The 285,763-nt window shown below is 45.4% G+C and overlaps 6 protein-coding genes, 4 long non-coding RNA genes and 1 pseudogene across 45 annotated transcripts in view; 5 read left to right on the top strand and 6 right to left on the bottom strand.

Annotated features, from left to right (window-relative positions):
- LOC128777341 (uncharacterized) overlaps positions 1–1,245 on the bottom strand; it is a 5,321-nt gene extending 4,076 nt beyond the window's left edge. Inside the window, exon 1 of the long non-coding RNA XR_008422626.1 lies at positions 974–1,245. This is a non-coding gene — a long non-coding RNA (uncharacterized LOC128777341). The remainder of the gene's footprint in view (positions 1–973) is intronic.
- A 7,091-nt stretch (positions 1,246–8,336) lies between these two features.
- On the top strand, positions 8,337–26,083 carry LOC128777342 (uncharacterized). 2 transcript variants are annotated; one of them, XR_008422628.1, is made up of 5 exons: positions 8,337–8,735; positions 9,619–9,911; positions 12,967–13,053; positions 24,458–25,257; positions 25,614–26,083. It is a non-coding gene; the product is annotated as an uncharacterized LOC128777342 (long non-coding RNA). The 2 variants fall into 2 exon arrangements; XR_008422627.1 differs by lacking the exon at positions 8,337–8,735 and having other exon boundaries at positions 8,913–9,911.
- A 4,709-nt stretch (positions 26,084–30,792) lies between these two features.
- POMGNT2 (protein O-linked mannose N-acetylglucosaminyltransferase 2 (beta 1,4-)) lies at positions 30,793–107,269 on the top strand. 23 transcript variants are annotated; one of them, XM_053903912.1, is made up of 12 exons: positions 30,847–30,969; positions 34,618–34,774; positions 37,083–37,196; positions 46,486–46,601; positions 50,620–50,735; positions 55,881–56,309; positions 58,224–58,292; positions 60,373–60,452; positions 61,701–61,774; positions 72,708–72,831; positions 73,295–73,570; positions 79,106–81,439. In XM_053903912.1, exon 12 carries the CDS (start codon positions 79,211–79,213, stop codon positions 80,951–80,953), a length of 1,743 nt encoding a protein of 580 aa, XP_053759887.1. In that variant the 5' UTR covers positions 30,847–30,969; positions 34,618–34,774; positions 37,083–37,196; positions 46,486–46,601; positions 50,620–50,735; positions 55,881–56,309; positions 58,224–58,292; positions 60,373–60,452; positions 61,701–61,774; positions 72,708–72,831; positions 73,295–73,570; positions 79,106–79,210; the 3' UTR covers positions 80,954–81,439. The 23 variants fall into 23 exon arrangements, 20 of the variants coding, with proteins under 20 accessions (XP_053759887.1, XP_053759878.1, XP_053759888.1 ...); XM_053903907.1 differs by adding an exon at positions 31,135–31,241 and having other exon boundaries at positions 30,865–30,969; positions 72,708–73,570; XM_053903903.1 differs by having other exon boundaries at positions 72,708–73,570.
- On the bottom strand, positions 70,848–90,306 carry LOC109251345 (uncharacterized). Of its 3 annotated transcripts, none has more exons than XR_008422634.1 (4): positions 87,987–90,306; positions 75,738–75,923; positions 73,598–73,806; positions 70,848–71,101 (listed from the first exon to the last, which is right to left on the bottom strand). It is a non-coding gene; the product is annotated as an uncharacterized LOC109251345 (long non-coding RNA). The 3 variants fall into 3 exon arrangements; XR_008422635.1 differs by lacking the exon at positions 87,987–90,306 and adding an exon at positions 78,399–78,444; XR_008422633.1 differs by lacking the exon at positions 87,987–90,306 and having other exon boundaries at positions 75,738–76,142.
- On the bottom strand, positions 93,698–187,580 carry GASK1A (golgi associated kinase 1A). 6 transcript variants are annotated; one of them, XR_008422632.1, is made up of 8 exons: positions 186,164–187,580; positions 183,742–183,923; positions 117,445–118,716; positions 101,137–101,259; positions 99,274–99,377; positions 98,451–98,601; positions 97,288–97,480; positions 93,698–96,190 (listed from the first exon to the last, which is right to left on the bottom strand). XR_008422632.1 is itself a non-coding variant. In XM_019418880.2 (6 exons), the coding sequence occupies exons 1-5, from the start codon at positions 154,566–154,568 to the stop codon at positions 99,302–99,304; spliced, it is 1,578 nt and encodes a 525-aa protein (XP_019274425.2). In that variant the 5' UTR covers positions 154,569–155,035; the 3' UTR covers positions 98,488–98,601; positions 99,274–99,301. The 6 variants fall into 6 exon arrangements, 2 of the variants coding, with proteins under 2 accessions (XP_019274424.2, XP_019274425.2); XR_002072275.2 differs by lacking the exons at positions 183,742–183,923; positions 186,164–187,580 and adding an exon at positions 154,566–155,019; XR_002072276.2 differs by lacking the exons at positions 183,742–183,923; positions 186,164–187,580 and adding an exon at positions 134,726–134,873.
- Positions 107,305–126,895, top strand: LOC109248832 (uncharacterized). The gene is made up of 3 exons (XR_002072280.2): positions 107,305–117,308; positions 122,708–122,829; positions 125,682–126,895. It is a non-coding gene; the product is annotated as an uncharacterized LOC109248832 (long non-coding RNA).
- A 4,626-nt stretch (positions 187,581–192,206) lies between the features above and the next one.
- On the bottom strand, positions 192,207–204,186 carry ZNF662 (zinc finger protein 662). 3 transcript variants are annotated; one of them, XM_019418876.2, is made up of 5 exons: positions 203,548–204,186; positions 201,812–201,938; positions 201,048–201,161; positions 198,903–199,004; positions 192,207–197,885 (listed from the first exon to the last, which is right to left on the bottom strand). In XM_019418876.2, exons 1-5 carry the CDS (start codon positions 203,635–203,637, stop codon positions 196,855–196,857), a joined length of 1,464 nt encoding a protein of 487 aa, XP_019274421.2. In that variant the 5' UTR covers positions 203,638–204,186; the 3' UTR covers positions 192,207–196,854. The 3 variants fall into 3 exon arrangements, with proteins under 3 accessions (XP_019274421.2, XP_019274423.2, XP_053759893.1); XM_019418878.2 differs by having other exon boundaries at positions 203,683–204,183; XM_053903918.1 differs by lacking the exon at positions 203,548–204,186 and adding an exon at positions 203,238–203,541.
- Positions 204,187–213,532: 9,346 nt separating this feature from the next.
- On the top strand, positions 213,533–216,057 carry CYP8B1 (cytochrome P450 family 8 subfamily B member 1). Its single transcript, XM_019418870.2, has one exon. The coding sequence runs from the start codon at positions 214,068–214,070 to the stop codon at positions 215,571–215,573; it is 1,506 nt and encodes a 501-aa protein (XP_019274415.2). The 5' UTR covers positions 213,533–214,067; the 3' UTR covers positions 215,574–216,057.
- A 2,660-nt stretch (positions 216,058–218,717) lies between these two features.
- Positions 218,718–271,174, bottom strand: ACKR2 (atypical chemokine receptor 2). 4 transcript variants are annotated; one of them, XM_019418874.2, is made up of 4 exons: positions 267,649–271,174; positions 254,573–254,632; positions 248,569–248,759; positions 218,718–221,716 (listed from the first exon to the last, which is right to left on the bottom strand). In XM_019418874.2, the coding sequence occupies exon 4, from the start codon at positions 221,685–221,687 to the stop codon at positions 220,527–220,529; it is 1,161 nt and encodes a 386-aa protein (XP_019274419.2). In that variant the 5' UTR covers positions 221,688–221,716; positions 248,569–248,759; positions 254,573–254,632; positions 267,649–271,174; the 3' UTR covers positions 218,718–220,526. The 4 variants fall into 4 exon arrangements, with proteins under 4 accessions (XP_019274419.2, XP_019274416.2, XP_019274418.2 ...); XM_019418871.2 differs by lacking the exons at positions 248,569–248,759; positions 254,573–254,632; positions 267,649–271,174 and adding an exon at positions 231,901–232,061; XM_019418873.2 differs by lacking the exons at positions 248,569–248,759; positions 254,573–254,632; positions 267,649–271,174 and adding an exon at positions 231,920–232,024.
- Positions 233,115–234,863, bottom strand: LOC128777381 (putative uncharacterized protein C6orf52; annotated as a pseudogene).
- Positions 271,175–276,672: 5,498 nt separating the features above from the next.
- Positions 276,673–284,842, top strand: HIGD1A (HIG1 hypoxia inducible domain family member 1A). The gene is made up of 4 exons (XM_019418869.2): positions 276,673–276,804; positions 282,286–282,396; positions 283,032–283,166; positions 283,840–284,842. The coding sequence occupies exons 2-4, from the start codon at positions 282,300–282,302 to the stop codon at positions 283,887–283,889; spliced, it is 282 nt and encodes a 93-aa protein (XP_019274414.1). The 5' UTR covers positions 276,673–276,804; positions 282,286–282,299; the 3' UTR covers positions 283,890–284,842.
- The last annotated feature ends 921 nt before the right edge of the window (positions 284,843–285,763 follow it).

Raw genomic sequence — 285,763 nt, forward strand, 5'->3', positions numbered from 1 at the left:
GTGAGAATGTACTCAGAGCTGTGAACTTAAAAAAAAAAAAAAAAAGCACCAGGAGCTTGTTCTCCCGCTGCTTGCACAAGCCTTCACAGAAAGAGCAGCGATGGGTGATGCCTGCACAGAGGCTACAGCTTCCTCAAGCTCCATAAGCAGCCAGTGAATTCCCAGGATGCCAAGACCCTGTAGGAAGTTCCTGCTTCCATAAACCAAGACAGAAGTGCCTGCTGACTGTTGCCAAACAATGAAATTTCGAGTAAATTAAAAAAAAATTTTTAATGTTTATTTTTGAGACAGAGAATGAGAGAGAGAGAGAGAAAGAGAGAGAGAGAGAGAGAGAGAGCGAGAGAGAGAGCTCGAGTGGGGGAGGGGCAGAGAGAGAGGGAGACACAGAGTCTGAAGCAGGCTCCAGGCTCTGAGCTGTCAGCACAGAGCCTGACAAGGGGCTCAAACCCACAAACTGTGAGATCATGACCTGAGCAGAAGTCAGATGCTTAACAGACTGAACTGCCCAGGCGCCCCTCCACTGAGTACATTTTAAAGATCTAATAGGCTTTATTCAGTGATTCATGCATCAGGCAGCATCCCATCTAGAGAACAGGAGCTCCAACGAGCTGAACGAAATGAAAAACTTTCATAGGCAGAAGGGGGTGAGACGAGGAAGTTACTAGTGAAGAGTGGATTGTTTGCTGCAAGGTCACCTTCCCTTGGGGGATCCTTGGGGGTGCATCAGGCTGATTGCCTCTCTAGTGCCGACCAGGTAATTCCAGATTGTCCGATTTAAGATTCTACTCCTGGAAGAGGCTGAAACTGTAAATAATTTGGGTAATAGGTCTCAGTTTGGTGACATGGGCTTAGCACAAGTGACGCCATATGGGGCCTGTTGTCTCTCTCTCTTTTTTTTAAACACCATCTATGATGCTCTAACTAGTGATGTTGGGGTCTACCCTCCTTGTATTTCTGGATATTAAAAGCCAACCTGTTGATGAAAAGGGCGAACTTGCCTGAGTTTGAATCCACTCCACCTCTTACCAGCTGTGGCCTCTCTGTGCCTGAGACATCTCATCTGTAAAACAAAGATTAGAACACAACCTGCGTCAGAAGGCTTTTAATGGAGAGTCACGAGTTAATTGTGTAAAGTATTTAACCCGTGTCTGGCACTTAATAAGGGATAGAAAAAATACCGGCCATTATTATCAAGGCCACTTGGGATTTCTCCCTCTTGGTCCAGGTGAACCCAGATCTATTTTATATCTACTAACACCACCTACCTTTGGTAAGAGTCCCGTTTCATGCGTGCATGTGGAGTCAAGTCCGGCTGCCATCCTTGGATGGGAGGAAAAACGAGTCCACTTCTAGCTCTTGAGGATTTAACAAAGCTAGAAGCTGTTGTCTTTCAAAAATTCCCCCAGGGCAACATATAAAAATGCTGTAATTAATATTGCTTTCAACAGCAACAACAATAACAACAACAAATGGAGAAGCTGAAGCACCAGAGTAATAAAAATAATGAAACTGACACCACTGGCTCCTGGGAGGTGAGATTTATTTCATTTTTTCTTTTATTATTATTATTATTATTTATAAATGCTTATTCATTTTTGAGAGAGAGAGAGAAAGACAGAGAGAGAGAGAGGACAGGGGATCCCAAGAGGACTCTGTACTGACAGTAGAAAGCCCGATGTGGGGCTCCTGACTCACCAACCAAGAGAGAATGACCTGAGCTGAAATCTCAAGACCTGACGTTCAACCGACTGAGCCACCCAGGCACCCCAAGGGAGGTGAGACTTCAACCCAGGCATTTTGGTGCCACTGTTTCTAGAACTGACGTTCTGCTGCCTGTGCCTCTGTCCTTCCCAGGGCCCTGCTGTCTAAGGCAGGGCAGGAGGGTGAACGTATCCTCAGGCTTTTGCCTTTTAATTGGCAACATGTGGAGCTATGAAGGCCCCCAAAGCCCAAAGGAATGAAGCTATATGGATATAAATAGTGGGCAGTGGTATTAAGATTTTAGGCTTAAGCGCTCAGCCTGGCAACATCTTCCTCCTAAAAACATTGTCCCAGCAAGCATCCCCCTCCCTCCCAGTTAAGACTGCTCAATAATAATAAGACCAAACATGACAGAGTGCTTACGAGATGCCAATCCTGTACTAAGTGCTTCACATGTGTTATCTCATTTAATCGGCTAAACAATCAGCAGGGTCCTGTTATTACCCACACTCCCATTTTTCAGATGAGGAAACTGAGGCTTGGAGAACAGACGTTAAGGTGGCTAGGAAGCTGCTGAGAGATCAGAGGAGCCCCATCACTAGCTCCTGTAACATTTTATTTTCCAGAATGCCTCCTGAGGCACTAGCTTCACCATAAATCTGCACCCAACTATCACCAAGACCGTAATAGTAGGAAGTCAAATGACGGCCTTAATAAAGACATCGAACACATAATTTTATGTTTCCAAAGCTGTATTTGCTCTAATCTGCACCAGAGTGGGAAGGAAGAAATAGTGTTAACCTTCATTAGTCAGTCCTCCCCCACCAGCCTGATTCAGCCCCACAAACAATAGATATAATTACACTGAACAATCGTGTGTTTATTTCCACGTCTAGACACAGAGCTCACATTTGAAAACAAAAGAGAACCGAAAAGAGAAAGCATCCTGCTGCTTTTTAATTCTCTGTGTCAAACTTTTTCTCAGCCTGGATGCTTCTCTTGTGATCAGGAGATATATATAGTTAGAGAATCAGGACTTTCCGAGAAAGTCTTTTTGGAGAGGAATTGGTGTTAGGAGTCAGACTATAATATATTTAAACAGCTTCTAGTCTGAGTAGAAACAAATCATTTTAAAGACCGTGAATGGATGCTAAAACTAGTGAGTGAAAGTTTGATGAAGAATAGGTTATTTACATAGTATCAGAGTTCTCCTCACAAATTATATAGTGATTATAAATGGAGAAGAGCAAAGTGACCATGGCAAAGCGTGGCAGACACCAACTCTATCAAGTGACCCAAGTTAACGTCACCAGTGTCGGGACAAACCGACATCGGGAAAACACATCAGGTGCCTCCCTGAGACAGAGACACCATTTCCTCCCAAATGCATAATCTAAATCTAATCCTGAAGAAACTTCAGATAAACTCAGATTGAGGGACATTTTACAAAATAACTGGCCCGTATTCTTGAAAAGTGTCACTGTCATGAAAGACAAAGACTGAAGAACTGTTTTCAGACTAAAGATGTATGAACTACAACCGAGTGGTTTTTACTATATTCACAGAGGGTGCAACCATCACCACTCTCTGATTTCAGAACATCATTACCACCCTAGAAAGAAACTCCCAAACCCCTTGGCAATCACTCCGCATCTCCCCTCCCTCCCTCCCTGCCAGTGCCTGGCAACCACTGATCTACTTTCTGTATCTGTGGATTTGCTATTCTGGACATTTATGAACAGAATTCTACAACATGTGGTCTTTTATGCCTGGCTTCTTTCACTTCGCCTGTGCCCAAGGCTCATCCATGGTGTCACAATTATCAGGACTTTCTTCCTTTTTATGATCAAATGACGTTATGTTGTGTGGAGAAGCCACATTTGGTTCATCCGCTCATCACTTGACAGACGTTTATGTTGTTTCCATTTTTTGGCCGTTATGAATAATGCTGCTATGAACATTTATGTATAAGTATTTGCCGGAACATAGGTTTTCAGTTCTGTTGAGTATATATCTAGGAATGCAACTGTTAGGTCCTATGGTAACTCAGGTTTTGAGGAACTGCCAGGCTGCTTTTGAAAGTGGCTACACCATTTTACATTTCCTCCCCAAATGTACATTCCAGTTTCCCCACATTCTCACCAACATTTGCCTTGTCTGTCTTTTTATCACAGCCATCCTAGTGGGTGAGAAGCGGTATCTCTTTATGGTTTTGATTCGCCTCTCTCTAATGACTCATGTGCTTATTGGAGATTTGGATATCTTTGGAGAAGTTTCTGTTCATATCCTCTGTCCATTTAAAAATTTTTTAATGTTTATTCATTTTTGAGAGACAGAGCCCGAGCACAGGAGGGGCAGAGAGAGAGGGAGACACAGAATCCGAAGCAGTCTCCAGGCTCTGAGCTGTCAGCACAGAGCCTGACGCAGGGCCCGAACCCACAAACTGCGGGATTGTGACCTGAAGTCAGACGCTCAACTCGACTGAGCCATTCAGGCTCCCCTCCTCTGTCCATTTTTAAATTGTCTTTTTATTGTTCTTTTATTGTTGAATTGTAATAGTTCTTTTTATATTCTGAATACTAGACCTTTCCCAGATAAATGATTGCAAATATTTTCTCCCATTCTGTGCATGGTCTTTTCGTTTTCTTGATAGTGTCTTTCCATGTACAACAGTTTTTAGTTTTGATGAGGTCACATTTATCATTCCCCTCCCCCCCTTTTGCTGCTGTGCTTTAAGCATCATATCTAAGAAATCATTGCCTAATCCAAGGCCCAGAAGATGTGTGTCTACGGTTTCTCTTAAGAGTTTTATAGTTTTAGCTTCTTTGGATTTTGAAGGCAAAACTATACCATATCTGAGTGTGCTACTCCAACCCACTGGCTGTAAAGAAGTCAGTTTTGAGTGGGCTCTCCCAGCAATAAAACACTATGCAGCAAACCCAGGCTGTGGTATAAGGCATCCTGCCACTTGGTCCTTTTGTCATAACACTTGAATATTCTTTGCTAAGTAAAAGTACCAGACGGAGCCTCCAGGGTGGCCACAGTAGGAACATCATAGCATGGATGGTTACGGTTTTGGAGCAAAGCCATGCCCTCTTATGCTCTTAATTGTTCTTCTTTCCAGGAAAGGTTTCTCGTTTGCTACTAAGTCCTGATAGAAGCTGAATGTTTGACTATGGGAAATCAAGTAAGCCTACGAACTGGATGCTCTGATCAGCCAAGGCATGAGGTCAGTCACATGCAGCATCAGTCCATGGTCAGAGGGTGGTGGTCTACGTGAGGTCAGACTGAAGCGGGTCTAGAAGGCATAAACAAGATGTGTAAGCAGGTGGCTCACACCTGGTCGACACCTGCTCCTCCTTCGACACCTGCTCCTGCTGCATTGCTGCCCCTGCGTCAGTCCACACCCATTGCCTCATGGAGAGTTTCCTAGGAGCAGCTTTGGAGCAAGAAAAAGCTCATTCCTGGTTTACAGATTGGTCTGCACAAAATGTTGACTAACAGCTGCTGTACTGGACATTGCAAATATATCTGTCATTGCAGAAAGTGTATTAGTGCTGGCTAGATCTGGCTGATTGCATTCTTCATGGTGTATTTAACATTTTCCTTTGCCAACTCCTATAGTTGGGTTTAGAGGTTCAATTTGCTTTGTGTTTGGTTTAGTTTGTTTGTTTGGCCAGACTACTTCATGAATCGTATTGTCTTCTTCAACTAGCAGGCTCGTAATGACTGGTTGCCCCTCTTGTCATCAGCTGCTGTTAATCAATAATAGATCCATTATTCCATTAGGCTCTGAAAATCAGTGATATTCTAAATTTGTCATTTCTTCTTGATGTATCGGCTGGAATACCTCTATACAGAACACTTCCTCTCATATACCTCACTTCCCCAAGTAGAGGTACTGGAAAGACAACATACATAGCTGATTCTTTACTTTTATTTTCAAGGTTTCCAAATGAATTTGTTTCCTAACGCTTTGCAACAGTCACCAAATAATATTTTGAGTGCCACTGTGGACTTGGGCATTTAATTTATTTTATGTGTTTTGATCCGTTGAATTTTTAGAGGCTCAGATTGTCTTCTGTTTGACCCGTGCCTCCTCTTTACTTTGGCTCCTGAACACTTTTGACATCAATCTCTTTGATAACTTCCTTACTAGCTCATCTGACAAGATGTTCCAGGCTTATTTTATACCTTGTATTTTTTTATCCCAGAGTTGGAAGCAGCCATTTCCTTCAAAGAGCCTTTATTTCCCAGTGGGAAATGGTCTTTGAAAGCCACGCTCTGGGTCTGGGGGGTGCTCATTTGTTTCTAGACCCTTTGAATGGGCAGACCTAGAAAATACAGAATAGAAATACCAACAACCTCAGAAAAATGCACTAGAACTTTGGGAAGATGGTTGACGAGAAAAGGAAATCCAGGTGTCTTGTAATCATATGAAAAGAGGCTCAATCTCATTTGTAATAATAGATTATTAAACTGATCCTGACATACAATTTCTCACCTCCCATATTAACAAAATTCAAAGGTTTGACAACACACTCTTGGCAAGGCTGTGCTGAAACAGGCACTCAGATCTTGCTCATGGAAATGCAAACTGGTAAAGTCCATATGGAGGGAAATTTGTTCAGTAAAATTACATAGGAGTTTACTTTGTGCCCCAGTAATCCAACTTGTGCGACTCTTTCTCAGAATACTCTGGCAAAAATATGAGCAGACATAGGCATGAAGCCACTCACTGCACACAAAAGATGAGAAACCACCCAATGTCTATAAGAGAAGGCAGGATACATCTATATGATGGAGTGCTATGTGGCTATAAAAAGGAATGAGAAAGATTTCTGTAGGCGCTATGAAATGATATCTAAAACATATGATTCCACACAAAAAAGAGAAGGAAAGAAATGTGTAGAGTATGCAACATCATATCTATGTGGAGGGAGAGCCTCAAATATACATGTACAAAAATATACATGTGTGTGACACACACAAAAATATTTGGTCTCTGCCTTCGGGTCCTGACACAGAGCTCTCTTAAAACTCCTGTAATTTTCTGAGTGATGGGGGTGACTGGAGTGTCTTTTACAGAGCTCCTAAATATCCTGGCATTTCCTGGTAGGAGAGCCTTTTGTTTTAATGAGGCAACTCTTGGTGGGCTCCTAGTCAGCTTTAGGATGGGGGCTGGTCAGACCAAGCCATGCCAGATCAAGACCAAGCCATGATCGGAAGCTTGGAACTTTCAGCCCCACCCCCTCCTATCCCCTCTGGAGGGTAGAGGGGCTGGAGACTGAGTTAATCAGGCCTCAGTGATAAGGCCTCCATAAAAATCCCTGAACTATGGGGTTTGAGAGCTTCTGGATTGCCGAATACATTCACCTGGGAGGAGGGTGGTATATCCCAAACTCCATGAGGACAGAAGTTCCTGCACTCAGGACCCTTCCAGATCTCATCCTTTGTATGTCTTCTTCTGGCTGTTCACCTGTATACTTTGTAATATCTCTTACAATGAGCTGGTAAACATACAAAATGTTTCCTTGTGTTTTGTGACCCATTGCAGCAAATTACCTAACCTGAGGGGTTGGGATCCTGCAAACCCCTGACTTTGTAACCAAGTCAGACAGAAGGTGAATAGCCTGGGAACCCATTACTTGTGACCAATATTTGAAGAGAGTCTAACACTCTGGGTAATAAGTGATAGGATAGAATGAAATTCTAAAACACCATGTTGGAGTCTGGAGACTTGGAAAATTTGTTGGCGTGGGGGGAAAACACTCACACGTTTAGTGTCAGAAATGTAGCCGGTAGAGACACATTTTTTAAAATTTAAATTATTTTTTTAAATGTTTATTTTTGAGAGAGAGTGTGCGTGGGGGAGGGGCAAAGAGAGAAGGGGACAGAGGATCTGAAGTGATCTGCATCCACAGCATCAAGTCCCATGCATAGAGCTGAAGTCGAACTCTTAACGTGAGCTGAAGTCGGAGTCTTAACGACTGAGCCTCCCAGGGGCCCCCAGTGTGTGTTTGTTTATTAATATGTCAGTACATACTCAAATATGTATGTCAGTATATAGTCAAATCTAGAAAAAACACACGGCTCCCTCATTTCTGACTGCTGAAATTACTGAGAAATAGCGCCTCTCTGCTGGGGATACCTTGCTGATAGCAAAGCAACGTGAAGTAGATGTGGTCCATTTGGAGACAGTGGAGGAACAGACCGTATAGGAATGAAGCCATTTGGGAAGAAAAAGCGATCAAACGGAGAGATCATAACCCACATCTTCTGGAAAACTAAATCTGGTCAGTTCAACCTCTACACCTTTCTCGATCAAGTGAACCAATATCCCACAGCAAAATAAAGGTAAGTGCGACACAACAAACCACGCACGAATTCCCCTATGCAGGTAAAGGTGGAGGAGTGTGGACTGGGTTTGGCAGGACCTGCGTGGGGGGGCGGCTGGGGTGGCCTCCAGTAAGAGACACCTGGGAGCCTGGCTGACCAGTCAGCCTGGGAACCTATTCTGCAGTCAGTCCAAATGAGGACTGCCAGTCGCCAAGTTCAAGCTGCCGTCTCAGGAAAAGTTTCCCGACGTGGGCTTCGTCTTCCATGGCCGGGACATGCTGGGGGTTCTGGACCCACCGGAGCTCCGACGGCCGGAGGGGACTGGCTGTCCTCGGCAGGCTGAAGGGATGCCTACTGATTATGTGCCAGCCCCAGGGTTCAGGGGGGCCGGGGACCTGGAACAAGGCAAGGGTCTGGAAAGACCGGGTCACAGGGAGTCGTTGGGTGTACAGGGCACCCGTGTGATGCAGAGTGCCACTCGACACCAATGGGCATGCCCCGCCCAGGGCAGAGGTGGAGAAATCGGAACTCTGGACTTCCCTGGCAGGGTGGGGCCGCACACAATGATATTGGGGTTCCCTGGGATGCGAGACGCCCCGGAGGGCCTTGAGGGCTGGAGGAAACCTGGAGGCAATCGAACAGCTAGTCCAAATGGGGACTGAAAGTCCCCAAAGGTCTGGAATATAAGCCCTGAGGTGTGTGGGCTCTGGATGCCCCGAGGCCATTTAGGCGTTTGGGGTCCTGCAAGTTCCACAGGGTGTCTGGGTTGGCCTTCCCTGAGACACGGGGAGCCTTGATGGCTGGGGGGAGCCCGGGACCCCATGAGGCAGACACTTGCTGGCTTGAGCTCCCTGCACCCTGAGACCACACGAAACAGGCGGTGGGTCAGTCCAGGAGTTTCCTGGGCCTGGGGCTCCCCCACCTCCCCCGGGGTAGCCCAAGGCCGGTCCCAAGGGCAGGTGAGTGGACTGCGCACGCGCCGCTGGCCGCCTGGGTCGCGTGAGCCCCGGGACCTGCAACAGGGCTGGTGGAGGCAGAGGCAGGGGCACAGGAGACGGCTATCTGGATACCCGGTGTCTGCCTGGTGCCATGCTTCCTTTGACAGCAAAGCCCACATTCGCCCCTGAAGGCAAGGCCGGAGGAAAGTGGGTCGCCTTGCCGGGGAGGGGGCCTGGACCACTGGCCAGGACTTCCAGCAATGGGAGACACCTGGAGCCTTGGTTGCTGAGAAGCCAGGCCCTATCACGTAGCTAGCCCGAGTGGAGCCTGAGTGTGGCCGGTTGAAGGCTGCCCGTGGCAGAAGGAACTTTAGAGTTGAGGTTTCTTCGCTGGGAGGCCATGTAGGTGTTTTGGGGCTCGCCCCAGCTCCGTGGGCCTGCAGGACCCAGGTTGCCCTGGTGGGGTCCTGGGGCCTTTACTGCGCAGGCGCAAGCGGCCTGCTTAAAGGGCATTGCGAGCGAGACCCGGGTCAGGACAAGGGTGTGGAGAGGCCTTGGCCCATTTGGGGGGCTGTCCGGGCCTCAGCGCATTTGCCTACTTCCGCGTCCTCCATTACGCATGCGCCTCCCCCCTACACAGAGAGCTGGAGGAGGGTGCGTGCGTGGGTTGCCTTTGGCAGGACCTGCCTGAAGGGCCGCTTGGCTGGCCTCCATCCAGAGACTACACCTGGGCCCTGGGCGACTGGTCAGCGTGGGACGCGGTCAGACAGCCTAGGAGGATGGGGTGTGCCCGCGGCCCATGTGAAGCTGCCACCCCCGCAAGACTTGGGGGCAGGGAGGCTGCCACGTCTCTGAAGGCGAAGAGGCCGGTTGTGGACCCAGCCGAGCTCCGATGGCCCGGACGTTCCCCGCTGGCCCGAGCAGGCTGATGGGGTGAGTGCTGCCTACCGACGGGCCCGCGGGCACGGTTCAGGGGAGCCAGAGACCTGGAGCCAGAGGGCAGGAATGCGGGCAGACCCGGTCACGGGAGCGGGCTGTTGCTGGAACCAGTCACGTGCCTGAGTCCAAGCGCGACAGTTCAGCGGGGCCCACGTCGTCCCCGTCCCCAACGCCCCCCGCCCCCAACTCGCGCCCAGGGCGGAGCCGAGAGAGCCCGGGCTCCCTTCCCGCTGGGGGCTGGGGGCTGGGGGCGGGGCGGAAGGGGCCCTGGAATAGCACACACCTGGGACCCCAGCGGTCGGCCAAGCCAAATGGAAACTGCCTGTTGTCCATGTCATCGTGCCGCCTCGGCCGCGCAAAGCGTTGGCCGCCGTGGGCTCCCTGCACCCCGAGTCCAAGCGAGCTGGTTGGAGCCCTGCGCCCCCTGCCGCGCCACACGCGTCCTGTCTGGCCCCTTGTTCGGAGGCCTGGCGCGCCCCCTGCCGCCCGAGGCCGGCGCGCCAGGTGTGGCCGAGGCACTGCCCTGGCGCTCGGAGGCAGGTCAGGGGGGCCAGGCAGCCCTGGACCCGGAACAGGGCCGCCGTAGGGCGAGGCCAGGGTGCCAGGAGCCAGGCCTCCGCGGGGAAGAGGGATTCTGCCCGGTTCCAAACCGTGTTTGACCCCAGGGCGCCTGTACTGCCCCTGAAGGCCAGGCTGGAGGAAAGACGACAACCTTGGGAGAGCTGGGGGGGCCTGGGTGAGTGGCCCGGGTTTCCCGCAGCAGGAGCCCCCGGGGGCCTCGGTTGCCCGGGGCGCCAGGGCCCCTATGGGGGAGGGAGCCAGTTCCCATGGAGGCCGACCGGGGCCCGCTGAGAGCTGTGGCCATGGCGGTGGCAAGAACTTGAGGGGCAGCTTTTGTCTGGCAAGAGGCTATGCAGGTGCTCTGGGAGCTGCCCCGGGGGTCCAGGTGCCCGAAGGGGGCTGCCGCGGTGCGGTGCGTGCAGCACTTGCTCAGGCCAGGCAGGTTCAGGGGAGTCGGGGACCTGGACCCTGGCGGGTGTGTGGAGAAGCCCTGGGGTGGCATCTGCCGTGGGTGGGTGGCAAAAGACACCTGCCGGCTTCCAAGGGCTGAGGGGCACAGCCGCCCTTCCCCCTCTAGGTAGAGCTGGAGTTAGTGTGGACTGCCCACGGCCCTACCTTCTCGGAGGGCTGCCAGGGTAGCCTCCAGAAAGAGCCTGGCTGACCAGTCAGCCTGGGAACCTATTCTGCAGTCAGTCCAAATGAGGACTGCCGGTCGCCAAGTTCAAGCTGCTGTCTCAGGAAAAGTTTCCCGACGTGGGCTTCGTCTTCCATGGCCGGGACATGCTGGGGGTTCTGGACCCACCGGAGCTCCGACGGCCGGAGGGGACTGGCTGTCCTCAGCAGGCTGAAGGGATGCCTACTGACTATGTGCCAGCCCCAGGGTTCAGGGGGGCCGGGGACCTGGAACAAGGCAAGGGTCTGGAAAGACCGGGTCACAGGGGGTCGTTGGGTGTACAGGGCACCCGTGTGATTCAGAGTGCCACTCGACACCAATGGGCACGGCCCCACCCAGGGCAGAAGTGGAGAAATCTGAGCTCTGGACTGCCCCTGGCAGGATGGGGCCGCACACGATGATGTTGGGTTCTCTGGGATGAGAGACACCCTGGAAGGCCTTGAGGGCTGGAGGAAACCCGGACACCATCAGGCCAAATGGGGACTGAAAGTCTGTGTCCTTGTTATCTGATTCGCAGTTAATGTTAGGGATTAATGTGTTTGAGGAGCAATATTGGTATACCTTGTGAACGGCCCTAAACCAGATTTATCGGCTTCCTTTGTTATGTTCTTAACGGGATTGAAGGTGCAATTTGGACACCTGTTAGTGGGTTTGGGACTCTGGATTTCATTGATGAACTTCACTCCTGAAGGACTCATCCAGAGGAGCAGGTGTTCCTATGAGGGAAGTATAATCCCTAAGCCTCATCTCAGACTGCTCTGGGAAATCCCAATAATTAGTAAAATTCCATAGTTTTTGTATGTCTTCAGTAATACCACAAAAAAAGTTAGGCTGCAATGGTGTTGTTAGTGGGGGCAGAGGAAAGAAGACTAGAAAACTATCTCTATCAGCTGTTTTCCTACGTAGGAACAATGAGCTGGAGTGTTTATGGTGAATAACAGCAGAGGAAATGATTTCATCCACTCGAGGGGCTTTTGAAAGGACAATAGGATTGAAGAAATAGAACAGCAGAGCTAGTGCAGAGTAAAATGGTTCCAGGACAGACGTGAGGACCCCTATTCGTCCCATGGGTGCCACTGGGACAGAAGTGCCAGGTCAGCAAATGGCGCCTGGGTGTGTTTGTATTTGTCATCTGGTGCTGGTGGCATCTCCTCCCGAGCCGCTGGTGCGGGTGCCATTTTTGCTCTGGAGTGGTGCATCCAAGGCACGACCTCTTCTAGTTTTAGAGAAGAAAGTGTGGTTGTTAGTACCAAGCGGAGCCCTGTCCATACTGGGTGTCGTTGGTCCTGTGGTGACCCACTCTTCCAAGTGTTGAGGTACACCCAATCCCCAGGTTGCTAGGAGAGAGGTTAATTTTAGTAGGTAGAGGAAGGCAAAAGTTTCCCTACGCGTTGAGCGCCTCCACCATGCGTTGGGGATTAGTTACATGTTTCATGGCCAGAGAAACCTGGGGGTCTGATGGTGAGGAAGAGACGGAGCTCTCAGGAAAGGGCCTCCCGTAAGTCATCTCGAACAGGCTATGTTTTACTTTACCCTTTCGGGTGGCTCTTATCCTGGTGAGAGCCATCGGTAATGATTTTAACCATTTTTCCTGTTTCTTGGCATAACTTTGCCAGGGTCTTTTTTTGAGGGTTCTGTTAGCCCGTTCTGTGTTTCTAGAGGACTGAAGTCTCTAGGTGGAGTGTAAACTTCATTGAATGTGCATATCTTTTGCTGCCTTAGAAGTGAGTTTAGAACCCCAACCTGGGTAACGCAAGTCAGGAAATTCTCTTTTCTAAAGGCCGTGGTGATTTATTTGTCCTCTGTGTCTTGCAGGGAAAAGTTTCAACCCATCCAGTGAAGGTATCTACAAATACCAAGATGTATTTGAAACCCCGGGGACCGGGGACATGACAGCAAAAGGTGTTTGCCAGTCTTCCCCAGGTAGTGTCCCACAAATCTGAGCTGCCCTGACTGGAGGGGCCTGGTTTGTCCTGCAGTGGATGCACTGGTTGCTATTTTCTCAGTCGTCTTTTATCCCTGGAGTGTTTATAACCTTTGCCAACCATGAGCGTAAAGCTTCTTTGCCATAACAAATTGAGTCACTTGCACTCTGAAGAAACCCGTAAGCAGTTTGCTTAGGTATCCAGATTTGTCATTCACCATCCGTCCTCTGATTATTAGGGACTGCTGATAGCTCTTTATCTCCCTGCAAGAACGTATGGGAGTGAATTTATATAAAGGCACAGAGTGGGTAGTGCCTGCATCAACTGATTTATTTCCCTTTATTCCCTCTGAATTCCCTTTCCTGTGGCCCCTAAAGTGAACTCCTGCCACCTTTTTTTGGCTTGTGCACTGCTTCTAGTGGGGTGTGGATTTCTTTGCTGTGTTTGATTTCTTTCTTTCCACTGTGCATAATCCTTCCTTTCCATATGGCTCCATGGGCCCAGATTGTGGAGAAGGCATAGGTAGAATCAGTGTAGATAGTTAGCGTTTGGTCTTCACCCAACTCCAAGGCTCTGGTTAGTGCAATCCTGCCTTTTGGGCCGAGGTGCCTGGGAGCAGGCTCTTTGCCTCTACGAAGGTGTTCAGGGACACCATTGCATAACCTGTCTTTCTTTGCCTGTTCTCTATAAAAGTATTGCCATCTATAAACCAGACTTCTGCACTGGACAGGTGTTCACTTTGGAGATCTATGCAACTAGAGTAAACTTGATCAGTTACTTCTGGGCAACTATGGGTGGCTGGTTGATCAAGGTCAGGAAGTAGGGTGGGCTGGTGTCAAAGTATGACCCGGCTTCGGCTGCATCTGAGGGGTATCTATCAGCATGGCTTGATATTGCAATATTCTGTGTTGGGACAGCCACCGATGCCCCTTGGTTACCAGTAAACCAGAGATCTGATATGGGGTCCAAACTGTCATAGGCTGAGCCATGGTTAGCTTTTTCACCTTTCATCAGGAGGCATGTGGCTGTTATGGCTCTCAGGCAGGGAGGCCAACCCCTTGCCACTGTGTCCATCTGTTAAGAGAAATAAACTATCATTCTTTTTGAGGGCCCAACTTTGGGTTAACACCCCTGTAGCTATTCCTTGTCTTTCATGCACATTCAAATCAAACAGCTTGTCATAGTCTGGTAATGCTACGGCCGGGGCTTTCGTAAGTATGGCTTTCACTGTATCAAAGGCTTGATCACATGATTTATCCCACTCAGGTCTGTCTCAGCTTCCTGGAGTTTATCATCAAGGGATTTTGCAGTTAGCCCCAAATTAGGAATCCAGATACAGCAAAACCCAGCCATTCCCCAAAACCCATGCAGTTGTTGGAGGGTTTTTGGTGGGGCTAGCTGGCATATTGCCACTTTTCTTTCTTGGGGAAGGCCTCCTTGTCCCTTGGAAATAATAAACCCCAAGTCGTTTACAGCTTAGAAATGTGGGCCTTTTCTTTTGATACCTTCTATCCCTTTCTGGCTGGGAACTTTAACATAAACACAGTATTTTTGTCAGGAATGTGAGTGGGGCTGGCTGTTAAGATGTCATCCACATACACTAGCATGCTCTTTTCCAGAGTTAACTCTTTTGGATCTTGTCCTAAAGAGAGTGGGGAGATTTTGAATTCCTGGGGTAAAACAGTCCAGCAGTGTTGTTGTTTATGATGGGAGCCAAGGTCTTCCCACTCAAAGGCAAATAATTCCTGAGATGCAGATTTCATGGTATACGGAAAAAGACATCTTTTAAGTCCAGCATAGTGTAATATTTATTATTAATTGGCAAATTGGCCAATAGGATATACAGATTGGGTACTATAGGATGTATGTCTTGAACACCCTCACTAATAGCTCAGAGGGCTTGAACAAATCTGTATTCCTCACTCCCTGGCTTTTTAACAGGCAAAATTGGGGTGTTGCATGGAGACCTACATGGCCTGACCAACCCTTGCCCTAAGGTCCTATTTAATACCAGGAGGATGCCTTTTATCGCTTCTGGTTTTAGGGGGTATTGCTTTCCCTGGGGCCAACGATCTATCTGCTTTAATTCTACCTTCACAAGCAAAGTGCTGATGGCCCCTCCCACTCATCCTGGCACCCAGTCCTCTAGATTAACTTGGCTTAAAATATTGTGTGGAATCTCATTTCCGTTAGATGTTGACAGATCTTGTCGTGGAGCCATGAGGTCAGTTCCCCGATACCTGGGGACTTGGGTTTCTATAGTGTCCTGTTCCCAACTGATTGAGGTCCCTAATTTGGATAAAATGTCTCATCCTAAAAGAGGAACAGGGTACTCTAGTACCTAAAGAAAAGAGAGCTTTAGTAACTTTGACCCTCTTCCACAGGTCAAGGGCTCCAGAAATCTTTTGGTCTCTCCTTTTCCTGAGACTCCTTTTATGTTACATTATCTGTAGAAAGACTACCCTTTTGAGTGTTCAACACAGAGAAAGTGCCTCCAGGATCAAGCAAAAATTCAAGCTGATTTCCTCCCACTGCTAAGGTTACCCAAGGCTCCATGTGGGAAATGAGGATCTGATTGTCCAAGACAAGTGAGGAGCCCCATGGCCCTGTCACATCTCATCTTAAGTGAGGGGCAACTGGAATGACTTGCTTGTGTTAGCCCCTTCCCCTTTGGGGGACAATTTGGACAACCCCATTTCCAATGCCCCACTAGCTTACAGTATGCACATTGATTAGACCCTAACCTCGTTGACGGTCTCTTGGTACCATGGGGGGGGGGGGGCAGGGGCACTCATGGTGCCTTCTTTCCCTCCCCTGGGCTACCTCATGTGGATTGGAAATCTATCACATCCCTGTTACTGAACACGCTGAAGGCCACCTCTGTAAGCTGAGTGGAGTTATTGTCAGGACCTATGGCCAATTTTTGAAGTTTCAGACGGATAGCTGGAGCACTTTGAGATAGGAGTTAGGTGTTGAGGACCACTTGCCTACCTTGGGCCTTGGGATCCCAACTTGTGTTCCATTTCAGGCAATCCTACAGCCTTTCTGAGGAAGCTGATAGGTTTTTATCTATCCTCTGCTAAATCTCCCTTAGTTTGGACCAGTTTATAGGATGTCTACTTACTTCTTGCATAGCTTTCAAAAGAAGGCTCTGGAAATGCCCTTAGTTCTCCTTCCCTTCTACACAGTTAGGATCCCATTCAGGGTCAGCCCCTGGTACTGTCTCCTCACTTGGTTTTCTGGAACCCGGCCTGGGCTGATACTCCTAATCAGCCTCTTCTCTGGCTTTTGTTAATATGGCAGACTTTTCTTCTATCATTAGGAGGGTGGTTAGCAAAGCCTGGATGTCTGTCCAAGTTGGATCATGCGTAGAAAAGGTGTTCTGCTTTAGAGTCACAACCTCAACTGGGTCAGAACACAGCCCTTCGGTGTGTGTCTTCCAAGTGTATGAGTCTGAGGCTGTAAACTGGACATGCACATTAATGAAATGTCCATCACCATCAGTACTTGCCTTAATGGAAACATTCGAGTCCTAGGCTTAAAACTGGTCCCTAATCTAGTAGTGCTATCTAGAGGATATACCAGATGCTATCTGGAGGTGCTATAAGGAGGATAATAGGATACAGGAAAAATCAGAGGCTGTTAAGGGTGGTGTTAATAAAGGATTAGGAGCTAGTGCAGATGGGGCCAGAGGAGTTGGGTCTGGATATCAGGGGAGTAAGGCAGGGGTCCCTGAGGACTTGTGGCTGATTTAGAGGTGGGGAAAGGGGTTTAGGCTTTTTTCTAGCTTAAAGAAGTTTTCTTCATCAGATGGATCCTTTAATAGGGGAAGCATTTTGGGGGTTTTGGGTTCAACCTTCATTTTATATATGTTACGCTTCTGCAGTTGACCCTTATTCTGATATAGTGTCATAAAGCACTGAACATAAGAGATCACTTCCCATTTCCTTGCTCTTTTACAAAACAAGTCCAATTGCAATATGGTATTAAAATTTAAAGTTTCGTTCTCCAGCCATTTCTCTTTATCTTCTAAGGTATACCATGGCCAGGCTACATTGCAAAAGATTCTCTGCTTTCAAGTTAAGGGGAAAAGCCTTCCGGTTATGGAGGATACAGCCCAAAAGGGTCTCCTTTGGTATGGAACTTGTCCTTACCCCCATATTCTGGATTCTTCCTTAATATCTCCTTCCAACTGCCCCTCAACCCACCCCAAAATGGTTTGCAGAAGTTCATTCCGTTCACTTCCAAAGCCAGGTTTGATTTCCAGTCAGGGAACAAGGCAGCTAGGATGGGGATTCAGACGGAGCAAAAATTCACACAGTCTAATGAACAAAAACATAGCACACAGTTAGATCAACTGGGTCGATGTCTTGCAATCTCCTAGGCCGTAACTACCAGATGCCAGAACTCGTGTCTGGCCTCTCTGACAAATAGAACAATTCATCCTCTGATCAGTCTCAGATGGATGGCTCCCGTTTTGCTGGGCTGGAACATCCAAGCCCCTGAATGGCCAGGCATGCAATCTTTTGCTGCCTCCTTCACCCCGGGATTTCTTTGTTGGCTTGCCCACTTTGTGAGACAACTCTAATTAACCTCTACAGGCTGTGCCTCAGACCTGGTGCTACTCACCTCAGCGGAGATCCTCACTTCCAAGAAAAACTCAGAGTGTAGCCACTGGATTCTGAGGTGAGGTCGGGACGCCAGGCAGGAGGTCTCAAGCACCAAGAAGGGAGAGTTCCCAGAGGAATCCGTCCCAACCCTAGTAGCCTGAACAGGTAGCCTGGGATGGCTTACTACTGCCCACTGCTCTGTTCTTTGGAAACCAGGTAACCAGAGGATGGAACCTCAGAAGGACTAGTGTCCCATCCTGTGACCGAATTAATGATGTACATTTGCTTCTTGGTAAGTTGCAGATATGGACTACACCAGATGGAGTTGTCACACAAAGGAAACTTTATTTGCAGCAACTAAGGAGATCAAGGGGAATAACTTCCAAAGCCATGACTCTCCAAGAAGGGTTGAACCAATTCTTTTAACTTGGGGGTTTGAGATGAATATTCAGAGGGGGAGTTTCATCACTGCATATAAAAGGTGAACATAGGTTTGTGCATGTGCACTTAGAAAACATACCTGTATACGCACCATAGGTTATGTTAACGAAGCTTATGTTCCTGCCCCAGGGCAGAGATCCTAACGTTACAATGAAGTTGAGGTAACTGTCCAGCACTTTATGGCTCAGCTGTGCAGGCGTCCCCCTGGTGGTCGAGCTCGAATTTGTCTAGGCCAGTTGGAGTTTTATTTCTTTTCCTGTTCCAGAAATTTGTTAGTTTCAAAAAGATGAAATCGATAGTTCGGCCTAAGTGCAGGGGATCTTACCAGTGACATTATCTGCCTCAATTTAAGCCCTAAATTATAAAAATGTGCTTATTCTCTTCAAAGACAGGGCTGGTGGAGGCTGACCTGCTTTGCCTGGGCAGGGCTGGGTGGGTTGGCTGGTGTATAATCCAGTAAGAGAAACCTGGGAGTCCTGGTAACTGGTGAAGCCCAGGACCCCTTGAGCCAGCAAGTCTAAATGGGGATGAGATTGGCCAATTTTCAGCTGCCGCCTCAAGGTGGTTTTTAGGGGTGGACCCCCTCCACACCGTAGCCTATGCAGGAATTGGTGCCCGGCTCCGGTGCCAGCCCACTGGACCGCCTGGCCCGCCTCCGGTCAGGTGAAGGGCATGAAGTGTATATGCACGTGTAGAGAAGCTCAGGGATCCAGGGACCTAGAGCAGGGCTGTCGTCCTGGGAGGCTGGGTCTGAGAGGCTCTCAGGGATGTCAACCTTAAGAATAAAATGGCCAGTTATTTTACCAGCAGAATAAGTTTATTTGAGAATTGCAGAGAAATTGCAATATGGGAAAAACTATGGCAAACCACTGGCAAGTCTGAAAAGACAAAGGGGAGGTCAGCTTTTATTAGGTTTCAGGAAGAAATTAAGGAGGGTAATTTTGATTAGAAGTTCACTGCAGAAGAACAAGGGCTCCAGGTTTCGATGGTCTCTCATTGGCTGCAAGTGGTGATTAGCATGTTGCTGCTGGGGCCGGGAGAGATCTTCTTTTTCTTTTTTCTTTTTCCTTTTTTAATGTTTATTTATTTTGAGACAGAGAGACAGAGTGTGGGCAGGAGAGGGGCAGAGAGAGAGGGAGACACAGAATCTGAAGCAGGCTCCAGGCTCTGAGCTGTCAGCACAGAGCCTGACACGGGGCTCAAACTCAGGAACCGTGAGATCATGACCTGAGCCAAAGTCAGACGCTTAACTGACTGAACCACCAGGCGCCCCTCTGTCTTTGTCTTAAAGGCAGGAGGTGGGGGAACCTTGGTATCAGGTCAGGCCATGACCTCAGGGTTTCAGGAGTTCAAGCTTAGATAGGTGGGCTCTGTGCTGACAGTGTAGAGACTGCTTGGGATTCTCTCTCCCTTTCTCCCTGCCCCTCACCCACTGCGCTGTCTCTCCCTCTCTCTAAATAAATATATAAACTTAAAGAAGTTTTTTTCAAGCCAGGAGGTAAAATTCCTATGGGAAAAGGGTCCTTCCTTGTTCTTCCTGTAGGACACGCAGGCTGTAGTGAGGGCTATGTGCACCAGAGCTCCCCCCCACCTTCAGGGCTTCCCGACTCCATTTCTATGAGTGTTCCTTTACCCATTTTCACACTTCCCCCACTTGATCAAGAGCTTTCCTCAGAAGCATCTCTGATTAACAGTAAGGTTTTCTGCCTTTAGTGGTGTTGTCCCCCGGTGCCAGGAAGGACCCTTCCTGATTGTCATGTCCCGCAGTGGAAGGGAAGTGCTCTGACTGGAAACCACCGAGGCCACATTGAGTAATGAGGAAGGGAAGGAAGGAGAACTCTCTCCGGCACCTTCCACCTAAAGCCTGTGTCTTACGGAGGTCATAAGTGGTGGAGATCATCTCGGAGCACTGAGCGAGCATCACCCTATTTGGTGCATCAGCTACACAGAGATTTGACAGGCAGCAGGTACAAAGGTTAAACTTGATTGAACAAAATAAGACAAAAAGCAGAATGATGACCCAGTTTGCGTAATAGTCCTAAACCGAGAGCTCACACCTGAAGGTAGCCAGCTAGATAGATCTAAGGCTCATAGGTCATTAGGCAGAATTCTTTGCAGCCAAAGTGCTTATTCTCTGATTTTATGCAGGTAGGTATTTACTTCCCCAGAGGAATTTATCCACGTGTAGCAGGCGGTATTCACTCTTGTCCAGACTCCTCCTTGTGCAGCCAGTAGATAATCAAGGGCTGTGCCATTATCCAAAATTACTGTAGCCAAAGAGTCCAGTGATCATTGTTGGGCTGTTAGTGCTTTGGTTGTGGGGCCAGCTAGCTCTCCTAATGTTTGGGAAAGATTCCCGATCTTGCATTGGTTGGCATTTCCTCCAATGTATGGGAGAAAGTCTCTGCCCAGGGAGGAAAACCAGAGTCATATATGTGTCCTGGAAGTTCCCATGTAGCAGCCATGGAGGCTCAATGGAGTGGACAGGACGGGAGGCTTCTCATTTGGTATGCATATTAACAGGGACAGTGAAATGTTCCAGTGAGCATTGACCTCCAAGTGGCCAGCTGCCAACATTCATATGCCCTTGAGAAGTGCTGTCCAGAACAAACACAAATGGAACCAGGTGGAGCCTCGGGGACGCCAGCTCAGGTCTGGTTATTGATAGATTCACTAGCCGAATGTCCTGACTGACCCTTTCAAGTTATAGCTCAGAAAGTTTGAGGTGACATTCTGTGAGAGATTATTCCCTCCTAAAGGGATTTTTTTTCTAAAAACCTCACAGAGGAGTCTAGACCTGGTTTTTTCCCCCTGGGTGCAGGGAAACAGATTGTATTTAGGTAAGGAAAAGATGCGGGGAGTGAGGGAAGGGGGGCTGACAGAGGCTGAGGTGTTTAGCTGAGCTGGCATGGTTACAACTGGGGAAAGGCTGAAACAAGCATGGGAACACCTGGCCGTAACAACCTAACCCGACAGGTAACCTCCATGGGCTTATAGGTAAGTTAGCAGTGGGTCTGGGGACTGAAGAGAAAATAATTACGGGTAAGGCCAAGGGGCCTCTGACATCATAAACAGATTGGAATTTCTGGCAACCGATCCAACATTCAGAGGTTTCTGCCTTTTGCACTAGACAGAGAAATGTGGAGAAGAGCATTGTGTTTTCAAGAGTAAGGGGGGTGGGGGAGGGAAATAACAAAGTAAGAAGCAGTGGGGAGAAAAAGGTATACTGGCTTGGCCTGGCCATCTTGGGAAAGCTGTCTCCTTCAGCTGTCATTGGCTTTAATTCCTAGAAATCTTTACGTTCAGGTCACCAGTTGGGGTACAGGTCCAGCCAGGGTTTGGTGCTGTCTTTAGATGTGAAACATGAATCCAAGAGTCTGAAGTTTGGTGGCACAGCATTGGTTGACGGTAGCTGCTATGGGTCTTCCCAGTAGAGTTGAAGAGTGTCTTTGCGGAGATGCCTTTTCCAGTAGATGAAGTCCCCAGGTTGCAAGGTGCGATGTTTAAGGTCCCCATTTCCTGGGAGCAGCAGTGTGATGACGACCAAAGTGCTGTCCTTTTAGTAGAAGCAATTAGGCCTTTCCAGTGTCGAAGTGTATCTCCTTTTATCGACTGCAGGTCAAAGAGCAGGGGCCTGGTGGGGGTGGGAGCTCTGTTACAAGGAGAAAAGATTCTTACTAAGTCTCTGCAAATACACGCATGGTCGTGAAACATGAGAACACTGGAGAAGAGTTTCAGAATCCGGAGGGATTGGGTAGGAAGAAAAAGATCCATGTTTCAACCTTTGTTGTAAAGGTACACTTTACCAAATTACCCTACGTTATAGAGAGCTTTAAAGGAGAGGAGAAAAGGGGACCTTTAGATCTGGAAAGCAGAATATGAGAGCAGTCAGTTTCCCATGACAGTTTTAGAAATTCTTATCAGTGCAGTGCTGTGATCTTCAGTTGATCAAAACCTGTGTTCCAGAGCATTTGTCAAAGTCTTCGTCATGAGTCGCTTTCAGGAGGAAGCTCTTGAAACAATCATCTGTAGCTGACAAAACACGTACAAATAGCAACGGTTAGAGATCTGAGGAGAGTTCGTTAGATCACTGACAAAGCAATTTGGTTATTTCCGTGACAAACATCTCAAGAGAACCAGAATTATGATTGATAACATTGTAGCAGGACATTAGAAATTTCAGGATTTTATAGAATTTCTAGAACACTTACAACGTATGCATATACAAATACCACAAAAAGGAGGCTTAGTATTCTTATTTCACATTGCTGCCCATGTAATATAACATATCAAATAATGCTGATTAGCGTAACATCTCCCTTTTTATATTCTCCAAGTCACTTTTAGGTCAAAAGAACTTAATTTTAGAATTTGATTTGGGGAAGTTTGTCAAAAAGTATCAAAAGGTTTTGGACACTTGACCGGGTAGGATCACAGACCATTTTGAAACAATATTTACTTGCCTATTGGATCAAAGTGACAAATAAAGATTTCAGAGGCAAATACAATGGGTTGTTACATCATTGTTGCTAAAACTTAGCTCTCTTAATATCCAGAAGACTTAGTTTACTTGAGTAATCAAACACCTGATGGTAAAGATTAATATGAAGTACAAGAAATTATTTTGATAAAACACAAAATCTTTGCTTTCTAATTAGATTTCTTTAAAAGGTAAAACCTTTCACAATATTTTATCAAAAGCAGACCAATAGTCCAAGAAAACTTTGTCCTTTTAACAGATAAGAGATCATTTTTGTTTTACATAAGTATGTTATTGGTAGTAAGGCTTAATTTTAAAACCCTTATAATAACAATTTAACTTTTAGCCAACTTGACCAGATATAAAAGTCCTTTCTCAAGATTCTTTTTCCACAAACCTTCTACACCTTTTTTCTTTTTCTTTTTCATTTTCTTTTTTTTTTTTTGAGACCGAGAAAGAGAGCATGAGTGCACATGAGCAGAGGAGAAGGGCAGAGGGGAGACAGAGACCTGAGCTGAAATCAAGAGTCAGACGCTCAACTGACTGGGGCACCCAGGTGCCCCTACAACTTTCTGTATCTATTTAGATCTGTCCTATCTTTTTTCTCATTCTGGAACAATGTATTTACTTGAGGAAAAAATTACTTTTTTTTCTACCCCCACTCCCACCCCAAAATGCACACACACAAGGATGTCCTTCATACCATTCCTTATCTAAAAAAAAAAAAAATCCTGTTTTCCTTTTCATATATGCCCATTTTCTTTCATGCTTATTATTTCTAGTGGTTTTGTTTAAAAACTTTTTTTTTTTTTGCTGACAATTTCAAATTTATTAGCTTCCAAATTTCAAAAACTTATATAGCTTATCTAGATATGATGTGCGATGGTTGTTACAGATTTACTCTCAGAGGATAGCTTAATTGCTTATGCATTACCCGAGGTTAATAGAAATTTCTATATAGTTTAAAAAACACACACCAAAACACACACAGGCTTTTCTTTGGAAATGGTAGTATGAGATTCATTGGCATCTGTGGGCTCATGCTGACAGTGCTCCGTTAGAGTGGGAGTGATAGGACAGGCCAGGGCAACAGGATCCCCACGTTACTGTGGAAGAGGCTTCTCTTAAGTCACGTGGGCAGAGTAAAGATTTGAAAAATGGAACCACTTCTAAACTGGTGACGGAGCTATAAGTAGCCGGGAAGCTATCAACAGAATTCCCGGCTCTGCAAACTGCTGTAAGAAAGGGGGGAAGTAAGGTCCTTTAAACAAAGATTGCTGCCTGGCTGCCAATCTGAAAAGACCAGGCAATAAAGTCTGAGCCTATCCCAGAGCGATGACAGCCTGGCCGTGAGGAGTTCCCACCGTGGGCGGACAGGACAGGTGGGTGGTGGTGTTCACTCTGGCCTCTTCAGCTGGCGCTCAGACACTTTTGTTCCTCAGCCAACTGTGATATAAGAGTGGGGGCTTTCAAACATGTTGGATCATTCCAAAGTAAGAAATTAGTCTACTTTATGGTCCAGCATGTACCTGTATATAGAAAACCATCTAAATAACTGAAATAGAAGTTTAATAAACTGATGTGTATTTCCTATATTCAGTATATGCCATGAATATACTGTTCTGCATTTTATGAAATTATTTTTAATTTATAGATACATTAAAACCTTGGGTTGCGAGTAACTTGTTCTGTGAGTGTTCTGCAAGACAAGCAAACATTTCTAATAAATTTTAATTTGATAAACAAGCGATGTCTTTCCATACGAGTAGTATGTGATGCTGAATGTCACATGATCACAACTGAGCCAATGGATCTTCTCTCTCCCTCTCACTCTCTCTTTCTCTCTGAAGGATTGCAGGTGATCATCTCCCATGCTTGGATCCTCGGTCTCAGGCCACAGTGTTTGGCAGAAATCAGTAATTTTTCAGAACATTGGAAGGTGCCCACCACTGGCACTAGTGTATTTTTGTCACTTCAAAGCACCTGTGGGCAGTCCTTTGCTTTCCTTAGGGTCTGCTTTTCCACAGACCCTTTCCTCTGCTGCTTTATTGCCACTTACATTAAATACAGTATATGACAATAGTTTATTAATGCTGTACTGTAGTCAACATCCGTGTGAGCGTATACAATGGCCCCCATGCAGAAAAAGGTTGAAAAGAAAGGCAGTAAGAAGGAGATGATTACGGTGCAAGTTAAGAAGGAAATCATGGAGAAGTACGAACGAGGTATGCGCGTGGCCGAAATTGCGGGATTTTATAAGTCTACGTCTGCATTTCGTCTGCAGAGGGAGAGGAGAAAAAGATGGAGGAACCCCTCACTTCAGAGGAGATTAGGGAGATGTGTAAAATGTGGGGAACAGTGCAAAATTTTGTAGAAAGGCACCACCGCATAAGGCTGTCGCAGTGCAAGCGATGAATCTGTTTAACGCCAATGTCACATTTCCGCGAACTCCTCCAAAGGCAAAAGCAGGCATCGTTGGATAGGTTCCTTGTTAAAGCTGCATCAAGAAAAGAGCTGAAATCAAGAAAAGAAAAGGATTCCACTGAGCCAACAGAGAGCAGCGATTCTCTTAGTGACAGTGAAAGTCCTGCATAACAACCCTCCTCTCTCTTGTCTCCCTCACACCAGCCACGAAGGTTTTCAAAGGCACGTTCAGGTTAATTTATTTTTCTTTATATTTTTTATTTTCTTTATTATTTTGTATTATGTTACGGTATAGTAACCATTTTTATATGAGTATTTTTGGGTTGTGGAAGGAGTCATCTGAGTTTTGATTATTTTTTATGGGGAAATTTGCTTTGATATACAAGTACTTTGGATTACAAGCATGTTTCTGGAATGAATTATGCTTGCAAATCAAGGTTTTACTGTAATCTACAATATTTATAAAGTGTAGGTAAAACCGAAAGTATATTACCCATTATTTATGTGGATATACATAATACAGGTATTTTCTACATAGCTGTTAATCATAATTCATCAATGCTCTGTTTGAAAAACAGGAAGTTGTAGTCGACCCTTCCAGAGGAGGAGAAAGGTCTCATGGGAGCACGTGGTTTCTCATCTTCCAAGGGACGCCTGCTGCATTGCCTGAATTCAGCAGTAAATGTGCAGTTTGTGCAGAGTTTATAATTTATGCTAATTATTCTGTGTTCTTTTTGTCGTTGTTCATTATGTGTTCTCAGCTCTTCTTCCAGTATTTTACAGTATTTGTAATCTTGGGGGTTTTTCCGTGAAAACTAGGAAGCAGGCAATCATATGCTATCATAAGTTAGCACCCTGCAGTAGGATTAGCAAACTTGTAAATGTATTTCAGTCTTTTCAAGGTTAAACATGTTTATTGATAGATCCAAATATTTTTTGTGTCTCTGTGAAAATTAAAAAGCCAAGAGTATAGGCACTTATGTTTAGCATTTAATGTTTATGTTATTTGGAAATGGTTTGGGTATTCAATAAATATCCATCATTTAGTTTAACTTAGTATAAAATTTGGTCTTATTAACATTTATTAACATTATTTGCTTTCAGCAAATATACTCGGGATTAGGCACTAAACAGCTAACCATCATCTTACTTCTCTTGTTGACAAATTTTGTATTACAAAGATAGTATGGATTTATTTGATTAGTAACCCAGGTAGAAAAAGCTGTTTCTCTGCATTATATTTAATGTTGAACTCTAAAGACAGGCCTATTTTTCTTAAACCAACAAGTTTAAATTAGTGTTTATCAGAGATTCAGATCCTATGAACTGAAAAAACCATTTAGGTTCACTGCTATTTTTTTGGGGACTATATTTGACTTATATAAACACTTAATTTTCTTTAAGACCATTAAATAGAGGTCCTGACAACTTAATTTTGGCAATACCAATTCCAAGGTCGACTAGAAAGTAGTGAGCTAGCCCAGTGGGCTCTGTGGGTACCCACTCCTGTTTGCTCACAGGCCTTCGAGTTGCTGGGGATCTTCTCTGGATCCGCTTCTCCGACATCATTTAATATCAACCTTGAAGATACAACAGCCAATTATTTTACTAGCAAAATGAATTTACTTGGGAATAACAGAGGAACTGTAATTTGGGACAGGCAAATTATGGCAAGCCACAGGCAAGTCTGAAGAGACAAAGGGAAGGTCAGATTTCATTAGGTTTTTATATTATTATTATTTTTTAATTTTTTTCTTTTTAAACGTTTATTTATTTTTGAGACAGGGAGAGACACAGCATGAACAGGGGAGGGTCAGAGAGCGGGAGACACAGAATCCGAAGCAGGCTCCAGGCTCTGAGCGGTCAGCACAGAGCCTGACGCGGGGCTCGAACTCACGGACCGCGAGATCATGACCTGAGCCGAGGTCGGCCACTTAACCGACTGAGCCACCCAGGCGCCCCGTTTTTATATTATTTTTAATGTTTATTTTATTTTTGAGAGAGAGAGACAGAGTGTGAGGGGGCAGGGGCAGAGAGAGGAGACAGAATCGTAGGCAGGCTCCAGGCTCTGAGCTGTCAGCACAAAGCCTCATGTGCGGCTCCGCCTCACGAACCATGAGATCATGACCTGAGCTGAAATCAAGAGTTAGACGATTAACCGACTGAGCCACCCAGGCGCCCCAGGCTTGATTAGGTTTTAGGAGGAAACTGGGGAGGATTGCTTGAACACAAGTTCACTGAAGAAGCTTAGATCGTGACAGTTTTTCATTGGCTGCAAATGGTGGATAGTGCATTATTGCTGGGGCTCTGAGAGATTTTCCTTTTTCTTAAAATCCTATGATAAAAGTGCCCTCCCTTTTCAAGAATTGGCTGCCTGGGTGGCTAGGTCAGTTGAGCATCTGACTCTTGATTTCGCCTCAGGTCATGATCTCACGGTTGGTGAGCTCCAGTTCAGGGTTGTCCCCTCCACACTAAACCTGTGGTCCTCCCGGTTACCTCAGGCTGGCTCAAGTGTTTTGAACTGGACGTGCCTCGGCAGCACAGTTTAGGGTAGCCAGGAAATGAAATAAGCAAGAGTTGGGAAAGGCTAGGTCTCAGAAGCAGAATGATGGGGGTCCATAGCATTTGCCTAATTCCAACACTTAACCTACACAAATGTGTTTATTCCCTCTGAAGGCAAAGCTGGAGGAATCTGCATTTTGTTGCCTGGGACTGGGCTGGGTAGGCCGACTGACCAGGGTATATTCCAACAAAAGATACCCGGGAGCTTTCATTACTGGTAAGTCTGCGACCCCAGCAGGCAGCCAGTCTAAATGGAGACTGACTGTGGCCAGTTGAAAGCTGACCCCTCAGAAAGATATTCAGGGTGGGCTTTCTACCCCCTGGAGATATTAATGGTGGTTGGGAATGGCCTGAGTTTCACAGACCTGCAGGGTCCTCGTAGCCAAGGGCTGGCTGAAAAATTGCAGTCTGTACATGGGTGAATCCACAGGTTAGGGTAGCCAGAGACCTGGAACAGGGCAAGTGTCAGGACAGGCTGGGTCATGGGTGGGACTACTGTAGGTCCAAAGGTATCTGCCTACTCCCAAGCCCAAATCTCCGCAAATGAACATGGAGGGGCCAAGGGTAGGTGACTGTAAATGGACCACATTGGCAAGTTGATTGTTTTGAATTAAAAGTACTTAAGAAACAGCCCAGGCAAGACAACTCCCTGACCTGCCTTCTTTGTCTCCAGAAAGCAGGAAATAAATCTCCCATGTGAAATGCACCCTCCCTGTACCAAGAAGTAAGGAGTCATCCTTGTCACCAGAGATAACAGAATTCAGAGCCAAGAAAGCTTATAGAAACCCATCTTGTTACTTTTACTAATTTACTTCCCCAGCCCAAATTCTGTTAGATTTCCTTACTAACTGAAGCTCCCAAACATTCATTTTCTTTGTTATGTCTATGTTATGTTAATTCCTCACAGATTGTTCCTTTGTCTAAAAAGTGGAAAAGCTGGGGCACCTGGGTGGTTTAGTCAATTGGGTGATTGGGCGTCTGACTTTGGCTCAGGTCATGAGCTCCCAGTCGGTGAGTTCGAGCCCCACGTTGGGCTCTGTGCTGACAGCTCAGAGCCTGAAGCCTGCTTCAGATTCTGGGTCTCCCTCTGTCTCTGCCCCTCCACCCACCCCTCTTTCTCTTTCTTTCTCAAAAATAAACATAAAAACATTTTTTAATAAAAAATAATAATGATAAGTGAAAAAGCTGCTTGCCTTTTGTTCTCAAACTTAGCATTCGGCCTCCATTCACACATAGTTAAATTTTGTGGTTTTGTCTTCTATTAATCTGTTTCATATCACTTAAATTCTCAAACCAGCTAAGGGAACCTTGTTAAGTAGAGGTAAATTTTTCCTCCCCAGCAGTTGGAATAGACAATAGGACAAACTTTACTGGCTGGATGCTGCTACACCTGAGAAATCTTACAATCTCAGACAAAAGCTGGCAGAAGGTAATAATCCCCACCCTGTTAGCACCCCGTCTACTCCCAGCTCTCTACCTGTAGGTCTAATGGAAGCAAGAATGGTGAGAGGTGTTTTCACACTAAATTTATACTAGTAAAAGAAAATAACTGTGGAGCCAGTTCCTTGGGCTTAGCAACACTGGTAAATTCCATAGAGTACTCTTGGCTTGACTGATCCTGTTCTACCTAGAGATGGTCACATTTTCTTTGCCGTTGTCTTCAGTGTCATTTCTCATGAAAAGGAATTAACCACACGGGAAGAACGCAGGCATAGGCCCTACTGACCTGAATATGGAGCTCGCCTCACAAACTGGTAAGTTCACAGTTCACATCAGGCTGGACTCCATATAGCATTTTACCACATGTCCTTTATGTGAGGTTTTTCCTTTTATCTATTTACATGTCCTGTGAGCTTGGCTTTGCAAACAATAAAATATTCTCTCTGGGGTCTACCATCTGGAGAATACACTGGCTCGAGTGCACCCTGGTGGCCAGGAAAGTACACGGACTACGGGTCAAGTACATGTAGTTGCAAGCAACACACTCTATCCAGCCGTGCCAGCTCTTAGGGATTTGTCATAAAAGATCCTAGACCAAAAGATAAATAATCTCTTAACCGTGATTATTAGTGCTGGAAAAGTCTTATCTCATGAGCTGGTGTTGGTGTTGCAGGAGTCACAGATTAAAACTGGATGCACCTCACACTTTCTTGGGAGAACACAGACACTGTTTTCTAGAAGCCAACCTGACCACATGTTCACTGAAGACTGAAAAGGCTAAACTTTTCATACTACTTTGGTAAGAAATTTTGGAAACTGAGGGCTACAAAGCATACCTCCAAGATGACATCTTCTGATCATTGTCTAGGCCAAAAAATGGCCGGGGTGGAAGCATGAAGTCTACCATGGGGACGCCCCATCTGCCTAGTCGGTCACTATGACTGAATCACACCCTGAGGAGTGGCCAAGGGTCCCAGATGTTGTCCCCTATTGGAGGCTAGTCCCACCAGGCATCCAGGCTATCCTGTCAAGGCAATCCACACTAGTGCCCCTCTGCCTAGCTGCTGAGGGAAGGGCGGCTGTGCCCCTCAGCCCTTGGAAGCCGGCAGGTGTCTTTCGCCACCCACCCACGGCAGATGCCACCCCAGGGCTTCTCCACACACCCGCCAGGGTCCGGGTCCCGGGCTCCCCTGAACCTGCCTGGCCTGAGCAAGTGCTGCACGCACCGCACCGCGGCAGCCCCCTTCGGGCACCTGGACCCCCGGGGCAGCTCCCAGAGCACCTGCATAGCCTCTTGCCAGACAAAAGCTGCCCCTCAAGTTCTTGCCACCGCCATGGCCACAGCTCTCAGCGGGCCCCGGTCGGCCTCCATGGGAACTGGCTCCCTCCCCCATAGGGGCCCTGGCGCCCAGAGCAACCGAGGCCCCCGGGGGCTCCTGCTGCGGGAAGCCCGGGCCACTCACCCAGGCCCCCCCCCCCCCACCCCCCCAACCCCGGCTCTCCCAAGGTAGTCGTCTTTCCTCCAGCCTGGCCTTCAGAGGCAGTACAGGCGCCCTGGGGTCAAACACGGTTTGGAGCCGGGCAGAATCCCTCTTCCCCGCGGAGGCTTGGCTCCTGGCACCCTGGCCTCGCCCTACGGCGGCCCTGTTCCGGGTCCAGGGCTGCCTGGCCCCCCTGACCTGCCTCCGAGCGCCAGGGCAGTGCCTCGGCCACACCTGGCGCGCCGGCCTCGGGCGGCAGGGGGCGCGCCAGGCCTCCGAACAAGGGGCCAGACAGGACGCGTGTGGCGCGGCAGGGGGCGCAGGGCTCCAACCAGCTCGCTTGGACTCGGGGTGCAGGGAGCCCACGGCGGCCAACGCTTTGTGCGGCCGAGGCGGCACGATGACATGGACAACAGGCAGTTCCCATTTGGCTTGGCCGACCGCTGGGGTCCCAGGTGTGTGCTATTCCAGGGCCCCTTCCGCCCCGCCCCCAGCCCCCAGCCCCCAACCCCCAGCTGGAAGGGAGCCCGGGCTCTCCCGGCTCCGCCCTGGGCGCGAGTTGGGGGCGGGGGGCGTTGGGGACGACGTGGGCCCCGCTGAACTGTCGCGCTTGGACTCAGGCACGTGACTGGTTCCAGCAACAGCCCGCTCCCGTGACCGGGTCTGCCCGCATTCCTGCCCTGTGCCAGGTCTCTGGCTCCCCTGAACCGTGCCCGCGGGCCCGTCGGTAGGCAGCACTCACCCCATCAGCCTGCTCGGGCCAGCGGGGAACGTCCGGGCCATCGGAGCTCGGCTGGGTCCACAACCGGCCTCATCGCCTTCAGAGACGTGGCAGCCTCCCTGCCCCCAAGTCTTGCGGGGGTGGCAGCTTCACATGGGCCGCGGGCACACCCCATCCTCCTAGGCTGTCTGACCGCGTTCCACGCTGACCAGTCGCCCAGGGCCCAGGTGTCGTCTCTGGACGGAGGCTTGTCCTGCCATCCACCCAAGCCTCCTGCCATCCACCCGTTTTTATCTTGGCAAGGCATTCCATACTCCTCCATCTGTCGACTGCAGGGTGAAAGGGTGTTTGTGTGGTTAGTATTTGTAATTAGTAAGTTGTTTAATTTCCTGGTTGTTTTCTGGTTATCCTCTCCAAACTTTGGTAGGTTGTCTCATGGCTTTGGTGTCCTCATATTTCAAGCTCATCCTTGGCAATAAATGCATTCCTTTTCTTTAGGGTTCTTTGATTCTGGGTTAACTTGTGACGTTAATGCAAAAGGCATATGTGAGGTCGAGTGAAGTTCATACCTGGCAATATACCTCCTTCCTGATATTTTGAGTTGCTTTATTTAATTAATTTATTTATTTATTAATGCTTACTTTTGAGAGAGAAGAGAGACAAGTAGGGGAGGGGTAGAGAGTGAGGGAGACAGAATCTGAAGCAGGCTCCAGGCTCTGAGCTGTCAGCACAGAGTCCAACGAGGGACTTGAACTCACGAACCATGAGACACGACCTGAGCTGAAGTCCCACACTTAACTGAGCCACCCAGGCGCCCCTTGAGTTGCTTTATATTGATCACAGCCAGTATGGTGTGAGGAAGCCCATGCCCATGTACATGTCATTTCTGTAAGCCCTGGTTCAGTGCCCGTTTAATAGCCGACATCAATCATCAGACTCGAAGTACCCAGTTCAACTGTTTTCTAAACCCGGACTTCTTGTTACCCTCAGTTTTCAAGACTTCCCATCTCAGGTGCTAGATATCATGAAGAGAGAAGCTGTTTTTGGTTTGTTGTTTCTGGTTTTCTGACACACTGATCCATGGTCATAGGAAAATGAACATTTTTTATGTCACTATGTTTGAGGTGGGTCATAAAGCAATGTAGCAGTTGGAGGCAATATTGACTGGCTGATTTGCTCATTTGATGCCTATTTGACCCTGGCCTTGCTCAGATTGTTTTTGTGGCCTGGTCCCTCTTTAGACCGCTATTTTGACACCTGTATGAACAGGAATTTTCCTCAGGGGAGGAAATTCCTCTCTTATTCCCCCTGCTCCTAGACTTTGATAAAGCATATTTAATTTTAGTTTTTGAGTCTAATAAGCTTCTACTTATACTGTAGATTAATAATCCATTCCTCCGGTTGAGAAATGACCAAAGCACACAGGAAACCAGGAATGGCAATGGAAGAAAAGGTAGCAACGTCGTATTTATATTAAGTCTTGCAAACAAACTGCCACCTGGACATCTTCCCTGACATTTGTACATATCTCGGGACTGAAACCTAGATAGTGGTTATGCTTCTACTTCACTGAGTCACAATTTGTCAGAGAATCTGTGTCATGTTGGATTCTCCCAAACAGACTCCGAGACTAGGATTTGGGTATAAATAGTTTATTTGGAAAGCGATCCTAAAAAAAGCATTGCAAGAGAGTCCAAGAAAGGAGGAAAGCCTACAGAGAATATGCAGATGATCAGATTTGCAGGGGGTACTGGTGCTGTGCACAACGGAGGTCTGTCTTGCTGGGGACCCACCTCAGAAGTGTCCCATCAAGAGTCTGGGAAGCTTAGATATTTATGCACTAACTCCTTCTCCTTAGTAGTTGAAGTTTGCCTGGGGTCACGGGCTCCCTGGAACTTCTGGCCTGCCCCCAACACAGGCCCACACACAGTCTAGCAATCAGAGAATGCCCGGGCAGCAAGTCCCAGGTGCTGTGGTGGGACCCTCTCAGTTTATCTTTGACTTTCAATTCTGTCAATTCCAGTTGCAGCCCATTGCATTACTATTTTATATCTAACTGTTCCATTTTTAGCCAGCGGGAGACCCTCAAGTTGACCTCTGGGTGTGTTTGATGAGATTCCATTAACATTTGATATCTTCCTCCTTTTTTAGCAAATCTACCGGTCTCGGGGTCATCTGGTACCCTTTCTGCCTCGGGTGTGGAATCAGCCATTTGTCAAGAAGCCCTGATACCTTTGAGTGGGAAATGGCATTTAGAGACTAAAATTCAGACATGAAGGCCACTGCTACTAGACCTTTTCAGCAAATAGAGCTTGAAAAAACTGCTTTTTAGAAAGAAACAAAAGAAATAATGAGTTACTGACATTTCCTATTTAAATGTAAGATTACAGGGCTGCCTGGGTGGCTCAGTTGCTTGCGCGTAGGACTCTTGATTTTGGCTTAACTCATGATCCCAGGGTCATGGCTTGGAACCCTGCATCAAGCCCCACGTCACTGGGCTCCCCGATGAGAATGGACCCTGCTTAAGATCCTCTCTCTCCTGTTCTCTCTCTGCCCCTCCCCCACTCACACAAGTGCACATGCATGTGCTCCCTCTAAAAAAATTTTTTTTAATGTAAGATTATAGGGTTTTTCCATTATTTCTTTGATTTTATCTCCTTCTCATGCCCTCCTAGTTTTGTCTGCCCCCACCCTAATTTTGGTTGTATACACCCAAGACCTAAACCCCTTGTAGGTTCTGATCTCTTCTTTACCTCCCTCATCTTACTTTCCCATCCAAGCACCTTCCGGCTCTGAAATGAGGAGTCTGATATTTCCCCCATTTGAACTAACAGTGGAAATGAGATGGACTTGTGGGGACATGGTGAAAATCTTCCACCTAAGAACAGCTCAAGGTCATGTGAGCCATTAGATTCCTTAACACCAACCGTTTCCAGGCAAACACTCCCCCGTCTTCTTAGGAAGTTACTCCTGACAGAAATACCTCCCCAAGGAAATCACAAAGTAATTAAATGAATATGGTAGTTAAGAGCATATCACCAGAGATTCCATCTCCAGATAGTCTCCTGAGACAAAGCTGAGTGTTTTTCCATTCTTTCTTTTTTTAAAAACAAATCGGATCCAGATTAAATTATGTTCCGTGGCAACTTGCGTCAATAGAGTTGCCATGGTTACAGGTGAACTTGAAAGTGGGCTGTGACAGCCTGGGCTCTGAGTTCCCTGAGATGCATGTCTTAAAGGTGCATCCATTTGTCTTCTTGTCTTGGCGAGAAACACAAGGAGAATTGATGAAATTTCCTAGCAAGGTGTAGCCTATGGACAGATGCAGGTCAAGGAAAGGTGGAGCCATGGGCCTCTTCAAATGAATGTTTCCCTCCATCAGCCAGAGTAGTGTCCCAGGACACATCACACCATTTCCCCATGATGCCTTCATCTGCCTATGAATGAGGGATGAGGAATCGGGGAGAATCACCATGTGCTTACAACTCTCCAAATGGAGAAACCAAGAGCTACTCCCAGGAATTCTCCTTAGAAGAAAGGTAAGAAATAATATCTCCCTTCATTGGCAGTGCTGCCCAACAGAAATAGAACGCAAGCCACCAATGGGAGCCATACATGTAATTTTACATTTTCTAGCAGCTGCATTTTAAAGGGGTGAAAGGAAAAAAAAAATGAAAAATAAAAGGTTAAAAGAAACAGGTGAACTTAATTTTAGTAATTTATATCTAAACACAATATATCCAACATACCATTTCAACATGTAACTAATGTAAGTATTAATGAGACATGGGGCATCTGGGTGGCTCTGTCGGTTAAGCGTCCGACTTCGGCTCAGGTCACGATCTCATGGTCCGTGATTTCGAGCCCCGCGTCGGGCTCTGTGCTGACAGCTCAGAGCCTGGAGCCTGTTTCAGATTCTATGTCTCCCTCTCTCTGACCCTCCCCCGTTCATGCTCTGTCTCTCTCTGTCTCAAAAATAAATAAATGTTAAAAAAAAATTTAATGAGACATTTTACATTCTTTTTCATGCTAAATCTTTGAATTCTGGTGTGTACTTTGTACTTCAAGCCCTTCAAATTCAGAAGCTACATGCTTATCAGACATACTTGATCTGTATTGAGATGTCATAAAATTTACAGTTGAGATTGTTGAGTCACATGCTCAAGTGAATCCAAACACGCTTAAAGGTTTTTCAATAACAAATTGGGTATGTTTAGATCTTAAATTTAAGTGAAGTAAAATTAAATAACATAAAAAATCTGGCTCCTCAGACTCACTAGACACGTTTCACATGCTCAGTAGCCACATGAGGCTGGTGACTGCAGGGACCTAAGACTGCAACTCAAAGTGTGCCCCTCAGACCACAGCATCATATCATGTGGGAGTTTGTTAGAAACGTAGGTTCTTGGGCTCTGCTCACAGAGCCGCTGATTCAAAATCTGCATACTAAGAAGATCCCAGGTGATTCCTGCTAGAGGAATGAAGCCTGAAACTCTTTGTTTAAATGTTTATTTATTATTTTTAGAGGGAGAAAGAGAGAGAGCAGGAAAGGGGCAGAGAGAGAGGGAGACAGAGGCTCTGAAGCAGGCTCTGTGCTGTCAGTGCAGAACCTGACGTGGGGCTCGAACTCACGAACTGTGAGATCATGGCCTGAGCTGAAGTCGGATGCTTAACTGACTGAACCACCCAGGCTCCCCTTGTTTATTTTTTTTGAATGTTTATTTATTTATTTTGGTGGGGGAGGGGCAGAAAGAGATGGAAAGAGAGAATCCCAAGCAGGCTCCATGCTGTCAGCATAGAGACGGACACGGGGCTCGATTTCATAAGCCATGAGATCATGACCTGAGCCGAAATCAAGAGTTGGGCACTTTACTGACTGAGCCACCAGGTGCTCCTCTTTGTTTGGTTTTTAAGGCTCTTTAAGAGCCTTTTAAGGCTGCCCCAGACCTCAGGGATCCCATTCTGTCATCAGCTCCCATGACCAGAGTTTCCACTGGGGTTGTATGGCTTCCTGCAAAGGGAAGGTGACAGCTGGGGTGTCCTTTAATTGGCTGTTCACATCAGGGGTGCTTATCTTTTCACAATGTCACAACGCCCTCAGATCTTTGTGGTTATACCATTCCCACAAGACGAAAGCATTTGAAAAATGTGCTAACCATGTCTGGGGTCTTAAGATGTGTCATTTTCCAGGCCTTATTAGCCAAATCCAATTCCATCTAGCTTGAACCTCAGTTTTCTGACCCATAAAATAAGGGGGTTAGACTACATCACTGCTAAAGTTTCTTTAACCTCTATAAAATAAACAATTTCTCTATGACCTGGGAATGACCAATGAGCTCCCTTTACTGGCATAATTAGAGTCACCCCAGTGGAATCCAATACATTAAGTAAAAACATGTACCCATGGAAACAAAGAAAATCACGGGCTTATTAAAAATAGAACATTTCAATTTAAAACTGTCTGCATTCATCTTTAAGGCACTTAAAGGAAAATGGTTTGGGCCAAGGCTCATGAGCCAGCAACCTCAGTGATTCCTGTGAGAATTGCTGTCATTTCCCAAAGACTCTTCTTACCAAGACACTCGTGACACTGTTGGCGAGGGAAAAGGCGGTTACAAAACAGTGTGTACTGCGTGACTTCACTTTGCACGCTGGTGTACCCACACCGGGAAAGCAGTTTGGAAAGTGATACAGCAAAAGGCCAACGCTGGTGCCCTCTGGCTGGTGAAATTAAGGGTAATTTAAGTTGCGTTGTTGTAACTTATAGTGGTTTTCAGTCTGCCCGCAGTGAACATGTTATTGCTTCAGTAAATATGAAAAGTTTCTCAAAGAAACTTTTATTTCCAGACTTGCACATCCCAAGGAGTATAAGCTGTGTGGACAGATGGTGTCACAGGCACCACTTGTCACAGTAGAGCTCCAGCGTAAGCAGACTGGGTTTCCCGGGGACCCGTGTCCAAGGTATTGTTGACCGCCCACCCCTCCACCAACTGCATCCGAAGTCATCAGTTTGAAGCCTTTCTTTTTTTTTTAAATCTAGGCCTTTAGTGCTATAAATTTCCCTCTGAGTATTATGGTAGTGGCATCTACGAAATTTGGTATATTGAGATTTTGTTTTCATTCAGTTAATATTTTCTGTTTTCCTTTGTGATCCTTGGAGTTATTTGGAAGTATGTTAGTTTCCAAAAATTTGGGGACTTTCTAAGTATGTTTCCATCACTGATTTCTGGTTTAATTCCAGTGTGGTCAGAGAACCCACTTTTAATTCGAATCCTCTTAAGTTTACTGAGTCTTGTGTTATGGACCAGAACATTGTCTGGGTAAATGTTCCATGTGCACTTGGGAAAGTGAATATGCTGCTATAGTTGGGTAGTATATTCGATAAATATCAATTAGGTCAGGTTGGTAGGGTTATTCAAGTCTTCTGTATCTTTACTGATTTTCTGTCCGCTTGTGTTATTAATTATTCAGACAGAGGTTTTAGATCTCTCAGCCCTGTGTGAGCTCTGGGCACTCTCCCCTCAATCCTCTCAGGTGGTTCTTCCTTTGGTCTTTGAGAGATTCCTCATACACGGATCAATACTCAACTGAAAACTCCAGGGGGCCCCTAGGCAGAGCTCTAGAACCCTCTCTCTGTGTGTTTGAGATCCTTCCTTTCTAGTACTCTGTCCTTGGAACTCTAGATGCTCTGGCTTCCCAAGACTCCTGGCCCTGTCTTCTTGACTCTGCTCTCTGCCCGATTTCCCTCTCCTTGCACCATGGGCTAGAAACTCTTCTCTCTGCAGTAAGCTGGGATCATTGTAAACTCTGTGGCGTTTGTTGACTCTCTCTTAGGGATCACTATGCTTTACTGACTTATGTTCAATGTCTTAAAAACGCTTATTCCGTATGCTCTGGCTGATTGTATTTCAGGCTGGAGAATAAACCAGGTTCCTGTTACTCTATTTTGGCTGGAGCAGAAGTGCCACCATCAACCCTTCTTCTACTCTTTCCCACTCTGACCCGTTCTCTGCCTAACAGCTATCTTTTCTTCTTAAAAAAAAAAAAATCTATCTTTTAAAACTTTTAATTATATCACTTCCTAGCATAACAATCTTCAATGGCTTCCATTGCTCTTAGAAACCAAAACCTTGAGCACAGCTTACACAGAACTGCACACCGCTTCATGCTTACCTCTTTAATCCTATTTAGCCCCAAATCACCCTCTTGCTCTCTGATCTCCAACTGCACGACTAAGGTCCCTGGTGTCCCAGGGCATTTGCACATGCTATTTCTTCTGCCTGAAATCCTCTTCCCATATCTTCCCCACCCCTACTTAGGTAACTTTCACATCTACCTCAAAGAAAGCCCTCCATGATTCCTCAAACTAGAGTATGTTTTCCTGCCATCATCTCCCAGAGCTCTCAGTTCTTTTTCTTCACCTCACCTGTTCAATGATTTTTATTATATACTGGCATGCTTCTTTAATTAACATTGGACTTCTCTGCTAGATCTTAAGCTCCAGAAGCTCAGAAATAGTATCTGTTATTCTCCATTGAAGTTACAGTATCTGGCACAGGGCTCCACACAGAGTGATGAACTGATGGTGGATAAAGGAGGGAAAATACAGCAGATGCTGTGATGCCTAACCACATCCCCCTAGCCTTCCCTAATTCCTTTGTACAATGAAGGCTTCCTAGGGAAAGTACCTGAGATTCTCCATCTGAGAGCCTGCCCACATGTGTGGGGCAGAAGATGAGACTCTTAGAAACAGCTCCTGCCAAAATGGATAAGAGCTGGAGGGTGAAATCCTCCCTTCCTCCCCAACTTGTGGAAGATAACTCTGCTGAGTGTTCTATATAGTCCCCAGAGTTCTCCAGTGGGACCGAGCCACTGTTTCCCAGTTCACCCTATATTGGCTTCCTTCCCTTCCCTGTTTTACTTTTCCACTCCTTGGTGGGAGCTTCCTGGGACCACCTCTGAAATAATCTGTTTGCTCTCACATTCTTGTTTTGGGGAAACCCAACTTAAGAGAATGATACAATAAATGGAAGTCACAGATGGGTGAGAGGTCCCTGTAGGTGTGGATAATCTGAACAGTGTTTATGCGCCATCTAGTGTGTTAACCAGGCTTTGGAGGCCTGGAATCGGGGAAGGAATGTGGAAGAAGCTCTACGTGCAAACCTTCACAGGGCAGATGTGGAAAATGAGCAGCCTGTATTGGACTTCCTGCCCTGCCCTGGGGAAGGAATGACTTTTCTGCTCTAACAAGCTATTTTTGGTTTAAGAATCTCCTCCCTCAGAAAGAGAGAGAGAAAGAGAGAGAGAGAGAGAGAGAGAGAGAGAGAGAATAAGAGTTTTAATGATAAAGAACAAACTGAGGGTTGATGGAGGGAGGTGGGTGGGGGATGGGCTCGATGGGGGGTGGGTATTAGGAGGGCACTTGTGATAAATCACTGCATTCTACTCCAGAAACCAATACTGCACTGTATGTTAACTAACGAGAAATTAAATAAAAATAATTGGAAAAAGAAACTTCTCCCTCGTCTTCGGGAATAATCTTCCTCTTCTGAACTGGTGAATCTTAATGTGCCAGTGACATCATCTGCTCTTTAGGTCACATCGCCCAAATCAGCCTTATTACTATTTCTGCTTTTACAAAATATCTCTTTCACAAGTCAGGATCAAAGAACCAAATATAGGCCACAGCGAGTTCCAGAGCATAGCTTCCTCCCACAGCCCTCAAAGTCAGGCCAAGGGCTGGCAATTTTTCCTGTGAATTAGGGAAGGGGTGATGACAATATGATGAGAGCAGGACAAACAGGGGATGTCTCTTTCCTCTAGAATCATCTAGAATGTCTGTCAGATGATGGCCTCCATCCAGCTTGGCTATGAACCAGGTAGATTCAATCAGACAGGAAGAGCTTTTCCAAACTAAAGGAAGCAAAGCCAGCGGGCTTTCAGTCTTGTCTTTGATGATGTAATTTGGCCCAAATGCCTTCTCTGAGGTTATGTAGTCTGAAAATATACGTTGAAGATCTCCCAAGATACTGACAAGTACCTGCAATGATATACTGCACAGTGTCTGCTGATGCAAGGAAGCTGTTGAAAAGCAGCGTCTCCCGTGTGAAGTGGAAGCCCAGAGCTTCCCCTTGACTTGAGTGGGGAGATTTCTAGCAGCGGGCACTGCTCTTCTACACAGCATCTGGGGGAAAGTCAACGGGCCCACAGCCGGGCCTCTGCAAACTAATGCCCCAACCATCAGCTTTTTCTCTTGCTAGACTTCCCATGTGGTACATAGCAGATTGTTCAGGCTATTAGAAAAAAACAGAGTCTCATTGGGCAACTAGACCACTAGGCATTCACTAGTATCTTCCAAGCTCATCCAGGCATCGTGCAAGGCAGGGGCATCACCCATCTCGCTGACTCTCAGAGGGCCACCTGGATGTGGGGCATTCTCCAGCCGTGCCACCTCTGGCCAAGAGACTAAACATTGGTGAAGGCTCATGGAGATACGCAGCAGAAACCAAGTCAGGGATGACAGACAACCCTGGCGTCCTGTGAAGGGCTGGCTTGTTCAGAGGTTTCAACAGGTATAGCTGTACTAAGTGAAGACACTCTGGGAGGAGTGGGATGGACCACAGGGGGAAAATAAATGTAAAGGTCAACACTTTCATTAATGGATTCTACCCCCGTCCTGCCTTTTCACCTGTTCTCCTTAAGTGCCTTGAGTTGCAACTTCTCCCTAATCTTGAGGGGTCAACTGGAAGGTGGCGCCTTACTGGTTAGTAGTTAACATGTATTAAACACTTACTCCATGACACATATTGTGCTGATAGCTTCACAGCCTTATTCTGCTTCATTTTCATACTGCCATGTAATAGGATAGGAAAAACGGTCTTAAAAATCTGGCAGTAGAATTCTTCTCATGAAAGGGACTGTCTTTTGAAAAACAACTACGAGAGGTGCTTGGGGGAGGGGGTGGCAGATACCAAAGACCGCACTCGCCAACATCTCATTCAGTATCACTCTAACCCCTTCCTCCTATGTTGTCCGCAGGAGATGGGAGAACTACAAACTCCATATCCCACACTCTTTGCAGCTAGGGATCCACGTGGGACCTGGGCTCCACCAAGCAGGTACACCCTATAGACCTTGCAAGAAGGAAGAGAACTCCGTCAGGTAGCACCCCTGCATGGGGCAATGGTGGCAGAGGAGTGGTTCTCTATGGCTGGCAGGGGCAGTGGTAGCTTCTGTGTCACGGCGGGGCAGCATGGTCCTGGAGGCGGGGAGGCAGCAGTCCCCCTGGCAGTTCAGTGCTCAGACACCGCGGTGTGGGCATTGTTCCTAGGATCCCAGTTCAGAGTCTGCTCCTTCATCATCCCGGTGAATCTGTGAGTCACCTAATATCCCTTAATAAATCCCATTCTGCCTAAGCCAACCGGAGGGATTTCATAGTCTGCAACTAAGAATCTTTCTTTCTTAAGGTTTTTATTTTAATTTCAGTTAACATACAGTGTTGTATTAGCTTCAGGTGTACACACAGTGATTCGACAATTCCATACATCACCTGGTGCTCATCACAAGTGCCTTCCTTAATCCCTGACCTATTTCGCCCATATTCTGTTCAAGGCATTGTTCCTGCATTCTGTTGGAGTCTTTCTAAATGTTCCCAGCCTTTCTCGGCAGAACTTTCCAGGTCGTGACTCTGCTAGGGACAAGCCGGGACTCGCTGGCCATACCTACTCAGTCCTGCCTCATTTTTTTTTTTTAATTTTTTTTTTCAACGTTTTTTATTTATTTTTGGGACAGAGAGAGACAGAGCATGAACGGGGGAGGGGCAGAGAGAGAGGGAGACACAGAATCGGAAACAGGCTCCAGGCTCCGAGCCATCAGCCCAGAGCCTGATGCGGGGCTCGAACTCACGGAGCGCGAGATCGTGACCTGGCTGAAGTCGGACGCTTAACCAACTGCGCCCCCCAGGCACCCCAGTGCTGCCTCATTTTTATCCCCTGTGCTCAGCACAGTGCCTGGCACAGATACAGCATTTGGACAGTGTCTGTGGTACGAACGTGCTAGGGAAGTGGAGAGGGCAGCAAGTTCTTTTGCGTAGATGGAGTGGACCCAGAACAACCTCAAAGTGTTGTCCCGAGACCACCAGGGGAAAGGCCCCCAGATTCCAGTCTGACAGAACCATCTGTGTTGGAATTTCACTCGGCTCTGCTTCTTTCAAGTTGTTGAAATTCCTCACCATAACACATGCCAAAAGATTTCCAAAGCATCCCTGCTTCTACCCTCAGCTGAAAAAGACCCCAGAGCCAGGATCTAGGAAAGGTGGGGAGAGAAGTCAGAGTGGGTTCTGTTTGAGAGTCAGATAGAAAGGAAAGGTGGAAAGATGTCCCAGGTGATGGTTCCCTCCCCCTACCTGCTGAGGCCTTCCGTGTTTTCACGGGGGGAGAGGAGGGCGAGGCAGGCGCCAATCATTTTCAGTATATATGTTCCCTGCCACTAATGCATAGCACAGTATAAACGTAATCTTCACCAGGATGACTCTCAAATGAAAGTCTCCATCCTAAAGTGGCTATTTGAACAGGCGGGGCTATAAAAATGACCATTCCTGTCCTTCTGTCCTTCCTTCCCACTCTATCTATAATATCACACTTTGAACCCCTCTTATCCAAATGCCTTATTAATTTAGAGAAGATACAAAGCTGTAGTTAGATGATAACTCAGGCCGTCTTCCTCCTTATAGATGGAGCCGTTCCCATACAGATCTCCAACAATCCTTTCCAGGGGTCTCTTCAGGTTTTCACTTAGAAGGAGTCTTTGGTAAATGGAGCCACCAGGGAAGCCCTTTGCTTTGAGCTATTAGTTCTGTGACTTTATAGTCGGGCAGGGGCCCTTCAAGACTCAGCCCAAGTTTCTGGAGGGCTGGGCAGCCCCCATTCATGAAATGCCAATTTACTGCCACTGGCTGCCCTTCTGAATCAGGAGCATGACACTAAGGGACCTCAAAGTGTCTGAGAATCTATCATAAAGCAGACAGTTCCCAATTCCCAACAGGCAGACCCAGAAAACTTCCATCACTGCTGCCCCTACACCTCTCTGGGTCTCAGCTTTTTCCTCTGAAGATGAAGAGTGGATTCGGCTGTCTTTCAAAGTCTTGGGTGTTAACAGTCATATGCTGAGCCTTGCCTCCCCTGCAACCTCTACCTGGGAAAGTACAAAAGGAACATAGTTATTTAGAGACTGAAGCAACCCTCTTTGGTCTCAGAGATGATCTGTCTACCTCTCACTCTACTGAGTGGTTGTTTTGGGGCACTGCAGGGAAACACCTTTTCTCCCTATGCTTTTCTCCCTACTTTTGTTCTCTGGCTTTAAAGACCCCACCCACACCCACCTACTCCTTGGGAATCTGATGGGTCACAGTCTGACATTGACTGAGACACTGCACTCAGACACTGCATTTCCATGAATTCTCTCCTGCTACAAGTAACAGCTTGTAGTGTGTAAGCATATGCACGGATGTGAGAACACATCTCCAGGGTTAATTCCTAGCAGGGGGATTTCTGAGTCAAGAGGTAAATTGCATTTAAATTGTTAAACTTTGAGGGGCACCTGAGTGGCTCAGTGGGTTAAGCATCTGACTCTTCATCTTGATCTCATGGTTGTAAGATCTTGTGCTCAGGTCTTGATCTCATGGTTGTGAGTTCGAGCCCTGGTTTGGGCTGCATGCTGGGTGTGAAGCCTACTTAAAAAAAAAAACAAACAGTTTAAATTTTGATAGCTATATCTGAATTGTCCTTCAAAAAGGCTGCACTTCATGGCAGAGGGTGACAGTAATGTACCCAATATTCAGGATTCCCTTCCTCCCTTAATAATAAAAAAGCTTCATTTCTGCAACTGCCTTGCAGATAGGGATGGCCAATAAGATGCAAGCAGAAGTTTTGAAATTTCCTTTTCCTCCACTTCCTACATGGGTCTCTGTTGTGTGGCAAGAGCTGTGGCAGCCTTCTTGTGATCTTGAGGATGAAAGCCATGCACTAAAGATAGGGGGAAGCAAGAAGGCCAGCTAAGTCTGGGTCCTTGAAAGCCCTCTTAGAGGGCTCTGGGCTATTTCTCAGACACAAGCACACAAAGTCCTAACTGATCTAAGCTGCCTCAGGCAGCCCTCTGACGCCAACAGCTCCACACAGTTCTTTTTTTTTTTTTTTTTTTTAAATTTTTTTTAACGTTTATTTATTTTTGAGACAGAGAGAGACAGAGCATGAATGGGGGAGGGTCAGAGAGAGGGAGACACAGAATCTGAAACAGGCTCCAGGCTCTGAGCTGTCAGCACAGAGCCCGACGTGGGGCTCGAACTCACGGACCGCGAGATCATGACCTGAGCCGAAGTCGGACGCTTAACCGACTGAGCCATCCAGGCGCCCCTCCACACAGTTCTTGATTCACACTGGTTCACATTCTCACCTAAGGTGTATGACGCACCTTTTCCCTCATATCCTCACAAGCATTAGGTGTTATGATGTACCCTATGTTTTTTAGCAATTATTTTTCACTGAGGTATAATTGACATACAGCATTTCATGGGTACAACATGATTTGTATGTGTTTCATGTACCAGTGATACAAACATGATTTGATGTTTGTATATATTGTGAAATAATCACCACAATAATTCTAGTTAATGCCCATCACTATGCATAGCTACAGAATTTTTTTCCTGTGATGAGAACTTTTAAGATCTGCTCTCTTAGCAACTTCCAATATGTGATACAGTATTATTAACTGTAGCTGTCATGCTGTACATTACATCCCCGTGACTTATTTATTTTATAACTGGAAGTTTGCACCTTTTGACTCCCTTCACCCATTTTGCCCACTCCCTACTTCCAGCCTCTGGCAACCACCAATCCATTCTCTTTATTTATGATTTTTTTTTTTAAGAGTCCACATATATGTAAGCTCATACAGTATTTGTCTTTCTCTGGCTTATTTTACTTAGCCAATGTATTCTATTTTTGACCATCAAAGTTTCCAGTGAAATTATCCTCCAAGAAATTCAAGATGTGAGGCTGGAGAGAGTAACTTACTGAGTTGAGGGATTTAGAAGTGGCTGTATTCAAGGGGTGGCTGCCTCTGTTTGAGCAAGTGAACCACCAGAGAGAGACAGGAAACTGACTCAGGACAGCCCTGTAGGGTGTGGGGAGGCCAGTTAATGGCATCCTCAGTCATGTATTTCCCAGGTATGTAGACTAAATGGGCTATTTTTTCAATATAACTTGAGCATTTGCCACTAAGGCAAAAAGGATGTGTCTTGCTTTCTTCTCACATTTAGAATAAAATCTTCTTCCACAAACCTGCGCAGGCAGGACAAGTCAAATAACAGTCACTGGCAGGAGCAAATGGAATAGAAGAGTGTTGGGGAAGAGGGAAAACAGTATGGAGGTTCCTCAAAAAACGAAAAATAGAAGTATCCTATGACCCAGCAATTGCACTACTAGGTATTTATCCAAGGGATATGTGTGTGCTGTTTCGAAGGGGCACATGCACCCCCATGTTTATAGCAGCACTATCCACAATAGCCAAAGTATGGAAAGAGCCCAAGTGTCCATCGATGGATGAATGGATAAAGAAGGTGTGGTATATACACACAACATATTACTCCATTACGGCAATCAAAAAGAATGAAATCTTGCCATTTGCAACTACGTGGATGGAACTGGAGGGTATTATGCTAAGTGAAATTAGTCAGAGAAAGACAAAAATCCTATGACTTCACTCATATGAGGACTTTCAGAGACAAAACAGATGAACACAAGGGAAGGGAAGCAAAAATAATGCAAAAACAGGGAGGTGACAAAACATAAGAGACTCGTAAATATGGAGGACAAACTGAGGGCTACTGGAGGGGTTGTGGGAGGGGGGATGGGCTAAATGGGTCAGGGGCACTAAGAAACCTACTCCTGGAATCACTGTTGCACTATATGCTAACTAATTTGGATGTAATTTTTAAAAAATAAAAAATAAAATTAAAAAAATGTAAAATAGTAAATGATAAAAATGTAAAATAGTAAAAAAAATATTTTTTAAAAAATTTTAAAAAAGAAAGAACAGTGTTGGGGAAGAGGAGATCAGGAACGGGGTGATTTTGAATGATGCACATTTTACACCCTTCCTCCACAACTTAAAGTTTGTTAAAGGCAATGCGATTATTTCAGCTTTAGTTTCAGGAAATGAATGTGTCTTTTATAATTATGCTCTTCCCTAGGTAGCACTTAATTATCTACACAAGCCAATGTACAGCAGGGAGCCTTCGGAAAGCCCTATTTACACCTCCTGCTCCAGCTGGCTGGGAGTGCTCACCATGGGAGGCGAGCGGACTTGGTAAGCTCGAATGCTAGCATAACTGCCCATCATGCCAACAGTGAGATGGGCATATATAACCTAGAATTAAAAACATATAATAAATCTTACAGAAATTAAGTTTTTTTTAAGTAATTATTAAACTTTAGAAAGCATACTTTAAAGCCCTTCAAAACCTCTTTCTATTGGCCTATCCAGAGAAAGCAGCCCTGGATTAATGGTTGGCTGGAAGGACTTTTGTTCTCTGCCTCTTCTCTCAATTCAGCTCTCCCGGGTCCTGCCTCATTTTCTGGTCAGGCCACAGATTCCATTGAGATGATCTGGCTTCCTTTTTCTCCATTTGCTTTGAGTGTAAAGACTCCTTTTAAAGATGCTAACAGACGCATAGCTTTCAAACGGAGTAGAATTATAACACGTTTCTGGAGGACCACCCGGAATGAGGACAGCAGAAGCAAGGTTAGAAGAGGGTAGGGGGAGAGGGGATAAACATTGCAGGAATTTGTACAACTTGATGGTGAGGAAGGAGAGGGAGCAGAAGGGGTGAAAGTGGCCTGGGAGAGAATGGAGAGGCTGGGATGGAGTCACCTCAAGCTAGGTCTCATCTCCCTCCTCCATTTGCTACCTACATGGCCTTGGGCAAGATATTTAAGGACCCTCAGCCTCAATTTTCTCATCTATAAACTAGGGACAAACATAACCTACCGTATAAGGCTGTAGTGAGGATGAAGTGAGATCATTCCCATCTAAAGCCAAGCACATAATAGGTACTGAACAGACGACACATCATTATTGCGGTGGGTAGCCGGCCTCCAGGAAGATCTTCCAAGAGCCTTGTCTGTTCGTATTCACACCCTTGCACGGTCCCCTCCCGTTCTGACCTATGTGAACAATAGACTACTTCAGAAGACACAGTGTGTGAGGCTTCTGCAGCCAGGTCACAAAAGGCATTCTTCTGCATTGGTCGCTCAGATCACTTGCTCTGGGGGAAGTAACCACTTCACCATGAGGCTGCTCAAGAGGTTACATAGAGAAGCCCACAGGTAGAGAAACTAACTTTCCAGCCATGTGAGCTAGCCCCCTGGGAGGCAGATCCTCCTGTCTCAGTCAGCTTTCAGCAACTTTATGAGACCCCGAGGCAGAACCAAACAGCTAAGTCACTTCAAAATTCTGGACCCAAAGAAACTGTGAGATACAATACATGATTGCTGTTGTTTTAAACCACTAAATTTGGGGGCGGTTTGTTAGGCAGCAGTAGATAACTATTATAAAAAGTTATTAATTGGGGCGCCTGGGTGGCTCAGTTGGCTGAGCGTCCAACTTCGGCTCAGGTCATGATCTCACGGTTCGTGGGTTCGAGCCCCGCATCAGGCTCTGTGCTGACAGCTCAGAGCCTGGAGCCTGCTTCAGATTCTGTGTCTCCCTCTCTCTCTGCCCCTGCCCCACTCACGCTCTGTCTCCCTCTGTCTCAAAAATAAATAAACATTAAAAAAATTTAAAAAAAGTTATTAATTATCTGATGCTACTATATAACCACATTCTAGAACTTAGTGGCTTAAAAATAACAAAAAATCATTTATTACTTATTGTGGTTTCCGTAGGTCAAAAATTTAAATGAGGGTATTATGCTAAGTGAAATAAGTCAGGAAGAGAAAGACAGATACCATGTGTTTTCACTCACATGTGGATCCTGAGGGGAAGGGGAAAAAGAAGTTATGATATGTGAAAGCGGGAGATGACTAACGGACCCATTACGGTGGAGTGAATAAATTGTGATACAGTCATACAACTGAATACCCTACAGAAATGAAAATAGACCCTTAGCAACATGAGGGAATCTCACAAAATATTGTTGAGTGACAGAAGCAAGTAAAAACAAAATACACAAGACTATGGTTCCATTACATGCAGTTCAAAAATCAACAATATGTCATTAGAGATGCATATATAGGTTGTAAAACTATAAAACAAAGCAAGAGAACATTGATAAAAGTAAATATGGAGGTTACGTCTGGGGAGAGGGAAAAGGATATTTTCAGGCAAAAAGCACTAGGAGCCTCCAAGTATTGACAAAAGTGTTTTTTTTTGTAACCTGAATAGTAGATACTCAATGTTTACTTTATTGTTTTTCTTTGAATTTTGTGTATACATTTTATACACTCTTATGTATACGTATTTAGCAATTAGTAAAAAAACATACTTTAAAATTTTTTTAAATAAAAAAACATACTTTAAAAAAATTTATTTATTTATTTTTTTTAATTTTTTTTCAACGTTTTTTATTTATTTTTGGGACAGAGAGAGACAGAGCATGAACGGGGGAGGGGCAGAGAGAGAGGGAGACACAGAATCAGAAACAGGCTCCAGGCTCCGAGCCATCAGCCCAGAGCCTGACGCGGGGCTCGAACTCACGGACCGCGAGATCGTGACCTGGCTGAAGTCGGACGCTTAACCGACTGCGCCACCCAGGCGCCCCAATTTTCAGATATATTTAAAATCATTACCATCATCATGATGTTCATCACACAGATTTTAAGATAAGCTCCAGCCAGGTAGAGCTATGCCTGGAATGTGGGTCTGGAACTCAGGGCTACAGATACGGATCTGGGAGTCATCTAGAGCAAAAGAAAGGGACTGTGACCCCCAGAAAACGGGAGAGGTTTCAGCCTTGGGGGCAAACCCAGCTTAGTGCTGCATAAATGCTTGATTTATTGGAAGTATTGGGCCGGACCTAAAAAAGCCAGCTACCCGGTTCACCTTGAGAGTTTACTGCAAAGGAAAGTACTTTTTTTCCAGTCTATTAAAGCTTCGTATCAGCAAATAAAACACTACCTAACGCTCCACAGCCAGAATAGTTTTTAAAACCAGGATGGGCTCATAAAATGAGACATCACTGTCTGAACACCGGGTCCTAGGGGACCCATAGGCCATGTCCTTTGGGATCCTAACCGTAAGACTCTGCTTTGACCAGAACCCCCCCCCCCCGCCCCCTTCCCCTGTCTAGTAAACGGGTTGCTCTCAGGCTACTTGGTGCTTCCCTCCATCAGCTGACCATCGCTAGCTCTCTTGTAGAAAACACATTATAACAACTTAAATTAAAAATCGCAAAACAAGACATGTTCATTGCAGGGAAGAAGTATATCCCCAGGGGATAGGAGGTGGCAGAGAGGCCGGGCCCCCAGGGTGCACCGGGGCAGGCCGGTGGGGTCGTGGCCGCAGGGTACTCACGTGACGCCGACAGGTGCCTCCAACCTGGGGGATGTCACGCCCGTGCCGGTGGCTGCATAGGCCCTGGAGGCGGCGGGCGGAAATTCACCGCAGGTGCCGCAGGCCGTTGGAGGCCCCACCGCAGGCGGAAGGCGGAAGGCGGGCGGTATGCACCCTCCTCAGCGGGGGCAGAGCCCCCCTCAGACCCGAGAAGGAGCGCTTCCGAGACCCAGCAGAGGTTCCAGGCACGGGGCAAGGCGGGTTCTGTCAGTATGGGCCTTCCTTGTTTAAGGAGTTGGCCCTTATACCTCAAATCTGACAGCCCTCGGACACGAACGAGGTGACGGAGGCCAGCGGGGCACAGGGCGCGCATGCGCCCTCCACCAGCGGCCCACTTGAGCGGAAGTTCGTGGTACTTGACTTTCTGGGAGCTCCCGGGGCTTCCCCCTGCTGGGTCTGCCTCGGTGTGTTCTCACCACGCCGTAGGTTCCTGCTGCTCCCCATGCGGCCCATCGTGGACGTGCCGCAGTACAGGCAGAATGATCTGGACGCGGCCGTGGAAGCCGCACTAAGGGAGAACCTGTTGCTGGGGAGCAGGTTTGAGGCGCTCCACGTGAAACACCTGGAGACGGGGAAGATCATGGTCAGGTTTGAGGGGATCGTGTAGCAGGCGATGGAGGAGGCTCAGAAACAGAAGGAACTTGGCCACGCCGAGATCCAGAAGGTTCTGAAAGAAAAAGACCAACTGACTGCAAACCAGAACACCACCTCGTCAAGCAGTTTTGATGTGGGAAACAAAGGCAAATGAAAAATTAAATTTCCGTACTGTCTGCAGCCCATTGAGAAGTCCTTGAGACAGGCAGAGTGACATTCCTTTAGGAGCTCAGCTGCCCGGATGATGACACTTTGCTAAGGGCAAAAGGCAACCTTAGCCCGATCCCCCAGGATACGGTAAGTCTACTTTAATTTTTCTGTTTCAACATTACTTTGGCTATTAGGGGTCTTTTGTGGTTCCATATAAATTTTAGGATTGTTTCACAATAGACTCTTAAATACAGAGAACAAACTGGTGTGGCCAGAGAGGAGGGGGGGCAGGCAAAATAAAGGGGATTAAGAGGTTCAAACTTCCAGTTATAAAGTAAGTCATGGGGATGAAACGTGTAGCATAGGGAATATAGTAACAACATTGTATGGTGACGGATACTGACTATACTTATGGTGAAAATAAAAATCACCTGTAATCTTACCATTCTCTGTGCTGATATCTTTTCTATGCACAAATACACTCTTTTAAAAAAGAGATTATAGGGGCGCCTGGGTGGCTCAGTCGGTTAAGCGTCTGACTTTGGCTCGAGTCATGATCTCGCGGTCCGTGAGTTCGAGCCCCGCGTCGGGCTCTGTGCTGACAGCTCAGAGCCTGGAGCCTGCTTCCGATTCTGTGTCTCCCTCTCTCTCTGCCCCTCCCCCATTCATGCTCTGTCTCTCTCTGTCTCAAAAATAAATAAACGTTAAAAAAAAAAATTAAAAAAAAAGAGATTATATTGAATGCTTTGGTACTTTTTTCATTAAATATGATACAGTGTGAAATATCTTTCACAGCATTAAGTAAATATTTTACAACATCCTTTTAACGACTTTTTAGATGGTTCATGGCTTTATTTAAGCCATCCTGTATGGCTGAGGAATTAAGCAATTTCCATGCTTTGGTTTCTTCTTTTGAACATTTTTATTTTGAAATAATTATAGATTCACAAGAAGTTGCGAAGATAGTACAGAGAGTTTCTTTCCATGGAACGTCTCCATCCAGTTTCCCCTTGTGGTACATCTTGTATGATTATAGCACAATAGCAAAACCCGGTATTTGACATTGGTATAAAGTTGTACGTAGTTCTATGTCATTTTAACACATGTAGGTTCACGTAACCACCACCACCAAGAGATACAGAACTGTTCCATCCTCTCAAAGACCTTCCTCTTGCTGTCCCTGTACCGTCATAGGCCACTTTCCCCTCTACCCCATCCCTAACTCCTGATAGTCGCTAATCTGTTCTCCATCTCCATAGTTTTGTCATTTCAAGAATGTTATATAACTGGAATTATACATAGAATCTTTTGTGACTTTTTTCATTTCTCAGAATGCCTTTGATATCGACACAAGTTGTTGAATGTATCATTCCTTTTTATTGCTGAATAGTATTCTATGGTATGGATACACTATTCATTCATTTATCTCGTTTAACCATTTATCTATTGAGTTTAACCATTTATCTATCTTTCAAGTTTTGGGGTATTACAAACACAACATCTGCGAACCATTGATACAAGGGTTTGTGTGGACGCGAGTTTTCATTTCTCTGGAATAAATGCCCAGGAGTGCAATTGAGTCATATGGCAAGCGCGTGTTTAGTTTTTGAGAAACTACCGAACTATTTCCACCAGCGGTGTGGAACTGAGACCCAGTTCTTTGAATGCTCACCATGGTATTGCCACTATGTTTTAATTTAGCTGTTCTTCTCATAGGAGTGTAGTGATATCTCATTAAGTTGCACTTCCCTAATGGCTAGTGATGTTGAACGTCTCTTCATATGGTTATTTGCTATATGTATATGTTTTCAGTAAAATCTTTGTTTATGTGTTTTGCTAATTTTTAAATTTATGGCCTGGGATACCGTTTATTTTAACATATGTGCTGTGGGTGCTTAAAAAGAATGTGTGTTTTGTTGTTGTTTAGTGGAGTGTTATGTAAACGTCCGTTAGTTTCCTTCTGGTTTTGGTGGGGTTGAGCTTTTTTCTATATCCTTGCTGACTTTCTGTCTTATTGTTCTGTCAGTTGTTGAGAGAGGGATGCTGAGGTCTCCGCCTATCATTGCAGACTTGTCTGTTTCTACTTTTCGTTCCATCAGTACTTGATTCATTTTCTCTAAGGATCTGTTGCTAGGTGCATTCACATTTAGGGTTATCATGTCTTGTTGGTGAGTTGATTCTTTTGTCATTACATAGTATCCCTTTTTATTCCTAGTAATTTTCCTTGTTCTTGATGCTACTTTATCTGAAATTAATATAGCCAGCCCGGCTGTTTATTACTATTACAAACAACACTGTTTTTAGCTTTTGTACTCATCCACAATCATGAGAATTTCTTGGTTGAAAGTCCGCATGTTTTTAAAGGATTTTGACTCTAGTGTCAAATTGCCCTGCATAAATCTATTAACTTTTACTGCCTCAGCACTTAAGCATTATCACTTAAAATAATTATAAATGACAGGGTTTAACCAGTTTGGTGGAAATGCTGTCTCATAAACTATAAATCACTGATGAAAGAAATTGATGATGATGCAAAGAAATGGAAAAGCATTCCACGCTCATGGAATAGAAGAACAAATATTGTTAAAATGTCGATACTACCCAAAGCAATCTACACAGTTAATGCAATCCCTAGCAAAATACTACCTGCATTTTTCATAGAGCCAGAACCCTAAAATTTGTATGGAACCACAAAAGACCCCAAATAGGCAAAGCAATCTTGAAAATGAAAAGCGGGGCTGGAAGTATCACAATTGCAGACTTCAAGCTGTATTGCAAAGCTGTAGTGATCAAGACAGTATGATACTGACACAAAAACAGACACATAGATCAATGGAACAGAATAGAAAACCCAGAAATGAACCCACAATTCTATGGTCAGTTCATCTTTGGGGTGCCTGGGTGGCTCAGTTAAGTGTCTGACTCTTGGTTTTGGCTCAGGTCATGATCTCACGGTTCGTGAGTTCAAGCCCCGCATCGGGCTCTGCACTGGCAGTGCAGGGCCTGCTTGGGATTCTTTCTCTCTCCCTCTCTCTCTGCCTCTCCCATTCACGTTCTCTCTCTCTCTCTCTCTTAAAATAAAGAAATAAACGTAAAAAGAATTAATCTTTGACAAAGCAGGAAAGGATAGCCAATGGTAAAAAGACAGTCTTTTCAACAAATGGTGTTGGGAAAACTGGACAGCAACATGTAAAAGAATGAAACTGGACCACTTTCATTAAAAAAAATTTTTTTTAGGGGCGCCTGGGTGGCTCAGTCGGCTAGGCGGCCGACTTCGGCTCAGGTCATGATCTCACGGTCCGTGAGTTCGAGCCCTGCGTCGGGCTCTGTGCTGACAGCTCAGAGCCCGGAGTCTGTTTCAGATTCTGTGTCTCCCTCTCTCTTTCTGCCCCTCCCCCGTTCATCCTCTGTCTCTCTCTGTCTCAAAAATAAATAAACGTTAAAAAAAAATTTTTTTAAAAATTTTTTTTAATGTTTATTCATTTTTTTTTTGAGAAAGAGAGACACAGAGCGTGAGTGGGGGAGGGGCAGAGAGAAAGGGAGAGACAGAATCTGAAGCAGGCTCCAGGCTCTGAGCTGTCCACACAGAACCCAGGGAGGGTCTCAAACTCAGGAACTGCAAGATCATGACCTGAGCCCAAGTCCGACGTTCAACTGACTGAGCCACCCAGGTGCCGCAAACTGGACCGCTTTCTTACAACATACACAAAAATAAATTCAAAATGGATGAAAGACCTAACTGTGAGATAGGAGACCATCAAAATCCTAGAGGAGAACACAGATGGTAAGCTCTTTGACATTGGGTGTAGCAACTTCTTACTAGACATGTCTTCTTAGACAAGGGAAACAAAAGCAAAAATAAACTGTTGGGATTTCATCGAGATAAAAAAAGCTTCTGCACAGTGAAGGAAACAATCAACAAACCTAAAAGGCAACCTATGGAAAGGGAAAAGATATTTTCAAATGACTTATCTGATAAAGGGCTAGTATCCGAAATATATAAAGAACTTATAAAAAGCAATATCCAAAAAACAAATAATCCAGTTAAAAAATGGACAGGAGACATGAGTAGACATTTTTCCAAAGAAGGCATCCAGATGGCTAACAGACACATGAAAAGATGCTCAACATCACACATCCTCAGCAAAATACAAGTCAAAACCACACTGAGATATCACCTCATACCTATCAGAATGGCTAACATTAACAACACAGGAAACAACAGATGTTGGCGAGGATGCAGAGAAAGGGGAACCCTCTTACGTTATTGGTGGGAATGGAAACTGGTGCAGCTATTCTGGAAGACAGTGTGGAGGTTCCTCAAAAAGTTCAAAAATAAAACTACCAGGATCCAGCAAATGCACTATTAGGTATTTACCCAAAGTATACAAAAATACTGATTCGAAGGCATACATGCACCCTGATGTTTATTTATAGCAGCATTTTGAACAATAGGAAAATTATGGAAAGAGCCCAAATGTCCATCAACTGATGAATGGGTAAAGAAGATGTGATATATATACGCAATGGAATATTACTCAGCCATAGCAAAAAATGAAATCTTGCCATTTGCAGTGATGTGAATGGAACTAGAAAGTATTCTAAGTGAAATAGGTCAGTTGGAGAAAGACAAATATATGATGTCATTCATATGCGGAATTTAAGACACAAAACAATTGAACATGGGGGAAAAAGAGAGGCAAACCAAGAAACAGACTTAACTATAAAGAGCAAACTGATAGTTACCAGGGGGGAGGTGGATGGAGGAATGGGTTAAATAGGTGATGGGTATCAAAAAGTACATTTGTGATGAGCACGGGGTGTTGTATGTAGGTGATGAATCACTGAATTCTACTCTTGAGACTAATATTGCACTGTATGTTAACTCACTGGAATTTAAATAAAAATGTGGAGAAAGAAAAAAATGTCTCATAACTCAGTGAAGGTAGTCATCGTTGGTGCACATATTTAAATGAATGAAATTCTCATCTATCCTAGTAAGAAGCCAAGAGATCTAGAATTAATAAATCAAGAAATAGGGCATATGTATATTTCGAGAGTGGGCAGTAAATGCCGGATGCAGCAGCCATGAGTTGGGAATGTTTGCCCTTGAGGAAGGTCCAATGGAATGGGCGTGGGGAATTGGAGTGGCGCCCCAGAGGAATAGTGCTTTTGTATTTATTTGTACTTGTAGTAATAGATATATTTTAAAATATGCGGAAGTTTTGATTACTTTGATTTTATATGTGACATCTAATTGTTGATTTAACTTGCATTTACATTTATTACCAGGACTTCCATAATCGTACAAATCTAACACGAAGTAAAACTGCGCCTCTCCGGGGAGAAACTACAACTTCCAGGGTTCCGCGGATTGAAGGCTTGGGCTGTTCTCGGAGGCAAACTACAATTCCCAGAATTCCGTTAACCAAGGGGTGGTTCTGGCCTAGGGTCCGAGCAGCTGAGCTCGCGAGCCTGCGCACGTGCACTGGCTGCCGCGCCGGGCTCGCCAGCCAAGCAGGCGCAAGGCGGGCACCCACGAGCCTCGGCGGCGGCGGCGGCGGTAGGGTGGGTGCCGCGGGACCTGCCCTCCATGCCTGGTCGTCCCGGGCTCGGGGCGGGGTCAGGAGGCGGCAGCGGCGGCTGATTCAGCCAAAGCCGACTACGCGGAGGGCCCACCGGGACGCTTCAACGCCACGGAGCCCCGCCTGCGGGCTGCAGGTGAGACGCGCGCTCTGGGGGCTGGCGAGGGCTTCGCGATCCGGCTGGGCTTGGAGTTGAGGGATCGGCCCCGGACTTCCCTCGGGAGGGATCGACGAGAGCGTCGGGCCCTGGGGTGAAGGGAAGCCCGGAGAAGTTTGCAGAACCGAGTAGTGAGCGTGATGCGCACTGAAGGAGGCGCGCGATGGGGGCGGAGGTGAGGGGCGATGGACCCTTGGGGTCCAGACGCCGCCCGGGCCGGGGCGGTGCCCCCAGGCACACCGGTTGAAGCCCTTAGCTCGCAGCTGGCGCTGGCAGCGGGCCCTCACGCCCCTTTGCTTGCGCGACGGTGAGGCGCGTTTGGCGGGGAGCCAGCGAGGTGCGCGGAGGGGACCTGGGCCTCCTGGGCTCCTTTGGAAGGCAGTACCTGGGCAGGCCTGCAGCTGATCCCCGGGCTCTTTGGGGCTTGGTAGGGTATCTTTTGTGTGCCTGGTGATAAGAGCCCACCACGGCCTGCTTCACAGTACCCGGGTAGCTTCTGGAGGGACCCGGTGAATTTCTGACCCATTCCATGTGTGTAGAACCCTGTCTCCTGGGCACTGACGAAAACCTGCTGAGATCTAGGGGTCCTTAGGCCAGAGCCCTGCACTTGGTATTGGGAGGCTAGGGTCTGCTTACTTTATGCCAACCAACTCTCAGAGCCTACTCTTGGAGGAAGCAAGGCCTGGAATGGGAAAGGTTATGGAGTGAGTTTGATAGGACTTAGAGGCTTGGAGCACCAAATGTTCACTCACCAAATGTTTACTGTTACACGCGCTGGGCATTCAAATCCTGGCTCTCATTTACTAACTGTGTGCCCTTGAGCAAGTCATTTATCCTCTCTGAGCCTCTGTTTCTCTGCAAAGTGGAGATAAAAGTACCTTCATCACAGTGTTGCTGGGGAAGGTTAAATGAGAAGATGCCGTGCAAGTCTTCAGTCAGGATTGGTACACAGTGAATGTGCAGCAAATCTTAGCACTTGTGGTTGCTAAGATAAAACATGGTAGAGGTGAGATTGGAACCCAGTTCGTCCTTTCCCATTACAGATGAGGAATCGGGAGTCCCAGTTAGTGGCAGAGCCAGAAAAGAATACAGGTCCCATTTTCCCCAGGGATGGCCAGCACATCAATTCCTGAGCCTTGGGCCTCAGGAGGGCGGGGAGAAGCAGAGAGTGGAGATCCTCAGCCAAGGGGCGGATGGGGTGCTGGTTACTGAGTTCCCCCACATGACACCGTGGCCATGTGAGCGTCCTGGTGGCCTTGGTGTGTCAGAGTGCTAGAGCAGCTACACCAGGTTTTGAACTTTCCTTCTGATTGGTAGGTTCTCGCTCTGGGCCTGGCTTTAGAAAATATTTAGCAATGAAGAGAGGCTTCTAGTGAATATTGAGCTAACTGGAAAATTAAATTACCAAATGCGCCATTCCCCAAGGGTCCGTGTCACTCTCGGGTTGGTTGTCAGTGGATACTCTCCCCCAGGACCTGCCTAACACCTGACGGGTTTTTTAAATTGGATAAAATAATGAACATGAAAGGCGTAAGCAACAAATGTCATCATAGACTTTGGAGTTAGACTTGGGTTTGAATCCCAGCCCCACCGCTTAATAGCTGTGTGCCACTGGGCAGTTCACTTAACAACTCTGCGCATACTTCTTCAAACGTGGGATGAAATCGATAGCACCTATTTTATATTTGTAGGAGGGAATAAATGAGATCGTTCCTCTAAAGCACTTAGCACTGTTTCGGGCATATGTCAGAGCCACTGAATGGGAGGTAAAGCATTATTGCGATAATAATAATACTATAAAAATAATTGTCAGGCATTGTGTTTTGCCCCTGTTGTCTCTTTGAATTTGCAAAACCACTTTGTGAAGTAGGTGTAATTGTGTCTGTTTTTCAGACCAGGACACGAAGGCTTAAGAATTGGCCCAGGCAGATGCAGAAGGACAAATACTACATGATACCACATGTAGGTTGAATCTAAAATAGACTCACAGAAGCAGAGAGTGGAATGATGTCCAGGGGTTGGGATGAGGGGTTACGGGGAGGCATTAGTCAAAGAGTATCAAGTTTCAGGTATACAAGATGACCAAGTCCTAGAGCTCTACTGTACAGCTTAATGCCTATAGTTAACAATATACTTTAAAATTTGCCAGGGAGGTAGATCTTATATTAAGTGTGTCTGTCACAAGAGGGTGGGAGGAAACTTTTGGAGGTGATGTATGGGTTTATGGCATAGATTATGGTGATGGTTTCACAAGTACGTACCTATCTCTAAATATCAACTGATATATGTTAATTATGCACAACTTTTTGTCTGTTAAAAAAAAAAACCAGAAGAATTGGTCTAGCATCATGCAGCTGCTAAATGACAGGACAGGAGCTCACTGTGGCATCTCAGCTCCAGAACCCGTGCCATTTACTTCTACTCTGCTGCCCGTGGTTCTTGCGGTTCTTGAAGCCCCGTTGTGACCCAGGGCACAGCAGGGGTCTTCTCCGACCACGTGGAGAGGTGGTGGGACCCCGCAGCCTGGCTGCTTGTGCTTTCTCTCCATGTGTGATGTTGGATGAGGCTGGAGGAGGCATCCGCTGGGTGAGCCTGGGGGATGAGGAAGAGGCAGCCCCGTGGCCCCTAGTGGCTCTCATCCCCGGACCACACGGCTGGGGAAGGGTGCAATCAGGGTGAGGCCTCGAGAGCTTGATGAGGAGAAGAAGTGATCCTGTTTAGGGGCTGGGAAGAGTTCCAGAGCTCAACCTCTTCTCTGGGCCTGATCTCTGCTTTTGGGAGGAGGGCCACCCGAGAGCCCTGGGTGGCGAGGAGAGGAGCTCTGGACGGAGAACAACCACCGTTTTAATCTTGGCTGCCTGTGAGAGCTCACGCCGCCTCTCTTGACCTCTTTCATAAAGAGTTAGAGCAAATCACTTCTAAGGGCTCTTTTAGCTCTAAAATGTGGTGGTTTTGTAATTTTAAATTGGTGGATTAACCTTCTCAGCACAGCACCAGGGCAGGTGGGATAATTGTCACCGCCATGTGCAACACAGACTTTCATTGGGGCAAGAGAATGACCACAGCTCCCTTGAGCCACCTGCCGCTGCTGGGTGTCTCTGTTGGTGGGCACGGGGTGGGGGGTTGGGGGGGGGGAGGAGAGTAATCTTACAAGGAGAGCCTTGGGTTGCTAAGCTACAGTTGAGGGCCTGTGGGTCTGCATTTCTGCAGCCATTCACACCTGCTCTGCCCTTGAGTGATAAAAACTCCTTGCTCTGACATCTCCCCTGCTTCTGTGTCACTGATTGTACCTCCGAGTCTGAAGCACTGTAAGACCTGGAGTCAGTCATTGGTTTGTATCCTGGTGCCCCTGTTTGAGCTGTTAAGACCTACAGCAAGCTTCTTAATGTCACTAAAGTTGGATTTTTTTCGTATTAAAAGAAAGTGGAGATAATAGTATCTGCATTAGAGGGCTTTGTGCAGCTTAAGGGAAAAGGTGTAGGAAAGGGGCTTAGGGACAGTGCCTGGCACACGGTAGGTACTCAGTAAAGCAAGGTGGTGGTAGAATTAACCTCCACCCTCTGCCCAGAAGCCAGCGTCCTCTTTTCCTGAGCTAGCCAGGACAGTGATTGATCCTTCCATTTTTTTTTGCTTCCCATGTCCTCATTGCTGCATACCCAGGCCCTGGCATCTGTCAGAGAATCAGACTTTTCACTCCGCCATTGGTAGACTATCATCGGTACAGTCTTAAGAGTTGTCTCTTTTCTCCATTTTGAAAGCATAACAGAGGGGCCCTTCCTGGCTGGATACCGGGTACTCAACCATGAACCAAGCTGGAGACTCTGATCTGCTAAATTGCCCCTCTTTCTACTATTACCAGTACAGGCCGTGTCAGGCAAAAAAAAAAAAAAAAAAAGGGGGGGGGCAAGAAATAAACGAGATTAAAAAAATGCCTAAGAAAGCACTTCAGAAACTGAGGCAGATAGAAGGATGCTTCAATTTGCCCCCCAAAACTGCTTCACTCAGCTCCTAGAGCACAGACTTAGTGCACCCTCCTTTCCAGGATCCCCTCTGTTCCAAGAAGCACTGGAGGAAGGTGTCAAAGATGCCACCACGCCTGCAGACACAGAGCTGGGCAGCTGGGTGAGAGGCTGCCTGCCGTGGGGGCTCATCTTCTGGGCTGGTCACCCAGCATGGGTGCAGGCTTCACTTCTGGGGGGGCCCTGGCCAGCTTCGGACATAGGCACAGAAAAGCCACTCACAGGGGCCTTGTGGTCTAGTAAGGAGTAAGAGTTCCGGTTATTCTAGGCCTGGGGCAAGAGGTGCAAACTCACATGCTCACTAGAGCCAGGGGCCAATGGGGAGGGTGAAGCCGGGGGGTGGGCCATGTGACCTGGAGACCTAATGCCCAGTTTAAAGGTCAAGCTGATGAAGTCGTGTCGGGAAAGTGGCCTGGTGGTACCTATGTGTATCAGCTTGGGCCCCCCATAACGAAGTGCCACCGACTGGGTGATGAACAACAGAAATTTATTTCTCACGCTTCTGGAGGCTAGAAATCCAAGATCGAGGTGTTGGCGGCTTTGGTTTCTCCTGAGGCCCCTGTCCTTGGCTCGCAGACGCTTGCTTCCTCACTGTGCTCTGTCACACTTTTCCTGGCTGAATCACTAAGTGCTTTGTGCCCCATACCAGTTGGGTCCCCAAATCTGGTGCCCGAGGTAGAAAAGGCAGAGAAGAGTTAAGTGTGATGACAGTTGCATCCCCTGGAAATCCATGCCCTGGAAGGCTGAGAAGATGAGGGCCAGATGGTACCTGGGCTGTTACTAACATACGTCATGTTGACAGGCTCCACGTTCAAATCCTCCTTGTATGGACTTCACTCCGTACAAGCTGAGGCGCTTGGGACACATTTACTTAGCTTTTCCTAGCCTCTGTGTCCTGATCTGCAGATGGGGAACATGTTAATAGTGCTATGCTAGCCCCTTATTGTTGGCTTGAGGATGAAACGAGGAAATGTACAACAGTTTCTAGTACGCTGCCGACATACGAGGTTGGAGGTGGTGATGGTTGAAATTGTTAATTTCATGCTGAGACCTGGCTGCTCGGGGGCCCTCTTCACAGGAGAAGGGAAACAAGTCATTAGGAAGACGGGGGGGACCTGGGAGGGACTGTGAATGTGCCACCAAAGCCACTGGGGGTTCAGTCCCTTTAGGAGTGGTGTGGGGTTGTATGGCTGGTTTAGTACCTGTGTTTCATTCATTGTTAATTTGAGGAACCCTAATGAATTACAGTTCTGACAGCTAATGTGTTTTGAGGCCTATGTAGGTACTTTATGTGCATTAGCTCGTTTAGTTCTCCCAGCACCCTAAGGAGGTTATTATTCCCATTTTACAGTTGAGGAAATTGAGGCTTGAGGCGTTAGTCTGCCAAGATCATAAAACCAGCTCACACCTAGGATCTAAAGGAAGGTAAGTATGAGCTGTGTGGCCTGTGAAGAATTCGTGGCCACCACCGCTAGGGAGGGGAATTTAAATCTCCACTGCAGTCTTGTGTGTCCCGATGCCTGCACTTAGCCCAGATTGGATGCACTTACGTGATGTGGGAGATCTGCCAGGGTTTTGCACCTTCCTAAGCAGATTCTTTTGTTACCCACCTGACGGTGCTCTTCCTCTCGGGAGCCCTTTGGGCAAGACTGGTGAACGGCAGGGATTTTTAAGCAAGGCTAGTTGACCACTATCAGGATGACCCAGGGGGTGATCACATGAGGAGTTGGGTCGGTCCCACTGAACCGGGAAAGCCTGTGGTGTGTACAGAACGCTTCCCTGACATTCCTGGGACAGGAGGACAGCATCCTGTGGTGATGGTCCCTCCTCTCCCCGGGTGGTGAAGGTGCCCCCTCCAGTAGTGTTCCAAAGCACACATTCCCTTCCTCTGTGACAGCTGCATCACGTCAGGTTTTAACAGCCTCTTGTCCCCTCTGCCACAGAGAGAACCTTGAGGATAGAGGTGTTTTTGTTTTTGTTTTTTCCATTTTTGTATCTCTTGCACATTCTTTACTCTCTTTTGGGTTGATGCAAAGCCTCACTCTCCCATGCTCTTCATGTCGTCTTAAGTCTTTGGACTCAGGCTCATGAATAGATATTCATAAGGACTGAATAGATAAACATAGGTCATCTCCCACCCACCTTCCTGATACTTAGGTAGAGTCAGCCAGAAGCTAAGAAGGGCTTGCTGTGGCACCTGTACCAGGGAGGTGCCATGGTGGGCGTCCATTTTGCTTGGTCGGTGACTGTGCCATATTGGTCATTAAATAAGTTCCACGTCATGCCTGTCTATATCTAACCAAAGCCTTTTTTTTTTTTTTGAGAGAGAGAGAGCGAGAGCGCGCGAGAGCACAGGAATGAGAGCCGGGGAGGGACAGAGGAAGAGGGAGAGAGAGAATCCTAAATAGGCTCCAATCCTGACTTGGGGCTCAGTCATAACAACCGTGAGATCATGACCTGAGCCAAAATCAAGAGTCAGACACTCAACCAACGGAGCCATCCAGGTGCCCCCAAAGCCTATTAAAAAAAATCTTTTTTTTAATGTTTATTTATTTTTGAGAGAGACAGTGAGGGAGGGAAGAAGGGGCAGAGAGACAGGAAGACACAGAATCCGAAGCAGGCTCCAGGCTCTGAGCTGTCAGCACAGAGCTCGATGCAGGGCTCAAACCCACGAACTGTGAGATCATGACCTACCAGCCAGGTGCCCCCCAAGCCTATTTTTAAGAGAATGAAGGGTCATTCTAAGACCCTTTGTCAGGAATGACTCCAGGGCACAGCTCTCCACCATGGCCAGAGATCCAGGCCTCGGCAGATGTTTTCAGCAGGCGTTCCCTTCGGGGGTGTGTCCCCAGCTTGCCTCCTTGCTGGAAGATGGAAGCTGTGGGCAAGGGCTCTTTCCATGTGCTGCAAGCCCCAGAGCCTTGTGCTGTGTGAGCATGTGTATCCTTCCCTGCTTTCTGCTCCTGCCCCTCACCTCTGGGGTCCACGGCACCAGAACAGGCTTTGTCTGGGACAAAGTGATTGACAGGTAACTTGAGACTAGTGTGGTCTGGTCCATTCAAGCTAACAGACCCCTCCCCTCCTTGAGGCCTTCATGCCCGGAGCAGGCAGGCTGAAAACCTGATCCAAGCTGTTGGTGCAACACCTTAAGAGTCCAATCAGGACTGCGTTTTCCATGGAATGAGTTTATTTCCAAAGAACACAGGTTTGTAATCAGCCTTCCAGCCCCACAAGCAGAGAAGGTGCCACCGTGGTCATTCTTTTGAGGAGTAGAATCAAGGTTCGGGTCAGTCCTTTTGTTTGGCTTTCCCCCAGCCAGGACGGCTCTTAATCTGCCTCTGACAGGACTTCACTGGGGAAAGCAGCAGGGACTCGGCCCTCCTTTTCCGGCAACTCTGTGCCTCCTGTGGAAGAGTTGTATCCCCTCAGTCGGCAGACAGGCCTTGGAGAATCTGGGGCCGAAATATTATAGATCTCCTCTTGTAGGAAGAAGGGTTTAAAGAGAAATTTGCTAAAGTTGAGTTACTTTTTAAATTCCACAAAGTAAAAAGATGAGATGTGGTGCCCGTTTTGCACGGGCAGCGGATTTTTGTTTTGCGTGGACTTGATCATACGTTTCGAGGTCAGAGTGGGTTTATGTTTGATGGTTGGCAGTAATCTGGGGATCGGTTTTAAGTGCAGGTTATATCCTCGGTAGTTAGTGTGTTGGGACAGGAAGTGCACCGTAGGGCATCTGGCGTGTGGTCCCGAAGTGATGGAGAAGCCGCGTTATCTTCACTTAGGGTGTGGGTGAGATGAGTAGTGGGGAGAGGTGGTTTTTCCAAGTTGTATTTTCTCCTCTTTCTAAAGGAAGAACAAGCAAACGAGGCCCAAGGTCGTTGGGTGCCCTGTGAAGCCCGTCTCCTTTAAGAGTTGCAACACATCTCGTCACCCACCAGCGTTCGTTCCCCTGGCCTCCTCCCTGCTGCGGCACCGAGGGCTCTCAGCTCCTCAGCCGTCATTGGTCCAGGAGGTGGCTGGGTGGGAGTTAACCATATCAGCTGGCTGAGTGGACAAGTTATTCCTTGGGGAGGGAGAACTTTCTGCCTGTAGCTGGATATAAACCAGGGAAGCGTGTTGCTTCATTTGAGGGTGGTGGCCATGTCATGACCGTGAGAGGAAGCTGCCCAAGGGGAGAAGCGGCATCCCGGGGAGGCAGAGCAGAGAGGGCGAGTACTCTCTGACAGAGTCCTTTAGCCACCAACCCCACCCAGCCAGCCCAGGCTGGAGTGTGGCCTTTGAGCAGGGTGGGAGGTGTGGGCCTTTAATTGGGCTCGCTCCTCCCTGATTTGAGTCCTTTGAATGGCGTGTTTCTTTTTCTTCTTCATCCCCTGCCCTACTTCAGTTAAAACCAGGTCTTCTGTGTCTTGATGGTTTTGAGCACAGTCTTTAGAGTCAGAGGACGCTAGGTTAATATCTAGACTTCACACTTGCGTGGCCTTGGGCAAGTCGTTGAACCTCATTGACCTCAGGTTCCTCACCAGAGAATTGGGAATAAGGATGCTTCATAGGGTTGGGGGGAGCACCAAATGGGATGCTGTACGTAGAGGCTCTGGGAACCCCTGAAGGCAAGGCAGGCCTGGAGCAAGGGCCAGGCTGGAGGCCTCTGTTAGGGCGTCTGTCATAGCCTTGCCCAAGCAGGAAAAGGGTGTATTTTTCTTTTCTTATTCTCCGTGTGGAATGGCCCATGTCAGAGACCCTCCGGCCTCCCCAGATCCCATCCCATTGGAGGCTCTGCTCAGACGGGGGTGGTTTCCTTGGCCCTTCACAGATCACCGGACCTTCATACCCACCCACAGATCCTAGATGGACAGGACATTTTTCAGGGGGCACTAGGAGGAGACAAAATATATTATCCTGGGTGACCTGTGCCTCTGAGGGCTACTGTCTTTCCTCTTCCTTGTCCAAGGAGCCTCATGACAAGACCCCTCCGGGGCAGCCCTCATCTCTGAGGGGTAGTCCAGGTGGAAATGTGTGGAGTCAAGTCCTGACCTGTGGACAGGTCCTGACCAGTGGCCCTGCACCGAGACTGTTTCTGGAAAGAAAAAACGGGGACAGAGTGAACCATCATGCCGCATGGTGGTAAGGAAAGAATCAGTGGGGTCGTGCATGCGTGTAAGGGACGCCGTACGGCACTGGGACAGCGGGAACCAGTAGGTGTGTGGTGCTTTCCACATCTGACTGCAGACGAGGTGGAGGCTGCCCTCTGCTCAGAAGCGGGTTCACTCGGAGAGAGAGGATTAGAGACAGCAGGTGAAGGAGGGGTGAATTCCAGCTCTGTCTTTGAGCTTTGAGGTCTCAGGAGAGTAAGTACAAAGGAGGATGGACTGCTTCGGCGTGTGAGGGAGCGTCCTGTCACTGCAAGTACCTTGTGATGCTGGGATTCTGGCCCCTCCACCCATTTCAGCAGAGCCAGGTGACAGAGTCGGGCATGGAGGCCTTCAGTCTGAAGGAGTTCTCATCCCTGATCACCATCATTCTGAGTAGGCTCTTGGGGCACAGAGTGGCACTAAACAGTGGGTCAGACATCGGGACCGGACACAGTACGCCCTGTCTGCCCGTCTGGCGAGCCGCAGTCCTGCAGAAGACAGCAGCTTGGCTGAGTGTCTTTCTTAGTCCCCAGTGCCAAGGAGGGTGACCTGAGTTCTCCCTCACCGTCCCGGTCTCCCTACCACTGCTTTATTGTCACTGAGACGAGTGCCCTCTCCAGGAGCACTGAAAATTGGCCTGGAGAAAGGGGACACCACCGGCTCCGTTTTCTGGTAAGCAAACTTGGCCCAGTTATTCTCCACCATTTTGAGTTTCCTCCTGGAGTTTTTTTCATCCAGAAACATTTTGAAATGGTGATGGAGAAAGGCCTCTTTTATGTTGTTTAGTGCTAGGGGTCTGATTGACGTGCTCTGAGCCTCCACGGTTATCTTTTGAAAACCCTTCTGAGCATTTTGCCCGATCCTTGAGTTCTCCTGGCTTATGCGGGCTGCTGCAGTGCATTTGGGGGGTCCGGGGAAAGGGGACACAGAGGGAGTGTGGGAAACAGTCTGAAAGATACTTTACAATAACCGTTGACTGGCCAAGTGCTTGTTGGTTTTTTCCTACTGCACTTTGGCTACTTCACAGCAGGTGAAAACGCAAGGGTGGCTTGTCATCTGTCTTCACAGTGGCAACATACAGTAATAACTGGGTTAGTTAATGTTCCCCCAGAAGCAGATCCTGAGACAAAGATTCAAGGAGAGGTAGATTATTTGAACTGCATCCCAATAAACATGAATAAGGGCGTGAAGAACTGAGACCGGGAAGGGAAAAGGGCATGCCTCAGGCCGATTATGGTGTGGGCAACGCATAATCTGTCCGGGAACTCTGGTGCCGGTGTAGAACGTGCCTCCGAACTCTCCTACCTGGGGAGGATGGGGTTTTCTTTCTTTCTCTTTCTTTCTCTTTCTTTCTTTCTTTCTTTCTTTCTTTCTTTCTTTCTTTTCTTTCTTTTCTTTCTTTTCTTTCTTTTCTTTCTTTCTTTTTCTTTCTTTCTTTCTTTTCCTTTCTTTCTTTCTTTCTTTTTCTTTCTTTCTTTTTCTTTCTTTCTTTCTTTCTTTCTTTCTCTTTCCTTCCTTCCTTTCTTTCTTTCTTTCTTTCTTTCTTTTCTTTCTTTCTTTTTCTTTCTTTCTTTTCTTTCTTTCTTTCTTTCTTTCTTTCTTTCTTTCTTTCTTTCTCTTTCCTTCCTTCCTTTCTTTCTTTCTTTATTTTTCTCCTTCCTTCCTTCCTTCCTTCCTTCCTTCCTTCCTTCCTTCCTTCCTTCCTTCCTTCCTTCGTATTTTAATTCCAGTATAGTTCACATACCATGTTGTATTAGTTTCAGGTATACAATATAGTGATTCAGCAGTTCCACAGGAGTGGGGTATTTATGCAACTCTTCTCATCAGATGTTGGTGCAGGCTGCCTGGCCTGAACATGGTCAAGTTAGAAACCCACGCAGTCTGGCCTCTGGGCCCCGTGCTTTAACCACCGCACGATTTCTAGCGAAATGCTCTGCCCATCCCCAGCAAACCTTCCTTCCCATTTTCCTCCTTGGAAGGCCACTTTGCGAGCCTGAAGGGCCCCGTGGTCCAGTCTGTATTTGTCCTGTCTTCTGTCAGCATCCTTCTGGCCCAGCAGGGAAGGGGGTGGTCACTTAGCATCTACCTGGACGTAGTCCTCTCTCCTCCCCAGGCTCAAAAGCTGGCCTCTGCCTGGTTGCCTCACCACGTCCTGAACCCCATGTTTCCAGTTCCCATAAGCTTGATCCCAATTCTGAGCTTAGGGCCTCCCTGGGATTGGCTACTGCTCGCACAGGTCCAGAGGAGAGCCCCGGCCACCTTCCTCTTGTGACCCCACCTCACTCCCCACCTGCCTGCTGCCAAGCTCTCGATTCGCCACAGGGAGGCCTAGCAGAGGGGCAGGTGGCACACACCCACCTAGAGAGGTGCCCGTGCAGGTTAGAGGTTGGTCTTTCCTCGTGTCCCTGCAGCTCTTGCTCCCTGACGTTCCCTGGGTGTGTCCGCTGCAGCCTTAGCTGCTGTTGGACAAGTTCCCGTCTGTGATCAGAACAAAACCCGCATCAGCGCCTGCCCCGTGCATCTGCCTCCCATCTCTCCAGGGAGGGCTCTGTTTATCTTATATTTTCTAAATATTCACTTACTACTTATCCACTCCTTAGAATTCTGTCATTTGCAGCAGGGATTTATTTGATTCTTTATTGTTAACTTTTTGACTTTTTATTACGGAAAACGTCAGACACAAAAGAGGACCACAGAAAGGCCGTCATCACCATCTTTCACAGTTATCAATTTGCTACCGCCTTGATCCATCTGCCTTTTTTAGCTGGAGTATTTCAGAACAAACCACATACATGTCATTTTACCTATAAACACTAATGTTCTCTTGTTTCTTAAGTTTTCTAACTTTTTATGACTTTTTAAGTAATTTTAGACTTACAGAAAAGTTACAGAAAATGCTTCACTCAGCTTCCTCTGATGTTAAATCTTACATAACCACAGTGCAATGATCAAAACCAGGAAATTAACATAGCACCATTACCTAAACTACAGACCTTATTCAAATTCTGCCAGTTTTCCCACTAATGTCCTTTTTCTGGTGCAAGATCCTACCTTGTGTTTAATTGTCGTGTCGATGAGCACTGGGTGTTATATGTAAGTGATGAGTCACTAAATTCTATTCCTGAAATCATCATTATACTATATGTTAACTAACTTGGATTTAAATTTAAAAATAATAATTTTAAAACAATTTAAAAAATTGGCGTGTCTCCTTAGTCTCCTTCAATCTGGGACAGCTTCTCAGTCATTCCTGGTCTTTTGTGACCTTCACTCTTGACAAGTCCTGGTCAGGTATTTTGTAGAATGTCCTTCAATTTGGGTTTAATGTTTTCTCTATTAACTTCTCTATACGCTATATTCAGAGCTAACAGTGGAGCTAGACCAAATTTCCCTATTTAGAACTATAGATCGAGGTCGTGTGTTTGGGTAAGAAGATGACAGAAGTGAGGTGCCCTTCTCAGTGCATCATTGTCAAGGGGTACATGAGGTCAGTAAGTTATTACTGGTGATGGTAACGTTGATTATTTGTTTCAGGGGCTGTCTGCCAGGCTCCTGTGCTGTAAAAGTTCTATTTTTGCCTTCGTAATAGATATGCATCTCACAGGGAGACAGTTTGAGACTATGCAAATATCCAGTTCTCGTCATATTTCCACGCACTAATTTTAGCAGTCCGGCAGTGGATCTTGCCTGGAACCATTATTACTGTGATGTTGGCCAAATGGTGATTTTCTGTTTCCGTCACTGCTTCTACGTTGACTAATTGGAATTCTGTAAGAAAGATCTGTTCCTTTGTCCTTATTTATTTACTCAATTGTGTATTCGTATCAGTATTGACTCTTGCACACTTATTGTGTTCTCTGGGCTCTAATCCATTCCTATTGCTTTAAAAAAATTTTTTTTAATGTTTATTTTTGATATATGTAGAGAGACAGAGCATGAGTGGGAGAGGGGCAGAGAGAGAGGGCGACACAGAATCCAAAGCAGGCTCCAGGCTCTGAGCCGTCAGCACAGAGCCCGATGCAGGGCTGGGACTCACAGACCGCAAGATCGTGACCTGAGCCATAGTTGGATGCTTAACCGACTGAGCACCCAGGTGCCACCCAGGCAATACCTATTGCTTTTTGTTACATGGTCCCAGATCTAGCCGCTGGGGCCTCCTTGTGCCTTTTTGATATGTCCTCATCATTTTTTGAGAGCTTCCTTACATTCTGGCACTACGAGATATCCCAAGCTCATCTCGTACTTTCCCTGCCCCAGCCCTGGACGCAGTTATTTTTCACACAGCCCTGGTTCCTTAGTAGAGGATGATACTAGGAATCAATACCTGAGTGCCACCTGAGTGCCAGCTGTGCCGTCACTGCTCCCAGGCTCTCCCGCTGGTCAGAACTAGGAGCTGCCTGTGTGTGAGTGCACTCCTGCCGCCCCACCCCCACCCCCAGCTGTTCTCCGGCTCACATCCCTCCTGTTGTGCCAGCCTGAGTCCCTCTCCAGTTCCCTGACCCAGATCTGAGCTGAGGCCCTCGGGGCCGCCTCTCCAGCTCCCCAGTGAGACACCCTGCTCATTGGCCTCTGCATTCCCTTCTTAAGCCCTTTTTTGTCCCTTCCTTTACTTTCTCAGTTCTTTCCCTCTTCTGACATTATGGATGAATTATCTCTCCCTCCTCCTGGCTCTTTCTGTGTCCTTTTTTTCTCTTCTTACCCCCTAGAGAGATGTCAGAACTCCTGCTATGGGCACGTGAGGACACAGTTTTTCTCTTCTGAGCAGCCTCGGAACTGTCCGTCCAGTGGTATGGACACTGTCCATGTGGTTAGGATACTTAGTTCCCACAGAAGAACCAGGGGACACTGGTCAGAATTGGTCAAGTACCAGCAACTTAATGTGATTCAGCCTAATAGCAAAGTAGTTCTTAGCTGGTGGGGCTGGGTAGGGAATTTCCAGGAGGGGGCACATGTTTTTGAAAAAGTATATGCAGCAGTATGATTTTTAAAAAAAAAAATTTTTTTTTTAACGTTTTATTTATTTTTGAGACAGAGAGAGACAGAGCATGAACGGGGGAGGGGCAGAGAGAGAGGGAGACACAGAATCGGAAGCAGGCTCCAGGCTCTGAGCCGTCAGCCCAGAGCCCGATGCGGGGCTCGAACTCGCGGACCGCGAGATCGTGACCTGAGCTGAAGTCGGACGCCCAACCGACTGAGCCACCCAGGCGCCCCTGCCACAGTATGATTTTACATATATAGATGCAGATATAAAATACCAACTTCAGGAGGTAAAGGTTGATGAAACCCTTCAATCTTGGGGGTAGACATTGTAAAGGGAATCATTACGAATAGGGGATTCTTGGAAGAAGGGGATACTGGACTTTACAGTCGAGTACGGAGCATTAAAGAGTTTCTCTTCTTTATTGGCGGGTACTTAAGTGTGAAAAGACAGGGAAACATTGACGTTTAAGCAGATTTCTTGGCCGCAGGGTTCTGGGCTTGCAGAGATCCTCTCCTGGAGATTAGCAGGGCTGACCGGAGCACAGGCAAAACCCGGCTAAGAAGGCAGCGGCTTGTGTCCTCTCCGTCACTCTGGGGCTGGACCAGAAGTTCTCTGCCTTTGTTCCACAAAAGCCTTGAAGACCTGCATGAAGGACATGAGGTCTGTGGGCTCTCAGGATAGCTGTGACTTTGCCTTCTTCCTTACAGACCAAGAAGGCCCGATGGGATTGAATGAGTGGGAGCTTTGTTAAGGGAGTAGCTTTAAATCCACAGGAATTTGCTTAAAGGTAGTCATCTGCAGACTTCGGGACTTGAACTGCCATAAGGAACACGCTCTTTGTACTCCGTTCATGCCAAGCTCCCCCTCCAGGCACCCCATTCTAACTCCTAGGCTTGCCTCTCCCACACTGAGTGGAGGGACACTGAGGCTGGGAACTTGTCATTGGGTTTTCTACCTCTGTTCTCCCCCATCTCTGGGCTACTCTGCTCAAAGACTTACAGTAGCTCCCCATTGCCTATAGGGTAGAGTTCAGATTTCTTGACCTAGCACCAAGGCCATTGACATTCTGGCCTTCGCTGATTTTTCTTTTTTAGAAAAAAGTTTTTAATGTTTACTCATTTTTGAGAGAGAGAGAGAGGCAGAGAGAGAGGGAGACACAGAATCCAAGGCACGTTCCAGGCTCTGAGCTGGCAGCACAGAGACTAACGTGGGGCTCAGACTCACAAACTGCAGGACCGTGACCTGAGCCAAAGTCAGATGTTTAACCGACTGAGCCACCCAGGTGCCCCATAGTTTCTAGTTTCTAATACAAGAGTTTCTTGGAGGGCTTTGTTTTCCCAAGTTAGAAGGGTCATGGGGAAACTGATACCAAATAGCCCCACTAAGTTAGAGCACAGCTCAGAAACAGAAGGCACAGGTCAGACCCCCATGTGTTTGCTCCACACAACGTGCACAACAACAAAGTTGAATTATTCTTAGTTTAGAGGACCCAAAACCCCAACCCAAACCAGCTTCCATAATGAGGAAAGTTCACAGCAGGAAGTCCAAGTTATAGGGCTCTGAGATGTCACTAGGGTCCTTCCTGTCTCTCCTCCATCATGCCATCCTTGTTCTCAGGCTGGTCAGCGGATGGCAGGCAGTGGCCTTGGGACAGCACCTTCTTTTGTGTCCAGTGGGTGGGAACATGGGATGTGACTCCTGCCCTCCGTTCTACTTGGTTCTACTCAGGTAGCATGCTATTCCGGGCCAGTAACTGGCCCCAGAGGCTTGTTCTCTGCTGACCCGCCCTCTGGAGGTGGGAGGTAGGTCTTGGCTTGCTCTGCACCTCCTGGGTATCGGGGAGGGGTGGCTTTCTGAACAAACCTGGGGTTTTAGTAGGAAGAGGAAAGGAGCATGGATCCTGGGTGGAAATAGTGCCCCCTCTGTCCTTTATTAATGCACTAGACTTGGAAGCCCAAGTAGAGAGTTGGTGACGGACTCTGGCCCAAGATGCCAACAGAGGACAGCATGTCCTATCTCAGTCCCCATCTGTGGGAGGAATCCTCTTAGATTTAAAATCCTTTGTTTCAAATGACTGTAATGAAAAGTGACAGTTCCCGCCTCAGCACCAATCATCTTTTGCTTCGAGTCAGATGAAGGCAGCCAAGTGTGTCCAAAATGTTTTAAAATGCCAAACTTCATTGTGCATCCCTGTGGCCCTTTATTAACCATCTGGTGCCTCAATTTTTTCCCTTTTCCCCTCTGCTAGACACTTATTAGGTTGGCCCTAATTGCGTGAAATTGCTGTTTTTGTACGTGACAAGCAGTCAGCTATCAGTATTCATGAGGTTCAACGAATACACCATTTCTGACCTTCTCCACAACCCTGTGAGGTGGGTGCTGGGCTCTCGCTCTTGCTGACGGGGAACGTGACTTCAGAAAGGCGGTGCCATAAAGTCACGGAGCTGGGGTTTGACCCCGAGTCTGTCTGGCTTTTTAGCCTTAAACTTGCCTGGACAGCACACATCCTCCTCTGGGAGCCACCGACCACCGGTAATGCGGCAGGAACTCAGAGCCAGGTTGGTGTAGGGTGTGATGTGATAGTTCCTGAGATCAGGGGTCTCCAACAGAGCAGACCAATTGGTCAGACTTCTTGGTGCGGTCGGTGCCCTGAGACCGAGGTGTGCTACTTGTCCCCCGCACCCCCCCCTGCACCTTCCCTGCCGCCCTGTCGCCCTGTCGGGGAGGGTTAGCAGAAGGTGTGGCTGCTCTGGCAAGGTGAGAACTCCAGAGGACTTTCCTCAGGCAGGGGGAGGGAGGCTGCAAGGGGTGGAACGGGCCTGTCCTCCCTAGCAGAGCCGTGCCCAAGGGGGTGAAGAGCGGCTCACCCACATCAGACCTGGCCTGGCCCTAGCGGGTGGCAGCTGGGTGGAGCAGTGGACGGACTGGGCTGTGCGGGGAGCCACCTGCCTTCGCTGGACCCTGAACTCAGAAGCTGCGTGGCCAGGCCTGCACGTGACCTGCCGCTCTCCCCAGCCTTCAGGAGGCAGCACTCGCCAGGAGTTTAGGACGCCTCCATTTTTAATCCTGCCTGTCGCAGAGTTGCTGGATGATTCGGGGCACCTCTCTAAGGTGAGGAGGACTCGCTCAGTAGTTCACCTGAACGACGGTGGAATTCCTGGGGCGCCTGGGTGGCTCAGTCGGTTCAGCGTCCACCTCTTGGTTTCAGCTCAGGGCATGATCTCACGGCTTTGTGGGTTCAAGCCCCTCATCAGGCTCTGTGCTGGCAGTGTGGAGCCTGCTTGGGATTCTGTCTCTGTCCCGTCTGCCCTCTCCGACTCACGCCTCTCTGTCTCTTCCAAAGTAAACTTAAAAAAATTAATAATAACAGTGGAATGCCTCCCTAAGAACAAAGAGCCCTGTTTTTATTATTTTTTTTAAGTGTATTTATTTATTTTGAGATAGAGAGCACGTGCATGAGTTGGAGAGGGGCAGAGAGAGAGAGAGGGAGACAGAGAATCCCAAGCAGGCTCCGTGTTGCCAGCGCAGAGCCCAACGCAGGGCTCGATCTCCTGGAACAGGAGGTCATGACCTGAGCGGAGATCAAGAGTCGGACATTAACAAACTGAGCCACCCAGGCCCCCCAGAACTCCGTTTTTTAAATAAATTTTTGTGGTACTCGTATGAGTTTCCAAGTGCTGCTGTAATAAATTTACCAGAAACTTGGCTTACAATGACAGAAATTTATTCTCCCACAGTTCTGGTGGCCAACAGTCTAAAATGAAGGTATTGACAGGACCGTGTTCCCTCTGAAAGCTCGAGGAGGTAGGGGCACTTGGGTGACTCAGTCGATTGTCTAGCTATGGCTCAGGTCATGGTCTCCCAGTTTGTGGGTTCGAGCCCTGTGTGGGGCTCCGTGCTAAGCTCTCAGAGCCTGGGCCCTGCTTCAGATTCTGTGTCTCCTTCTCTCTGCTCCTCCCCTGCTCGCACTCTGTCTCTCTCTTTCTCAAAAATAAATAAACATTTAAAAAAAAAAAAAAAAAAGCTCAAGAAGAGAACCCTTCCCCTTTTTGGCTTCTGGTGGCTCCTGGTAGTCCTGGGTGGTCTTTGGTTTATAGCTACATGATTCCAATCGCTTGTCTTTGTTTTTACGTGGCTGCCTGCTCCGTTCCTCTGTGTTTTCTGTCACTTTCTGTCACTAGGGACACTTTCATTAGATTTAGGGCCCACCCTAATCTGTTATGATCTCATCTCAAGATCCTTAAATAATTGTGTGTGTAAAGACCCATTTTCCAAATAACATCACATTCTGAGGTTCTGGGTAGACCTGAATTTAGACATTATTCAACCCACTAGAGTACCTCTAAATATATGAAATTAAAGGTGCTTGGTTTTGTGTGGAGGTAAGTGGGGGCCCACGACCCTGGCCTCGTGTCCTTGTTGCCTACCACCACCCTCGGCCCCCAAGGATGAGGGTCTGCAAACCACTAGGTACTCAAGGCTCCAGGAAGCCCTAGTTCACCGTATCCCATGGTGATGAGACTTTGGACTTACAGTTTTGAACTGATGCTGGAATACGTTAAGACTTTGGGGGCTCTTGGGATTCATGGCCTAGTTCTTTGGTTAAGAGCCACTTGATGTTTCTCAAATGTGGTTGTACCCCCCAGAATCACCTGGGAGCTTAGTAAAAAAGCAGATACCAATGAGACTTTGGGTGCTGGTCAAAACAGAGTAGACACATTTATCCCTACCCATCCACTAATACAGCTAAAAATACAGGACATTGTGTATAAAACATCAGAAGACTGAAAGGTGGAGAGAAGAACACAGTACTGAGTTCCTTGGATTTTCTATTTGCCTCCTATGTATCCCAGACTGGGTGCCAAAGAAGCCCACAACCCAGAAATGCCAGTGAGCATCGACCAGAAAAAGCCCCAAGGAAAGCTCGCTCGCTCTCTCTCGTCAAAGGACTGGAAAAGGAACAGCCTAACAAAACAAACCTTTTTGAGAGTAACACCCTATTCCTGCAAAACACCAAGGAAAATTGCTTCTCCCCTCCCTCCTGGTTCTAGTAAAGGCTGAATGGACAGCTTAGACATCCATCCTTGCTTTGTGGTAACCAACCAGGTACCCACCCCCACCTTCAGCACCCCAACCTACCCTCCCCCGATGGGTCTGGATGAGAACCTGGACCTTTACCACCACCCAGAGGTGACAAGATGTGCCCCCCACCACGACAGTCCCCTTGAGGTGTCACTGGAGCCTAGACTTCGACCCCCACCCAGTGATGATGAGGTACCCCCTGGGTGTCAGTAGAGGCCAGCTGAGGAGCTGCGATTTCCTACTCCATGCTGCTGTGTCTCTCACTCTCCCTGCCAGGGTGCTGTTGGTGGAGGCCACACGGGGAGCGTGGATTTCCTCTCATCCAACGGTAGAGACTCCGTGCTTTTCCTTCCCCCACTAGCATGGTTCTTGCAAAAACCTGCTAAAATAGAAGGTTTAATATAAGCTCCAGAGTATCATAACATTATACCCCAAATGCCCAGGCTAAGTCTCAGCAAAGAAACGAAACATATAAAGAACAAAATGGAGATTTGAGAACCGAAGAGAGTAGTAACCAAAATGTAAAAAATCACTGGAATGGCTCAATAGAAGAATGGATGTGACAGAAGAAAAAAAAATCAGTGAACATGAAATTATCCAATTTAAACAACAGAGACAAAATAGACTGGAAAAAAATTGAAGAGAGCCTTAGAGACCTAAAAAGACACACACACACACACACACACACACACACACACACACACACATATAATATTTATAATTATATATATAATAAATATTTACAATTGTATATATATAATATTTAACATTCATGTACCTGGAGGCTGAAAAAGTATCAGAGAAACAATGGCTGAAAATTTCCCAAATTTGGTGAGAGATACAAACCTACAGATTCAAGAGTGAATGAAACCCTAACAGGGTAAACCCAAAGAAACCCACACCAGGACACCTGATAATCATCAGGCTTCTGAAAACCAGACTCTTCAGAGCCACATGAGAGGAAGGATGCATTATGTCCAGGGGAATGGCAGTTTAGGTGCAGTGGATTTCTCATCAGAAATGTGGAGGCCAGAGTGAAGAGAGAACTGTCACCCCAGAGTTCTGTCCCAGTGAAAATATTCTTTAGGAATGAAGGTGAAATCAAGGCTTTGTCACTTGAGGGAAAACTAAGAATTTGTTCCCAGCAAACTTCCCTACAATGGTAATGAAGGGAGGTTCTCCAAAGAAAAGAAATGATAACCAAAGAACACCTGGGACAAAGAAAGAATGGAAAGAATAAAAATATGTGTAAATGTAATAGGCTTTCCTTTCCCTCTCGAGAAAATGACATTTGACAGTTGAAACCAAATTTGTAATACTGTCTGATGTGGATTTTAATGTCTGTAGAGGAAATGTTGAAGATGATTGCAAGGGAAAAGGGTAAAAGAGCCCAACAGAGATAAGGTCTCTTTACTTAGTCGAGATGTAAAATGTCAATACTAGTAGACTGTGCAAAGTTGCATGTCAGTAGTATGATGCCTAAAACAACCACTAGAGAATCTGTACCAAGAAATACACTCAAAAACAGTATAGATAGATAAAAATGTAATTCAAATAATCTGCAAGAAGACAGGAAAAAGAAAAGATGCCTGAGCCATACTCCAGACCTGTTACTGAATCAGAACCTCCAGGATCTGTGCCTGGGAATATACAGTTTTAGTGAGTGCCTCTGGGGATGTCGACAACCATCCAGGTTTGAGAATTTGTGGTCTAGACCAGTATTTTTTAAACAGCAAATTGCCGACCCTGTTAGGTTGTAAAATCAATTAAGGTGAACACCCACACCCCCCCCCTTCCCCACCTTTTGAAACAGAATAGAATATCGGGCTGGAAAAGGAAACACTGGAGTACATTATAGCTAGTCGGAGTAATCCTTTGTGAAATGTTTTGGTGGGGAATATAATGTGCATACGTACGAATGTGTGCGTGCTCAACCCTTAGGTGAGGGTAGGCTGAAGAGACAGTGTCCCCAGGAATGACCGTCAACTGATGCTGGGTAGGAGTTGGTAGACGAGTAGCCCGGCTTTCGCAGAGTAGCGACGGGCTCATTGATGTGCCCTCTGTTGGCTTCACTCCTTGTCCCTCTTAATTCCCTACTCTCCTACACAGGTTTCTTGGGATAATTTCTCAAACTATTTTGACTCCAACCCTTATCTCTGATTGCAGTTCTGAGGGAACCCAGCCTAAGCCACTGTCTCTTTCTGAGCAGGACTGCACGTTGATCTTTGTGATCGCAGGGAGAGGGAAGTTGCAGGACACTCAAGAGTCCAAAGCTAGCCCCAAGGGAATCAAGGGGCAGCTCCGTCCCTCCCCAGCGCAGTGCCGTGTAGGCATCAGGTGTTAACGCGTGCTCCTCCTGTGAGGCCTGAGCGTGAGATCCGTCAGTCTGAGCCGTCCTGGGTTTCACAGCAAGTGTCACCCTTCCCTGGAGCGCAGAAAAACGGGGCAGGTGGTGTAGCCCAGCCAGGCCTCTCTGTCGGGGTGTCAGTGGTGACGTGCAGACACAGTTCTATTACTGGACCACGGAGGGGGCACAAACCTACCCGTCCTTTCATGGGACTCTGAAAGGCATGATTTCCAAACGGGAGCTTTAAACAAGAGCAGAGGGTCCCCCGTATCCCGCAGGCGCACCTGCTGTGTGTCCTAAGAAGGGGCATACTGGGGTCCTGGGGTACAGCCTGGCAGTGACACTCACAGGCCTTCAGTCCCACATAAGGAAAAGTCCAGCAATGCCAGGCCCCTACCCGGGATTTTCCCTGTGGCCTCTCATCACAGGTCCTCTGGTTAGCTGTGGCCACAGTGGTGCTTCATAATAAACAGCCGCAGGATTCCGTGATGGACAACAGTAAGCACTTACCCAGCTCAGACGTCCCTGCGTTGACCGGTGGTTCTGATGGTCTTGGCTGGGTTCACTCACAAACCTGGGGGTCAGGTGAGCTACACTGGGCTTGGCCGGAGCAGCGCTGCTCCACACGCGTGTCACTCCCGGGACCGGAGGTTAGGCTGAACACGTTCTCCTCACGGCAATGTCATAGGTATAAAGAGGGCGAGGCCAGCCACACACGCTCTTTTCAAGGCTCCGATTATGCTTTCTCTGCTAACACTTCATTGGCCAAAGCAAGTTATGTGGTCAAGCCCAAAGTCAAGATGCGGGGATGTATACTCCCCCTGTGGAGGCAGAGGGGAAGGGAGGCAGTGAATATTTGGAACAGCCGTCTAGTCTACCACACCTTCGAACGCGCAAGATGGTTCAAGAATCCAGTGCCGGGGCGCCCGGGTGGCTCGTTCGGTGAAGCGCCCGCCTCTTGACTTTGGCTCGGGTCATGACCTCAGGGTCGTGAGATCCAGCCCCGGGTGGGGCTCCACGCTGAACTTGGAGTCTGCTTAAGACTCTCTCTCTCTCCCTCTGCCCCTCCCCTGATCGGCGCCCGCATACACGCTCGCTCTCAAAACAAAAAGAGAATCCAGCGTTGTGGCAGGCACAGTGCCCGACACGCCGCAGGAGCCTAAGGTGACCGCAGACAGACCGTGCCGACACCTTTCCCTTTTCCTTGTCTCCCGCAGGCTTTTGCCGATCGTCCGCGTGCCCGCAGCGATGGGTCGAGCCCGCCAGGCCCGTGGCACTGCCCGGGGGCTGTCCTGTCACTAGGGCCCCGTGGTGGCATTAGGATGCACCTGTCGGCGGTGTTCAACGCCCTCCTGGTGTCCGTGCTGGCAGCGGTCCTGTGGAAGCACGTGCGGCTGCGTGAGCATGCGGCCACTCTGGAGGAGGAGCTGGCCCTCGGCCGCCAGGCCCCAGAGCCGGGCCCCGCGCTGAGGATCGACTACCCCAGGGCGCTGCAGACCCTGATGGAGGGCGGCACACACATGGTGTGCACGGGCCGCACGCACACTGACCGCCTCTGCCGCTTCGAGTGGCTGTGTTACTCCAGCGAGGCCGAGGAGTTCGTCTTCTTCCACGGCAACGCGTCCGTCATGCTGCCCAACCTGGGCTCCCGGCGCTTCCAGCCGGCCCTGCTCGACCTGTCCACCGTGGAGGACCACAACACCCAGTACTTCAACTTCGTGGAGCTGCCGGCCGCCGCCCTGCGCTTCATGCCGAAGCCCGTGTTCGTGCCCGACGTGGCGCTCCTCGCCAACCGGTTCAACCCCGACAACCTCATGCACGTCTTCCACGACGACCTGCTGCCTCTCTTCTACACCCTGAGGCAGTTCCCCGGCCTGGCCCACGAGGCCCGGCTCTTCTTCATGGAGGGCTGGAGCGAGGGCGCACACTTTGAGCTCTACAAGCTCCTCAGCCCGAAGCAGCCACTCCTGCGGGCACAGCTCAAGACCCTGGGCCGGCTGCTGTGCTTCTCCCATGCCTTCGTGGGTCTCTCCAAGGTCACCACGTGGTACCAGTATGGCTTCGTCCAGCCCCAGGGCCCGAAGGCTAACGTCCTGGTCTCGGGCAACGAGATCCGGCAGTTCGCACGGTTCATGATGGAAAAGCTGAACGTGAGCCGGGCAGGGGCTCCCCTAGGCGAAGACTACATTCTGGTCTTCAGCCGTACCCAGAACAGACTCATCCTGAACGAGGCAGAGCTGCTGCTGGCACTGGCCCAGGAGTTCCAGATGAAGACGGTGACGGTGTCCCTGGAGGACCACGCCTTTGCAGATGTCGTGCGGCTGGTCGGCAACGCCTCCATGCTGGTCAGCATGCACGGGGCCCAGCTGGTCACTGCCCTCTTCCTGCCCCGTGGGGCCACTGTGGTCGAGCTTTTCCCGTATGCTGTCAATCCCGACCACTATACGCCCTATAAGACGCTGGCCACGCTGCCTGGCATGGACCTCCAGTACGTAGCCTGGCGGAACATGATGCCAGAGAACACAGTCACGCACCCTGAACGGCCCTGGGACCAGGGGGGCATCGCTCACCTAGACCGGGCGGAGCAGGCCCGTATCCTGCAGAGCCGCGAGGTCCCGCGGCATCTCTGTTGCCGGAACCCTGAGTGGCTCTTCCGAATCTACCAGGACACCAAGGTGGACGTCCCATCCCTCATCCAGACCATACGGCGCGTGGTAAAGGGCCGGCCGGGGCCGCGGAAGCAGAAGTGGACTGTCGGCCTCTACCCAGGCAAGGTCCGGGATGCGCGGTGCCAGGCGTCAGTGCAGGGCGCCTCCGAGGCGCGCCTCACCGTGTCCTGGCAGATCCCGTGGAACCTCAAGTACCTGAAGGTGAGGGAGGTGAAGTACGAGGTGTGGCTCCAGGAGCAGGGCGAGAACACCTATGTGCCTTACATCCTGGCCCTGCAGAACCACACCTTCACCGAGAACATCAAGCCTTTCACTACCTACTTGGTGTGGGTCCGCTGCATCTTCAACAAGATCCTCCTGGGACCCTTTGCAGATGTGCTGGTGTGCAACACGTAGCGAGCGTGCCGTAGCCAGGCCTGGGTGGGGGTGTGGCTCCTCCAGCTCAGTGGCCCTGGGCCCACTAGCCCCGTGTGGCGGCTTCTGGGAATTGTTTATTTATTGAGCAGGCCTGCCCCAGGCTTGTGCCCCCATGTCATCTTACTGCATCTGGAGTGTGGGGTCCACAGTCCTCTTTGCCCTGGTACGATGGGACCCTCCCAGCCCCCTTCTCCCATCCTGAGCATCCAGACCGTGGAGAAGGTCCTTAGCGGGAGGAGGAGGAGGAGGAGAAGGAAGAAGGAAAGTAAGAACCCTAAGGAGCCTCTGGCCGAGTAGTCGTGCCGTCCCCTACTGAATCTTTCTGGTTGATCTCCAGGTGTTTGGAAACTGTGAGTAGTAGATCACGTGGTTGCTTGGGTGGGTGATTCATCAGCTTCCGTCATCATGAAACGCCTGTAGCACAGTGAAGGTGTGTGTGGAACATTCATTAAATGATTATAAACATCTTGGTCCAGTCTTTTTTTTTTGGACAGCGGGAAGCGGGCTGTTAGTCGGTACCCACATGCTCTTTAACCCCAGCTGTCACCCAAGGCGACGTGGTGATGGGAAAGCGCCGAGGACTGTGACGTGAGACAGGCTGGTCGGATTTCCTCTTGATCGCTGGACGGATATCGCATTTCCGGCTAAGTGGGGCAACGAGGCTGGAAGCGGGAGGGACAGGGCCGTGGTGAGCAAGAGCCGTGTCCACCAGGGGGTTTTCTTAGGCTGAAGAGGACTCACAAGACCACAACAGACCACACTTGGCGTCGGGTCCCCTTAGAAGGACATAGGACAGGACGTTCAGCAGGAGAGCGTAGAGCACTTTTCTTCTGCAGGAGGAGCCCTCACACCAGCCCCGGGGCCATCCTCGCCCTGTTCCGCAAGTCCCTGCTCGAGGGTGACGGGGCAAGACCCATGTCAGTAGTTGGGGCCACTGGCTTAGAAGCCCCATAGGAGCCATTCTCTTTCAAACAACGGTCTTAGTTCCCAGGCCCCTCAAGGAACATCCCGGATTCTAAAGCCACTGCACTCAGGGGAGCCCCCAGCTCTGGCGTCCCACCAGATATTTTAGTTCGTTCACAGCCCTTCCAGTGCAGATGTAGCTGATCTGTCAGACGTCAGTTTTACTGTGAGCAGTTTTGCCAAATAGCACACCTGACATTCCACCTTTGTCTGGCTTCCGTGGAAACAGCTAAGATCAACTGTGTCCTGAGAGAAGAGAACCTGTTGCAAGCCTGACTCCTGGGAGGGACAGAAAGGGGGTCCAGGAGGTAGAGTCCCAGGCTGTACCTCAATTCTCAGATTGTCGCACCAAGCCCATCAGCAGTTCTGGAGCCAAAGTTGTGAATTAGATGAGTAGCCTGGTCACTGGCTGAGGGCTGCTGTGGGAAGCATGGCCTCGGTGCCGGTTGGTGGTGGGTTCAGAGCAAGAGATCTAAAGTGGCACATTCTCAGGGCCACCTGTGCCTCCCTGACATTTCTCTTACCCAGAGTATCTTTGTCCCTAACTGTAGCCTCCATCTGCCACCTTCTCCAACTGCCACATTCATCCACACAGAAAGATTCAGTTCATTTGGAAGTTTCAGACACCGCCAGTGTGGAGGTAAAATGACGCAATTAGTGGGTTTTCACTAAAGCTGAACACATCGTTACCCTGTATCTTGGCAACTCCACTGCTAAGTATACCCAAGAGAAACGAGTACTTATGTCATCAAAAAGACATGTATAAAATCTTCACGGCTCTACACGGCCAGAAATTAAACCCAAAGTTTTATCAACAGGTAGATTCATGCCAAGGACACAGTAATTTAAAAAAAAAAAAAAGAAAGAAATCTGGGTATACACAGCAGTGTAAATCTTACAGATACAATGTTGAGTGAAAGAATAAATGTTGTACAATTCCATTTCCATGAAGCGCCAGAAGAGGAAAACAAATCTATGGCAGAAGTCAGAATCGCTACTGGGAAGGGTAAAGACAGATGGACACAAGGGAACTGGGGAGGTTGCGAATGTCGAGCTGGGTGGTGGTCACGCAGCGATTATCCGTGGAAGCAGTCATCAGCTTATACTTGAGATTCGTGCACTTTATATACTTTACGTACATTATACCTTAATTAAAAAGAAACAAAACCTTGGCTCAAGGGGCAACTCTTCTGGAAAATTCAGTGTGTGTCTCCTCCAGCTCCTTGGTAATTAGGGCCTGCCGCATCCCCCAAACCCCAGCCGTACCCCCGTCGCGGCCTGAAACTCTGCTCCTGCACAGGGTTGCCCACAGGCTAGCGGCTCTGTGTGGGTGTTTATGTGCGTGGATCATGATGTAGAAGAGGCGCCATGAGTGGTTCATTGTTTCAGTGAAATGATGGATTTCTGCCTGTGTCCAAATGGCTTTTCACAAATTTATGACTCTGGTTTCTTTTCTCTTAACATTATAACATGAACACTTCGCCATGTCACTGAAAGTTATTCTCTGAAAACAAGATTCTGGTTGGCTGTAGACCATTCCATTGGATGGACTCACAAAAAAATGGATCTCCTTTCCCCAGATCACAGCATCTGTTACCTGGCACGAACCTGGACCTATGTGCCCAACAGCCCAGCCCAGGCCCTTCGACAGCACTGTTTTTTCTTTTGCTTCTTCTTTTTAACATATTTCTTTCATTGATGTTTAGTTGATTTACAGTGAAGTGCATAGATTTTTTTTTAATATATGAAATTTATTGTCAAATTGGTTTCCATACAACACCCAGTGCTCATCCCAAAAGATGCCCTCTTCAATACCCATCACCCACCCTCCCCTCCCTCCCACCCCCCATCAGCCCTCAGTTTGTTCTCAGTTTTTAAGAGTCTCTTATGCTTTGGCTCTCTCCCACCCTAACCTCTTTTTTTTTTTTTTCCTTCCCCTCCCCCATGGGTTCCTGTTAAGTTTCTCAGGATCCACATAAGAGTGAAAACATATGGTATCTGTCTTTCTCTGTATGGCTTATTTCACTTAGCATCGCACTCTCCAGTTCCATCCACGTTGCTACAAAGGGCCATATTTCATTCTTTCCCATTGCCACGTAGTTGAAGTGCAAAAATCTTCAGTGTAGAGTTCCGTGAGTTTCACTCATACATATTTCTTTGTACCCCCATGCCCTTGCAAGATGTAGATTATTTCCATCATCCCCATATTTGCAGTTAAAAAAAATTTTTTAAGGTTTATTTTTGAGAGAGAGAGAGATTGAGAGAACCTGTGCAAGCGGCAGAGGGGCAGAGAGGAGGACACAGAATCTGAAGCAGCCTCCATCCAGGCTCCAAACTGTCAGCACAGAGCCCGACGTGGGGCCCAAACTCACAAACCGCAAGATCATGACCTGAGCCGAAGTCGGATGCTTAACCGACTGAGCCACCCAGGTGCCCCGTATTTGTGGTTTTTTTAAACATTGGAGATTTAGTAGGCAAGAATTGCTTGTTAGTATATGGGAGTCATAAGAGCGCATTTAACATTAAGGGTATTAACATTTTGTCATTACTGTTTGTTTTAAATTTGTGTCTTAACACGGCCCATCAAAGGATCAGGGGAAGGGAAGGGCAGCGTGAGACCTGGGATCTGGGGTGCTCAGGAAGCCCCTCCGACAAGCCCTTCGCAATAACCAGCGGCTCCCTCCGCACCCCGTGAGCCAGCTCTGAGGTCACCTTGCTGGCTGTGGGGGGGGGGGGGGTGGCAGCAGGCCAGTGCGAGGCTGGGAGGGGAGCACACCTGGACACCTGATGCAAAGCAGACACCGGAGGGGTGCTCCTCAGCCCCTGACTGTCTAGTCTCTGGCCGCCCCTCTCGGCCACCCCTGTGTGGTCAGGCAGTCTAGGTTCACCTGCCTCTGCCCCAGGCGTCGCCCAACAGCGCCTATGGCCCCATGGAGGGTGTCTTCGTGAGGGCCTCCCCCTCCCAGGACAGGGGGGGTAGCATCAGGCCCGCACATAGTCCTCTTCAGATGCGGGAGAGGGTGGAAGGGAGGCAATGACACGCTGCTGTTCCTCCCGCGGGGGGGTGCGGCCCTGCTCTCCCTGTCCCTGGGGTTGAAGATGGTGACAGTCTGACCAGGCCCTCCTGGTCAGCACCACGGGCAGAGGCCAAGGCCGCACCCACATGCGGAAAGGCCCTGTGACGTCTCCCTTCAGGAGCCATACTGGCTGTGGGACGCCAGGGCCTTTAAAAAAAGTTTTCCTGTCTCACGTTCAGGTCCTTCATCCATTTTGAGTTTACTTTTGTATATGGTGTAAGAATGAAATCAGCCATTTGTAGCAACGTGGATGGAACTGGAGGGTATTATGTTAAGTGAAATAAGTCAGGCAGAGAAAGACAGATACCGTATGTTTTCACACATATGTGGATCCTGAGAAACTCAACAGAAGACCAGGGGGGAGGAGAAGCGGGGGGGGGGGGGGGTACAGAGAGGGAAGGAGGCAAACCACAAGAGACTCTTAAATTCTGAGAACAAACTGAGGGTGGATGGGGGGTGGGGGAGAGGGGAAAGCGGGTGATGGGCATTGAGGAGGGCACCTGTTGGGATGAGCACTGGGTGTTGTATGGAAGCCAATTTGACAATAAATTATATTTAAAAAAAAAAGAAAAAAGAAATAAAGGAGTTTTCATTTCTCCTCCCAAAGGAAACCTCATGAAGCCACACAGCTAATTTAGAATTTGAGATAATTCTGTCTGACTTGGGGAATAAAAAGCACGAAAAGGTGCAGTTGCCTTCTGGGAGCTTACGTCCTATGGAAATAAAGAACCTGTGCCGGGCTGTTGTGCTATCAGACTTCATAGGTTCAGTTTGGTCAGCCTTTTTCTAGGATGGCTAAGGTGTAGCAAACAAAATACAAAATACTCCAACTTGAATTTCGTGGAACAAATATTTGGCAACACTACCTTCTTCCAACTGATGGAAAGTGTGAGGGAAGGTTAATAATCCCTGTGCCCCTTGCTCCTGTTGTCCGAGTGGAAACCAGAGGCACTGGTGGGAGGGAAGCCTCACACATGCCTCGGCTCCAGTAAGAAGTAGGGACGAAGCCAAATGCCTGAAAAGATGCAGGGAAACTGGTTGTCTCGTGTGCATTGCTGATAGGAATGTAAAATGTAGTCTGGGAACAGCTTGGCAGTTTCTTAGGAAATTAAGCATATCACCATGAAACTGCACTCGTGGGCATTTACCCCAGGGAAAAAATTCTGTATGAGAATGTTAGAGGAGCTTTAATTGTATTAGCCCCAAACTAGAAATGACCCAGCTGTCCTTCAGTGGGTGAGCTGTAAACAAACCGTGGTCCCTCTGCACCACGGGATACTACATAATAAAAAGGAACAGTAATAAAAAAAGGGAACAGACTATTGATAAGAGCAACAATCTGCATGGATCTCAGGGGCGTTGGGCTGAGTGAAAAAAGCCAGTCTCAACAGTTTGCATACTGTGTGATTCCATTTCGATACCATTCTCAAAATGACGAAAATGGTAGAGATGGGGAACAGGTTTGTGGTTGCGGGGGGTTAGGGTGGGTGAGAATAAAAGGGGTGCGTGTGACTACCTAGGGGTAGCAGGAGGGAGACCTTTGTAGTGCTGGAACAGTTTCGTATGTCGATTGCCGTGGGACTTAAGGGACCTACACGTGACAAAGTGACATGGAACCACGCACGTACAGTATGGCAGTGTTCAGTCCGTGGTTTTGGTATTGTACGATACTTACGGAAGATGTAACCACTCGGGGAAACTGGATGAAGGATACACAGGACCTCCCCGTACTATCTTTGCAACCACTATGAATTTGTAATTATGTCAAAAGTTAAAACCCAAATCCTTGGGAGGAGACGAGGAGCAGGATCCAGGCTGGGCCTGGAGGAAGAATTCAGGGAACTGCACAGCCTTGGAGGCTGCTACTGGAGCTGTGAGTTCAGGAGCCAGAAGCTGAGCTCCGGTCCGAGGCTCAGGATGCCACGGTCACTGTCGCAGCTGCTGCCACTGTCACAGCCACCTCAGTCACCACAGAGCCGGTGACCGAAAATAGCCGAGAGGAGCAAGAAGACATCCTCCACCTCACTCTCCAACCGTCCCATGAGTGCGTCCAAATAGTGGCATCTAATCTGCATCCCGAGACCTGCTGGGCTGCAAGGGAGTCTGGGTAATAGCATATGCAGCCTGGGCAGCACAAGAAGCCTTCCTAGGAGGGCGGGTTGGACGACCTGATCCAAATTACACATCCACCACTGTCACCCCCCAGGGCTAGATGTGTCTTTGTGTGGGGACAGAGCTTCAATGTGTGCAGGGCAAAGAAAGAATGTATCTATTCCTTCCCACCACAAAAGTCAGCAAGATGCCTGGTGTGAGTGTGTGTGTTTTAAATGTTCACTAGAATAAGGCGATCCAATGTGCAAGAAGCATCACCATTGGATTTGCCTTTATGCACTAGCGTCCCTGGTTACGCCCTGTGTCGGTCACGTGGACATGTGGAGGTGAGGCCCTTGTTCCTTGGTGTTACGCGGGGTCTGTGGTATAAATGATCCTCTAGAAAATGATGCTGGGGAGACACACACAAGAAACTTTAAAAATCATATTCTTGGGGAGGAGCCAAGATGGCGGAACAGCATGGAACTTTTTTGTGTGTCTCACGTCCATGAAATACAGCCAGACCAACACTAAACCATCCTACACACCTAGAAAACCGATTGGGGGATTAACGCAACAATCTGCACAACCTGAACCACAGAATTCAGGTACGCGGCACGGAGAAGTGAACTTGGGGAGCGAGAAGGTGCAGGAAGGGAGGTGCTTTTGTGAGCCAAGAGAGGACGGAGACTGGGGGGTGGGGGTGGGGGAGAGAATACGGGAAAAGCACCCCTCCCCAAAAGCAGCTGGAGAGAAAGTGGAAAATTGGAAACAGCCGCAGAGACTAAACTAAAAAGGGAGAAAGGAGAAGGCAGAGGGTTTAATTCTATTAAGACTGTAAACAAGGGGAGCGCAAAGGATGCAACTCCGCGGCTCCCTACCTGGCGGTGCTCTGGTGGGAAGGGCGAAGCCCCAGGAGCAGAGTGGGGTCCGGGAGGTTCTCGGGCCACACGGGGAAAAGCGGTTCCACTGATGGAAGGACATTTGGTAGAGACTCTTGACGCCACCTGGTCCCGGCAGACCCCGGAAGGCGGCCACATTCGCTGGTGCTGGAACAAGGTCGTTAAGGGTGAAGACTGGTGCCAGATGTGTGTTGTGATTTTCCATAATCCCTGCTGCTACACCGTCTCGTGAACTTTTTCTGGGGTGGGCGGCACCTGGTCGTAGTCTCGGGGCACCGGCAGCAGCAGGGCCCAGCAAGCGTTCCTGGCTGCGGCCGACATTCGGCCCTTGCTCATTCGGCCACTGCTCGGTGAGACCCTCCCGCAGAGGGGCGGAACGGGTCAAAGCCGCAGTCCTTCAGAAGTAAGGGGCCGGGGAAGAGAGATGCATCTGAGACAAAACGGGAGAGAGGTGCTGCCTGGGACCTGGTCACGGAGAGTGAAAGAGCGGGGAGTGGACGAAAGCTGAGGACAGAGGACGGGTGTGCTGCTGACCCAGGAGAACAGCCTGGGTGGCTGGGTGACGCCATTTTAACCGCTCCAGCGGATGCGCATGCGCACCTACGAGCACCGCGCTCCGCCCCAGTAGGCCAGCAGCGCCATCTAGTGGAGAGCGGAGCCGTTACACTGAGCCCCGCCCAACTGCGCCAACCTCGCTCTTCAAGAACACAAGTCTCACCACCTGCTTAATTTATGGCCTCTAAAGCGCTACATAGACTGACTTCTAGGGGAAAACGAAGCAACTTCAGTCCTACTTCAATCTGTTAGCAGGTCCATCTATTCAGTTTTCTTTCTTTCTTTCTTTTTCTTTTACATTTCTTTATCTTGAATACAGAAAGAGAAAAACTCATTTTTATTTTCAATTTTCATTAAAAATATTTTTCTTTAATTTTTATTACTATATTTTTTACTTATTTGTAAATTTTTTCAAATTCTATTTTACTTCCATCACTTTATTTTAGTCTACTTAAGTGTATTCACCTTTTCAAATTTTCAAATGATTTCCTTTCTTTTTCTTTCTTTTTCTTTTTTTCCCTTTTTCATTTCTTTTCTTTTTCTTGAATGAGAGAGAAAAAATTCATTTTTACTTTCAATTTCTATTAAAAGTATTTTGCTTTAATTTTTTTACTATATTTTTTGCTTTTATGTAACTTTTTTCAAATTCTATTTACTTCCATCATTTTATTTTAGTCTACAGTGTATTCACTTTTTCAGATTTTCAAACGATTTCCTTTTCTTTTTCTTTCTTTTTTTAATCTTTTTTTCTCTTTCTTGTTTCTTTTTCTTGAATACAGAAAAAGAAAACATTCATATTTATTTTTAATTTTTATTACTTTTCTTTAATTTTTTCTACTTCATTCTTTACTTTTGTGTATATTTTTTCAAATTCTATTTTACTCCCATCATCTCATTGTAGTCTACTTCAGTGTATTCATTTTTTCAAATTCTCAAATGATTTCTTTTTTTTTTCTCCCCCCCTTTTTTTCCCTCTAATCTGTCAAACCACTTTCAACACCCAGACAAAACACACCTAGAATCTAGCATCATTTATTTGGTTTTTGTGTGTGTGTGTTTTTAATTTTTTAATTTTAACATTTTTAAAATTTTAATATTTTTTAATTTTAATTTTTCTACCTCATTAATTCCTTTTCTCCCTTCAAAATGACAAAATGAAGGAATTCACCCCAAAAGAAAGAGCATGAAGAAACGACAGACAGGGATTTAACCAACACAGATACAAGCAAGATGTCTGAACCAGAATTTAGAATCACAATAATAACAATACTAGCTGGAGTCAAAAATAGATTAGAATCCCTTTCTGCAGAGATAAAAGAAGTAAAAATTAGTCAGAATGAAATTAAAAATGCTATAACTGAGCTGCAATCACAGAAGGATGCCGCGGTGGCCAGGATGGATGAGGCAGAACAGAGAATCAGTGATGTGGAGGACAAACTTATAGAGAATAATGAACCAGAAAAAAAGAGAGAGATTAAGGCAAAAGAGCACGATTTAAGAATTAGAGAAATCAGTGACTCATTAAAAAGGAACAACATCAGAATCATAGGGGTCCCAAAAGAGGAAGAGAGAGAAATAGGGGTAGAAGGGATATGGGAGCAAATCATAGCAGAAAACTTTCCTGACCTGGGAAAGACACAGACATCAAAATCCAGGAAGCACAGAGCACACCCATTAGATTCAACAAAAACCGACCATCAACAAGGCATATCATAGTCAAATTCACAAACCACTCAGGCAAGGAGAGAATCATGAAAGCAGCAAGGACAAATAAGTCCCTAACCTACAAGGGAAGACATATCAGGTTTGCAGCAGACCTATCCACAGAAATCGACAGGCCAGAAAGGAGTGGCAGGATATATTCAATGTGCTGAATCAGAAAAATATGCAGCCAAGAATTCTTATCCAGAAAGGCTGTCATTCAAAATAGAAGGAGAGATAAAAAGTTTCCCAGACAAACAAAAATTAAAGGAGTTTGTGACCACTAAACCAGCCCTGCAAGAAATTTTAAGGGGGACTTTCTGAGGGAAGAAAAGATGAAAAAGTATGTATATATAGAGAGAAATAAATAAATAAATAAATAAATAAATACCAAAAGCAACAAAGATTAGAAAGGACCAGAGAACATCACCAGAAACTCCAACTCTGCAAACATCATAATGGCAATAAATTCATATCTTTCAGTAGTCACTCTAAACGTCAATGAACTCAATGCTCCAATCAAAGGACATAGGGTAACAGAATGGATAAGAAAACAAGATCCATCTATATGCTGTTTACAAGAGACCCACTTTAGACCTAAAGACACCTTCAGATTGAAAATAAGGGGATGGAGAACCATCTATCATGCTAATAATGGTCAAAAAAGAACGCCGGAGTAGCCATACTTATATCAGACAATCTAGACTTTAAAATAAAGACTGTATCAAGAGATGCAGAAGGGCATTATTTCATAATCAAGGGGTCTATCCACCAGAAGACCCAACAATTGTACACATTTATGTGCCAAATGTGGAAGCACCCATATATATAAATCAGTTAATCACAAACATAAAGAAACTCATCGATAGTAATACCATAATAGTAGGAGACTTCAACACCCCACTCACAGCAATGAACAGCTCGTCTAATCAAAAAATCAACAAGGAAACAACGGCTTTGAATGACACACTGGACCAGATGGACTTAACAGATATATTCAGAACATTTCATCCTAAAGCAGCAGAATAAGTCTCCAGTGCACATGGAACGTTCTCCAAAATAGACCATATACTGGGACACAAATCAGCCCTAAGTAAGTACAAAAACGAGATCATACCGTACATATTTTCAGACCACAATGCTATGAAACTCAAAATCAACCGCAAGAAAAAATTTGGAAAAGTAACAAATACTTGGAGACTGAAGAACATCCTACTAAAGAATGAATGGGCTAACCAAGAAGTTAAAGAGGAAATTAAAAAGTATATGGAAGTCAATGAAAATGATAACACCACAACCCAAAACCTCTGGGACACAGCAAAGGCAGTCATAAGAGGAAACTATATAGCAATCCAGGCCTTCCTAAAGAAGGAAGAAAGATCTCAGATACACAACCTAACCTTATGCCTTAAGGAGCTGGAAAAAGAACAGCAAACAAAACCGAAAGCCAGCAGAAGACAGGAAATAACAAAGATTAGAGCAGAAATTAATGCTATTGAAACGAAAAAAACAGTAGAACAGATCAATGAAACCAGAAGCTTGTTCTTTGAAAGAATTAACAAAATTGATAAACCACTAGCCAGTTTGATCAAAAAGAAAAAGGAAAGGACCCAAATAAATAAAATCAAGAATGAAAGAGGAGAGATCACAACCAACACAGCAGAAATAAAAACAATAATAAGAGAATATTATGAGCAATTATATGCCAATAAAATGGGCAATCTGGAAGCAATGGCCAAATTCCTAGAAACATATACACTACCAAAACTGAAACAGGAAGAAATAGAAAATTTGAACAGACCCATAATCAGTAAGGAAATCAAATTAGTAATCAAAAATCTGCCCAAAAACAAGAGTCCAGGTGGCCATCCCCAGATGGCTTTCCAGGGGAATTCTACCAAGCATTTAAGGAAGCGTTAACACCTATTCTCTTAAAGGTGTTCCAAAAAATAGAAATGGAAGGAACACTTCCAAACTCTTTCTATGAAGCCAGCATTACCTTGATTCCAAAACCAGAGACCCCACTAAAAAGGAGAACTATAGACCAATTTCCCTGATGAACATGGATGCAAAAATCCTCAATAAGTTATTAGCCAACCAGATCCAACAATACATTAAAAAAATTATTCATCACGACCAAGTGGGATTTATACCTGGGATGCAGGGCTGGTTCAATATCTGCAAAACAATTAACGTGATTCATCACATCAATAAAAGAAAGGACAAGAACCATATGATCCTCTCAATAGATGCAGAAAAAGCATTTGACAAAATACAGCATCCTTTCTTGATAAAAACCCCCAAGAAAGTAGGGATAGAAGAAGCATACCTCGAGATCATAAAAGCCATATATGAATGACCCAATGCTAATATCATTCCTCAATTGGGAAAAACTGAGAGCTTTCCCCCTGAGGTCAGGAACAAGACAGGGATGTCCACTCTCGCCACTGTTATTCAACATAGTATTGAAGTCTTAGCCTCTGCAATTAGACAACACAAAGAAATAAAAGGCCAGGAAGAGGTCAAACTTTTACTCTTCGCAGATGACATGATACTCTATATGGAAAACCCAAAAGATTCCACCAAAAAACTGCTAGAATTGACTCATGAATTCAGCAAAGTTGCAGGATATAAAATCAACATACAGAAATCGGTTGCATTCCTATACACCAACAATGAAGCGACAGAAAGAGAAATCAAGGAATAGATCCTATTTACAGTTGCACAAAAAGCCATAAAATACCTAGGAATAAATCTAACCAAAGAGGTAAAAAATCTATACACTGAAAACTATAGAAAGCTTATGAAAGAAATTGAAGAAGACACAAAAAAATGGAAAAAGATTCCATGCTTCTGCATAGGAAGAACAAATATTGTTAAAAATGTTGATACTACCCAAAGCAATCTACATATTCAATGCAATCCCTATCAAAATAATACCAGCATTCTTCACAGAGCTAGGACAAATAATCCTAAAATTTTTATGGAACCAGAAAAGACCCCGAATAGCCAAAGTGATCTTGAAAAAGAAAACCAAAGCAGGAGGCATCACAATCCCAGACTTCAAACTATACTACAAAGCTGTAATCATCAAGACAGTATGGCACTGGCACAAGAACACATCAATGGAACAGAATAGAGAACCCAGAAATGGATCCACAAGCGTATGGCCAACTAATCTTTGACAAAGCAGGAAAGAATACCCAGTGGAATAAAGACAGTCTTTTCAGCAAGGGGTGCTGGGAAAACTGGACAGTGACACGCAGAGGAATGAACCTGGACCACTTTCTTACACCATACACAAAAATAAACTCAAAATGGATGAAAGACTTCTATGTAAGACAGGAAGCCATCAAAATCCTCAAGGAGAATGCAGGCAAAAACCTCTTTGATCTTGGCCACAGCAACTTCTTACTCAACACATCTCTGGAGGCAAGGGAAGCAAAAGCAAAAATGAACTACTGGGACCTCATCAAAATAAAAACCTTCTGCACAGCGAAGGAAACAATCAGCAAAACTAAAAGGCAACTGATGGAATGGGAGAAGATATTTGCAAATGACATATAAGATAAAGCGTTAGTATCCAAAATTTACAAAGAACTTATCAAACTCAACACCCAAAAAACAAATAATCCAGTGAAGAAATGGGCAAAAGACATGAATAGAACTTCTCCAAAGAAGACATCCAGATGGCCAACCGACACATGAAAAAATGCTCACCATCTCTCATCATCAGGGAAATACAAATCAAAACCACAATGAAATACCACCTCATACCTGTCAGAATGGCTAACATGAACAACTCAGGCAACAACAGATGTTGGTGAGGATGTGGAGAAAGAGGGTCTCTTTTGCATTGTTGGTGGCAATGCAAGCTGGTGCGGCCACTCTGGAAAACAGTTGGAGGTTCCTAAAAAAACTAAAAATAGAAGTACCCTACGACCCAGCAATTGCACTACTAGGCATTTATCCAAGGGATACAAGTGTGCTGTTTCGAAGGGACACATGCACCCCCATGTTTATAGCAGCACTATCAACAATAGCCAAAGTATGAAAAGAGCCCAAATGTCCATCGATGGATGAATGGATAAAGAAAATGTGGTATATGTATATATATACAATGGAGTATTACTCAGCAATCAAAAAGAATGAAATCTTGCCATTTGCAACTACGTGGATGGAACTGGAGGGTATTATGCTAAGTGAAATTAGTCAGTCAGAGAAAGACAAAAATCATATAACTTCACTCATATGAGGACTTTAAGAGATAGAACAGATGAACATAAGGGAAGGGAAACAAAAATAATATAAACACAGGGAAGGGGACAAAACAGAAGAGACTGATAAATATGGAGAACAAACTGAGGGTTATGGGAGGGGTTGTGGGAGGGGGGATGGGCTAAATGGGTAAGGGGCATTAAGGAATCTACTCCTGAAATCATTGTTGCAGTATATGCTAATTAATTTGGATATAAATTTTAAAAAATTAAAAATAAAATAAAAAAAATCCATATTCTTGGGAGGCTCAGTTGGTTGAGCCTCCAACTTCGGCTCAGGTCATGATCTCATAGTTCATGAGTTGGAATCCCGCATCAGGCTCTGTGCTGACAGCTCAGAGCCTGGAGCCTGCTTCAGATTCTGTGTCTCCCCCTCTCTCTCTGCCCCTTCTCTGCTCACACTCTGTCTCTCTCTTTCTCAAAAATAAGTAAACATTAAAAAAATAGTTTTAAATCCATATTCTTGCATCCATCAGTGTGAAGGGACTTCACTTATCTTGTCTCCTGTGCCTCTCTCCACGAAGTGACTTCTCTCATCAGTTGGACAATACCAGATGTTGCACAGGTTACTTTACCTTTGGCCCCTATACCCACATGCCCTAGCAGGCCCCACTCCCCAAATAAGCATCCCCTGAACAGTGCTAACCAGAACCACAGGTGGGCCCGGAGGTGGGCCAGGGAGGACAGGAGGGCCCGTGAAGCAAAGAGGAGGAGGTGAGGGGCAGGAGGGGAAGAACTCCTTCAGGGTGATGATAAGTAATCCATCCTCCCCACTGGAGAGGCCTTGGGGCAGGGTAGGGGCAGGCTCCGGGGGACGAAAGGCCAGGGTCCCTGGAAACGCAGATTGGAGAGGAAGCCTGGAGCAGAAGAGGAGAGGAAGCCTGGAGAGGAAGCTCCTGGCCCTCAGGTGGCCCAGAAGTGGGGACTGCGGGAAGTGTCTTGTCTGAGCTGGTGGGTGAGCCTCTGGGGTTCAGTGGGGACTGCCCACTCCTCTGAAAGCCCTGGTCCACGGGAAGCCTGGCTCGCAGCGTTCACAGAGATCTCGCCTCCCACATCTCCTTGTGCTGCACCCCCGCCGACTCAACTCTGACCCCCTCTTGCCCACAGCACTGCCCTCACACTTCCTGTATCCCCAGTGACAGGGACCTTGCTTACCGACCGCAAGCCAGGACACCCGCTCTGATGGCCAAATGGCATACATGCGGCCACCACAATGCAGCACACACTGATTCCTTCCAAATTCTATATTCTGTGTGGGAAATCTCACTAAGATTTCTTGAATGAGTGAATGAATGACAGTAGGAAGGAAGGAAGGATGCTATAGTGGTGGGGGCAGGGGTTCTGGCGTTAAATGAGCCTGGGTTCAAATCCCAGCCCTACTAGTTACCTGCTCTGTGACCTTGGGCAAATGACTCAAGGTCTCTGAGCCTCAGTTTTCTGTTCCGTCAAATGGGAGCAATAATGCCTACCTTATGGAGTTATTTCGAGGCTTTGTGATGAGGAACACAGTACAGCTCCTCTGCACAGTGCAGACCACCATCCGTATTCACTTCATGCCAGGTAGCGCTCCCCAGGTTCATGGGCAGACTCTGCCACCTCCATCTGTCTGGCCACGGGCAATGTACTCCCTCCCCAGCTGAGGCTCTTGATCTGTAGAGCAAGGATCATACAGCTGGGAGTGTAAGGCATTCATGAAATCCTCTGTATAAAGCCCCTTAGCACCATGCCTTGTGGGTAACAAATTAGTTACTACAGGTCTGGAACCCCATAACCAAACCCTGGAGGTCAGATGTCATTCAGAATCCTGAATTTTTCAGATATAGAAATGTTAATATGTTGCCTGTACTGTGTATTATGCAATATTCTCCGCAGGGTCTGAGGTTACACCCAATAACAACACACTGGTATTTCTGCAAGGCAACACAATGTATGAATATCCACGCTGACTGGGACAGGAGTTCTGGCACCGAACGTATGAAAAGGCTTTTGATTTTCAGAGCTGGGGGATGGTTGGCATTGCATCTAGAGAGCCGTGAACCTGTTATTGTCACCAGCCTCTCCATCGTTTTCCTTGAAACAGACCCTTTAGGATGAAGTACAAAGAAACAGTCGGGCCTGGGGTGAGGCCAGTCAGGCAGCATGGTGGCCGGCGATTGTGGTGGCCTCACCAGACCCTTCAGCTGTCCTCGAAGCCTCTTAAGGTTGATGGGAAGGTCCTAATTCTCCATCCCCAGCTGTTTGCTTTGCTTGGCACATCCTTCTCATTCCAGAAGCAATGGCTGGGGGAGGCTTAGGGCCAGCAGTGCGCACTGAGGCTGAGAAGGACAGAAAGTGGATGAAGTTTCAAGTTTGTAGAAAAGACACAGTTTGTAGACGGAGAAGACTTTAACGAGCAAAGAGCAATGGGCAGGGAGCCAGATGCACGCGACTGTGCTTGGCTGGGGTCGGACTTTGCTCCTCCACGTTCCACAGAATTGGCCCTGCCTCATCATCCGCTCCGAATCCAAAGGGATTCGAGGAAGAGAAGCTGTTGGAGCCACTGGGCAGGGTGGTGGGAGTGCCCTTTAGTGGTGGTCCTGGGCTCAATACACGCTAGCACAACTCCGGCCTGAGTTTGAATTCTGACCCTTCCATCTATGAGCTGGGTGCCCTTGGACAAGTTACCAAACCCCTCTGTGCCTCATCTGTACAACGGAGATAATAATAATCACACCTAATCGGTAAATGGAGCTAATAATCACACCTACCCGTCGAGTCGTGGCGAGGTTAGGTGTGCCTTGATCCACATAAACCACTGTCACGGCAACTGCTACGTAGTCACCACTCAGTAAACGTTACCAGTTACTCTAGCAGGTGCTCAATAAACACTTGTCAGTTGCTAGCCATTAAGTGGCCAAGGCCAGATCTGAACCCAGAGCTCCTGCATTCAAGTCCAGGCCTCTGAAAATCAAAATAAAAAAAAAATTAAGGGTGTTAAGGGTGCATATATTTAACAAGACTTTCTGAGGTGGAAGCTAGGGACTAAAGGGGTATGTGTTGAGGAACAGCACGTCGAGAGGCCTGTGCCCCCCGAGCTGGAGCCATTCTCAGCTGAGGATGGCCCAGGGGCATGGGGCCCAACCCTGGAGTTCTGTGGACTTGGGCAGAGCTGGGCTTGGAGGCTTCCCCCGCCCCCTACCATTCCGGAAGGAGGAAGAGGCCAGTGCTGAGGGGAGGGCTAGGGACGGTGTCTTGCCGAGTGGGCTAAGCTCAGAGAGCTGGGCCCTGTCCTCCGGTGCCAGGGGTGGTTGACATGCACTGAGTGAGCTGGGAGGGGCCACACAGTGTCTGCTTATGCATCCACTGATCTGTGCTGAGCAGACCTGTTCACATCAGGACACAAAAGTGCTTGCTGGAAGCTTGGGGCCTTGCTTACTGACAAGATTCTGAAGATTCTGGCTTGGTGTTTTCAGCCAGAAACTTCACACACACGTGTGCACACACACACACACACACACACACACAGGCACTCACACGTCCACTCTACATATGCGTGTGGGATGCACAATTTTACAGTATCTGGAGCGGTTCATAGAATGTTCTTGAAAATATTTATTGGTGCAAGGGAGTAAACAGCCAGAGCTGAAAAGACAGAAAGGACTGTGGTAAGACTGAACACCCAACACCCACAACCACCTTCACCATCCCAAGCAGGTGACACATTCTGTGACATTCTGGCTTTTCCCATTTGTCTTCAAGTTGGGGGGAGCCCAAGAGAATGTGGCCAGCAGTGTGGATGCTCATCCACTCGAGTGGTGTTGTGATGCACCCCGCCAGTGAGGCAGGAGCTCTGCCTGGGCAAAGCACAAGCTCACGAGTCCTCATCCTGGAAGAGTGTCAGGTTGTGCTTCCGGATGTGTTCCAGCAGCACCTGTCCTCGCCGCTCCAGGGTCTGGAGAACCTGCGTCAGTCCCAGTCTCCCGCCTTGGCTTTGCCAGAACACTGGGTCCATCTGCAGTGACTTGAGCAGCATATTCTGTAGACACCCTGATGCAAGAACCTTCACGACAGACTCAGGAAACCTGGAGGTCAGGTCCCCCGAGCCCCATAACAGAAAGGAAAAGCAAAAGTGATCTCAGAAAATTTCCATGACAGGTGAAGCCAGATGGCCAGAAATCGCACAGCTGGCAAACCCTGGCAAAGTCATCCTGCAAAGTCCCAGGGCCCACCTGCTGTCTCGTTATCAGGGAACCCTCCCGTCTACCTGCTGTGACAGCAGGCAGGGGATAGAGCTTTAGGATGGATCCCACCCCACAGAGAAGCTGGGGGAGTCACCTCTGCTATCCCAGGAGAAATGCCTCCTGCTGTGCTTGGCAAATGCCAGAAAGAGTTCTAAGAAGGCTGAGCTACCTGTCATGAGTGGGCAGGAAAGGTAGGCTGCCCAGGCTAGCTCCTCCTCTGGGGCAAGGGAAGGGCTGGCCTCCCCAGGCCCTAGCAGGCTGCCAGTGTTCCGCTGGGCCAGGAGGCCCTCTGGCTATTAGGGGTGGGGGTACTGCACCAGAAGTTGAAGGGCCTGCTGGCTGTGTCCCCTCAGCTTTCCCAGGGCTCCCCACCCCCTCCTGAGGCTCAGATCCAATAGCCTTTGTCTAAAAGACTGTAGACTTCACAGGAGCCATGATTTAAGGCTCCTCAGTCTACAGCAGGGCCATCAAGCCTCAGTCTCCGAACCCCTGTCCCACCCCGCTGACCCTCACCCATCTATGCCCTCCAGCAGCCGAAAGTTCAGCTTGTCCTCAGGGTGTTGAAGGTTGCCGGCGTTATCGATGTAGACCAGATGGGATGGGTCACTGCTCCGGACCTCAGGGAAGAAGATGGGCAGAGACAGAGGTGGGTAAGGTTGCAGCCTAGCTGGCACCCTTGGGCTCTGTCAGTGTTGAGGGGCTCAGAAGGGGGGGACCCTGAGCTGACAGTCCCACAGTCCACCCTGCTACCTCATGGCCCCCACACGCTGAGCAGTCATCTTGCCATCTCAGTGAACCCTCCCAGCAACCTTAGAAGGGGACAGCTAGCGTTAGCTCCATCTTACAGAGTCAGGGGCACAAAGAAGTTAAGTAATTTGCACACAGTCACACAGCTGAGAAGCAGCTGGCTAGTTGCAACCTGGACCAGTAGTGCCAAGCCCCAGAGGCCCCTGTGAAACCACAAGGCAGAGGGGTTGATTCCTGTTCTGGTGGCTGAAGGCGTGAGGCGTGTGGGTGAGAACCGGCAGGTGCAGAGATGGCCTACCCAGTGGGGTTGTGGCTTCAGGGCACATCGCATACGTGCATGCTCACACACGCTCATGCGTCCTGAGCACCTGCACATTCCCCTGAGCATCACCAAGAACACACAACGCCTTCCATTCCCAGGCAGCATACTCTAGCCCCACAGCAGAAGAGTTTAGGGACTCCTAAACGCTTTTCAAAACTAAAACCGGCCAAAGGGAATTCTTTAACACTTCAAAAACATGGCGTGGCATGTCTTCCACTCCCTACTCCCACCCCTGTGCACACACCCCATTCCTATATATTCTCCAGGATTCCATGGTGTTTTCCCATAATCCTCTCCATTAACCTAGGCTTAACATATGAACTTTTGCCTCCAGGATCCTAGCTTTTCCTCTTCTCTGTCTCTTCTCCCTCCTCACCCCTCTCCACACATCAGGGATCATCTATTTCTTAAAGCCCAATGACTCTTCCCTCCGAAAACTGCTGTCCTAAGGGATATGTGAAATGGCTACCCCCAGGGGTAACTGATGGATATAAAAGCCTTATCTCTCCCAGAGATAACTGCCTTTTACCGGGGAACAGGAGAGAGAGCTCTGAGGGCAGGAGATGGAGAATTCCTACCACCCAGCAGCTTCACGAGACAGCCCTGGCCTCCTGGCTGGTGTGGCCTGCCTGAAGGTAGCCCAGGGCACCGTGCTGACAGCTACTCTCTCCAAAAGCAACTGGCCAAAGTAAGGCATCGTGGATATTCAGCTCACTGGGTGGGGAGAAGGCGGAGGAGCCCTTCCAGAGGGCGGCCCCTCGCTCCTTGGACAGAAGAGACTGCTCTGCCATGGCAGTCCTGTCTCTGATGGCCTCTGCACATCGCTTCCCACCCTGGGCTCTACTTTTAACAGGAGGCAGCGCAGTGTTCCTCTGGCGAGCACCGGCCTGTGAGCTGTTGGGCCCTCGGAGGGAGCCCTGTCACTGCCGCTGACCAGCCATGTGGCCGTGGAAACGCCCTTCCCCGGTCCAGGCCACAGTTTCCACAGCTGCTGGCACAATGTGGGTGGCCGACTAGACACACAGTCCTCACACCTGCTTCTGGGAGCCCTAGGGGTTCCCTGTGGACTCTCAAGGGGACAGTGGAGTTGATGAAAACCCAGCCCCACACCATCCCCACCTCAACCACATTTGCAAAGCCCCACTTGGGTCAGTTTTCCATACTGTGGCCTCTTGGAAACACAATTCAAACAAAGGCTTCTGCTAAAAAGAATAGGATTGGGAACCCCCAGTGTCACATGATCTCTGAAACTCATGAACTGAAGGGGGAGACACGAAAACCCGAGTCTGGGTGACAAGGGGACGTACCAGGATGTGGACCAGTCGCAGCTCGCCCGGGTTCCGGCATTTCTCCCGGAGCCCCTCTTCCACGCAGGGGTCTGACGGCTCGGGCTCAAAGCCGCAGCAGTAGCGGTCCAGGCGGTCATGGACCTATGAGGACATCCAGCCTCTGAGGGGGTGTGGCTCGATGCCTGCCTCCACCGGGCCTGGCACTCGGGCCACCTGACCCCTGGGGCCTCACGCTGGGGACAGTCCTCAGTGGCTGTCGGTGCTGGTCAGCTCGTGGCTGGCCTCCAGCTAGGGAGGGAGCTTCTGGTCTGCTCCTCCAGCCAGCTCGTCCTGCTGGCCGTGGGCCTGTCTGCTCACGCCTCAGCCCCGCACGGATTTCCACTGATCCCCACTGCCGAATCTGTGTCGCTGCCCCAAACTCTGGCCTAAGGCCACTGGGCCTCCCAGTGCTGACCATCTGTCAACCAGGGGAAATTCACACACAACTCCACTTTTTCCTTACGCGGCAAATGCGACAGCAGGGATTCCTCCTTTCTTTGGAGGTAAAAGCTGCAGCCCTTGTTAGGCCTGAGTCAAACTCAGGGAAGGAGGAAGGCATTCCCCTTACAGGCTCCTTTTACACTGGAGGCCTCAAGGGGGAATCCTCAGGCATGGTGTGGGGACAGTTCTGAGGAGTTCTGCCTCCCAGCCCCTCCAGACACACATGGAGACACACATGACATTTTAGAGTGTCATAGAATTCGCACAATAATACATCCCACGCACCTGCTTCCAGTAGCTTTCTTCAGAACGAAGGAGTTACAGCCTGCAAGTCAGGAATTAAACAGAAACACGGATACAGCCCAGCCCTGACCTACGTGAGGATGTTATCTACTGTGTGCGTCCAATGCGAGGGGGTCCAGAAGGGAGAAGGCATCAAAACAGAAGTGGCAGAGTCCTCAGGATGGGAGGGCTGGTCTTGCTGTAGGGAGAAAGACAGGAAAGGGATAGGTGGAAGCAGGAGGTGTGTGGAAAAGGTTGGGATGTGCCAGGAAGTGGATTCCAAACAGGGTGAGGTTGGGGGCAGCAGGGGGCGTCACACGGGTCGGGGTCGGCGAGCTGGAGGAGATGCGCCCCTTTTCCTGCCGGGAAGGAAATTTGGTTGGATACAATACCTTGATGAGTGCTAACAACAGAAGGTGAGGTCTCCATAGGACTTGCTGTGCTTGGAACAAGAGGAAAAATCCATTTGTTGCTACGGAAGGGGGAGGAGAGAGAGGAGGGGAAGAGAGAAGTGAAGCAGGGAGCAGCAGGAGGCTGAGGGTGTGAGATGTGCCCTCCGTGCGAGGTATGTGAAACACGATCAGCTGCCTGGGATTTGTCTAAATCCTGGGAAGGTTACCAGATCCTCCCGGGTTGTGGGACCTGGGGTTTGAGTCCTTGTAAATCCCCAGGTGGTGTCAGGGTCGCAGGAGAGGGAGGGCCCAGCGACCCCTGGGCTCTACCAATCAGGATGGTGACTCACACGGGTGCTAACTCTCAGGATGCAAAGGTAATCCGGTTCCTGAAAGAGCCTTGTGTGCGGCATGGAGACTCAGGCCCCCTTCTGCAGAATGGCTAGACTAATTTAGAAAGCCTGGCAACACCACTGGAGAGGAAAGGTGCCAGCCTGGGAATCTAGAAATCAGCTCCAGGTAACATACTCTGCTTGGGGCAACTGTCCAGACCAAGGCAACAGAAGGGATAGACTCAGCGTGGAGGTGAGTGAAAGTCAGGGCAAGGGAAGCAGAAAGCCAGATGGCACCACGCTGGTGAGGGGCCCCACAGAAAGAGAGGGCCTCCTCCCTCCCTCAGTCCCCGGAAGCCTTCTGTGATTCCTCTCTAGCACACGGTTCAGCTCTGGCAGGATCAGGGCACCTCCCTCCCTGCAGTGGTGATGATGCAGAACAGCCACAGACTTACAGCAAAGGCAGCAGTGGTTTTAGTCTGATAAAGCAACGATGGTGTCTCTCCCTCAGAGATGATGATGATGTGGTGTAATAAGAAATGTATTTGGTCTCTGTGCCCTGATCCTAGCACAGAGCTCCTAAAACCTTTGGAGTTTCCTGAGTGATTTATAATGAGCCCCTTTGAGCACACCTGAGTTTGTGCTAATGAGATGACTCAGGGGAGCCCCAGATAGCTTCAGAATGGGGGTTGGTCACCAGAAGACAAGTGAACAGAGGATAGGACCTTTAGCCCCACCTCTAACCTCCAGGAAGGATAGGAGAGCTAGAGATCGGGTGATAAACACTTGAACAACGAGATTTGGAGCACTTCCTGGTGGGTGAGCACATTCATGTCAGGAGGGTGGCACACCCCAGCTCCATCGGGACATAAGCTCCTGTGCTTGGGACCCTTCTGGGCCTCACCCCACATACCTCTTCATCTGGCTGTTCATTTGTATCCTTTAAAATAAACCAGTAAATGTAAGTAAAGTGTTTTTCCAAGCTCTGTGAGCCATTCTAGCAAATGATCAAACCTGAGGAGGGAGTCATGAGAACCCTTGGTTTGTAGCCAGTTGGTCAGAAGTGTGGGTAGCCCAGGACTTCTGACTGGCGTCTGAACTGGAACAGTCTTGTAGGACTGAACCCTTTAACTTGTGGGATATGACACTTACTCCAGGCAGATAGTGTCAGAATGGAATTGTGGGACACCCAGTGGGCGGTGGAAAACTGGTGTCCAAACGAAACATCACTGGGGAGCCTGGATGGCTCAGTCGGTTGGGCATCTGACTCTTGGTTTTGGCTCAGGTCATGATCTCACAGTCCGTGGGAGTCCGTGTTGCGCCTTGTACTGATGGCGCGGAGACTGCTTGGGATTCTCTCTCTCTCTGTCCCTCCCCAGCTGTCTCTAAACAAACAAACAAACATAAAAAAATAATAAAGTAACCTATTAAAAAAAAGCCAAAACACTCAGACGACCACTGTCACTGTCACTGCCACCCACCTCTAGCTCATTCACTCCTCACTGCAGCTTTGCGAGGGAGACACCGTTATCCCACTTTACACAGGGGGACGCTGACCCCAGACACAGCAAGGCCATAAATGTAAAAGTAATATAGACGGGACTTGAACCAGGTTCTGCCTGGCTTGAAGCCCAGCCCTCTGTGTTATCCTGCCCTGCCTCCCTGAAGATCAGGAAGAGTGAGCCAGTTATAGAGGTCAAATGAGGTCTCCATCATTACTTTTCATGGGATTAATTAATTTGGTCTTACCCTTGCTAGAGAACAGCTTTCAAAACTATGAAGGAGGAAGAGGAAGAACGAGGAGACACAGAGCCCACCATCCTCCATGACAACAACTGAGGCAGCAGCAGGCATGGTGGTGTTTGGATGGCCTGTGTCTCTCTTCTGTGGTTCGCTGCTCAGCCAACCAGAGCCAGCACCCCCATCCTGCGTCCCTCTGCCCATGGCAGCCGCCCCTCCCCATAAATGGGGGTAAGTGGGACAATGTCACCTCCAGGATGTAGCACTCGTCGAAGCCACCTCCCAGGCCACCCAGCCCAGCCCGGTGCCGGCCAGTAAAAGGTCCTGTGTGCGGACCTCTGATTATTTCCATATCCCTTTGTAGGAAAATTCACATATATTCTGAAGAAATACAAAATTGATCTCTTTCGACACAAACAAGAAAATAACTATGGTTCAGTAAGCCTCACAAAACCAGATGTCCAGAAACGGGAGTGTTAAACAGTCCCAACCTCTGTCCCAAAACATTGTCTGTTTTGCAATAGTTCAAGATGGAGAAGTTGCATGTCAGACCTAGACCATCGCCCCCAACAGGTTGAGGTCAATTCTGTGAGGCCAGGTTAGGTAGGATTTCCAGGGCCGGCGGGCCAAAGACACCCACAGGCACTACTGAAAGAGACAAGTTTAGCCTAGAGACCAACGCACAAAGCCCTGGTCCAGCTTGGCCAGGGTGAAAACAACCCCCACCCTGTTCGTGAAGTGAGCACATTAACAAGACCCCTGACATGGACCATCACTGCTTTGGCTGCCTGGGCTTTGGATAACAGCAGCCACAAGTAACAGAAACACCTGATTCAAAACGCCTTCAACCGTAAGGCAAGTTAGGATCATCTGTGGCAACAAGTCCCAAGATAGGGCAGGCTGGAGACTTGGCAGCAACTTATTGACATAGTAAGGACTCGGGTTTCTTTCTGCTCTCCACTCACCACCCCCAATATTAAGAGCCCAGCATAGTCTTTGGAAGCCTGCAGGTGGCCACTGTGGGTATGTGTTTCCTTGTACATGTCCAGAGAGAACGAGAGGGTGGGGGAGAGGACGAATGAGAGCAACAGAGACAGAGAGACAGAGGGGAAATGAACCTCTCCTCCAGCAACCTTCCCTTCAGCCTGACTGGACCAAATCAGGTAACACGCTCACTCCCGGACCAGTAGTGGTCAGTGGAAGATGGTGACGCACTGATCCCCAAGCCCAGGACTGGGTGGGAGGTGAATCACGACAGGGCTCTGTGTGGAAATTTTTAGCTGCAGTGTCCTCACTCCAGCTGCGAGTGAAAATGTTGATCGGGACAGGGCTGAGGAAGGAGCCCTACAGCTAGCCACCAGAGACCTCTCCGCCTTCCAACTGGTTTTAAACCCACTTGAAGCTTGTATCATGCCCTCTCCTCCACTATGCCCTAGCTATTCGACCTGAGGTAGTTATTTAACCTCGAAACCCCTGAGTTTTCTCGTCAACAAAATGGGGCGGGGATACTCCCATGGGACTGCCCTGAGGCTCACGTAGGGTAACGATACATGTAAAGCAGGGGGTGGTTGTTGTGGAAGAACCTTCTGTTGTGTCTGCCCTGGGAGCGGCAGGCCCAAAGACCCCCAGGAATCTCAGGGGTTCCCCTACCCACACACACACACCAGGAAGCCCCAGCCTCACCCAGTGGCACAGGTCAGAGACCCAGAGTTTGAAATAAAGTGCTAACGATAGGGTGGCCACTCTCGTCTTATGGGCAGGCCTAGTTTCCAGAGTATGGACATGTCTGTGAGACAGACACCCACCTGCTTGCTTCTCTTTGGCTGGGAGAGTAAATGCCAGGGCAGTGCTGGCAAGACCGAAACATAGTAGGTGCTCTGGATTTCATAATATGCCTGAGGCACAGCCTACCAAACCCCCTTCCTCCTGGCAAACCCTCTCCGACCCCATCTCCAGGCCATTCTGTGCAGATTTTGATGTGTGGCAGTGTATGTTTCCAGAGGAAGCCACGAAGGAATATTGGCCCATACAACATTCCTGGCTTCTCAAACTCTATACTCATTAGAATGTTTAACAGCAAGGGCCTGGCCAGGCCCAGTCGCCAGTTTGACTATTTTGCCACACCGTCTGGTTCTTTTTTTCCACTGAAGAGAAATTCAGTTTAAACAGCAGCAGGCTAGCAGCCACACAAGGCCAAGATTAAGTTCCATTTCCCACATTCCCTCAGGATTTGATTCTTTTTCCCTCTTTTGAAATAATGAGGAGTTCCCAAGAAACAAGGACGAACCTTTGCAGTTGGGTTTTTCTGACCAGCCTAGCAGTGTCACCCAATCATGACGTGGATTGAAGCTTTTGTTCACTTGTACTTGAGCAGTTGTAAAGCCCTTACGTTGTGGCAGGCGCCACTCAGAGCTTGACATGTCACAACTCATTTAGTCCCTCCCACTAGCCAAGAGGTAGATGCCATTATCATCCCCATTTCAAAGATGTGGAAACTGAGTCACAGAGGCTAGGTAACATGCCTAAGACCCCCCAGCAAGGACGTGGTGGTGCTTAGGCTCAGACCGAGCAGTCTGGCTCTGACCAGTGAGTGGGACTGTGTGGCACCAGAGATCCCAAGTCCCTTGATGGCAAAGGTGAAGACATGATTCAGTCCGATCCCCAGCACCCAGCACTTGCTTAGCACAACCGGAGATTTAGTTGATGTTTTTTTTTGAGTGAAAGAATGAGTGAATGAAGTGCCTGGCTGACTGACAGCATGGGACCGTGATGACTTAAAGCCTGCCTATCACACCCTGCCTCCCCACCCAAGATGCCAACACCAGAAGTTTTCAGGGGGAGGCCCGGCTCTGTGGCCCCTGAACAGGACAAACGGGTGGGACAAGACATGCAGTCTGCCAAGGAGGGACACCAGGTCCAGCTGTGGGAGAGGGCGGGTCTGGGGGGGAGCCAGCATAGGGTATGAAGGGTGGCCAGAGTCCTGTAATGACCTATCAAGCTCCTGAGCCAAGACAGTTTCCTCAGCCAGTGCCTGATCTGGGTCTAATGGAGTCCAGAAGAGCCACCTGCTGTCCTGATGGCCCACGCCCCCTGTTCATGGACCTTCTCCCAAGCTGGGAGTAGTCACAGGCCTGGGTCCTTCCGGGTGGAAAGGGTGGCTCTTGCCTGGGCAGGCTCGCTGCCTGGGGCTCCGACCGCCACAGGATGGCAGCATCTCTCTCCGCGGAGGCCAGTGGTCTGGTCCCACCCTGCCCGGCTGGCTGGTTAGAGGATTCTTGAGGTTTCTTCGGGGAGGTCGGAGTGGGAGAGGAGTGGGTTAATGGGCACTGCTCCCACTTTTCTCTAAGGACTCACCTTGCAGGTGCTCTCCACGTGTCCTGACAAAGAGCAATCTTCCTGGAGGCTCTGGGGAGGAACATCTGGACGCCACATCTGCCCCAAGCCCGAGGCCAGAAGTTGCAGCACCAGCTTAAGATGCAGGTCAATAGACTGGCTGATGGGCTTTGAGGAGATGACTGAGGAGAACTAGATCTTATCTAAAAAGACATCAGTGCAAAAAACCACAGCCATCAAAAGATAAATCCACTTACAGCAAATAACGTTTCCAACTGAGAAAGCTAGGAGGAGTCACTGTCAGAACACCTTACACAGAAACCCTCACATAATACGTCAGAAGGGAAATAGTGATCTCTTCCACGGATACTTCAGAGGCATTTCATAAAATTTTGCATCCTTTCCTGACAATAAAAATTCATGTTTTAAAATGTTTATTTACTTTTGAGAGAGAGACAGAGACAGAGCATGATCAGGGGAGGGGCAGAAAGAGAGGGAGACACAGAATTCGAAGCAGTCTCCAGGCTCCGAGCTGTCAGCACAGAGCCCGATGCAGGACCGGAACCCACGAACTGCGAGATCATGACCTGAGCCGAAGTCGGACGTTCAACTGACTGAGCCACCCAGGCGCCCCTAGAAATTCATTTTTTTTTTAAATTTTTTTTTAACGTTTATTATCTTTGAGAGACAGAGAGAGACAGAGCATGAGCGGGGAAGGGGCAGAGAGAGGGAGACAGAATCCGAAGCAGGCTCCAGGCTCCCAGCTGTCAGCACAGAGCCCGACGTGGGGCTCAAACCCATGAACTGAGAGATCATGACCTGAGCCGATGTCGGACGCTCAACCGACTGAGCCACCCAGGCACCCCTAGAAATTCTTAATAAAGCAAGAATAATGAATAGTTCCTCATCATATCTTTAGTGGAAAACTAGGATTATGTTTAATGGTGAAACCCTAGAAGGGGTCCCAGATCTGTAGCAACAACTCATGTCCATCATTCCATGAATATTCACCATTGCCCTGGAAGCACCAGCAAATGTAATGAGGTAAGAGGCAATGAGAAGACAAAGTGCATTCATTACAGATGAAACGCGGGTATACTTGGAAAAGCCAGCGGAGAAGCTGAGCAACCATTAGAAGCAATACAAAGTTAGCGTGTGGCCACTAACCAAACTAATACACAGAAATAATAGCCTTCATGCAGACCTGGGCTCCTGGCCAGAACGTATGATGGAAAAAAAGATCCTATTTTCAAATGGCCACAAGAAGATGAAATGCCCAGGAATAACCCCACATGAAAGTAAAGGAAACATGCAGATGCTTCTGAGGAACATGAATAAATGGAGAGACATATCTGCTGGGGAACGTCATTGAACGTCTGCCTGTTGACTCAAGAGCTGGACCTGGGCACGCACAGGCTCCTTGTCCCCTCCCCTGTCTTTGGAATGTGGGTTCCACTTGCCTCTCCTGCTCCCAGAGGCTGCTCCAGGGACATTGCCTTGAGATGGTGACGTGGTGATGAGAACACCTGCACAGTATACATGACGGAACCCAGGTAAGGCCTCTTTATGAACTTTTAAGATTCAGCAGGTGGACACCGGGATCCACTGTCTTGTTGTTGCCCAAGACAAGCCTTGTCTGTAAGGTCTCTTTGTTTATTAAACCTGCCACCTACCAACCTGGAGTGGCCTGACTCTTTCTTTGGTCTCTCAGTGCCTTCCACATAGAGGGGCTAGTTTCAGATTCCTGAAACCCGGGAAGGTCCAAAGTGGGTTGCGAACCAACAGTATCCAATTCTTGGCTAGAATGACTCTATATTTTAATATAGATGTAATTTCCCTCTACATTAGTCCACACAAATATAATTTGATCCCAATAAAATCCCGAAAGGACTTGGGAAGGAGGAGTAACAAGCGGACTCTAAATTTCATACGACAGTAGATACCCTGCAAGGATATCAGGAGAATTCTAAGAAAGAGAAATGAGGAAGAGCAATCCCTACTGGTTATCCACACAAAATATAGAGCCCAGCAATTAGAACTGTGATTTTGGCATATAAATGGACAGAACCTTTAGTAGAACAGAACAGAGTCCAGAAATAGACCTACATACATATGGAAATTGGCTATATGGCAAAGGCAACATTTCAGGTTGGGGGGGGAAAGGTTGATTATTCGACAAATGTGCTGAGACATTTGGGTTGCTATCTGAAAAAAAAAATCGTTGTTTTGCATCTTATCTCTTACTCCAAAATAACTTCCAGATGGATCAAAGAGAGATGAAAACACATGGAAGACTGAAGTTAAAAATAACCCTGAAGTGAGGATGGCCTTTTAAAGCATATACTGACCTAGAAATCACAAAAGAAGAGCTTGATAATTTTAACAACATACATTTTTTAAATTTCTGCACAGCAGACTCTAAATAAAGCTTATGACAACTGAACCTGAGAGAAATGTTACAATATAAGAAACACAAAAGGCTAAATGCCTTCCTCAAGAAAAAGCTCTTGAAATCATTAAGAAAAAGACCAACAATCCAAAAGAAAATGGGGCAAAGAATATGAACAGACAATTAAAGAAAAAACAAGTTAAAAAAATCTGGACAGAGACAGGACTAGGGTGAGGCTGAAGAAACGGAGGGAGGTGCTCGCTGTCCAAGTCATGCAGCACCGGCCCTACACCCAAAATGTCTGTGCCTTGGGCTCATAAATTCATTTTCCACTGCTGCATTACAAACTACCAGGGGCTTAGTGGCTTCGAAGAACCCATTATTATGTCACAGTTCCTGTGGGTCAGGAGTCCATCACATTTTTGCCGGGTTCTCTGCTCAGGTTCTCACCAGGCTGAACTCCAGGTGTCGGCCAGGGGCCATGTCACGTTGTAGCTCAAGGCCATCTCCTAAGCTCCTTCAGGTTGTCGGCAGAAACCATTCTTTGTGGTCATAGCACTAGGTCCCAGGGATCTCAGGGTCCTCCTAGAGGCCTCCCCTTCCACCAGACAGTTCATAGCATGGCTGTGTACTTTCGGAAATTCTCTAGATGCTTCATCTCCTTTGAAAGGCTCCCCTGATTAGGTCAGGCCCACCCAGGATAATGTTCCTTTTGATCAACTCAAGGATAAATGATTGGCAACCTGGTCGTTGGAGTGCTATTCCATCATATTCACAGGTCTCACCCATACTCAAGGGCAGGGGTTAATGCCAGTGGAGTGGGGAGCCTTGGGGACCAACGTAGAATTCTGCCCCTCATACCTCACCCTGATGGAGGTCCTGCTTTTAATATATGTAAGGATCCTCAATGTCACCCTTTACACACCTTCATCCAGGCAGGTGTTTCAGTCCTCCATAGTTGGCTGTGCCATCTGTGAAATGGGGAGGAACATAGCTCCCATCTGTTGGGTCTGTTGTAGGATTTCAATGAACTCATGGGTGTGGTTTGCAGTAGACATTGCCACACAGGTGTAGGCATTTCATAAATGGTAGGTACTATGATATGTCACATCTCTGGTTGGAAGCCTGAACGGTCGGCAGTGATCACAGTTCTGGGATCCTCTCTAACTGACAGAATACCTCATGTCCCAGGAAACTAAGCCAGAGGGGTACACATGAATTGAAGACATAGATTTGGACTCAAAATAAAGAATGCACACAGGATCACAAATAAATGAAAACAGGCTCCTTGGGAAGGAAATGGACCAATAAATATTGAAGAGACTCAATAAATATTTTTTTAGAGCCAGTTCGGTACAGCAAAGAGGGCAAGAACATGCACTCTGTGGCCAGACTGCCCTGGATGAAACAGGTTGTGACTGTGGGCAAGCTCCTTAGCTCTTCTAAACCTCAGTTTCCCCGTCTGTAGAATGAAGCTAAGAATATTTTCTGCCTCTAAGGGCTGTTATGCATGAACACATGCCAAGTGCTGGAACAGTGGTCGAGGACATCAGGCAACGTTACACATTGTCATCTGTTCTGGGAGTGCAAGTTCATTAACAGCCAGAAGGCAAGATCATGGCAAATGTTGTTTTCTACCTCTGTGGTTCTATTCTGGACCCTATAAGAAATGTAGAAAGCTTTGGGCTTCCTTTCCGTCTAAAGGAAGAAGTGGTACTTGAGGAAGAAAAACACAGCAGCACCCAGACTGGAAATCATACAGAGATCTTGGGAGTTCACTCATCACTAATTCATTCATTCATTCGTTCATAGTGCTTATCTAGGACCAAACCAAGACCTTGGCTCTGTGCTAGATGCTGATGTGGTGGTGAACAAAACACAGACATATGGTAAATACATGAACAAATAAATAAAATATTTACAAACTGTGCTGGGAATCAGAAAGGGAATCGACAGGATGCCATGAAAGAGAAAGAGAATAATAATAATAAGGGGTGGTCAGGAGAGTTGAAACCTGGGGAGCAAGAGTCAGAAGCAAGTCCAAGCAAGAAGCCCTGCACCAGAAGGAGCTGGGTGTGTTTAGAAACTGACCAAGGCTCAGTGCCAAGAGATGCGGCTGGGGACAGATGCTAGGGTCCTTGAAGAACATGGGCCCTTGAAGAACCCGATACCGAGGGCATTGAGAGGCCTTACCTTATTTTAATGGGGAAGTGTGACACAATCTGATTTATGATTGTAAAAGAAGCATGCTTTCTGTGTCTGAACGGTTCTTTATGAACTTCAGAGCTCACCTTCCAAATTCCAGCTGCTGTATAGCTTTGTCTGGGGGCTTTCTCCAGATTCTAGGGAATCCGTATCTCCAGAAGCAGCCTTCAACCAAAGATTGATGGGATATTTGGCTATAAATGCCTTGAGTCCCTCACCTCTTGGTGGGCTAATTCTGAACATGTATTTCATACCATTTCTCAGAAATTTTCTGTGGAACTAAGCCCTCCCTAGTCACTCACAGTGGTGACCTACTTTATATCATGCCCTTTTTTGATTGTCTGTCCTCCCATGTCACTTCCCATCTCCCTATGGGTGTTTCTTGAGATCGTCTCCCAGATAAACTACTGCACTGGAATCCTAGACTCGGGGTCTGCCTGGGGGAGGTTTTCTGTAAGGAGACTGGATTGGAGGGGACATAAGTGAAGGGAGGGAGACAAATCAGGGAGCTGTTGTGTTAGTCCATGTAAGAAAAGATGATGGCCTGGGCCAGGACGGTGGCAGGCAAGGCTTTCTCGGATATCAATTCTTGGGGACGTGAAGACCCTTCATAAGCAGAAGTTGCAGAAAGACTTTTATGAGCCAACATCACCAACTCTCAGTCTGTCTGAGTTTTCCACAACTCGCCCACCATCTAGCCAATCACACGCCCTCTCAGAGGAAGCACAGTGTGAGACAGAGGCCCTTTAAAAAAGAAAAAAAAAGAAATGTGCCCAACAACCCAGCACTTCCTACCCTGACTCTGGCCACTGAGTAGAAGGCTCTTTTAGGTCCCAGGCACAACTCCTCTCAGGTTGAATTTGACTTACAGTGAATGTGATGGTCATTAGCTTTTCCTGACCATGCTTGGCTGTTCCATCATCACTGTCCCAGGAGGAGAAGGACTTTCTACCTTTTACCAGACTGAATGCAACTCTGGCTGCAGGCGGCCCCTGACATTAAGCAGAGTTTTGTGAGCCCCACCCACCAAACACACATACACACTCTCCCACCCACTTTGTCCACCTGAGTAGAAGCAGCTTCTCACTGATCTATTCAGAAGTGGTGGGCTCTCTCTTAGTCCTACTTCTTCCTATGACACAGCCCGGGGTGCAGTGGAGGGTACCTACTCACTATTAGTACTGTATCTTTCCTAGAGAGACCAGCTTATAAACTGAGAGCATCCTCCTGGTCATACTGGCCTCCAAAACATGTTCTTGATTTATTCATTAGGAGTAGCAGATGCTGTTAGTATCCCACCCCTACCCCCTGGCACTCACTATTCCTGTACATATCGATGGCTTTCTACGGAAAGTGCCGTGGCTCTCTGCCTTAGCCCCTTTCTGGCTGAAGGATCCTGTTTGTCTGGCCAGCACATGAGCCAGGCTGCTAGTGCCCCTAGGAGGTCAATGCCCTTAGGAGCAGTCTCAACCTCTGACAGTTGGGAGCTAGGGGGTAAATAGCCCAGCTTTGGCCCTTGAGTGAGACAACTCTGGTGCACGTTCTACACACTCGCTCAAAGTTCTCCACAGGATTGAGCCCCACTTGCCCACAGCAGTGTTTGGGCATCATATGGAGTATATGAGGGTGTATGATTCATGTGAATGGTATGCATGTGTGGGTGGCTATGGAATATGTGGGGACATAAGGTTCATTTATAAGTGTACAATGTATGCGTTTGGGGTATGTGTAACTGATTTCATTTTTGCCCAACAAATATTTGCTCCTCTTTCCCTTCCAGTCTGGGCAGATTGTACTTCCCTTCCCTGACATTGACTTGCTTTGACCAACGGAATACTAGAGGAAGTGACGTTAGTGGAGGCCTTAAATGTGCTTTTGCAATTTGGTTGAACTCTAGGGTTTCTTCGATTTCCCAGGAGAAGGGTTTGCCCCGGGGAACTGGTGCCCCTTCAGCCGGCGCTCCAGAATGAGACACCAAGGGCAGACGTGAACCCACCCCCCACAGCTTACAGCTAAGCTCAGTTGAGCCCAACTGACCCACAGACCCTGGAGAAAGAATTAAAGAGCTGGTATTTTAAGCCATTGATTTTAGAGAAGTTTGTTAGCATTATTTCAGCAATCACTAACTAATGCAAGGTTTTAGATGGGATTTGCAACGCACAGGGTATGATTTGTGGGGAGTATAAAGAATGTGTATGTGTGCAGTGCTTGTGTATTTTGTGTCTGGGTAGATGGTATGTTGTGATACACAGACACAAAAAAGCAAGGGCTTATATTAGATAAAACAAACAAGCAAACATACCACAGAGTGGACTGTACATGGAGTTTGTGCTCAGTCCCCAGTCAGGAGGCACCTCAGGTTCCTGTGCTGGGAAACCCACATCCTGAAACCTCGCCTCCCTCTGACTTGCCAGTGGCTTCTAGGAAGGCAGTGTCAGCCAGACAGGGGTGTTTGACTTGACTGGTGTTCCGCAAACCAAGGAAGAGGTGGCACAAGGCCAGCCAGGTAGCGTCAGACCACACACCCAACCAGCGTGTGCCTTGGCTGCCAAGACTTCCGTCCCTACGACAGGACCTGGCAGCTGAGGAAGGGTCCCACACCGCAACTCCAGGAGATGGACAGAGGGGCTCTGTGTGGAGCAGAAGACTGCTGCGTGCACTTCGGCTGGGGCTCTGCGAGGAGGCGCCTCCAGTCTCACAGCTCCAAGGCATCCCTGCAAGGGTCCCCTCTTCCTGCCTCATTCGGGGCCAGCTGAATAGTGACTCTGTGATTAAGAAGGTGAGCTCTGGAGGCAGACCATTAGGCAACCATTAGGCTTTGTGTCAACTTCAGCAGCCATGACCTCGGGCAAGTAATTTAACCTCTCGGACCTTAATTGCTCAACTTTAAATAGGAATAAATGTATATCACTTGTAAGGCTGCTATGAGGATTGGATGAGTTAATTCCTATAAAGTGTTGGGGACAGTGCCTGCTTATAATTGTGCATGTGCCACCCTCCGGGCACTGTAGTACATGAACCATCTTGCATGCAGAAACCACACAAGGTCAGTGTTATTGTCTGACATGGGCCAGGCTCTCCCAGAGACAGACCTCAAGACAAGGATTCAAGCGATAGCCGTTTTTTGTGTGTGTGAGCTAATCCAGAAACATAAGCAGGGAGCAGAGAAGTAAGACAGAGAGGGTGAACAATGACCACTGCAGGGAACTCTGAGACACTTATAACACACACTGAAGAGCCATCCCAGCCAGGGAGCCAGGGCTTTCTTTATACACTGGCTCCCATCAGTCCCCGGAGGCTGCTCCTAGAAGTAGCGTGACCAGTCTTCCCTGTTTGCCCCAGGCTATAAGTCCTACGTCTGAGAAATACCTCCTTCCCAACCTGGATGGTTGACCACACTATCTGGACAGCGTTAGTTCCCCAGCACCCAGCCTGTCACATGTCACCCAGAGCAAGCCCACAGATGCAGGTGCTGGCAATTAGAAGCTACCACACATTATAATGATCAGGTCCAAGGGAGTGAGGTCAGGACATCCAGTCCCATTTTAGATGTAAGAAAAGTGAATGTCTAAGAGGCAAAGTAATCTGCTCAGTGTCATACAGCAGGAAGGGGTCTGGGAGTGAGGGGTTCAAGCCCAGGTCTATCTTTCAGCCCATACTGATCACTGAGCTCCACACTCCTCTTTCCACAAAGCTTAGAGACACAGACTGGAGGAGCCTGAAGTACCTCAGGAGACCAGTTAGCTCGCTGACTGGAAACAAATATCCACTGACTGACAGGTAGCATTCACGGTTCTGGGGAAGGGGCAGGAGGTGGATGTCAGAAAATAAGGAGGTAGGGCCTATGGCCAAAAGGAGAGCATGGCATGACTACTCAGCTCAGGCTGATTACTGCCATATGGGAAGGGAGGCCCAATGTTACTAAACCATCCAATGTTTCAAAGGAAGCTGGATTTTTATGGGAAATCTCCAAAGTATTACATGTTGTCTAAGAATTTTCTGAAAACATATTGTGGACCAGCCCTGTGTGGACCAAATACAGCATGACATGCCCTGGCTGCCTGAATCCTGTCCTGTGGCTCATCCACTCACCCCAGTAGGTGAATCTAGGGCTCATGTTGGTGTCTTTCTTCAATAGGCATCGCTACAGAAACGGGGGCTGGCTCAGTCTGCATCTAGTTACACATATTCACCCATTTTGAGCTTTTTTCTTTCCTTTTTGTCTTTATATCCTTCTGGACACATTTCCACACGTATGTCTCAGCTGACATCCAGTGCACAGGCCCCAGAATAGCCATGCTGTTTACAGTTAGTAAATAGCCAATGCCTGCAGTCCCCCAGTTAACTCCTGTGTCCTGACTGCCCAATCCTTCCCTAGGATCCCCAGAGACTCCAGGGTTAACTTCCGGCAGAGGAAGGAGCTCAGTTGACCTTGTGGCTGGAGTCCTTTCTCATTTTTCAGTGCCCAAGTATCATCCCTTTATCTTTCTATGTCTCTCCCTCTCCCCATTACTTCCTTTCTTTTTTAAACTCGGCAACCGTCTTCAATCCTAGTTGATTCAAGGATAGGACGTTATCAACAGCGATGTGCAGATAAATGTTTAACAACCAGCTCTTGGAAGTAGTGGGGAGTCCATATTTGTAGCATTTGCTGACTCCCATGGTGTAAATACTCCCACCCTGGCCAATTTCAAGCTACCAACATGACCGAATGTGGAGTTGACAGGAGATGTGCAGTAGCTCACCATCATACGATATTTACTATATAAATGCAAATAACCTAAAAAGCATAGGTTGTAGTAAAATACAGTGAAATCATTAGGAATTAATGGGTTCTGAGCATTTATTACCTTTTTTTCAACAGTAACTTATCATATTGTTAGTTGATGGAATTTAATGTTTAATAATGCCTGTGTTTCTCAACCAGGTCACAAAATTCCTGCAAATTTTAGCAATCAGCTCTTGTAAGCCCACATGAGCTGGTTCCAGCATACCACTGGATGAATAAATGCAAAAGCAGAAAAATAACGAAAACAGGTGCGTGGTGGTCAAAACACAAAGATTGGAGGGGGAGTCACCAACCATCCTCAAGCGGGCAACTCCAGTGTCTCAGTTCATCCCCAATCCCCTGCTTCTGCTGCTCTCCAGCCTCACCATGCCCAGCCCCACCTACCTGCAGCAGGAAGTCGAAGAGTGCCAGGCGTGCCCACTCGGCGTGGTGGAGGCCCAGGCAGGGGGCCTGGCTTGGCCAGCTGCAGCTGCGTGCCAACAAGGCCTGGTACTGGAGCCAGCCCAAGGACAGAGAGTTCTGGTCATCGTCTGGGTCACCCAGGTGCTGCACATCGGGCACCCACCAGATGACGGGCCTCGTGCTGCCATCTGTGTATCGGTAGGGCAGCAGGGAGCTCCGGAAGTTCCGGGCCACAGCAGGTAGGCTCCGGTGCAGCCCCAGCACACGGTCCACGTGGAAGGCCAGGACCTCCAGCAGGTCCCCAGGCCTCTTGATCAGGCCGCAGAGCCCCTGGGAGCAGAGATGGCTGAGCCCAGAAGACATGTCCCGAGAGGCACCCGCATTGGAGAAGCCAACCTGCAGCACCTGCCCATGGCCAGGCACCCTGGCTTTGCCCACCACCTCCCCCTGGGCCAACAGCCGGAGCATTTGCACATCATGCTCTGTGAGCCACGGGGGAGCCTGCCCACTGGTCCTCAAGCCGGTCAACAGACCAGGGGTCTCAGCCTCACACCAGACAGATCCTTGCAGCTCCCCAACAGAGCCAGGCCACCGACGAGCCCCTGCAGATGGTGTGGGATGCCCTGTTTGTCGCCCACCAGTCAATCCTGGAAGATTCCTGCCTTCTGCTGGGTGGGACCGGAGGGTCGGTCCAGCGGTAGCTTTCCAAGCCTGTAAAGCCGTCATGCCATGTCCTGTGAGGGGGCCAACCAGGGTGCCAGTTTCATTCTGTGCCTCTCTGATGAGACCATCATGCCAGGGGGGACCCAAGTCTTTGGCTCCTGGACTCCTAACTTCATCCTCCCCCAGGAGCACAAGACGCCGGGTACTGAGTCTCAAATCTCCTAGAGATGCCAAAGTAATGTCCCTCCTGACCCTCCCTGGACGCCTGCTGTCCCCTCCCAGGGACTTCCTGCTTCTGTCCACTGGCCCTCTGTGGCCTTGCTCCCCAGCACACATGGGGCTAGGCAAGGCCCAGCCTCTCCAGAGCCCTAGGTCTCTTGCCCGCTGCCTCCAGCTGGAGCTCAGAGCCTGCCGGCTGTGGGGGCCAAGGGCACCCGTTACCTCCTGGGGCTCCATGGGACCAGGCTCTGGGCCAGTAGCAGGATGCTGTGGGGGGAAGCGAGTGACAGCCACTGCAGACAGAGTCATCAAGAGGCAGAATGCCATCACCAGCCGCCTTTTGCCACGCAGCTTTCTCCAGAGCCAAGATGCCTGGGGGACAGGATAGAAAAAGAGAGTCTGAGACCTGGGAAAACATCCGGCCCAACCCACAAAACAATAGGAGCAGTGAATGAACATCTTGGGGGCACAAAGAGGGCAGAGATGGTGGAGTACACCTAGCTGTCTTCGAGGCAGGAATGGGCAACCACAGCCAAGTGCAGTCCTGCTTCAAAGCTGAGCTCTTGCCTTGCCTTCCCGGGCGGCCTTTGCTGATGGCTGCAGGCCGCCTTGGGCTCCTCCCCCTTGAATAAAGGGCCGCTATGACACTAAGAACCAAGCACCGTAAGCGTCTTTTTTTCACATCTGTCCCTCACCACTGAGTGCTTGGACCCTCTCTCTTCATCTCCATGTGAATCCTAGGACCCACTCCGTAAACCTCTAATCGTCTCCCACAAGCAAGCTTTTCCCTTTTCCCTTTTTAGGGCACAGACTGCCCCACTACAGGTGCCATTGCCCAGCCTCTCCTGCAGCCAGGTGTAACCATGTGACTAAGTCCTTGCCTAGGCACTTCTGCCTGCACCACCTGCTCAAAAGGAAGTCGGATGCCCTGGCCTTTCTTGGCACACCGACGTGGTAGCAACTGCTCCACATGTGCGGGCACGGACACACTCTGGGCAGTGATTTTTTTTCCAGTTTATCTACTTATTTTCATGGTGGGGGCAGGGGAAGAAGAGAGAGAGAGGGAGAGAGAATCCGAAGCAGGCTCTGCACTGTCAGCATGAAGCCTGATGCGGGGCTCAAACTCATGAGATGTGAGATCATGACCTGAACTGAAATCTAGAGTTGGATGCTTAACTGACTGAGTCACCCAGGCACCCCTGGGACAGTGATTTTTAAACACATTGTTCCTGGACCAGTGGCATCAGTATCCCTGGGAACTTGTCAGAAAAGGAAGTTCTCAGGCCCCACCCCTCTTCTCCAGACTCCAAGGTACCTATACTGCTGTGAGCCAGCAGGTAGGTCTATGTCCCAGGACCATGCAGCCCCAAGGCTGAACACCCTGCTTGAGGCACGACAGGGTGGGGACCAGGAGGCTTAATCGCAGTGGGGAAATCAGATGAAAGCAGGTTTCTGATTTCTCTCCACTCCAGTCAAGGGACACAGGGCAGGGAGACAAAGCCTAGAGAAGATCTTCCTCATAAATGTGGGCTATCAAAACCTGGAGTCCATCTGGAATCTCTCTCCTCTTCAGGGTCTACCATAGGCTAAAGGTTGAGGAGAGGACTTTGTGTGCTCTGTATCTCCCCACCCCCACATATGTACACATATATACACAGACACATACATGCATCCATACACACACACTTCCACCAAAATAGCTCTGTGTTCTTTCACCAGGTAGGTTTGGTCCATTTATGTTACTTGATATGCTGTGCATGTTTAGTCTTTGTTTTGTCATAAATTTTTATGGCATATTTTTGTACTTCTAATTTGGAATTCTTTCAGTAGGTTTTCAGTTACCTTTACTTTTGTTTTGTGGTATACACCTTGATGATCGTTTGCCCTTAATCATCTACCTCTTTGAACAGTAGCTCTGAATCCCTAGTATGAACAATCATAAAATTAGTACCTGCCCTCTCCTCTGTCCCCTACCACTCTGTTGTTATTCAATATTAATCACTTGCATTATCTATTTTAATGTTTGTCTTTGTACAATGTAATTTCTTACATTTCTACTACGTCTGGCAGCTTTAAATGATATCCCTTGGTTCTCAGCTGTTACTAATGAACAGCATGTTTTTTTCTTTCTGCCATCTTTTCTTGGATTCCCCCTTCCAAATTTGTATATTTGTATTATTTTTAAATTGTTAGAATATAAAACTTGTACCTTCTATCCCACTAGTCCAATACTCATATGTGTTCAGGTCTTAGCTCTTCAGTGAAATACATTCTTTGCATGCTCCCTTCCCCTTTGCCCTAGTTTTTCATTATTTCTTGGTTAGCTGAAGCCAAAACTCCATAATTTTCTTAAGCAGTGCGCATGTGAACAAAATTCTCTGAGTTCCTTCATGTTCAAAATTGTTTTTCTATAGCATTCATACCTGAAAGAAATCTTGACTAGAAATAAAATATTTTGTCACAGTTTCTCTGAATGGCTTGTGGGTCCTGCTCCACTGAATAGATGGATGTTATACCCTGCCTAGTTGCCATAAGAATTTTCTTTTTCTCTACATTTTTTCCAGCTTTACTGAAGTATAATTAACAAATAAAACTGTATATATTTAAAGTGTATACTTTGATATACATATACATTATGAAATGATCACCACAGCCAAGTTATTTAGCACACCTGACACCTCACATAGTTATCTTTGTGTGCGTGTGTTGAGAATGCTTAAGATCTACTCTCCGCAAATCTGAAGTGTACAATATGGTATTCTTAACTACAGTCACCTGCTGTACATTAGGTCCTCAGAACTCAGCCACCTTATAACTGAAAGTCTCTATATTCTTTGACCAACATCTCCCCATTTCCTCCCTCTCCCAGCCCTGGCAACCATCATTCCACTCTGTTTCTATGAGTTTGACATTTTATTTTTAGGTTCCACATACAAATACCATATAGTATTTGTCTTTCTCTGTCTGGTCTATTTCACTTAGCATAATGCTCATGGTCCACCCATGTTGTCATAAATGGCAGGATTTCCTTCTTTTTTTATGGCTGAATAATATTGTGTTGTGTGTGTGTGTGTGTGTGTGTGGTGTGTGTGTGTATATATATATATATATGTAATATATAATATATAAAATATATAAACATAATATATATTATATATATATTTTTTTCTTTATCCGTTCATCTGTCAGTGGACACTTAGGTTGTTTCCTTATCTTGATTATTCTGAATAATGCTGCAATGCGCATAGAAGTGGAGATATCTCTTCAAGACACTGATTTCATTTCCTTCAGATATATACACACAAGTGAGATGCCTGGATTGTCTGATAGTTCCATTTTTTTTTGGCTTTTTGAGGAGCCTCCATTCTGTTCTCCACAGTGGTTGCACCAATTTACAATCCCATCACCAGTGCAGAAATGTTCCCTCTTCTCCACATCCTCCCAGCATTTGTTATCTCTTGTCTTTTTGACAAGAGCCATTCTGACAGGTGTGAGGTGATCTTTTGTTTTCTTTGAGATCCAATGATGTAACTAGAATATATCTTGGTGTTGACTTTCCTGGGTCCGTTTTTCTTGGTGTGATACACTTTGTTAGAAAAGGTAGATTTAAATAGTTTTTTTCATCAAAGTTTTCTTAGACTAAGTTTGAAGTATGATTTCCATTCCACTATTTTATTTTTATTTTTTTTGCCAGGCTCTTTAATTACATATATGTTGGATCTCCGTTGTCTGTCTTGTGGATCCTTCCATCTTTTCTCTCTAATCCTTTCTAACTATTTTCATTTCAGTTTGTTCATGTTTCTCATGTCTATATTCTGTCTGGCTTATTATGTTTTCTCCTCGGGTACTTTCTCTCTTTTTTTAAATGTTTTTATTTATTTTTGAAGGAGAGAGAGAGAGAGAGAGAGACAGAGCACGAGCAGGGGAGGAGCAGAGAGAGAGGGAGACACAGAATCCGAAGCAGGCTCCAGGCTCTGAGGTGTCAGCACAGAGCCTGATGCGGGGCTCGAACTCACGAACCACGAGACCATGACCTGAGCCGAAGTCGGACGCCCAACCGACTGAGCCACCCAGGCGCCCCTTCCTTGAGTACTTTCTAATTTCTACTTTATTCCAGTTAATTTCTAGTTTTCCCCATTTCTTCCCAGATCACATTTCACCTCTTCCTGCTATCTTACCATTTTTTTCTTGAGTTCTTGCATTTCTCTTTTGTAGTGTTCCTTCAGAGAGGATTTTTTTTTTTTCATTGAGCTTTACAAATTCATAGTGAAGCGATTGCTAGAAATTTTCACCTGTTTCAGGGTGACTGACCTTCATCTGTTCATAAACTTTGCTGTTCATCGTTTCCTTTTTTTCCTTACAGTGTCTCCGTATGGATGCCAAACTCTTCTTAGAAGTTGGATGAGTCCATCGAAAGAGGTTCCTATAGACGGGCCTGAGGCGAATCTGAAATCGCGGCCAGGCTGCTTCCTGCAAATCAGCCTTGTGAGCATGGTTCTTCGTGTGTCCTCTCCTCTGCCTCTCTCATCTTAATGGTCCAGGAGGAACTGCTGGGCAACCACAGTCACCCTCATCTTCACAGCCTCTTTTGCAGACAAGACGAGATAGAGACCTTGCTTGGCAGCTATATTTGTATCGGTGCTTTCTGGGATCTGCCATCCCTGGGCTCTCTCCTCCCCTCTCTCACGTCTCCCAACACCGCTCTGCATGAAATTGACCACTTTTTTACACAGCTCCCAAGGATTCTGGTGTCTCCTGAGTTAGCCTTAAAAGGAATTTTCATTTTGTCTTCCATTCTCTTTGTTGCTTTCAGATGGTTTCCAGGAGACAGTGGCAAGTATGCAGTTTATGCAGCCACGTTCATAGTAACAGGCCTTGGTGGCACATTTTTAAGAAGAAAGGAACATGCCCTAACAGAATGCAGTGACTAGGGCAGGCCACAGAACAACCAACTTTTTCCAATGTCTATGGTCAGGAGCCACAGTACCCAGACAGCTCTGGGAAGTCCAAGAGTTTTGCTCCCTCTGTACATTTTCACAAGATCTATTCACTAGCTTTGTGGAAACTGAATGCCTCCTGCAGGTATGCTGACCACTTAGCACCCCCAAGACACCACCCTTAAAGAGTGCCGTGGAACAGGAAGAGAGGTGGCCCACCTCTCACATATTTCTAGGAGTCAGAGAGAGGGGAAGGGATCACTAGGTCAACCAGAAGTTCTCTGCTTTATATAATTTACTCACCATCTCCCCCACCTCTAAACATGTCCCTCCTTCAGTTTCCAACCTGCTGAAAGGTAGCACCATCCACCCAGATATCCAAGCCAGAAATGTGGCCCTGATCTCCACTCCACCCTTGCCTCTGCCTCCTATATCCAAGTCCTGCAAATGTTCCCTCCTAAACATCTCTTGAATCAGTTCAGTTCTCAATGGCCACTCTGTCTCCCTAGGCCCAGACACCCTCTTCTTTGCTAGGATACTTAATTGGTCTCTCCCTCCAGCTCTGCTCCTCTGCAATCCACTCTCCACACCCTGGGTCACATCCTTCAAAGCCTCTTTGGAGAAGGTCTAAGTGCCTGGAGTGGTCGAGCCACACTGAATGTCTTTCATTTCCTAGACAGTGCCAGACCCTCTCTATCTACACTTTACCCATGCTGTTCCATTGCCTGGAACACTCCTCTCCCTCCATTCTCATTATTTAGGTCTCAGTTCAGACACTACCTCCCTGGGAAGCCTTCCACAGAGGCCTCTCAATGGGCTGGATGCCTTAGCTATGTGCTCCCATAATATGCTGCTCCTCCCTGAGCACACCCTTTCATTCTTTACTATATTTGATCATTTAAAGTCTACTGATCCACACAAGTGAGACATTGGCTCATGTGCTGTTGTGTCTTGGGACTATCACAGTGCCTGCCACACAGGAAGCTCTGTATGAAATGGGCCCTCAGACAAGAGGGGTTTTCAGAGAGGGACAAACACCGTTCCCTGGCCTAGGGCACTGCATGCCTGCTGGTGAGAAGGGCTCCTCCAGTTCTGGGGTTCTTCCCTGCTTGGGGCTCCAGGAGCTTTCTCTCTATGGAAGATGCTTTTGTGCCCCATGTTATGGTCCTCTTGGCCGACTGATGACTGACTGCAGCTGCCCCCTACAGTGGACAGTCCCCTTGCACACTGCCAGCTTCCCACCTCAAGTGCCTGATTCACTCTCGATGTTCTTGCCTGCTCTCAGGGAGGCACAGGGGAAGTTAAGGCCTTTGGTGACAACCCTCAGCCCAAATGGGACAAAAGTCAGTGGATAAATGCCCAGTCTCCATCATTCAGAGGGACAATTCTGAGAGGCATTCTTCGTGGTTCCACAGAATGTCTCCAGTGGAAATGAGCCTTTTTTCCATAAAACAAATGATTCTTGTCACCCCCTAAGATGTCTTCATCTGATAATCCTTTTGACGTGAGATTCTAAATTTTGTCCTGATTAGATATATTTTAATTTGGTCTTTATTACTATTTAAAAGACACACACACACACACACACACACACACACACACACACACACACAATACATGCATAAATAAACACTGTGAAAAACCCAAGTAATATTAAGACAATCAAACAAAATGTGAACATCTTTTCACCTCCCCAGAGGGGAGCTGCAGTCAACAATCTGGATGTACCATCTTCCCAGGTCTGTTTCTTTTCTTTGCATCGAAACGTGCACATATGTCACGGTGTATTAACTTCCTGTGACTGCCATAATCAACATCCACAGACTTGACGGCTTCAAACACAGAAATGTGTTCAGTATCAGTTTCACGAAGCTGAAATCCAGGTGCCAGCAGAGCCATGCTCCCTGTGGAGGCTCTAGGGGAGAACTCGTCCAGCTTCTGGAGGCCGCTGGCATTCTTCAGCCTGACTGATGCGCCATCACTCTGATTTGTGGCCATTGTGCTCCTCCTTTTCTGTGTGTATCAGATCTCTCTTTGCCTCCCTCTTAAAAGAACACATGCGATGTCACTGGGGGCCTGCTTGGATAATAGGCTCCAGGATAGGCTCCCCATCTCAAGATGCTTAACTGAGATATGCAGAGAGTCTTTTTTTCCAAATAAGGTAACAGTCACAGGTTCCAGGGATTAAGATATGGATGTCTTTTGGGAGATTATTTTTTCGTCCACCATATGTGATAATTATTTTGAGCATAAAAGAGAAGACCGTTCCACAACTTGCCTGTTGACATAACAATATGTCCTGAAGCTTTTTCTGTATCTGTCTATATAGAGTTACTTAACTTGCTGCATAATAGTTCACAGGGAGAAGATGCCATAATTTCTTTAATCGTTCCTCCACAGGGAGAATATTTAGATCATTCCCAATTTTTATTAGAGCCAAACAGTGCTGCACCGACCACACAGGACATACAGCTCTGGGGAAACTATGAGGATTTCTATAGAGGAGACACCAAGAAATGAAGCCATTGGGTCCCACTTCTTACTGATACTAACTTTTCATCGTGTATCAGTTATTATCTCCTTTAATCCTCATGCAGATGAGGGACATGGGAATCATTTCATTCCTAATTTACAGCTGAGAAAACAGAAAGATCCAGAGTGCTAACATTTGCCCAGGGTCCCACAATTGGCAAGAATACCAATATTTTTAATTAAAACTAAAGAGAGAAATGGGCAGAGAAAAAGAAGTCTGTTTGGGTTTTTTTTCTCTTCTAAAAAGAAAAATATGTTTTCATGTTGGATTCATAATCTGTATTCTTAAACTTTTGGATGCCGCTAGAGAAAAATAAATCATCTTTTAAAAAATGTTTGAAGAAGGCAGACTGTTTTGATCCTCTTTTCGGCCTTACTTGGCTTCCGACAACCTGGGGAAAGTTGGCAATTGTGCGGTTGTGCACAGAGAAAGTTCAAAACGGCCATGAGCAGATGTCCCCACAGGGCCACCCAAGTAAAGCTTTGGGAAAAGAAAAGCAGCTTTGATCAAACTGAAAAAACTTTCTCTGAAGAGAAATATCCAGCTGAATAACAAAGAGTACGGTAGAGAAGGGGAAGGGGAATGAAGCAAGATATACTAGAAAGTCTGCTGATGGGACCCAACCGACGGATGCCCTTGCTACATACTTGCCAGCTGAGCCCGCCCCCAAGCTCCCCATCCAAAACACACACACACCATCTTTTCTGTTCTGCAGTGATGCTGGCGGCCTGGAAGGAGGAATGGTGTGACCTTCACTGTCTATTTCTACAGCTGCTCTATTTCTCCTCCCCTCCGCAAACCTCCATTCCTCACTCTTTTTTCCTTGGAGAAGATGCCCGCTGGCCTGGCAGTCATGTCCACTCACAGTTGCAGAGGAAGAGGACTGAAAAAAGGGGGTAGCTAAACAGGAGGATTTGGGGAAAACACAGCTGAGTTCTAAATCAGTTTCTGCCCTTTTGAGCTGTGTGACAATGGGCAAGTTATACAACCTCTCTGCCCTGTTTCCTCAGTCACAAAATGTCAGAGAATGAGATAATTCCTCTCTCCAAGGATGGCCATGAGAAAGAAATGAGTCAAAATATGTAAAGGGCTTTGGTACATTTATTTTTATTTATTTATTTTTTTAACGTTTATTTATTATTGAGAGACAGAGAGAGACACAGCATGAGAGTGGGAGGGGTAGAGAGAGGGGGAGACACAGAATCTGAAGCAGGCTGCAGGCTCCAGCTGTCAGCACAGAGCCCGACGTGGGGCTCGAACTCTCAAACCATGAGATCATGACCTGAGCTGAAGTCGGACACTTAACTGACAGCCACACAGGCGCCCCTGGTACATTTATTTTTTTAATTTATTTTTAAAAAATGTTTATTTATTTATTTTTAAGAGAGAGAGAACACAAGCGGGAAAGGGCAGAGAGAGAGGGAGACATAGAATCTGAAGTAGGCTCTAGGCTCTGAGCTGTCAGCGCAGAGCCTGACGTGGGGCTCAAACCTATGAACGGTGAGATCATGACCTGAGTTGAAGTCAGATGCTCAACCAACTGAGCCACCCAGGTGCCCCAGCTTAGTACATTTAAATGAGTAGTGGGATCAATGTTTCTCCCTCCACTCTCTGAACACCCTTTACCTTTCTGGGATCTGAAAAATATACCCATCCCTTTTCCTGCACTTGGCATATTGTAATGTCAGAGTAAAAAATGGGATATTTGGGAGCACAGTTCAAGGCAGAGGCTGAAAGAGAAACTCTTTCATCATAAAACTACAAATGTAAGTTAAGAGGAGACCACCTTGGCAATGGGAAAGGTCTTGTCCATCCAAAGATATCAAGGATGGAACAGGAAGGAATTGCTTGGCTTAAAAACACGTTGGAAGGGGCACCTGGGTGACTCAGTCAGTTAAGTGTCCAACTTCAGCTAAGGTCATGATCTCACAGTTCATGGGTTCGAGCCCCACATCAGGCTCTGTGCTGACAGCTCAGAGCCTGGACCCTGCTTTGGATTCTGTGTCTCCCTCTCTCTCTGCTCCTCCCCCACTCACTCTCTGTCTCTCTCTCTCTCAAAAATAAATAAACATTAAAAAAAAAAAAACATGTTGGAAGGTGAGGAGAGAAAGGGTAGGAGCCAGAAAGGAAATATGTGGAGGGACTAAAAGGAAAAGACTGAGATTTTGACAAGAGTGGGGTTTGGGTTCCACAGCAACTGTGGGAAGGAAAGCCAGGAGAGTAGAAAAGAGCCCAGGCCACTGAAAGCCAGGAGAGTAGAAAAGAACCCAGGCCACAGGAAAGTGCTGTGCTGGGGACAGGAGCCACTCCCAAACTCCCTATCACTGCCTCCATAGAGGGTGGAAGATAGCCCTTCAACATGAAAGGCAGTGATATTGGTGATATTTCTTCACTATTCTTCCTTCCTCCTCACCTTGCCATGGTTTCACTGAAAAGAGAATATACCTCCCCACCCACTGTCTTTGACTTTGGCCACATGACTTGCTTTGCCAGTGGAATATTAGTGGACATCACATATGCCACATCCTAATAGATGCTTCGAATGTGCTTGTGTGGTTTGACCTTCCTCCTTGCAAACTTGTCCTCCAGTATGAGAGGCATAGGCCCCAGATGAACCCCATCCCCCGCCTGGAGCTAAACCAGCCATACCCACTGGGCCTAAACTACACATAGACCTTGAACCAAGCTGTAGGTGTATATCGTAAGCCATTGAGATTGTAAGGTTGTTCACAATGCAGAATTATCACAGCAAAACTTAACTAATACAGATTTTTTGGTGGTTTCTGTTGGGCTCCATGTGTGCCCCTGGTCAGATAACAGCAAGGCAGTTTAGTAATGAAGCACAGTGCCTTTCCCTTGACTAATAAGGGCATAGTGCTGTCACTACAGATGGACTCAGGCTGTGATGAAGATAACGACAGTACACCCTGGTCACAAACACATCCCAGGAACAAGTTTATTCCATAAGATGGGCAGATGGCATTGAGGGAGCCTTCTGTGAAATGGAAACCGGAGAGACCTTTTGAGAAGGACTTTTTTGAAGAATTCCAGTACAAACTGGCGGCCTTTGCACAGAGTCAATTTCAGAAACAAGGACACTAGAGGAAAGGACTCAATTACGGTTTGTACTGTAACAGCCAGCAGGAGACTTTTTCTCATTTCTAAAGGGTCACAGAGAAAGGAATGTTCTACTTTGAGAAAATCCTGTCAGCATTTACTTTTGGGCCCTAGCCCTCTCTACCCCAGACCACTTCCCAGAATTCCCTGCTCTGAACCCTGACGTCCCCCTGTGCTTAACAACTGTGATTCCCACCGGCTGCTGCACGGGAACCAACTGACAGAGACAGAGGCAAAGCCATCTTTTCTCAACTCCCAGATGTCAGAAAAGGACGACAAAACCCTGGTCCTCCACTCAACTGCCACGGGTGATGGAATAACATGCTGAGCAGGAGAGGTGGAGAGAAGACAGAGGTCACAGGTTCCTCTCTCCATCAAAACAGATAAAATTACAAAGTATTTGTAAAGTGTTTCTTGGTGGGAGAACAGGCAGAGGGAAGCCATGTGATTGTGTGTGTGTGTGTGTGTGTGTGTGTGTGTGTGTGTGTGTGTGTGCATGTGCGTGTGTGTGCACACACACCCATGCGCACGTTTAATAAAACTCATGTTTGGCCCTGGTTCCGGAATCATTATTAAAGGTGTGAAAGACCCCTCCATTCTGCCCCCCGACCTCTGCTCTCTTCTAAACGAAACGATCCCTACTGGCTGATCACTGATTCATCATCACTCAGGCTCTGAGTTAAGACTGGCAGAGATTTTGAATTTGGAGTTTCTGTTCCATTTTTTAAAGAACAGTTGAATAATTTTCATAACAAAACCATGAGTAGAGTGAAAGGGAATACATAAGCATATTTTCAGAGGGCCGGATTAAAACCACATGTCAGTCCTGTGAGTCATACTGCATGCTAGACCTGGTCAAATTCTGCTTTCCTTGGCTGAACCCAGAGTCAGGCTCCAGGCGGGGGAAATTGATCTGGCATAAGCCTCCGGGGGCAAAGGCGACAGGCACAGCCCATTAGAACTTCTAGGCACACAGCGTCCCTCTCCCAGTAAGATCTGCTAGGTCCTGGGGGCCTGGAGCTCTTTGTACCACTGTGGGCAGAAGCCCAGGTTGCCTGTCTCCTAAGCCACCACCTAGCCAGGCCCCCTTGCTCAGCCTCATTGGAGAGTTGTGATTTTCCTTCCACATCAGCAACTTCAAGGCAAGAAAGCACTTTTGCCCCTGTAATTTTTGGCCCAGCCAATTTCCAGGAAAAAGAAAAAAAAAAAGCAATGATGACTAACATTTATTCAGTGTTCACTGTGTGCCTGGGCCTGTGTGAGGAACTTTACTTCTCTTAACTCATTTAATCTGTATGCCAGTCTTATAAGATAGGTATTAGTATTACTGTCCCATTTTACAGGTGAGGAAAACAAGGCATAGAGAATCAGGGTGACCCAAAGGTCACAGTGCCAGCAAGGACAGCACCAGGACATGAACCCAGGCAGTCTGGCTCCAGAGCCACTGACCTAATCACTGTGCCACCCTGGGAAGAGGCTGCGACCTAAAGCCTCTGCTCCAGCCCGGATCGTAAAAGACTGCCTTTGGGTCCCTGGGGCAGGCCCTGCGTTCGAAGGAGGCTCACCCCTTTGAGACTGCTCAGTTCATCTGTGAAATAAGGCTTGTGTGAGATCAAGGGTAGAGGGCGGCCTTTTCGCAATGGGGAAAACTGAGGGAAAATAAAAACATGTCCAGGCTACGTTTACTTTTCTTTCAAAGTGAAAATAACTTTATCTCATGTCCTACTTCATTAAATAAAAGAATATCAGTGAGAGAATGCCACCATTTGACCCACTCAGATCTGTGCATACTTGAGAGGGAACATCAGAAGCAGTTCTCTAATAATTTCTTATTCTCAGAGGACCTGGGTGGCTCAGTTGGCTAAGTATCTGACTCTCGATTTCGGCTCAGGTCATGATCCCAGGGTCATGGAATCGAGCCCTGAGTCGAGCTCTGTGCTGAGGGTGGAGTCTGCTTGGGATTCTCTCTTTCTCTCCCTCTACCCCTGCTTGGCACTCTTTCTCTCTCTCTAAAATAAATGTAAAAATAATAAAAAATTTGTTTTCCTTAAATTAGGTCTATGGCTTAATCTCAAAACCAGACAGGTTCTAAGCCTCCTGCTCCTTCCAGAACCAGGTGGTGCCCACGTTTCTTCCAGCTCAAGCTTTCTTAGGAGTGTAGCTAAGAATACACTTGCGGCGAGCATAAGGGATAGACTTGTTGAGGCACAATGGTGTGCACCTGAAACTAACATAACATTGTATGTCAGCTATATCTCAAGTAAAAAAATAAAAGACTACAGCCAGGAAATTGAGCATATCTGACTTGAGAGGTGAATACAGCAGATTCGATTAATAATAGCCACTCCCCACAGTGTATGTACTAATGTGATGATTTTTACAATTATAGAAATTGTACAGAACGGTAGAGAAAGATTTAGAGAAGGACCTTGCTCAAGGTCACAAAGCCGGTCAGTGGCAGACAGGATTTGAATTTTTCCCAAAACCCACGTACTTTTTCACTCTACCACACAATGATGAAGGAAGCCCTGGGAGATAGAGGTGAGTTTAGGGAGGGGATAAGCATGGCAAAGGAACCTGGGATTTTGTGCCCCTTTCAACAACGCCCTTTGGCTTCACACAGTCTTTATTTGCAGCAGTTCGGTGGATGTGAAGTCCAATAAGCCAGCTTAGTCTTGTAAATGGTGGTCTACACAGTGGGTTCTTAAGGACGGAGAAAAGTCCTTCTTAAAAATGAAAATCTCTTTTTATCTCCTCCCACCCTTCCTTAACCTGCCCAGGTAAATGCTCTCCTTGGCACCTTTGAAGAAAAGCATTTTGAACAGGTAAAGGCACCATAGATATTTGACCTTGAGGGGTTTATGGCTGAGATGGGGACTGAAGGTTACTTGGAGGTGACTTGAAGTTCTTGTGAGGCTTGGATTTAAATCTAGTTCGCCCCAGGCAAATGATTCCATGAATGTCTGGCCAGTTCTGCTGCTTAGCTTCCATAACATAACTTCAGGGATGCAATCCCTTGTGATGTGACAGAAATCTCCTGGTTGCACGAATAACAACAGCTTGTGCTTGGGATGGGAATGAAGACCAAATAAGTTGCAACAAGTGATGGTTCTCAGCTAGGAAAAGAACTGAAACGGAGAAGGGCCCCAGAAAACACAACTTACAAAAAAAGTAAAGAGAAGAATGTTAAATTTAGAAATGGCACATATTAGTCCTCGGTGAAGATATGCTAAGCACTAAAAGACCATCTTGGCAAGCCCAGGAAAAAAGGCCTCCGTCACTCATTCTTTCACCCCCAAACACCTCAAGGCCTGCCAAAACTTCTGCCAGCCATGAGGCCAGTAGGAAAACAACAGATTCAGAATCCAGGCTCCCAGAAGTCAAGTAAATTACGGGACCAAAGCAACAGCTGCCTAGTAGATCCTCAAGAATGAATGAATGAAGGAAGGAAGGAATGAATGAATGAATGAATTGCATATATTCAAAAGAGTCACTAACACAGTGGTGGGATTCAATGTACAGTAGGGGGGAAATTACCTCCTTTGGACCAGTAGTCTCAAAACCTTTTGATGATAAACACTTACTAGTAAACATTTTGAGCACATCCCTCTAATACTTCCCACATTAGTTTACCCAATATTTACAAACTGTAAGCAGGTAGTGCTAAATGAATATGTTCATTGTAAAACATGAACAAGAACTGAAAAATTAGAAAAGGATCAGGTAAAACAAATGTAAACAGAAGTTTTAATATTTTTTATACTGTAATCCAGTGAATTATCTAGTGTATCCCTGAGGCGCATAAGCCCCGCCCTGGAGACCTCTAATGTAGAAATAGTCTGTTTCTTCATACAAAAAATGACTCTGGCAAGGAATAATCTGAGTTTGACTACGCTTATCTGTTATTTTTCAAAAATGCATACTTACCCCCCAGTGTACTGAAGGTGATTTGAAGGGGACATGGGACCAAATAAAATAAATATTTTCTTGTGTAAATCAGGCGAATCACCAAGATTGAGGTCAACAATCTAGAGACTCTTGTCAGAAATAAATGAATCAGAGAACAGGTACATTTGAATGAGAAAATCAGAGTCTAATGAACACCTATAGTCCTCAAATGTTCAGAAATGAAAATCAGGGGAAACAAGGTCAGGAAACAAGAGATTGGGAATTGCTGGTTTTGACTATTAAGAATATGAGAACTGGGGCGGTTAAGCATCTGACTCTTGATTTCAGTTCAGGTCATGATCTCACCATAGTGAGTTCCAGCCCTGTGTTAGGCTCCACACTGAACATGGAGACTGCTTAACATTCTCTCTCTCTCCCTCTCCCTCTGCCCCACTTCCCCGCTCACGTACTCTTGTCCTCTCTCTCAAAACGAAAATAATGGAAGAACTGAAGAATGAGATTCTGCTATGAGCCAGTGTTTATTCAATTCAGCACTGTCTAATAAGAATATAATGCTAACTGCATATGGAATTTTAAATTTTCTAGTAGCCACATTTTAAAAAGGGGAGGGACACCTGGGTAGCTCAGGCAGTTAAGCCTCCGACTTCATCTCAGGTCATGATCTTCTGGCTGGGCTCATGAGTTTGAGCCCCGCGTCGGGCTCTGTGCTGACACCTCAGAGCCTGGGGCCTGCTTTGGATTCTGTGTCTCCCTCTCTCTGCCCCTGCCCTACTTGCTCTGTCTCTCTCTCTCTCTCTCTCTCTCTCAAAAATAAACATTAAAAAAAATTTTTTTAATAACTAAATAAAAAGGGGAAAGAGCCAGGTGATATTGACTTTAATAATATTTTTTACTTAGCCAAATACATCCACAATATTATCATTTCAACATTGTATCAATATAAAATTGAGATGTTTTACATTTTTCGTAATACGTCTTTGAAACCCAATGTGTATTTCACACATACTGCACATCACAGTTCAGACCAGCCACATTTCAATATGTGTCTGGTGGCTACAATCCTGAACAGCACAGATCTGAACTGAGGCATAGATCCTTGGAACCCCAGGAGTCTACAGTGTTAGAGAAATGCTACACTAAAGGATAAACAGCACCGTATCACTTAGATCAACACAACTGTAAATCCAAACACAAAGGCAAGCATACAATTTGTAATAGGGTGGCATTCCAATTTCCAGGAAAGTTAGGTTCTAATAGAGCAAATTAGGCAAAAATTAAGTCTTGATCAAAATTACCCTTGAAAATCCCTTAAGAAGGAAACTAATACACATCAGTTTTTCCTTCAACATTAGAACAGATGTTGAGTGTTTTGTCTCAAGTTGGGAAATTCTTGTAGCACACTCAGCCTTGAGACACACACCAGACCATCTACAGGGGATTCTGGGAGAGGAAAGTTTGAACACAGACCTACCTCGTTCCATTAACATTTGGAAGGAGATTAGCAATAATTAACGCCAGATTTCTAATCAGCAAAGTTGCCAGTAGTAAAAAGAATCCAAAACGGAAAGGAAGGTGTGTGTAACATGAAAAAAACAGGACAGGGAGCTGCATCGAGAGCGGCAGGAAACAATTCAGGTGGGAGAGAGGGTGGCTGAGGGGAGAGGCAGCAGGCCTGATCCCTGTAGCCTCCAGGGTAAGAGGACCCAAGGTGCGGAAGCCTCCCCAGCTCTCAGAAATTCTTTCTCCAAAGCAAGTTTGACTGCCCTCTCTCTGTCACACAAAATTTAAAGCACATGTATGATTGCCCCAAAGGTCCCCAGTGCCCATGGTCTAATTACACCCCCAGAGGCCCACCTGTTCCCACCTTCGCCCCTACCTTCCTCACCTTCTCTAATTTCTCACTGAGGCTCTTGGCAAAAGTAGGTGTTCCTGGAAGTCAGTAGCTATCCACCACCACCAACCCCTCGCCTCCTGCAACTTGAATCTCAGTTCTTCTCTTGTGAAAGGGATCGGGTCGATCAATGTTTCCCCATCTGCAGCTTTGTGTTCATAAATAAATAAACAACCACTGTATCCCTGCCCATATACTTGCTAAGGGCTATGTGAGCCCTCTGAGCGCAGAGCAGTATTTCGTAACATCTGGCTCCTTTTCCTCTGTTCTGGCCTCCTGCCCTGGTCTGGTGGGGCCAAACCCATTTCGGGCTTGATGTGACCGCATGCTGTTTGGATTGAGTTGCATCGAGTGTTAGAAGGAATGATCTCTTATCCTGGACTGTGTATCCCCACCAAGTTCCACCAAGAAGAGACACTGGAAAGGTTCTGCTCCTCTCCTGTGTCATGAAGTACAACTTCTCTCTGCATCTGACCCAGGACAGGCTTTCTGGACTGGTCCCACAATGCCAGAGCTCTGGTCAGACAGAGTTCTGTCAACGTGAATATCCAGTGCTGGGCGTTCCCAACACTGGGGCATCTGGAATGGTGTATCTGGCGGGCAGGGGAGGGGCAGAGGTGGAAAGGGGGATGAAGAGCCAAGGAGAGAGCTCTCCCAGGCAGGAAAATGTAGGCTAAACTCCATTTGTCTCCTGGGACAGGCATCTACTGGGTACCTCTACTGGTGCACCGTGGTGCTGTGGGGTCCAAAAGAATGGAAATTTCCCTGTCTTCAAAAAAAAGTAATATTCAGTTCAGGAAATGGGTCCAGAAGAAGACTTTAAAAAGTAGAACTATGAAACCAAGAGAAAGTAGTCTTCGGTGTCCTCTATGCCCCATTTTGCCCCCCAACTAAACAACTAAAACTAAATTGTCTATAACCCCAGACATCTGTTGGATGATTATACAGTTAATCTCATGGGAGTAGCACTGTAAAACAACAAATGTTAAGAAGGGCAGTGTTTACCAAGTATTAATGTGTTTTTCCTATTTGCATTCCTGAGGACCTGTGTGAAGCTTATCCACTTACCTGGGAGTGTCAGAGCTAGCAGGAAAGCCTCCCTAGCTCTCAGAAATTCATTGTGTTACAGAAGAGATGCAAATGGCGGACCAAAGTTCACTTTCTGACATGCAAAATAGAATTATGTGGAAATTCATGCACTTGTATGCATAGCTTCTGTCTTGAGAGATTTCCTAGGGTCCTTCACCTCCCTCTTTAGCATCAAAGGCCAAACCTGGAGAATCTAGTTGATTTGGCCCAGGGGCCACCAGTTTGAAACCCCTGGATTATACAAGCTCTAAATTATTTCCACTTCTGAGATTCTGCAGCTCCCTGTATTTCCACAGACCCGAAAAGGAACTTAATTAAAGAGCTATAATCCTAACTCTGGAAGTAGTAGAACACAGCATTTATTTGTTAAATAACGAGTAACTATTGATTTGCCTTGCTTTGGTAGATGGGAGTGGGAAAGCATCTGAAGGTCACATTGGTCTCACTTGACCCTCAGGAGCACAGAGCCCTAGCCCGACCGTGCAGGACTGGGCCAGCTGATGACAGAGAGTAACTCACGGTCCTCAAAGTGGAGGTTGGATGACTACTGTGGTAAACGTGGTAATGGCCTCCTAAGATATCCAGGACCTAATCCCTTGAAACTGCAGAGTTTGTGTTGAAAAGGGGGACTTTGAAGAAAAAGAAAGAAAGAAAAAGGGGCTTTGCAGGTGTGATTGAATTAAGGATCCTGAGATGGAGAGATTATCCTGGATTACTTGGTGGGCCCTAAATAGAACGGCAAGTGTCTTTACAAGAGGGAGGCAGAGGTAGATCTCACTACAGAAAAGAAGGCAATGTGATGAGTGAAGCAGATAGGAGTGATGCTATCTGAAGGTAGGGGAAGGGGCCACAAGCCAAAAAATGCAGTGGCTAAGCGAAGCTGGAAACGGCTTCTCCCCTAAAGCCTCCAGAAGGAAGCAGCCCCACCGACACCTTGACTTGAGCCCAGTGACACTGATTTCAGACTTCTGACCAGAACTGTAAGAGAACAAATGGACGCTGTGTTAAGCCGCCAAGTTTGTGGTAATTTGAGACAGGAGCAAGAGGAAATTAATACAACCTCCACACTGTCTGCTGTAGAGATTGGCCATATGGCCTCCCTTAAGATGTCTTCCCACTGCAGAAGTCCCTGGGCAGCCCAGTTCTAAGAAGGCCATGTCCAGCATGCCCACCTTGGGAATCTGTCTCTGTCAGGGTAGGCAGTTGGTGGAGGCAGCCTAGAAGACTCAAAGGACCACTTCCTACCCTACCCCAGATGGAACAGCAGGGAGGTGGCCTTGGCCCTGACAGCTGGTCCAGGTCAGGGGCTCCTGACCACCTTCACCCTGGGGTCGGCTGCAGGTGGGGGGCACTGGCCCGTGGAGAAGCATTAGTGTGCACCGGCTCCGTCCAGAATGCAGAGTAGACGTCAGCAGGGTGGCACAGTGATTTGAAAATGCAACAACAGGCACATTGCCTCCAAAATTGGCCTCATTCCTGGGAAACTAACCCAAGCTCAAGAAGGGGGGAATGGCCATATTAAAATGAGGGGGGAGTTCAATAGACTGTCACCTTGTGGGCTGAAATCCATGTAGTGTCTGGGTCACTATCAGATTTTGTTTTTAAGGAAAGGAAAGGAATAAAAGAGAAAAGAGAGAAAGAAAACATGAGTTAATGTATCTCACAGGGATAAGTATCATTTCAAAAAACCTATGAGTTACACGTATACACACATGTGGAGTCGCAATGCAAAATACATTGCTAAGCACATCAGTAAAAGAAAAGTCTGAAAGCCAATGCGTTCAATGACATAGTTGTGGCAGTCAGGACCCGGTAAGAAACCACAGGTTTTTCCCTGAGTTCATGTCCTAAGAAAGCTGACAATGACGGTAGAGTCCCCCTCCCGAAAATCTGGGCATCATCAATGGCCACAGAGACCAAATCAGGGCCAGTCATGGCCAGAGAGCTGGTATCAGGTGAATTTGCACCAGAAACCCCCAGGTTGGCACAAAAGTCATGGGGAGGGGGTGGTGAACCAGTAGAGAGGAAGAGCCATCAGTAGGAATCACCCTACAGAGCCATGCGTAGCACATTAGCCCTCAGGCCCAGCTGGGGGAGAAGGCCGGGGTGTCCTAGCTCTTCACTTGTTTCTACAACAGTAGAGACAATGGCACCTATCTCCCAGGATTGACGAGGGTGTTTAATGAGCTAATGTGTCTAAAACTCATAAAGAAATCATAGGGACACAGCAACAGTTCAAAAGATGGTAGCTGCCATTATTATTATCCTGTGAAGAATGGACCACGACAAAGGACAAACTGGGCTGAAGAACTCCCTACAGGTCCGATCTCTAGATGCCATGCAGCAGCCATTACCTCTCTCAGGAGGACTGGTTTCAGAACCATGCCTGTCCTGCTGGCACTGCCCCTCCTCCCCCTCCCCTCCCCTCCCCCTCCCCTCTCCCATCCCCACCTCTTCTCCTACAGCCTCTTCTCATTCTGGGGTTCAGGTCCCCAGGACAGTCCACAGCTGGTCCTTCATCCAACCAACTCCTGAAATTTTGAGTCTGGATTCCAGGCATTCCTTCTACAGAACTGTGCTCACAGCCAGCGCCCTCCCACAGAGATGAACAACCAGGAGATGACCAGGACCACTTAAAGGACGTCAGAAGTGATCAGTAACAGCACAGCAGTTCAGCACAGAGGCTCCGTTATCCCAGCAATACTGCCTACTTGCTGTGTGACCCTGGGCAAGTTACTCACCTTCTTTGCTTCTTACCAGGTCCTGACTGCCACAGCTATGTCATTTACCCGCTGGCTTTCAAACTTTCTTTTTACCAATATGCACAGAAATACATTTGACAGCGTGACCCAAAGTGTGTGTGTGTGTGTGTGTGTGTGTGTGTGTGTGTGTGTGTGTGTGTATAACTGAAATAAAATCTTCATGAAATGACACCCTTAAGCAATGGAATGACTCATGTTTTCTTTCTCCCTTCTCTTTCCTTCTCTTCCTTTCCCTTCTCTTAAAAAATAATCTGGTAGTGACCCACTAATATGGAACTTGCCATTTTCTCACCTGTAAAATGGGGGAAATAGACATACCTACCTATAGTGGGTGCTATCCGTGCCTTGCCCATATCCCCTCCCACAAGCGGCTTTGACTCTCTGCCTTCAGGCTTGCTTTGGATGCTGGAATATGCCCGCCAGGAAGTTAATACCCCCCAGGATCAGCCGTCAACCCATGACAGACAGGAACTGGTGGGTAAAGTTCCCATCTGCTTCAGCTGTCAGGTAGGACGACTCTGAGGCCTGTTCTACATAGTCCCCCTGAAGTCCCCAGCAGGAACAAGCTCCAGCCCATAGCGGTAACCTGCTCCTTCCAGCACCCTGCATCAGCTGCCTCCTGGTCTCACTCTCCATTCCTCACCCCCTCAGCCTCACCTGCTGCTGTCTTATACTGCCGTCTTCCAGATAAATTACTCACATTGGAATCCTTGTCTCAAGGTCTGCTTTGGGGAGAAGCCAACCTAAGACACAGCCTTATAGGGCAGTTAGGCAAATTCAATGAGACAAATGTCAAATGCATACAAGGATTTCAGGCTCCTAGTAGATGCTCAATAAATGTCAGCTGGGAGGAGGGGGAGGAGTTTTCCCTGGGCAGTGTCACGTGAGGTTCAGCTAGAGAGGGAAGAGTCTGTGCGGTGAGGGTCAGAGCAGCCCATGGACGACAAGCCCGAGGGAGTGTATTTTTGGAAAACAATGTTGTTGCTCAATCTGAAACACTTCTGTGGGTCACACACAAAACTACATTCCTGTGACCCTCTCACAGGTGGTTGCAGTTGTCATCTAAGGTATCGATCTTAGAGGGCGGAGGCTGGACAAGAAGGAAAACTTCTGTGCCTCCTGCCCCAAGCAAAGAACCCTGGCTCACGGAGCTGCCCATCACAGGGGCCCTCAGCCCTGCCCCTGAGGGAACAGGATTCTAGCCCAAGTTCTAACCTCAGCTCTGACTCACTGCTCAGCATATGAAGGAAGTATGCAATGTGCGGTTCTACATAGGGTTGTAACACACGCAGCCGCCAGGTCTCTGCTCCAGGGACAGAGTGACCTATCTGTCATCGGAAAGACAAACAGTCTCTCAGGGTTTGTGCACATTCTCCAGGGACTCCACAAGTCCTCAGGCTCGGTACGGATGGCCCCAGACCACAGGCATAGGCTAAGAAAGGGACTGAGCAGCCCACATCCAAATGGTCCCCGAGACCCGCACTCAGCCCCTAACCGCAGGACCAGCCCCCAGAACAAATGTGCCCACCACAACCTTTCTCGAGTCCCCAAGCTGTTTGACAAGTGTCCTCTCTGGGCCCAGAGGGAGGCAACCGTTTACCAGGCTGGCCTGCCATCACCAGTCCGTTAGTAACACATGGGCTCGGAGCCAGACTGCCTGGATTTTGATTCCAGCTCCACTGTGTCATTGCTGTCACCTTGGGCCTCAAGTTCCTCATCTGTATAATGGCAATAAGAAGAGTACCTCCTTTGTAAGGTGGACTATTCATTAGCTCATTTAGCAGAACCTCCTGAGCCAAGTACTCCTCCAGGCAGAAGAGACAGGCCGTGAAGAAAACAGACAAAAGTCACTACCCTTATGATGGTGACATTCTGGTGGGAAAAGAATGTGACTTCGTAAAAATAAAAACACTCCACTGAGCACCACAAGAGTTATATGAGCTGTTGTAGGCAAAGCATTCAAAACAAAGCCTGACATAAGCTATGTTCGATCAGTGTTAACATTCTTACTATTACTAGTCTCATAATTTTCTAGCAACACCCATGGGGTTACCTCCATGGTAGGGCTTCTGGAATCTGCACGGAGAATGCATGCCCTATAGGTTGGGGTGTAAAGCCTCTGCCCACTCCTGAGTTGAGAGGGAGTTAAGCATAGTCCTTTACCTCTCCCTCCCTGCTCGCCCTTGTTCTGCTGTCTCTACATTGATTATACGATGGGGCCTTTGCAGTCCTGCTGGCCCCAGGAGTCCTCTCTGTATCCATAACTGAATTACCATTTTGTTCCAGCTCACAAGAGCACCAGTGTGGGAAACACCGCAGGCCAGATGGAATTTTGGAGACCCTGTCATTTGTTAGAAATTTTCTCTGGCTGCCCTTGTATTAACTGCCATATATTTTGCTCTCAGGCCCAGGAGTGGAGCTGGGGTGGGAAAGGAGTAGGGATTTCTTTCTTTTTTTTTTTTTTTTTAATGTTTATTTTTGAGAGCAAGAGAGACAGAGTGTGAGTGGGTGAGGGGCAGAGACAGAGGGAGACACAGAATCCGAAGCAGATTCCAGGCTCTGAGCTGGCAGCACAGAGCTCGATGCTGGGCTCGAACCCACAGACCATGAGATCATGACCTGAGCCGAAGTTGGACGCTTAACTGACTGAGCCACCCAGACGCCCCGGGAGTTCTTGCTTAAAAATATACATCAAGTTTTTCTTAGGCCATCCCATTCCAACCTTCAAGAGTATTCTACTCCCTGGCTGCTCAGAGGACAGGACACAACCCCAGAGAAGGGGCAGAGGTGGGGGGTGGGGGGGAGTCGGTCTTTCAGACACACTTCTCCCCTCTCTGGCCAAACCCATGACGACAGGGGAAACTGAGCCCACAAAGACACTAAGGGAAGACTCCACCTCACTCTTGTCTTAAATCTAACCCAGTTGTAGCAGGTCAAATGGACGTCTTCAGGATAAGGCGTAGAGGAGACTCTGTAAACTGGGACCATGGGCCAAATCTGGCCTACAGATGGGTTTTGCCTGGCCTGAAGTATTTTTACTAAATTCAAACCAATGTTTAAAAACCAGGATATTTCACATAAAAAATCCAGATTTGGGGCTTCCCTTGAAAAGAGGAAGTTCCGGCCACAGCTTGGGCCCATGTTCTCGCACAGATGGAGAAGAGTACGGCTCGCTTTCAACAACATGCTCTCTATAGTTCGTTGCAGGCCCCGCCATTCCCTATTGTCTCCTAACACCGAGGAGGAAAGACCTTTGCCTTTGGGATCTCACTAGCTTTATTGTCTTTCATAGAAGATAAACACTTCTTTGACCGTGGCTCAATAAAACTTGAGAAAACAAAACAGATTGATTTTTTTTCCACTATACCCAGCTTACTTCATTCACTGTGCCAGCAGCCTGGGTTCTATCTGCACATCAGTTTATACTTATTGGTTCAGAGCTGTACCACTCAATATAAGAGCCATTGATCACATGTGACTGTTTACATTTAAATTAATTAAAATTTGAAATCTTCATTCCTGGTCACACTAGTCACATTTCAGGTACTCGATAGCCACCGTGGGTAGTGGCTCCCATGACGGGCAGCACAGAATAGAGGATTTTCATCACCTCCAGAATTTATATTGGACAGCTCTGGAAAGACTTAAATGTGATATATGGGAGGCTACCACCCAACTAAAACACTTGCTGAGCACGTCCTCTGCATCCACACTGGGTGCTGCAGGAGAGGTGCTGTCTTTCCGGGGTTCACAAACTAGGCAGAAAGCCATAGGCAGGGGCAAGAGACAACAGGAAGTGCTCAGGGGTGCCTCAAGGACCCTCTCAGTGCTCCAGAACAGGAGCAAGTCTCACGATACAAAGAAACACTCTGCTTGCCCATTGCACGTGCTCTTGGTCCAGAAACAGGGATTCCCTGTGTCCTCGTGGAGAGATGCTGCTTAGATGTCGGGGGCTCGGCCCCCCATGTTTTGGAGGCTCCTCAAGCTAAACACACAGAGAGAGTCGAGTTGGGCTTAAGAGCTCCCCCTCAGTGTCGGGGCTCCTTCGCTCAGCACTGGCCTCCCTTATCCCCAACACCCTGCTCTAACACACCTGTGTCTCCTGCCCCCACGCACCATTCCCCAAGGCGGTCCTGCTCCCAGGCCTTCCCAAATCCGCACCCAGCCCACCCTCAGGGCTCTCCTATATTTGAAGACGATATACCTGGGACTCAGATTCTCAGCACAACACTCTCCACAACGAACTAATTTCCAAGGATATTTCCTTTTAACAGAAAATTTCCAAAGACCAGGTATCAAGGTGAAACATCTAAATTGTGAAAATTTTCAGGCTAATCGATTGGAAACAGTGTCGCATCGGTGGTTGGAGGGCCCGCCGTGAAGTCCTTCCTATTGGTAACTGTGTGACCTGGCCATTACTCAGCATCAGTGTTCTCTAAATTACCGTATTACCGATCTCTAAAATGGGTTTAATGACACCAGCCTTAACAGTTGAAGGATTAAGGATTCAATGAGATAATCTATAAGAAAGCCACAAAGCCCAGTGTAAATATATGTTGTTATTAGTACTGAGAGGAAATTATATTTCGACATCCAGGAGAGTGCCTAGTACACACAAGAAGTTTGTTGAAAATTATTTTTTAAGTGATCCTGGAGTAGAGGCTGAGGGAAGATACTTTTAGGCAAAGGGGGCCGTTAGCACACTGCCAAGATCAGATCACACAGATGAATGCCTACACAGAAGCAGGAGTTCTGAATCTTTTTAGCACCATAGACGCTTCTAGTCACCTAGTGAAGCCATGGATCCTTCTCAGGATGCTTTCTTTAAATGTACAAAATAAAAGACATAGGGTTCCAAAGGCAATCAATTATATTGAATACATTGTATTGAATATACTATATGCTGAAATAAAGTTAGGACAGTCACCTAAAAAATAATGGTATAATAATGGTATATAATAATGGTATATAATATGGTATAATAATACACGTTCTTCTTTATCAATACATTAAATAACATATCTACCGGCACATCTCATAACAAGTGCCCTTTCAAAGCAGTCGGGAGAAAAGAATATGCTTCAAAGTCCATGTCCCCACTGTCATGACATAAAATATCCGTGATTCCTCCTGGTGACAAGGTCGCATGTCCTGCTAACACTATTCTGGTTCGTGCCTACATTCCTTATGAAAGAAACACTGCATTTCAGTTAGGGGTTTCCTTAGTAAAAGTAAAGATGTAACTTTTCTTCAGTCAGGTGTAGGGCTCCCCTGAATTCTATGTATGGACTCCAGGTCAAGAACCCTCGAACGACGTACCCTTTTACTTCTACCACTTGATTCCATCTTTCTCTAGTTCACCACTGTAGGGATGGCTGATATAATGGAATCCCCTTTATAGCATATACCCCCCCCCCCCCATTCTAGAACCCTTTATGCATTGGAGCTAGGATCCAAGGCTACTCCCCACTCCTATTCCCCTTGAGGCACTGAGGGATCCTACTAACAGTTGTAGAGGCTCAGGCCTCTGCAGCCCTGTCTGTTGTCTAGGGACACAGCTCTCATTAATTGCACACTTGGTATATGCTGATGACCATGATATGAAATGCTTTTTCCTCATTATAGTGTCAAACACACAATCTCACAAGGGGATGGTGTTATGTTCATGGGGAAACTGAGGCTGAGGTTAAAGGTCCAGTGACTTGCCCAAGGTAGTAAGCAGGGTTTGAATTTAATTCTGATTACAAATCACCTCTTGAGGATACAAAAATACAGATTTGAAGGGATACTTGCACCCCGATGTTTATAGCAGCATTATCAAGAGCCAAGCTATGGAGAGAGCCCAAATTGTCCATCGTCTGATGAATGGATAAAGATGTGGTATATATATATATTTACAATGTAATTACTCAGCCATCAACAAGAATGAAATCTTGCCATTTGCAACAACATGGATGGAACTAGAGCATATTGTGCAAAGCGAAATAAGTCAGTCAGAGAAAGACAAATACCATATGATTTCCCTCATACATGAAATTTAAGAAACTCAACAGATGGACATATGGGAGGGGGGAAGAAAAGAGAGAGGGAAACAAACCTTGAGATATATATATATATATATATATATATATATATATATATATATATATTTAGAAACAGAGGGCACAAGTGAGAGAGGGGCAGAGGGAGAGAGAGAGGGGGAGAGAGAGAGAGAGAGAGAAAGAGAGAGAGAGAGAGAGATCGAGAACCCCACAAGGGGCAGAGAGAGAGAAGCAGAGCTCACCCGAAGCGGGGCTCAAGCTCACCAGGGGGACTCAAACTCACGAACCATGAAATCATGACCTGAGCGGACATCAGATGCTTAACTGACTGAGCCACCCAGGCATCCCAACCATGAGACTTAACAATAGAGAACAAACTGAGGATTGGTGGAGGGAGGTGGGTGGGGGATGGGCTAGATGGGGGATGGGTATTAGGAGGGCACTTGTGATGAGCACTGGGCGTTGCATGTAAGTGATGGATCACTGACTTCTACTCCTGAAACCAATATTGCAGTGTATGTTAACCAACTAGAATTTAAATAAAAATCTGAGGGGGAGAAGCACCCTTTGAACCCTTCATGCTTTAAAACCGTATCAAGTAAGCTATTGCGACAATTACAGTTTAAACCCATCCACCCTGGGAGTGAGCGCCACTGCAAGGGGGGTGAGTGCATGTGAACAAAGGGCCAGGAGCCTTTCCCCCCTCTCAGTGAAGTGACTAAACAGAGTGGCTGTGCCCAGTCAGCCATCGGCACCCCCCACCCCAAAGGGAAATGATGGGATTTTAACTAGAGTTTCAAGAGAGAATGTTCTGGGGGAAAAAAAGGAATACAATAGCGTCTTTGTAGTTGCAACAGGATCTCTAGAGTGTCAGGCGAAGCGAGGGTAGTAGGGGGAGGAGGGCGAGACAGAACTCGGTGATTGACTGCATGAGCTGACTGGGCCCGGGGCCCTGCAGACAGTGGCTGGTGCACAGGGAGGTCGGCAGGGAGTGCTCAGACTGTCTAGGAGGCCACCCCTGCCGCCAGCCAGTCCCTGAGCCGGGGTCCAGTTCCCCCAGGAGGTACACACTGAGCCTCTGTATGGACAGACAACAGAGCCACTCTGTCCTAGAGAAAGAAGCGTGTGTGCCCTGCCCACCTTCCTCAGAGCACAGGGATGGACGCCCAAATGGCCCATTCACTAGCCATCCCAGCCTCGAGCCCTCACACTGCCTACAGCCTCCACCTCCAGTGCGTCCAGAATCCCAGACAACACAACCCAGAGCCCCACCCCAGCCTGGGCACAGCTTGAGACTTTTGCTCCTCCCTACCTGACCTCCCTCCCCTGCTTCCTTCCATCTGGGTGGTCATCGGTTATCGCGTTTTCCCTGGGGCTGGAATTCGCTCATCTCCTTTGGGGAAAAGAGTGACCACGCTCGGTGCCATGCTTTTTGAAATTATGACCCTCTGATATTGACTATATTTGATTTGGCTATATTTGGGTCTTCTCTTCCCACCTCAAGCATGGCACCAAGCATTTAAAAGTACTAAAGCGATCTTAAAAAGTTTTTAAATTATTGCCCTCAGTTTACAGTCCGGATGGGAAGATGGCCATAGACAACACTGTCCGCCTAAGTACTTAGCTGGATTGTAGAAACTATTGAAGGAGGTATATGCTGCTCGTTTATGTATATGAAGGAGTAGATTCACATGGACAATCTCTTTCCAGGAAATGTGGAAAATGAGATATAAGAGACAGAATGCCTTGACAATTCACCAGTGCCTGATGCATTGGGAATGAATGCCCAGCACTGGTGCAAAACCAGTCTGGACGGAGGCAAGGCCGGCCACTGGATCAGCCGGGTTTGCTCTGCTGTTAACGCCCCTGCCCCCGCCTCCCACAGCAGGAGCACGGGGCTGATACCTGGCATGTGAAGCACGGAGAGAGACGGTGTCAGTGAGACTTCGTCGGCCAGGACAGCGGAAAACATCACTGCTCTGCCAGAGGGCAACACACTGCTGAAAGCAGCCCAAGACACTGTGCCCGCTACAGCCCCAGAGCCCTGGGTCCCCTGAGCGCCAGGATCACAGGCTGTGAGGAGCTCTTGCCTGCTCCCCCATGGGGCCAGTTCTTTTTGTCTCTGAGCCTCAGTCCCCTCATCTCACATCCACACGTCTCTGGCGTTGACACTTCTCTTTTTCTCTCCCTTTCTCTCTTCTAGTCCTCTCCCCTCTGATGTCTTCCACCAGTTCTCTGGCTGATAACATTTCTGAAAGAATCCCTATCTGACTTGGCTTTTATACATGGAGCCATGAACCTGTTGCCCGAGCCAAAATGAAAGCATTTGAATTCTCCAGATGGCTCTCTGGAAGAGGCTCTTTGCTCATTGCAAGCAAACACCCTCGAAAGCCAAACAAAAACTGCCCACAAGTAAACAGCATGTGACATAGCCCCTTCCTGCGGCCACTTAGTAGAAACCCAAAGTCAAGCCCGTGGCAGGAGGGGAAGTTGGGGACGGAGAGATGAAGGAGCCACACACTGGCCGGCAGGGAGCACTGGGGACCACAGGCAAGGTGGTGGGGACAACAGAGCCAACACCATACTCATTTATTCTTGCGACTGTCCCTACCCTACTTTGATGATTATAAGGGCAGAACCAATTTAGAAGGTTAAGGGAGAAAAGTCAAACACTTCACTGTGGGTCTTAAGAATATAACATAGTAATCTGTTTTCTAGAATTAAAATGATTGGCATCATTTTTAAGTCAGTTACTTCTACATCATGATTACTTCTGAGTGTGACTAAAGGGCACCATCAGATAAATAAAAATGAAAATGAAGAGAGAGGAAGATGGCAGATAAGAGGCCTGTATACCTACATGCCTGGACAAGAAACAAGTCACTCCTGACCTGCCCAGGCTCCCTATCTGAGGTTACCAAGGACTAGCGGTTCTCCAGCCCAAATATATCCCTCTCACCTGTTCCCTCCCGGCCAGTCACAGGGTCCATCCTCCCTCATGTCTTTCCAGATCACCTTCCTTTCCCAGACACTCCCCTCCACTCCCTGTAGCCTCCCCTCCCTCTGAAACTGCTCTCTAAAATGCAAACCCATCTCACCTCTCCATGCTCAAAATCTCTTCCATTGGCCTTGCTGCCCTCCGCTGCCCTCCGCTGCCCTCGGGATAATTAACACAAATCCACCCATGCCCAAGAGCCAAACTCTGTCTCCAGCCCTATTTCCAGGAGGTTCCCCCTAACTCACTTTCAGCCAACTTTTGACAGCTCACTTTTGCCTCCAGAGCTTTGCACATGCTGTTCCTTCTGCTAGACTGCCTTCCCTTCTTGTTGTTCTGTTATGTTAAGGTACAGTACAACTAAAATCTTTGTGGACAGTTCTAGGAGTTTTCACACACATGTATAGAACCACCACCACAATCAGGAGACAACAGTTCCGTCGCTCCAAAGGCCTCCCTCGTGCCCTGCCTTTGGAGTCACAGCCTCTCCATCCCCAGCCCCTGGCAGCCATCACCTGTTCTCTACCACCTGTGGCTTCATGTCGCCCAGAATGTCAGATAAATGGAATCACACAGTAGGTAACCTTTTGAGATGGGTTTCTTCTGCGCAGCAAGTGCCTTTGAGACTCATCCCGTTGTTGTGTGTCGCAGTAGATTGCTGTCTTTACTGCACAGTATGGCTGGATCTCACCCTGTTGGTCCAACCTACAGTTGAGGACATTTGGTTTGCTTCTAGTTCGGGGAAATTATGTATAAAGCTAGTGTATGCATTTGGATCCAGGTGTTTGTGTAGACATATGTTTTTCATTCCTCTGGGGTAAATACACAGGAAGAGGATTGCTGGGTTCTGTGGGAAGTGCGTATGTAACTGTACAGGGAACTGACAAGCTGTTTTCCGGTGTGGTTCTATCACCGTACATATCTACCTTTAACGTGTGAGCATTCCAGTTACGGCGCATCCTGGCCAGCACTTGAAATTGTTAGGGCGTTTTGCTGTTTAGCTATTCTAATAGATAATCATGGCTTCTCTTTTCTTCAGCCATCCTTAGACACTCCCCCTGCCTCCCCACTCCTCAGAAGCGCCCTTCTCTGCCTCCGCATCAGAGCATTTAGCTCACAGGACAGAAACATTTCTTTGTGCCTCCCTCTGCCCTGAACTTACCACCTGCTGTGCCCCACATATACACCCACATGGGCACGCACACACAGATGGCATCACCAGACCACATACTCCCCAGGGACAGGGTCTCTGTCACTCATCTTTGGATTTTCTGCCCTAGCACTATGTCTGGCTTACAGCGGGTATTTTCTGAATGGATGGATGAACGGCACGGCAGCAAAGAGAGAGGGAGAACACAGATACACTCGTAACAGAAGACTGTGAATTCCTCTATCATGGCCTCCTAGATGTGCCACTTGAGAATTCCAAAGCCACTGGGACAGACTCAAGCCCTGCCTAGAAGAGGCACATGTTCATTGAGAACCAGTCAAGGCCTAGAGAACAGTGTAAGGCTTCTGCTGTTTCCTCACCCTCCACTTCCCCTTCTCCCTCCCTTTCACTCTTAACACCCAGTCACCACTGAATTCACCAGCTGCTGTCATAAGGCACCTTCCAGCTTCCACTCAGTGAGGAGTTCCAGGGCCACCTGGCTGGGCCCCCCGGGGAATACAGCCATATCCCAGGCCACCTCAAAGAATAGGGTCTGTATCTGTAGGTGTGTGGGGTGGGGGTCCACACAGAGAAGAAGGGCAGCCGGGGGCTCACCCACAAACCACTGTTTTGTCCTCACTCTCGGGCCAGATGGCCCTTCAGAGGCAGACTTGTCTAGGCCCATCCAGACAACAGGGGGAGGGGACCCCAAGCTCCCCAGATGGAAACACATCCACAATCACATCAAAAAGGGATCTAAGCAAAGACGGCCCAGGTTTCTCACAGCACCTGGGCCTTGAGGAACCCTGATGCACTCTGTTTCTACACTGGTACCCTGGGTGGAAGGGACGGCTGGGCCTCCCAAGTCTGTTCTGAGGGGGCTGTCGCCATCCTTGAAGCCTGTTTGAAGCACATTTCCTTCTCTGGCCCTTGAAACAACTAAGGAACTCATCTCTTTGTGAAGCTTATTCCCCACCCCCACTCCCAACCCACTGCTTTGTGAACCAGCCTCTTCTTCAGCTAATTAGGGCCAGTGGATTATTTACAACCCTCTGCTCCCTGGCCAGTCCTGTGCAGAGCCTGGCTCATCTATGCAGCAGGTTATGGGGGTGCCCACAAGAGAAAGGGTATCAAATTCCCCATGGGCTCCAAGGGCTGGAATGTCACTGTTCCCAGTTCTGATTCCAAAATGAGTTTCGCCTGTTTTCTTCAGGTGAGCCTGAGAAACTTGGGCCAGGTGATTGCCTGGAGCACCCCAGCATTGGACCTCAGGGGCCTGTGGCTTAGTGGGGACCGCATGCTCATCCAGTGTTCAGCAAGGAGGCCCAGGGCACGCAAACTGGGCAAACATCTCCTGAAGGCTGGGTATTTCCTGCCTGGTGAGAAGAAAGATTTAAAGGAGCAAGAGAACTGCTTTAGAATAGAATCTGTCTGCATATGATCCATAGTTACAGAAGTGTCCCAGTAGCCCCTCTTTGACTAGTCGTGCACGAAAATGCATCAGCAACTTCCTTACCATTTGTTTTATTTAGGTTCTGACAAAAAGAAAACTATTTTGTGGGTCTTCTGTGAGGCCCTCATTCTTAAAGCACCTTTGGGGCATCAAGCGTTTTACTTTTGTTGATTCCATTTGCTCCTTGTAACAATCCATTATTTTTTTTTAATTTTTTTAACATTTGTTCATTTTTTTTGATAGACAGCGAGTGGAGGAGGGGCAGAGAGAGGGAGACACAGAATCCAAAGCAGGCTCCACGCCCTGAGCTGTCAGCACAGAGCCCGACACGGGGCTCGAACTCACGGACAGCGAGATCATGACCTGAGCCGAAGTCGGACGCTTAACCGACTGAGCCACCCAGGCTCCCCTGTAACAGTCTGTTATTATAAGCCCATGCTACAGAGGGGCCTGCAGCTCAGAGTACTGGAGTGCTTACCCAGGGCCATGTGGTAGCCTAGCCTGGCACAAACCTCATTCTGATTTTAAACCCTGTGTCCTTTCCTTTGCCACTCCAAGCTGCACCAAATGCCTCAGGTACATGAAGAGGCTATGGAGGACTAGGAGAACTGGGCTCTAACAGAGCTCTGAGTAACTCTGAGAAGGTCACATCCCTTCTCTGATCTCAGCTCCTTCACCTAGAGATTCCCTTCTAAGTCTTAACCACCAGCGATTTTAGCTCTTGGTTCCTTTGAGGAGAACTGACCCATGTGTGAGTTCTCCTGGGACCCTCTTCCCTCCATGGCTACCTGTCTGATGACATAACGCAGTGTAGAGTGAAGACAGACAAGAGGAAATGCCTCCCACACCCACACTCTGGGCCCTTGAAGGTAACTGCAGTAAGATCTTTTCTAAAGAGGCTAAAATAATTTGTTCTTGTGAGCTTGTCTGATTTCCACTTAGCCAGGCACTCAGATCCCCAAGTCCACGGATAATCAGAAGCTGGCCACGCACCACTGAAAACAGCTCCAAAGTGGGAACAACTTAAAGTCCACAAGCAGAGAGATGATTATCAAAATCACCGTGGTGCTGAGTATTGAAAGTATGGTTATGAGTATTTTTTGGAGATGCAGACATGGACTGTGTTTTGACAAAAAGTGGAGTAAAACAAATCAAACTAAAAAACTGCATGTTTGGTATAATCTCATCTCTTTAAAATAATACTCAGGGGCGCCTGGGTCACTCAGTTGGTTAAGTATCCAACTTCAGCTCCCGTCATGATCTCAGTGAGTTTGAGCCCCAAGTCCGGCTCTGTGCTGACAGCTCAGAGCCTGCAACCTGCTTTGGATTCTGTGTCTCCCTGTCTCTGTCCCCACCCCCCCCCCCCCCCACACACACACCCACACCCCCGCCACTCATGCTCTCTTTCTCAAAAATAAATAAACATTTAAAAAATAATAATAATAATCAGAGTAGGAAATATGCCAAAATGATACATGGTTACCTATAGAAATTGGCAGTATGGGCATATATATGATCAGGAAGAAAACGGTTTACTTTTATTTTTTTATTAAAAATTTTATTTAATGTTTATTTATTTTTGACAGAGAGAAAGACAGAGCATGAGCAGGAGAGGGGCAGAGAGAGAGGGAGACATAGAACCTGAAGCAGGCTCCAGGCTTCCAGCTATCAGCACAGAGCCCGACGTGGGGCTCAAACTCATGAACCACAAGATCATGCCCTGAGCCAAAGTCGGATGCTTAACTGATTGAGCCACCCAAGCACCCCAGGAAGAAAACATTTTTTAAAGTTGGCAATAATAATCTTAACTTCTTCTATCAATATTTTTCATCCGAGTTCTGAGTCGTGGCACACACCAAGTCACCTGCCATCATTGTAAGGAAAGATAGCAAGTGTCTCCCAATCTTAGACCCACACCCCTTCAGGATGATCAAAAAATACCCTCACAGGTCCTGCAGCTCAGTGTTCACTTTGGCAAAAAGACATCTAAGGACACCAGACTTTCAGCTTTATATTTCTAACCCGGAGTTTCTCGTTTGATGTGCCTTGGATCAGTAATATGACAGTGTTAAGGAATTACTGGATAAAGGCTACCATATTCAAACACGGGGAAGTTCACATCTCGGTTTTAATGACTTACGAGAGGTTTCTCTGTGGAACGATCCTGCAAGAGGGACATATTAGATGTATCATTTGCAGATGAAGTTCACCGACACCTTCTATTTTAGGACTATCTCAAGGGATGGCAGCTCTACAGATTCAGGGATATCTGGGGAAGTGCAGTTCCTATTCCCTCAGCCTTCTAGCCCTGTGCTTTTCAGTCTTGGCTGCACACTAGGGTCACCTGGGCAGCCTTAAAAACAAATCCGTTGGTCTGGGTCTGGTCTGGATTTGGTCTGGGGAGCAGTCTGAGCCAGGGCTGAGAACCACTTCTCCCTAGCACCATCATAATTGTACATGCTGAGAAGTCAACATCAGATTGGGATCCAACCTCAAAATGATTCACGTACCATCTACTTTTGAAGCTAAATGGAACTTCAAAGGACATCTACTTCAATCTCTCATTTTACAGAAGAAGAGACTGAAGTTCCCAAAGGATCAGTCCCCCACCTCCTCCAGTGCTTGTTCTGGTCAGTGACGGGCTGTACCTTGGGCCCCCAGCCTCTGGACCACAGGACCCTTCATTCAGAGGTTGAAGCAAAAGAAACCTTCAGATCTCCAAGGCCATTTTGCCGCCAGAAGTTGCTTATCAGGCCACCCCCTCTCTCTGGCAGGTGGACCCTGACTCAAATTAAATTCAGACGCAAGTCCTCTTCCTAAAAGGATGAGAAGCCAGGAGACTATAGGCTCGCAAGGATAGGAAGCCCACATGGGCAGTGGAGCAAACATTGATGCATCCTTAGGCTGCTAGAGCAGACAGCAGGTACTTTCTCTCTCTGCTCACCTCACCTCCATCGCAAACAGCCTGAATGCTGTCATACACACCTTTAAAATCAAGAGACTCCTGCAGACCTGTAACAACCCTCTGAGTTGATGGCTTTGGCCCCTACCCTCTTCTGGCAATACTTTTGCCCCTGAACATGGAATTTTGCGGTAAAAATCTCCATACTTTTCAGTTTCACATCCTGTACCTCTGACTACACCCCCATTTCTCGTTTTAAGTTTATTTATTTTGAGAGATAGAGAGTGCACACACGTGAGCTGGGGAGGAGAAGAGAGAGAGGGAGAGAGAGAGAATCCCAAGCGGGCTCCACACTATCAGTGCAGACCCCAATGGTGGGATTCGAACTTATGAACCATGAGCTCATGACCTGAGCTGAAATCAAGAGTCAGATGCTTAACCAACTGAGCCACCCAGGTGCCCCAACTCCCCCCTTTCAACCTTAAGATTCCATTATTTCTCTCTCTTTAGCAGCTTGAGAAAGAAACCTATGAGCATTGGAGAGAGTGTAGCCTCCTATTGACCAGCTCTTGGCCTCTGGTCCCCACAACTCCAGGACACCTTTGCATCCAGGGGGCTGTTCCCTCAGAGACCCTCCATCCTACAGAAGAATCTCTAGGCGCCCTTCTAAACACCAGGCCCACAGCTAAGCTCCCTGAGAAGTATCTCCAGTGAGCTCTAATCTGACCTCTGTGTGCTTACGAGCGGGAAGAGGGAGTGAGTCATAGCAGACAGAAGAGCCCTGTGGGTTCCTTCAGAGTTCAAACTCATTCTGGTGTCTGATACCCTCCCCCCTAGGCAGGTTGGGTGGGGCTGCAGGTCGCTTCTACCTGGAAGCAGAGCTAAGCAGCAGCCGGTCCTGAGGGAAGCCCCTTTCCTAAGGCTGCACAAGTAGCGTGGGTCTCACGCTCAAAGGGTCTATCTTTTCCGCCTGTTGGTGTCTGTGAGTTTTATCAGTGGAAAGGTAACGGTTCACAAGTTCTTCAACTTCCTGAACAACATCCCAGATCAACCAGCACTCCCACACCTGCCCTGCGGTCCAGGAGATGGCGCCAGGAACTGGACCCTTACCAGGCCCAATCTATTTCTGCGTGGATTAAGGTTCAGCCAGGGTGTACGGGTCCATAATGAAAGCTCCCTTATTACGGGCATCCCGCCTAGGGAAGCAGCAAAGCTAATTGCCCAGCTTCTCGTCGCCCCCCCCCCCCCCCTTCGCCCCCTTCGCTTCCTCCTAGGTGCAGAAATAAGAGCCGTTGCAGCCCCTAAGCCACCTTCCGGAACAATTCCAGCTCCGGGAGGCCACGCAGGCTCCACGCACCCAGAGCTGTGCGCACTGTCCGCGGCAACCTGCCTGGGTGCCCACCCCATCCGCCCACCCGAGGGTCCCCTCTTGAGATTCCTACCATGGCCCCCGCAGTGGCTGGACCCGCTTCTGGGAGCTCTCAGCTGGCTCTCCGGCTCATCCCACCGCCCCGGGGTCGCCACTTGCTCCGTGACTCTCCAGGCTTCCCTAGACGCGGGTTTCCCGGACGGGACGTCCACAGCTTCCCAGCAGCCAAGTGGCCCCGCGACTCCTGGGTGCGCAGCGCGCTCGGGGATGCCCTGCAGGTGGGGTTGTTAGAGGAGCTCCGGGAGAATGCACGCGGAGTCTGCGTGTCATCTGAGGATCTGAGGTTCTGCAGGAGCCCTTCCACAGCCGGGAGCCTCCGCGTTCAACTAGGGGCGTTTGCAGAGTTTGCGAAGTCCCTGCTGTGCGTCCCGGCCCAGCCTCCCCACTTCCCCGAAAGCTAGGGAGGGGGAGCTCCTTTCACAATAAAAGCCCTGACCCGGGCTCTGGCAGCCACAGCTGCCTCGAGCAGGGGCCCAGGTGCTAGGAAGGATTGGGTCCCGCCCGCCCCGCGCTGATCTGAGGCAAGGCGCGCGGAGCAGGGTCTGGCAAGTCGCCTCGATTCCTCCTCCGAGGTGTGAGGGTGCTCCTCGAGCCCGGGCAGTCATGGGAGGGAGGAGGGAAGGAGCGGGGAAAGGGGAGGACGGGGCCGGCCCATCGAGGGTCGCCAAAACTATGCTCTTCCTTGCAAAGCCAAGGGAAGATCAGTCTTTTCACTGGCGTCTCCTAACCTTATTTGGGCTCAGCCCCAAGGGCGTTTTGGAAGGAAATATGGTAGGAAAATCCTTTTATCACTTTGGACGTTTGTCACAATGAACATTTTCCCCCCTTGAGAACTAATCAGTGTTTAAGTCGCTGGAAGTAAGTGGCTGATACCGATCCCTCTGCTATGGATGCATAGAGTGTTTGTGTCCCCTGGGCCACAATCGAAGCAGGACCTAAGGGTCTGGCTAGGCTTGGAGTCCATAGTCCTGGAATTGGGGGGGGGGGGGGGGCGGTCCCTCTGTTAACAGCTGAGTGACATTTAACAGCTGAGTCACCGTTAACTGGTGCCTGGATGTCTTTGAGACCTCTGTCCCTACATAGTCCAACATTTGGATCTCAGAATTCTTAAGAGGGAAGAGTCAGCAGCAGGGTGCACTGACAGAATCTGGGAACCAGCTGGAAAAATTACCCTCTGAGATGGAAACTAACAAGAATCATCACTAGATGGTCTGAAACCAGCTTCCCAGGAGTCACCTGCCATGCTTTGAGGTTGTCACTGATGACAGTGCTTCTAAAGGAGGACAAATATTCAGAGGGTTTCCTTAAATTGTGTATGATGGTCAGGAGACTAATGGAAGGGAAAGGATTTCTTCAGTCCTTTTTATGTTCTGGATGCTTTCCACAGATTATTTCATTTCATCGTTACAAACAGTCCTAAGAGAGAAGATTTATCATCACCATTTTACAAGTGAGGAAACAGGATTAGGGAGCTGAAGTGACTTTCCTGAAGCCAGATAGCGAGTAAGTCGTTTTTCACAAACCAAAAAGCCTATTCCTTAGAGCATGAGAGGAAGAGGAAGAAATTGATAAACCAGGAACAGGAGGCAGGATGCAGTGCTAAAAACTGCAGCATTCTGGGGATTAGGGTGTAAGGGGAGCACAGAAGAACCTGAGCCCTGGATGAGGACAGTGAGGGGGGAGGAAGCAGACCCTGCAGACTGTCTCATGCAGACTGCTGAGGAAATAATGTGGTCTTTTGAGTCTCCTTTTCTGACTGCAGTGTACATTCTAGGGGCGCCTGGGTGGCTCAGTCGGTTTCAACTCAGGTCACGACCTCATGGTTCGTGAGTTCAAGCCCTGCGTCAGGCTCTGCACTGTCAGTACAGAGCCTGCTTGGGATTCTCTCTTGCTCCCTCTCTCTCTGCCCCTCCCCCATGTGCTCTCTTTCTCTCTCTCTCAAAATAAATAAACATTAAAAAGAAAAAGACGTAGATTCTTGGCTGTGACTCTTTACACACATTTATGTATAAATGTCATTAAAACCAAGTTTTATAAAACATTATTACATGTGATGTCCTCTGATGTTTTCTATTCTATCCCATTTTAATTATTTGTAACAGTGGGCTCAAATAATTATGTTAATTTCAATAGTATCCACTAATAAGTACCGTATGAAAAACACTACACTAGGGAGTGGAGCAGACATATTCCTTTAAATTAACGTTTTCAAAGGGTTTTGTGGTATTCTTCAGAATTTATCTGTTATGTATCAAAAGAATTTAAGAGGGAGGGATTCTGTTGGCCAAGTTTGAGAACACTGAGCACAGCTAAACAGACTCTCTCTTTTTGGCAGTAGGACTTGTCAGAGCCTTTAATGCGACTACTATGAATTGAGATTTTCAGAGAAAAGAGGAAAGTGCCCAGTTTTTTCCAGATTTACTGGATGCTAAACTCTTTTTCTGTGGATTCATGGGACACACTTGGGCATAACGGTTCTAGGACCTGGCCTAGCCAGGTGAACTGTCAACATAAGAACAGAGAGTCAAAATCCTGCATTCTGAAGGCAGACTCCCAAGTTCGGCCTTATTTTGTTCACCTGATACTCTGCTCAGCTAAGGAGGCGCCCAGATGGTGAATGTAGGAACTCCATTTGTAAATGAACAACTGCCACTTTTGTAACCCAGACTGAATGGAAGCAGTCAGTAGTCCAGGAAGCCCCACAGCCGGGTAAGCAGATAAAACTGAGTTCTGGCCCTGCTGAACTGAGGTCACACCTGGATCTGCAGTGACTCCAGGGGCCCTTCACAGAATCCTGCCTAGAAAAAGCACCTCCCTTTCTTTATTAACTCCTAGTTCCTTCCAGCTCTGAAGTGCTGTAATTCAGACCACTGGTCCACAGTACCTTAGATGTGATCATTTACTTCCGGGATAACGTGCTCCTGCATAGGGCCATGCCCATGGCTGTGATTCTGTGACCCAACATGTCTACATGCTGACAGTCTCTGACATGCACGTTTTTGTTCCCTGTCCCCCCTGCTTCCTCACTCTCCATGCATTATTCGCCGCACACTCTGTGATTGGTGTTAATGTCAAGAACAAGTAAGAGGTACCACTGCATTAGAAAACTGTCTGGCTGTCTACTTACACTGCATATACATGAGCCCTGTGACCCAGCAAATCCTAGACCTTTACCCAACAGAAATGCCTACACATGTGCATCAAAAGCCATGTAAAGGAAAGTTCACAGCAGCATTATTTGCAATGGTCCCAAACAAGAAACAACCCAAATATCCATTAACAGTAGAAACATTATGTAGATTGTGGTGTATTCACACAACAGAGTGCTTTATAGCAATGGCAATTGGTGAACAACAGTCACACACAAACATTCTGTGGAGGGAAAGAAGCCAGCCAGGAAAACAGGCCTACGTAGGCGTTCATTTACATGAAATACACAGACAGGCAATGTTGATATCTGCTGTTAGAAGTCAGGTGACTGGTTACCTAGGGGAAAGTCAGGACTGGGAAGGAGATATGAAGAGGGCCTTTGTGGTGTTGCTAGTGTTTTTTGTTTGTCAATCTGGCTACTAATTTTGGTATCAATTACAAATGAAAATAAATCAAGCTGTAGTACTTAAGATATGTGCATCTTTCTGTATGCACATGAAACAAAAATTAGCACATACTGTCTCTAGCCTCAAAGGACTCACAATCTATCCTAGGAGGCTCCAAACTTTTAATATTATTCATTTCAGTAGCAATAAGTTTTTGAATATATCCCCCAATATGTGCATTACCTACCTACAAGTTACTTAAGTGTACCACTTTGTTTTCTACCTATTATTAAATGTGCGACAACAAAAACAACAACAAAATTTTGAAAGGGTAAGGTTAATATAGCAGAAGTAGAAATCTAAATGTTTCTTTTCACACCTTAAGGGGTCTTTCTATAACATGAATGGGCTGCTCACGTCTCATTCTGAAAACCAGTGGCCAGCCTGATGGGAAAGGACAACAGGTGAATATTTCAGTGCAAGAAAAGGTAAATAGGAGAAGCTATGGAAACTGCAAAGAAGTAAGCCTTCCACCTTCTCCCCCACCTGAGGGGGACTTCCCAGACCTAAGGCCTGCGCTTGGGGACAGGGCTTTCCTGTAGAGCTGCTGGAAGTACAGACAGCATCTCATACCTTGAACTTGAGACTTAAATCAGACTCAGCCTTCTGGGCTTTGAAGATTTGATGACAGCAAAAAATAAATAAATAAATAAAAATAAAAGGGTCATTTTAAAGTTCTGAACCAAACTTAGTTTTGTGGGAGGTGGAGATTTATAACTCTGGGTCTAACTATTCTTTTCTGCCAGGAAAACAGGACTTCCCTTAAACTCCACACCCCTCAATCTCAACACACACACACACACACACACACACACACACACACGCGCTACCCATACATATGTACCAATGGAACTCCTAGTCATGAAGCGCTCTCTGTGAAAGGGTAGCTTTGGCCAATGAGATGTTAAGTAGAAGTGCCATCACTTCTGGCTGGAAGCTATAAAAGCCAGGGCATGACTGGCCATGTTCCTTCTCTTATGCAGTGACTGAAAAGTTTGTGTCAAGGTGGAGCCCCGTCACCCTGGGTCTCTGGGTGACTATGACAAGCAGAGCCTCCACAAGACCTCGCTGGATATGAGAGTGAGTGAGAAATAAACTTATGCGTTTAACCATTAGACCCACTAAGATGCAAAAATTGTTGCTATAGTATAACTTAATCCATCCTGGTCACATGAATAAAATGACTTTGGAGAAGAGTTGCTTGAGAGAACCGTAAATCAGGTTTTGTCTCTCCTCTGCTCAAAACCTCCAGAGACTTACATCTCCCTCAGAGTACAAAAATCCCAGGTCCTACAGGAGCCTGGCAAGTCCTTCCACACTCTGCTTGTCTATCATCACCACCTGCACTCTCTCACTGCCTGTGCCCCAGGAGACACCCTCCTCATTATTGTTTCTAGCATTCTCCAGGCCCTATGCCACCTTATGATCTTTGCACTTGCTCTTCCCTCTGACCGAAATGCCCTGTATTTGCTCCTTCATCTCCTTCAGGTCTTTGCTCATGTAACCTCCTCAGCGAAGCCTTCCCTGGCTTCTGTATTTAAGACTACACATGTTGATCCCCCTTGGGTTTTATCTTGTAATTTTTTTTTCTGAGATAGACAACTTGTTGAGTGCTATGTTGAGAGTTTTTCAATGTAGATAACCAATACACCCCTCCTTTCTAGAAGCAGCACTCCATATATTACTTTCTTTCAGAATGCAAGCTGCCTGGCAGTTGGCCCTTCCCAGGGTGCTGGTAGGGCCTCTGGTTACACAGTGGATCTTGCAAGCAGGAAACATTCAGCTGAGACAGGTTGGTGCTGGTGGGGAATATTTTTACTATTTCTACTAGAGGGCCCTTCCTGCTTCATCAGGAGTGAGTCTATCTTTACCCTCACCAGTTCTAAGGAGTCAGATTTCCAGTTTGCTCTAATGATGTTTTACGGTCCTTATAAATTTGTAACCCAGGCAGCTGCCCAAGGGGTACACTCTTTACTACGGTTCCATGTCTAGCTCCATTCCAGACTTACTAAATCAGAGTTTCCAATGCTTGAGAATCTGTATTTTTTTTAAATTCTAAAGCACACTCAGGGCTGAGAACTGCTAAGCTAAGCAATTCTTCTTCCTTGGTTCTCACATCCAAATGGAGAACCTCTCCCTCTCTCTCTCTCTTTTCTCTCTCTCTCTCTCGAGACACATGTCTGAAGAAGGCTCCAGGCTCTGAGCTGTCAGAGCAGAGCCTGACATGGGGCTCGAACTCACAAGCTGTGAGATCATGACCTGACCTGAAGTCGGAGGCTTCACCACCTTGCACCACCCAGGTGCCCCCCCAAATGGCCATTCTAAATGACTATGGAATCTCCTTCTGTCCATTCTCACTACCATTTCTTTGGCTCAAACTTTTGTCTCATTCACAATACTCCTGGAGAGACCTCAGAACTAGTGTCCCAGGCTCTGCTTTTACTCCCTCCCATCTATCCTGCACATCACAGCTGAAATACGGACTTGCCACTGGCCTATTCCCCTGTAATTCTCAGGATTAAATGCAAATTCCTCAGCATGGCTTTCAAAGTCCTTCAAGGTCTGACTCATAATTACTTCTTCAGGGCGCTTACATTTCTAAATCTTCTTAAGTGGTTTTCTCCATCTAAAAGCCTTTTCTCGATACACTCTTATTTCTAACTAACCCTCTCACCCATTCACTTCCACCCTGAATCTTCTCTATCCTGAAGACATGGAACAGCAGGTTCCCTGAGATTACTCTATTGCAAATATGATCTTGTTAGTGTCTCTCATGGACCCTGAACTCCCTAGAGGAAGGGACCATTCTGGGTCTTCATCCTCCATTTGCCTAGCAGCAAGTAGTTACTCAGCAAATGCTTCTGAGTAAAAGAATAAGACAGAAGACTGGGGTTCAATGCTGAATCTACTGCTCACAAAGCATAGGTACTCGGGAGAGCAACTTCTCTCCCACAGGCTTCAAAGTTCCTCATCTGACAAATCAGAACCCTTAACCCTGTCCAGTCCACCTCCTTGGGTTCCTGCAACCATGTAACATGTTCATATAAATTACATCATCAAAACAAGGCCTGTCTTGGGGCGCCTGGGTGGCTCAGTCGGTTGAGCGTCTGACTTTGGCTCAGGTCATGATCTCACCCGGTCTGTGGGTTCTAGCCCTGCGTTGGGCTCTGTGCTGACAGCTCAGAGCCTGAAGCCTGCTTCAGACATGTGTCTCCCTCTCTCTCTGCCCCTCCCCTGCTCATGTTCTGTCTCTCTCTCTCTCTCTGTCAAAAATAAATAAACATTAAAAAAAATAAAAAATAAAAAAATAAAACAAGGCCTGTCTCATGTTAAACTTTGAAAAATATTTGTTTAATCCACGAATGAATGAGAAACTTCTCTTGCAGCAGAGAATTCTAACATCCAATTTACCTTCTCTCTTTTCTTTTCATTCATGGAAACCCTATATTTTAGGGGGGCAGCAGTGTACTCAGCCCCCCAAAATTATGTTTCACGACCTCCTTTGCATAAAGGGATAGCCAATGAGAAATAAATGGAAGTCATTAAGTGGGGCCCACAGAAAGCTTTTAAAGGAGGTGGGATCCCTTAGGTTACAGCAAATGTTAATTCTCCTTCCTTCTGCTGTGAGCTGAGCACGTATTTTTGCTCCACTGTTGTTAGGCTTGGCCATGGACTCATTTCAACCACTACAATGTAAGCAAACAGAGGTACTGTATATACTATTCAGTATCACATGGCTTTCGTTCTGGTGATTCACCACGTAAAGAAGCCTTGAGTAGCCACTAGCCTCCAGTCTGAGCCGGAAAGCAAGACATGTGGGATAGAACTAAGCTCAACTCACTGCCTAGAGCCAAGCCCATTCAACCCACAGGCATGAGAATAAATGCTTATGGTTGGAAGTCACTGAGTTTTGGAGAGCTTTGTCACGAAGCATTATTGTGGCAAAAGTTGAGTGATATAGGTAGGATGGCTAAGCTTTTAGAGAGCCAACCCAGGACAAAAGCGTTGTCAGGCCAAAAAAAGGTATGTTACACCCCCCAAATCCCATAGTAATATGATAGATACCAAATAATTATGTATGTATGTGTTATTACTTCAACATAAAAATATGGAAATCGGTGTTTGTTAAAAATTATGTACTATCTACTTTTGTTTCATAAATGCTATTTTGTTCTGGCATTTATTTAATGTCAGAATATGGCCCTTTTGCATATAACAACATGAAGAGACACCTCTACTTACACAGCCAAAGTCAACTCCTGTCAACAAGCTCTTATAATCAAGAGAGAATTGCTACTGTGTGAAGTTCTTTTAGAATCTGCAGTCAATGTCTTTAACATGGTGAAGAATTTCTTTGCCAAACTCAGGCAGAATAAAAATCTTGGCACTCTGGGCTCGGACAGAGCATCTGTGATGCCTGGTGACACATCTGGCTTTGTTGCTTTGGTGAAGAAACATGCTCCTCATCTCAACCTGCAGCCGTGTCACCTGGTGACTCTGCCAGCCATCCTGAAAAGATTGTGTCTATTTCTACAAAGTGTTGTCAACCTCCTGAAAGCCAGGACTGCCACACTATTTCAAGAGGTTTTGTCAAGAAATGGGAGCTAAGAGTAAGTTCATGGCTGCAAAAGACGTTAACTAGCTTTCCAGAGGACCTGTCTGAAACATTTGGTTGACTTTCAAATGAAAGTTCTTCCCAAAGAAAACAAAACACTGATTCAAAAAGATATACACACACACACACACACACACACACACACACACACACACACACCCATGTTTCCTGCAGCATTATTTATGATAGCCAAGATATGGAAGCAACCCAAGTGTCTATCTGTAGATGAAGGGATAAATAAGATGTGATGTATATACAAACAATGGAATATTACTCTGCCATACAAAAGAATGTAATCTCACCATTTGCAACAACATGGATGAACCTAGACAGTATTATGCTAAGTGAAATAAGTCAGATTAAGAAAGACAAATATCATATTAGTTCACTCATGTAGAATTTAAGAAACAAAACGAAGAAAAAAGGAACACAAAAACAGACTCTTATGGGTGTCTGGGTGGCTCAGTTGGTTAAGCCTCCAACTCTTGATTTCAGCTCAGGTCCTAATTTCATGGTTCATGGGATCAAGCCCCACATCAGGCTCTGCCTATTCTCAGACTCTTCCTATTCTCTCTCTCCTTCTTTCTTTGCCCCTTCTCCACTCGCTTTTTTTTCCCTCTGTCTCTTTTTCTCAAAATAAATACATAAACTTAAAAAAAAACCTCTTAAATACAGAGAAGAAACTGGTGGTTTGTTAAAGGGGAGTTGGGTGGAGAATGGGTAAAACAGATAAAGGGGATTAAGAATATACTTATTGCAGCGCACCTAGGTGGGTCAGTTGGTTAAGCATCCAACTTTGGCTCAGGTCATGATCTCATGGTCTGTGAGTTCGAGCCCCGCATCAGGCTCTTGCTGACAGCTCAGAGCTTGGAGTCTGCTTTGGATTCTGTGTCTCCCTCTCTCTATGCCCCTCCCCCACTCTCTCTCTCTCTGTCTCTCCCAAAATTAAATAAACATTAAAAAATTTTTAAAATAAAAATAAAAATTACTGCTCCAGAAAGCAGTAACTATGGGCAAGCCATTTACATTTATTATAAAAGCAAATACAAAATGATGCCTTCCCTCTCTATCCCATAGTCTTTGTGAGAAATGAGAGGAAATAATTTACATAAGACATATTCTTTTTTTTTTAATTTTTTAATGTTTTATTTATTTTTAAGACAGAGAGAGACAGAGCATGAGTGGGGATGGGGCAGAGAGAGAGAGGGAGACACAGAATCTGAAACAGGCTCCAAGCTGTCAGCGCAGAGCCCAACGTGGGGCTTGAACTCACAAACTGTGAGATCGTGACCTGAGCCGAAGTCAGACGCTCAATTGACTGAGCCACCCAGGCACCCCTATGTAAGACATATTCTTTAAGCTTATAAGTATTTAGGTAGCCAAGGATCCATACTTAGTTTACTGTTATGAGTAAATGAACAGTGTTAATAATTGTATTTATTTAAAAATTTTTTAAATTCCAGCATAATTAACACAGGCGTTATATTAGTTTTAGGTGTACAGTACAGTGACTCAACAATTCTATACATTACTCAGTGCTCATCAGGATAAGTATACTTTTAATTCCTTTCACCTATTTCACCTATCCCCTCACCCACCTCCCCTCTGGTAACCATGTTTGTTCCCTATAATTAAGAGTCTGTTTTTTCATTTGTCTCTTTCTTTTCTTTAGAAAATATTTGCAAATGATATATCTGATAAGGGGTTAATATCCAAAATGCATAAAGAACTTATACAACTCAACACACACACACACACACACACACACACACACACACTCCAATTTAAAAATGGGCAGAAGACATGAATGGACATTTCTCCAAAGAAGACATATAGATGGCAACAGACAGATGAAAAGATGCTCAACAACACCTATCATCAGGGTAATGTAAATCATAACCACAATGAGATATTACCTCACACATGTCAGAATGACTAAAACCAAAAACACAAGAGAACAAGTGTTGGTGAGTATGTAAAGCAAAAGGAACCCTCTTGCACTGTTGGTGGGAATGCAAACTGGTGCAGCCACTGTGGAAAACAGTATGGAGGTTCCTCAAAAAACTAAAAATAGAATTATGACATGACCTAGTAATTCCACTACTGGTTATCTACCCAAAGAATATGAAAACACTAATTTGAAAAGATATATGCATCCCTAGGTTTATTGCAGTATTATTTACAATAGCCAAGATATGCAAGCAACCAAAGTGTCTGTCCACAGATGAACAGATAAAGAAGATGTGGTATATCCAATGGAGTATTACTCAGTCATAAAAAATAATGTAATCTCACCATTTGCAACAACATGGCTGGACCTAGAGGATATATGCTAACTGAAATAACTTCAATCAGAGAAAGACAAATACCATATGATTGCATTCATATGTGGAATTTAAGAAACAAAACAAAGAAAAAATAATTGTATTTTTCTCTGGAATTCTAACTCTAGTTTTCACTCATAAAACAGTCATAGTACAACCAAGCAGAACATAATCACACTTAAAGGTTAATTCCCTGGACTAACCTAAAGAGTGAAGAACACCAGTATCTTGTTTTTGTACTTATTTATCTAGTGTTCCAAGTGCATGCAACAAGGTAAGTATTGATTATTTCAGTGAATATTAAGGTTTATGATCTTCTCACCATTACACACTTTAGAGACATTGTAATAAAGAGTGTCATTCCATTAATGATGTTTGATTTGCTGATAGCTTTCAAACATGGGATCAGCCCCATCCCTCCCTCTTCTCTTATTGATCCGCAGCTGGACAGGCCTATAAGAAACCCTGCAGGCTCTCTTCCAGATGACAGTGAGAAGTTCAAACTATGCAAGCCCCTGAGGCATAGTAGGACCCCTCACCCCAACTCTACTCCCCACACAAAAAAGAGTATCCAAATGGCCAATAAGCAGATGAAAATGGTACTCAGCCTCATTAGACATTAGGGAAATATAAATTAAAACCACTAAGCTACCTCTGTACTGACACCAGATAGTTACTATTTAAAAAAAAACTAAGTAAAGGGAGAAGGTAGAGAAACAAAGACTCTCAGACATTGCTGGAAGCAATATAAATCATTACAACTATTTTGTAAACTTTTGGCAGTATCTGCTAAAGCTAAACATATGTCCAACTTATGAAGCAACAATTCCACCCATATAGTAATTAATTAGTTAATACAAATTTATATAAATGTAGATAGATAGATAGATAGATAGATAGATAGACAGATGAGCAAATAGTTCAGCCAAAGGCATGTAACATAATGTTCGTAGTAGGTTTATTCACAATAGCACCAAATCTGAAACCACCTAAATATCCATCAACCGGTGGTATAGTCAGTTAATTGAATAGTACTCAGCAATTTTAAAAGCCTCTGTTAACTTCTTACTTGACATGTCTCTGGAGGCAAAGAAAACAAAAGCAAAAATGAACTACCAGGACCTCATGAAGATAAAAATCTGCACAGCGAAGGAAACAATCAGCAAAACTAAAAGGCAACTGATAGAATGGGAGAAGATATTTGCAAATGACATATAAGATAAAGGGTTAGTATCCAAAATCTATAAAGAACTTATCAAACTCAACACCCAAAAAACAAATAATCCAGTGAAGAAATGGGCAAAAGACATGAATAGACACTTTTCCAAAGAAGACATCCAGATGGCTAACAGACACATGAAAAGATGCTCAACAGCACTCAACATCAGGAAAATACAAGTCAAAACCACAATGGGATACCACCTCACACCTGTCAGAATGGCTAAAATTAACAACGCAGACAACAGATGCTGGCGAGGATGCAAAGAAAGAGGAACCCTCTTGTACTGCTGGTGGGAATGCAAACTGGTGCAGCCACTCTGGAAAACAGTATGGAGGTTCCTCAAAAAATTAAAAATATAACTACCCTATGATGCAGCGATTGCGCTACTAGGAATTTATCCAGAGAATACAGGAGTGCTGATTCGAAGTGGCACATACATCCCCAATGTACACAGCAGCACTATCAACAACAGGAATATTGTGGAAAGAGCCCAAATGTCATTCCACTGATGAATGGATAAAGAAGATGTAAGATATATATATATCTGGCTACTATATAAATGCCATATATGTCCTTTATATGTATATGTATAATGGAATATTACTCAAAAAGGATGGAATCTTGCCATTTGCAACAACGTAGATGGAACTAGAGGTTATTATGCTAAGCGAAATAAGTCAATCAGAGAAAGATAAATATATGATTTCACTCATATGGGGAACTTAAGAAACAAAACAGATAAACATAGGGAAAGGGTATCAAAAATAAGATAGAAACAGAGAGGGAGACAAACCATAAGAGACTCTCAAATACAGAGAACAAACAGGGTTGCTGCAGAGTGTTGGGTGGAGGGATGGGCTAAATGGACAATGGATATTAAGGAGGGCACTTGTTGAGATGAGCACTGGATGTTATATGTAAGTGATGAATCACTAAATTCTATTCCTGAAATCATTATTACACTATATGTTAACTAACTTGGATTTAAATTTAAAAAGTAAAATTAAAAAAGTAAAAAACAATTAATAAAAAATAAAAGCCTCTGCTATACACAACATGGATAAACCTCACAGACTAAATGTGGTGAGGGCATTTAAACATTAAAAAGTACATATTAAATGATTTTATTTGTATGTAGAACAGATGACACTAACTTATAATGATAGCAATAATTAGCATAATTAACCCTTGGGAGGAGGTTGATCAGTAAGAACCACAAGGAAGCCTTATACTATCTCGATCTGGGTGGTGGGCACAATCCATCTCACTGCCTCCACTGAAGACTACCTTGCTATTCTCAAGCCTCCTTTTTCTCACTTAGCAATATATTGTGAGCATTTCCATGTAAATAAAAGTAGCTTTTATCTATTTTAAGTTGCTGTCACCTTTTTTTTTTTTATTAAACATACTTTTAGGAATCTTATCTCCTTAAGTTAATTATAAATGTTACAGGTGTGGGAGCTTCATCTTGCAAATCACATGAAGAAAAGAGAAGTTGGAGCTGTACAGATAGTCAAACCTAGGTTTAAAACTGAATTTTATCACTTATGGCTGTGTTACCTTGTACAAATAATGTACCCATTCAGCCTCGGTTTCCTCATCTTTAAAATGGGGATAATGTGCACCTTATGAAGTCTGTTACAAAGTCTTAGACAGTGAATGGAAGGAACTTAACCCTAACAGGTGCTCATTGAATGACAGCTTTCTTCTCTTCCACACTTGCCAAGGGCTCATAGAGCCCTCAATAATGACTGATTATTGAGTCATTATTGAGTCATATAATGTATATGAGGATTCTCTTTACCTTGCTCTTGTACCCAAATAGAAGTATAGAGAATGAATGAAGAGCAGCATCAACTCAACATGCGTCCTAATGCCAATCACTGCTTATCAAGCTCAGGAGATTGTTTGGCTGACCACATCATTTAAGATCTGAAGATAAATTCTGAGAACTCATAGCAATGGATATCCTGAATTGCTCTTACCAGTCATGGACAGCAATCCCCTCAGAATAAATTAAAAGGAGCCAATGCACTGAGCTTCAAGGATGGCAGGCAGGATTGGACAAAGGCTAGTCCCTGAACCAAGAGTAAGAGAGAAATATTTTAAATAATGAGGGTTTGAAGAACTCAAATAGTTTTACTGTGTGATCAATATTCCATGGGGAAAGCTATTAAGTCTTGAGTCAGCCTTGGGTTTTTTCTAGCTACTGTAAAATGTCCTGGCTTCACAAGGGTGGAGACAGAACTAAGACAAATTCAGGGCAATGAGTACAGTTGATGTCACAATCTGTTCCTCCCTCAGAAGATCTGTGCCTTTAGGGCCTCCTACCTTCCTAACAGGCTCTAACTCAACAACCCCTTGCCATAGGCATCTCACAAACCTTACCCTGAACAAGCCCATCCCACTGTTTTTTACCACCAGCTGATCTTTCTGTGGGATTCATGAAACTATATTTCCTACCAGAGTCCTTGCTTTACCCCATATACGGTTGCCTATCTTCTTATGGTTTTCCTGAGCAACATGAGGACAGATGCCATGACTAACTTATTCACAGTTGTACTCTTGGCACCAATTGTGATGCATGGTACAGAGAATGAGCTTAATAAATGTTTGCTGAGTGAACCAATGCTAAAGTGATTGAATTGTCCAATATATACCATATCTACTAAGTACAGAAATCACTTCACTCGCTCATTTCTTAATTCAATGTTTATTAAGCATCTGCTATGTGCCAAGATCTGTGTGAGGGGCCAGGGTGACAAAGTTGACTAGAACACAGTCCTCTGCCCACAAGGATCTCCAGATGAGAGAGAGAATGTGTGTGGAAGTGAATAATATGATGATAGCTATCAGGAAGAAGTGACCAGGCTGCTCTTGCCACCCAGAGGAGGAAGAATTAAACCTTCCTGACTAGATGAGCTAAAGCATCTAGGACTTGTGGCCAGTGGAGTGTTTCAGGATGAGTAAAATTTCTCCAAGTGGGCAATAGGGGAAGGGGAGGTATTCTAGTCAAAGGGAACTAAATGTTGTGCATCTGGTTGGATTTGGACTTTGCAGAGCAGAAAACTGGGTTTGAATTGGATTTGAAGGACACAAAAGGCCCATCTGCATATGGGTAGCATTTGGAGGCATGGCAGGAAGTGATAGGGAAAAGAATTTAAAACTCTCTCCAAAAAAGTAATAATTTTTTTCTTGGCAACTGGGAATATTTGAAAACATTGTCAAAATAACATCTTCTTTTCTTCCTCCCTGGCAGTCTTTTGGCAGCTAAGCCTTCCTGATCCTCCCTCTGTTTCTCTGTTTCCTCTATTTTCTAACCAACTTGCAACTTTCCCTTTCACAGTCTCAGAATCCCTGCAAGGGTCAATAGGAAAGTATTGCTGCCCCAAGTTAAGAGGAAAACACACACACACACACACACACACACACACACACACACCTGGACTACAGAGGCATGGGGTCTATCCACCCATCCACACATTAATAATGCCTGTCCAGACCCATGAGGTGCTATACACATCTGGAGATATAGTCTCAAAGTTTACTAAGCAAACAAGAGAAAACGGACGAATCCAGAAGCACAGTATGAAATTTTAAAATATACCTCTCAATAACTGGCAAAACAGACAAATATTAGTCAAGGTATAAAATATTTGAAGAATACAAAAACAAAGTTGGCCTAATGGCTCTATGTATAATACTGCAACCACTAATTACAAAATAGACATTCTTTTAAAGTCTGGAATATTTCCCAAAATTGAGTATCCATTGTGCAGTACCAACATATTTCAAAGGACTGAAATCAAACAGAATATATTCTTTGACAACTACTCAACCAAGCTAGCAATCCTCATGTATTCAGAAATTAAGGAATATACTTTTATGTAATTCACAGGTCAAAGAATATATCACAATATAAATTAGAAAAATATTTTGGGGTGACTGGGTGGCTCAGTCGGTTAAGCATCCAACTTCAGCTCAGGTCATGATCTCACGGTTCATGAGTCCGAGCCCTGTGTCAGGCTCTGTGCTGACAGCTCAGAGCTTAGAGCCTGCTTCAGATTCTGTCTCTCTCTCTCTCTCTCTCTCTCTCTCTCTTTCTGCCCCTCCCCCACTCATACTCTGCCTCTGTCTCTCTCAAAAATAAATAAACATTAAAAAACAAACAAAAAAAAGAAAAATATTTTGAACTTAATAAAGATGAAGATAATAAATTTGAAAATGTAGATAAAGAACTGGGAAACTTAGAGCATAAATTCATATACTAGAAAATAAAAGGGTAGAAAAGTCCAAGCAGTCAAAAAATTAAAAAAAAAAAAGAAGACAAATAACAAAGTGTAGAGGAAGAAAATAGTAAAAATGAGAGTAGAAATTAATGAAATATAAAACGAACATACAATAAAGAGTATTAAAGTGAAAAGCTGGTCTTTTGAAAAGACTAATAAAATTGATCAACTTCTAATGAGACTGATAAAAAAATGAGAAGTCACAAATAACCCACATTATGAATAAAAAAGATATCAGTACAGATTATGTAATCATTAAAAAGAAAATAAGAGGATATTATGAACAATTTTATGCCAGCAAATTTGGAATTTTAACAGGAAAAGGGAAGTTTTCAGAAAACTAAAACCTAAGCAAAATGAAAACAAATAAAAAGAAAATCTGAAATAGTCCTACTAAATAGGCTTAATTTGTAATTATGATCTTCCTACAAAGAAATCTCCAGACCCAGATGCCTTTAGTAAGTATTCTGCCAAATAGATATGGAAACAAGCAATGTTAATCACACATAAAATCTTGTAGAGAATAGAAGGAAAAGGTTTATTCCAACTCATTGTGTGCGGCTATCATAATCTTGGCAAGAAAACCTGATGAGGACTCTACAAGAGAAAAAATTTACAATCTCGTTTCATTCATAAACATGGATGCTAAAATCCTATATAAAATACTAGTAAATCAGGGGCACCTAGGTGGCTCAGTTGGTTGAGCAACAACTCTTGATTTCGGCTCAGGACATGATCTCACCATTCATGGGATCAAGCCCTGCAAGGAGCTCTGTACTGATAGCACGAAGCATGCTTGGGATTGTCTCTCCCTCTCTGTCCTCCCCAGCTCACACACTCTCTCTCTCAAAATAAATAAATTAAAAATTTTTTTAAATACTAGTAAATCAAATATAGCAATATGTAAAAAGAGGGAATGAAGGCTAATATATCATGACAAAAATGAGTTTATTTCAAAAATTTTTTTAATATTTATTTATTTTTGAGAGAGACAGAGTGCATGAAGGGAAGGGTCACTTAGAGAGAGAGAGACACAGAATCCAAAGCAGGCTCCACGCCCTGAGCTGTCAGCACAGAGCCTGATGCAGGGCTCAAACTCACAAACCATGAAACCCTGACCCAAACCAAAGTTGGAGGCTTAAACAAATGAGCCACCCAGGTACCCCAAAAATGAGTTTATTTCAGAATGCAAAGTTGATTTAACATAACACATCAATCAATGTAATTAGCACATTAACAGATTAAAGGAGAAAATTCACGACCATCTCAGACTTAGAAACAGCATCTGATAAAATTCAACCTTCTTCTATTTCTTAATTATAAATTATGAAAAACTTGGGGCACCTGGATGGCTCAGTTGGTCAAGCGTCCGACTTCGGCTCAGGTCATGATCTCGTGGTTTGTGAGTTCAAGCCCCACGTCGGGCTCTGTGCTGACAGCTCAGAGACTGGAGCCTGCTTCGGATTCTGTGTCTCCTTCTCTCTCTGCCCCTCCCCCACTTGTGCTTTGTCTCTGTCTATCAAAAATAAATAAATGTATTAAAAAATTTAAAAAAAAAAGAAAAACTTGCCAAAATCAGAAACAAAGATATCTTATACAAAATTATAAATTACAAATATAAATCTACAAATATTTAAAGATCATACTTAATGATGAAATTATTACGATTGGGAATGAGGCAAGAATGCCCACTATAATATTACTGCTATTTAATATGGTACCAGAAGTTAGAACTGAGACTGTTGGGACATAATCAAGTGTACCAAACATGCATCACAAGAGGCCCAGAAGAGAGAAAGGGGCAGAAAAAATATTTGAAGAAATAATGGCTGAAAACTATCTAAGTCTGATGAAAGACATGATCATACACAACCAAAAATCACAAAGAACTACAAGCAGGATAAATTCAAAGAGATCTATAATGAGACACATTACAGTCAAATCATTGAAACCTAAAGACAAAGAGACAATTCTAAAAGCAGCAAGACAGAAGTGATTCATCACACACAGGGGATCTTCACTAAGATTAACAATTGATTTCTCCTCAGAAATATTGGAGGTCAAAGGCAGTGGGAATTCTTGGTTGAACGTTTTTTTTTTTTTTTTAAAGCTATATCTTGCAAAACTATCCTTCAAGAATGAAGGAGAAATTAAGACATTTCCAGATAAACAAAGGTGAGGGAGTTCATTACTCGTAGACCTGCCCTACCAGATTTGCTAAAGGGAGTCCTACAGGCTGAAATGAAAGGACAGCAGACAGTAACTTGAAGCCACAGAAGAAATAAAGAACACTAGTAGAGAACTACATAGGTAAATATAAAAGCAGTATTGTACTTTTCATTTATAATTCTTTCCTATATAATTTTTAAAAATGCATAAAAATAATTATAAATTTATGTTAAAAGGACACACAATGTATAAAGATGTAACCTGTGAAAATAACAATATAAAGGGAGAGAAATGGAGATGTACAGGAGCAGAGCATTTGTAACATATTGAAATTGAGTTGGTATTATTCAAACAAGATTGTTAGATTTAATTATTTTTATTTTTATTATATTTATTTATTTTTTTAGAGAGAGAGAGCAAGAAAAAGTAGGGGGAGAGGGGCAGAGGGAGACAGAGAGAACCTAAATAGGGTCCATGCTCAGTGTGAAGCTTAATGTGGGACTCAATCCTACAACACTGGGATCATGAACTGAGCCAAAATCAAGAGTTGGACATTCAACCAACTGAGCTACCCAGGTATGCCTTAACCAGATTGTTATAAGTTCAAGCTGTTAAGTGCAATCCCCTAGGTGACCAATAATATAATAAATAAAAAAATATAAAAGAAAAGAAATAAGGGAATCAAAATAATATATACAAATACATACAAAAAGGCAGCAATGAAGAAATTGAGAAACAACAAAACATATGACACATAGAAAACAAATAGCAAACTAGCAGAAGTAAACCCTTCCTTATTTGTTAGGGGAGATCATTGAGGGGACTTGACTGCCAGTTGACTTGTGAGCCGAACCCCAATGATCAGAAGCTCCCCATCCGCCCATCCTTGGAATGTGCAACAAAAACAGAAAGAAAAATGGAAAACTCACAAATATGTGGAAGTTAAACAATATACACAAACAACCAACATGTCAAAGAAATCACAAGGGAAATAAGAAACTATCGTGAGACAAATGAAAATGAAAACACAATACATCAAAACTTAGGGGTTATAGCAAAAGCCAGGAAAAAAAGAGACTCAAATTTCTAACATCAGAAATGAAGGAGAATCATTAAAAACAAATAAGACAGTTAGAAAATAGACATAAGGCTTGAAGAAACACTTCTCCAAAGGAGATATACAAACGGTCGATAAGCACATAAACAGATGCTTGATATTATTAGTCATTAGGGAAATATGAGTCAAAACCACCATGAGATACCACTTCACACGTATTAGGGTGGCTGTTACAAAAAAAAAAAAAAAAAGTAAGTGTTTGCCAGGATGTAGAGAAATGATAACCTGCATACATTTCTGGTAGGAATGTAAAATAGTGCAGCTGCTGTGGAATATAGTTTGGCACCTCTCAAAAAGTTAGAATTGCCCTACAACATAGCAATTCTACTCCTAGGTATACACCTAAAGAATTGAAAACAGGGATCCAAATGGATACTTGTACACAAAGGTTCATAGCAGTATTATTCACAATAGCTAAAAGGTAAAAACAACCCAAGTCCCTTCAACAAACAATGAATGAATATATAAAATGTGGTATATACATGCAATGGAATATTATTCAGCCATAAAAACACAATGACCTTCTGATATACCACAACATGGACGAACTTAGAAAACACTATGCTAAGTGACTCACTCTCTAAAGTAGCCCTTCTTCATAGCATTCCCTTTATAACATATTCACAGTTCATTTAAGAGCATATCTTTACTGAAGTATAACAATCTGGGAGATACAAATTACACAGTTCAAATAAAACACAATAACACAATCTTAATCAGCACAGGTCTTATGCAAGAAGAGCTCTTAATGGCTCCAACCATCCCTCTGAAAATTTTACACGACAGCCCAGCTTCTAACTCCTGACCCTCTTGTCCAGTCACTACTTCTTTTCCCAAGGCTTCATAGCATCATAAGAAAACCACAGACCAATATTTCTTAATATAAATGCAAAAACCCTCCAAAAAATGCCAGCAACATATAAGGATTGTATATTACTACCAATCACAATAAGCAAGGAATGCAAGGTTGATTCATCATACAAAAATCAATCAATGCTATATATCACATTAATAGAATAAGGGACAAAAAAACACATGATCATCTATACTAAAGATATAGCAAGAGAAATGAGTGCATGTGTCCACGAAAAGACATATACAAGAACGTTCACTGCATTCTTACTCACAGATTGTTAGTCAAAATCTGGAGACAATCAAAATGTCCAGCTACACTAGAATGAGTAAATAAAATGTAGTATGATCATATAATGAAAACTATTCAGTAAGAGACAAGAACCAAATGCTGCTATATCTGAACAGGGGTGAAATTCAGATATAATGTTGAACAAAAGAAGGCAGATACAAAAGAGTACCTGTTGAATGACTCTGTTTATATGAAGTTCAAGAACAAATGAAACTAATCTAGGGTGACAGAGGTCAGAATAATGGTCAACTTCAGGGTGGGGCATGAAGTAGTCTTTTGAGATACCAATAATATTCTATGTCTTAATATGAGTGATGGTAAGACAAGTATATGTATTTCTAAAAAGTGAGCTACACAGTTCAGATTTGTGCCATAAACAAGTTATACCTCAGTGGGAAAGTAAATTTATATATTTTATAAATGCATATGTAAAAGTATGTTACATATATTTTTATATATGCATGTATATTTACATATGTAGGTATGTATATATGTATATAACGTACATATGTATATAACTTATATACATGTATATTATATGTATGTTTGTATACGCATACATGAAAGTATACATGCATATATAAATATACATATGTATATATACACGTATATGTGCAGAGGCAGAGGAAACCCCGCTTATCTGGAGTCTGGCTAGTAAGGACACTGCCATCCCCATCTTGGGGAAAAGTCAGTTTCAGGAGTGAAGGTAAAGAAAGAAGCGTTAGTAACAGTAACTCTACTGACCATAACTCCTGTACACAACATCTGACCCACCCCGTTTGAGGCAACCTGAACAATTACTATTCATCAATTACTGCCTTGTATCAGTGGCAATTCTCATCTCACAGTGATAAGATAGCAGGCATAGAGGGAAACACAGAAAAGAAACAGAAATTATCCCAAGAATATGGACTGAGAAAACTATTATTTTGGTAATCCAGAGAAGACATTGTAGGAAAGAGGACAGAAAAGGAAATTAGGGTAGTCAGCGGATAGAATGTAATGGGCTGAAAAGAAAGCTGGAGCTCCAGTTAAGATCCCTAGAACCCACACAGTACAGTTAGTAATGAGTCATGTACAAGGAATCCATCAAACACCAGAAGACCTCAGGATCTGTTTTTCCCCTTATGTTCTTTAAAATATTAGACAGTTTTGGAGCGCCTGGGTGCCTCAGTCAGTTAAGGGTCCGACTTCAGCTCAGGTCATGATCTCATGGTTCATGGGTTCAAACCCCACATCGGGCTCTGTGCTGACAGCTCAGAGCCTGGAGCCTGCTTTGGATTCTGTGTCTCCCTCTCTCTCTGCTCCACCCCCACTCATGCTCTGTCTCTCTCTCTCTCTCAAAAATAAACATTAAAAAAATTAATAAAATAAAATATTAATTTTATTACATAAGTAATAAGTCAAAACAGAGTTTGAAAATAGCTTATTAGGAATAACTATGTCTCCTCACCACTATTTTTTCCTCTAAATAGAGTGATTATAAGATCTTCATTCAATTTTATAAGTGTTGGGGGAAGGTGGTGAGAAAAACAACTTCTTCCATCAACTTCATGGCCTATCTCAAATACTCCAAGTTCTAACTATTATAAGAGAAGCAAAGCAATTTCATTCTAAAGTCGTTCCAACTGCATTTCTGGGTCAGTTAACAGTTCATTAAGAAGTAAGCCTTCTGCCATTCAATAGAGTGAATTAGCAAGGTTTACACATTAATGGTAACACCTGAAATACAAATAGCTTCCATCAGGTCAGAAATATTTAACAAGCATAAAAGTGCATGCCCTTGTAGGCAGACCTTAAAAACAACTTGCATTTCAACTCCATATTTGCTGTAAGTCTCAGGATACTACAATAACATCAGACAAAACACTTTATATATTCAGTACACTGCTCCTTCCTCCACTGACCCTTCTTAGTGAATCCAGAAAGCCGTCCAGGAAAGTAGAAGCTGAGGCTCTCAGAGAAACAGAGCTGTCAGGAGACACTAAAAACCATGTTTTGGCAGGGGCACCTGGGTGGCTTAGTTGGTTGTGTCTGCCTTCGGCTCAGGTCAGAATCTCACAGCTCGTGGGTTTGAGCCCCGCAAGGGGCTCTGTGCTGACAGCTCAGAGCCTGGAGCCTGCTTCGGATTCTGTGTCTCCTGCTCTCTCTCTCTCTCTGCCCCCCCTCCCCCGCTCATATTGTCTCTCTCTGCCTCTCAAAAATGAATAAACGTTAAAAAAAAGGAGGGGGAACCACATTTTGGCAATTACAGGGATTACAGTAAGGAAAGAGTAGTTATAAGTGCAGAACGTAAAAGAAAACACAATGCAAACACACACAAATAATGCTGGTAAATTTAAATTCATGGATGGTTTCTGTCCAAGGGTAATGAAAAGCAGTGACTCATACTGAGTAAATGGGTACCCCTGATAGTTGTGTGTTCTAGCTCTCTTAAATCGTACTGTCATCGTATCTTTGTAATAAATGTCCCTTATAGTGGATACTTAATAATATTGACATATTAAACAAAAGGACTGAAGCAGAAAGGCCTGATCTGCACAGTTGACAATCTGTGAAAAGCAAATCCTCTGAAAGTACAACAGCAGCAGAGACCACCCTACGGAACACTCCTTCCTACTTGCCCATGAGAAAAACCAAAACTGTGGACTTGAAGCATAGATAACAAGCTTGGGTTGAGAACAAATCATAAACCAACACACTTCACTAAGGACAGGAACAAAATGTTTAATCTGATTGTTAGGAACCCTAACAATTAGGTTATGACAATGAGTGAAAAGCTAAGAGAATGTAATGAGAAAGTATTTGTAGTGACAAAGGATGTGACACAGGTCAAGAAATCTCTCCATATCTTCAATGTTGTATATATGAAATTATACCCGAAACACTGGACACCCATTAGGTGCTAAGCGGATATGACTCATCAGGAGATTTTTAGATTGAACATTCATATGGGCCAATGCAAGTCCAGGGCTCCACATTTTCTAATCGGTGGACTAAGTAAGTAGCCTTCACCCTGGGGGTAAAAAGACTCAACCATTTCATTATTCTCAAAACTTTGCTCTACGGACAATAATAAGCTTCCAGATGGGGGTTACACCAGGCAAGGCAAGTAAAGTAAGTGACCACAGAACTATTTCCTGGGACCACCCAGAAAGCGAGAAAGAGCATTAAGATGTACACGGGCCAAGGGGTAAGACTGAGGTCTCCACAGCTGGAGCAAGAGGGGGCTGGAGTGACCGTGAAGTCATGTTCTCTATTGATAGGGTGTCCTGGAGTGAAGACATTTAAAACTTTTTGAGGACCTCAGGGTCAACACTCGAATTTGTGTCAGTACTCAAATCTGAACAGGCTGCAAGCTGTCCTGGGGACGAGAAACCAGCGGGCAAGACCCCAAGATCAGCCCAAGGGGCTGGGGGAGGATCCCAGTAGCAGCAGTAGTCGCGCAGATTTCCTGCAGAATCCTTTCTGTCCTCCTCAGGACAAGCCGGACCCGCTCATCGTGGGTTTTGGGCGGCCTCTAGGGCTTTCCAGGAACAGGTTTGGGACACAACCACTGTCCTCACAGACCAAATGCTCACACGTTAAAAAAAAAAAAAAAAAAAAAAAGGCTGCACAGGAAGTACGTCATCACACTGATGTCACACTGCCAACCCACACTCCAGTAAAGTTGGAGGAACCCATATCTCGGTAGCCCTCCCTTTTAGTTCCCGTGAGACACTCCCAAGAAAAAGGAGGTGGGACAAGGTATAGTTCCAGCCTCCTTCATGGCCTCGAGGTCTGAATCCAGGGCCCTGCAACCGACCTTCTTCCACTGACCTCCTCTGAAAGGAGGTGGAGCCTATGGCTAAAGCAAGAAGCGAGGTACTCATTCCATTGGCTATCATGTGAAGGGGTGGGGCCTAGCCGGGCCAATGAGCAGTGGAGTCTGCTTAGGTCATCCTTCCCCTTGGCAGCAGGAGACTGTTCCCTGCCCAGACAGGCCAAGCCCTTGCCTGGCAGACTTCCCACCTAGAGGTGAGTCTCTCTAGACCCTGGAACAGCAGTCCCGCTGGAGAAGGATCTGAGGCTCTCAGGCCAAGGGCTGGTCTGGACAGGGTGGGAACCTCAGAACAGAGGAGCCTCCAACATGTTTGCTGAATGAATGAAAGTCGATCTTATTGTATATCCAGAAGACAGGATGTCAAGAAGGCAGTGCTTTTCGGTCCTGCACAGTAGGGAGAGCCACCACGAATAAGTGAGGGAGGGTCAGGAACAGGAAGAAGTAAGTCTAGGCCCCAACTAGGAGCCTAGACTCAATCCTGCATACCTTTCTTAGACTATCTTGATTGGTTCAGCGAGCTTTATTTGTCCACCACTGCTGGTTGTCCAGTTCCTACCATCCCCATATGTGACTCAAAGTTTACAATTCTTTTATCTCACACTCATGCTCAACCATTGTCTCCCACGAAACCACCACACTGCCAAAAAGGCTGGCTCCAGAGGAACATCCAGCTCTCACCCATAGCCTACTGAAGACAACACTTGCCCAGGATTCGTGAGAACCTTGTGTGGAACCCAGATCACATCTTTTTAAGGTAATTTAATCTCAAGTCCTCAATGGTTTGCATAACCCCAGACCTTTATAAGAGTTCCTCTGATCACTCCCAAAAGACCTTTAAATAAGGGAGAGGAAAGGTCAGGATTTCACTCCCTACTCAGAATAAACTGAATCATCACAAGGTACATGGCTGGGTAGATATGCTACGCAAAGGGGCATGTGGGTGGCTCAGTCAGTTAAACCTCTGAATCTTGATTTCAACTCAGATCATGATCTCTCACAATTCCTGGAATCCAGTCACCTTGGGCTCCGTGCTCACAGCACAGAGCCTGCTTGGGATTTCCTCTCTCCCTCTCTCTCTCTGCCCCTCCCCTACTTGCATGCTCAAGCACATGTGCTCTCTCAACATAAATACTTAAAAAAAAAAAAAAAAAAAAAAAAAAAAAAAGGATATGCCAAGGCAAAATCAAAAGAACCTATTCCATAGTGGTTAGTTTAATATTCATTTTAGAACAGCAATTTAGTTTCGGCAAAACATCACTGTCCCTAATATTAAATAAATGCAATTTGAATACTAATTTGAATGTTCAGTTGTAATTGTCTAATAGCCTATAAACATGAGGAATTTATATCAAGTTTTAAGAACACACATATCTAAATGCTTTTACATATTTTGCAAATTCTTACCCACCCAATTACTTTAAATACAAGCATATTTTTAGCCATATAGAGATTACCTGCTTTGCATAACCCATGAAACTGCACCTAACATCTGGTAGCCATAGATAAGACAAACTCTATGTCTATAAAAGATCCCAAACCATTGCTTCCCTTCAAAGCTCTCCAACCCAGAGACTCCCACCTTGCTGCTGAGTGACATTGCCTAGACAGGTAAGCCTCCTTTCTAATCTGTCCCCAATTCCCTTACCTGCTGGGTGGTCCCCTTCTGTTAGGGACTTCCCCTCTTTGGCAATCCCAGTGTGGAGCTATCCAGTAAAGCCTGTTGAACAATACTGCCATCTCCTGGTCTTCTTGTCTTTTTCTTTCTTTTTGCTTTGCTTTGCTTTGTCTTTTTCTTGACCAGCCTTGAAATCCTTGAACTCACCACAGTATTGAACAATATAGATCTTTTTGCCTCTTCAGTTCTCTAATACTATTTATTTAATACCAGCTACATCATTACCAATGACATTGCAGCATCATGCCACCCACAAATATTGGCTTCTAATGATATCGTCAAAGTTTGTTACAATGACTGCAAATGTAAGTTTTACAAAGAATATGGAGGAAAATGTGAATTGTAACACAGTTTCTGGCCATGTTAAATCTACCATTTAGAATGTTATAGCCTAATCAGTAAATAACATGTTTTACAACCACGACTTCTCTTTTTTGTTGTTGTTGTTCATTTATTTTTGAGAGAGAGATAGAGAGTGCCAGTGGGGTAAGGGCAGAGAGAGGGAGGGAGAGAATCCCAAGCAGAGAGTGCAGAGCTTGATGCAGGGCTCAAACTCACAAACTGTGGCATCATGACCTGAGCCAAAATCAGGAGTCAGCTGCTTAGCTGACTGAGCCACCTAGGCACCTCCAACCATGACTTCTCTTGAACTGCTTGTCTTAGTCTATTTGGGCTGCTATAACAAAATACCACAGACTGGGTAATTATAAACAAATCTATTTCCCATTGTCTGGAGGCTGGGAAGTCCAAGATCAAGGGACCAAAATGATTAAATTCTGGTGAGACCCTCTTCCTGGTTCATAGGGTCTCCTCACCGTGTCCTCAACTGGTGGAAGGGGGCTGAGGCGGTCTGTGGGTTCTCTTTTATAAGAACACTAATCCCAGAGAGTTCATCAGAACTCTACCCTCATGCTTAAGCACCTCCCAAAGGCCACCCTCCTAATACTATCACATTGGTATTAGGATTCCAACATTTGAATTTTGAGGGGGACACAACCATTCAGACTACAGCGACTACTGTAATCACTGCATTCTTAGAATGTGTTGTCTCTCAGCGTTGATCACACCTCTCCCTTCCACACACCCCACCAGTGGGGAAGATAACAACGGGCCCATGAACAGAGTGAGAAGAACAGTTCAATTTACCTAAAAAATGTCCATCCCCGTCCAGGATGCTTAAGGCAGACCCAGGACAGCATAGCATCACTGCATCAGTAAAGATGAGAGAGGACGTCTATCCAAAAGCCTGTTGAAAGCCTTCAGAGGAGACAGATGTGGCTACCCCCAGGTGGCGCCAGAGCCTGTGGAGGGGGGACAGTGACCACCCTGGATGCCAGCAAAGGGGGTGTCACAAGACAAAGCACATTTGCTAGACCTCCATTGTCCTTGGGTATTGTAGACATAGGCAGCACTGCAGTAGGAACACAGATGAACAAGGCCCACATGCAGCTCATACCCAAGGATTAGCAGCGGACCTACGGTAGCCCAGAGCCCTGGAGTCAACCTGTGAGTGACATGAGTTGCTGTCAACACCCAAAATCACTGTCACCATCATTCTGATGGCCCAGCCTCATGTGATCTTGCGAAAGAAAAACCATGTCAGCCACCCTCCTGAAACTGCGGCCCAGCCACGAGACCCTGGAACAACCTTATAGGCGTGTACCTGGTCAACTCCACACACTGGGTAAAAGGTCAGAGAGTACCAGGGCTCACACAGGTCACAATCTGTTCTTGGACCCAGCCACCCTCAGGCAGCAGTAGATGACTTAGAAAATGTAAAGGAAGTCCAAAGCGCAAGAACCGCTGCATGCCCTGGGGTGGGATCCTGTTTTCCTTTGTCTAATGGGGGTGCTGGACATATATTTAAGTGAATGGCCAGAGAGTCGCACGTACCGTTTCGTCACGATGGCCAGAATGTTTGGTCACAACATACCTACAGGAGACATCAGGAAATTTGATAATTTCTAGAGGAGTAAAGAGAATGGAGACCAGGAGTCTGTACCATGATCATTGTAAGAAAGAATGGAAGATAGACTAGAAAACTGAGTATTTAGCTTCTCCATACTCTATGGTGAAAGAATGCAACAGAGAAAGGTGCTGGGAACAGCCAGAATAGCCCTTCTGGCACTGCAGTGCCTATTAGGAAAGAGTATCCCCTAAACAGATATAATCTCATGGATGTGGACAGGACAAGGGGAACTAGGGCAGATTTCAACTCCCCAGTTGAAGGCCAGTTACTCTTGCCATGACACAACTATCACAACCATACAGGGCAGACCTGAAAATGGCTCTGAGGTCAGCCAACCAGTAACGTCACACACTCCCATCCCTTGTCAACAATTTGGTGCTCTTTCTCTACATTCCCCCTTATTAATACAGTATATTCAAAACATATAGAGGGTCTGATCTCCACCTCCTCCACACAATGAGAAAGGCTCTAACTCTCTGTGCCACTAGGCAAATACTCCAGGGAGAAAGTCTGGGTGAATAGGATGTTCATGTTTTGTGCCTCCTCTTTCCCCAAAATCGTCACATTGCACTAGTTGCTACTGAGTATCTGCAAACAGCTGGTTAGTGTTTTGTTTTGTTTTGGTTTTAAGTGTGGTCCACTTTGAAAAATAAAAAAAAAATCAAGAAATCCACCTCTTCTCAAGAGGCTGAAAACTGAAGAGGATGGCTGTACCCTTACAACAAAAAATAGCTGGATAATCTGAAAATTTCCCTTGAATACATCAGGGAGTTGAAGCCTCAGGGCAAACAATTTACCTAAAATCTAAGGAAAGAAAGTTACATTGATATCACCATTCTTATGTGGATGACATCTGTCTTTTGAAAGATCTTAAGTTCTTTTTAAAAATATTTAAAATTCATGGGGCACCTGGGTGGCTCAGTCGGTTGAGCATCTGACTTCAGCCCAGGTCATGATCTCACGGTCCGTGAGTTCGAGCCCCGCGTCAGGCTCTGTGCTGACCGCGCAGAGCCTGGAGCCTGTTTCAGATTCTGTGTCTCCCTCTCTCTCTGCCCCTCCCCTGTTCATGCTCTGTCTCTCTCTGTCTCAAAAATAAATAAACGTTAAGAAAATTTAAAAAAAATATTTAAAATTCAGCAGATAAAATGGTACCTGGTATTAATTGACACCATAAGAAATATAATTGGTAATCTAACATGAAAACACACACAATCTCACAATTAAAGAAATATTTTTAAAAACATACCCTGGAGCGCCTGGATGGTCCAGTCGGTTAAGCCTCCAACTTCAGCTCAGGTCGTGGTCTCACGGTTCGTGGGTTTGAGCCCTGCATCCGGCTCTGTACTGACAGCTCAGAGCCTGGAGCTTGTTTCCAATTCTGTGTCTCCCTTTCTGCCCCTTCCCTGCTTGTGCTCTGTCTCTCTCTGTCTCCTAAAAATAAATAAACGTCAAAAAAAAAATACCCTGAGATTCCATTTTACGCTTATTAAATTAACCATCTCTAAAATAATTATAATATCCACCGTTGGTTGCAAGCAAAAGCTAACTTGCCAAACTGCTGGAAACAGAACAAATGGGTATGAACTAGCCATTGGTATGGCTATGTTATGATGTTTTCTAAACAAAAATCTTCATACTCCTGGATTCATAGTCTCATTCCTAAAAATTCCTCCCAGGTATATAATACAAAAGAAGGAAAAGAGCTACAATCACCAAGCTGATTATAGCAATATTAATATTAACAGCTAACAAGAATTATCCTAAATGTCCATCAAATAATTTCAAATAACAAGAAGTTACTACCTATAGTGTGTCAGACACTGTGATGGATGTCTTGAATTAAAAAAACAAAAACAAAAAACAAAAAAAACTAAGACAAAGTCACTGCCCAAAAATTCAATTTAACATTTGATGAGGGGAACAGATAATAAAGATACATCTACTCGCTGACAAATAATAATCATGAAAATCATATGGAAATGGGGAGAGGGAAGTTGTCCAATATAACAGTCATTAAAATATTAACATTTTGTTATGACTAAGATTATAAAAATTATGTTTATATATGGGACAAGGACTAAAAGTGGACATATAAATATGAAAGTATGATCTCTTGAGAAAGTGAGATTGCAGGAATATTTTGTCTTTATTACTTGTGCAATTCTGTGATAATATTTCTCATTGGTATTTAAGAAAATTCATACTATGTGAACAGTCTCCAAAGGCTAAGTCACATGTCATACATAGATAAGTAAATCTGAAAGGCAAACACTCATTCAAAGACACACATCAATGGTAAATATTAGTGTAACTTTTAGTGAGTCTAGATGGCCTCTTTTTCCTTCTTTGCATATATGCCTGGTGATCATTAACTACTTCTTTGTGCATTAAATCCTAATCACACACACTCATTAATGTGCATTTCAATCTCCAATAAGGATCTCTACCCCAGGTTTGTCCCTAGCGACTCTCCCAATGTGAATACAATGTGCTCAGGGCCATAATGGTGCCATCTGTGTACCTGTTCACTGGCTATAGATTACCCATGCCCTAGAGGGTTCTTTCCTGCTTGCCCGGCAAATATAAACTAGCTCTGGCCTGAGCAAATCAGAACTCTTCTGCCATCCAGAGGACTACAGCTATACTTTCCCCAACAAGGTTTGAACCTCAGCCTTGGAAAGAAACCTCCTTTCCAAGTTTGTCCTTCCTTTGGTGTCTCCATCAGCCCTATGATACCATATAGAGCTCTCTTCCACCTTATAGGCTACTTTTTCATCATATTTTGATAATTCTTTTTATTGAACTTCCCTTGTTTAAATCACTGTTGGTTTCTGTCTCCTAATTGGCCACAGACTGGTACAGTCCTCACTGGTCATTCCATTCCTTCATCCCTTTGAGGAACATTAAAACTTCCTGAACTGTCCTGCTCTAGAAAAGCTTACAACAGCAGAGTTGGAAATGATATTGAGTCAACTGGAGGGAAAAGAAAAGATAAACGTACAAAACAACAATAACAAAAACTCAGCATATGAATTTGAAATAGAATAAGTCTTTCTTTAAGAAAACAGAGATGAAGGAGGCTGTAGTTTCAAAAGGTCCTAAGGCTAGCTAGGATCAAAGAAAGGGGAAGAGGTGGGCAGAGGGTACCTGGGGGAGCAGAAAAAGCAAAGGCCCAGAGGTAGAAACTGAAATAGTACGTATTGCAGACAGAGAGCAGAGAGGAATGGCTGGAGCACAGTGAGCATTCTGGGGAGGGGCAAGAAGTAGTTGGATTGGGATGATCAGGCCAAAAAGAGGAGGACCTGCTAACTTGCACTTGGGGATACACAGACCAACAATTATATTTAAAAATTTCTCTCCAGAGGCACTTGAGTGGCTCAGTCGTTTAAGCATCTGACTTTGGCTCAGATCATGATCTCACAGTTCGTGAGTTCAAAGTCCCACAGCGGGTGAGCCCGGGCCCCACTTCAGGTGAGCATGAGCCCTGGTTCTCTCTCTCGCTCTCTCTCCTCTATCCCTCCCTCTCTGCGCCTTGCTTAATTGTGCCCTCTCTCAATAAATAAATAAATACATACATACATACATACATACATACATACTCTCCAGGATGAATTCTCCAATGGTAAATAAAATTTGAGTTCCAAATGAAGATTTCCCACATTCCTTACCTTCATTGTGTTTTTCTCCAACATGGAGCCTCTGGGCCTGCTTCATCCTGAACTATTATTGAAGCCTTCCCACACTCGGTGCACTCATGGGGTTTTGTCTAAGGGTGGATCCACTGATGTTGATTTGAGCTGACTTTGCTTGAAGGCTTTGCTGTAATCCTTACATTGATAAGTTTTCTCTGGTGCTGGAGGAGATGTGAGTTCTGAGTGAAGCCTTTTCCACACTGCTTGCAAGTTAGAATCTCTCCCCAGCATGCAGTACTTGGTGGTGAATGAGCTCTGAGTTCAAATTAAAATCTTTACCACATCATTACCTGCAAAGGATTTTTTCCCAGTGCATGTCTCAGATGTAGAACAGAGGTAATTGTCTTTTCTTTTCTTTTTTATTTATTTATTGTTTGTTTGTTTGTTTGTTTGGAGAGTGAGAGAGACGCAGGGTCAGGGGACGGACAGAGGGAAAGAGAAAATCCCAAGCAGGCTCCGCACTGTCAGCGCTGACAGAACCCGATGTGGGGCTCAATCTAACGAACCCTGAGATCGTGACCTGAGCCAAAACCAAGAGTCAGACACTTAACCGACTGAACCACCCACGCGGCCCTAGAACAGAGGTGATTTTCTGACTGAAGGTCTTGCCTCAGTCCCTGCATCTGAGGGGCTTCCCTCGGGTGTGGACTTGCTGGTGCTGAAGCTAAACGCTTCACTCTTTACACTCAGAGGGCTTCTCCCATTGTGGATTCTCTGGTGTGCAGTACGGTGGGAGCTGCAGCTAAGAGCCTTGCCATATTCTCTGCACGTGGAGGGCCACTCTCCTGTTGCGGGTCCTCCCAGGGGTTACCCTGCTGGTGAACATGGATGGATGCAGCTCTGCCTTTAGACCCAGTTGCAGAGAAGTGCCTGAACAGAAGTAGGGTTGAAGGCGACAGCTTTGCCCCGATCCTTACTCATAGGACTTTTCTCCGGGGTGGATTCTCAGTGCTGCAAAAAGTCAGAACTGCAATGGTGATGTTTGTTACACATAACACTTATAGGAGATCTCTTCACCTGGAAATTAAAGATGTGTTACATGATAACAACTGATTTTTTTTTCTGATTTCTTATGTGGATGACATCTATTTTCCATAGGAATTTTCTCATTATTTACTCCCTTCTTTGCTGAATCTCTCTTATTTTTCTTCATTCCACCCCCCATGAGATTTCCTGAATGTCTATCTTGTCCTGATTCATAGGCGACTTAAAAACTAGGTCCCTGAAAAGGTTGCTTAGATGTTCTTCTAAAAGAAGGCCAAAAGCTCAAATTCAGCTATTTCACAACCTGACTAAAAAAAAAAAAAAAAGAAAAAAAGTAAACATCACCTCCTAGCAATGTTAGAGAGGGAACCAGGTCATCAAGGATATGATTGTGTCCTATAAATACACAGCTTTTGTATATTTACAAACTGGTTTCACAGAACATAGAGGGTAAAGAAAGACAAGGAAAAGTCCTAGGATTAAAAAAGGAAGGGGCCTTAGTCTGATCCTATGGTCAGAGACACAAAGGAGACAAGAGGGTAGCATTGCTGAGCACAGAAATCTCATATTGAAATGACCTGAGAAGGCTAAAACAGAATGGAAACGTGAAGAAGCTATTACATTGGGCAGGCTGGTGGGGAGGGGGGTACAAATTGAATGCATTAGTAAGGAGATTGACAATTAATAAAAAAGAAAAAAAGATAAAATTAAGTGAGATTCCTATTATTTAACCAAATATCAAACAAAAAATAAATAAAATAACTTGGATATTCCAAGTTAGGGGTACAGGAACAATGTGTAAACTCAGTGCTATCAGGAAGCATGCATGTTATCTGAAAACATAATGTGCAAAATTAGAGAAAACCACATTGGGCCAGGAGAACACAGATCAAACCTGCTAGCTACACCAACTAAATAATGGTAATTGTAAGGTAGCAACATTTTGCCATCACAGTTTAGCTCTAGGACATAACAAAATACCAGACTGGGTGATGTAACAAAAATGTGTTTTCTTATAGTTCTGGAGGCTGGAAGTCCAAGATCAAGGTGTTGGCAGGTTGGATTCCTCTAAGGCCCCTCCTTGGCTTGCAGCCAGCCAGCCTCCCATTGCCTCTTCACGTGGTTGTCTCTCTGTACATGGGCACTCCTGGTATGTGTGTCCTAATCTCCTCTTCTTAGAAGGACATCCCTAAGATTAGATTAGGGCCACTCTAACAACCTCATTTTAACTTAATTATATCTTTAAAGACCTCGTGTCCAAATACAGTCAAATTCTGAGGTACTAGGGGGTTAGGGCTTCAACATAGAAATTTGGGGAAGAATAGATCAACCCACCTCCCATATTCTGAAGCCATCCCACTTTTAAGCAATGTTGCCTTACTGTCTTCCTATTTACACACTCCAGGCATGTTCTCTCATGCCTCAGGCCCTTAGTGTTTGCTCTCCCCTCTGTCTGAAATGCTCTGCTCCTCAATACCAGCACATCTCACTCCTTATTTTACTCTGGTCTCTTGCTCAATTGTCCCCTTATTGGAGTCTGTTCCTGATGAGTCTTATCTATCCCTTTTTATACCTTTTCCTGTTTTATTGTTCTTTGTAGCATTTATCATTACTTGGCATAATCATGTATATATTGTGGTTTTTATCCTATGGTTAAAATGTACTCTGGATTAAAAAAAAATCAGGAATGGCAAGGAGACAACTGCATTTGAAAGAAGCTTATTACTTACAATTCCTGAAAAGATGGGGGCATGTCCTACCACACAAGGAAGTACCAAGGTCAGTCAAGACAAGGAGTGAGCAGAAAACAGGCAAAAGCCTTTATTACTATATTGGGGAGAAGCTGTCAGGTGGGGATGGTCTGCTGGGCAGGAAGCAAAACACAGAAGTTGGGTCTGTAGTTGGAGCATTTGTAATATGATTTCTGTACACCCATGAAAGTGAGACAACAGGGGAAATGTAAACAACTTTGGCTATTACTTTGGCCTTGTGATGGATGCATGCCAAACATTACAAAATCTATAAATGTTGGTTAAAGTACTCCCACATTGGGGTGCCTGGGTGGCTCAGTTGGTTAAATGGTTAAGCATCCGACTCTTGGTTTTGGCTCAGGTTATGATCTCATGTTCATGAGACTGAGCCCATGTTGGGCTCCGTGTTGAGTGTGGAGCCTGCTTAGGATTCTCTCCCTGCCCCTCCCCACCCCCACCAAAATAAAATAAAATAAAAATACTCCCACATTTTTGGTGTTATGCCAATATATTTAAATGTTGCCTAATAGAATAATAGAATAGAATAAGGGAATGAGTTTCCATAACTTCCTTCAAGTACAGTTGACCATTGAACAACAGGGATTTGAACTTCAAGGGAACATTGATACATGGATTTTTTTTTATATAAATACAGTAAAGTATTGCAAATATATCTTTTCTTCCTTATGATTTTCTTAATAACGTTCTCTTTTCTCTAGCTTACAACTCTGGGACCATGGCCCTGAGACCATGACATGAGCTGAAATCGAGAGTCGGACGCTCAACTAACTGAGCCACCCAGGTGCCCTTGTAACAAGTTTTTAAAGGCTCAAAGAAATGATCAACAAACTTCCAAATGAGATTGGCCTATACAAGATTTTTCATAACAGCAGCACTATTCGCATTTGGTGCCAGCTAATCTTTGTTGTGGGGGAATGCCTGTGCGTTGTCGTATATTTAGTAGCCTGCCTCTAACACAAGATGCCAGGAGCAGCCCTCTCATCAACCGTAACAACAAAAAATGTCTCTAAACATTGGCAAATTGTCTGGGAAAAGGAAACAAAGTCAGCTCCCAATGAGAACTACTGATCAATACAGATATATCCCTCCTTCCTTGAAAGAGCAAAACATTGTTCAAAGAAACAAAAAACCCACATGGTTAAACACTAGAAGCAGAGAAATATGGCTATAGTTGAGATCTAAGTTGGAGACTGATGCGGGAATAGAATAAAACCATCAATTAAAGCAAATCAGTAGTATAGTTCTGAATATTCACCTAAGGAATTTGGATTTTGTTTTTTAGGCAACAGAAAGTGATTACAGGAGTTTTAGAAAGAGAGTGATACAATTAGATTTTCATTTTAAGAACAGCTTCTTGATATTAGAGACAGGATTGAAAAGACAATAGCTATCACAAACTCTGAGATGGTCATTAGGTGAAATAAAGCCAAGGAGGCAGAAGGGAATGAATGGATCATGCCTACCTCTCACGTATGCTTTGAGTTGATTTTCAGTTTCCATATTAACATTGCCATGGGTGGCTTCCCTCAGGTGTGTCTGTTATCTTTTCAGAATACTTTCACTTTATACATCATGAGTTTTTTTGGTCGTTTGTGTTATCTGTTACCAGTTCCCAGCATATTCCACTCCCCTCCTTCTCTATTTCCTCTTCATGCAGACTCTCGCATTTTCCAAAGGAACATCACAGAATCTGACCTGCCACCCCCAGGGCAGACATATCAGAGGAGCTTAGTCCCATTTGACTGAGTATCCTTTGAGTCTCCCAGGAAAATAGTAAAATAAACTTGGGGCCTAGTGGTCAGATCCCATGCATTCAGAATTACTATGTTCTCAAAGAGAATGGGGCAGAGTCAAAAGCCTGTGTCAACTTCTCCATAGGGTGCCTTTGGTGGGCAGGAAACACATCTGAAAGGAAGAGCAGCCTATAGTATAGGACATATAGTCGAGGATACAGGCAACAATTGATTGTCTGATAGACAAATCTACATTGTCTTTCTCATTTCTTCTTGTATTATCAACAAAATAAAATGTTATATACTTGAAAATTAGCAACAATTGATTGATAGACAAATCTACATTTTCTTTCTCATTTCTTCTTATATTATTGACAAAATAAAATGTTATATACTTGAAAATTAGCAACAATTGTCTGATGGACAAATCTACATTTTCTTTCTCACTTCTTATATTATCGACAAAATAAAATGTTATATACTTGAAAATTAGCAACAATTGATTGATCAACAAATCTACATTGTCTTTCTCATTTCTTCTTATATTACCAACAACATAAAATGTTATATACTTGAAAATTAGCAACAATTGTCTGATGGACAAATCTACATTTTCTTTCTCACTTCTTATATTATCGACAAAATAAAATGTTATATACTTGAAAATTAGCAACAATTGATTGATAGACAAATCTACATTGTCTTTCTCATTTCTTCTTATATTATCAACAAAATAAAATGTTATATACTTAAAAATTAGTAACTTTTTATCAACTTTAGTGTGTACCACGTACTAGAGATCAGAATGGAGCTCACTTCTCATTCAGGCCAAGCACACTTGAGTTCAGCCTGGACTAGGTATGCTGGAAATGGGAGTGGAGGCTGAAAAATGCAACGCCTGTATCACTTACACCAGGGAAGTAGTTCTTCTCTTGGGGAAAAAGAAAGTTCAAAGCAAGTCTTTTTGTTTTCTTTTTGCTAAGGTAAGGAAGTAACTTTTCACTTACCTCTCAATCATTCAGCAGAGAGATGACTTTCAATTTCAGAGAATATGCTGTAGGAGACTCTACCTCTCCCTAAGTTTTGGAACACTGTTCAATAAAACAAAGCCTTTGTGGATATGAAAAATATCTGGTCATTTCACAAGAATCTGACGTAAAATATAGGGGACATAGCAAACCCGAATTTCATATACAGCAGGGGAGGGGAGGCTAGAAAATATGTCAGAGACAGGAAGTTATCCACTAGGGAATCTGGAAATGAAAGTATTCTATTCAAATTTGGAAGGTATGCTAAGGTATGACCAAACATTGGTCTGGTGGTGCTCATGAAATTAAGTTTAGGGTATGAGAGGTACCTATTTAGCCATGCAAACTCCAAGTAACTGAGATGAGATACAAATGAACAGCTTGTGTGACTACTGAGGAAGAGAAAATGCGACACTAGGTGCTGTACAAGAAACCGGTGCTTTCAAATACAAGCCTGTATCAGTATGACGTAGTTGCGAATGACCGAGAACTCAAATCCAACTAGTTTAACAAAAGATGTTTATTGGCTCACATGACTGAAAATTCCAGAGGTGAGTCTATTTCAGGTAAGGCTTGGGCTAATGGCTCAAATGTCACCAGGGACCCAGTTTTTCTCTGCTTTGCCACTCTCTCCTTTGGTATTGACTTCATCCTCAGGCTCCACGTGCTAACACCAGGAAGCTCCAGACTACCTCCCTCTTAACAGAATAAAAGTGTTGTTGCAGTTCAAGGCCTCATATCTTCCTATATACCATCCACAGGAGGACAGAATATCTCCTTTGGTTGCTCTCGAAGAAAAGCCTCTTTCAGAAGGCCAGGTAAATATCTCCTCAGATCTCATTGGCTCTGTGGCCAAAGTAATAGGGTAAGTTGATGCACCTAGGCTAACCGGGATCCACTTATGAAGTTGGGGGTGGACCCAAACCAGGTGGCTGAGAAAGGATGCTTTCCCAAAGAATATTTGGGTTACTGTTCCCAGACAGAAGAATGGATGCTGGGAACCAACAAAGAGATGAATAGTACAGAACCCTGATTTGGCCGTGACAAAGACATGCTCAGAATTGCAACCACTGGTTTGCAACAGAGTTGCTTCTAAGACAACTCTGTAGCTACCTCAGAGTTGGAAAATAGGGGGGATTTAATTATTCATTCCCCCAAGAGATTCTGGGCAGGCAGTTAATTTTCACTATGTGAATGACTCTATACACTGTTTTTATATTTCCTTACTTTCCAATCCTATGTTGGAAAATTTGGAAGATAAAAATTTACCATAATCAATTCTTGATTTTAATATATTGCTAGTTGAGATTTATCAGAAAGTATCTTATATTTCTAATTTTTTCCTTTAGATTTCTCCAAAATTTAGGAAGTGAGTACTAATCATTCCTCTTCTGACTTCAAGATGTGTGGAAAGTATTATTACAAATTGGAAAAGCTTCCATGTTATGATTCCTTCATCCCACATTACAGTCTTTGATATAGGCTCAGGACTTCCAAGTGCCTGTCTCTGGGTCTCTGGTAAGGAAAAGACTAGTTAGGAATTTTTTTGATAGGGGCCATCCATTTCTACGTGCTACTTCTTAATCCCTCCGACATTTGTGTCTTTGCCATATGTGGGCAATTCTTTGTGACACTCCTAAAATTTGTCTTCCCATCCCACCACTCTGCCTACAAACATTTCCATCTTTGAGGGAGAGTTCCTAGGGCTGATCAACTTCCATGGTGCTCCTCCAGAAGTCCAAACTGTTTCTTCTCTTCCAGGTTCCATTTCTGTGGTTTCTGCTTCCTATTTGTTATCTATCTTTCTCCCATTTTAAGATACTGACGTCATCTAGGATACACATCATCTTCACTCTGGGAGCTTATTAACATTTAGGATTTTAATGATTACCTCCTTTTAGCACTGGTCCAAGCATTCGACCTTATTTCAACTGCTGCCTGTGTAATGTGTCCACTGGTGATATTGCCAGCCTCTCACTGACCTTTTTTAGCCTCTCTTCCACACACTTCCTCCTGTCCAACTCCCTAAATATTGAATCAGTGTTTCATAGGACTCTATCCTGGGTCTTCATATTTTGCTATATTCTCTGGAGGCAGTACTGTCCAACACAACTTTTTGAAATGATGGAAATGTTCTATGTCAACACTATCCAATATGGAAGTCAACTCCCACATAGTTATTGTGTGCTTCAAATCTGGCCAGTCTGATAAGAACCTAAAACTTACAATTAATTTAAATACCTACATTTGGCCAGTGGCTGCTGTGTTGGATAATGCAGCTCCAGGAGATTTCCTTCATTTCTTCCCACAGCTTAAAATACCTTTTGCTCATTTGATGACTCCCAAATGCAAAGCTCTAGATATCACTAACCCAGAGCTCAAGCCCATATATACAACCACCACCTGGAATTTCTACTTGTATATCTCACACATATCTGAAATGTTAATCCAAAACAGACTTCTCGATTTCTCCCTCCCCAAACCTATTCCCATTCCAGTCTTATTCATTCCAGTAAATGGTGTGCTATCTAACTCAGCTGCTCAAACCAGAAACCAATCCCTAATTCCTGTTACTCCTATATCCAATCCTTTAACAGGTCACTGATTTTTTTTTCCAAACTGTATCTTAAATATATTTTCTCTCCATTTCTACAACCACCACCCACTCCAAGCCACTATCATCTCCAACCTGGACTGCTAGCAGTCTCCAATATGATCTCTCCTTTCACTTTTGTCCCTTAACAAGCCATTTTCTACACAGCAGCCAGGGATTATCTCCAAATGTGAATCAAACATGTCATTCCTCCACTGAATGTCCTCTAATAGCTTTTCACTTGGGATGGAATTGAATGATCTGAGCCACCTATGTCTACAAACCTAACTTGTGCCCCTCATACCCTTGATCATTATGCTATACCTAAAACCTTTCGGTGTCTTGAACATGCCAAACCCTTCACACATCAGAGTCTGCAGAGCTGTTCCTCTGCCTGCTGTTCTTCCCCCATTCTTCATATATGTGCCTTTTTCTCATTCTGAGATGTTTAACGTTACCTCTTAGGAGAGGTAGGCCTTCCCTGACTATTCATATAGAGGGTTCCTGTCATTCTCTCTCTCTCTGTACCATTCATTTCCTTTATAACACTTAGCAATTTTTAATAAATTACTTGAATTTTTTTTGTTTGGTCTCTCTCGTTAATGTTCCAGAAAGGCAGGAAACCAATCTGACTTACCATTGTTTATACAGCATGAAGCATAGTGCTTTACATGCAAGCAGGTACTCAAGTGATTATTTGCTTAATAAACTTCCCCCAAATGCCTGTCCACATCACTCATTTCCATTTCCTGGTTCTGTTTAGTACAAAAGTTTTCCTACTTAGTAGAGGCACCCTAACTAGACTATGCTAGGCCAAGTTCTCCTTACTACTTCAGCAATCAGGGGCTCTAGAATTAATGTTTGTAATTTTCAGGAACCAGAAGTTTAGTCCAAGCCAGCCTCTGGCTTCTCTTCCTTGCTCCTTAGTCAACAATTATATTACCTGGCTAGGAGCTTCTAAAGCAGAATGCCTAATTAGCAGAGAGGCAAACTGCAATCTGAAAATGGCTCTAAAGGTGAAGTCTGGAATGTACGTTTCATCTGTTTTGGCCAGCGCTCTTCTCTGAATAGGGCCTTTGTTTCTCTAACCCTTGAAGGTGGTCAATAGCATTCTCTAATAATATAGCTTACTCTGGGATGTGGGCTATCATGGTGATGAGAAGGGATAGGCTGGAAGGGGATTTGGGATAGTAGAGCAATCAGAGAGGTTATAGCTATACAAATTTTTATGGAAACAAAAATCTCCCACTTGGTTTACATTTTCCTAGTCCCAGATTCCTATCTTATAACACAAGGGCAGTCAGGTCTCCCACAAATGCATAACCCAGACTACTCTCAGTTACTTTGCTTAAGTCATCTTGGTGATCTCAAAGTAGACCACAACTTCTGAGGAAGAGAAAGTTCTGGAGTTGGCAATGTAACTGCACTATCATCTACATCAAATGGTTTTCAGTGAGGTAGACTTTCGAAAGCAGTATTAATAAGTACTTGTATATAGAAAGAATATGCCCAGGAAGACACACAGCCAGTAACAGTGATGGTCTCTAAGGAGGTAGACTGGGAGACAGGAGTGACAAGATTTACTTTTCAATGAACACCTTTTTGAACTATTTCAACTTTTTTTTTATCATAAGCATGTTATATCTAGTAAAAAATAAGTTAAGTTTCAGAATTTGAAAAACATAAAAGAAATAGTGTTGGTCCTCAAAGAGCCATTTAGCTGGACTAACACACATGAGACATTAGAAAAATATAAGACAGGGGCGCCTGGGTGGCTCAGTCGGTTAAGCGGCCGACTTCGGCTCAGGTCATGATCTCACAGTTCATGGGTTCGAGCCCCACATCAGGCTCTGTGCTGACAGCTCAGAGCCTGGAGCCTGTTTCAGATTCTATGTCTCCCTCGCTCTGACCCTCCCCCGTTCATGCTCTGTCTCTCTCTGTCTCCAAAATAAATAAACGTTAAAAAAAAATTAAAAAAAAGAAAAATATAAGACAGCACATAGTTAAATACCAATTTGGACAGTACTGACTACAAGTAGAAGAGGAACAGGGGTCTGTTCAGTTAAAGGAGCTGGGTCTTAAATGAGGAAGGGAAATTTGTAGCCCAGGGAAACTTGAGCAAATAGAAATGAACAGAAGCAGAAATGTGTACAAATAAAGAACAGAAAACTCTGGAGTCAGATAGGCCTGATTCCAATCTCTATTCTGTAACATATTAGCTGAGTAACCTTGAATGAGTTTTACAACTTCTTTCAACCTCAGACTTCTCATTAGTAAAATGAGGATAAGTACCTACCTTAACAGGATTAAGGAAAACAAAAGAATGTATGTAAAGTGGTTAGCAAGTGCCTGACAGAGCAGATGCTCAACTAAAAGTTGCCTAGCATGAACATGGTTGAACAGTGGGACCATCTTGCTAGAGTACAGGGTATCTGTTCAGAAGGGGCAAGATAATACTGACTATTAGAGTTATAACAAACTGTGGACAGTCACTCGTTTTGTCTCTGGGGCTGCTGTAGCATAAGAATTATAAACAAGCATCACCCTTATGCCTTCTCTAATGTTCAAGAAGGTGAGAGGTGTGATAATTACAGGGTTTCTCTCTAGCATGGCGCCTCTGGTGCTTAATCAAAACAGAATTCTGACTGAAGGCCTTCCCACAGTCATTACATTTATAGGGCCTTTCCCCAGTATGGATTCTCTGATGTCGGATAAGATGTGCCTTGCAAATGAAGCTTTTCCCACAGTCAGTACATTCATGGGGCTTCTCCCCCGTGTGAACCCTCTGGTGCTGAGCAAGATCTGAGTTCCACATGAAACCTTTCCCACAGTCCTTACATTCATAAGGCTTCTCGCCAGTGTGGATTCTCTGATGTCGAAGCAGGGCTGGGTTCCGAGTAAAGCTTTTCCCACATTCCTTACACGTATATGGTTTTTCCCCAGTATGGATTCGCTGATGTTGTGTAAGGCTTGTGTTCTGACTAAAGCCCTTCCCACATTCCTTACATTCAAAGGGCTTCTCTCCAGTATGTATTCTCTGGTGCCGAATCAGGTTTGACTTCCAAACAAAGGCTTTAGCACATTCTTGACACACATAGGGTTTCACCCCAGTGTGAATTCTCTGATGTGCAAGGCAATGTGATCTAAAACTGAAAGTCTTCCCACATTCCTTACAACCATAGATCTTCTCTCCATTATGAACTCTCTGATGTTGGTCAAAGTCTTCAGTTTGATCAAAACACTTGCCACATTCTTCACATATACAGAATACCTGCTCACTGAGAATCTTCTCATGTATAACAAGGTGAGTATTAACATCAGTATTCTCTGAACCACCTTCTCCTGAGATCATCTCATCTTTGACAATCACTTCTATAACATCATTTGCAGCGTTCTCCACACTCTTCCCATTGGAGTAGTTGCGCCACCTCCCTAACCTGCTCTTTCCCTCCTCACAGGTTTTCCCAAACCAGAATTCCTGGGAACCACACCACCGGGGTCCACTTGATAGCACTATGTGGTCTTTTGCCTCCTCAAAACCTTCCTCCTTCAGAATAAAATCTTCTTTCTCACTCTTCAACACACCCTCTGAAAGAAGAAATCAAAGCTGCAAATGTCATCATTACCCATAATGGGGCAAATAGCATCACCAAGTGGTACTCGTACGTCCAATGCACTTCAAGTGTTACCTCATGTCCCAGTGGCCCTGTCCTAGCTGAAAATGGCACCGCAGGGCGAACACACTGAAAGCGACCAAAGTTTATGCTACAGAAAGGCAGAAACTAGACAGAGTCCCTGAGGGCTATGATTCCCAAGCACCAGACCAAGCACAGAGGGAGCTCTCCAGGAATAGTTTAATTGAATCTAAGGGAGACAAGTAAGAATTTCTTCTAGGTAGTCCAGTCCGAAACAACATGTTCGGAAATAAAGAATCCTTTGTGGTATACCTGGGGAACCTGAACTTGTCACACGCAGTGGGGAGCAATAAGGAGAATCTTCCTCATACTTGTCAACACTAAAAGGAAATGTGGTCTTTTCATTCAATCCAGTCACCAGGTCCACCATGAAAAGGGATTCCCCAAACTACTTTATACACAACTGGGCAAAGACTGCCTCCTCTTTGTTCCCATAGTGTTTTATCCACACTTCTGTTTCAGTATCACACCTTAAAAACTAACAGAATGAATAAAACACAGCATTTTCTTTTAAAATACTGGTTGGCCATAGCGGCCAGTAGGCCATCTGTTCAGTTACAGCCTACGTTCCAACACACCCGAATTTAATTATAATTGATGATGACCAAATGAAAGCTGGAAGCTTAAAGTTTAACTTTTCTCTTATAGTTGACTTGGGGATTTTTAGAGGGTCTTTTATTTATTTATTTATTTATTCATTCATTCATTCATTCATTCATTTATTTATTTAATTTTAGTATATGAAATTTATTGTCAAATTAGTTTCCATGCAACACCCAGTGCTCATCCCAAAAGATGAGAGGGTCTTTTATTTAGAACGTACGTGGTAAAATGGAATTTTAACATTTTACAAAGGAAAGACAGAGGAAAACATGTGCCTGGGAGAAAAGTGTTCATTCCCCTCACTTACCAGTACAGAGTAGGCTTGGACCCTCTCCTTGCAGTTTCAGGTTCAACGGCTCTTCCACCTGTTCAAGATGGGAGATCGCAGCAGGCTTCAGAAATGGATATCCTGCCCGGGTCAAGATATAAATGAGGCTAGCTCAGTGAGAGGAGTGGGGCCCATGAAGAAAGGAGCAGAGATGGAAGTGGTAAGGGAGAATGAAGGTGGGTGGAGAGATCGGTACACAGATGACCTGAAACTGGAGGAGGTTAACAATATAAAGGACAGAAAACAGACCTTCAGGGAAGATGCGATTCCATCAGTTCCCTAAAACATGAAAACGCATCACTCATTTTTAAGTGTCAGGAAAAAATAGGGGACTAAGTTTTCTTCCTCACCTCCCCTAGGAGGTGAACTCCAGTTCACATGGAATAGAATTAGGAAAGGATTGAACTGCAAAGAACTATTCCTGAGGCTATGTTGGGAAGCCTCTAAGCTTAGCTTCCTTCCCGTCTGTCCATCTATTGCCTTCTCTTTCTACAAAGGATCAATGATGGATCTCTCCATGGCATCCACTAGAAATGGCCTCACAGACTTCACTCAGCCATTTCCAGAAGTCACTTCTTATTCTAATGACAGACACCTCAATTGCAAAGGTCCACTCTAATAAACTCTTCTTCAGGCTTAGCTAAGATTGGTCTCTTCATAACTCCCATCCAATGCCTTCTAAGAAACAGATCAATTTTTCATCCTCCAAATGACAATCTTTTATATTGCTGAAGCCAAGGACTGTGTGTCCCCTGAGTATTCTTTTCTTTAAGACACAAATGGACTTTGCATAGGGACATGTCCTCAAAGGAAGTTTGCTGCAGGTCAGGGAGTCAGGGTTTTACTCAAGGAATGACTTAGCTGTTGGTTTTCTGCCTAAAGCAAAGACGAGAAATTCCTTTGGGTGGTAGGAGAGTAAGCACTGAGATCCTGAGAGAGTGCAGAGGACAGTGTAGTTGTCTCTCTACATCCATTCTACCAGCACCACCAACCCCTACCCCTACCCTGCCCATTATGGAGAGCCCTGCCTTTTGGGGGAGAGCGATCCCAACTCCAGTTCCTAGTGTACCCCTTACTGGTCTAAGACAAGCAGGTTAGCCCGCCCTACTCACTACACGAGAGACGGTTTCAGAAATTGGCAGTCTAGGCCAAGACAATCAGTGCATGCTATTTCCCTGGCCATAGTGATTGGTTTAGAGCTGGCATAAGACTTAAGATGGTACATCCCAAAGGCCTGAGGAAGGCCTGCCCTATTTCTCTCCCTAGGTACGAAGAAGCAGAGCCTTGGTTACAACTACCAATCACCTTACAGCCACGAGAGGAGCCAGGCTGTAGGCAAAGCCAGCAGATAAGGAGACAAGAAAGAGCAGAGACTGAAACTGATCAAGCTGTAGCTGCACTCTATCTATGAACTTCCTACTTACATGAAATAGCAAATTCCTTTTTTGTTCAAGCCAGTTTGACCTGGGTTGTTACTTATAATCAAGGATATCCTAAGACTCTGGAAAGACAGCCAGACACAGCAAGGAACTGTGAGAACAAGGAAGTTGAGAGCACAGCTCAAGTTCCACTGTGCCCACAGAAGAGCTCCTGTGGGAAGAAGATGGAATGGTGTGAGGGAGGCAATAAGGGGCATAGCTGTCACCAGCAAATTAGAACAGGAAAGCCCTATGTTCCTAAAGGAATGCCAGGGCTTTGCCCACCAGAAATCCCTGAATTGGAAGTATATGGCTCAGAATTATTGAGACTTCTTGATTTCTAATGATAAAGATGACCATGATAGCCCAAAGGGCAGTCAGAATCTTCTTCTGGAAGATGATAAGCAGGCTGAGAAAGTAGAAAGGCCACCTCAGAGTGTAAACAGAAAAGTCAGGGAGTACAGATAAATGGTGGCCATGATAAGAACAGTGGAAATGAGGAAGAGGCAAAAGAGGTAAATGAAAAGGAGCCAGGGTGAACAGACTCAAGAAGAGGGAAAACCATGGGGACACAGGAAAAAAGGGGGGGGGGGGAGGAATCCTACTGGTGTCTATAGCACTAGGTTAAGAGAACACATACCTACTACACTGTAAAGATCAAGACAAGGGAACTGGTCAGATAACTGGCACATGTACCCTCACTCACCTGTGGAGACGCCCCTCGGGCACTCTCCATCCAGAGCTCCCTGAGGAGCCTTGCACCAGGGCGCTTCCCCTCGCTCCAGCTGGGAAATCAGAGCCGGTTTGGGAAATGGAAATGCTGGTTGAGGGGGAGGAAATGGGACAGGCAGGTGAGTGGGGTGACATAGAGCAATCCCAAGGCTCCTCCCAGGCTTTGTCTTCAGGGGCAGGAAGGGAAAGAAGGGAATTAACCAGGGAAAGTGAAAAAAGAAAGTCCAGGGGAAGGACCAGGAGACCCAGGGCAGCAGGGCCAGGAGGCTGACAAAGGTCAGGAATTAGACCCAGAGGTGCTCAACAACAGTTTGAGTGAGCGAACGGATGATTCCACTCATTGAGAGATTGAGCTTTTTTGTTCTCTCCCTCTCTTAGAGCTCTCAAGTTCAGACATCTGCATCAGGATGCTTGGTATTGGGCTGGGTCTCCCAAACTAAGCGGGTGGGAAACTGAGGGTTTGGTGGGACACCAGGAATCTGCTCTCTTCCTACTGTACCCATTAGCACAGGAGTTGAGAATTAGCTCCCACCCTGGGGCAAGAAAGGCTGATGTGAGGCCCAAATTTACACCAGGACTTCCCACTTCTTAGCAACCGCTGAGGCTGGCTCATTAAGAATTCAAGAGTCTGAAGTTGCCACTCAGGTGAGGCTTATCAAAGACTCCAGAGCTTCTGAGGAAGGAGGAGCCGGGGAACTCTGGAGGGCAGAAGCAGAGTCCAAAAGGAAAGACCCTTACCCAGGGAAGCCACAACCCCATAATTCTCCAGCATCACGTCCCTGTACAGGACCCTCTGAGCAGGGGCCAGGCCGATCCATTCGTTCTCAGAGAAGTAGACGGCCACATCCTCGAAGGTCACTGACTCCTGAAACAACATGTGTTTAAATGCCCTCGGACAATTCCAGACCCAGGCCTACAGTAGGGTAGATGAGGCACCAAGTGGTACTGGAGGGGATGCCCATTGAGTTTCTGCATTCTGAATGTCTAAGGGAACTCTCAGCGGATCTGCGTCTCCTACTTACAAAGATATGAGGGATCAGTCATCAATTTCTCACATCCCTTCATCTTAACTTCACCACATCACCTTTTTCATGAGTCTCTGCAAGCTTCCCCTTTCCATCTTGTGCCCAGAACAACTATGTGTGCCCTAGGTGCCATCCTTTCTCCACAATGTACCCTCCTCCAGAGGTCACCAACCCTTCATAACAAGTACAATCACCATTTACCCATTTGAGCCCATGCCAAGAACTTTACATATATTACTTTGTATGCCTCACAGCCTATGAGGAGGGTATCAGATTCACTTTATAGAAGAGGAAACCGAGGCTCAGAGTTACAGAACTGAGACAGAAGTCAGGCCTGTCTGACTCTCTGGCTCTTACTTACTGTACCACACTGCCTTCTATCCTCACTCCTGCCACCCCTGCTGCCCCTGTGTGAGATTCTTTCTCTTCTCTTCCTTCCTGTCATTGCCACTAGCCAAAGAGGCAGCTAAGGGCACCTGAGAACACTCAGGTTGCTCTGGAGGCTGGACTTCAAAACGCAGATCCAAACTGACTTTGCTCCCTGCACTCTGCCCCTCCAACACACTCTCTAAAACACCCCACCCTACTCTTTCTTCCCCACTTCCCAGTCTTAATGTCCCCTTTTCCTGTATCTCTGGGAGGCCCAACCTTCTGCACCTTCTCTCTCACTTTCCTCCATAAGAAACACAAACAGTGCTAATGGAGAGCCATCAAGACTTACTTATAATTCCCAGCCACTGCCTCATTTAGGATCTCAATCTCCATACTATGGAGGGGCTGACTCTGTTCCATTTCACATCAGTCCTTGCCCTACAAAGTCCCCACAGAGACTTACCCGACACTCCAGGGCTCAGACTGGGGGGCCGAGTCACCCTCACCTACCTCAAAATGTCCAAATCCTCCGCACGCGGACCATTCCATTCACTATTCAGAGACCCAGTTTACCTGCCAAAGATCATCTCCTGCACCACCACCCTCATCCCCTATCCTGTCACCATCCTGTTACGAATCCAAACCCTTTCCTTGCCCAAATTGCACCTGCAATCTGTGCCATTGCACCTGCAGCCCCCCTCCCCCCTGCCTGGAGATCCAGTTCCTCCCTCCAGCGCCAGCAACCTCATATTCATCTCAAGACCCACCTCAAACATAACCAGCTCTCTTAAAACCAGTGATATGGAAATTCTGGACATTCGTCGCTGCGCACAGCACTCTGTGAACACCTCCTCCCCAGCACTTGGCTCATGCCTGTGCAGCCGCACGTGTGTTTCCCCGGCTGGCGCAAGTCTGGGGGATGTCGAATTCATTCTGCTCCCTGCCTGTTCCTCCGGACCCTCCACTCTGGGCTGTACCCCGATTTCCCGGCCGCCGCACTGCCCCCTCCGCCCCTTCTCTGGACCTAGAGCACCGGGCAGAGCCGAGCCAGCTTCATAGCGCCGGCCCCGCACTCACCGGGCGCGCCCGGGCCGGCGCGCGCAGTCCCGGTAGCAGCTCGAGTGGAGGGCCGAAGGGGGCCCCGCCCGCCAGGGCCGCGGCCGCCATGGCCAGGGCCGCCCTCCCGGGAAGCGAGCGCGCGCCAGGCCTTACTGGGGGCTGCCCGGGGTCGGGAAGGGACGCTCCGGACCGGGGCGGGTCTGATATAGCGGCCCAGGAGTCGGGCGCGCAAGCCCCAGGCTCCACGCCCCGGCCAGTCCCACGCTCAGCTCCCCACGCTCCGAGAGGTGGAGGCTGCTGCACTCTTGCCACTCTGGCTTCTCTAGGACGGTGGAGGGCGCCACGTCTCTGTGGTCCTCCCTTCTGGCCCCGCAAAGAAACAGGGAGGGCAGAGCGAGTGCAGCTCTCCCACTGACACCGACTGCCTCAGGGCGCTGCTGTGGCAATGCGGGGAAGCGGGCGTGGGGGGGAGGCTTTCTCTGGGAATCCTTTCCCAGCCCTCTTCTTCCCACTGACCACTCTTCTTCGGTATTGCACTGCACCCTTGTAGGACGGATGCTAATATGAAGCAGCAAATACTTCACATAGCCGCATCCCTTTACTGGGTTCTACATTCCCAGAGAGCAACTAACGTCCTTGATCAACTTTGTGCCTCGAATATTCACCCAATGTCTAGCAACTCTTATGGCCCAGCTTCTTTAAGTGCCAAGGAATATCTGTCGAATAAAGGAATGAATAAATGTTGAAACAATTTTTCAGTTGAAGAAAGTAAGGCCCAAAGAGAGGAGATGGCTTATCTAACATCACATAGCATGTCGGGAAAGTTAAACCTTTAAATGAAATTGTGGAAATAAAAGACCACCAACATGAGAACAAGCAAAGGCTGTTTATTCAGAGCTTGCTCTAAGCAAGGGAGTCAACCACCATCACTTGCATTTGGTAGGCTCTAAGTCAGGCAGAGAAGTGAGAAAGCTTTATAGTTGGGGGTGGGGGGGCGGGCAGGGAAGAGACTTCAGGTATGCTCTGATTGGAGATTGTTGGCCTGGGGGGCTAACCAGAAGCAAAGCATCTTATGTGATTGGTTGGGAGAGGATATTAATCAAATTCTGGCCACGTGGGGCTGACTGCTACAGGGTTTATTTTGGCTTCCCCAACTATTTGCCACAGATACTAGTGTGACTTCCCAGACTGGTAACTACAGATAATGGGTTGGCTTCCTGGACTGGTTGTTACAGACTGCGGGTCAGAGTTATATTTTTCTATATGGTCTGTCCATTTTCCATTTGTACATGTAGTCTCTTGGGATGAACAAATTAGGAAGATGTCTGCTTCACAGAAATTCCAGCCTAGAGGCTCATATTCCTTTTAGGTCCCCAGGTACTGAAAGCTTACAGATACCATACTTGTGAAAAATCACAGAACAAAGGAGACCTCAGATGAGCTCCAAGGTATGTTTATTTGTTTCTAAGAGGATCCAGAAGAAGCTCACAAATGGACACTAGTGAATAGTCCACAAGCACTGAGAAGGAAGCAGTGAGCCTTACCCTAGGACAGATCACTAGGAAAGATGAGCACACAACAAATGCTCCCATGATTTTCTTCGGGAAAAATGGAGAAAACTGCACTGAGTGCGAAACAATTATGGGAGTTTTGGCTCAGAACAAGGAGCCCTCAGATACCTGATTATTAAGTCATGGTCTTAAGGAAGACCATAAGGAAGGTCTCTTATGGCTCTGACCAGTGTTTTGATTCAAAACTAAAGAGGAGAGGGATAGTCTATCATATTTACCCATATATTTTTACTGTTTCTATTGTTCCTCCTGTTAAACACACAGCAGCAGGCAAAGTCAAGGCCATGTCCTAAGTGACTCAGCCAGTAGATACAATAAGCCACTTTCAGATTCATACAATGTATTACTTACACAAACAGCAAAAGGAAGAAAGAGTACCCAAGCATGCCGGTCTCCAGCTCCTTGTCCCATACACCAAACACAATGACACCAAAACAAAAGGGGGCTCAATGACTGCAACATCCGTGGTAAGGAGCCAATTTTAGACTATAGCTAAGCAGTCACAGTATGCAGTTACATCCAGAAAGCCTCATGCCTCTTCAGAATCTTAGAGGCAATGAGAAATTGTCTCATGACAGCCTCCCATAAGAGATAGGGAAGGGAGTGGGAGATGGGCTTGAAGGCCAATAAAGCTCCTCTCATCCTCTCATGTTCTATAAGGATCACAAGGTGATCTGCCATGGCTCAGAGTAGCTGTAGTTCAAGGCTTTGCCTGCATGGACTATATAGATATGTGAAAACTTGCCAGGGCACGACGGTGGAGCCATTCCCCTACAACTAGACCTCTCAACTTTTACACATAAAGATTCTCAGGAACATGAGCCACCATGTAAGTCATCAGATGCTCTAATTAGCTGTAATGCTAAAGGCCTGGATCAAATACATTCCATTTGTCTTAGGCAACATTAGACGAAAGTGACCGTGACAGTGATACACAGTAGTAGAGCCAGGCCCACTAGAGAATGGACCATAGTCAGGCTCCTCATGCAGAGCCAAGCCAGCTAAATGTGTCATTATTCTAAGTGAGGCAAGAGATACTGGCAGTGGCACATACCCCACCTAAACTGGCCAGCAAACAATCCAGGTAGTACCATCTCCATTACCACTCATGCTAGAGAATTTAGAACAATCAGTAGTCTGTGAAAAATGTACAAAAAGTCCAACAATAACAGGATAAGGCTAAAGGGAGGCATTTCAATATCCAGAAAGTTCATCTTATTCTGTTCTTTCTTGCCGAGAGTATTTCTTTCTGGAGTCAGTGGCTGTTGGGAGGATTCTGAGAGTTTTTAAATTAGGATTGTTTGTTGGTCAGTAGTCAAATTGAGGGTGGTGATGGTGGAAGCTTGGGTTAAGTTAGTAAGATATCCTACAGACAAAAGCTAAGAGATTAATGGTCCCTCCCTCTGCCCCTGATTTCCCAGGGTCTAATTCTTACCAACCAGGGTTGTCTCTCTCCTTACACGGCCATATGACCATTATGACTAGTCTCTGCAACAATCACTGCACCTTTCCCCCAATTCTCTCCATATCTAACCCACACCATATGCTTAGACTCATCCCTAGTTAGCTCAGAAGTTCCTTTCTTTTATAATTTAGAACATTCTAGAATATCTCCCACCCCCTGACATGTGGGCCATGCCAAAACACCTTAGTAGTTTTCACCTTATAATTCATGATCATTATGATCATTATCTATAATTGTCCAAATCCAGCAAGCATGGGTGGGGTGAGGGGATACACTAAGTTCCAGTCTCCAAGTCCCCAGCTCTTTTTTCCTACTTTCAAATTCTAGTAGTCCAGTTTTCCAGGGATAGGCAAAGGAAGGAAAAAATAGAGTTATATGGGTTATTATGTGGTTTGGGTTTCCTGCAGCCAGTTAGGGCTTTCTTCCACTCTTGAACCTCATAATTAGGGACGTTATGCTTGAATGGGAGGTACTCTTTTAGGTAACTATCACATTTGGAACCCTAACAGATTATCTTAATTTGTACACCACTAAAAGCTTAGGCTTGATTGTCCAACTATCTTTTTCAGTTTTTCAGAGTTCACTCTCTCTTTTAACAGCACCTGCTTCTTGGGGATGATAAAGGTCATGAAAGGTCCAGCTAATGTCCCAGGTAGTTGTCCACTGTTGTACTTTTATCTATAAAAGTACCACTATTATCTTATTGGGAGTGTTTGGGGAAGCTAAATATGGAACATAGGTCATCTAAGAATCTTTGAATGGTATTGTCCACATATGCCTTGTGGAAAATGGTAGTGCCATACCCTGAAAGGATGTCTACTATAGTCTATGCCCAGCAGTATTCTTCATATGAAGTTAGGGAATCCATTCAGTCTATTTGCCAGGACTTGCCAGGTCCAGTACCCCCACTTATGTGCTTCAGAGTTTTGTTTCCTATTCAACTGTGTGGCTGGCAGTCCAGCCATATTTGTCAAGCTTCTTCTTCTTCTTCTTCTTTTTTTTCCCTCCGAGAGAGAGGGAGAGAGAGAGAATGAGAATGGAGGATAGGGACAGAGGGTGAAAGAGAGAGAATATTAAGCAGGCTCCTGATTCCTGCTTTTACGGTTTCTTTTCTGTTTGTAGAACTTCCTTTAGCCATCACTTTAGGGTAGGTGTGCCAGTGACAATTCTCTTAATTTTCCTTCATTTGAGAATATGCTGATTTTACCTTCCATTCTAAAGGATATTTTTACTGGCATAGAATTCTGAATTAACAGTTCTTTTCTTTCATCAGTTACCTGATAAACTTTGCGCCACTTGCAAATGATTTTCACGGTTTCTGGTAAGAAATCCAAGGTCATCTGAGTTGTTTCTCTATATGTGATATGCTGTTTCTCTCTAGCTGCTTTCAAAACATTTTCCTTGTCTTTAGATTTTTGAAGTTTGATTACATTGTGTCTGGACTTGAATTTCTTTGGGTGTATCCTGTTAGGGGTTTGTACAGCTAATTTTGATGAAATCCAATTTATCTATTTTTTCTTTTGTTGCCTGTGCTTCTGATGTCATCTACATGAAACTGTTGCCAAATCCAATGTCATAAGGATTTTCTTCAATGTTTTCTTCTAAGAGTTTCATGGTTTTAGATCTTGTTTAGGTCTTTGATACACTTTTATTTTTGTATGTGGTGTAATTTCATTCTTTTGCATGTAATATCCAGTTTTCCCAGCACCACTTGTTGAAATGGTGTCCTTTCCCCCTTTGTCTTGGCATCCTTTTGGAAAATCAATTAACCATACACATGAGGGTTTATTTCTGGACTCTATTCTATTCTATTGGTCTATATGTCTGTTCTTATACTGGTACAACAGTGGGTTGTTTTTTTTTTTTACTATAGTTTTGTAGTTTTTCAAAGTCAGGCAAAGTGGATCCTCCAATTTGGTTCTTTTTCAAGATTATTTTGGCTATTTAGAGCCCCTTGCAATACCACATGAATTTGAGGATCAGCTTTTCCATTTCTGCAAAAAAAAAAAAAATGCTATTGGAATCTACAGATCATGTTGTGTTGAATCTATAGATCACTCTGTGTAGTGTTGACTTCTTAACAATGTTATGCCTTCCTCTCCATGAACATGGAATGTCTTTCCATCTTAATTTACAGAGTGCAATTTCTTTCAGCAATGTTTTGTATTTTCAGTATACAAGTCTTTCACCAACTTGGCTAGATTTTTTTCCCTCAGTATTTAATTCTTTTATATGGTATTATAAATGGAACTGTGTTCTTAATTTCCTTTTTCAATTGTTCACTGCTGGTTCATAGAAACACAGCTGATTTTTGTGTTGATCTTGCACCCTGTAACTTTGCTGAATTTATTAATGCTAGTAGTTCTCTTGTAAATTCTTTGGAATTTTCTATAGATAGGTCATGTCATCTGTAAATAGATATAGTTTTTGCTCTCCTTTTCCAATTTGGCTCTTTTTTTATTTTTCTTATCTAATAGCTCTGGCTAGAACTTCCACTATACTGTTGAATAGCAGCAGTGAAAGCGGGTCTCCTTGTCTTGCACCTTCTGATTTTAAAGGGAAATTCTTCAGTCTTTCACCACTGAGTATGATAACAGCTATGGGTTTTTCATAAATAATCTTTATCATATTGAGGAACTTTTCCTCTATTTTTAGTCTTCTAAAATATTTTATCATAAAAGGATGTTCAATTTTGTCAATGAATTTTCTGCATTGAGATGATCATGTAGGGTTTTTTTTTCATTCTATTAATATGTTGTATTATATCGATGTTGTGTTCAACCACCCTTTTATTTCTGATATAGACCCCACTTGCTTATGGTGAATCATCCTTTTAATATGCTATTGTATTTGATCTGCTAATATTTTGTTTTGAGGATTTTTGCATCTATGTTCATAAGGGATACTGGCCTGAAATTTTCTTTCATGTGATGTTCTTATCTGATTTTGGAATCATGGTACTACTGGCTTCCCAGAGTAAGTTATAAGGTGTTCTCTCTTAAATTTTTTGTAAAGGTTTGAGGATTGGTGTTAATTCTTCTTTAAGTGTTTGGTAGAGGGGCACCTGGCTGGCTCAGCTGGAGGAGCAACTTGATCTTGGGGTTGTGGATTTGAGCCCCACATAGAGATTACAAAAAAAATAGCTTAAAAAACAATAAATGTTTGATAGCGTTCACCAGTGAAGCCATCTGGTTTAGGGCTTGTTTTTGTTGGGATGCTTTTAATTAGTGATTTAATCTCTTTACTTGTTATAGGTCTGTTGAGATTTTCTATTTCTTCTTGAGTCGGTTTAGGTTATTTGTATTTCAAGGAATTTGTCCATTTCTTCTAGGTTATCTAATTTGTTGATGTACAATTATTGATAGTGTTGACATAAAATTATTAAAATGCCCTTTTATAACCCTTTCTATCTCTGTAAGGTCAGTAGCTATGTCTCCACTTCCATTTCTGATTTTCATTATGTGTATCTTCTCTCCTTCTTTTCTTAGTGAATCTAGCTAAAGTTTTTTCAATTTTGTTGAACTTTTCAAATAACCACTTTTGGTTTCACGGATTTTCTCTGTTCTCTATTTATCTCTGCTCTAATCTTTATGCTTTCTTTCTGCTAGCTTTGGGTTTAGCTTGTTCTTCTTTTCTAATTCCTTACTGTGTAAACTTAGGTTATTGACTTGAGATATTCTTTTTTAACGTAAGCATTTATAACTATAATTTTACCTCTGAACACTGCTTTCATTATATACCATGATTTTTGGCATGTTGGCTTTAATTTTCATTCATCACAAGGTATTTTGTAATTTCTCTTATGATTTATTCTTTCAAGAAGAAAGCTTTAGGAAGCTTGCATGTGGATTCTTTCAGACTTCTTGTGTATCTTTTTCCCTTATGATCTGGCTATGTATCCTTAGTACACCACTGTAATAAATCTTGGAGTACAACCATATGCCAAGTCCCATTAGTTCTTCTAGGGACTCTCTGAATGTTAGGGTGGTCTTGGAGCTTCCCCATAGGTTGATGAGGATTAGATTGCTTAATACATGTAAAGCATCTAGCATCTTGGCTCATGGTAAATTCTCAAAATAAGAATAGTGATGGTTATAGTCACAATGGGGATGACCAGTACAGAGACATGAACAGGATAGGTGCTCAAGGTCAATCAATCCAATTCCCATCCTATCCCTCCATCTTCTCCCACTATATTCCCTCATCTAAGTCTCTTAGCAAATGCACAGCCCAATATCTTTATAATGGCATCTCACTGCTAGCAAGTACCTCAAGTTTAGCTTCCTGTTTTACACAGCATAATAGTAAGGCCCAGAGAGGTAAACTGAAATGTCCTGGGTCATGTCATGAGTTGGTGACAAAGTTGTAACAAGAACCCAAGTTTGCCCTTTAAGTCCTACATTGACTTCACTGACACTTGGTATATGTGATACAGACTAGGAGTAAAATAATTAACCTGGGGCCAGGCTGTCAAGAACCCAGCTGCTGTCAGGGTATTTCCTTCTCTTCCTAGAAAAATAAGAAACCTTGAAACCTAGGAATTAAGAGAAGCCATAAACAAGTTCAGCCCCAAATCAAATGAGACTACTATTTGATCTAAAGGCAGAGTGAAACAATTTCCCCCCTGCATCTCCATTTCAACAGTACTGTTGTTGACTTCTGGGGGTGAGGTAGTGAGCAGGAGGCAGGAGGCACCGAGGGAGCAGTGAATACCATCAAGCATTGGAACAAAGGGCAAACAAGAGGCAGAGAATAGCCAGTACAGCTGCACTAAATAAAGAACACCCCAAAGAGAATCCCAATATACAAACCACAGCAGGTGAACGCAACCCTCCAATGGGTGCACGATTGCTCAAAATTCTGGGCCGTATATGGAACGAAAAGACATGAGACCAGACTGGACCAGAGACCCTCTCGAGCGCTGTCTAGAGGTCTCAAACCACAGCCCACCACCCCTGCCCACCACAGAATGGGCAAACGAGGTGTGCAAGAAAGGAGCACAAAAAAATGTTGAAGGACAGCCGAAACAATGCTCCTGCCAGGGGCCCGGGGTGAGAAGTCTCAGGAATACGGACCCACGTGGCGGCTACGCTCAGCGAGCTCGTCGGTGGCAGTGAAGGAGGCAGCCCTTGTCCGCACGCCTTCCCCCAGCCCCACGCCCTTACTGACCAGCTCCGCAGACGAACTGACAGCCACACAGCACCTCTACGTGAAGCCCAGCCGACTGACGGACACAGAGCGCCTCCGCGCGGAGGACTGCCCACACACCACCCTACAGACTCCGTCGCAGAGACTGCCAGGGCGGAAGTGCGTCACCGCCCCTCCCGCGCTTGGGCCCGCGCCCGCTCTAGCACGCCCGGAGGCCATCTCTGCGTGTCGTTGGTCCTTCCAGGGCTCTGAGTTCACCTGTGTAACTCTCTGTCCCACCCTCCTGCGGAGCTGCGACCCTATTTGGGAATGGTGAGGCGTGCCGCTGGGCTCCTGGGGCTTGCTCTGGGTAGCTGGCCCCCGGCCACTCGGGAGGGTTGTGAGGGCAGCCGCATAGGCCGATTTCGCTGGGGCCGGCTAGCCTCTGCCCTTGGCAAAGCCGGTGATCGCTGCCCTCCATCAGACCGCCCTTCGGTGGCTATAGGTGGACTGAACCAGCTGGCGTGAGAGGAGTTGAGTGCAGCGCGATAGGTTAAAGCCCAAATTCGCGCTGAGCCTGCCCAGCCTGCACGGTGCTGAAAACTCCTCGGCTTCCACTGAGCCCTCCAGCCACATTGGCCCCGAATGTGTGTGCACCCCGTTCCTTGGAACGGCGCTGCTACAGTACGTTGGGCGGCACACCCCAAAAGCTCTCAGACCTTCACCTGTAGCACCACCACCATACAACACGCATTGACCAGACTTTGCCTTCCTCCAGGCCTCCATTTAATTACCACCTAGTCAGTGTGGCCTTCCTGACTCCCCACCCCACTTTCCGCTCTGCTCCTCTCATTTGCTGCCTTTAACACAATTGTAATTACATACTTCTCTGGGCAATGATTTAATATATTTTTCCCTTCCTTAGACAGGTACTAAAGGTATTTGGCGACCGCTCCGTGCAGGGAGACCACCGGATGGATGATACACTCTGCCAGCACCAAATACCTCATGGGGGATGGCTTGAGGACAGGATCTCAACAAAACCATGCTGGACAGACTGTCCTTGGTTATACTGGGGCCCACAGGCCAGAGTCTGGATGCTGGTTGCTTCCACTTCTGCTACAATGTGTTGTTCAAGGCCGGCTACCTGAGCTTATTTGGCTGTACGAAGAACCAGGAGCAGGACCTGCTACAGGCAGAGGAGTTATTTGTCCAGTTCCGCAAGTTTGATCTCTTGTTCCCCAGGTTTGTTTATTCCTTGCTGGGGCCCTGGGAGGGGCTAGAAGTGGCCCGGCTCCAGCGGCTCTTCCACAGGATGCTCTCTGTGAACCACCACCTGGAGAAGAATGGCATAAGCAACTGAATATCCTAATGCTTCAGTGTCTGAGGGAGCAGCAGGGGCCACATCTGTCTCATTCGAAGTTGGTTATAGCAGAATTTCTGGCAGTAGGTGCCAAGTAAATATCTGTTGAATGGATATATGGGACTGTTCCAAGGAGGGAGGGAATGAAATGAATCAAGGTAAGAATGAATGTAACATGGTGCTGCCATCCATTAAAAACTGGGGAACAATGTTTAGCTTTTGCATGTTGGCCCATAGACAATTTCTGACTGCAGATTCAGGCTGGGGAGAGTGGATGATTCTGAGTACTTGCTGTGGTTTCCCTAAGCAATCAGAGAGGACTTCATGGAGGCAGAGTGTGGACATTTCCAGCTCCCTGCAGAGGGGAATGGCACAAGGCAAAGGGAACTCAAGAGGTCATGTGGAAGTCAGAGGAGACAAAGTCCCTGTTTGCCAATCAATTAGGAAGTTAAAGAGTAACTTTACAGTTACTCAGTGCAGAGCCCAGGACAGGGCTCAAACTCGTGAACCATGAGATCATGACCTGAGCCGAAATCAACAGTCGGACACTTAACTGACTGAGCCACTGAGACACCCCTAAATGTGAAACTTAATAAATGAGTGTTGAATTTATGCTGAGTGAGGTAGTAAACTAATGAATAAATGAATCCTTGAAAAAATACAGGTGTGAATGGTCAGTAAATTGTGGGGATGGGGTGGGATCCATGAGAGCTTTGTAGATACCATTCTGGGGCTGGGTCTGAAAAGATTACAGCAAAGCCTAAAGCTGGTGAGGAGAGGCTTCTTGGGCTTCCTTCTGGTCCCACCCCCTCCTTCCACACGACGAGGTTGCAGCAAGTGCTAAATCTAGGAGAACATTTTGCTCCTAGGTACTGTCTTGCCAGGGATTTTTGGTATAACTTACTGCCACAGGGCAAGGTCCAGGTCCACCCCCAGCTTGTCAAGGCCTCTCAAAAGCTCTCTGGCACTTAGAGAACAGTGTGTCCAGAGCTCAACCTGGAAGAGCATAGCCATGGTGCTCTGGGGTCTGGTGCTGGGAACCCTGCTGGTGGCCATGGTGGGGTGCCTGTGGCTGCTGGGGCTGTTCCGGCAGCGCAGACCCCAGGAGCCCCCTCTGGATAAGGGCTTCATACCCTGGCTGGGCCATGCCATGGCTTTCCGGAAGAATATGTTTGAATTCCTGAAGTATATGCAGGCCAAGCATGGAGATGTGTTCACAGTGCAGCTAGGGGGCCAGTACTTCACCTTTGTCATGGACCCACTCTCCTTTGGCTCCATCCTCAAGGATGCACAGAGAAAACTCGACTTTGTGAAATATGCAGAAAAACTGGTGTTAAAGGTGTTTGGCTACCACTCCATGCAGGGAGACCACCGGATGATACACTCTGCCAGCACCAAATACCTCATGGGGGATGGCTTGGAGGATCTCAACAAAACCATGCTGGACAGCCTGTCCTTGGTTATACTGGGGCCCACGGGCCAGAGTCTGGATGCTGGTTGCTGGCGCGAAGACGGCCTCTTCCACTTCTGCTACAATGTGTTGTTCAAGGCCGGCTACCTGAGCTTATTTGGCTGTACGAAGAACCAGGAGCAGGACCTGCTACAGGCAGAGGAGTTATTTGTCCAGTTCCGCAAGTTTGATCTCTTGTTCCCCAGGTTTGTTTATTCCTTGCTGGGGCCCCGGGAGTGGCTAGAAGTGGCCCGGCTCCAGCGGCTCTTCCACAGGATGCTCTCCGTGAACCACCACCTGGAGAAGAATGGCATAAGCAACTGGATCTCCTACATGCTTCAGTGTCTGAGGGAGCAGGGAACGGCCCCAGCCATGCAAGACAAGTTCAACTTCATGATGCTCTGGGCCTCTCAGGGGAACACGGGGCCTAATTCTTTCTGGGCCCTTTTGTTCCTCCTAAAGCACCCGGAAGCCATGCGTGCTGTGAGGGAGGAGGCTGCCCAAGTCCTAGGGGAGGCCAAGCTGAAGGCTAGGCAATCCTTCGGCGTTGAGATCAGCGCCCTGCACCACACGCCAGTGCTGGACAGCGTGATGGAGGAGACGCTGAGGCTGGGGACCGCACCCACCCTCCTCAGAGTGGTGCACAGTGACCATACGCTGAAGATGGCCAGTGGACAGGAGTACCTGCTCCGCAGTGGAGACATCGTGGCCCTCTTCCCTTATCTTTCAGTGCACATGGATCCTGACATCCACCCGGAACCCACTGCCTTCAAATACGATCGCTTCCTCAACCCCAACGGTAGTCGCAAAGTGGACTTCTACAAGTCAGGCAAGAAGATCCGCCACTATACCATGCCGTGGGGCTCGGGTGTCTCCATCTGCCCTGGGAGGTTCTTGGCCCTCAGTGAGATGAAGCTTTTTGTCCTGCTCATGGTCACATACTTTGACCTGGAACTGGTGGATCCTGATACGCCTGTGCCACCTGTGGACCCCCGGCGCTGGGGCTTTGGCACCACACAGCCGAGCCGGGAGGTGCGGTTCCGCTACCGCCTGCGTCCTGCCCAGTGAGCTCCGCCAAGGGGGCCGCGGGCCTGGCCAGGGAGGCTCCCTTAGGGTCTTGGCCTCCTCTCACCCCTCTGAAGCCCCACCCTCGCCTCCGGTTCTGTGATACCTCCTACCGGTGTCCTGGTCGCCTTCCTTGCTCTCTGGTTTTCCTCTAGCCACCTGATGGGCTTATCTTTCTCTCTTGAAACACCATCTCTCACCGTGGGTTCCGCAGAACCTTCCTCTCATATGAAGTCCAGGGGAAGGGGGGGAAATCTGGGGGAAACTTAGTTGGGGGAATGATGGCATAGCTTGACGAGTCTTGCCGTACAGAAACCAGTCATCATGAGTAACACAGTGTCCTGCAAATGTTAACCTCCACCCTCCCACCTCACTGTATTATCTTCCTCAATGCTTACTCCACATCCTGTGGAATTCAGGTTCGTCAAAAGCAATACGAGGCAAGCCACATGTGTAATTTTTAATTTCCTAGTTGATACATTTTTTTTTAAAAGGTAAAAAGAAACAGGTGAAGTTAATGTTTATAATATACTTAACTTAGCCCAATAGATCAAAAATATTAGCATTTCAATATGTCAGTATAAGAACATTAGTAAAAATATGTATTTTTTAGTAACATTGGGACAAACTATATATATAAAACATTAGTAAAAAAAAAAAAAAAAAATATATATATATATATATATATATATATATATATATATATATATATATCTTTTTTTAAATTTCTTTTTGTGTGTGTGTTGCCTTCAAAATCTGGTACGTACTTTTTACCCTTACAGTGTATCTCACTTCAGACTAGCCACATTCTAGTGCTCACCAACCACATGTGGCTAGTGGCTCCTGAATTAGATAGAGCAGGTCTGGAGAAACGCTTCCTTTCACATAGGAGTTATTCAAGGCCCCCCCCCCCCTCAGTGCCCTTGTCTCCCCTCCACACTCCCACCTCAGGGTGGTCTCAACCCCTCCTGTGGTCTCCACAACCACAGGTGAGTTCAGAGCTCTCTCCTACTTCCAGACCCTCAATCTCCCCGCTGGGGTCCCACAGCACCTCTGACTCAGTGTGGCCCACACAGAACTCAGCATCTGTCTCCCCACCTCTGTCCTGAACCACCTCCTTCTCCGGATTACGCCGCCTGCCTCTGCTCAGGACACCACCACCCACCCCATCCCCCAGGACAGATCTGGGAGAAACCTGATCTCCTCCCCACTCTCACCCACATACAATCAGGCCCCAGTTCTGTCAGTTCAACCCTCTGTCGTGCCTCCGAAACTGTCCTCTTTTCCCCAGCCCCACTGCCATTCCTATGACTCAGCACTCTGCACACCAGGCCTGCCTGGCCCTCTGTGCACCCAGCTGCCAGAGACCTTTCGCCAGACCTTTTGCCTGTCACACTTTCACTTTTCTGGTTCCCCGTCGCCTCCGTGCACCTAACATTTAAATTTTGCCACAGTTGATCCCAAATGTTCAATCCAGTGCAATTCAGCCTTGCCAACTTTCTCCAGTGGAACTGTCTGGAAAGTACAGTTGCTTGCTTTTTACTGCCAACCTGGAGGCCTTCCTGGATCTCACCCATTCCAGTCTCTGGCCAGAAATGGGCTTCCTCCCCTGAGGCTCCCCTGACACAGCTTGTGTCCCAGCACATCTGTTACTTGTTGTTGCTCTCTGTTTCCTGCTTTCCTCCTCCTGCCCCCTCCCCCGGACTGCAGCCCACAGGGCTTGGTATCTTATTACTTCATCCCTGACCCCCAATTCCCTAAATGGAGATTAAATGATAGAAAATTGGCTCAGTCTCAGCTACTTTACTTCATGTCCTCAAATCATTTCCTTCCCCTCCCTGGCCTCACTCAGCTTCCTGGCATGTGAAATGGAGACAGTCCCATTGCCAGGCCTGCCTACCAGGGCTGGGAGTGCTGCTACCAGAGCCACAGCTGGCTGATGGCAGGGCCTGGCTGCGGCTGGGGCTGGGACAGGAGGAGCAGTGACTGGGAGCTGGCGTAGGGTCCTGGAGAAGGGAGGCCGGGCAGCAGAGACCCCCCTGCAAGGATGCCTAGTGGGGCTTCTCTCCACTCACCTCTCCCAAATCTGTGACTGGCCTCTTGCATTTTTTTGAGGCTGGCTGTTCTACCCTGAGTTTTGCCAAGATAACAGGCTATTAGAGTAACTCAGGCAAGGGCTGGGGCTGGGGCTGGGGCTGGAGGCAGGAGTCTGTCCCCACTAGCTATGTGACTGTGGGCCAGAGTCTGCCTTCCTCTGGGTCTAACTGCCCCCAAATGACAACCTCTGTCTAGAGCCTGACAGAGCTCTGACTGCCTTGGAGAAGCCAGGATATCCTAACCTATCCCACAAGGGGCCAGGAGCACAAGAAGAGACACACAGGGAGAACAGGGGAGGGAGAAGGGGACTGAGAGGCTAGAAACCACCATGGAGAGCTTATCAATGACCTCCCCACACAGCCAGGCCCTGTGCCAGAGCAGGTATTGGGATACAGGCAAAGATGCAGGGCCTTCACACACCTCCTGGGCACTGCTCAGGTGCTACACACCCTCATTTTCCCTATACCCAAAGAAATCTAGACCAAGGGCCTGGCCTGTCAACAGGCTGGGGGGCAGGACTGAGGGCCCAAATCCATTAAGTCAAGACCAAGAGGTCTCAACTGAGAGTGATCTCCCAGGAACTGCATGTTTGAGGGTATACCTGGGACCAAGGGAAGCCTCAGTGGGTCAGAGGTGTGGGGTGACTACAAGTATACCGTCCCACAGCCCATAACAACAGGCCTCCCAGGAAGCAGTGAGCACCCAGGATTATAGTGTGCATGTAGGGGCCAATGCCCAGCTGCGGGCACAGAAGGGGCCCATGGCACCTGTAGTCCTACGCCCCTTGCATGGGGACTGGACACACTCTCTGCAAGGACCACCCTTCCTTCCCTAGCAAGGACCCTGAGGCAGTAGGAAGATTGAGACCCCCAAGGATACATCTAATCACTACCTGTCCTGACACAACAGTCCTGACCCCCAAATCCTCATTTCTGCACCAAATTTTTTTCTCCCTCAAAGAAAAGCCCACTATGTGTATTCTCTAAGGATAGCCTATCACAAAGTAAGATCAGAGATGGCATGCCAAAGGTGGAACTGCAGGTACCTGGGAAAGAAAAATATTTTTTCCATAAGCAGTAATAGCTGTAAACCCTCAAAACACATTTCACAGGGTAGAGGCAGAGCCATGCCTGTCCCTCTCCCTGGGTCAGCCAGGGGAAGAGTCCATCTTGCCGCAGAGTCTGAGGACCAAGAGAATCCTGGGAGCTTTCCTGGAAAGGCATGAGCAGTGTAGCCAGCGAACTAGGCCTTTGGGTGGGCAGACGGAGAGCAGCAGGAGGAACCGAGGTGCGGACTGGGAAGTAAGGTCAGGATGAAGAGGTCTCTGTCCTGGCCTGGGCTGTGAGAGCCCAGCTCCAACTTGCTTCCTGACCAGTGCCTTCTGTGCTGTAGTCAGAGCCCTCGCTATGGTCAGCTGCAGTACATGGCAACTAGGACAGTGAGAGGGATTGAGGGGTCACTGGTGGCCACCCTTTCCCCTGCCCCTTGGGCACCGGCTTCAGGGCACTTCTTATATACCTGTTGTTTGCAGAGAGCACATACCCACACTTACACAGCTAGAGAAAGACACATAGGAACACACAGACACAAGGCCCAGAGGACACAGTGACACATTCATATCAGATCCACATAGCTATATGTACTATGCACAGCCCACACAGCAACACAGACATGTGCACATAGACTACACGTACACACATCTGCCAGTGCTGGGGATAAGCCCTGCTAGGTGTCCCTTGGCTGGCATACCTTATCCCATCTCATCTATGCATCATGGATACGATGTCAGAGACACTCTGGGTACCTAGACCCAGTTGGTACAGCTCAGGCTGTATCTCACCAGTCAGGCTGCTATGTGGGCAGGACTGAGGTCCCTTGTGCACCAGATTTCAGGAGCTCCAAAATAGAACCCCACTCCCCCACATCCTCAAACAAATCACCACCTTCAGATACAGAGCTTCATTTCCCAGGGCACCAATGGAGCTCAGAGTCCTTCCTGACAGTGGGACTCTGGGGCCTTAGGAGAGACAGCTAAAGAGCAAGGATGAGGAGACAGCTGGCTGAAAAAATGATCCCTGTTACACGAGAAAGTGGGCAAGCACAAAACATAGAGGTGGGAATGTGTAAGAGACAAGGGGTACCTGGTGTCCAGGAAGTGAAAAGGAATGACGGACTATAAAGGTAAGATGGCGTATGGGATTCTACGTGTGAAAGCTCCAGCCCTGAAGCCAGACAAAAAATTTAGACTTGATTGTGCAGGCCCCAGGGACCCTTGAAGGCTCCAGAGAGGGGCATGGGAAGCACAAGAAGGAAGAGCCTCCTGGACTGCCATGTTCACCTGGCATCCCACCTGCTGACTCTCATGTTCCTGGGAAGTTCCCCAGGTGGGGCACTTCCAGGCCCTCCGGCTTGCCAGACCCTTGGCAGTGCCATCAAAGCTGTGACATTAAACGATACTGCAACAATATTTTCCCAGCTGAGCTACAGGGAAGAGGGCACACTGGTGGGTGGCAAGCCTTGGACTACTCTGAGGAAGACGGCAGTGATGGCTGAGGGTGGGTGATCATGCTGGCTGCTGGGAGCAGATCAGATGACAGGACATAGCATGATGATAAGAAGCACAGAGGTCAGTTAGGACACTACTGTAGCGATTCATGCAAGAGAGTATGATTTCCTGGAAGGCAATAAAGAAAGTGAAAGGAAGAGGCAGGAGTAAGTAAATGCTGCTGATGGTTGAGAACTGAGAACTGACCACTGGGTTTGACAACATGGTCCATGAGGCCCTTGAAGAGAGGACTTTGGGTGGATGCCCAACTGAGCTGGGTCCCATCCACTCTCACCAGACTGTGGTATGGCCACTCAGGCTTCATTTTCTCCCGTGTCGTTCATGTCGGGGGAGTGCTCAGCCTGCCTCTCCCCAAGGTCATTCATGCCAGTCATTTCTTCTTGGGCAGTGAGCGTGCTACTCTCAGAACAGCTGGACAGTGGGGCCTGTGCAGGGCGAGGTGCCTGGTTGTGCCGGAGCACAGTGATGAGGAAAGCCTTCAGGTGCCCGCGGAAGTGGCGGCTGGAGAAGGCATAGAGAATGGGAGTGAAGCAGCAGTGAAGGAAGGCAATGCTCTCTGTCACCTGCAGGGCATAGTCCAAGTGCTGGCTAACCTTGCAGTCCCCAAAGACTTGCAGGTCCAGCAGTGAGTGCAGAAACAAGGTGAGGTTGTATGGGAACCACAGCACAAAGAAGGCCACCACAAGGGCTACGACTATCTTCAGAGCCCGGCCCTGGCCTGGGGGCCTCAGCCTGACCAGCACAGAGCCAATGCGGGAGTAGAAGAAGATCATGACAAGGAGTGGAAGGAGAAACCCCAGGAGGTTCTGCTGGAAACGGAGAAAGAGCTTCCAGATGGTTCCATGTCCTCCGAAATCTGCATAGCAGTTCCACACGCCTGTGGGGTTTTCATGTGTCTGCACAAAGACCATGTCAGGGATGGAGACAGCCAGGGCCACAGTCCATACCATGGCAGCCAGGAGCAGACTTTTGGCCCGGGTCCTCAGTCTGTGGTGGGGCTGAGTGTGGACGATCTCCAGGTACTTGTCCAGGCTCATGCAGCTAATGAAGAAGATGCCACTGTAGAAGTTGATGGTATAGAGGGTGCTCACCATCTTGCATAAGAAACTCCCAAAGACCCAATGCCAGGCCACAGAGATGCCCCAGAAAGGCAGTGTCACCACAAACAGGAGGTTGGAGATGGCCAGGTTCAGCAGATAGACCTCAGTCATCCGCCTGCGAGGCATGTACCGGAGCAAGACCACTAGAAGAAAGAGGTTTCCGCCCAAACCCAGCACAAAGATCAGGCTGTAGAAGACTGGCAGGAAGATCCTGCTAAAGGACATCACCTCATCCTTCCGGCAGAGCATGAAGGCCACACTGTCCAGGTAGTACTCGTAGTCATAGAAGGAGCTGCTGTTCTCAGAACTGGCAACCTCAGTGGTAGGCAGCAGAGGGGAGGCGGTGGAGGCCATGTCAGGAGGACACGCCCAGTTCTGGAGCTCTGTGGACCAGACAGAGTACAGTGGGAGAGGAATAAGATGAAACCAGGCACTCTCTACCTCTCTCCAAACCCGCTTTTACTGCTGCTCTGGGAGGCCCAGCAGACTCTTCACGTTGACCTCAGTACCTGTAGGTCAGAGAGGAAGAGCACAAGTGTGGGGAACCTGAGCCTACCACTTTAACCATGCCACCCTGGGTGGGTAGCTTAACCTCAGATGTTCTCACAGGACTCACTTATTTCATTATGGCTTCTCCTCTTTATTTTCCCCTTCATCATTTAAAAGAACTGATACGACCCAGTAATTGCACTACTAGCTATTTATCCAAGGGATACAGGTGTGCTGTTTTGAAGGGGCACATGCACCCCAATGTTTACAGCAGTGCTATCGACAATAGCCAAAGTATGGAAAGAGCCCAACTGTCCATCGACAGATAAAGAAGATGTGATGTATACACACAATGCAATATTACTTGGTGATCAAAAAGAATGAAATCTTGCCATCTGCAATTATGTGGACGGAACTAGAGTATATTATGCTAAGTGAAATTAGAGAAAGACAAATATATGACTTCACTCATAGGTGGAATTTAAGTTACAAAATTGATGAACATAAGGGAAGGGAAGCAAAAACAATATAAAATAGGGAGGGGACAAAACATAAGAGACTTTTAAATACAGAGAACAAACAGTGGGTTGCGAGAGGTGTTGTGGGTGGGGGATGGGATAAATGGGTGATGGGCATTAAGGAAGACACACTGTATTCTACTCCTGAAATCATTATTACACTATATGCTAACTAACTTGGATGTAAATTTAAAAAATAATAAAAATTTTTAAAAAGAACTGATAATATCTTTCAGATTTTTCTTTATTACTTAGAGAATACCAATTCACCTATGTACTGTATCACCATACTTTTCCTCATGTGTGGCTTGTGGTTGTTTTCTTTTTTTTTTAAACAAATGCTTGTCTTCAGTAGGATTTGTTTTATCCATAAATGTCTAGTGTGCCCAGTCTGGCTTTTAATTTTTTTGACCTCTGTCGCCTAAGGATTTCCATTGCTTTTGTTATTTTTAAAATATTTTAAAATATTAAAAATATTTTATTACAAATATTTAGTTTTATATCAATATTTTTATTTATAAGTATTCAATATTTTTAACATATTTTATCCAGTATATCTAGGTTTGTAGCAGAAAGGTGTGAGCCATCATGTTGAGAGGCTCAAAGCCTACTAAACCTTTCCATTCCTCAGTTTCCCCATCTGTAAAATGATAATGATAATAATAATAGTGCCTAGTTCATGGGGTTCTTGTGAGGCTTAAAAATTATCATTCACTTCAGAGCATGTCACACTCCATGAAGAGTGCCCAGAACATAGTAGGCCCTCAGTAAATGTTAGCTTAAAATGTTGCTTTGTTGAGAACAGAGTCCATCATCTTTCCGCCAGCCTCTTCTCTCCTGCATCTACCTAACTGAACAGCACCACTGACTCAGTCACCTAAGACTGAAACATAGGAGACGTCCCAGATTCCTTCCTCACTCCCTCACCACCATCCTGTGAGTCTCTACCTCCTTACTGCTTTTTGAAAATGTCCAACATTTCTAAGACTCATAAAAATACATACATGATATTCTTTTAATAGAATTAAAACAAATGAAACAGAAATACTTTGCAGGAGTTCAAAAAGATGAATGCGAAAGCTTGGGAATGATAGGGACAACATTCAAGATGGTGGCTGCCTGGGCAGAAGCCCAAAGCATGGGATGAGGGCAGGTCAGTGCAGTGGTTTCCCCTCAGAGCAGTGGTTTCCCAGGTTTTAACTGTATTATTAAAAATAATTTTGGGGGTGCCTGGGTGGCTCAGTCGATTGAGCGACTGACTACAGCTCAGGTCACGATCTCACGGTTTGTGGGTTCGAGCCCCGCGTCAGGCTCTGTACTGACAGCTCAGAACCTGGAGCCTGCTTCAGATTCTGTCTCCCTCTCTCTCTGCCCCTCCCCCACTCATGCTCTGTCTCTCTCTGTCTCAGAAATAAATAAACATTAAAAGAAATTTTAAAAAATAATAATAATAATTTTTAAGGGGTGCCTGGTAGCTCAGTTGGTTGAGCTCAGGTCACAATCCCAGGGTCATGGGCTCTGAGCTGGGTGTGGACTGCTTAAGATTCTCTCTCTCTCTCTCTCTCTCTCTCTCTCTCTCTCTCTCTCTCTCCCCCCCCCTCCCCCCGCCTCTCCCCTCCTCATATGTGCATACTCTCTCTCTCTCAAAAAAAATAGAATATATAAAAATAATTTTTAAGAGAGACCTTCACATGAACCAGTGATAAGAATTATGCTCAATTCTGTTGTGTGTTCCAGGAGAGAGACTTCAGGTTCAACACATTAGACTGTTCACCAGTGAAGAAGAGGGTTTTGAAGGAGAGAGGTAGGAGATAAAAAAGAATACATGACTCTGGCAGCAATCATGCATGGCCTCCAGAGTGGGGCCTAGAGGCTGGTGACAATGGTTCATAAACCAAGAAATACAAATCAAGCCCACTTTATACCTTTGTGTTTTATTTTTTATTCTTTGATTAAAGCGAGGTGGAACTTTTTAATGTGTTCAGTGCCAGTTTGTATTTCTTTTGTGAATAATTTATTGTTTTAATGGGTGGGATTCTCATTTCATAAGAGGTTTTATATGGTAAGGATTTAGCTTTTTACATATATATGGCAAAAATTTTCCCCAGTCCTTCCTGGAAGTTTTGTCTATTTTTTTTTCCAGGTAGAATTCTGCAGGAAATATTGACTCAGGCCCTCAGCTGACTCTTCTAAGTATCCGCAACATTGGGACCTCACAGCTGATGGAAATATACAATGCTGCTGAGGCAGAACTTCTCCCAGGGAGTCCCTGAAGTCCTCCTACTCATTGAGCCTCTGCACCACCCTTGGGCTCCTGTGAAATGGAATCTGGGCCAGATATTGGGAAAATCACACACATGTCCTGTCCCCATCCAGGAGCTCAGCCTGGGCAGCTTTATATAGGGCTGGGCTCCTGACTGGCCAGAAACTTCACCCTGTGCCTTACTTTCCTGGTTCTCCACTCCCCTCCTGTGCATCTAGGGCCTCCAGTCCCTGAGCCCCTCCCTTTCCTGGGCAGCAGTAAGGACGCCCCTAGCACATGGCTGGTGTCAGGAGTCCATGAGCTGCTGTGGTGGGAGGAGGGAGTACTCTTCTGCACTTGGGACTGATTAGGGATTATTTTTTTAAATATTTATTTTTATTTTGGGAAGAGTGCAAGTGGGGAAAGGGCAGAGAGAGGGGAACAGAGGATCAGAAGCAGGCTCTGTGCTGACAGGTTGACAGTAGTAAGCCCAGTGTGGAAATTGAACTCACAAACTGTGAGATCATGACCTGAGCTGAAGTCAGACGCTCAACCACTGAGCAACCCAGGTGCCCCTTAGGGATGATTTATCAGAAGTTGTTGATAATTAAATATCGGCTCTTCTGGTCTAGCATTACTGACGTTGATCGTGACCTGGCTTCTCAAAGTCCCTGCTTTAATAAACAACCAAGCCAGATGACTGCTTTGATCAAAGCCAGAGGTCAGGGTCAGCAGGCTCCAGGCTGGCCCACGCCACCTTTACAAGGCTCCTTCCAACTGAAACACTGTTCCCTTCCCTCTCAGGGCCTCTGGCCTCCTGATCTTTCACTCTGGGAATCTTTCCAGGTCTTCTTGACCTCTGGGAATCTTTCCAGGTCTTCTTGACCTCTGGGACCACCAGCCCCTCCCATAACTCTCACCAATAATGTTAACAACAATGACAGCATCAGGGAACACCCCCATGTGCCTGTGATAATTGGTCAGGCACCTTCACAGCCACTATGACCGGCCTGTAAGGCAAATCAGGAAGGAACTGTCAGCCCCATTTAATCCAGGAGGGGATTACTTTTCCACAATCACATAGCTGAGCTGTATATGAATCCCAGGTTTTAGACACTGGAAACAGTGCCTTGACCCTGGTGCCATCCCATCCCCGTCCTCTGTTTTGCCCTATCCAACAGTCACCAAAAGGGGCCACTTGAGAAATGTGTGATTTGGTCTCAGGAGATTCTGACTGCCCAGGATACTGCCCTCAGTGGCTGGTCTAGCCTCTGTAGACTTCACTATTAATACCCCCAAGGCTTTACTGAACCTCCTTGTGAAACATAGCCTCCCTATGGTCAATGGAATAATGGCCTCTCAATGATACCCACATCCTAATCCCTAAAACCTGTGAATATGTTACCTGATATGTCAAAAGGGACTTTACAGATGTGATTAAGGCAGGCCCAATGTAATCACAAGGGTCATTATAAGAGGGACATAAAAGTGTCCAAATCAGAGAGTGAGGGTGGAAACAGGTCAGAGAGATGCAGTTATAAGACAAAGAATGCAGGCAGCCTCTAGAAACTGGTAGAAGCAAGGAACAGATTCTTGCTGAGCCTCCAGAAGAAACGTAGCCCTGCTGACCCATTTTAGACTTCTGACCTCTAGAACTTTGAGATAGTAAATGTGTGTTGTTTTAAGCCACTGAATTTGAGGCGATTTGATACAGTGACAATAGGTAATACACTTCCTGTGACCCTCTCTTTTCCCATCAGTTTCTCAGACTGAGGGAGTGAGTGAGCATCGCATCCACCTCCTTCAACTCACAGGTGGGGAACTTGAGACTCAAAGAAGGGGAACAACTTATACAAAGCATACAGTGAGTGATCAGTGGCCACACTGAAACATGACCACCATGTTCCTGACTGCCCTTCAGGTCTCTGCTAACTGACCCCTACCTGTCCCTCTGGACTCACTTGATTTTTTTCTTTTCACTTTTCCTTATTGTACGAATTCATTTGGTGTATCCAGCAATACCTTGAGAGGATTAAATGAGGGTATCAGTTATTCACATCCAGTATGAATTAGCAGTGTGAATTTCTGCAGTGGAACTTTTGGGGGAATCTAGGAACTACCTAGAGAGGGAGGATTTAAAGAGGAGGGACAAGGGCGAGGTGAGCAGAGCTTCCCGTACACTGAGGACAAGGGCACAAAGGCAAACTACGCCTTGTCTCTGGAGCAGTAACATCATCCTCTTTGTGACTTCCTGAGGCTGCTGGCCTGGACTAGCACCAGCTTTGACTCAGAAAGAATGTTTGGCTGGAGAATAATGTCTTCTCCTGAGGATCAAGGGCTCACCTCCCAAGGCCTCTCAGAGAAGTCATAGTTGAGGCAACAAGAGAGAGGATATTGCCATGTCCATCTAGACAAGAAGGCAGCCATGTTAGTTGAGCTCCTTCCATGAGCTGAATACTCAGATGCAATTTTCTCTTTTAATCCTTACCATAGTTCTGGGAAGCAGTACTGTTAGGATTCCCATTTTCCAGATGAGAAAACTGAGGTTTGGAATGGTGGAGTCCAACTGCCCACAGCTTCAGATCAGCAAATGATGGACCCCAGGTTGGATGGCCCCCACAGTACAAGGTAGAACGGGTGACACTTTCCCTCTAGCTCTCCTTTCAACACGGACCAAACCTGAATTTGAAGGATGGGCCTTTGGTAGGGGGACTTCTGACCTTAGCAACCAGTGGCAGAGAAGATTCAAAGTCATTAATGTGCTGAGGCAGCTCCCACAGGCTCATGAGAGCCAGTTATACAACATCTGGGAGGCATCCAACAAACAACCATGAAATTGACCAATTCTTCATTTGGGGATGAGTTGGTAGCTTGAAATTAGTCATGGTGGGAATATGTACACCGCGACAAATGCTACGAATTGGAGCTTCCTCTCCTTGCACGTGGCCTCCACCACTACCACTACCACTGAGAACTGGTTATGAAACCTTTACTGGCATACCCCTGATCAGGACCCCATGAAGCCTGACCTAATCCTGCCCATTTCACTATGTCCCTGTCTGTGTCTCCCATCACTTTTTCCCCTCCACCTGCCACATCACCCCATGGCTGCCCTCCTCTCCAGCCAAGAACCCTTGGAGACAGGGCCACCCTGTCCCCTCTCACGTGCCCACGGCACAGCCATGCTGAGTGTGCTGCCCACAGTGCAGCTGTGACTAGCAAACAAATAAACAAAGTCAAATGTGACCCCAAAAAGGCCACACTAGCTTTCAAAATGTAAAACCAAGAATAACATCTGAAATCACTTCTAGCGAACAAAAATTATGCTGGCTTCCTTACAATTTGGAAATCATATCCTTTAAAATGCAACCTAAATTCTTCATTCCCAGAAGCCTGCCCGGGCCACTAGCCTGGTGTAACCCTTGCCCCAGCCCCCAAGCACTCACAGAAGGTCACTCCTCAGCCTTGGTACCTACCTCCTTGAGTACAGTTCCCTTTAGAGAATCGCTCGCCTCCTCTGCTAGACTGGGGACACCCAGGGGTTGGAACTCGCCAGTACAGGGCTGGCACTTAGAGGCAGTCAACAAATGACCGTGGACCTCATCAGTACTGTCACCTCTTTTCATCCCTTCTTTTCTCGCCTCATTTGTCCCTTGCCTGATTTCCTGCCTTCCCTTACTGGTGCCCTGAACACAGCAGAGGCAAGACCCTCCTTCTGTGGGTCATTTTCCCAGCCTGGACCAGCCCTGCTACAGTGGCCTTGGGAGCCCCTGGCCATGCGGCATGTCCAGCCCACTGCTTGCACTCCAGCCATGTTCAAGTGCTATCTCCAGCTGGCACAGCCTCCCTAGACCAGTGTCACAGGATGTGCCCTCTGGCTACCCCCAGCTTCCTCCCTCAGGAGCTCCCCTAACTGCTCTGGGAGGACTGGGATGGAGACAGAGTCCGAAGGCCTGGACTCTACCCTGGCTCAGCTTGGAGTGAGCCCTCTGTGCCTCTAACTATGGTTTTCCCATTCTGCATTCCTGGCCTACCTGTGGCTGGAAAAGTTGAGGCAAGGGGCTATGAAATGACTCACTCTCTGACCACAGGGTCTGGCTGCGGAAAGTGCTCTGGCCTTAGGTTACAGGTAGAAGAAAACTTGCCTTTGGGGGAACTGGTAACAGTGATGGGATCACTCCAGGTTCCTCCTCCATTTGGGAAAATGCCAGATATTAACCTCTACTGTGTAATGACAATTACAACAATAGTAACACATACCCACCACTTACAGAGCACTTACCTTGGGCCAGGCTCTATTCTCAGAACTTGGCACGCATCCATTCATTTCATCCTCGCAATACCACTCAGAGGCAGGTGCTATTATTATCTCAATTTTACATGTAAGGAAACATAGCCACAGAGAGGCTAAGGAACTTGCCCAAGGCCACACAGTTAGTTAGTAGCAGAGCTGGGATCTGAATCCAAGCTGAGTCTGGGCTAGCTCATTAAAAGACAGGGGTGAAGGATGGGGACTAGAGATGAAGAAGTGACAGGAGACCAGACTGCCATTGCTCAGGGTGCCTGAATGGAAGACTGGCTGGGGGGTTGATGGTACATGAATGAAAAACAGGAAAAGAACCAAGAGCCACACAAGGAGGACACGAGGAAAAATGTCTAGTGCCTCAGGAATGGCACACAGGAAGAGAAATCATGAATAACCTATGGCGGGCGGCGGGGGGGGGGTGGTGGGAAACTGGGACTCAGCTTCACCGCGTCATTTGGGATGCCCTTGGACTTAAACTTCAGGCCCTGCCAGCCCTAACATAAAGTGAAGGCTTCCATTCTGGAACCCGTGACTTGCACAAGCCTGTCTTCTCACCCATAAAATAAACAGCGCTTACAGCAAAGAATGTCGCTATGAGTAAATCTCATGCCATCTTTTTTTTTTTTTAATGTGTATTTGTTTTTGAGAGGGAGAGAGAGAAGAGCTCAAGCAGGGGAGGGGCAGAGAGAGAGACGGAGACACAGAATCTGAAACAGGCTCCAGGCTCTGAGCTGTCAGCACAGAGCCCAACGTGGGGCTCGAACCCCAGAGCGGGGAGATCATGACCTGAGCTGAAATCGGATGCTTAGCTGACTGAGCTACCCAGGCGTCCCTCGTGCCTTCTTTATAACAGCTAACACCACAGATCCTTGATGGTGTGCTGGGTGCTGGGGCAAGGAGCTGTACATGTATTAACTTATTTAATTCTCACATTTACCTTACAGAAGTTAAATATTATCATCAGCCCTATTTTCTAGCTGAAAACACTGAGACACAGAGAGATTAGGGAACTGGTCCAATGTCACCTGGCAAGGGAGTAGTAGTAGGTCCAGGAACTGAAATCCAGAGTCCATGCTCTAGAACGCTAAGTTATACTGCCTCTCAAAGAAAATAACAGGCCAGTTGTAGACTCCCTCCTCCAAACTTTCTACATATTCATGTCCTCACTGCTCACAACAACCTTAGGAGATAAGCACTAATGTTATCTCCATTTTGTAAATGAGGAACTGAGGCTCAGAGAGGGGGAGTTACTTGCCCAAGGATACTCAGCAAGTGTGCTGCAGTCAGAAATTGAGTCCCTGCAGTTGGCTCCAGGGCCAGAGCCCTGGACCACACACTGGGAGCTCCACTGCTGTGAGCTCTCGCCTCAGACTCACGGGAAAGGACAGATGCCCTCTTCATGGTCCACTGTGGAAAGCACTGCATTTAAATTCATTGTGATGCACAAAACACTGTGAAAACAATAGTAACCGGTCCTGACGTGTACACGGGGCCCCTTACTTCTCCAGGCGCCTTTATATCCTGGCCCTCCAAGTCCTCCTGGCTCCCTTGTTACAGGCAGCATGTGTCACCTCCCCGGTTTCACAGAAAGCCCAGAGCCACACTCACTACAGGTTAGGCAGAGCTGACCTTAGAGCTCTGAATCTCCGAGCAGTGGACCATTACATGCTCTCCTTCTCTCTTTACTTTTCTAACATGTATTTTTCCTGCTTACAAAAATCATACATGCTCAATGTAAAATGTGGAAATGTAAGAGAAAAATAGAAAAGAGGCTAGCTGCTTCCAGGAATAGTCTCTGGGAATATTTTGGTAAATCTTGTCTGTTTTCATGCCCATGGCTCCAACCACTGCACTAAACCTCCCCGGATTTGTGGGGAGCCTGGCTGCAAAAGAGTGGCCTTGTCCGGTCCCCTGCAGGGCGTGAGTGCCTTTGAAGTCTCCTGATAGACTCCCCGGCTCCTGGGCCCTGGGATCTGTGAGACCCTCCTGTTCCCCATGCTCCCTGGGACCCCACATTACTCAATGTTTCCTGGCTCTTATCAGGGAATGGGGATGTTGGTGACATTGAGAAACTCACAGGGCAACCCCTCCTCCCAGAGCTTACTTCAGTTAATAAAAACTCAGCAAGTTTAGAGCCCTACTCTTTAAAGAGCTGCTGTTGCAGAAGAAGGTATGATTTTCACATGTTTCCCAAATCATTTTTGCATTTCTTTCCTTAGTCTCTCTCACTGTTGCCTGCATTTATATTTCGGCATTATTCTTGGTTCAAAATGAAACACAATCACCACCTCCACTGCCCCCAGGGAGGGTGGTATACTCAGCATGGTGCAGCATGGAATAGACAGAAGAGATTGGTCTACTTCTTAATGGCTGAGTAACCCCGGGCAAATTACTTAGCCTCTCTGAGCCTTAGTTTTCTCACCTGTAAAATATCTCCTTCCTGAAGGTTTTATAATAATTAGGTGAGTGCCTGACATAGAATTATTGGTTCCCTTCCAGGCCCCAAAATGACTCTTGGCTTAGCTTAAGAGGGATAAGAGGATATTCTGAGACTATCTGGGGCAGGAGGGGGCTCAGAACTTGGGTGAGGGGTAACAAGAGAGAGCAAGGGGGCATAAGGAAAGAGTGTTGACATGCAAAGAATAACCTCAGCCCTTGGAGGGGGCCCTTAAAGACCTCCTCATCTGTCTCAGCTGGGGAACCAGAGACCCAGAGACAAAAGGGAATCCCTGAGACCACACAGCCATGTCTGACACCAACTTTCAGGGCCTTACAGAATCCACAAAGCAGATTCTCAGAGCTGGAGCCAAAGAGGGAAGGAACCAGCAAACTGCCGTACTCCCTAGTGCTGAGGCACTTGTTCCGAGAGTTGTCCCAGAGAGAAAGCTCCACACTGACCTGTTAGCACTTCCCTCTCCCCACACCTGTGGCCACTCTCCAAGTCCCTGGATGCAGTCTCTCCCCTCTCCCCTGGGTAGAGCCCACCCCATTCCAGCAGTGGCCATAACCTACCAGAGCCAGACCAACTTGCCTGGGGATGTCCAACCTTATCCAGGAGAGCAGCAGCACCCGGGTCCTTCTTCCTCAGGGAAGTGTAGAGGGAGTGTGAATCTCCTCTCTGGACAGTGCCCTGCACACATCCTGTTCTGAGGCTGGAACAAAGCATCCCCTTTGGGCCTGCCCCTGCCCCGCCTCAGCTGCAGAGCCATAAGCTATTTCCCCTCATTTGAAATGAGTCAAGCTCAAATGACCGCCCCCCCCCGAAGGAGCAACTCCCCCCACCCAAAGACAGTCTAATGTCTTTGGAAAACATGTGTCTCCAGCCACACTTCTCTGGACCATTTCCCCAGCAGGGGAGCCAAGCAGATGATGAACAGCCGTAGTTCAGAACTCCAGGCCTTTGCTAGGCAGCTTTCCCCAACCTCCAGCTGCATTGATTTCAGACACCTCTCCAGTACCATCATACCCCATCCTGCCCCTCATCTCCTCTGGCCTTAACTCCCAGCAAGCCCTGCTGCATCTGCCCCCCAAAGCGTCAGCAATATTTTCATTTCCTAGACTTTCCAAACCATCTTCCCTCTCCACCCCCACTCTTCTCCCTCTGCCTACTTACTTGTCTGCTCTCCTACTGGGTCAGGAACTCCCAGGCAGGGACTATACCGAACCCACCAGCCTAAGCCTAGGGCCAGAAAAGAGCAGAAACTGAATGAATATGTGTGTGTGACATTCTGCCACCATATGCTTGCCAAGATGAAGGTACCTCTTTTCTGGGACAGTACCTGTGGCCCAGGGATGATGTCTAGCCACCCTTACCTCCAACCCCCTGCAGCCTGATACACAGCAGGTGCTTGGTGAATGTCTGTTGTCTCTACTTGAATTAAGCAGTAACAGAATAATGCCAGGTGGTCGCAGGCACTGGCATTGGGGTCAACACACTGCCCGGCTTGAATCTGGCTCTGTGTGTACCTGCTATGTGATCTAGAGATGGTGTCTTCACCTCTCTGAGCCTTGCCATTCAGATCTGTATTGGGGGTGGGGATGCTGCCTCCCTCAGACAGTAATGATGAGAACTGAATGTCCCCAGAGAGGTGGACATGGCCTTAAACATTTGCCTTTCCCTGGGGTCCACGGGCCACCTAGAGTGGAGGCCAGGCCATGATGGGTTCTCACTCCAACAGAAGGGAGCAGAGGACTTTTCAAGCGGGGGGTCTCCAAGTGTCTCCAGGCTAAGTGCTGGTTACCAATAGGACAATTAGGAGTAGGGAGATGCCCAACAGAAGCCACAGAGCCCTGGTTCCATCCCAGGGATGGATAACCTTTTAAGACTGGCTTGTTTTCATTCCGTATAATTCTCTTGAGAGAATTAGGACAGCTAAGTTCTAGAACCTAGGCTCCTTCCTCATCCTCCCCTTCTCCCAACTTTTTATTTTAAAATAATTTTTCGATTTGCAAACTTAGCGCACAAAATTCTTATATGCCTGTCAGCCAGCTTCCTCTAATGTTAACCACAGAACCATAGTATAATGATCCAAAGCAAGAAACTAACATTGACACAATACTATTCACTAATCTACAGACCTTATTCAAATGTCACCAACTGTCTCACTAATGTCATTTCTCTGGTCCAAGATCCGAAGCAGACTCCCACATTGCTTTTGGTTGTTATGGCTCCTTAGTATCCCCATTTCTAGGGTAGTTCCTCAGTCTTGCTTTGTCTTTCATGACCTTGATAGTTTTGAAGAGAACTGTAGAACATCCCTAACTTTTGGTTTGATGCTTCTTCAAGGGTAAATTATGGCTATGTATTTTAGGCAGGAACACCACAGAAGTGATGTTGTGTCCTTCTCAGTGCATTATACCAGATATGCATGATTTCAATATGTCTCATTACTGGCAACATTAACTGTAATCACCCGGTAAGATAGTGTCTGCAGGGTTTCCACTGTGAAATTACTACTTATTCTTTTGTAATTAAGAAGCATCTTGTAGGGAGGTACTTTGAGACTATGCAAATACCCTTTCTTATCAACTTTTGCCCGCTAATATTAACATTCATTGATGACGCTTTCTGACAATTATTACTGTGTTGTTTCCCAAATGGTGATTTTCTATCTCTATCATTCTGTGTGTGTGTGTGTGTGTGTGTGTGTGTCTGTGTGTGTGTGTGTGCTAGTAAAGTTTATTTATATCACATTTTATCATGTCAGTCACACTGAAGTCCTGGAGATTTGTATGTGCATACAGAATCCAGGACATTCTTGGGAGAATTTTTTTTTTTTTTTCGAAAACAAAAACAAAACAAGATGCAATTAATGTGACAGTTGGGTAGATTAGTGACCATCATGCTCCTTTGGGGTCTCATCTGGGATTTTATTTTATTTTTTAATGTTTCACTTAGGTTTGAGAGAGAGAGTACAAGTGGTGTAGAGGCAAAGAGAGAGGGAGACACAGAACCCAAAACAGGCTCCAGGCTCTGAGCTGTCAGCACAGAGCCCAAAGCGGGGCTCGAACTCAGGAACCACGAGATCATGACCTGAGCTGAAGTCAGACACTGAACCAACTAAGCCATCCAGGTGCCCCTCATTTGGGATTTTAGAGTGAACTGTATCCAAAGGCTGCCAGTGGCAACTCAAGAGAGAGCCATAGGTCCTTACTTTTCACCATAAACTCCTTATTTAACTCTTCAATAGTCAAAAGAAGATTTGGATCTTCCAGTGGGTCTTCATCCTGCCTTTCTGCCAGAGCTGTGATTTCCTTACACACGACCAGAGTTTCAGCTCGGTGTCCAGAGGTCCCATGCACTTCCATCTGCTGCATAACCAGAAAGGGAGTAACCTCTGTGCTATTGCTCAAACCAGTTGCCCGAGTGGTAACCCTGGCAGGTCTGGAACACTGGCTTCACCCTTTGCCAGTACGAGTGATAATTACTTTTGCTGAGCTATGCCAAAACTTGCAAAACTCTCCTGCCCAGCCATTTACCCAGAAACTTTACAAAATGAGGCCAGTTTGAATTTCTGCATTAAAAATTCCAGCTCAGGGCCTAAGACCTCTCACCCTCTCACAACTTCCATCGTTCTTTTTACATTTATTAATTGGATTTTGCTGTAAGAAAGACTTGGCCTTTCTCTCTATTTATTTATATATATCAGTATGGACTCATGAGTATTAATTTTATTCCATTATTATCATTGGTTTTGCTGTTCAAATCACCTCAATTTTTTTTTGAGAGAGAGAGAGAGAGCATGAGCTGAGGGAGAAGGACAGAGGAAGAGAAAGAGAATCTTAAGCAGGCTCCACACTAAGTGAGAAGCCCAACGCGGGGTTCAATCCCACGACCCTGGGATCATGACCTGAGCTGAAATCAAGAGTCAGATGCTTAACCTACTGAGCCACCCAGGCACCCCTCTCATCCTCTTTTGAAATACCTCAGCCCATCTGCTTCCTGTTGAGTTGAATTTCCACCCATAGCACCTCAAACACCTATGCTCTGGTATGCAGGGCAGGTTGTGAGGGTTCAGAGCCCTTGCATGGGTAGCCAGGTTTCCCTGGAATTCACTGAGGCATCTTCCGAGCAAGGGCTGGGTCCTCCTGGAATGGGCAGGTTCCAGCTAGAGGAAGTCAGTCATGGTTCTGGGGGCAGGGAATTCCAGGAAGGTCTGAGCCTGGCTAGGTAGACTCTCCCGGAATTCATCCTGCCCTCCATAGACCCACCCCAATCCTGGCCCAGTAGCAGCACCGGCCCACCGCTTGTCCTGCGCTTTTCCTTCTTGACCCCCTCTTCTCTGCCCAGGGATTGTTGCTGAGAAGTGCAGGTGGCAGACAGCTGGGCAGCACTTGCCCAAATTCTCTCCTGCAGAGACAGTGCTCTCCTCCTGGGGTTTAGTTACTAGCTGTTCTCCACCAGCCCCAAAGCAGCCAAAGCAGAGACAGCACCAGTCAAGGACAAAGGGGACATCCCCATATCAAAGTGGGCTGGGGGGAAGAAGTCTCTGAACTCATCTTCTTTGCTCTCTTCAAGAAGTGCAACAATTATCTGCCCTGGGAAGAGTGTGGACCCAGCCCCTGATGACAGGCAGCTGGGATGCACAGGGCATCTCCTACAGGATACAGTGCTGCTTCAACTTCAGAATGGAGACCTTAAAATTCATACTGTCCTGACACACTCCTAAGACACAATTTTAACACACTGGACACATTTACCATTACAGCAAAAAGTGGCATCACATTTTCAAAACATCTGCTTCTATTGCCAGCCAAGGACCAACTGTGAACCTGTGGACATTTTGCCTGCAGCCTGACCCTTCCTGTCCTCTGCCAGCCAACTCTAAGCCCATCTCCTTCCCAGAAGCTTCCTCAAGTCTCTCCAGGCCTCTCCAAACATCCCTAATGCCCTGCTCTGAGCTTCCTGAGTCTGTAAGGGAAATATTGTTCAAGGACAAATCTGTCTCCCTACCAGACCACAAATTCCTCACAGTCAGAGTGGTTCATCTGCACACAGAGTACCTGGTGCTACCCTCACAGAGCAGAAGCTAGAGAGCCGGGCAGTTGATTTGCTGACATAACCCAACCAGCACTGGACAAGCTGACGTTTTGACGGACAAGCCCCAATTTGGCCCTGCCTCATCCTCTGCCTCACTCTCGATCTCTTTCTCTCCATTTCTCTGTCTTCCCTGGGCAAACTTCACCCCATTCCGGGCTAAGCCCGTGACAGGGTCAGTCGGACCCTCTCTAGGGTCTTGAAGTTGGAACTCCTAAACAAACTTGCCCCCAAGTTTAGAAGTTCTGGTAAAGCCCATGTTTACTTACTTTGATTAGATGTCAGGCCAGACCAACTTCTTCCTATCATGCTCCATTGACGGCACAACAGGAAGGAAATTTTACTCATCTCACCTCTTCCATTTCCTCTTTCTGTGCTGCCCCCACCGGCTGATCCCTTCCAGCCACCCAGACATGTCTCTCCTTTTGTACATCTGCCCAGCCTGTCATGTTCAGGGCCCTAGGAGGGGGCTGCTTTCAGCTTGGGGGGGGGGGGAAGGCATGTGTAATCTTTGTACCACTTACCAGTCCCTTGCTACAAGCTTATTTGTTTGAAATCAATGTATTTGTTCACTTATCAAAATGTCTTCAACCACATATTACATGTTAGCTTTAATATAGCGCTTACGTTACGGCTCAGAGAACCTTGCCCAGAAACACACGGTTGACGAGAACCCACCAGGGTTTTCTGGCTCCCATATCAGTGCTCTCTTGCCTACAATGTACGTGAATATTCTGTTTGATTTTTTTCTCCTTCCTGCTCTCCAACCGTTCCAACTCAGATCTAGTTAGCTGTTCCAGGACAGAAGTTATTTGTCACCCATCTGAGGATCCCTCGCACCATAGTCTGGCCAATGGGATGGACACACTGCAAACACTCAATAAAAGTTTACTGAGGGAACGCATGCTTCTATGTAGAAAGCCTCCCCAAGAATTACCTACTCTTCTCTAAGGCTGGTACTAATGTTTTTTGTACACAGACTCCAGTCCCTGAGGCTTCTTCTGTCTATAGAGGAAGGTCCACACACTGTGAATGGTTGGTTTATATATTGTCTTTTTAAACCTATAGGTTCTTTCTCCACCTCCATCTTTTTGCTTTTCCTCAAAACTTATTGAGGAAACTGGTTGTTCGTCCTGTATGTCAGGTTTCCCATGGTCTAGACTGTGCTGATTGCATCCTTGTGGTGGTGTTGAACGTTTCTCTGCCCTCTTGTTTTCCTGTAAATTGGAAGCTAGAGATCTGATCAGATTCAGCTCTTATACTTCACAGGTGGTGCTATTCATCCATCGGGAGGCATGTACTGTGTGGTTGTCACTCTTCTTGTGAGCTGAGCAGCCACTGATGCTCAATGCCAACGCCCATTCATTCTTTAGCAGTTGCACAATGGTGGCTGGTTTACCCCTGACGACTTATGGTCTCCTCCTGCAGACTCTGATGCACCCCTGACCTTTCTGTAGCATCTTTCTCCTAAACGGCTTCTTAGCTACTGACATTCCTTGGTACTTAGATATAGCACGAGCTTCCTCCAAAACACCCCAGTTAGGGGTCTACTCTTGGAGGACAGAGGTTCAGTGGTCATCACAATGTGTGCCCTGACTCCTCCAACCAAAAGAGGTGAAGTCAAGTGTAGATCAGTGCCAGCTGAGGTCGCCGAATGAAATGGGCTTGCACCTAGCAGGAGGTTGCCTCTGCTAAAACTCCCAGCAGCTTGTGCTATCACAGTCACTTCTAGCTCTGAGTCTTTGCATCCTTGAATGCTCTAGCCCACTCACAGCTCCCTTCTCCCAGCTGTTCCCTGCCCCTGAAGATACAGGTATGGGACTTGGCCCTGAGACTCTGTCTCCTCAGAATCACTCACCACCCCATCGTGAGCATAACAGATGTTCCTTAAGTTTGGGGCCATGGTTGGGTTTAAATTTGTTGTGTGCCTGGGCCCCTCTCTTTCTTCCGGGCCCTTCTCATTCCGACTCTCCTTTCCACAGACACACTCCCCTCATTACAGTGAAGATCAGCTCAGTGACTCACTGTGGTGACAGAGACCACCTGCCTCAGGTTTCCCCCAGCAGCACAGAAGATGTGAGGCTCTGAAATAGCTCCTTCTGTGGTTCCCATTCCAACCCAGTCCCTATGGAGAGAAGGAAATGTGGAGATACATAGTCCTCTTCTCCTTTAGAACTACACTTTTGTGCCAATGGATCCCTGGGATAGTGTAACAAAGCCTTGGACTCTCTCTCAGAATAATATTTTTAAAAACATAAAGCAAAATATGTTAAAAACCAATTATATGCCTCAGAACTTGAAACAATCCAGTTGTCCTTGTTGGGAAAATGATTAAATAAATTCCATGCCTACCATGGAACACTACTCAAGACCAAACAGATTAGAACAGATTAGTGGATGCCAGGGCTCAAGGAAGGAAGAGCATGGCAATTGTTTGACTATGAAAGAATGGCATGAGGGGCCCTCATGGTGACAGAACTGTTCTCACGGTCACACAAATCTACATGAGATAAAACTGCATGGAACTAAATGCACACATGTGCACACACACCACACACTAGTGCACAGGAAACTGGTCAGACTTGAATAAAGTAGGGGGATTTTATCAATATCAATTTCCCAGACACGACATTGTACTATAGTTTTGCGAGATGTTACAAGGGGAGAAACTGGATGAAACAGGAGCTCTTGGAATTATTTCTTAAAATTCATGTCTATAATTTAAATAATTTTATTTTAAAATAAAAAGTTAAAAAAATTCTGAAATATAATTGTTAAAATATTTTCATTTTTTATTCATTTACAAAAAAAGTTTTTTAATGTTTATTCATTTTTGAGAGAGAGAGAGAGACAGAGTGCAAGCGGGGGTGGGGCAGAAAGAGAGCGACACACAGACTCCAAAGCAGGCTCCAGGCTCTGAGCTGTCAGCACAGAGCCCGATGCAGGGCTTGAACCCATGAACCATGAGATCATGACCTGAGGTGAAGTCAGATGCTAAACGGACTGAGCCATTCAGGCATCCCATGTTAAAATATTTTTTAAACACATTTATGATACAAGAATACAGGGGCTTGAGGAAATCAAGCTTCCCTTTCTATCCTATATCAATCTAAAAAATTACTCCCCAGGCCAGGGAGAAGATAAGAGGTCTGAGAGAAGCAAGTCAATGTAGACATTAGAGAGATTCTGTGCTCTGCCTCCCAGCCAGAGTCCTGAGGTTTATGGGGTCCAGAGGCAGAGGGACACGGTAACGGTGAATCCAAGATGAGCAGGGCTACAGGCAGCCCCCACCCCACACCCTCACCTGGCACAGAAGCAGTTGAATGACGTATTCAGTGCCCTGCCGGGGCTGAAGGTGCCAGCGGATCAGATTGAGTGTGGATGGGAGGGACTGGTGACCAACAGGAAGGCAGGAAATGACATCTAAGTGAAGACCCCCATGGGCAGATGCCACCAAAGACCAGATGGCACAGTGTTGAACCTTGGCACTGACTGAATCTCATAGAAGTGATGAGGTTCTGGGAAATGGGTGACCCTCACAGTAACTGAGGCTTACTTTTCAATATCCTGTGGATTAGGGTCTCAAAACAGAAAATAAGTTATTATAGAAAACTATGACTGTGTTTTCTTATACACTCGAGTATGTGGCCAAGAGCCAATGGCACTTTGAAAATCCATGGGAATAGCTTCTACAGCAGACACTTTGGTGATTCTCCTATCCTGTGGCCTCACCCGCAGTGGACACTTTGGTGGTCCTCCTATCCCCTGGCCTCACTCTGGCCTCACCTGCTCAATATACACTGCTGATTTCCCACCGGCAGTGCCCACACTACTTCCTCTGAGGGCTTGCTCTGGCTAACGAAGCCTGTTTTGCCCCTGCCCAGCTATATGGTCCCCCCCTCCCCTCAAGACTCCTTAACAAATGACTGGGGTGAGTTGGTACAAAACTACCCCACCAACCTTGCCCCTGAGATGTGTGTTGTATACTACCCTGAGTTTCTCCAGGTTGCAGCTACCCACAGGGTAACAGAGGTAGCATAATCTTTATTGGCGTCCTTCCCTCCCCTGCCTCACTTCCCTACTCTCCTGCCTGTGTCCCCTAAATAAACTACTACTTGAACCACATGACCTTGCCAATCGCCGATCTTCTTGGACTTATTAAAACGGCAATTTCATATAGACCAAACTAAAATGTACACTCAACCCTTTGTCTTAGGGTCTGCCAACACAGTTATCTACGTACTCTATCCAAGGATTGCTCCCTCAAATCGCCACCCAGCCACCCTTAGGGAGATCAATGGGAGACAGCGCTAAGCCAAATCGGGGGGCTGAACCCCTTGAGATCTATAGAGGACCCTCTGCCTCCTCTGGTTCCCCAGGATGGCAGGTCCTAGAAGACGTGGGGCAGAACAACACAGAGGCTGCTTCAGGATGAACACATCCTCCACCCAGATATTGTACATTGGAGTGGGAAGTGTGGCCACAAAATGAGGAAACCATAAGAGATAAATGCTGTAACTGGAAATGTGATGGAATGTTTGGAAGCAAAAGACCTGGGTGTGAGCTGAAAATCTGGAAAGAGGAACAACAGGCTGAGATCAGGAAGGTGACAGACGTTGAAAAGCTCCAGGGGCCTATTTGGCCTGGTCCCAGTCCTCCCTCCTGGAGAACTCAATCCCTCCAAAATAGAGGGCTCTGGATATAGAGAGAGGCTCAAGGGTTATAGAGAGAGGCTTGGGTTAAGGCAAGGCTGTTTCCACAGAGCAGATGCTTTCCCTGTAACCCACTGGAGGAAATGTATTTTGCCTGGTGGTCCACAGCATAAGCATCACAAAATAATAATTACCCTAACTACCCACAACATGCTTTGATATTTTCTACTCTGTTCTATTTCATATTTTCTAAATGCTGGACGTGGTCCCTTAACTGATTTCACAACCCGCTTCTGGGTGGTGACCTACGGTTTGAAATGCTGCCCTTGAGTGTATCCAGAAATAAAAGGGTGTGGACCAGGATTGCTGAGCCTTTCCTAAATACCGTGTATTTACGTCAGCCCCTGGTCCCATTCAGGGCTGCAGGGACTGCTGGGCTGAACCAGAAGAACCTCTCAAATTCTGTAAAATGAAAGTGATTCCTATCTCCTAATCCAGTGATTCGAAACAGGATTGCTACCACTTTCACATTTTTCCCACCTTTCAAAAAAATTGTAATGTTTTATTTATTTTGAGAGAGAGGGAGAGGGAGTGTGTGTGAGTGGGGGGGGGAGCAGAGAGAGAGAGAGAGAGAGAGAGAGACAGAGAGAGAGAGAGACAGAGAGAGAGAGAGAGAGAGAAATCCAAAGCAGGCTCTGCACTGATAGCAGAGAGCCCGATGCGGGGCTCCAACTCACAAACCACAAGATCATGACCTGAGCCAAAGTCAGACAGCCACTTAATCCACTGAACCACCCAGGTGCCCCCTGCCTTTCACATTTTTTGCCACATCCCCGTACCACCTGTACTACGTATTATTGTATGAATATTCTCTCTAAATCAACTCATCACCTTTTTGAAACTTAAATACTCATACCAGCTCTGTCTCATGGAATACTTTCGATAAAATCAAAGCTTTGATGCTATTCCCTAATGCAAAATAAAACCAAAACACAATTATGAAAATAAAACATGCCTTCTGTGTTCTACCTTATATCATTCAGCCAGTGGCCCTCCCTGGTCTGCTCCTTTCACAAGAAAACAATCTAGGCTCTGCATAGCTCAAGCTGTCCCTGTTCCCAGAAAGGGATCCCATTGGGATCCCCAATGGACCCAGCCTAGTATGCAGGAGATCCAGGTACTTAGATAAGAACACGATTACATCCTTATTTTCACTGACCTCTGATGGAAATTCAACATTTCCTTCAAACAGAATGTGATACATGACTTGTCACCAGTGAAGTCACTGATAGTTTTATTCACATCACCAGTGTAGCAGACATTTCAAAATATTTACACTCATCACTTTCTGAAAATTGCTTTCAGACCCACTTTGTATTTAAGACATCAATAAAGAAACACATAGATAGCACATGCTATGCCACAAAAATATTGTGGTATATGTTTTAATAAGATCACCAGTTCTTGGCAATTTCAATAGGATCGCTAATCTTATGTATTTTTTCCCTCCCCCATTCCCCCTTATGTATTTTATTTTATGATTTTTAAAACAGTATTCTGAGGTGGGTCCATAGGCTGCACAGACTTCCAGAGGGAGCCATGGAACAGAAGAGGTTAAGACACTACATAGAGAATCACGGTTTAGGGCTGGGTTTGGAGCTAGACAGACCTGAGTTGAAATCTTAATTCTGCTATTTACATAAGCCAAACTACCTGGGCCTCAGTTCCCTCACTTCTAGAATGGGGATCACTGGATTAGCATATACCTGAGTAAAGCTGAAGTCCAAACCCAGCCCAGACTGCCTCATGGGGCAGATAAAGCCTGGATGGAGATAGGAGGGCTGGGGTAGGGTCCACCTTTCCCTGGGCTTCCTAACTTTCCCTTCAGGGAAGTCATTTGTCCCCCCTCAGCCTGGCTGAGCCCAGATTTCGGTAGCAGGACAGAAATACTGATTTCAGGTCCTACTGACATGCTCTATCCCATTTATGAGCCCAGAATCTTCACCCCACTCCCAAAATTGACTGACACTATGAGGCGTCCAAGAGAGGCCTGTCATGTCCTGCTTTTAAGCATTGACATGCATATCCACATTTGGCCACTGGATGGAGCCAGTTCACATTCTTAATCCTTCAGCCCAAAGGGCCAAGCCAGACCTCGTCCCTCAGAGCTGAGAACATTCCCTCATCCTGCTCCGCTTTTATTTTTTTTCCAAATTGAGCCTGACATTCAAAAAAGCACCCACTTTGTGCTCCTTTCCAGTAACCTACTACTCTAAGAATGGTGGTGACCATCCTGACTTTTAACATAGGTTAACTTTTCCTGCTCTTACCCTTTATTTAAATGCAGTCATAAAGAATATATTAGAAAATGAAGATGACACAAATGGAAGGATATTCCATGCTCATGATTGGAAGAATTAATATTGTTAAAAAGTCCATACTGCACAAAGCAATCTACAGATTTAATATGATTCCCTATCAAAATACCAATAGCATTTTTCACAGAAACTAGAACAAATAATACTAAAATTTGTATGGAACCACAAAAGATCCTGAATAGCCAAAGCAATCTTGAGAAAGCAGAACAAAGCTGAAGGTATCATGATTCCAGATTTCAAGATATACTACAAAGCTACAGTAATCAAAACAGTCTGGCACTGGTACAAAAATAGACACATAGAAAAATAGACAGAATAGAGAGTCCAGAAATAAACCCACAATTAGATGGCTAATTAATCTATGAGAAAGGAGGCAAGAATATACAATGGGGAAAAGACAGTCTCTTCAATAAATGGTCTTGGGAAAACTGGCCAGCTACGTGCAAAAGAATGAAGCTGGACCACTTTCTAACACTAGTCACAAAAATAAACTCAAAATGGAGTGAAGACCTAAATGTGAGACCTGAGACCATAAAAATCCTAGAAGAGAACATAGGCAGTAATTTCTCTGACATTGACTATCAATAGACACATTTTTCTAGATATGCCTCCTGAGGCAAGGGAAACAAAAACAAAAATAAACTATTGGGAGTACATCAAAATAAAACACTTTGCACAGCAAAGGAAACCATCAACAAAACAAAAAGGCAACCTACTGAATGGCATAAGATATTGCAGATGATATATCTGATAAAGGGTTAATATCTAAAATATATATTAAAAAAAAAAGTATACAACTTAACACCAAAACAAACAATCCAGTTAAAAAAACAGGTAGAAGACTTGAATAGATATTTTTCCAAAGAAGACATCCAGACAGACAACAGACACTTGACAAGATGCTCAATATCACTCAACATCAGGGCAATGCAAATCAAAACCACAAAGAGGTATCACCCCACACCTGTCAGAATGGCTAACATAAAAAAGACAAGAAATAACAAGTGTTATAAGGATGTGGAGAAAAAGGACCCCTCATGCACTGTTGATGGGAATGTAAATTGGTGCAGCCACTGTGAAAAAGCAGTATGGAGATTCTTAAAAAAAAACTAAAAATAGAAATACCACATGATCCAATAATTCCACTACTGGGTATTTACTCAAAGAAAATGAAAACACTAATTTGAAAAGACACGTGCACTACTATGCACTATGTTTACCGCAGCATTATTTACCATAGACAAAATATGGAAGCACCCTAAGTGTCTACTGATAGATGACTGGATAAGGAAGATGTGGTGTGTGTGTGCATGTAAGTATATACACATACCCATGTTTATGTATGTATACACACAATGAAATATTACGTAGCCATAAAAGAGGATGAGATCTTGCCATTTGTGTCAACATGGATGGACCTAGGGTATTGTGCTAAGTGAAAGCAGTCAGACTGAGAAAGACAAATATCATATGATTTCACTCATATGTGGAATCTAGAAAACAAAACAAATGAATACATAAACAAAAAGCAGAATTAGACCTATAAATACAGAGAACTGATGGTTGCTGGAAAGAAGGGGGATGGGAGATGGGCAAAATGGGTGAGGAGGATGGGGAGATACAGGTTTCCGGTTATGGACTGAATAAGTCGCAGGAGTAAGAGGTACAGCATAGAGAATACAGTCAATGATATTGTAATAACATTGTATGGTGACAGATGGTAGCTATACTTGTGGTGAGCATAGCATAATGTATGGAATCACTATGAATCACTATGTTATACACACGAAAATAGTGAAACATTATGTCAACTACACTCAAATTTTAAAAAATAATAAAATAATATATTCTTTTGCATTGGTTCCTTTTATTAAACATTGTAAGATTACAGGAAATAGAGGTTCATTTATTCTTACTGCCCTGTAAGTTCCAGTGGGTGACTATGCAATAATTTATCTGTCCATTTATCTGGTGGCTGGGCATTTGAATAGTTTCTACTTTGGGGTTTGCTTTGTGGTTGCTCCGTGGAGGGTGGTATCCACCCATCCAAAATTGGCTCGGAGCTGGAGATGGTGATGCAATACACTCACCGAGAGGGTCTGAAAGATTCATTCTCACATAGTGAGGCTTTCGGGGCAAGCATGGCCAACACTCAAGCCAGTTTGTTTGGCTGGAGCAGAAGGGGCAAGTGGCTTGGGTTTTTATAGTGACTGGAGGTGGAGGAGGTCCAAAATGAGGACTCCCTCTTCCACAGGCTGGGGTTTGTGTGGCTTGGATTCCCATCCACACCAAGGAAACCCGGGTTTTCTTAGCAGCATGTCCAGGTGTGCGACAGGACGGAGAAAGGGAGTGATGGGACTTGAGGGCTGTCAGCGGTCAAACATCAAAAATGGAGTCAGACTAGGGGTGCCTGGGTGGCTCAGTCGGTTGAGCGTCTGGCTCTTGATTTCGGCTCAGGTCATGATCTTGGGCTTCACACTGATGGCACACGGAGCCTGCTTGGAGTTCTCTCTCCCCTCTCTCTCTGCGCCTCCCCCCCCCCCCCAAAAAAGTGTGCTCTCTCTCTCTCTTTCTGTCAAAATAAATATAGACTTAAAAATTTTTTTTAAATGGAGTCAGACCCTTTATTACAGGGTTATTACAAGTAGTACTGCTATGGACATTGTAGTATAAGACTACTGGTAAACATATTACACATTTCTATCGGGTCTCTAGATAGCAGTGCAATGGCTGGGGTATATGCTTGACTTTGGTAATCACAGCCAAACAGTTTTTCAAAGTGACTGCACCAAATTACATTCCTTCTAACGACACTTATGGATGTACTAGTTTGTTTATCACTCCACAGCTGAAGGACATTTGGTTTGTTTCCATTTTTTGTAATTACAAATAAAGCTTCTATCAACACTATTGTACAGGTTTTTGTGTGAATATAGGTTTTCATTTCACTTGGGTAAATACTAGGAAAGGAATGGCTGGGTTGTATGGTACATGCATGTTTAAGAAACCGGGCATTCTGTTTTCCAAAGGTACCTGTACCATTTTGAATTTCCACCAGCAAAATATGAGAGTTTCAATTGGTCTTCATCCTTTTAAGGACTTGGTATGGTCAATCTTTACTTTTAGCCATTCCAGTATATGTGAAGTAGTATTTCACTGTGGTTTTAATTTGCATTTCCTTAAGAACATACTTTCATATGCTTACTTACCACCCGTTTATCCTCTTTGGTGAAGTGTCTTTTCAAACCTTTTGCCCATTAAAAAAAAAATGAGCTGTCTTCTTACTCTTTGGTATATAGGGCTTTTTATAGATTATGGATACAAGTCCTTTATCAAGTATATGATTTGCAAATATTTTCTTCTAGTTTCCATTGTCTTAATAGTATCCTTTGAAGAGCAGAATTCTTAATTCTTAATTTTTGTGACGTCCAAAGAATTTATTTTTTTCTTTTATGTTGTGTGCTTTTTGTGTCTTATCTAAGAAATTTTTGCTTGCCCTAAAGTCACAAAGATTTTCTCTTATGTTTTCTTCCAGAAATTTTGTAATTTTTGGTTTTACACTTAGGCCTATGGTTGATAAACCTATATTAGCAAAGTTCAGAATGCTGTTTACAAGAGGGTTCTGATAATATACATTTTGAAAGAGGTCAGAGTTTACATCCAGTAAAACCTTTAAGATATATAAGAAGGGTCATAGTTTCTGTGCATGGAGTCAGATGCTAACAATTTATGCTAATTCAGAGTTGATCTTTCAGAATAAATGACATGAAGTTCTGAAGTTGATGGGACCTTTTTTTTTGCACCCTCCCTTTGATAGGAGTACATCCACAGTGTATATTTAGTAGGCTATACAGATGTATTTTAACACTATATATAATTTCACATAGTCTTGGCTTTGTTCCTCTGTTCTTCAGAGGCTCATTTGTTTGGTCTTTCAAGAATTAAGAGTTGGGAGTGAGGCTTACTTAATGTAACATGACAAGCAAACCCTAAGTAGTATAAAAAATACATAAGAGTTCATCTTACAATCAGCATAATTTGTAATAACTTTTTAAAAGTTTGTTTGTTTGTTTATTTAGAGACAGAGAGAGAACAAGGGAGAGGGAGAGAGGGAGAGAGAGAGAATCCCAAGCAGTCTCCATGCTGCCAGCAGAGTCTCCCACATGGGGCTCAATCTCACGAACTGTGAGATCATGACCTAAGCTGAAATCAAGAGTCAGACGTTCAACCGACTAAGCCACCCAGGCACCCCCAGTAATTAATAACTTTTAATAATTGTCCACCAATGTCCAGGATCTACCCGAACCAACTAATGCACTATTCCTCTCTTATAAAGTAAAGAAACTGGAATACTTCTTCAATTGTAAGGTTATATTTTTCTATCTTCCTTGAATCACAGTTAAAATTCCTGAGCTATTTTAGTCTTCCTTTACAGAGGTAAGAGACAACTCTTGGTTTGTAGAGCCCCAGTGGCATCCCTAGTTGCATTAGGCCTTTTTCTAGAATCCCCACAGGTTTTACAATGGGTCTAATTCAAAAATCCCAGTTCCAAGGATTAGAGCTAGAAAAAGGATATAAAACCAAATGTCCCTAAAGATGAGGAGCTCTTTATATTCCAAAGCAGCTCACACACACACACACACACACACACACACACACACACACACACACACGTCAGGGAGGATCCATGTCTTAGGTAATCTTTAGGTGGCAGAATTTTTATGGTATCTAGCACATTGCATCCCTAGGTGGAATATGCAGCCAAGAACTTTACAGACAACGTTAAGGTCTGTTGTGTACCAACTACTCAGTGGCCATGAATTACCACTGCCAAAGACATTTGAAGGAGAGAGCTATGATGGAAAGGGGCAGGGAAGATGGACCTTCTTGATAGGCAGCAGTAAACTATGGTGGTAAGCAAGATGAGGACTTAAGAATCCTGGTTTAGCCCAGTCTCCCATCTCATACACTAGACCTGAGGTTATTTACCTGGTATCTCCATACACCCTACAAAAATTTCTTTGTGGTCTTCACTTAGTCCATCTTGAATGCCACACGGTAATTCCTTTTTTTTTTCTAGGATAAAGTTCCCATGAATTGTATCCAGACTTACCTTATTTGCTACAAATTTTGATGTAGTTATGGCTTGTCACTCTTGTATCCTCAAGGATGGTCTAGAGCCCCATAGTCATGGGAATGGTCAAGAGAATGTCATAAGACTACTGCCATCTGGGTTCTTTCTTAAAATTCCTTTTCATATCCTGCTAGAACATATGTGCTGTATGATGTCCAGGGTGACCTGGGCTGCAAAGGAACCCAGGATATAAGTGAGTACTTGACAATAAGGAGGCAACAGACAAGAAGGAAAGCTCTCAAGGTTGGAGTGACACTATTGGAATACCAGATAGATGATAATATTGACATGGACTGAGTCCCGAGATCTGGTGGATTGTAGAACTGCAACATTAGAGTTCATCTTGATCCTTAGTAGAGCCTCAGGACACATAAAGCCTGCTTGCTGAAAAGTTTTATATAGTTTTGCTTAGTGCCATAGTTTTGCTTCTGTCTCACCAGTGATTTGGAGGTTGGAAGGGATGTGTGGTTTGTAATTTAGGCACATGTTGGACAACTTGTCCCATAAAATGAGACATCAGTCTGAGTTTAGATAGGAGTCTATCTTTTTCCAGGAAGGAATGCATTTTCGGAGTTCTTCTGACTGTGGTAGCATCTGCCTTCCAGTAGGGGTCGCCTCAAGGCTACCCAAAGAATAAGCATAACAGCTCCGGCCCTGTGGATGCTCCTAACGCTGGGACCATCTCTTCTAGGGTGCTTTCCCACATTACAGTGGCAGAAGAAAGGCAGTGCACACAATGAAAAATCAATATATGGCAAAACCCAGGTGCATACCTAGCATTTTTCATTCTATCATGCTCCTTCATTCAATTGTGTGTTAAGATGCTGGCTGGCTCTGATGAGCAGGGAGGGACTTAGAGACCATAAGTCCTTAAGTCGCCCATCTTGGTGGAAGCTATAAATACATAGGACAGGCTAGCAACCTGTTAGTGTCCGGGCAGCTTTTCTATATTGCAGCCCCATTTTGTAGGCTCTGTGGTCATTCTTACATTGGAAAGTGACAAGGGGCTAGGGATTGGAAGAACGTGCTTATAAATGTATTCACATAGTGGACTGCTTCATCTCCAGCATTTCCCTTTACATACTTCAAGTGCTTTAACTTATAATAAGCAAAACTTTCTGGGTAGAAATTCATACTCGTAAATCCAATACCCTAGGTGTATAAATATTAGGAATCCAAAGGTATCTTAGATATTTCAAAATACTAAGAATAATTTAATAAGGTTTCATCTTAAAATAAAAAATCTGTATTGCTCAAACATTCCAAATTAGTTACAAAGCTACCAGTCCAAACCCATCCTCCTGTGACAGATCTATAAAACATCAAATATGCAGGGGCACCTGGGTGGCTCAGTCGGTGAAGCGTCTGCCTCTTGATTTCGGCCCAGGTCATGATCTCGAGGTTCGTGTGATCAAGCCCTGCATCAGGCTCTGTGCTGACAGTACACAGTCTGCTTGGGATTTTTCTCTCTCCCTCTCTCTCTGCCCTTCCCCTGTTCTTTCTCTGCTTCTCTCAAAATAAATACTTTTTTTCTTTTGTTTTAATGCTTATTTAGTTTTTTGAAAGATAGAGTGTGAGTGGGGGAGAGGCAGAGAGAGAGGGAGACACAGAATCTGAAGCAGGCTCCAGGTTCTGAGCTGTCAGCGCAGAGCCTGATGCAGGGCTTGAACCCATGAACTGTGAGATCATGACCTGAGCCAAAGTTGGACGCTTGGCCACTGAGCCAAGCAGGTGCCCCTAAATAAAAACATTAAAAAAAAAACACCATCAAATATGCAAAGCAGCTTTTTAAAAAAGTTTTGTTTATTTGTTTTTGAGAAAGAGAGAGAGTACACACAGAAGTGGGGGAAGGGCAGAGAGAGACAGGAGAGGGAGAGAATCCTAAGTAGGCTCTGCACTGTCAGCTCAGAGCCTGATGCCCAGGTTTGAACATATGAACCTTGAGATCATCACCTGTGCCGAAGTCAGACCCTTAACCAACTGAACCACCCAGGTGCCCCAAAGCCACTTTCTTAACACAAAAAAATATTAATACTAATGGTATCTTCTCTTTTATATTTCTATGATTTATTCTAAGGTTAGAAGATGTTTACCCACCTAAAGAAAGCAATTAGCATACCAGTGAACCAAAGCTATTTATTAGCAGATACTTGGGCTGCAAGTTTAAGAATCTTATTTGAGACCCCATCAGCAATCCTAAACTCTATATGTGATTATGTTAATGACTTCATAATGTCATGGGGTAATAACTGGGTGAAAAGATATGATATCTGGGATTTGCTTTAAAATACTGCAGGAAAAAAAAAAGAAAATATATACCTAAATATATAAATAGAGAGGTGATCACTTAGCCCACTTCCCCTGCTCACGTTTTTCCCCCTAAGAAGTCTGTAGCTCCTAGTCAAGTTGATTACTTGAGTTTTTTTCTTTTTAATGTATTTATTTTTGAAACAGAGCATTTTGAAACAGGGCAAGAGGGAGACACAGAATCTGAAGCAGGCTCCAGGCTCTGCACTGTCAGCACAGAGCCTGACACAAGGCTCGAACCTACCAACCATGAGATCATGACCTGAGCCAAAGTCGGATGTTTAACCGACTGAGCCACCCAGGCGCCCCTTGATTGAGTTTTGAAATCTTAACATATATAAATGTACATATGTTAAGATATGTAAATATCTTTCCATTAAAAAGTAAAGATATGTAGATGTATCTAGAGACCCTTAAACTTGAGGTTAGACAGTAATGTCTTTTGAATTTAATTTTAAGACACAAAGACCTGATGAAATTGTGTTCTGTCATATTCATACAATGTAACTCCTAAGGATCTTTAAAATTAGATCCAACTGGATTTTGGATATTTCACATGGCTTCCCCTGACTCAAGGTCAAGTCAAGAACTTACAGTTTCATTCTACTAAGTATGCTTTGAGTCAGAAAATGTCTCCAAACTGCTATTTTTAACAGTTTCTGTAATCTTCATGCTACCAGTAAGTGGGTTTAGATCAACAGGATTAACAGGACTAACAAACTCCACAGTAATGCCCAACAGTGTTCCCAACCTAGATTCTTAATTCTGTAATTGCACTTCCTTTTCTTTTATACTGAAATTCTTGATTCCTAAAGTAATACACATCATCACTACTACATTTACTTGTATCTAACACAAAAAATGGTTTAAAATACAATATTAATAGGTTCAATAAAGCTATAGAATAAAGTCCAATATTTTTCATGCAGTTCTTTTTTTCTTAACCGTGTCCCAAAAAGTCACAACTTAAAGTCGCTCCCGTGACCTCACTTGGTGGTCAACCCATATTCAAGAGCTGCACTGTTCAACAGAGTGGCCACTAGCCATATGTGGCTATTGAGCATTTGAAGGGTGACTAGTCTAGGGTGCCTCAGTGGCTTAGCCAATTAAGCATTCGACTTCAGCTCAGGTCATAATCTCGTGGTTCACAAGTTCAAGCCCAGTGTCCAGCTCTGTGCAGAGGCCTCAGACTCTGGAGCCTGTTTCAGATTTAGTGTCTCCCTCTCTCTCTGCCCCTCCCCGCTCATGCTCCCTCCCTCCCTCTCTCTCTCTCTCTCTCTCTCTCTCAAAAATAAATAAACATTGAAATGTGACTAGTCTACACTGAGAAGTTTTACAGCATAAAGCACATACCAGGTTTCAAATACTTGGTACATATAAAAGAATGTAAATATCAACAATTTAATGTTAATTAATAATTTAATAATGATTATTATCTTGATAATATTTTCACTACTTTGGATTAAATTAAATATATTGGTTTTTTTTAATTTTTTAAATTTTTTTAATGTTTATTTATTTTTGAAAGACACAGAGACACAGAGTGTCAGCAGGAAACAGGCAGAGAGACAGGGAGACACAGAATCTGAAGCAGGCTCCAGGCTCTGAGCTGTCAGCACAGAGCCCAATGCGGGGCTCAAACTCATGAGCCGTGAGATCATGACCTGAGCTAAAGTCAGCCACCCAACTGACTGAGCCACCCAGGCGCCCCTAAATTAAATATATTGTTAAAATTAATTTTACCTGTTTCTCTCTTTTCTTTAATGTGACCATAGAAAATTTTAAATTACATTTGAGGCCTACCATCTATTTCTACTGCACAGCACTGGTCCAGAGTCAGTCATACATGTTGTGTGTGTGGCAATGGAATTTCTTAATCTGATGGACAGATTGGGGAGGGTTTTTTTTGTTTTGTTTTGTTTTTTCCAGTTTGAAAGAACTGGCTATCTAACATCTTAAAAGATGGAGACTTTCTGCTATTCTGGGTGCTGATGCTACTCAAGGAAAAGGGAGAATCACTCTCTTATTCCAGAAATCTCAGTCTCCAAAATTTTGTTAGAGTTCATTTCACTACCATTAAACCATGCAATGATTTAATAACAATTCTAAATATAAAATTCATAGATATGACTTCCAGCTGAATAAAACTCATTCTGACTCATTTTGTATAGTTTCTAGTAATATTAGGACCGATGTATTTTCACATGTTCAATGGATTTTGAATTTATCAAAACCTTGACCTACTAGGGTACCGTCATTTACCAGTAATTGCATTTTCAGCATCAAGGCCAATGAAAGGACATTCGGGAGATAGCAATCACAGTATTTTGAGCAGGGACAGTTTAATATAAAGAATTATTAACTACTTAAAGGGAGCTAACTACTATGAGGGAATAAAAGAGAACTCTAAAGAATACCCTAAGGCAGAGGGAGGGTAACCAAAAGAACCTACTTGGACAGGGTGGGGAGGGGGGAGGCAGGGGCGGGTGGAGCCTCTCCCTATGGCTGGGACACTGACCTCACTGGAGAGGGTGTGACTGCAGTCACAAGTCATCAGATGACACAGTAGTACACTAGATTGCCCTAGCCAGAGCTGGTACACAGTAGCTGAGGCAGGAAACTGTGGGCATTGGCTGGCAAGCAGGACTCCCCCAAAGCTGGGGTACTAGTAAGCAGAAGCCAGAAGGAAGAAACCACTTGCTTATGTAGATGAAATTGGCCTTCCAGCACTCTCTACTGATAAAGCTCAACATTGAGCTGTAAGGAAGAAATGTTCTAGTATCCCAAGCAAAGCAATGAAGGATAGATCTGAAATAAGGAGGTATTAAGTGATAACTGGCACACCTCCTCTAAATGTAGGAGGGCTTGATCTTTTGCTATCAGGGGCTTTGTGCAAGTATATAAAAGACTTTCCAGAAAAGAATTTTTAGAAATATCCTTAATGAGATGTTATAACTTCTAGGTGGCAATTAAGGATTTAGGCTTTTACTTTTTAAGCCTCCTTTTCTCACAGATCTCTGACCCAATCTGTGGGTGAGATTTTCCTTTTTTTTTTTTTTTTTTTTCCTTAAACATTTCAAGATATTATGGTTCCAGGATCAATCTTGGAAGTTTTGGGTCATCTCTTGTACACTAATCCCTAATTATACATAAGAGGAACCAAAGTCTTTGAAATTAATGGATTTGGGGGCACCTGGGTGGCTCAGTAGATTGAGTGTCCAGCTTTGGTTCAGGTCATGATCTCATGGTTCATTAGTTCAAGCCCTGAATCAGGCTCTGCACTGGCAGTGCACAGCCAGCTTGGATTCTCTCTCTTCTCACTCTGCCCCTCCTCCACTCGTGCTTTCTATCTCTCAAAATACATAAAACTTTTTTTTAATGTTTATTTATTTTTGAGAGAGAGAGACAGAGTGTGAGCTGGGGAAGGGGCAAAGAGAGGGAGACACAGAATCCGAAGGAGGCTCCAGGCTCTGAGCTGTCAGAAAAAAGCCTGACACGGGGCTCAAACTGCCAGACTGGGAGGTCATCACCTAAGCCAAAGTCGGACACTCAACCAACTGGGCCACCCAGGCACCCCTCAAAATAAATAAACTTAAAAAAAAAATTAAAGTAACTGATTTGGGGAAAGTTGGAGTTGCCTTCCTGACCCAGACAGGAGCATCTACAGAACACTTACCTATCTAGCCTGAGGAGAAATAGGTACACTTGATTTTGAGGAGTCTGAGGAGTCTGAGACCTGAAAGGTACAACAGAGGCCAGACAGATAGTCAAACAGATACACAGCCAGCTTTAGTTTATGATGCTTACCTGAAACAACAAAGCCTTTCTGAAAAGCCCAGGGTAGGAGTTTAGATGCAGCCTCTCCAGGAGTGGAAGGCTCCCACAGGCCCAGAAGAGAACACAAAAGTAAGAAATTAAGGGGTCTCATTAGCAGGCACTTGCTTCATCCTGCATTACACTTCTGCTCCTCTTGGAGTCTGTGTTGTTCTATACTTCATTGACTAGGCCAAATTTTGGGAGAAGGGGGTACAGAAAAGATTTAAAAGCAAGATGTTTTCGCTTATAAGGACTGTACTGCAAAAGGAAGGAGGGGAGTGCTCATCAGCAGGAGAGATGAGGACTTCCAATTCTTTACATAGGCAAATTGCACACTCCCTTTGATACTGGATTCAACCTAAGGACCCTCCAAGGTTTTTTTGTGCTCACTGGAGGAAGAGAGGCCTTGGGACATTCAGGCAGGAAAGACGACATTCATCAGGGGAGAGAAATATGGATCTTGTTGTAAGATAACAAACTTTTAGAAGTTTAATACAGAGAACAAACAGGTGGTTGCCAGAGGGAGGTGGGGGGGGTTGGTGAAATAGGTGAAGGGGGGTTAACAGTACACTTAATGTGATGAGCACCGAGAAATGTATAGAATTGTTGAATCATTATATTGTACATCTGAAACTAATGTAACATGGTATGTTAGTTATACTTAATAAAAAATTTATTTTAAAAAAGCTACTTAAAAGGGGGGATACTGAAAACAAAAATTTGAAAAGAAATCCCAAAAGAAAAATATTAGAGATTGATGAAAGCATCACAGAGTTCATTAGTTCAGAGTTTACACTTTAGAAATTGTAACCTGAAACTGGATTTTTCTCTTGAGGATAGGGTCATGGAAGGTGAGACTCTGCTCCCAAACTCCTCCTTAGTCTCTATATGTTCCATGGGGCACTTCACAGTTGAGGGATAACCTCTTCAAGTTTCTGCCATGTCTTGTGTCCTTTTTGCCTCTCAGTTGGAACAATGGGGAAAAGACTCAAAGAGGAAAGCCGCATGGTGGAGGACAGAGCACAAGAGGCTGGTAGTCAAGAGGCGGTCCACTCTCAGCTCTGAAAACAATGTGCTATAGGAATTAGGGCAAATCTCTTCTCCAATCTGGGTCTCAGGAGCCCTATCTATAAAATTAGAGCTGCTCCAGCTCCAGAGCCTTATCAGAAAAATCGAAGAGCTGACAGAGCAAGGATTTGGGGAAAAGGTGAAAAGAATGAGCAGCAGAAGCAAAAGCCCTTGACCTAGTCTCCAGTATTAGCCAGAAGTCAACTGGGGAAGGTGACTCACTCTGGCTCACCTAGAATTGCCCATAATTCCTGGTCCACCACACCCATTTTCCCTCCTTACCTCCTTGGGAAGAGAATTTCTGATAAGTCATAGGTGGACTGCCTTAGTCATCAATTCAGTAGGGGTGATTGCCTGGAGCACAGTCATGTGGATGATTTATTTGCTTCTAGTGAACTAATCTTGTTTGAAAGTTGTAAGAGTCCAGACACACCTAGGTGGACACAGGGGTAGCAGTTTTCCTGTCCCTTGCCTCTACCAAAGCCCAGGTGTGCAACTTTCTGGGTACTTTGCATTGATCAAATCATGTATCTTACACATTCCAACCTCGATGGCCCTTTCGCTGACCTTATCTCTTCTTTTTCACCCTGCTCACATCTGTTACCCACCAGGAGACCTGCTCTGTCCCTTCTCTAATTCTCCAACATCAGATGGCTTAGTGTTCCCCTCTCCCTCGGTGGCTGTAAATCAACATGACCATGATGATGGTGATAAAGACACCACGCATTTTGTCTACTATTATATACAACCGTGGGCCAGCCCTTGTATTATCCCCTTGTTTTATTTAACTGGCACCACCACAATTGCAGGTATTGTACTTCATATTATAATTTTATTTCCTATTATAAATCTATTTTGAGAAGTTACTAGAGAAGGGTTTTACATTCTGGCTTGAAAACCTTCTTTATCACACTGCATTCCTGATGAGAAATATCTGATTAGCTCCAAAATTATCAGCCTTTATCCTGAATTAGAATAAAATGTCTAACTAGTATATGGAATGAATTCACCTCTCTAAATCTCATACCCTCAGACCTTCCCAGAACATTCACATACACATGGGCTCTGGAAGGATAACAGTCCGCAATAAAATAATTCATTTTGGTCCCCCCAGAAGTGACCCTCTCAGGATGAATTTGATTTGACATTCCTTAGCTAACGTCAGCATGTGAGTACCCATTGACTTATCTCATTGGAATTCAACCTTTTGACTAGAGCTATTTTCCTTTCCTTGTTGACTTTACACACATTTTTTTCAGGCCTGTAGTTTCTTTTAAGGCAAAGATTGAAAGATGCATACATCTAGGCTAAAAAGCAATCTGATTTTCTCTCGATGCCCAAAGTTGGCAAACAACATCATCAAATCCTAAGTGGAGAGTGTTGGGGCTTCTCCCTGTGGGTGAGAGTGTCCAAGTGGAGGCTAGATAACCAGCTGCCAGAGGATTCTACAGTGACTAACAGCTGGAAATCAGGATTCCAACCTTGAAACTCTTTATGGACTCTTTCCCAGGTATGGAGAGAGACAAAGCGGACAAGCCCAAACTCCTAAGGCCCTTGTCTTGGCACCTGGTCAGATCCTGTGATCACGGTTTCTCATGTAGATAAACTGTCATCTTAACTAAGCTACAAGTTCCCCAGAGGCAGAGTATACTGTGTTTCTTCTGCTCTAGTCTCTACAGTACGCGGCCTAGAGCTCAACATTTAAGGGGGTTCAATAGCCACCAAATTCTTTTATCCTTTCAATAAGAATGCTTTAAAGTTACCATGAGAAGTAAGTTTTCAGGGTGGGGCCAAGATGGTGGAAGAGCACGGAAGTTTTTTCTGTGTCTCACGTCCATGAAATACAGCCAGATGCCAGATCAACACTAAACCATCCTGCACACCTAGAAAACTGATCTGAGGATTAACACAACAATCTGCACAACCTGAAATATAGAACTCAGCAGGTACACAGTGCAGAGAGGTGAACCAGGGGAGAGAGAAGCCTTGGAGGGCAGGGAGCTATTTTTGCTTGCAAAGAAAGGACAGAGGTGGGGGAGAGTATGGAAAAAGCACCCCCCCCCCAAAGCACCTGGAAAGAAAGTGGAAAAGTGGAAACAGCTACAGGAACTGAACAAAAAAGGGAGAAAGAAGAAAGGAGAGGGTTTAAATTCCATTAAGACTCTATAAACAGAGTCTGAAACTCCACAGCTAGATACCTGGTAGTGCTCTGATGGCAAGGGCAAATCCTCAAGAGCAGAGAGTAAGGTCCGGGGGTCCTTGAGAGAGGTGGCTCCCCTGCTGGGAGGACATTTGGTAGAGGCTGTGCAGCCTCCCCACAGCCAAAGGTCCCAGCAGACCCCAGAGAACAACCACATTCACTGGTACTGGAACAAGGACATTAAGGGGAAAGCCTGGTGCCAGATGTGTGTTGTGACTTACCATAATCCCTGAAATGCTGCTGCAACACAACTGCGTGAACTTTTTCTGGGGCGGGCTTGCATCAGACCTCAGTCTCTGTGCATCGGCAACAGCAAGGTCCAGCGAACGTTCCTGGGTGTGGCCAGCACTCAGCCATTGCTCGGTGAGACCCTCCATCAGAAGGTCTAAGTGGGTCAAAGCCGCAGTCCCTCAGAAGTGAGAGGTTGGGAAACACCACCGCATCTAAGATAAGACCCAGGAGGGAGGTGCTGCCTCACAACCTGACGGCTTGGTCACAGACAGTATAAAAGCAGCAAGTGGACAGAAACCGGAGACAAAGGATGGGTGCAAGATTGCTGATCAGGGAGAACAGAGTTCCAATACTAGAGACTGGATAGCTGGATTACGCCATTTTCACCCCTCTCACGCACGCGCATACACACCTACAAGCGCCACAACAATCTACCCCAGTAAGCTAAGGAGCGCCATCTCGTGGAGAACAGAGCCATTACACTAAGCCCCACCCAAGTGGACCAACCTCACACTTCAGGAACACCACAAGTCTCTCCACCTCCTTAGTTTACGAACTACAAAATGCTTCGGAGTTTGACTTCTAGGGGAAAATGATGTAATTTCACTTGTATTTCAGTCTGTTTGCAGGTCCATTTTTTCAATTTTTTTTCTTTTTCTTGAATACAGAAAGAGAAAAAATTTATTTTTATTTTCAATTTTTATTAAAAATATTTTATTTAATTTTTTCTACTATATTTTTTACTTTTTTGTAAATTTTTCAAATTCTATTTTACTTCCATCATTTCATTCTATTTCATTGCATTCATTTTTTTCTAATTTTCAACGTTTTCATTTTTTTTCCTTTCCCCTTTTTTCTTTAATCTATTAAGCTCCTTTCAACAACCAGACCAAAATGCACCTATGATCTAGCATGATTTATTTGATATGTTTTGATTTGTGTTGTTTTTAATTTTATAATTTTATTTTTTTTTAGCTTGTTAGTTCCTTTTCTTCCCTCAAAATGATGAAACAAAGGAATTCACCCCAAAAGAAAGAGCAGGAAGAAATGACAGCCAGGGACTTAATCAACACAGATACAAGCAAGATGTCTGAACCAGAATTTAGAATCATGATAATAAGAATACTAGCTGGGGCTGAAAATAGATTAGAATCCCTTTATGCAGAGATAAAAGAAGTAAAACTAGTCAAGATGAAATAAAAAATGCTATAACTGAGCTGCAATCTTGAATGGATGTCACGGTGGCAAGAATGGATGAGGCAGACCAGCGAATCAGCAATATAGAGGACAAACTTATGGAGAATAGGACAGAAAAAAGAGGAAGACTAAGGCAAAAGAGCACAATTTAAGAATTAGAGAAATCAGCGACTCATTAAAAAGAACAACATCATGGGGCGCCTGGGTGGTTCAGTCGGTTAAGCGTCCGACTTCAGCCCGGGTCACGATCTCGCAGTCCGTGAGTTCGAGCCCCGCGTCGGGCTCTGGGCTGATGGCTCAGAGCCTGGAGCCTGCTTCCGATTCTGTGTCTCCCTCTCTCTCTGCCCCTCCCCCGTTCATGCTCTGTCTCTCTCTGTCTCAAAAATAAATAAATGTTAAAAAAAAAAATTTTTTTTAAAAAAAGAACAACATCAGAATCATAGGGGTCCCAGAAGATGAAGAGAGAGAGAGAAAGGGGTAGAAGAGTTATGTGAGCAAATCATAGTAGAAAACTTTCCTAACCTGGGGAAAGACAGACATCAAAATCCAGGAAGCACAGAAGACTCCCATTAGATTCAACAAAAACTGACCATCAACAAGGCATATCATAGTCAAATTCACAAAATATTCAGGCAAGGAAAGAATCAAGAAAACAGCAAGAGAAAAAAAGTCCTTACCTACAATGCAAGACAGATCAGGTTTGCAGCAGACCTATCCACAGAAACTTGGCAGGCCAGAAAGGAGTGGCAGGATATATTCAATGTACTGAATCAGAAAAATATGCAGCCAAGAATTCTTGATCCAGCAAGGCTGTCAATTCAAAATAGGAGAGATTAAAAATTTCCCAGACAAAAAAATTAAAGGAGTTTGTGACCACTAAACCAGCCCTGCAAGAAATTTTAAGGGGGACTCTCTGAGGGGAGAAAAGACAAAAACAAACAAACAAACAAACAAACAAACAAAAAACCCAAAAGCAACAAGGACTAGGAAGGACCAAAGAACACCACCAGAAACTCTAACTCTACAAGCAACATAATGGCAATAAATTCATATCCTTCAGTACTCACTCTACACATCAATAACTAAATGCTCCAATCAAAAAACATAGGGCAACAGAATGGATAAGAAAACAAGATCCATCTATATGCTGTTTACAAGAGACCCACTTAACACCTAAAGACAACTTCAGATTGAAAGTAAGGGGATGGAGAACCATCTATCATGCTAATGGTCGACAAAATAAAGCCGGAGTAGCCACACTTATATCAGACAATCTAGACTTTAAAATAAAGACTGTAACAAGAGATGAAGAAGGCTATTATATCATAATTAAGGGGTCTATCCACCAAGGAGACCTAACAATTGTAAACATTTATGCTCCAAATGTGCAAATACCCAAATATATAAATCAATTAATCACAAACATAAAGAAACTCATTGATAATAATACCATCATTGTAGGGGACTTCAACACCCCACTTACAGAAATGGACAGATCATCTAAACAGAAAATCAATAAGGAAACAATGGCTTTGAATGACACACTGGACCAAATGGACTTAACAGATATATTCAGAACATTTCATCCTAAAGCAGTGGAATACACATTCTTCTCCAGTGCACATGGAATGTTCTCCAGAATACATCATATACTGGGACAAAAATCAGCCCTCAGCAAGTACAAAAAGATCAAGATCACACCGTGCATATTTCCAGACCACAAGGCTATGAAACTCAAAATCAACCACAAGAAAAAATTTGGAAAGATAACAAATACTTGGAGACTAAAGAACATCCTACTAAAGAATGAATGGGCTAACCAAGAGTTAAAGAGGAAGTTAAAAAGCACATGGAAGCCAATAAAAATGATAACGCCACAGCCCAAAACCTCTGGGATGCAGCAAAGGCAGTCATAAGAGGGAAATATATAGCAATCCAGGCCTTCCTAAAGAAGGAAGAAAGGTACACAACCTAACCTTATGCGTTAAAGAGCTGGAAAAAGAACAGCAAATGAGATCCAAAACCAGCAGAAGACAGAAAATAATAAAGATCAGAGCAGAAATCGTGCTATTGAAACCAAAAAAAAAAAAGTAGAACAGATCAATGAAACCAGAAGCTGGTTCTTTGAAAGAATTAGCAAAATTGATAAACCACTAGCCAGTTTGATCCAAAAGAAAAAGGAAGGGACCCAAACAAATAAATCAAGAATGAAAGAGGAGAGATCACAACCAACACAGCAGAAATACAAACAATAAGAAATACAAACAATAAGTAATCTGGAAGAAATGGACAAATTCCTAGAAACATATAAACAACCAAAACTGAAACGGGAAGAAATAGAAAATTTGAACAGACCCATAACCAGTAAAGAAATTGAATTAGTAATCAAAAATCTCCCAAAAAACAAGAGTCCATGGCCAGATGACTTTCCAGGGGAATTCTACCAAACATTTAAAGAAGAGTTAACATGTATTCTCTTGAAGCTGTTCCAAAAAAATAAAAGTGGAAGGAGAACTTTCAAACTCTTTCTATGAAGCCAGCATTACCTTGATTCCAAAACCAGACAAAGACCCCACTAAAAAGGAGAACTATAGACAAATTTCCCTAATGAACATGGATGCAAAAATCCTCAACAAGATGTTAGCCAACTGGATCCAACAATACATTAAAAAAATTATTCACCATGCCAAGTGGGATTTATACCTGGGATGCAGAGCTTGTTCAAAACCTGCAAATCAATCAGTGTGATACATCACATTAATAAAAGGAAGGACAAGAACCACATGATCCTCTCAATAGATGCAGAGAAAGTATTTGACAAAATACAGCATCCTTTCTTGATAAAAACCCTCAAGAAAGTAGGGATAGAAGGTTCATACCTCGAGATCATAAAAGCCATATATGAAAGACCCAACGCTAATCTCACCCTCAATGGGGAAAAGCTGAGAGCTTCCCCCCTGAGGTCAGGAACAAGACAGAGATGTCCACTCTCACTACCGTTATTCAACATAGTATTGGAAGTCTTAGCCTCAGCAATCAGACAACACAAAGAAATAAAAGGCATCCAAATCGGCCAGGAGGAGGTCAAGCTTTCACTCTTCTCAGATGACATGATACTCTATATGGAAAACCCAAAAGATTCCACCAAAAAAAACCTGCTAGAACTGATCCATGAATTCAGCAAAGTCGCAGGATATAAAATCAATGCACAGCAATCAGTTGCATTCCTATACACCAATAATGAAGCAACAGAAAGAGAAATCAAGGAATCAATCCCATTTATAATTGCACAAAAACCATAAAATACCTAGGAATAAATCTAACCAAAGAGGTGAAAAATCTATACACTGACAACGATAGAAAGCTTATGAAAGAAATTGAAGAAGACACACACACACACACACACACACACACACACACACACACACATGGAAAAAGATTCCATGCTCCTGGATAGGAAGAACAAATATTGTTAAAATGTTGATACTACCCAAAGCAATCTACATATTCAATGCAATCCCTATCAAAATAACACCAGCATTCTTCACAGAGCTAGAACAAACAATCCTGAAATTCGTATGGAACCAGAAAAGACCCCAAATAGCCAAAGCAATCTTGAAAAAGAAAACCAAAAAAGAAAAGCTGGAGGCATCAAGATCCCGAACTTCAAGCTGTATTACAAAGCTGCAATCATCAAGACAGTATGGTACTGGCACAAAAACACTCAGATCTGTTGCAGGGAGTATGGCCAGAGTCGCAAAAGATGAGTCCACAAACAAAGTGCAGTTAACTGAAGGTCCTCATACTTGAGTGGGAATGAGCCCCAACTCCAGAATGAAGCTTCTTTTTATTAGGATAATTGCTAAAGACTATGTGCATAAAATCAGCTAAGCAAGTGTGTTAATCAATCTAATGGTTTAGCTTTTCAAGGTTGAATTTCAAGTTAATTGGGTTCTATAACACTAGGAAGGGTCAGGTGTGAAGGAGGATCTGGCTCTGGACAATGTTAATGGGTCTAGGTGTTCCTTAGGAGCCACAGCCACGTTCAGCTGTGTAAACATGTCCTAAGGCCTTGCATCTTCTCCAGCCCTTCCAATTTGAAGTCTTTTCCTTTGATGCTTCTCTCCTGTATCTCCCACACAGATCAGTGGAGCAGAATAGAGAACCCAGAAATGGACCCACAAACGTATGGCTAACTAATCTTTGACAAAGCAGGAAAGAATATCCAATGGAATAAAGACAGTTTCTTCAGCAAGTGTTGCTGGGAAAACTGGACAGTGACATGCAGAAAAATATAATTGGACCACTTTCTTACACCATACACAAAAATAAACTCAAAATGGATGAAAGCCCTAAATGTTAGACAGGAAGCCATCAAAATACTCGAGAAGAGAGCAGGCAAAAACCTCTTTGACCTTGGCCACAGCAACTTCTTACTAAACACGTCTCCAGAGGCAAGGGAAACAAAAGCAAAAATGAACTATTGGGACCTCATCAAAATAAAACTTCTGCACAGCCAAGGAAACAATCAGCAAAACTAAAAGGCAACGGACGGAATGGGAGAAGATACTTGCAACAGACATATCAGTTAAAGGGTTAGTATCCAAAATCTATAAGGAACTTATCAAACTCAACACCCCAAAATAAATAATCCAGTGAAGAAATGGGTAAGTATCTCCAAGGAAGACAGCCAGATGGCCAACCAACACATGAAAAAAGGCTCAACATAACTCATCATCAGGGAAATACAAATCAAAACCACAATGAGATATCACCTCACACCTGTCAGAATGGCTAAAACTAACAACTCAGACAACAACAGATGTTGGTGAGGATGCAGAGAAAGAGGATCTCTTTTGTACTGCTGGTGGGAATGCTAGCTAGTGCAGCCACTCTGGGAAACAGTATGGAGGTTCCTCAAAAAATTAAAAATAGAACTATCCTACGACTTAGCAATTGCACTACTAAGTATTTACCCAAGGAATACAGGTATGCTGTTTCAGAGGGGCACCCGCACCCCAATGTTTATAGCAGCACTATCAACAATAGCCAAAGTATGGAAAGAGCCCAATGTCCATCGATGGATGAGTGGATAAAGAAGATGTGGTATATATATATACAATGGAGTATACTCGGCAATCAAAAAGAATGAAATCTTGCTATTTGCAACTATGTGGCTGGAATTAGAGGGTATTATGTTAAACGAAATTAGTCAGAGAAAGACAAATATATGACTTCACTCAGATGAGGACTTTAAGATACAAAACACATGAACGTAAGTGATGGGAAGCAAAAATAATATTAAAACAGGGAAAAGGCAAAACATAAGAGACTCTTAAATGTGGAGAACAAACAGGGTTACTGGAGGGGTTGTGAGAGGGGGGATGGGTTAAATGGCTAAGGGGCATTAAGGAATCTACTCCTGAAATCAATGTTGCACTATATGCTAACTAACTTGGATGTAAATTTTAAAAAATCAAGAAAAAAAAAAAAAAGAAAAACATCAATCAACTACTGATACCACCTGGTGCTAACCAGGTGATGGATTTTCCTCCCCTGGAAGAGATGAAAAGTTATTTTCAAAGACTTTTTTTCAAGGATATTTTTATGATTTATTGCTTCCGTTTTTTTAGAAGAAAAAAATTTAATTCTTGAAAAAAAAAAAGTTAAGTTTTCAGGGATGTGGAGATAGAGTTAAGACATGGTCCCTGTACAAAAGAAACCCGTAACATCCGAGTACAGAAAGACTGACTTTTGATGGAATTTATAATACCGTTATGGTGTTGGCCTATCCATATACCACAGTTATGAGTGATGGAAGTTCAAACAAGGAAACTGTATGTTTTAAGTGGTGACCGACTTAAGAAGAAGGCCTGACCGACAAGATCCTTTGGACCTGGAACTCCAAGGATGACCAGTGTTTTATCAGGTGAAAAGTGAGTAACTAGAAACTCAGATAAGTAGAACACTCCACTCAATGACAACAGAATTCACATTCTTCTCAAGTGCCCATGGAGCGTTCTAACATGGACAGACCATGTTAGGCCATACAACAAGCCTCAAGAAATGGAAAAGAAACAAGGTATAGTCCCATCGGGAAACAACTATTAGCTGTCTATCTTGCACTGCACACAGGGAAGGACTGACTGCTGAACTGCCTGTGGTGATACAAATCTCTCTGCCAATAGAAGGATGGATTTAGGACACGTTCCACAAACCTAAGAGTGCCTGTGCCCAGGTAAGCACCTTCCAGAAATGGCACACTTACTTACTGCAGAGGAGCACTTCAATACCAGCCTGCTGTCTCATGAACTGCACTCATTACTAGGGCTGGTCACTTATGTCAATCCAGCCCAACTTCCAGAAGTTGCTGCCATTATGTGTCCCCTCCGCTAAGTAAAGAAAAGGGTAGGCTTGCCTTCAGAGGACACAGGGTATACTGATGGCAGTTGCCAGGGAAACCTGCCGATTTGGCATTCCTCTGCCATCCAACTAGACCCAATGTACTTTGTTTTAAAGTAGGAACTAGACAAAGTAGTCACTGGGCAGAGTTGAGGGCATTATGGATTGTGTTGATGCATGAACCCATGCTCACCAATTTGGCTACTGACAGCTGGGCAGCATGAAAAGGGTTGACAACGTGGGTCCCGCAAAGGCACAAAGGAAGCTGGGCTGTGTGAAACAGAGCCTTGTGGGGAGCAGACCTATGGAAAGATAACTGGGGTGTACGCACTAAACCTGATGCAGCTGTCCAAGTATGGCACGTGTCCACTCACTCCCCACCCACACTGCCAGGCGAGCATGGAGCAGGTGCACTAGCCTGGGCAGGGCCCTTCTGCTGGAGGAAATGTGGACTCCATGTGATGCAGTAGAATAGGTCCACTGTAAACCAGGATGCAGAGGTCCCGGAAGTATTTGGGAAATAGTAAAAAGATTGCATTTGCCTTTAAAATATTCCGACCCACGGCTGCTGACAAGGACTGTGCCCAGTGCCACCTCAGGCAAGGGCTATTGGGCCACACCCCAAGGCATACTGGACAGACTGCATGCCCTGTTTCTCACTGGCCAATAGATTACATAGGCCCTTTGTATCAGTCTGGAGGATGTTCTACTGTTCTACCAAAATATCAAACGGCCAATGCACACATGAAAAGAAACTCAACGTTATTAGCCATCAGGGAAATGCAAATCAAAACCACAATGAGATACCACTTCATATCCACTGGGATAGTTATAATAAAAAGATGGACAATAACACGTTTGTAAAGATGTGGAGAAACTGGAACCCTCATACATTGCTTCTGGAATGTAAAATGATGCAGCTACTTTAGAAAACAATTTGGCAGTTCCTTAAAAAGTTAAACATAGAGTTACCATATGATCCACCAAGGTGTATATACCCCCAAAATTGAAATCATTAGGTCTCGAGAAAAAAAAACATGTATTTGTTAAATAAATAAAACTTTATTCATAACAGCCAAAAAGCAGAAACAATCCAAATGTCCATCAATTGATGAATGGCTAAACAAAAATGTGAAATATCCATGCAGCGGAGTATTATTTAGCCATCAAAAATTAATGAAACACATATACATGCTACATGTATGAACCTTGAAAACATTATGCTAAGTGAAAGAAACCAGATACAAAGGTCCATGTTACATGATTCCATTTTTATGAAATGTCCAGAACAGGCAAATCTATAGAGAAAGAAGGTAGACTGATAGTCACTGGAGGCTTCTGGGGTAGAGAGGGCAAGGGGAGTGATAGTTAAAGGATGCCAGGGGCACCTGGGTGGCTCAGTCAGCTAAGCATTGGCTCCGGCTCAGGTCATGATCTCATGGTTTGTGAGTTCGAGCCCTGCGTCGGGCTCTGTGCTGACAGCTCTGAGCCTGGAGTCTGCTTTGGACTCTGTGTCTCCCTCTCTCTACCCCTCCCTGAGCTGTGTCTCTCTCTTTCTCCCCCCTTAAAAATAAATGAATAAACATTAAAAAAAAAACAAACCACTAAACTGTAAACTTTAAAGGGGTGAATTTTACCGTATATGAATTATATCTCAAGGTTTTAAAACTCAAATAAGTCATGGAGTTAGAATAAGTGTGATATACTTAATATAGAACAAAGTGGGACTAATCATCTTTATTTGATTGTTTGCTGCAATAATGTTAAGAAAGAAAAGCAGAGCACAAAATTCAATAGATTTCAGTAATTCCTTCTGCAAAAGTTTATGGAGCTCTTACCATCCTATGTTAAGAGCTGCTTCAGAGTGCACAGAGTGTACAAAGTTGACTGGTCCTCAGCTCCTGTCCAAGAAGTTAATGGAGAGGCTTAGAAGAGGACACGGTGGACTGATGACAGCCCAAGCAGGGTTGCTTCTGCTTGTCTACCCAAGCACAGGGCATGTCAAGCGGGCCACCAGGCTTCCAGTTCTGGTTGCTGCAGACAGGCCTTCCTGGAAAGGGAATGACTGGTGAGATGAAGGCTAACAAGCCACCGAGGAGAGAGACACTAGAATAAATTATAGAACAAAATCACAGCTCGATTTCCCAGACAAGAGAGTGGTTGTGCACCCTTCCATCTGGGGCCCCTGACTAAGGAGAGGGAAGGATTGGGCCAGATTTCTCTGGCTCCCAACCTAATCTCAGGACAAGTTCTTCTAGGCAAGGAGGCTGGGGAGGTGATGTATTAAGGAGCCGGAAAACATGAGTCATCGTGCAATAGGTTATATCAGAGATTAAGAAAATGAGGGGAAGGCGAATAACTTTTAAAAGGTACAACCTGGGTGGGAGATGGTCCCACTTCAGCAAAGTGATGAAGGGTAGAGGCACAGTCTAGATGGTGTGAAGTTGATGGAATAATGGGGCCTAGCTTGGTACCAAGTGAAGGAGAGGGGACAGCATCACACACAGAGTGAGCATCATGGCTGACTCAGGTCATAGGAACAGCAATGTGGAAGAGACATGGCCAGGACCACAGGGAGGGGATGAGACCAAAAAGTCTGGGATATAGTGGATACAGCAGGAAGATTCTAGCTTTCCTAATGGAGCAACAGCTATTCCGTTACCTTTTTTATCATTAGCTGCGCCTCCCCGACTCCTTTCCTCTATCAATTTGTGGGACCTGGGGACCTGTGGTTACACAGAATACAAAGCAAAATGCTGGAAATGACCCAAGACAATAAAAGTGCTGGGGAGTGGTGCCTGGGTGGCTCTTGCCGGTTAAGCATCGTACTCTTGATTTCAGTTCAGGTCATGGGCTCACAGTTCACGGGTCTGAGCCCCGCACTGAGTTCTGCGCTGGCAGTTTGGAGCCTGCCTGAGGTTTTCTCTCTCCTCTCTCTCTGCAACTCCCCCTCCCTCTCTCTCTCAAAATAAGTAACTAATCTTACAAAAAAAAGTGCTGGGGAGAGTGTGTTTCAAAAGAGAAAGTAGCATTAGTGTGGAGATCAGGAAAGATTTTACTCACAAAGGTAGTAGCATATGAATTTGAAAGGATGGGAAAGATTTAAAAAACTGTTTCCTGATGACAATAATACTAGTTTGAGAAAGACACAAAAACACAAAGAAAAAATGAAAATCACAAATTATTCTACTACTCAGATAAAACAACCATTAACATTTGAGGGGTATATCTTTCCTCATTTAATGTTATATACATCTATATATCTATTTATATCTGTCTATAAATATCTACATCTATATGGGTATATAGATATAAAAGTACATGTGTTGTGAATATATCATGTATGTACATATAATATATACACACATTTTTATATTTCAAAAAACCCTTGTGATTGATAAGGATTCTGAAAGGGAAACAGAAGAGGAGACAGAGAATAAGCATAGGGAGGGCAAAAAAATGCACTGAACGGCAAGGAAGCATTGCAGAAACAACATGAGCTAAACAGGACTGGGTTCAAATCCTGCCTCTGCCTCAATGGAAACCCATGAAAATTACTTAATTATGTTGATCCCTAGGTTCCTCACGTATAAAATGGGGATAATAATATTTACGTGATAGAGCTGCTTTAATGATCAGAGACGTGGATATGTCAAGTGTATGGCAATGTGCCTAGAGAATGGTAGGCAGTGAGCATATGTGTTGGTGTAGCACAGGCTGTTTGGGTAGCTGCATGTGGTTCTGCTTCCTTCTGGTGTAAAATACTTGCAGGTAAGGGGGAGGCCAGAGACAACTCACTCACTGTAGCCCATGGATCTCAAGGATTCCAGATCCCACTGACTGTAAGAACAAATTCACCAGAAGTGGCAATAGATCTTTTAAAACTGTTTAACAGCACCCCCCGCCCCCGCAATTTCTAGAAAAATCACAACCTGTGTAGTACACTTAACACTCAGCCATCTCACTGCAAGGGATTTCCTTCTTATCAGCCATACTGCATTAGGCAACAGGCCAAGGTTACTAGGTCAGTTTTTTAACAGTTATTTTAATATTCTTCATGCTTGAAAAATTCTTTTGACCCTCATAAGCCAAAGTAGCAGAAGGACTATGATGGCTAGAATCTGACTGCTGATTCACTGAGTGAACTTGGGTCAGGTAGATAATCTTTCTATTTCTCCTGAAACAGGGCAGGCAAGTTACTGTCCCTGAGCAAAAGCATCAGCATATAGAGACAGTGACTCAGGGCCACCAATTTGCGTGAAGTATCTGCATAATCCATTTTTCTCCAAAGCCATAAAAGTAATTGCCCACCCATCTCTGGCGAAGGAGACTATTATCCTTTCTTCACTGTGATTTGGATCTAATTTAGATATCAGCTATATTTATGAGCCCTCGATTCATCAAGCCATGGAGACAGATGGTGCCTTGTAATCAGGATAAGGGCAAAATGACTTGGAGAGCCTGGAGATCAGTCAACACAAACCTATTTGCAGTGCCATTGAGGATGGCAGTATCTCCCAGAAGAGGTACCTCATTCTCAGGGAATGAGCAGACTGTAAAAATGGCCCTAAATCATGGCTGAGAGATATAGAGTAAGGGGAGGAAGAGAAGCAATCACCATCCAAAGCAGTGGGGGAGAAGGGAGGAGGGTTCTGAAAGGGCAACTGTGTAAACAGTGGGTGATCAAGAGAATTAAGAGGCTACAGGAGTCCACAGCCCCCACCTGGATATTGCAGCCCCAGTAGCTGAAATGCAACCTGCGTCACTGAACTGAGGAACTGACCTCTGCAGAGAGACAACAGTGAGTCATTCAGCCAGTATCTACTGGAGGCTTATGTGCAGGACACCACTAGGTTAGCATTGTGGGTGGTACAAAGATACACGTAACAGAGGCTCTCCTGCCAGGGTGCTTGTAACCCAATGTTCACATGTGACCACAGTACTCAACATCATATCGAGTGCCAGGAAGCAGCTAGGGAGCCCATGCAGAAAATTATGTTTATCCCTCCTGGTGGAAAGAGTTGTTTGCCTGGGATAAACAGAAAGCTTTTGCTTCCAGTGATCAATTCTGTTTTTGTATAACCTATTAACATATCTGTGCAAATACAGATCATAAAAATAAGTCAATCTTTTTAGTTATATAGATTATATAAGATTGTAAGTTTTCTAACTTAAAAAATCAAGATATAAAACCAAATATTCTCTACTGAAGGGCATATTTAACAACAAACTATACGGAATATAAAATTATATAAATTTTTTGAAATGTTTATTTATTTATTTTGAGAGAGTGAGTGCAAGCACGAGCAAGCAGGGGAGAATCTGAAGAATCACAGAATCTGAAGCAGGCTGCCCCTCCCCCACTCACACTCCAGAGCCTGGAGCCTGCTTTGGGTTCTGTCTCTCTGCCCCTCCCCCCTCTAAAAAATAAATTATACATTAAAAATTTTTTTAAAAAAGTTTTCCTGTATAAATAATCCTCTTAACATCACTGCATACAGGAGTCAGGCAAATCTGGGCCAGTTTGGTCAGAGCAGAATACCATGAGAGCAAAGGCAGAGTGCCATCCCTGCCTTAGATCTCCCCACAGAGCTTCATAGGGCTGGCCCCTCGTCTTTCAGTCCTCTGCTCAGATGTCATGGGCTGGATGTGGAGAAAGGAGGAAGTTGTGTCAGGGATTTACCCAGGTTTCATATTTGGTTAATGGGATGGATAGCCGTTCCACCAGCCAAGTCAGGGAATTTAGGAGAAAGTGCAGGCTTATTGGGAGGGGAGTGTCCACAGCAGGGGGAAGGAGGGGAAAGAGATGATTAATCCAGTTCACTTATGGACATGTTGTAGAATTGGTGGAATACTGAGGTAGAGATGTCCAACACACAACTGAGTGTAGGGTTCTACAGCTCAGGTAAGAAGTATGGCAGAGAGAGAAGACAGCATCAGTATACAGACGACAGTAAAAAACCATGAGGGTACATGAGATGATCCCAAGAGGAAAAAAGAGAGTAGATGTTCTTCACTATTGTAGTCTCAGTAGTGACAGTAATAGAGACCTGTGGGTTGAGCAAAGAGTGATATGGAAATAACACACATATTTTTTTTCCTCCTAAACCTGGGAGAGAGAAAATAGAAAAATAACTACAGGAAGGATGAAGGAGCTAGGAAGGGACTTTTTCTATAAGTAGAAGAGTCTTGGGTAGGAAAAGCCCATAACAAGAGAGAGCAAACACAATTACAGAGAGAGCAAACAATTGATAGATGAGGTGGCAAGAAATGATGGAATCTAGTACAGGAATTGGTGTTCAGTGGGAGGAAGGCACTCAAGACCAGAAGAAATGACTGAGGTGGATGCAGGTAAGTCCAGATGTGGGAGCAAAGGAAGAGGTAAGAGAAGTTCTCAGTGCTCTCAGTGAAAAGGGTTAGTGGGGATATCAGGGGAATGGAAGGTGAGGCTGAGCAAAGATAAATGAAAAGTGTGACTTAATGGCACAGTTCAGGACATTTAGAGGTCTAGAGAAGAAAAGTGATTTAAGGTTGCATTGCTGGCTAGTGCTTAGGAATATGGCAGCAAGAGGAAGGGGACTGAATTAGAGAGGGGAACTATCATGTACGGAGTGTCTGATATATCCTAAGCACTGTTCTTGGTAAATAGGGTTATTTAGATCTAAATAGGGTTATTTAGATCATACATTGCATCCCTCTAAGGAACTTACTAATATCCCCATTTTGTTGATGAAACATTGAGGTTCCAACAGGCTAAATGACTTGTTTGAGGTCATAATGGTAATAAACATTCAAGGCAGCATTCAAATCCGTGTCTCTCAACTACATGCATGTAGCAGTCCTGGGGACACAGGCCAGTCCCCTTTCCACTCCACCACATTTTTCCCCCTTGGTACTTCTTAAGAAGAATGTTGCTGCCCAAAATAAAATAAAATAAAATAAAATAAAATAAAATAAAATAAAAGGCGGGGGGGGGTGCCTGGGTGGCTCAGTTGGTTAAGCGTACGACTTCGGCTCAGGTCATGATCTCGCTGTCCGTGAGTTCGAGCCCCGCATTAGGCTCTGTGCTGACAGCTCAGAGCCTGGAGCCTGTTTCAGATTCTGTGTCTCCCTCTTTCTCTCTCCTCCCCCTCTCCTGCTCTGTCTCTCTCTTCTCAAATATAAACGTTAAAAAAAAAAAATTAAAAGAAGAATGTTGCTGCCCAGAACAATAATAATACCTAGTGCATTGGTGGAAAAATTAATTCAAGACTAAAATGTTTCAAGTATAGTATTTTTGTTCACCACAGAAAATATCACTATCTAAACACACAAATCCTACTGCCATACTCGTTACTAATAGAAAAATATTTTACATAGTTGAGTGAAACCAATGATATAAAAGCAGGAGACATTGACTTCCCCCCATGTGGAGAGTTTTGAGATTGCATTTTAGAACTACTCTTCCTAAAGGGCAGAGTGATGGACTAGGTACCTCAGACTTAATGTTCTGGCATATATAATTTGTGAAAAAGAGAAACTATCATACCTGAGCAGAACATGGTGGCCTGATACGATTAGCAGCTGCTCCTTCTGGGGGGAGAAATAGCATTTCTCATAAAACACTTGATAGACTTAAATAAGCAGTCCAGGAAGGGGCCCAATTACCTTTTGCCACAGAATCTTGGTTTATTTAAAAGCTCCTACCTAGTTTTAAACAAAACTTTTGGGGCACTGGGTTGCTCAGTCAGTTAAGCCTCTGACTTTAGCTCAGGCCATGATCTCATGGTTCCTGGGTTCAAGCCCTGCATCGGGCTCCATGCTAACAGCATGGAGCTGGCTTGGGATCCTCTCTCTGCCTCTCCCCCACTCTCTACCAAAATAAATAAATAAATAAACTTTAAAACGTTATTAATGTACCTGGGAAGTTTACTTTTGTTTAAAACAAACACCTTAAGTACTATTCCATGAATCTACAAAATGTAAAATGTACAGAGCTGTGGCATATTGAGTAGCCCTGCAGGGCAGTCCTCTAACATGGATTTTAAGATGGTCTGGGTCCCTGACGATTCTGCCTGGGAACTGCTTTGTAAGAACTATCGTTGCTTCAAAATAGTGGTTCTTGTCAAGGAGGTAGAGGGATGAGGCCACTGCATGTGGCAGCCTTCCATATCCTTAAGACCACAGATACGGCTTCAATACAAATAATATAATGAGCTAAACACTGAATGGGTTTTAACTTTCTGATATTCCCTTTCTAACCATTCTACTACACTATCATCTACCTCAAATATATTCTAACTATTCTGGTCAACATCCTACTCCCAAACCTTCAAGGGCCACCTGATAGAATACTGTGCAACTTCTTTAATTAGCATTTAAAGTCCTTCCCAATGTAGCTTAAGCCTACTTCCCATCATTCTGATTCTGCTTTAGTCACAAATTTTGCCATTTCCCCATTCACTGTCCATGCGAGAGCTACAATCCCATAGTCTACTGCTATTCCTCTGCCCACTGTTTTCTCTTTCTGGAATAGTCTCCCCATTTATTTACAAGCTAGTCATTCTTCAAAGCTTACTCACTCAAACCCCAGCCCCAAGAAGCCTTCTCTGAAACTGCTCGCTCACTGTATCTACCTGAGGCTGTGTTGAAACCACTTACCATAGACTGTTTTTAGTGTTTTTCTGTATCTTTTCATTCTACCTAATCAGACTGTAAATCATCTCAGGGAAAGAACTAAGTCTTTAACTTCTAAATCCAGTACAATACCCAACAAAATATACACACCAAGAAATATAATTGCTGAAGGTGACTTTGAATTCTGGTTTTAAAATTTCTGTAGCTATTACCAATTTTCTCAAAATTTTAGAAAAAATTCCATAAAGATCACAAAGTAGTTTTAAGAATATAAAAAAGAGTAGTGTAGCTTTAAACTGGGTCTCAGCTTAAATAGACGTGAGTTTAGAAGCGCATTTCTCCTACAGGAGATACGATTGATCGTGTGTAAACCTCTACTTAGAACATAAGTTACAAAGGCTCTCCAAAGGGCAGAAATTAGCAAATTAGGCAGACACTTCTTGTGCTGTCTTTCCTTCTATAAATTACAAGTAGGTCAGTTTAATGCATGAGAACCCAAATAATTTTTTAAAGTCTTCTGCATCAATTATACTTCTAAATGACAGAGTAAGGAGAATAATACATGATGTACATTTGCTATCAATTAGGTCTGCATGATGAAAGACGTAATGGTTTTTCAGCTGTCACTGCTGTTTTCTTGTAACACAACACGGAAAGAAGTATAACAGAATAACCTCCATTAAAAAATCTTCTGCATTGATTATTTCAGATATTTATCATTATCATTTACCAAGATCTGGCTTCTATATACCAATCAGAAAGAGATAATTTCTCATACAACTAGGGCAGGGTCTGCCTCTTTCCACACAATGCGCACAGCACAGGAACTTTTAAAGTAAGAGTGCACACTTCTCATGCCAGGCACTGTGCTAACACTCTACCTACATTTTCCTCATTAACCGCACCACTGTTACCCCCATTTCACAGATGAAGAAAGTGAAGTTTTGAGAAGTAAAACCCAAGGTCAAGACTACTTTGTGGCTAGCCTGAGGCTGGCACTCAAGTCTCCCAGATCCCAAATCTCACTCTCTGGAAATGTGCAAATGAAGCTAACATTCCTTTGATTTGTACAAATCCCCTTCAGGAATGAATACGCTCAGCTCCCTGCTGCTATTAGCCTTTGTATTTCCAGAATCACGGGGCTTAATGACTTCGGGTTTACCTTCATATTCAAGTCCCTCAGGGTCTTTTGTCATTTTAATTATCCTAAATAAGTCTCTGGTTATCCCCCTTATTTTTGAAGCCCCACAATTACTGCATCACTTATGTCTTCATTTAACATCACTGGGCTCCTACTGAGCTGAGCTCCAAGGCTGTTCCAGGAAATATGGGCGTGAACCAGACCAAGTAGGTGCCTTCAAGTAGCTGAAAGCCATACCATAATAAAACCAAGGTATGACGTTTTCAATTCAGCATATATAACACGAATGTTTCCTACGTGTGTCTTAACTCAATCATGAGACAAAAAGAGTTTCAGAATCCGGAGCTCACGGCACTTGGTTCCTACCTGTGTGATACAACATTGGCAACCTGTCTCACTTCACGGCAACATTAAGAGATTCTAATTTAGTCACAGATATATTCCCTACGGCACAGTTGACGCTTTGCATCAGCTCGCCAGATGCTGGTTATCTATCATACGAACAAACTAGAGGCTCCCTCCCTGGAAGTTCACTGTCACCTCAAGACACTGCCTTCCTCAGAGAAACCTCCCCTGTTCTGGGTCAGACCACCGCTCTAGTGACCCCATGCTTGCAACTAATGGCTGCCCCCCACCAGAGTGCAAGCCCCAAGGGCTCCACGAGAGGCTCCACAGCACGCGTTCGTGGCAGCAGATAACCACTAGACGAGCGGAAAGGATCGAGCGCTCCGTCGCCCCGCCGCCGTCGGCGCCGGTGAAAGCCGGAACGTCCTCCCCCGAGCCTCCCAAGAACTGGCTGCGACCGAAACCCCTCATGCCCGTCCCCGCCAGGCCCGCGCTCGGGATACAGCCTTCGCGGAGTTAGCCGCCGCCGCACGAGGGAGAAAACGCGAGAGAAACCTGAGGTCCCGCCAGCCTAAGAGCCAGGGACGCTGGAGTCCTCGCGTGAACTTCGCACGGCGAACTCTCACCCCTGACGTTATCCCTACGCGAGAGCCGGGGACCCTGAGCCACAGCCGGCGCGCGTCACCCCCAGCCAATCCGGGACCTGCCCCACCCACCGCGCACGCGCACGCCCCTACCGGGACCCTCGCTTGCCGGCCGCTGGTTTCTGATTGGTTAGGATCAGGTGTGGGCGGGACAAAGAGAAGCCGGCTTTACAGCGGGCGTGGGCGAGAGCCTGAAACCGGTTGGAGCTTGACAATCGACTGAAGTTTAAGAGTTCCAGTCATTGCAGGCAAGTGAAGCTTGAGGGAGTCTTGGGAGCGGAGGACTGCTGAACGTGGGGAGGGAAGAAGTGGTGCAGCGCTTGGCTGGGCCGAGAGCGCCTTGGGAGTGTTGGGGGCCGCGGGGCTGGGAGGAAGGGGCGATGCCCAGGTTGAACGGGACGAGGTGTACTTGGAGGGTCTCAGGCCCGACCTCGTGGTTCAGGGGAAGTTGGGGGTCCCGAGACAAAGCCTGACGGCCTGCCGGGTGAGGGGATACGGAGCCAACGAGAGGATGAAACCAAAGCTTGTGGAGTGAATCGTGGCCGAGAGGGAAGACTCGGGGAGAGGCAGTAGTGAGAGACCCATGGAAAGGCCTGGGGCCGACCTCAGGGAGCCGGTAGCTGGAGCAGGGAGCCTTCTGGAGAGTGGGCCCGCGAGGTGGTGAGGAGGGACTGGGAGGGCGAGCGCTCCGGCCCGCAGAGTCCCGACAAGGTCACGGGAAGAGACAGGGGAGGAGGTTCTAAAGGTTGAGAGCGTAAAACCACACGACCTTACCCTTCTTTACGACCCCGTATTTCCTCCCACCGTTGGCGATCCTCTCTTACCCTAGGGAGGTAAGAAGGCCTCAGGCCCTGTATAAACATCTGTGAAGGCATTTAAATTTCTTCCTGAAAGTTAAGCCTGGCGGTTAGAGATTAGAAAACAGCGCGGGTTTAGAATTGGGAGCCGCTGAAATGATTCGGCGGTGTTAGTCTCCTTTCTCTTGTTAGTACCGGTGTGGGCAGCAGCTGTTTCCCTGTATGGGGTAATCCCCACCGCAAGAATCTGTGCTTCGGGAAGTACCCAGGCACTTTCGAGTATGACCGGTTTAGATTGAAAAGTTCAGACAGATTGAAGTGGTACCAGGCCCTAGCAGGACAAACATGTTTGAGTCTTGTATACCAGGGAATCTCTTACTTCCTTGTGCCCCACAATCTCTTGAAGAGGGCTTCTTAAAATGCAGATTCCTTGGGCCCTGCCCCTGACTCAATAAATCAGAATCTCCAGGGTGGGACCTTTGCAGCCATTTTAAACGAGCTGACAGGTGACCGATGAAAAATCAAAATTTGAAGCCCTTGTTAATAGTTCCTGTGACCAAATGACGGGCTGTGAAGATCCTTCAGTCTGTTACATCATCTCCCTGATGTCTTTTCTAGGTTCCCATGCATTTGGAAAGGTCTTTGGTAGTATCTTAGTAAGTTTAGACAGTAGTGTTTTCGAACTGACTTTGACTATCTGGTCATCAATGGCTCTTTTTGTACCTGTTCAGCTTTTTTGACAGATCTGGGTTCATTGCTATGGGCAGATGAGAAAATTAAAATAAAGGAAAATCTAGAAGTGGTGCTAGTGAAAAAAAAAATCTATTCAAAGCACAGTTCAAATTGTTGGAAGAGTCAAGTCACTGGGGAAGGAAGTTCCATTTAATTTTATGCATGACTTGCATATTTTTACAATTCAAAGAAAGAAATGCAAGCTTTTGTTAGGGAATGGATTTTAATATTTTTCAGATTATATTACCAGCATCATAAGATTGATGCTTTGTCAATATATTGTCAATCAGAAGAACTCTGGACTGTGTATCAGGAGATCTGGGTTCTAATTTTACCCTGCCAGAGATGTATTCTTGGTGTTGAGCAGTTCATATAACCCTTCATAACCCTTCTTCTGTCTGTAAAGCTAGGCTTTTGGCATGGATTAATCATCTCGGTGGTTATTCTCAAATTATATCACCCATAGTTATTGATCCTGATACTTTAAAAGTTAGCCATTTTCACTTTATGTGCTGTAAATCATAAATATTTGGGAAACTTTCAGATGAAAATTAGGAAGAGAATTATCAAAATCTTACATGCAAGGAGTGTTATGAATATGTAGTATATTAGAATGTATAAGATGATCTAAAAATGTAATATGAAGTATAGTACAATAAATCTGGTATAAGTGTTGAGTTTTTAATATTCCTCTTTATTTTATCCTCAGATGTGCACACAAGGTGTTCTTGATCAAAGACAGGTTATTAGTCACTTAAAGCAAATAGTGACCAAATTATTCCCCCATACCCGTATTCTTACCCTAGGGATTACTTTCTGAAAACCAGATCAAATGTCCTACCCGTCTATGACCTTCCATCATAGGTGAGGAATGGAGATCAATGGATTTTCTTCTTTTATGTACAGGAGAGAGACTGCCATCCCCTCTCTCCTGAAAGAGGGAGACAGAAAACTTTTGCTCCATTGACCTGTTGAACAATTATAGTGATCCAGATGTGAGAGATTAGAAGAAAGATTACTGACTTTCTTGCTTTTAGAGATAATTCCCAAATGACTTCTTAGTTTAGGGATAAATAAGGCAAATGGAAAAAAATGAATGTATCTGCAAAAGAAGATGCTAGTTTTTAAAAGTGGATTGTGTTATAGAATAGTTTTATAAAATAGGTTCCTGTGGTTGCAAGGAACCGAGCCCCACTCATGTTATCATTTCTTTAATATAAGAATTAAATAAGCACCTGGGTACATACAGTTTGGCGTTTTTCTTACTGACCAATTAAACTCTACAAATGTGTATAATTGTTACTGCTTTCACTAAATATTCCTAAATAAAATATACCCGAGAATAACTTTAATTGTTGCAGTATATTATTTTTAAATTTATTCAACAAATATTTTGTGGTATGCTTACTATGTGCAAGTGTGTGAGGCAGTGAAGATAGATATAAGCAGGGCAGGACTTCAAGGATTCTAGCAAGAGAAGCAGATACTTCCGAGAAAGTTTTTATAGAGAAAGCATGAGGTCCTATAGGACTGCATAACCGAAGCAATTATCATAAACTCGGAAAGTCGAAGACTTCCAGTGGCCATCAGTTAAGATAAGAACCCGAGGGGAGCCTGGGTGGCTCAGTTGAGCATCTGATTCTTGATTTCAGCTCAGGTTGTGATCTCATGTTTTGTGGAACTGAGCCCCCACATCGGCTCTGCATTGACAGCATGGAGCCTGCTTGGGATTCTCTCTCTGTCCCTCCCTGGCTCATTCTTTCTCTCTCTCAAAATAAATAAACTTTTTTTTTTTAAAGATTAGAACTCGAAAAATGGGAGGAGTTAGCTAGGAAAAATATCTGAAGGAGATGGAAAGGAAGGAAAAGTGTTAGAGAAATCAGCTTGTGCAGAGACACTGAGGTATAGAGAACATCTTTAAGAAATTTAATATGGTTATAATGTGGGATTCCGTTGGCAAGAAAGGTGGAAGGAAGATCTGTGATGAGCTGTTAGGCCTTTCAGAAGCTTATAGTTAGTTTTGAAAGCAACAAATAAGCGTATACTGGACTAAAATATAATGTTTAATCTCTCCATCTAGTCCATTTATGTAGTTTCTTGCAGGCCAGTTTCAAATATTTCTCTGAAAGTTCCCAAACCTACTTTATTTAAAAGATACCACACTCTAAATTCATTTCTCATTGTCTCTGTTATGCTCTTGGCAAGTAATCATGCTCTTTCGTGTCCCTTAAAAAAAAAAAATCTAATTTTTAACCATTAATTATTTCAGTGTTTGTTTTAACTCTTCACATATACAGTGAGCGTCCTGAACTTAGAGCTTGTTGAACCTTGTATATAATAAAAGCTCAGTAAGTAGGGATTTATTCAATTAGCAGGTGATGGAGTACAAAAAAAGAAGAGAAAGTCTAGTTCTAATCTGAGTTTCCTCCTATTTAGCAGTGTGATGCTGCACAACTCTAGATTAAGGTTTTCTTCTCTGTCAGATGACAGAATTGGACTCTTCCCAATGGGGATGAGGGTTTAGAAAGATGATTTCACTTTTCAAACTAAGCACTACGCCCCCCTCTAGAGTTGGATTTTCTTTGAGGGTCTTACCTACTCTTTACACCCCCTGGAATAGCAAAGTGTTGAGTGAGAGTTATTATTGAAGGGAGTATGGTGCACTTGAAAAACCCAGAAATGAAGGTGAGATGTTATATGGGTAGTGGGATGGGCAGTTGACTTTTGACTTTACTGTAAATGACACTAATCAGAGACTTGCATACTATGTTTGACTCCCTTATTTTATCTTGGGTAAAGTTTACAGGCAATTTAAATCAGTTCAGTGAAGAAGGAAGTATATACTGTGACTAAGGTGAAACTGAATTTGTTACTTTCTCATTGTGATGAAACGCCTATTAAATAGCTTCCTGTGTAAAGGGATATGACTGAAAAAGGGAGAATGGAATCTTTGGTCTCTGTGGTAATGGAAGTGAATCTTTTTTTTCCTGCCCCCCTCCCCTATCCATATAATGATCAGGTTAGTATCTTGCCTTTTTTGGTACCACTTACAGGGGTAATATAAAAGAAGGTAGAAATTTTTAAGAGGGAGGCCCAGGAAATGTAAGGTATGGAAAGGGAAGTAGAACTGAAGCTTAGGAGATATTCATTCATTAAGAAGATGAATTAAGGGGGTCCTGGGTGGCTCATTCCATTAGTCATCAGACTCTTGGTTTCAGCTCAGGTTATGATCTCACAGTTTGTGAGTTCGAGCCCTGCATTGGGCCCTGCACTGACAACATGGAGCCTGCTTGGGATTCTCTCTCCTTCAGTCTCTGCCCCTCCTCGCTTGCTCACTCTCTCAAAATAAATAAACATTAAAAAAAAGATGAATTAAGAACAGCCCTGGGGGCCATTCAGTTTTTGGCCACTGCAGTTATTCATTTGCTGCAGTGATGGTAGAAATGATAACCCTAAGTAGAAAACTAAAAGGCTATATTATGTTCAATTGAACATAAATTATGCTTAAAAAGAGGCATTTCTAGCAGTTGTATTTAAAATAAAAGCTTTGTCCTAAAACAAAAAACAAAAACAAAAAATAAAATAAAAGCTTTGTCCTTAATAATGAGCTAAAGTAGAAATTTTGGTTATTCAGACTGTCATTTTTTCCCAAAACAGCCACCATCAATAATAGAGATTACTGTAATAGGTTGGAAACTATTCAGAGGTGAGAACTGAACCAGGTAGCATGTTGGAGTCAGTAAGTCAGTCCCAGTTGAAAGCAGTGAAAATTACACTTAGAAGTGCTTAGTAGGGTATTCAACATGTTTTGAAGAAGCAGTAAGGAGTATTGGTTTGGTTTGAGTGAAGTTGTTAAGTTGAAGATGATTAAGGGTGAAAATAGCCAGAAAATTAATAGCTACTATTTTAATTGACAAAAGTTATTTCAGTTAAAAAAAAGTTTTCACTGTTATCAGTGACGTGGTGCTAAAAAGGAATTGGTTGTGTTGGATAAACATCAAAACAGTAGGTGGGAATAACTACAGCCCTCCCTAAAGGTAGCTATGGGTTAAAAATACAGTTAGTTTCTAAAAAATCCTTCTTAAACTTCATGTGGATACACACTAGGTTTTTATGTGGAAACTAAGTATTTTAAGTACATCCAGCCATTCAGTGTTCTAGATCCTTTTAATTGCAGAACCTCTGGAAATTCTCTTTCAGATTCTTCAGTCACTATGTCAACCGGCACAGATGTTTCTCTTTCTTCATATGATGAAGATCAGGGATCTAAACTTATCCGAAAAGCTAGGGAGGCACCGTTTGTTCCCATCGGTAAGCTTGTGATGTTCTAATAATCAGTCTGTTGTAAGCTTTAGCGCAGTAGAAATGTGGTCAGTTCATCAAGCATATCCTGAAAGCATTTATTTTCATATATTTTTTTCATATGTTGTTGAAATACGTAAGACTGGCCTGATAGAACTCTCTATAAAAAGTTCTTCTGTGTGTATTCAGACTTCTTTTATTGACTCTTTCTTATTTCAACGACTGTTTTGGGGGACCTGAAGATCACCCTCAGTCCAGTGATTTGCTAGAAAGACTCACAAGACTCAAAAAAACCTCTTATACTCACAGTTATGATTTATTACAGTCTCTGCTATATTAACTGATTCCCTTCAGGAAGGGAAATAGGACTGAAAGTAAAAGTTCCCTTGACACTCTTAAAGCATCTACTGGCTCCACAGCCCACATTTTGAAGATGATCTTAACTGTCTGAATCTGCTACTATTTTGCTGCCAATTAAGGAGTTTTGGTTTTGAGGGGGGAAAATTAAAAACTCAATTTGTATGTTAATTAATGATCTCATAAAGCATCCTTATAAAAATAGTCAAAAGTACATTGATTGACAGTAAAGTCATTTTGGTTCCCTGCCCCCTTGCATGACATGCTTGTGACGATTGGTTTTACAGGAATGGCAGGGTTTGCAGCAATCGTTGCGTATGGACTATATAAATTGAAGAGCAGGGGAAATACTAAAATGTCTGTTCATCTGATCCACATGCGCGTGGCAGCCCAAGGCTTTGTTGTGGGAGCAATGACTCTTGGTAGGTTCCTACAGGAAATTTTCAAGTTTGTAATTCCCATTAATAGATTTCTTTGTAAATAAAACAAGGCAGCTTGTAGCTGACTTTGAAGTAGTTTGTAAATGTCACTTATATTTATTTTCACATAAAAATTGGATTAATAAAAATAGTTCCAGTAGTGACCTATTTTTACTGTCTGTAATATATCTTACTAATATTTTAAAGAAAGAAAAGGTAATTCTGTGCATCACGGAAGTTATAATTTCACTGAGGAGTCTAGATATGTATATAGGTTGCCAGTAAGATCCATTATCTGGGAGAGACATATGATTGCTATTTCACTGAATTTTTGACAGTGGGAAAGATTTTTATTAATATAAGTATTACATTCTTTTATTGGCTTTACTTGATGTTACGTAGCAAGAGTGACTCCTTTTAAAGTTGTAAGATAAACACTGATTGTTCTTTAAAACAAGTATTTCAATAGTCCGAGCTACCTGGGAAACTATATAAAAGAATTTTAGAAGTGTAAATAGTTTAAGAAGGCAGGAGTGTAAGCAGTTTAGGGTCTTGCTCCCCTTGTAAATATCGCATGGTAGCAGGATGCTACTTTTAGCTATTTTATGAACTGTTTTCAATTTTCTTAATGTCACGGGAAATATTTAAATGCTTAACTAGCATTCTTTTTCTTTAGGTATGGGCTATTCCATGTATAAGGAATTCTGGGCAAAACCTAAACCTTAGAAGACGAGCAGCTGTCTTGGTTTTGTTGGTGGTGCTTGCTCCAGACATCTCATGTTGAATTTATATGTTTATGTTGAAAATAAATGGTTTGAATGGGTCAGACAATAACATGGTAATTTAAATATTGTTTTCCTTTCTTGCAGGCTCAATTTGCCTGGTAACCAAATTACTAATGACTAGTTAGCTAGGTCATTCCGGAGAGTCAAATTAGCACAAAAGAAACATGTCACTTTTAAATGTACTTGTTAGTGGTAAAACATGCATCTTCTTAAAGCCTTCTGATGAAATGAGTTGTAAAGAGAACTTGGCAATCCTGAAGTCCTCCCAGTTGCAGATTATCACATGCTTTTGATGTTATGTAGGAATCCTGTTTAACTTTTTTCTGCCTGTTTTGCAGACTGGTTGAGTACTTCAGTTTTTAGGGCTGGTTGGCTCTTAGACCCCTTTCAGAGCAGCGCATGGAATATGCTTCCCCACAACTGAACATGTGTGTGTGTGTGTGTTTAAACCAAACCTAAAAAGCTGATAACAGCTGCTTAGAAGTAGTATTTATTTCAGCATCATATGTAAACATGAGAATAATGTATGGGTCCCAGTTTAGCTTTTTTTATAATTGCAGAATTATATTTATGCTGTTGTATTAGAATAATTTTTAAATGTCATCTTGAAATAGAAATGTGTGTTTTAAGTACTAATTCTAAGGTAAATGAAAAATACTTTTTAAATGTATGAAATTGATTTTTCTTTGTAAGAATCATAAATGTAACAAATTACCTATAATCGAAGTGATTAGTGATTTATCAGCAAGGTGGTTTGGTCAGACATTATACACAAACTTTGGTATACTTTAGAATGCTTTATTGCACTTGTGGAATTTTCTTGTCTAACCTGAATTGACATTCCATGGTGATAACATGGTAAATGTAGTGTTATTAAAGTAAGTGAACACATCAGTCGTCTTGTATTTCTTTCAGTTTGGAAACAATAAATCATTCCTCAAAGTAACACAAGGATCAAGTTCCAAGAAAAGAGAGAATGTCTTATACCTTTGGTAGGAACTGTGGTTAAAAAATATTTACTAAATAGGAATAATGGTTAACATTTATTGAACATTTATTATGTGCTACACACTGCTCTAAGTGCTTTTCATGTATAATGTCATTTAGATTTCCTAACAACCCTAAGAGTTAGGAACTATGATTCTTATTTAACAGGAGGAGACTGAGGCATGAACAGTATAAATATCCAACCCAGGGTCCCATAGCTAGAGAGGATTGTTGGTTTGGGACTAGAACCTGGGCAGTTAAGTGGTGGGTGCCAACAGGTATTACAAAAGTTGGCCTTTGTGAAATCAATGCTGGAGTGGCAGCAGTTATCGTAAATTAATAAAATTAGACAAGAGGTTATAGCATGGTCTTGACTCACCACTGACTGTATAACCTGGATCAAATCTTTTTTGAGTTGTCTCAATCTCAGGTATAAAATAAGAAGTTGAACTAGTTAATGTATATAGTTTTATGTAGCTTATAGGTCATTATATGAGTCTGTGAAAAAGTGCTTTAAAAATAAAAGCTATTACTAGGAACTATTTTCTCAGGTTCCAGTAGACCTTAGATCCTGGTAGGCAATCCTAACAATTGTTTCATGAAGGATAAGCCTTCTGTAGAAGAACACATTTGGAAACAATTTTCAGAAAATTATTGTTCTAATAGATGAGTACATTATTGATTCTGTTAAGCTAAATGCTAACTTGAGAGAAGTTGATCCAGACCAATGCCAGAGGATAGGGCAAATGAGTGAAGTGTGAAATGGTACTGAGCATTATCTAATTGGGTGGGGTTGCTCATCCAAGGAAGAGAGTGATACATTAGCTG

The sequence above is a fragment of the Panthera pardus genome, unplaced genomic scaffold (genome assembly GCF_024362965.1).
Source record: "Panthera pardus isolate Hobbes unplaced genomic scaffold, ASM2436296v1 HiC_scaffold_16, whole genome shotgun sequence".
In the NCBI taxonomy this organism is placed as follows: Eukaryota; Metazoa; Chordata; class Mammalia; order Carnivora; family Felidae; genus Panthera; species Panthera pardus.

Bases quoted from the DNA above. Each gene is read 5' to 3' on its own strand.
- POMGNT2 (XM_053903903.1), top strand. From the start codon at position 79,211: ATGCACCTGTCGGCGGTGTTCAACGCCCTCCTGGTGTCCGTGCTGGCA.
- GASK1A (XM_019418879.2), bottom strand. The intron at 99,378-101,136 runs GTACGTCCCCTT...TTCTTCCCTGAG, and splicing joins TGCGACTGGTCCACATCCTG to GTCCGGAGCAGTGACCCATC. The intron at 98,602-99,273 runs GTGAGGGTCAGC...CCTGACCTCCAG, and splicing joins CTGCTGGAGGGCATAGATGG to GTTTCCTGAGTCTGTCGTGA.
- ZNF662 (XM_053903918.1), bottom strand. From the start codon at position 203,402: ATGAATTCGACATCCCCCAGACTTGCGCCAGCCGGGGAAACACACGTG. The intron at 199,005-201,047 runs GTGAGTGAGGGT...TGACCCGGGCAG, and splicing joins CCCGAGGGGCGTCTCCACAG to GATATCCATTTCTGAAGCCT. The intron at 197,886-198,902 runs GTAAGTGAGGGG...TTCTTCTTTCAG, and splicing joins TCCAAGCCTACTCTGTACTG to AGGGTGTGTTGAAGAGTGAG.
- CYP8B1 (XM_019418870.2), top strand. From the start codon at position 214,068: ATGGTGCTCTGGGGTCTGGTGCTGGGAACCCTGCTGGTGGCCATGGTG.
- ACKR2 (XM_019418871.2), bottom strand. From the start codon at position 232,054: ATGCTTTGTTCCAGCCTCAGAACAGGATGTGTGCAGGGCACTGTCCAG. The intron at 221,717-231,900 runs GTAGGTTATGGC...TCTGGTCCACAG, and splicing joins GGCAAGTTGGTCTGGCTCTG to AGCTCCAGAACTGGGCGTGT.
- HIGD1A (XM_019418869.2), top strand. From the start codon at position 282,300: ATGTCAACCGGCACAGATGTTTCTCTTTCTTCATATGATGAAGATCAG. The intron at 282,397-283,031 runs GTAAGCTTGTGA...TTGGTTTTACAG, and splicing joins GGCACCGTTTGTTCCCATCG to GAATGGCAGGGTTTGCAGCA. The intron at 283,167-283,839 runs GTAGGTTCCTAC...CTTTTTCTTTAG, and splicing joins TGTGGGAGCAATGACTCTTG to GTATGGGCTATTCCATGTAT.